Below are 263,511 nucleotides of genomic sequence, written 5' to 3' on the forward strand. Positions count from 1 at the left end.
ACTCTTTCCTCAGCAGGGAGCTGCTGCTATAGCTGAGGGAGAAGTGCTCCTCTTCCAGTCAGGCAGGTCCGGGAGCAGACAGTTCTGCCCTGTAGCTTAGAGAGAATTTTGGTTACAATACTCAGGCCTGCTGGCAAAGGGGACAATTTCTTGGGGCCCACCAATTCAAAAGGATCCATGGCTCCTGGTTGCTGTAGTCACCACTACTGTGGCACTGGTCGTGGCAGTAGCCAGAGCCCCTGGCCTTTCAAATCACCGCCAGAGTCCAGGGCAGTGTGCTCTGGGCAGCACTAAGATCTGGCCTGCCCTTTCCACCTAAGGTCCCACCCCTTCTGGGAACACAAAGCCAGCCCTCCTCTCAATCTTGCCCAGGATCCTGGTGATTTTATCAGACCCCTGACAATACCTCTAATTTAAGTGTCTTTGCTCCTTGAAAAGAAAGTGGTGCCTTCAGCACTGACTATGAGAAGCTGAAAGTTGTATCTTCAGGAAAATTATGTAATTGGATCAAGTATTAGAATTAATCTATTAATTTGATGTCAGAAAGTATTAATGACCTCGGTACAGCAAACCAACGTGTGTGTGTGTGTGTGTGTGTGTGTGTGTGTGTGTGTGTGTGTGTGTGTGTAAAACTGTGCTAACAAGTAGGCTGTGTCTAGACTGGCAAGTTTTTCCGCAAAATCATCTGCTTTTTCAGAAAAACTTGCCAGCTGTCTACATTGGCTGCTTGAATTTCTGGAAAAGCACTGACGATCTCATGTAAGATCGTCAGTGCTTTTCCGGAAATACTATGCTGCTCCCATTAGGGCAAAAGTCTTTTTCCGAAAGACTTTTGCGCAAAAGGGCCAGTGTAGACAGCACAGTACTGTTTTCCGCAAAAAAGCCCCGATCGCGAAAATGGCGACCAGGGCTTTTTTGCGGAAAACCGCGTCTAGATTGGCCACGGACGCTTTTCTGCAAAAAGTGCTTTTGCGGAAAAGCATCCTGCCAATCTAGATGCGCTTTTCCGAAAATCGTGCCAGTGTAGACGTAGCCGTAATGTTTTTAACTGAATTAGAAGTGTTTATCAACTTCTAACATATACTGAAGATACTTGTTTCTTGGTAGTATACTGAACTAATGATGTATAAAAACCCGTGTATCTATGTATCTAAAATCCTTTAGAACACAAGACAGCTATATATAAGCAATGCATTGGTTACTGAAATAATGTTTTAATGCTTTTCATGTTACCTTATCTCTTCCTTTTGCACAGCAGAGACTATTGCTGAACAACAGATAACATCTTCCACAGAGTATAAAGTGCTGGGTTGAATTCAGAAAGGCTGGTGAAATGTTTCAGTTCATTTGCCTCACTCCCTCACTCTTCTTGGGCTCAATTGTTTGCCAATGTACTGTAGGCTGTTATTGTGGTCATGTAATAACCAAAGAGATCTAGTGCTAGGTTCACCTTGATAAAGTAACTGATGGAGACTTATCTGCATCAAATCACAGATATGTTGGTGCACATAGGACTAATCAAGAAAGAAAAAGCAACGAGAAATATCTGACTCTTACCAGCAAAGGCAATGAAATTCAGTTAGGATGCCTCTAATTCTTAATAAATGATGTCGTGCCTATCTATGGGTAACATCAGTCTCTGAAGAATGATTTATTCTCTTTTTTATGTACTACAGGTTTTTGACAGAGAAAACTCCTGTAACTCAGAATGCACTTGCATTTGTCCAGTTACTTTAGTTTCTCTCAGGATCAGGGCCCTGATTCAGGAAAGCACTTAAGCACATGCTAAACTTGAAGCATGTACATCATGCCATCGAACTTGGGGCCCAAATCATGATCTCTGCCCTGGTTGTGAAGACAGTAGGTATTTGTGTGAGTAGGTATTTGTGTAAGGGGGTAAGTACCGGGGTCTGGCGATTCAAAAGGACCTGGGGCTCCTGGATGCCAGCACTGCTATTGTCACAGTGGCGGCATCTGGAGCCTTGGACCCTTTAAGTTGCCACCCGAGTGCTGTGTGGCTCTTGACAGCTCAGGGGGCATGCTATAGTCATGGCTAGCGGGGTGTTCCATGACCCCTCCTCTTCCACTCAAGGCCCTGTTCTTTCTGGGAGCATGAAACCGCCCCCCCCCCCCCCCCACACACACACACCTTGCCCTGGAGCCCAGCGAGGCTATCCACTCCCCTACATGGGTCTGAAGTCAATGGAATTGTATGAGTGTAAATGAAGGCACAATTTAGATACTGAAATCCTTAGGTTAGCAGCAACTTGTACTACTGTGATTCTAAGACAACCATGGTTACTAACCTATGAAAACAGTAGCAAATGTATCTGACGTTGTTCAGGTCATTAAGGGGAACTGCGGAGGTGGAGGGTGCAGAAGTCAGGGTTGGGAGGTGAAGAGGAGCTCAGGGCATTGGGTGAGGTGCAGGAGTATGGGCATGGGTTTGGGAGGCAGTGGGGGACTCAGCGCTGGCGGGAGGGGAGCTCAGGGCAAAGGTTGGGGGAAGCTGGCAGCTGCTCCCTGGAGCTGGGCCAGGAGTAGCAGGGGTCATGCAGCCCAACTGGCACCTACTCCATGGGACAAGCTAGGGTGCCAGTGCTCCCTATGGCTGGAGAACGTGCTGCCCCCTTGTGGTCATTCTGGGGTATAACTGTCTATATCACACTCTTCCTTTTCCGTTTGATGCAAAACAATCTCATTCCACACACATCCCATTGTCCTGGCACAACCAAACTTTGCTTTAAGTTAAGATAAGAGGAAGCTGCATACCAGATTTGGTGATCCCAGCTCTTACCATTTAGGAGGAGTTCTGGAACAAATGAACTCATGGACAGACACACAGACAGATGCACAAACTATCTAAAATATATAGTAGATATTTGTCTTTACTGTTCCCCTGTCCTCCCTTCCTTAACCTTCTGTTTCTCTGACCATTCCACATCTGTGTATTTTTGAAACCCTATATTGCAGGGGTGGGAAACCTTAGGCCAGGCCCTGGCTTACCTGGATTGAGACCCCCAAGGCTCAGGGCCCCCACCAGCATTAGGGAACCCACACTGGTGCTCCAGCCTCCCCTCTGCCCCACTGCGGGGCTGGAGCATACAAAATCTACTAGGCTGAGCCCCCCACTCTCCCCCCCCCCCCCCACGCTTTGGGAGGGAAATGTCTTTCTCTTCAGTCGTGGGCCACATCAGCGAGGGGTTCTTTTGGTTTTTGCTTCTCACTTGTGTGCAGCCCCGACTGCTTTTTCTGTGAACCTAGGAGACTGGCATTCACTTCTCTGCTCTGCCACAGATTTCCAGTGTAACCTTGGGCAAATGGCTTAATCTCTCTAACCTCAGCTCCCCATCTGTAAAATTGGGATAACAGCAATTCTTTACCTCACGCAGGCATTGTGAGGAAGGATAAATACACCACAGACTTTGAGCTGCTCAGATTCTATGGTAACAGCAATTATATAAATCCCATAGAGCACACTGACTTGAGTCTGACTGAAGGTAGGTTTGTTTCACATTTGATAGGTTTGAATTGCTCTTTGTGAAATGAATAGATAGATTCTCAGACCAGCTCTTCTGTCTACAGCTCATGTGCAGACTAAACCTATTTCCTTAACTCCTAGATGGGGGTCCTCTCATGGTCAGGCACAGTGGCAGAGGCTCTGTTGTGTGTGAAAGGGATAGCAAAAAAGAGCCATTAGCTTGCATTGCTATGTCTTCTTGAATTGTTATTATTAATTAATACCTAATCACAATTTCAGTCATCTGGTGAGGCTGACAAATTGGTACCTTCCAAATGCTAAGCTCGCTCACTCACTCACACACACACACACACACACACACACACACACACACACACACACACACAGTTTTATTGTTTTTGTTTATCTTTAATTAACTGAGTGGGAATTTTTAGTTACCATTTTTTTGTTATATTTGAAATAGCAACGTATCAGAAAGTAGCCCTCTGAACCAAGTTAATAAGATTTTGTTTTTAAAATTAAACTTTCATTTTTTTTAAATAAAAAGGATCGGGTTTTGGCAGGTCTACAGTGGAAATGTAGTAAATCAATATTATCTATTTAATAGAAAACAGTTAACATGCCAAGTTCCAGCTTGAAGCAATGGATCTATAGACCCCTGAAAAGCTTTGTTCATAATTAATTGACAGCTGACCCTTAACTGAAATGTGATGTTATCTTGCAATATCAATATATTCAGAACAAATTGGAAAACACGCATCTCTCCACCTGTACAGGCACAGAATCTTTCTATTGTCTAGGTTACAAATACCACAGTCAGCATTAGGAGTGCTTCAATCAAGCAGCCACATAAAGCCCCAAGTTGGAACTCATTCAATTCCCTGAGTGTATGTCTACACTGCGGGGGTTTTCTGGGATACTGGATGTATCCTCGAAAAACTCTGCTGTGTCCAGGGAACACATTTTCTCTTCCACTTTTTTTGCAGGAGTACAAATGCACTCTTTCGGAAGCCCTGTCTTCCTCATTCTATGAGGAAGAAGGAATCTTCTGAAAGAGGGGGATTTTCCAAAATTTGGTCCAGTGTAGACGGGCCAAATTTTGGAAAAGCCTCTTCTGAAAAAAAAATCAGAAAAAGCTGTCATGTAGACCTAGCCTAAGAGAAAAATCACTCAGGGCATGTATACACTACAGTTATTTCGAAATAACTCACATTATTTTGAAATAAACAGAGGAGCATCCACACAGCAAGCCCACTCTCTCTCCTAGAATGCCTGCTATAGGCATTCTGGGGGTGGAGTGTTGCTGCCCCCAGCATTCCCCCCTCTCCCCCATGTTCTGGGGTGGGGAGGCTGGAGCTGCGCACCCTCTGCCCTCCCCATGCTCTGGGACCAGGGAGGCTGGGGATACCTACCCTCTTGCCTCCTTGGTGGGGAGATGGACAGGGAAGCAGCGTGGCTCCCATGGGGGCAGGGCCCCAGCTTGTCTCCCTCAGCCCTTCATCAACAGCCCATGAAATCGCCATTGTTTTCAAAGCATTTTGGTCAGCTCTAGTTATTAGCAATCCAGGGTAGGACAAGTTTAAGAAAAAAAATTAATCTTTTCAGTATCCCCTCAGGCATCTCCATCGATATACGGGCCTACCTCCTTATGGCATGAATTTAAATAATGTGTTTTGTTACCGAAACAGCTCATTAGAAACATAGCTGGTCTATTTCTGCTTGCTGGGCATGTAATCATTTGAATAAAATAAACATAGAAATCACAATAGCTAAGTCAGTAGCTATATTTAAAGCTGACCTCAAATCTTTCCTGTAACAAAAATACCACTCTGATCACTTCTAAGGCTTTAGAGACCTCAACCTACAGTGTTTTCCATTTTTATCACTATGTGTTGTTATCTTATGTCATGGTATCTTTCCTTATGTACATTTTATTTATATCTTGTTGCTAAGATAAGCAGTCTAGTTTTTGAAAGCCAGTGCTGTGTTATCAGCTAGCTGAAATCAAAACAGTTGAGCTACATCTGATATAAAGATTATAAATAAATCAATACAGTGTTCACCTCATGAAATGCAGTTTTTCCTTTTGTATTTCCATGCTACCTAAGATGTCATGTATTAAAATCCAGCTGAGCTAAACTTTTTCCTCCTCTCCTCCACCTCCCGTTTTTGTAGTTTTGAGTCTCCCCTCATTTCTATGGAGGTCTTAAGAAGTCTCCAGAGCTTTTAAAGAGTTTTAATGTTTTCTGTTGCATTTTTATTTCATTGAGTGATGCAAGTAAAGCTGATCGTTAAAGGCTTTTTGTGTCTGAGATTTGCCATTTTATAATAAGAACCTTAATAACATTCGGTGATATTTCATAGTATTCAGCACCTTCCAAATATTTTGAGCATCACTGAACTTTGATTCTTTTGCGATTCGTATGTTAGTAAGGGGGCTTCTACCTAATGACCCAATCTTGCATCTGTTATAACTTATGCAGTGACTGGGAGTTTTGCTTGATTAAGGTGTCTGCTACAATATTAAGACCTCATTTTGCAAAAATGTTCTACTGGTTTATAATATTTTCTATTGTAGGTAGTTCCACTGTAGATGGTGCATATGTTTACTAACTCTGTGCAGAGCTTTCTATCATGAGTAATCCTATTGATTGCAAGAGTAAGCATTAGTAAATTCAAGCCCTCAGTTTCAGCACACAAGAAAGTAAATAAGCAGCAAGTGCTTTTAAATATATGACAGACTTTTAGGTGAGATTAACATGTATTACGTTGTTGGTTTAGTTTCACTTCCTCATTTCTTCCACACCTGAAAAGTTATCTATTTAACTTTTCATGTAAATACAATGAAATTTGATCACTAGAACTAACAGAGATGGCTTAGCTGGCTGATCTGCTCCATCTTCCTATTGTCAACTCAGAGTTCCCTCCCCCACAACCTTCCTTGGGCTTGGGAGACAGCAGTGGACTGTGGGAAGATTTCTGCAGAAGTTACAGTAAACAATTTTCTGAAATGGTATGCCCAAGATTCCCGAGGTTGATCTAATCACAGGACCCAAAGGGGGAAATTGGTGTTGAAGACATATCAGTGTCACTGCCTATGCAGTTTGAGAATGAAGGAGCCTCTGACAATGGGCAGATTAATAATAATATTTTGTAACATCTCTGATGTTACATTCCTGCACTGTGTAATTGGAATTGATTTATGTAAATGTGTAAATGATCACAGCCCAAGTTTTCACAGATGAGTAGTGTCATTTTCATTAAAGAATTTTAACATGGCCAGATGGCAGAATTCATTTATTCAGAGAGATGTCTATCTCTCACGGTGGTATTTAGCTGAAATAAAAATGTATAAAACAATCATTTGAGGTATCCCCCCACAATAATCCAATTTTTATCTTGCTAGTTAGATTGCATTTTCAAACCCATATAATTCAAAGGTAAAATGGGACCAAAAGACAGTACCTGCCCCACTTGTTTGTCATCTAAGTATGAGGCAAGAGCCAACATACAGAAGCGAGAAACAATCAGATGGAGCTGATTTTGACATGAGACACATGCTTGTAAGGCTGCTGAATTGCCTGATTTTACCATGAAATCAATTGCAGTTCACTGTTAGTCATAGACGGTTGGTGAAGTTAGACCCACCTACAGCCCCGCCCTTTCTGCTGAGGCCCTGCCTCCCCACCATAGGGATGAGCATGTGTACCCCAGCCTCCCCAGCCTGGAACACCAGGGAAGGAAGAGAGCACACGGCTCCAACATCCCCAGCCTCAGAGCACAGGGACAGCAGGCATTCAGGGGTAGCAACACTCCACCCTTAGTATACCTATAGTAGGTGTTCTGGGGGTGGAGTCTGTGTGGGGCCATGCCTGGCGGTTTGGGATGTGCCTTCCCCTGCCTAGGTTACCAGATGCCCATGCTGTTATTGTTTAATTAGACTCTTAGTAATAGTATGTCAGGCATGAGGTGAAGGGTCCATTACTGCAGCCCCCAAATTTATTGAATATTTCCACTGAAATCAATGAGCAAGGGCTGCTGGATTGGGCCTTGCTGATTCTTTGTTTTACTTATAGACTCATATTGAGCTTGTGGTCTGCTATGACCTCCAGATCCCTTTCTGCAGAACTCCTTCCCAGTCGTTTCCCATTGTGCATGTGTGCAACTGATTGTTCCTTCCTAAATGGAGTACTTTGCATTTGTCCTTATTGAACTAGACCAGGGTGGGCAAATACCAGCCCACGGTCCGGATCCGGTCTGCCAGGTTAGGCCCTGTCAGGTCCCCACCTCTATATTTACCTGAAAGGCCACAGATATCTACAATCACAGCTTCCATTGGCCACTGATTGCCAAACACCATTCCTGGCAAATGGGGAAGCAGTATCCCAGTCACACAACTTCCTGCCACTTCCATTGGCTAGGAACAGTGATTCCCAGCCAACGGGAGCTGCAATCACCAGTACTTAGGCCTGTGCAGGTAAATATAGTGGCAGCAGCCTGCCGGGGCTAATCCTGGCACATTAATACCGATTACCCATCCCTGAACTAGACAAACACCTGTCAAGGATGGCAGGTAATACTTATTCCTGCCATGAGTGCAGGGGACTTGACAAGGTGACCTCTCAAGGTACCTTCCAGTCCTATGATTCTATGTGAATAATAGCCTGTGTGAATAATAATAAGGGAGAAATATTATCACGTGTAATATTATACATGAGAAAGTGGGAGAAGTTCTCTAGTTCTTTACTAAGCTGTGTAAGATTTCTAGTGTTGGTTTAGGTATTATTATTACTGTGTACAGTTAGATTTTTGCATTATGTAAGCTATTCTCAAAATGCATGTGACTTGTCTGGAGAGACAGTGGTATTTCCTTCCCCCACACACTAATATATACATAGTTAAAACTTAAGGGCAAATGTTCCATAAAACCTTGCCCAACCCTTTTTGTGAATTCCCTGCATAACTCACACATGCATCCTCAAACTTCAGTTAGTCCATGCTCCGAAGTTGTAATTTGCCCTCCAGTCTTTTTTGTCTTTTTACAATCTTCGAGGTGGCAATTAGCTCAAGAGATGCACTTACAGCTTTGCCTTCAATTACAGCTCCTTCCATCTCGAGCTATGTGCTGTGCTGTCCTATGCTAATTTGTGTTTTTTTTAATGGAACGTTGATCTGAATTCTTCACCCTTTCTTCATTGTTCCCTTATTATCTGAGTCTGTCCCATGCTTTATACTCATGGGTGGGGTGATCTGGAGGCTTTATCTCTGGCCAGTGCATTTGGCAATGATTGCAGGCAGAATCACAGAAACAAAAGAAAAAATAATCTGACTAATACAGAACATTTCTATAGTGTTTTTTATCTATAGACCTTCAAGTGCTTTACAAAGATAAGCAGAAACCATTTTTAGCCCCATTTTAGAGATGAAAAACTGAGGCTCAGAGTGGAACTGCATTGCCAAGGAACCAGGAAAGAGTTAACAGGGGACAGAGCTAGTGTGGAGGTCTGAGGATGCACCCTGTCCACTTTTAATGAGAGGGGTCAAGCCTCTTCCTCAAGGGATAATATGGGCAACATCACTGGGAGAAGACTATCATGAAGTTTCTCTCTCCTAGTTGTCTGTCAATTGTTTGATTTTTAACATGATTGTTAAAACTTTTTAAATAAGATGTATTTAGAATATGAATATAACCATTTCCAGAACTAAACTAAACTTCTACCGAGCTCCAATAGTTCTTCCCACACCCACACAGACACCCACTCTCTCATGCATACATGCAGGCCAACTTCAAATATCTGGAAGGCTCTGGGAGGTTAGAGTGATGGGTCTTGTCAAGATAGTTACCTAGAATGATGAAATAGACCAAAGATGTTGCCATGAGATAAAACCCTGGTGTTCAATATTCTAAAAGAGTAAGTGGAAAGAGCATGAGAAAATATTCCTGAATATTGAAAAGATGCTAAAATATTTCTTTCTTCACCCCAGCAACAAGTGACTCAGTTCACTGCCTGCGGCGGTACAATTCTGTATATCACATCTTCATTTTTCATTTTAATTCCCCCCCCCAAAATATTATGCTGTTGTATATTAACTACCCCGCTTGTAAAGTTAAAGTAGCTCATAAAAGTGTTATGTGGAAAGTCAAAATGTACATGAGAACTGTTACGTTTTCTTTGTGTGACAATAATGAGGTTATTTATGGTAGATGGAGGCAGTGTTGTAGGAAAGATTAAAGGTTTTCATAATAAAGGAAAGCAAGCGCTCAGGAACTGGGTGCCTTCTAACAGCAATGGCTCTCAAGACAGGATAAATCACCCAAGTAACCATTAAAACTTCAAGAAGATTGCTTGTAAACCTCCAAGCAATGCCAATAAAGCATATTCCTTGCTATGCAACAGTCCATATGGTGGGGCTCAGCAGTTTTTCAAAACTAACGGCTATTCACAATTTAACCCTACTGTCTTCCTCCCCCCAGGGCAAAGTGCCAATGAACCACTATCAAGTCATTGCAACCTTTAAATGTGGCGTGGACAGGTATCCTGGAAAGAAGACTGCAGTTTGATGTAAAGCGTTTACATAGCTTTGGTGCTGTGAAGAGAGTGCAAATGTTCTAAGAGTCCCACAGTCCAAGAATCAGCACTATTTCCCATCAGGGCTGCTCTGATAGATCTCCCACCATGAAGAGTATTAGACACATTTTTTTACTGGCTAGCAGGAAGCTAGGGAAATATTTCAAGAACCCCTCTGGGCTGTAGTTCATTTGCATCTTAAAAAGTCAAGTCTGATTGGGTATGACTTCCCATCCCTTTCACTCCAAAAGGCTGCCAAAGCAGTGAAAATGGCAATAAATCACAATTTAGGCTTAAATGTGGCATAACCTGTTATAAAGCAAGTGGGTGGAACAAAGCCTGAAGTCCTTCCTCAGATTTTATTCTATTCTTATTCTGCTTTCACTCAAGCAAATTTTAAATTTTGGCCTACAAAATTTGACCCTGAGAGTTTTGTCTGAGCAAGGATTAAGGGAAAGGGAGGAAAATGAGTATGGAGCAACACCAGTTTATGCAAACGAAGGTTCGGAGCCAGAATTTTGTGTAGTATGTCATGATGCAGATTCTGGAATCCTTCCGAAGTAGTTTTTTTTCCTTCAGTCCTTACTTTGGGAATTTTACTCATGTCAAAACTCCATTAGTTATTTTTATAAAATCATCTAACAGGTTGGCACACATCTTTGAAAGATCCTAGCTCTTAAGGCTGTTATCTTTTTTGGGGTAGCAGCTGTCTCTTTCTCTGTCCTTGGGCAGTACCAAACACAATAGGGTCCTGATTTCTTTTTCAGGGCTGTAGATGCTAGTCTGATAATAATGATTCTAACCATAGATAACACCTATTATATGTATCTCAAATATATAAAATAAATAGTTGGTTTTCAGAAATTTTTTTCCAGATGGGGTCATGGTTTTATGGAGGGAAATCCTTTCATTGAAAGGTCTAATTCTCCCACCCATCCCCATTCTTGTATTAAACTCTAGTGTAAGTCCTTTGGGCTAGAATTTCAGCTGGGGTAAACTGCTGCAGTCTTAGAGACTTTAACAAAGTTTCTCTTCCTCTTCTTTGAAGTTAGGAATTGATCTAACACCATTAGGAGGCAATGGGAATCTTTCCAATGACTTTTCTGCCCTGGGTGTGAGGAGTAAGGCCCAAAGTGCCTACGCACAGAGGCGCTGACTTGAAAAGTGCTGGGGGCTTCTCGACTCCTGGTCTCTGCTCCTGGCCTTGACTCCGCTCCACCCCTTTCCTCGTGGCTCCACCTCTACTCTGATTCTTCCCTCCTAGTTGTGTCCCTACCCCCAGTGTGCCACATCCTCGTTCCCCCCCATCCCCAGCTCCCAAATGCTGCTAAACAGCTGACCGCTGCAGATAGGAAGTGCAGAGAGGGAGGAGGAGGTGCTGATCCACAGGGCCCACTGAGTGAGAGATGCTGGGAGGGACAGGAAGCTGATGGGGGGCTGCCAGTGAGTGTTTGGCCCCCACCATCTTTTTCTTATGGGAGCACCCCTGGAGTCAGCACCTATGCCTACACATGTGATAAAACACAACTCAATATGAACTCAGATACAATCCTTAGTTATTACAATGACAGCAAGAAGTCTCTCAGGCCTGGTCTATACTAGGGAATTATTTCAAAATAACTCCCCTTATTTTGGAATAACAAGCAGAGCATCCACACTACCAAGCCCATTATTTCAAAATAAGGGGCTGGTTATTTCAAAATAATAATTCCTGCTTTCCATGAGCAACAACGCTTATTTCAAAATAGTTATTTCAAAATAGCATTAGCGTGGATGCTCCACTGCTGCTATTTCAAAATAACTACTCCCCAGAGCCACTCAGAGTATTTACTCCCTAGTGCTTCTGGGGCCTCCAAGACAAGGTAGCATGTCCACAGTAAGGGAGTCTGCCTCTGACTAATTTCGAGGCTTCCCTGTAGTATGGACACGCTATTTCAAAATAGTTATTTCATGAGTTATTTTGAAATAAGTTATTTCGAAATCATTTCCTAGTGTAGCCCTTAGAAAGACTAGGTGGGTAAGGTCATATATTTTACTGGATCAAAGATCTTTCCTCACCCACCTTGTCTCTCTAATAGCCCAGGACCAGTATAGCTACAACACTACATACCATGATATCAGTGGACATTCTAGGTGCCCAGCAGCACCTCTGAAATGTCAGGACCTAAGATAAAGGACAGATATGGATGGATTATTGCTTTCCAAAAAGCGAGCATTACTGAGGAGAAGACGTATCGGTGGCTGGAGGCATTATGCTTCAGCCAGTGCTTCCCTCACTGCAGGCATCTCAGTTAAGTGTCCCCACAGATGCTACTCTGCAAGGCAGGCAGGCTAGCCAGCCCCATTCCTTAGCATACTGGGATATAGACCAGACCTGCCCCAGGTAGGTGTGTCTATAGCCTAAGAACCGTGCTGTCTCCTCTGCAGCTCCGCCTGCGGTTGTAATGGACACAGGACTGATGTAGACCAACCACCAATTTTTTTTATCCCTCTTAGTGCCTAACTCCAGCAGTGGTGGGTCTATTATGGTATTTTCTGCCTTTGCTTATGTAACCCACAGACTGTCTGGGTTTGGTGTACTGCCCCCCTATCTAACAGCACTAAGACCACTTGCAGAGAGAATAATGAAACTGCTCTACAGCCTTGTGTACCAGCTAGCTGGCTTTTAGCTCATGCAGTAGACAGTAGGGATGTTAGATATCATGTAATTGAACAGTCGTGTAACCACATGAAATCTTAGTGGTTACATGACTATTCGATAGTCCCTGGGGGCGGGGCCAGCAGCCAGTACGCTCCCAGCCCCATTCCCAGAGAGCTCCCTCCCACCCTGCAGTTCTGCCTCTGATGCAGAGGCAGCAGCTCAGGGTGGCAGCAGCTCCTGTCACAGGAGTCCAGGCTCCCCATGGACAGAGACTGGTCCCCAGTAGCAGCCCCATCCACGGGGAGCTCTGACCCTCCTGTGGAGAGGAGCTGCTGCTGCGGACCAGCCCCTGTCCACAGCGAACCTCCCGTCTCCCCACTCCACACTGCTGCCTCTGATAAAGGCAGCAGCGTGGGGGCAGGCGGCACTGCAGAGCTTTTAACTAGCTTTTAAGCCAGCTCCCCACAGCACCAGCTCCTGCCTGCCCCTCCTCGCTGCCTCTTTAGGAGGCAGCAAGGGGGAGGCAGGCAGGTCTGTGGAGCTGACGCTCACAGGGAGCCTGCTTGAAAGCCAGCTTTCCATGTGTACCTGCTCCTGCTGCCCCCCTCACCCTCTGCACTGCTCCCTCTCTATCCGAGGCAGCAGCACAGGAGTGGGAGAGGCAGGCGGAGCTAGTGCTGATGAGGAACCTGCTTAAAGCCATCTCCTTATGGACACCTGCTCCCGCTCCCCCCCCCCTTGCTCTGATGGGAGGGAGTGCGTGTAGTCCACAAGATTAACCGATAAAACCAAATTTAACAGTTAATCATGTAGTCAACTATACATTGACATCCCTTAGTAGACAGAGGCTCATGCACTGAGCTCTAGAAGTCCCAGGGTCGAGTCCACCTGTAGAGGATTGAAGTATGTCAGCATTACACTTCCACAGGTACAATGGGAGATTGGGCTTTGCATAGATAAAGATTGTGTGGATGCAGTGAGTTTATAAATGGTTTTGTACGCTCTTTCCCATAGCAGTATGCCATTCCAGGGGTAGTATTACATATATTATTAAAACACGTAATCAGTAAAAGCTCCACTGACACAGTCAGTCAGGGAACAGGATTTAAATGAAGCAAATTAATGGGTATTAGGAAATCAAGCAAAGATTGATTAATACATTGCACAACTGCACTGGTGTTTCTCTGCTGGTTTTTCCACACATTTATCTACTCCCAACACAATATTTGATTTTTAAATGACATGTCCTTGTGAGGTAACCATCTCATTAGCAGACCAGTACCATTCAGCAATCCATCCAGGAATGCCCCCTGAGATTTCAAGGGGACATCTTAACAAGGTGGAAATCTTAACAAGGACAGAGAAGATAACTGCACTACTGCATTTCCATTTTATGGCATCTTTTTATATTCCGTAGGAAGCTTTTCTGAATAAAAATGAGACAGCCTTTCAAGAGTCCTTTTTATTATTTGCATTTGGCAAAAACAACCTTAATGAGCTGTTAAGAGTCATCCCTCCTGCCCTATTGTTGAAGATGCATGGGAGCCTCTAAAGTGTTGAAAAGCCAAAAGACAATTTATGATCCCTGATGCTACCCCTTCCTGAGACAATGGTTCAGAAAGGAAGATTATTTGGGGGCTAGGAAGTCCCGCTATTTAAATGCATGAGTAACTTTTACTGGATTCAAAACTGTGGAGTTTAATTTAATTTAGAGTTGGTAGCATGGTCAGTATTTAGCCGGAGATGTTACAGAAAAATGTGTCTATATTGATTCAAAAGTGCAGACACTTTAGAAAAGAGGAACGATGATTCAGTTAAAATTCACCTTTTAATGCCAGTAAAGAATACATTACATTTCTGCAAATAGGAATTAATCTGCTTATAAAAATGTTGATTTTTTTATTAGAATGGCAATAGTGTTTGATATCTGAAGGATACAAACCCTTTGTCATCAGCTGTGTTCATTTTGTGCCTACAGCTTTATAATATGTAATGAATTAACAATTCACTGAGGGTATGTCTACACTACAAAGTTAGTTCGAACTAACGGACGTTAGTTCGAACTAACTTTAATAGGTGCTACACTAGCGCTCCGCTAGTTCGAATTTGAATCGAACTAGCGGAGCGCTTAGTTCGAACTAGGTAAACCTCATTTTACGAGGACTAACGCCTAGTTCGAACTAGCTAGTTCGAACTAAGGGCTGTGTAGCCCTTTAGTTCGAACTAGTGGGAGGCTAGCCCTCCCCAGGTTTCCCTGGTGGCCACTCTGGCCAACACCAGGGAAACTCTATGCCCCCCTCCCGGCCCCGGACCCCTTAAAGGGGCACGGGCTGGCTACGGTGCCCGTGCCAGGTGCAAGCCTGCCAGCACCCAGCTAGCAGACCCTGCACCTGGCACGGCACAGAGCCACCCACCCGATGCCCCCCAGCCCTCCCCCTCTTGCCGGGACCAGGCTGGCGGCTCCCGGGAGCTTGCCCTGGACCGCAAGATGCGGGCACCTTCCTGGGCTAGTGCGGACATCGTGGACCTCGTCCACGATCTCCGCACTAGGCACAGGAAAGTGGCTGTCTAGGGCAGGAGAGCTGCCAGCCTGGCCACCCAGGACCAGGTGTGCATGAAAATCAAGGGGGTCCACTGAGACCCCCGACACTGAGCCCTGAGCTTACAATGGCCGTCCTGGGTCAGACCAAAGGTCCATCTAGCCCAGTAGCCTGTCTGCCGACAGCGGCCAACCCTAGGGACCCTGGAGGGGATGGACCGAAGACAGTGACCAAGCCATTTGTCTCGTGCCATCCCTCTCCAGCCTTCCACAAACTTTGGGCAGGGACACCACTCCTACCCTCTGGCTAATAGGACTCCATGGACCCAACCTCCATCACTTTATCTCACTTCCCTTTAAACTCTGTTCTAGTTGTAGCCTTCACAGCCTCCTGCAGCAAGGAGTTCCACAGGTTAACTATTTGCTTTGTCAACAACAACAACTTTCTCTTACTAGTTTCAAGCCTGCTACCCATTCCTTTCCTTTGGTGTCCTCTAGTCCTTCTTTATGGGAACTCAGGAAGAACTTTTCTGAATGCACCCTCTCCACCCAACCCCTGCTTTTAGAGACCTCTATCCTGTCCCCCCTCCGTCTCCTCTTTTCTAAGCTGAACAGTCCCAGTCTCTGTAGCCTTTCTTCATCTGGGACCTGTTCCCAACCCCTGATCATGTTAGTTGCCCTCCCCTCTCCCAGCCTTTCTCTTCCCCTCTCCCACCTCCTTTTCCCAGTCTCCCCCAGTTTTGTTCAATAAAGACAGAGTCAATGTTGGAAGAAACGTTATCTTTATTTTGTACATCAATAAGAAGGGGGGCTAGGGAAGGGTAAGTGGAAGGAGGTGAGGGAGGAATGGGGTACGAGCCCCCGATGGGGAGGACTGGGCTGGCTCTGCGGGCTTCTGGGGGTGGAAGCTCTCCTGCAGCCCCCCAATTACTCCCTCTCCCCAGATGGCAGCCTGTGGCAAGTGCAGCCGGGCTGATGGCCGAGTGGTGTGATGTGCCCAGTGTGAGCACTCAGGGCACTCCAAGCCAGAACTTCTTTGCAAGCGGGGCACCCCTTAGAACTGTGTGTCCGGGGTGGGGGTCGGGACCCTTTAAGCGCAGCCCTCGGCTAGCCTGAGACAGCATCTCCACGCTCTAAGTCCTCCTCTGATGCCCTGCCGGCACTGCTTCCGGCCATCCTTAAGCCCTGTTCAGAGTCCACTCAATGTGGACTTGCTAGTTCGAACTAGCAAAACGCTAGTTCGAACTAGTTTTTAGTTCTAGATGCGTTAGTTCGAACTAGCTTAGTTCGAATTTACTAATTCGAACTAAGTTAGTTCGAACTAGCGCTGTAGTGTAGACGTACCCTGACATATGGATCAGCAGGGTTGTTCAACACAGTGGGGAAATTTTAAACTGAAAGGAGTCTCACAACCTTGATGCAATAGAATAGACAAATGTGTAGCACTTTGAATTCTTTTCTCTTTGAAAATGGACTGTAGATGGTGAGATGTCGGAGGTGTTTGTTATTGATTAGAAGTGCTGAAAACACAATCAAATATTTGTGGCAAAGACCTTGGATTTTATCATTGACACATCACAAGGAAAAGCAAATAGTGTATTAATTTTGTTGTCTGTTACAGAAGATGACAACTTTCCCCAGTCTCACATGTATTGATTTCTATCAGACTTTACCAGCTTAAATACTGTAAATGAATGAAGGTTGTGCTTGTCTATTTGACAGTAGTTAAGTGATATTGTCATGGTCTGAAGGAAGATCTCGCCCAATGAGTTTCTAAGCTGTTGAAATCTTCCTGTTTTGATGGAGCTGTATTAATATTGACTATGAAAGCATGTAAGATAAAAAATAAGGTTAAAATGATGTTTAACCACAGAGACTTTTCTTAGGCTTGATAAATAGAGCTAAATTACAAGGAACAAACTATTATTCTCTTCTAATGTTGTGAAAGGTCGGGATTAAGTGTACCTCATATGTCTAGTGAGCTAACTAGTGCATGCTCATTACTATGAAAAAAGTGTTGGCTCAAAAAAACATGGTCTGCGTTCTGATTTTACTTTTAGTAATATACATTTAAATGGATTCAAATGTGACTATGATGGAGTTGATCCTGATTTACAGTCTTGTAAATGAGATCAGAATTTGGCAGTTTTATGGACTCTTCTTTAAAATCCTGTGACTGTGAAACTGACCAAAATGGGCCATGAATTTGGTAGGGCCATCCATACTCATTTACTGATGTGCTAATTGTCATGGGGAGTGTGTGTGTGGGGGGGGGGGAATGGCACATATTTAAAAATGTTCCATGGGGTCTGCTATTGTTCCCAAATAAGGCAATAGCAAAACTCTCTCTGACTTACACGGGGTAAGATTAGACACAGAATCAGGTAAATTGTGCCTGTTGTTTTGTTAATATCTGAACTTATTGACCAAAGGCTGCCTGGTGGCGGTTACAAGTGGGGGCTCTTCCAGAATCTCAACTGGGTCTCTGAAGCTGGGGACGTGCTGCCTCAGCTAAGGGAAGTATGTAACCCACACACTTAGTGTGGTTCACTGTCTCATGCAGTGGTACCTGTAATCTGTTACCTCTGGCGTATCCCATTTTGTTGCAGCTACTTACGCCTCACAACACAGCCCGATACAGTAACCAGATGAGTGCCTAGGGGTGGGTCTTTTGTGGTGTAAACTGGTGTTACTGGGTCAATGGAGCTAGTCATTTATACTAGGTGAAGACCTGGCCCCTTATTTTGATAACTTCTGACTGCCAAAGCGTATTCCCGGCTTAACTGTATTTGTGTGAACACCAAAGGACAGCTTTGTGAGTGCTCACCCATGTGCTGTATTTAGAAATGAAATATCTCTTCACTGGATTTACCAATCAATTTGGTATTTTCTCAAATCACATTTCTCATTTTTTCCCCTATGCTGAAATCTGCTAAAGCTGCTGAAAATGAAAAGACCATAGGGTGCAACTGGGCTGTGAAGTAAAATGTTTAATTTGTAAAATGTTAAGGGAATGGGTTATATTCTATTAACTTGTAGAGCAAAACTTCCCTAGTAAATGTTGTATTCTGCTATGCATTGAGTTCTGTTGTAGACTTTACAGCACAAATCACCTTGTTCCTGAGAGTTCATCCACAGCAGTATTCTTTAATGCTTAACTCAGTGACCTCACAAAAATAATTGGTGTGAAGCAAATTTACTTAGCCTTCTGCCTTTATTTGCGGACTGAATGTCTGAGAGAATTGTGCATATTGTTTATGGAAATGAAGAGGGAGAAAAGAAAACAGAATGCTAGCCTACAGATAAAGATGGGCCCATGTATAGATGAAAGAAACTGCCATTGTGACTTAAGTTTGCATCTCTCCTTACACTTCTGTAAAAATAGATTAAATAACTTACATAAATACTATATAGATACACTAGTACAGCAGCAAAACAGCTTATTGATTGTATCTTTCAAGATTGTTCTCATTAAAGTGGTTTAAAATAGTTAACTAGTTAACACTTAACTTTTTACAAGATCATTTGTAAACAAAAAAAATTTGTCTTAACAATGAGTTTTTTTTTTTTTCAAATACAGTGTGCACTTTACCTAACAATTTTCCCCAGACACAAAGATAATACATTATATATTACAGGAATCCATGAAACTGTGTCAAATTATGATCGCTTTCTCAATAATGTAAATCAGGATCAGCTCTATCATATTCACATTTGATTTATGCTAATAAAAGTGAAATCTGAATGCAGAACATGTTTTTGGGGTCAACATTTTTTCTGTGCTGTTACGCTGATAAATTTGGTAACAATGCACTTTGCAAATCTGAATTTGTCGATTTATTTTGAAATTATTTAGCTGAGACCAGCCAAAAGGAAAACTAAACAACGAAAATACTGTACTACTTAGTCCTGATTTTAAAAAAATCTTCTTTGTCATATTGCGATGAATGTATAAAATCATTTTGCTTGGTGTGGATGTGATTTTATATGTAATACAACAAAAAGGGACAAAATAGCTTCAAGAGATTAGCTAATGAGAACTAAACTATGCATTGCAGAAGATGTTATTAGCATATTTTTCTTCAACACTATGCTTAACAGAGACTACCTAGCAGGAAATGGTATTTAACCCCTTGTTTCAATGTAACAAGATTACTTTGTATGCTTATGTTACATTCCAATTATAAGGCCCACCTGTGTCCAGTTAATTAGATTCACTGTTTGGCTTCTTCATTTTAAAGAAAGTTTAACAAAATGCATTTGCAACATTTGTATTCATTAAGAATTTATTTATTTTTGTTTTCTCAGTTAAAGGTCAAATTTACGGCAGTATAAAAAACATAGAGCTAGCAAGATTAGAGTGGTTTGTGTGAACATTGTATTTGTCTTTGACCCATGTGGTTTCTCACCTCTGAAATACACTGAGATTAAAATAAACCTAAAATTTTAAAGTGAAGGTCAGCTGAAGTAAATGAGCTTTACCTGATTTTGAGTCAGTCTTGTAAAATTGTATTTTTACTTCATATTGCTACAAAGCCCATGGTCACACTGGATTCATTTGCAAGGAGAGCAATATTTTTCAAAACTCATTCCAAATTGTATCAAAAGGCTTTTTAATGTAGGTTACTTTATGAAGAAGCTGCTCTGAATTTTTTATAAAACTTGAAATCAGATTAGGTTTGTGTAATGGTGTTTTGAGTTCAACGTTTTATATGGCCCAAATAACGTTTACTTTCCACATAGGCTACGTATACACTACATGCTTCTTGTGCAAGAAGCCTTTTGCACAAGAGTTTTTACACAAGCACTTCTTGCGCAAGAGAGCATCCACACTGCATGGACACTCTTGCACAAAAAAACACTGATGGCCATTCACAGAATGTCTATCAGAGCACCTGTGAAGCGTCCATGCTTGACTTCTTGCACAATAGCTGTAGCGCTAAAAGCAGTTATGCCTCAGAAAAGGAGGTTTACCTACAGCGGAAAAAGCCCTCTGTTCTACTGTTTAACTGCCCATTTAATTGTGCAATAGCTCATTTGAGATGTGGACGCACCGTAGTGTAGATGTAGCCAGAGAGTAGTATTTCCTCCTCTCCCACCCACATATAATATGGATTTTTTCTAAAACTAGATCTCGACAATGCTTTTTATTTGTTCTGTGAAGTGACCATCTTGCTTTTGGTCACTGGTATCAAAAATAAGAAATAGTAAGGAAAGTTGGAAGGTTTAAAATAAAAGACAAAAATAATCCTCACAGAGAGCTGCACGCTGTTTGGCAGAGAATATGAAGGTGAGTATTCCAAGAAATCTTCCAAGAACAGAGGCAACATACCCTTCCACCTCCAAAATTCTTGCACCAGACATTATTTTTTTCATGTATTTATTCATTTATTCATGTATTTATTTATTATTTATTTTATTTTTACTTTTGCTTTTCAATTCAGAAATGCATAATTTAGTAATGGAGTTTTAAGGAAATGGTTCTGCTGCTTGAGAGTACAATGAGCATGGCATGTCCAAAGCAATATCAGCACAGCAGCAAAAAAGACATACCAATTCTCTCTCTCTCTCTCTTTCACCCACCCACCTTCCTTTAACTTCCTTCAGTACAATCCTTAAGCTTTGTTTTCTCTTGTTCAAAAAAAGTGTTAACTTATAAGAGTGAGCTGTAAAAACATTTTTCAAACCACCTGACTGCATTTAAAAACAAAGGAGAAAAAATGTAATTAAAAATACTTGTTTTTCTTTATGACAACAGGAGAGCTGGATCTAAAATGCATTAGACTGTCTATTTCTTTAAGAAGGTATTGTCTGTAGTCTGAAGATAATATTGGTTCCCTGTAATATAGCTGTTGCCATGTTAATTGTCCCTGATCAGTGACTGAAGTGGCTTAAAATCATATCAGAATGCACCATATCAGAATAGGCAGGGCCGGATTAAGGCATGGGCTAGCCGGGCAGCTGCCCCAGGCACCAATCTATGGATCACAGGCTGCAGCAGCTCCCAGCGGCCACCCTGCAGTGGCCGCTCAGGGCAATCCCCGCAGCGCCCTTTGCCCTGCAGCGCTCTTCACCCCGCAGCTGTGGGGCCCTGCATGGCCAGGCTTGGCCCGCCCCGGGCATCCCTGGTTTGCGCGCCCTCTCCCTACGCGCCAGACAGGGGCGGGGCCGCACATGTGCCTTCTCTCATGCGCCGGAGCAGGAGTGGGGCCGCACATGCACCCTCCCTCAACCCAGGGCGCAATTAACCTGTCTGCCCGGGGCGCCGGAATGGCTCAGTCCAGCCCTGGCCGTAAGACAAGTATGTGATGAAACTCTTAATATAGTATCTAGCAACGGTTACAGTCCCACCATCAGTTGATGTTCACAGGTTGTCTTAGAAAATGAGGTACAAAACACATTGTGGCTAGGACATAATTTCAGCAAGGCTTCTATCTGAAATCTACTACTGCCTGAACTTTGTAGATGCAAACAACTTTCAAATAGTCTAAGGGAACATTTACACTATAAAATTAAGTTGATATGATTTATATCAGCATATAGGCAGTGCAGTAATTACATCACTTGTTCATGTCTACAGCACATCCTTAGCAGGAGCGTTTGCACCAACTGAATTCTCAATGAGGGGGAATTTGGACATGGCTTCTGAAAATCAGCAAAAGTCCATGTAAGCAACACAGCATCTACACTGACAATGCGTCAACCTAACTACAGAATATCAGCATTGACTCTGTGCTGGTCATACAGGTGGAGTTATGAAGGCTTTATCTATACTATGCAGCTTTCAGCAACACAGCCATGTATGCAGACCCTGCTGTGTCATGAAAAGTCAGACAATGCAGCTGCTGTTTGCCAGCTCTTTTGCCCGCAAAATATTTCCACGCCCAACCATGTGGTAAGTTCACTGAAGTCAATCCCTGGAGGAGGCATAGGGCTGGTTTTACCACACAGGAACACTGAAGTGCCTGGTCTTCACTGTGTTGTTTATCCTAGGATAGTTCATGCACATTAGGTACGCCAAGATTTAAAAATGCAAATTCTTAGCTGTGATGGCAAAGTCTCTGACCAAGGGGGCCAACAGCTTTGCTGGGCCCTTGGGCAAGGTGTGGTGTGGTTCTGTGCTCCTAAAAGGGGTGAGGGCTCAGGCAGAAGGGGTGGCGTTGGGGTCAGCTAGCCCTCAGCACTGCCAGCGGCATTCCACAGTGCTCCTCCTCCTCATCCAGCCAGCTGTTGCATTGTCTAGAGCAGTGTTTCTCAACCAGTGGTACGAGGGGGTACTCGAGAAAAGTCTGGGGGGTAAGTCAACACAACTGAAATTTGGAGAAAACTGAATTTTTGTTTTAAGTTTTGCAGTGCTTTATTATTTTTTACTTTTTACACCCCAAAATTTCATCACTTGCCCAACTACAATTAAGTTGTTTAAACAAATGTGTTGCAATGGTTAAAAAAAAAAAAAAAAAGCGTATCTGAAAATTGTAGGTACTGAGTGTGTGTATATAGATATAGATATATTTTAAAGGGGGTACTTATAATTTTTTTAAAAGGGGTGCTTTATAAAAAAAGGTTGAGAAACACTTGTCTAGAGGACGCCGCCCAGCACTCCAGTGGGAATATAAAGGACCCAGTGCTCCAGCCACTGCTGCTGCTGCAGCTGCCGCAAAATGTTCCTGTTAGAAATCCTGCGTTTGAATATCAGCTTCTCTCTTTATCTTAGCTAAGTTATATCTGCCTAGTAACTTGAACAATGAAAGGATCTGAAGCAGGTATGTGGCATCCGATGAAAGAATCTTTCAGTTCTTTTTCTGCACAACAACAAAAGCCTGGATCTCTTGAAGGAATCTGCTTGTTGAATATCAGATGGAATAAATAAATCCTAAAACAATAAGGAGTGACTTCCCTAAAGAGACCCAAACATCATGTTCTGAGCTGAGTACTGGGGTTGGTGTGTTGGTTGCCTTACAGGGCATAATCAGCACAGCACAACCAGGCCCTCTCAAAGAGGACAGAAAGGCCCAGACCACTTCCAGCTTTGGAGGTCCCTCCCCATAATAAAAATAAAAAAAAGATGGCACATGAAAATAAAATAAGGCACCAAAAAGAGCAAGACATAATTGGAATATTTTTGGATTGAACCAATGCACAGAAAAAGGCTAGAAATGCAAGACAAATTAACAAGTGTCTATATTTGAGGCCCCCTTTGTGCTTGAAGCCCAGGCCAAATGGCCCTTGTGTCCTGTCCCCCCTCCTGCCCAATTGGCCCTGAGCACAATTGTCTGTTTCAATGAGTGTGAACTTCAGAAGCGGAAAGTAATGAATTGTCTAATCTGTTCTGGCAATGGTGACTTTAAAGAGATGTGTGATGCAAATGAACATGTCTCAGATTATTTTTATCTAGGGTTGCCAGGTACCGTTTGAACCGTACAGTCTAGTATTTGAGTTTTCTGTTTGGGAAAAAAATTAAGAAAATGTAAATGAGAAAATATAAATGTTTTCTAAATAAGATGTAACGTGGATTGTGATATGTCAGGTGTGTCGAGTATTTTTGTTGAAACCATCTGGCAACCCTATTTTTATCAAATTTCAAATGGGTATAATTATAGGTACAACTAACAGTGAGGGACATGGATAGGACAGTTACAAATCCCTGAATGTGAATACTAGCTGTTTAGAATTCCACAAGTACAAAAGGTTTCTTCCTTTCCCTCATGAAACCTTGCCCCAAAATGTATTTCCTTCTCATGAGAGCCATGGGAATGATTTAGAGAAGACTTATCCTTATCATATACCTACTAATGTTCCTTAGGGGATGTGCTTCACAGCCACCCAACACAATGTGAGGGAATGTGACACTGTTAAATACAAATGTAGACTCAAGCAAACACATTTTCAGGGAAAGCTTCTGTAACCGCTACATAAAAAACAATCACAATAATCCTTTATGCCCCTCCCAGTAAGAAAAGAGTGATACAAATAGCGCTAAGATTTTGCATTTCCAGTCAACACTCTCAACTACTTATGTTCTTGTCTGGAGCCCACAGCCAGGAGTCCAGTAAATTAAAGTGTTGTCTGATTCCCTTATGAGATACATATCCTTTAAAACACTCTCTGTGGATGTTTCCTGACTACAAAGTTAATTTAAAAGGACACTGTCAAGGTTGTTAGTCCCAAAATTTGATTTGACCATACATATGTGGGTTTTTTTATACTTGTTTACAAATCGGTGCAATTCTTTACATGTTTCTTCTTTTCTTTCAAACCAAAGTGTTTTTTTTCTTTAGGAAAAAAAATCAATGCCATCAGCAGCTCAGGTTTAATGAAAGACTCTGTGTAAACTACCTTAGTGTTCATATACTGTGGCAGGAAAGCAAATCAGAAAAAGAACCAGTTTCTTTCTCGTGTGGTGATGTTAATAAAGCAACTGAATAAACAGGATATTTTTAAAAGTTATGTAAAACACTTTGACCATAAACCTTTGAAATAAACAAACATTAACCCAGCATTTGTCAGCGGACTATCGAGCAGTGACTGATGTTTATAGAAGTTCCCCCACTTCTGATCTCCTGCTCACACATATACAGACTGCTTCCATATTTGTTCCACCCCCTCTGCATATAACAGTCATATCCTGACATCCAGACGTGTCCACTGTAGTTAGCATGTGCTGAATTGATCAGTTATTCGATCAATAACTTGTAAAATGTGTGCACTCAGAGATTGTGCCTGGATAGATTTTTATTTTTTTTGCCATAAAGAACTTCTGTCTCAGCTGCGTAGCTATGCAGAAATTAATTGCTATGGTGTAATGAAAATTAAGCATGATGCAGTGTTCAAGTTCTTAATAGACATTGCCTTGTGGAAGAGAATCAGGCCAATCCTCTTGGTATGTGTCATTTCCTAGGTTAGAAATTCTAAAGATTAGTGCTGATAGAGAAAAAAGAAATATATGCGATCTAAATATTGTATTAAAAGAGCGATCCTACAATCCTTACATTGCATATCAGCTTAGTAGCCATGCTGAAATCGTTAAGGCTGATTGTTGAATAGAGCACCATTCAGTGTGAGCCATGGTGTCTCCAAATAAGAAAGAAATTATCTCTGCCTAGAGGGGGAAATACCAGAAACTCAACTGCAAATGTACCTACACTGATGGTAAATGCTAGTTTTTATTTTTTGGTAAAAGACTTTAACAAGACAAAAAAGAGCAGGAATTAAATAATGTAGATTGTTTATGAACAGATAAAAGAATCCTAATAAAGCATTATATCTCTGATGCCTTCAGCAAGGTATATTCCTCTGGATGTGGCTTCATGGCACAGTTCATCTCGACGCCTATCAGAGATTGTATAGATGGTGCTTGGTCCTGGCATGAGGGCAGGGGACTGGATTCAGTGACCTCTTGAGGTCCTTTCCAGTTCTAGTGTTCTATGCTTCTATGACTCTTATCTGTGTTTTAGCCCAATGCAGTCACCACCACCCACCATCCACTTGGAAAACCTTCTGACCTACGTGTGGAGGTGCTTTAAATCCAAGGTAATTTATATGGCTGTGACTATGAATTAGAACCCAGATCCAGATTACTTTGGGCTGGAACCTCCAAGCTTTGAGTAGGGATGCAGAAAAAATCATTGGCGTTTGATAGTCCTCAAGTGCCCTTCCCACAGTTTCCCCCTCAGAATGGACAGGCTGTCTCACAATATACCAGGAAAGAATCCTGGAGCATCTCAGCCCAAAGAACCTTGGAGTTTGCCCCCAAACACATGTGGGTGAGTACAAAAGTCTCAGAGGGGTAGCTGTGTTAGTATGTAACTTTAATATGATTATCCCTTTGGCACCATAGCCCCGTAGTCTACACTAGAACCTTATTCCAAAATAACCCCCCAAGTACGAATTTTTACGGGTACGTCTACACTGCTACACTATTCTGAAATAACTAGCGTTATTCCGAAATAACTTAGTCCGCGTCTACACAGCAGTCAGCTATTTTGAAATAGTGTCAAAATACTGTCAAGATGGAAGACTTCGTACTTCGACTCCTGTAACCCTCATTGTACAAGGAATATGTGAAGTCGGAGGAAGAGTGCTCTGTTTCGAAATAAGTGCTGTGTAGACACTCCCTATTTCGAAATGAGCTATTTTGAAATAAGATACACAATTGACGTAGCTCAATTTGCGTAGCTTATTTTGAGTTAAGCCCTGCAGTATAGATGCACCCTAAGTGGTGTGTCCACACTACCAAGCCCGTTATTTTGAAATAAGGAACTGCAGAATTCAAACTCTTGTATTCTTGCTTTTCATGAGGAGTCACACTAATTCCAAAATAGTGATTTCAAAATAACGTTAGTGTGGACACTCCGGTGCCACTAATTCAAACCTATTGGCCTTCAAGAGGCCAATAGCAGCTCCTCAGAGTGTTTCCTGCAGCTCTAAGTCTAAGCTTGCATACTCAGATATTTAAATTACGTAGGCAAATCAGTTGTTTCTGCATTTAAGACATATAATTATATACTCTGGTACATAAATTAAGACTTTTACTTTTGAAAATCAGGGCCCTGTGCTTTTTTCTTCTTTTTTATCGCTTTTATCCCTCTTTTTTTCCTCCCTCACCAGTCTCAAATAGGAAAGAGGGGATAAACACAACCATTTTTAAAATTCCGCATTTTGGTAAAAAATTCACAGACACAAAATCTATTTGTTTCAAAAACTGTAAAATGGAAGGGTTTTTTTGGTGATTATTTTGTTTTGTTTTATAACCATTCAGGAGTCTTTCTGCACACTAAAGAAAGATGTGAGCCCCATATTCTCATTTAGCAACTTCTGTATAGTTCCCTGCTTGTCTATGTATCTTAGCAATCATCATTGCAAAGTTCCCACTGAGTTCAATGGAAGGCCGAAGCCCCCAGTTGGAGGAGCATGACTGGAGAAGGATTTAATTTCACAACAGCAACATTTAAATATTCTTTTCATGCATTGGAATGTGTGTCATGCTTCCCAGCCCAAAGCTATAAGCTGGTCATCTGCAACAAATCTCAGGTCAATTTCATGCAGAAGGCAACAGGTTGCTGCTGCTGTGGCAGTGGTGTCGCTCAAAAGCTTGTCTCTTTCACTAACAGAAGTTGGCCCAATAAAAGGTATTACCTCACCCACCTTGTCTCTAAACTGGGGAGCTGTCCAGCAAGAAGATAAAACCAATCAAAAGGTGCAGATTTTTCAGAAAATCCAGATTTGGACAGCTGAGACTAAATCCTCAACTGGCATAAATTGGCATCGCTCCAATGAAGTTAATGAAGCTGTGCTGATTTATCCCTGCTGAAGGCCTAGACCTGTTTGTATATCCAGGCCCAGCAAATATTATATATCCTGAGTTGTCTGCAATAAGAAGCTTGTCAAAGGAAACCTCTACTTCTTTTTCACGATAAGACACTTCCTTGTTTCTATAGATATGTATGCACGTGTACAAAACTCAAAATTGACTGAGAATAAATATATAAATGTTCTGCAATTCATAATAGTGAGACACTGGAGATTACCATTAACTTCAGATGAGGGTCATGGGTGCTTTGCATCCTTGAGAATCAACCTCCATGTGGCTCAAGTTGACAGCCCAGGAAGGGCAGCACTCACCCCAAATGTCTTCACTGCAGATTTTACAGCCCCAGCAGCCCCAGCCTGAGTCAGAGGACACAAGTCAGTCATGAGGGTGTCATTGCAAAGGAGACATACCCCAAACTAGGAATTATTTTCAAAAATATAGTCCCTGAGCTATCTGTGCATCAATTTCTTTATCTGTACAATAAGGATCGCTCTACTTTCCAAAGCAGAGGTGACTTGTTGTAGCACTTGGGAGGTACACAGCCCCTGGGGCCCCTGCCAAAATTTGATTGCTAAATAGGCTGCCCACTCATGTCCCTCCCTGTTCCTCTGGGTATCCTTCCCTGTACACCTTTCCCCACGTGGCACCAATCACCTATGTTACAAAGGGCATGTGAGAATTCATTGAGGCTATTGCCTGGGCCATGCACTTAAAATTAGGGCATTAGAAATGAATCAATAATAATTTCAGTAGTGCCTTCAGACATATCAAACCTTCCCAAATACCAAATGAGAGGAATCCTTTTACTTCACCTCCTACTGATCTGTAGCTCTCGTCAGGGGTAGAGGTCAACATGGAAGCCATTATAGTTGTGCTGTAAAAGAAACAAACTAAGGGATAGATAGAACTGATTAATCAATTTTTTTAGTCAACCATTAGATACTTGAGCACATGCCTAATTTTAACCAGGAGTTCTTCTAGAACTAATCACATGCTTAAAGTTAGGCACATGCTCCAATACTTTGCTGCACCAGGGCCTAAATCTCCATATTATTTATCAGTATATATTCTATGTTACATTATAGCACACAGCTGTAAAATAAATTGTAATCGTATATACTTACAACTAATTAAAAACATTTCCTAGAGCAGGTCATTTAAGGAGATACATTGTACAATTGCAGAGAATGACTAACCATACTCCCCACTCAACCTGATAATTAATAGGAATAGAAGAGAAAGCCCTGTATTCTGAGTGCTGATCAGGCGGCAATGGCACTCCAAACATCTGAAGGAAAAACAGTTTGTTAATTGCTGTCTAGACAGTTTATTGCTGCAATAAGATCAAAACACAGAATACTGAGGTTTGTGGTATGAATCATGCAGACTAAACAATTGTTTTATTGCATTTACAGAGGACTTGATTTATAAGGCAGTCAGATTGGTAATAAAATTAAAAACTCCATCGTTTATACTGAATAATTTCACCCCTTTTTGTATTTCCCTATTCTATTCTATTCTATTCTATTCTATTCTATTAAAATGTGTTTTATCTGTTCTGTATAAACTGTTTCTTATCTTACGCATCCTTTACACCATCATTAAACATACAATGCTTAACCAAGCCTTAATCAGGTGATAGTAGGGTATATTATGTACTATACCAGAGAACAGGGTTATTGGAATCAACTACATAACAGAGTATACATAGAGGAAAGGTAAGATAGTATCCCATGTAAATATCTTCCTTTGCATTCCACACTACAATTTATTATACTGTTATTTTCTTACCTTACTGAGGTGCAGATCTTTTACTGAAATGTTTAACTCCTCGTTCATCTTTGGGTGTCTTCCAAAGTTTTAAGGCAAGTTCCTTTGTGAACTCAGTGATTTCTAGAATATTGAACGTTTCTATTGCCTTTTCTGAATTCTGAACTTGGGTTAGATGAATTTATTTGAAATGGGATTTAACCTGAACATCTGCCCCAAAATGCCAGCTTTCTATAAGGAGGAATAAAATCTAGTTGACATTTTATTTTTAAAATAAACTTTTTGGTATTTCTCTACAATTCTTCGTTCCAGCCAGTGCTGGAAATGCCATACATATGGATTTAAAAAAAAAATTAAAAGGAGTTCTGGGTGGGAGGATAAGCCAAAACAAAATGCTGATCAGAACTTCCTCCAGCTTTGGAGGATTCTGAACAGAGACCCAAACTTAATAGCTGACCATTCATTCAGTTATGGCCAGACCAAAACCCCAAAGCAGAAGAATTCCAAATCTGTAGGATTTTGGATCCAGATCCAGTTTCACAACATGGAAGTTGAAATTCTGGCTCCAAGAATTTAGCGTAAATATGTTCCCACTGTAAATCTAAACTAGACAGAAAAAAAAAGTTCTAGATTTCTCATTAAAAGTTTGTTCCATAAGATATCCATCCAGAACTCTAGCCAAACAAACAAATAGTCTGGATAAGTTTGGCTAAGCATTGAAACAGAATTGATTAATCTTTTGCAGGTCAACCCTCATTCCCTTTGACATCAGGAAAACTAATCATTAAGCATATTAAGGCCCTGATCAGAAAAGTACTTAGTTACATACATTGTTCAAAATTCATGTGTAGGCCCATTGCAGGATTTGACTTCAATTAAATTATTTATGTCTAAAGTTATATACTTGCTTAAATGTGTGCATTTGAGGCACAATCTTACATAGCTGTGTGGCTCACTTAAGTATGGAGTTCAGACAAAGCCATCTTGCTTTCCTCACAATGGTACTAGACACATCTGTGCAATATTTGACTTCTTTGTGCGAAATAATAGATGAAACACAACGTACTGGTGCCAGTGTCAGTAGAGACCCTAAAGCAAATGGATATTTGATTGGAGATGCAGCCTTTGAAGCCTTAAAGACTTTTAGAATTAGGAAAGAGTTATGGGTCTTATATTAAAGCAAGTTTCACTTGGTAATAAATGGGTGGTGGCTGCAAAAATGCCCATTTCCTTGAAAGCCAGTGTTCAGCATTAATCTTTTAGGCAAAATGGTAGTAATGAAATATGTTTCCATAACAGCTTTCAGCCTTTAGGATCCCAAACCACTTTTCAAACTATTTCGAGACATCACAATAGAGGCTTTGTCTACACTGTCAATTGAACAATACAACTTTTGTCATTCACATGCGCTTAAAACAGTTCTCCCTTTTCCCCTCCCCTCACCAATAAAGACAAAAATTTTGCGGCGGCAAGTGATGATGTGAATCTTGTTGTTGGAATAAGTGCACTCCCGTCAACAATGCAAATCCCGCTCTTAGGAGGTGGAAGCATTTTGTCGGCAACAGTGCTGACAACTGACAAACAGCATTCACACTGCCAGACTTTTAGCAGCAGTTGTGTGGACACAGCAAAGTTGCTAAAAGCTGTGTAGTGTGTAAACAAAGCCTAAAATTCAGCTAGCTCTAAAGCAGATAGCAGAAGACAGCCATTGTTTAGGGACCCTCTAATGCTACTGAGAGAGAGAGAGAGAGAGAGAGAAAGAAATTTCTGACTCAAATATTTAAGATCCGGTGTTATTAGTATCTTTCATGTATTCATTGACCCCTCATACTCAAACATTTGAAAGATGACAAGGAAATACTCAGAAGTTCATGTCTATGGAGCTACATCAGATCACGCCTGTTACTTCATCTCTAATCTGGTGTCTAAATTTGGGCTGTGTGATCCTATCATGTAATTTTAAAACTGCAAAATATTGGGGAATCTTTACAGATTTGCACATATCTCAGACTGTTCCATTGTATGTTAAATTACATTGGACTCAATCCTGATGCCTTTTACAAAAGGCCATTGTCTGGGTATTTATCTGTATGTAGCTAGCCTACTCAACATTGAAATGGCATGGCTTCTCAGAAAGATGCCATGTGGAATTATATTTGTACCATCTAATGGGTGGAGTGTTTAAGAGTGAGACCTATTTTCCAGAGTTTCCATTTGGATTCAATTTTTAGTGCTACTTAGGCCAGGCCTACACTAAACAGGAAGGTCAAATTAAGATATGCAGCTCCAGCTACATTAATTATGTAGCTGGAGTTAACCTACCTTAATCTGAGTTTCCCCATTGTCCCCACAGTGGGAGGTCAATGGAAGCAAACATGTTCATTGGTTTCCCTTACTCCTCACAGGAGTAAGAGTACCAGTGCTGATGGGTACTCTGAGTTTGATTTTGCGGGTCTTTATTAGGCCCACTAAATTGAACTCCTGAAAATTGATTGTGGCAGTCGATCATCCTCATGGAAGAGACATAGCCTAAGCCAGATGCAAAGAAGGAAGAGGAGTCATTTCAGATTAGAGCAATAAAAAGAATCTTTTCTTGCAAAGCTAGAGTGATGTCAGAAATTGCAACTGGATTTATTCATTGTTTATCATTATTGTTTATTAAGGGCCTGATGCAGTGCTAATTGAGTAAATGAAAAGACTTTTGTTTGCCCCAATGGGAGCTGGACCAGGCCTTAATGGATACATCCTTCAAGGCAATGAGTGCTTGGGCCATTTCACTTACACATGTGTAACTTTGCACATGTGAGTGGTCTCATCATGACTTCATCATGTGTCCACTTCATGTGCTTAAAGACATTGTTAAGTGCTAAGTTCTAAGTGCACAGGACAAGATACAGTACCTGTCTTTGCATCCTACATATAAAAGCCATTTTGTTGAGGCATCTAAGTCACAGCCTAAAGTCTCTGGATGAGGAGTTCCTCCATAGTAGGACAGTGTTTAGCAACATTATGCAGGGAGCTGGTACAGTATCTAAGGGAGCAGTTTGTTTATGCTTTGAAGTGAGACATTCTTTGACTTAGTCAAACAGATTTGAGCTTCACTAGTAGAGCTCAAGACTCATTTTAATCAGGGATGGAGACTGACTTTGCTGGGCCCTTGGCGATGATGTGGGGAGTTTGCCTGTGGGCCATTCTCGCTGAAGGCACAGGTCTGTGGGCAGCTAGAGTGGGGCTAGAGCAGTGTTTCTTAAACTGCATTAAACTGGTGTGCTGTGAGGCAGTCGGAGGTGTGCCGCGGAGAACAACAGAATTCAAAATAGCCACCCTTAAAGGGACAGGCAACCTTATTTTGGTTCCTCAATAACTTTCCCCCAACCCTTTTTTTTTCTCAATAACTTTTCCCTCGACCCTTTTTCCCCTTGACCTTTTTTTTTCCTCTCAACAAAAAATCCTTTGTGTTCCCCATTAAAAAAAAATTATTGTTTGGTGATCCCCGGTCTTAAAAAGTTTAAGAAACACTGGGCTAGTGGCTAATCTTCCCCAGCCAGCCCACAGTGCCACCCAGACTGCTCCACATGGGGCTCCAGCGGCAATTTAAAGGGTCCTGAGCTCTGGCTGCTTTTGCTACTATGGTAGCAGTGGTAGCAGCCTTTTAAATCACCAGGTCACCTGGCAACTGTCCCTTTTGTCCCCTCCTCCTCTTGGCAGCCCTCTGTATATGTAAGGGGGGAGGAAAGCTGTAACTTTATCTGATTGTTTCTGGTTATTAGCAAACTGTCTCATTTAAATTGAAATGCTGAAGGACATATTGGACTTGATTCTGATCTCACTTGAATCAGTGCAAATCAGACGTGACTTAATAAATAAAAACTAGTGCAAGTGGGAGCTGAATCAAGCTCCTTGTCCTATTTTCTGTCACATAAACACCAAACTGTTACAAATAACCAATTTCCAAACTGTTTATTATCCTGGGGAAGTAGCAAAACAGTTGTATCATCCAACACATCTGAAGAATGGCTTCTCATTTTAAAAGCAAATAAAACAAAATAGCACTGACTTGTTAGTGATGCTGCTTGTGGAATTGAGCAGAAACACAAAAAGAAGAACTTAATCAGTCTGGGGCCTCAAGTCAAACAGGGAAAAGGGGTGGAAAGAAAGACTGGACAACAGTAAAGCTCCCACATCTCTCACAGATATTCCTGTTTGCTATTAACATGGAAATTGTCTCTGCTCATTAGGTGGCAAAGCATCACTTTGCTTTCATTGGAGATGCCACCGTGGTGTTATGAGATTGAGGATGGTTTCCACAGCTGTTGCTGCACCCTCCCTCAGTCAACATTCTCACAGGAATAATTTAACACCTATCCACAGACAGAAAGCACAGCTCAGCAACAATTTAAAAAACAACATCTGAGTTAACTCCTGTGCTGAGGAAACAAACTCTTTAAAAATAACATAAATAAATAGAAGACCCGTATTGTAATGTGTTTATGCCATTTGTTGCCCAGAAAGACTTTACTGAGGTGGAAATGACATTAATTCAGATCTGAAGAAAATGCTGAGTAGTATGGGGAAGGAATAAACATATTTATCTGAGGTGTTGTATTCAATGCCCTCCTGTCTCAAAAGTGACTGTGGATTTTGAATGACTCATGGTGCCTTAAAGAGACCTGATTTTCAAAAGATGGAGTTTGCACCATTTCCAGAAAATCAGCTCCCTTTATCATGTCTCATGTTGAGTAAACAAAAAATCAGGCACCTGAAATCACCGCTGGTCACTTTTTTGAAAATTTAGAACACTGGAGTTACAAGTAGGAACATGATCTGAGACTTATTTCTCCTAATATATTTGATGGTATTCAAATGGAAGGTTTGAATAGTTTGAGTAATAAAGCAATGCATGGTATAGACTTCTGCTAGTATTGTTATGTTGGTCAGCAGTGTGAAGAGAGACAATCCCTAATATAGACGGAAAACCCTAGCATAGATTCAGTTCTACCAGCAAAGCTGCACTTTTATAGATATAGCTTGTTTTGCGCTATCAGTGTACCGCACAGGTTTGCTGGCATGGTTGTGTCCACACAAGGAGTGTTTTGATGGTATAGCATGCTAGTATTCCTAGGCCAATAAGAGTTCCTAGTATAGCTGTGAGCTTTGTTACAGCTATACTAGCAACACTCCTAGGGTGTGTCTAGACTGGCAAGATTTTACGCAAAAACTACTGCTTTTGCGCAAAAACTTGCCGCCTGTCTACACAGGCCGCGAGAATTTGCGCAAGAACACTGACGTTGTAATGTACAAAATCAGTGCTTCTTGCGCAAATACTTTGATGCTCCCACTCAGGCATAATACTTGCACAAGAGGGCCAGTGTAGACAGGAACGTTAATTTCTTGCGCAAGAAAGCCCGATGGCTAAAATGGCCATCGGAGCTTTCTTGCGCAAGAGAGCGTCTATACTGGGCATAGATGCTTTTGCGCAAAAGCAAATCTTTTGTGCAAAGGCACATGCCAGTATAGATGCTCTCTTGAGCAAATACTTTTAACGGAAATACTTTTCTGTTAAAAGTATTTGCGCAAAATCTTGCCAATCTAGACGCAGCCCTAATGTAACCACAATTTATACTGGCAAAAAAGCCCTTTTACCAATGTTGCTTATACCAGATCCCTGAGCAAAATAAGCTATACTGCCCAAAAGTCTTTCTTTTGCACTTACAAAAGGGCATTTGAAGGTATAGCCGTGTTGGCAAAATATCACACTTGAGGTGTGCCTTGCCGTCTGTGAAGAATTTTAATTCACGTGTTATTTATGTTTAATCTCTTTAGGATCTAGTATATTAGATATAGATGGTTTTTTTTTTAATTTATTCGTGCAATTTCCCTCCACATACAGGCAGTCCCCAGGTTACGTACAAGATAGGGACTGTAGGTTTGTTCTTAAGTTGAATCTGTATGTAAGTCGGAACTGGCGTCCAGATTCAGCCGCTGCTGAAACTGATCAGTTTCAACAGCGGCTGAATCTGGACGCCAGTTCTGACTTACATACAGATTCAACTTAAGAACCCCAGGCATCCCCAAGTCAGCTGCTGCTGAAACTGATCAGCGGCTGATTCCAGGAAGCCCGGGGCAGGGGCTTCCTATAGTCAGCCACTGGTCAGTTTCAGCAGTGGCTGACTTGGGGACGCCTGGGGCAGAGCAGCTGGGGTGCTGCTGGGTTGGTCCAGTAGTGCCGCCGCTCCTCGGCGCTACTGGACCAACCCAGCAGCACCCAAGCTGCTCTGCCCCAGGCGTCCTGATTCAGCCGCTGCTGAATCTGACCAGCAGTGGCTGAATCAGGACGCCTGGGGCAGAACAGCTGGGGTGCTGCCCGGTTGGTCCAGTAGTGCCCAGAGCGGCGCTACGGGACCAACTGGCAGCGCCCCAGCTGCTGTACCACAGGTGTTGGAGCAAAGCCACGGAGTACGGGGGCAGCGGGACAGCCCAGACGCGCCGTGGCTGTCCGCTGCCCGCGTGCTCCGCGGCTTTGCTCTGCTTTCCCCCCCCCCCCCCCCCGTCCTCCTGGTCTGCAGACCAGGGAGAGGGACCCCGTTCATAACTGCGGATCCGACATAAGTCGGATCCGCGTAACTCGGGGACTGCCTGTATTAGAAACAGAAGTTCAGTCCTATTAAATGTGTAAATAATTTCCTCTTTACTGTATGTTTTTCACATCAGACAGAAAACATATTAGTCTGATGGGTACCACGAACATATAATTAGCATTTAATACAACAAACTAGATAACAACTCCCACTTTCCAACCTGATTCCAAAACTCCATGTGAATTTTAAATCAATTGCAGTGCTTAATCTGGACAAGAATATTTGAATTATTATTTTTCAGTATGCATCCTATCTATTGTATTTGGTAATAGATTTAGGCTGAGATTTTTAAATACAGGCAGTCCCCAGGTTACGTACAAGGTAGGGACTATAGGTTTGTTCTTAAGTTGAATTTGTATGTAAGTCGGAACTGGCTCCAGATTCAGCTGCTGCCACTGAAACTGACCGGGGCTGACTACAGGAAGCCGGAGGCAGAGTTGCTCTCCCCCGGCTTCCTGGAATCAGCCTGATCAGTTTCAACAGTTGCTGAATCTGGAGCCTGGGACAGAACAGCTGGGGTGCTGCCCGGTAGGTTCCCACAGGACCAACCCGACAGCACCCCAGCTGCTCTACCCGAGGCATCCCGCAACAAAAGCCTGTTCTGCTGGGGGGGGGGGGCGCACTAGCTGCGCCTCCTCCCCCCCCCAGCAGACCAGGGAGACCCGAACAAAGCCACTCAAGCGGCGGAACCCCCGCCACCTGGGCGGCTTTACTCCTGTCCCCCTGGTCTGCTGGGGGGGTCCAGCAAAACCGCTGGACCCCCCCAGCAGACCAGGGACACCCGAGCAAAGCCACCACCTGGGTGGCTTTGCTCGTTTGCCCGGGAGCAAAGCCGCCCAGGCAGCGGGACCCCCGCCACCTGGGCGGCTTTGCTCCTGTCCCCCTGGTCTGCTGGGGGGGTCCAGAAAAGCGGCGGCTTTGCTCGGGTGTCCCTGGTCTGCTGGGGGGGGTCCAGCGGCTTTGCTGGACCCCCCCCGCCAGCAGACCAGGGAGACCGGAAGAAGCTTTTCTCGCCCCCGAGGACATGGATGGCGACCCACCGCCCGTGAGCTCCGGGGCGAGAAAAGTCCTGTTCGTGAGTGCAGATCTGACATAAGTCGGATCCGCGTAAGTCGGGGACTGCCTGTATTGGAGCTTAACGTTAGACATTTAAATCTATGTTTAGGCATCTTCCAAATTTGAAGTGCTGAGCCCAATAGCTCAAACTGAGGACAACAGGAAATACACCAGAGTAACATCTGAGTAAAAAATAATGGTTTAATCCTGTAGGTAATAAGCACTTTGGGACACATTTTTGAAGTGCCTGAATGTAGGTACCTAATGATGCAGATAGGTGCGCAGTGGAATTCTCAAAAGTATCTAATCAGGTTGGTACCTATTTCTTAATTTCAATAGGGGTTAGGCACTTTTGAAATCCCATTTCTGTCTGCATCATGAGGCACTTAGAAATTTTTGAAAATCTAGCCCCTGTTTTCTGAACCAGCAAAGTTCTTATATATGTGCTTAACTTTAATTCAGTGGCATGTTTCAGAAGTAGTCATGTTAGTCTTTTCAGACATCATGCATCGGATGAAGGGAGTTGCAGCTCACAAAAGCTTATGCCAGGGCTACTCAACTTTGGAAGCCCCAAGGGCCATAATGATACTCACAGCACCTGCCAAGGCCGCAACTTAAGTGTGGTTGCATATACATGCAAGTATATTTGCAAATATATGCAAATAGCTTCTTTCACACTGACGGGCATGAACACAAAGATTAAGGCAAGACTACACAACATGCAGGCCCCATTTAAGTCAGTTCTGCTGATATTAATAAAATTCAATATTTACCCGATTTCCACCCATATGACAGCACTTTTAATGAGCAATGACGGTCTAGGAATTTAACTACCAAAACGCATATCAACAGAAGACCATTATACTAACTACTTTTTTTATTTTGGCTCTCACCCGCAGGCTGCTAGTTGAGCCCCACGTGAACCCAAACTGCACCATAGGCCGCAAACAAACGGGCTGTGTGCTGCACGTGGCCCGCTAGCCACATGTTGAGTAGCCCTGGCTTATGCCATAAAAAATTGTTAGCCTTTAAAGTGCCACTGGATTCCTTGTTGTTTTAACCCAATAAGTAGTCCTATTGTAGTTAGGGATGTAAAATCCCTATTCAGTCAGTTAAACCTCAGTTTAACCAGTTAACCAATTAATCAGGATCCTGCTCCCACCTCCTAGCTTCTGTTCACACCCTCACACACGCCCTTCACGGGGAAGGTGGCAGCAGGAGCCTCCATCCCAGTGTGGGGGAGGGATTGGTTTCTGCTCTCTGCCCCGCCCCACCCCGTGTGTGGGATGGCAGCCCCACACATGACGGGTGCCTGCTTCCTAGTTGTAACAACCTAGCTTCATGCTATTTTTTAATTGATCTTCCTAGTTACTGAGACTATGTCTAGACTGCAAGCTTCTTTCAGAAGAAGCTTTTCTGGAAGAGATCTTCCAGAAGAACTTTTGTCAAAAGATAACGTCTGCACAGCAAAAGCGTAACGAAAAAACGATGTGCTTTTTTGAAAGGTAACATCCACATTGATTGGACGGTACCTCACATTTCAGTTATGATTACTGTGGATGGAATGGCGACCAGGGCATCTGTGCTTTTTCCTGGAGGCCTCTTCTTTTGAAAAAACACTCTATTCCGCATCCACACATGCCTTTTTCCGAAAAAGCTTTTTCGGAAAAAGGATTCTTCCTCGTAGAAAGAGGTTTATTGCTGTGGAAACCCCTCCATTCTTTCGACCTTCTGTTGAAAGAACATAATAGCAGTGTGGACGTAAGTGTAGTATTTCCGGGAAAATGTCTGTTTTTCTGGAAAAAACTGCAGTGTTGACATACCCTGACTGTATATATTTAGGTATTTTAGGTACTGAAGAATCCACTTAGAAAAGGTTGTGATGGTAGAAACTTGTCCACTTTAGTTTTATTTGCAGCTAGTCTAGTTAGAGAGATTGATCTCTTGTAATATAGTGCTGTTCTTCTAATTAAAGACCACTGTGCCAGCATAGCTGCATTTTCACAGAACAGCTTCTAGTGGAAGCAAAGGCAGGCTATTTATTCTTCTATTACAGTCCATTTCTGTGTTTATACCATCTTGTTTAACTTACTCTTAATGCACATCCCAAGATATACCCATCCTCAGAAATGTTTATGAACATTCTTTTTAAGCAAACTATTTTACTTCCATTGAGTATGTTCAGATACAGACCATTCCTGTAGGCTAGTTTAAATGCACTCTTGCTATCCATCCCCCACTACGTATTTTTTTTTAATTCAGCCCACCCACATTACAACAATGTGACCCAACACATGGTTTCTTCCCCAATCTTGTTTTGTTATTGCTGACATAATTGCAAGTAGTAATTATCCTGCAAAAGATTACATACTTGTTAGGAGGCCAGAAGATAAATGATTAGACTCAAATTGTTGTTTCTTTGTTTTTTGTTTTAAATTTCCTGAACTGGTTAGAAAGTGATCCAGTAGCCCTTTCTCACACAGTTAGTCTCATAGGCCTGATCCTCCACTCTTCCACCCCCAAGTTAATTGTGTAGTTTATTCTCAATCTGTAGTCCCTTTGAAGAGGTATAAAGAGTGCACAGGACCCTGGACAGTGGGGAATCAGGCCCATTAACTCTCAAGTGAGTAAAGTTTAGAAAACCAGTGTCTTGATCTTAAAAGGTGCTGAGCATTTACAGCTGCCATTGACTCAGCGCTCCTGAACTTCCGGTCACAGGCTCTGTATGGGGATTGATTTCTTGTGCTTTAATCTCACTACAGTGGGAAGTAAGATAGTTTATGATTGTACAGGGATGAGTAAGGGCTTGTCTAATAGGAAATAGCTGTGGTGGCATAGCTCTTGCACACTATTTCCCTGTATGGATGATCTTATTTTACATAGGGTGCCTTTGTGTGGTGACGATGTGGTGACCAATGTAGTAATACCACCTTCTCGAGCAGTGTTGAGTCATGGTCAACACAAGAATATTGCTTGACTGTTACTGGCTTTCAGGAGCTGTCCCACAATGCCCCACCCTGAGGCTACAAGTGCCCCTGGTGAGGACGTGTATATCCAATACCAGAAGCCAAGTATGCACACACTCCAGGGATTTAAAAGGGGAATAAATATATGTGAACATAAGTGAGGTTGACTTAATAGTGTAGTGTGTAGACATAGCCTAAGGGTGTCCGCATAGGAAGCTATTATAGTTTTTGCACTTTAAAATTATTGCCTAGTTTATTTCACCCTAGTTTCACTGTGTAGAAAACCCCTAAAATGGAACGTGACAAAAGCATTGTAAAAAGGGAATTATGCAGACAAGGTAGTTCAGGTCCTTCAGTTTTTTCTTATCTTGTAACACAAAAATAATGGGACATTCCATTACCAGTAAAAGGAAACTTTTTTTTCAAATAGTGCTATTTCAAATAACTATTTTCAAATAGTGCAGAACTAGACTGTGGAACTTGCTGACACTTGAGGTTTTGAGGTTAAGAATTTTATAAGTTTCTGCCAGGGATTGGACACGTGTATGGATAACAGGAGCATCCTGTCATAACTGTTATTGGTAACAAACATGTTGGAAGGAATATTAAACTTAATGCTTTAGCGTTTTAAGTTAATTTCTAATTACTAAAGATCAGGACCTGACCTAATGGGCTGATTTTCCCATAGCTTCCTATTGCCAGGTTTTTACATTCTCTTACGCTTTTCACTCACCGTCTTACACCTTTTGGCTACCATCAGAGACAGGGCACTAGATTAGCGGGACATCAGGTATGACCCAGAATACCAATTTTTGTGTTCCTAGAATCAAAGTAAATAGTAAGATTGGGTGCTCGGCTATTGCAGTGATTAATGGGTATATTTTTATTCTGTGTTTGCATTGCATCTCACACAGTAGGATCCTGGTCCCAGGGGTCCTAAATGCTATTGTAATACCAATAATAAATAATAAATGCCTAGATAACTCATCCACACCAATGTGGGGATAGTTTCCTAGAGCATGTGATTGTTCCTTACTATGTTACCTCCAGAAGGTATATGGAATCAGGTCCTTAATGTACTGTTAATCAGAATTCTGGTGGTCATGGCCATTATGCAGCTGCCACAATGTTCACCCTTTTTCTACATTATTTATGTTTATTATGTTCTGTAAACTCTATGTACAAATATTTTATATGCTTTTAAAACTCACAGTGAATCTAAGACAATCTGGCCAATCAGTTTGATGGCAGGAGGCCCAGTGTGGATCCACATATTTAGTCTTTCTGAGGCAAAGAATCTCCTTTGAGCCCGGAGATGGTGGTGGCATGCCATTCTCATAGGGGGTTAAAATGCCTTTTTCAATTATTATTAGTCAGTCATTACTTGACTTCCTGCCATCATCTCCCTTGAGATTTTCTTTCCCCTTTATTTATTTCCTCCAGCAAGCTTTACCAGTGCAGATTGATGCGTATTGGTTGCTACAGGCTTTATTTACCAGCTGTGAATGTGAGACACAAACTGGAACTTGTAGAGGTCTTGAGAGTTACATTTCCAGCTCAGTGAAACTGAACTCTGATTTTCCAAACCTCTTTTCCACATACGCATTGATTGTGCCTGCAAAATTGGATATGTGGTTGGCAGTAATGCCATCTACAATAATCAGCTTTCACATAGCAAAAAGAAAAAAAAAGAATGCAGATGACTAACACAACAAGAAATCCAGTGGCACCTAAAAGACAAACAATTTTATTATGGTGTAAGCTTTCATGAGTTGCATAAAGCTTATGCCATAATAAAATAGTTCATCTTTAAGATGCCCCTGGATTTGTTTTTTGCTGAAACAGACTAACATGGCTACCTCTGAAACCTTTTTTTTTTTTTTAACTAGTTATTTGGGGAAAAAACAGGACAAAAAAGAAAGGTCCCTGTCTCATGATGCTTACAATAAAAATAATATGAACAATGAATATATTTCATAATTCCTTAGCGCTACTTGGTAGGGATGGTAACCGGTTTAGTTAGTTAACTAATTAAACAGTGGAAGGCAGAGGGGGCGTTCCAACCACAGCCAGGCTGGAGCAGCCCCTGCCCACCTGTTTCCTACCCTGGGCTGGGCTGCTGGCTCCCTTGCACAGGACTGGAAGTTGGAGGGAACAGAGTGATGCTTTTTACCTGTTCATATCCCTAGTACTTGGACCCAGATATTTAACAATGGGTCCTGATTTTAGAAGCGCTGATTGGAACTACAGAGTAGAGAAGCACTCATTTGGAACTTGCAGCTACTTCTCTCGCATGTGTGTACCAAGCAGCTCCTTACACTGCACAGTGAGCCTCATGAACATTCAAAATCCAAGTCATTCAACCCTGATTTCACCATTAGTTATATTCTGCCCAAACAAAGGCTTGTAAAGCATGTCTAGGAGAACCAGCGTTCAATATCTGTATACAGTGAGTAGATGGATGTGCCATTTCCGCACTGGATTTTTTCTTTCATTATGTCATTTTGAGGTAACATCCTGTTACAATAATGATGACATCTGACCAAAACCTGTAGCCCTCCAAGCAATAACCTTACTTCCTCTGTGACATGGCTGTAGGGTTGAATTTTAAGTTAACTTCAGAAAGTCTCCAAAGAGGCTAAGTTCTCTCTAATCTTTTACCCTGCTCAAAATCAAAGATGATTTCTCAGCCATTTAAAATCTGCAAGAAGACCGGTGGCTCAGATTCAAATTACAACTTGAAAGGTTTGCTAGGAACAAAGTCTTCAAATGTATTTAGGATATGAAAAAATGATTTTCTAAAAAAACATACAAGATGTTCTATTTCACTTAATTCTCTGTATTGATTTCTGTATCATAATCATCTTCCTCTTCCTTTTTTTCTTCTTTTAATACATTTCTATTTCTTATATACACACACACAAAAAGCTGTTTCTTTCACAAAGCAGACACAAAGAAGTTTTCCTTCCCAATCAGTAATTTCGTTTTCTTTTGTAATTGTAAAGAGAAACCTCTGAAAAATCAATATATCATTGCCAAGTCATACACAAACAGGGAATGGAGCAAGCTTAGTAAATAAAGGAAATTGCAATTTTCTCCCCTCTTTGGTCAGTCTTTAGTATACTCAAGGTGACTACCAATCTCTTCCACTCTGCTGGTTTTTCAAGCAAAATAAAAGTTTTGAACTCAGACATGGGGAAAAAAAAGAAAGTTAGAGAAGCAAGTTTTAGAAGTCAAAATCTCTGATGTCCTAAATTACAACCCAAACAACCCCCACCCCCAAACTGATTGGTTCCTCAAGGTAATCTGACCTCTCTCTTAATTAACTACCCAAGAGATAAAGGTTGCTAAAGCCATCTTAGCAAACCAGGCTTGAGAATTGGAAAAACTTTGAGAAAAAGTTCACTTTTCAGCTACAGATAGATTGTTGGATACATTGTTCTTATGATGTGCAAATTTGAGAGAATTTTGCACGTCTAAACCTAACAAGATGGGACTTTTTTGTAGCATCTGGAGTCCATTGAATAATCATTTTAATTAAAATGAGTTAGAGGTCACAGAAGGGGTGAGCTTCTCAAAAGGACTGGGCCCCATCTTCTCTTTTTTGCAGATGCAAGTCTCATCTACAACATTCGCATGGAGTTTTTAAAACTAAAAAATGAACGGTGGGTACAAAATGAAACTGTGGGGAGGGAGACGTTCTAACTACCGGATTTGCACTCACAATTAGGAAGAGGCCCAGCTACTTGGATTTTCACCAGCAAGTGCACTGCAAACATAATCTGAATGCAAATGGCATTTTTTTTAAAGCCGTGGTTTGATAGCATGCTATTGTGAACAGTTTGTTCGATAACATCATGCTGAACACAAATTAGCTGGCAATAGAGACAAACCAAGGTCTCACTCCTTAAGTAAGTATGTAGTGTCATAGTTCAACTAAAATAATCCTTGAAGCTTATTTTATTATATACAGTATTCAAGAGCTAGTAAGTTCCCCATGTCCCTTGAGTCAAGGGGTTTCTCTGCCTTATAGCATAGAGACATGGTCATGGAGGAATGCCATCTCCGATGAATGCTTTTCTTCCCTATGTGTACCTCTGTGGGCTCCCAAGTTTATGGTTTTGAACAGAGTAGGAGAATCGAGAGACAAGTGGGGAGTAGGTGGGGCCAGCCAAGGTCCAGTCACTGCAACCCATAACACAAATCAAAGTTCCAACATCCTGCAACTCTTCCTCTTAAGAGGGCTTCTGTGCCCAGCTGGCATTTCAGAAAGTTCTTGGTAATGCATCTCCTGCCACTACCATGTTATCTGGGGGCCATTGGGCAGAACACCAGGGCAGAAGCAAAGGGTCTATGTGTGGTTGACTCTACTATCCAGAAAATACCTTGAGAATGACAGATTTGGGGAATGCCCCTGGTTTCTTCCCATGGTGAGGCAACTACTTTCCCCAGCTCCTCCTCACCAGGGAAATGAATAATTTTTCTTATAAAGATTTATTGCCTCCGATGCCCCATCTGTCATGTTCTCACTGTTTGTTTAAACTGTAAGTTCTTTGGCGCAGGGACCTTGGGTAGAATTGCGACGCTACTAAAGGCAAAGGTAAAAGTCCCATGAACAGCAGTGTGGGTGAAATTTCATCCTTTGTCTCCTTATTTGCATAAAATGAGTCTTATGTATTTCAGGCATCTCATAACCATGAGCCCAATCCTTAGCTCCTCATTCCAGTTGAATTCAGTGACTGTCTGGATAAGCAAAATGCAGGACAATGTAGCACTTTAAAGACTAACAAGATGGTTTATTAGATGATGAGCTTTCGTGGGCCAGACCCACTTCCTCAGATCAAATAGTGGAAGAAAGTAGTCACAACCATATATACCAAAGGATACAATTAAAATATCCTTTTGTATATATGGTTGTGACTACTTTCTTCCACTATTTGATCTGAGGAAGTGGGTCTGGCCCACGAAAGCTCATCATCTAATAAACCATCTTGTTAGTCTTTAAAGTGCTACATTGTCCTGCATTTTGCTTCAACTACCCCAGACTAACACGGCTACATTTCTATCACTGTCTGGATAAGGACAGAGTAAATGCCAAGTACAGAATTTATGATTTGGTCCATTGATAATAATAAATGAATAACTGCTAATAATTGTTAGTCATGTGTTTTAGCTAGTGAATGTACGCTGAGTGCATGACTTTTATGAGAGACTTCAGAAACTTGGAATGAAATTACTATCTAATCTACTAGTATATTGTCACACACTGCTATGGCAAACACATATATCTGATTTCTAGTTGCTCCAGTATGACAAGAACAACTTGGTGCACTGGGTGATGTATTCATGCTGTCATTCGGGAAAACTGCATAAACATTATGATTTAGAAAAATAAATAAATCAAGAGCCAGTTATTTCTGAAAGATCAAGTTACCTTTCAAGGCAGGTAACATTAAGAGCTAAATGATCAGTACAGGGCATGGGGAATTATAGGCATGCAGCCTCCAGTGTTATCTTCTAATAATTGAAATTCCAGCAAGGTGGGACCACCCGTTTCTGCTAAAGTTGTTTTTTGCTGCCACGAATGAGGATTTTGCATGTCTTGACGGAATGGCTCAAGGAGCTACAGACTGGCTTTGACCATTCTATTTGGCCTCTTGTGTGTTTTTGTTGTTAAACACACTTCTTGCTGGATTATCCTGATCTATAATATCCAGCTATGAATCACGATTTTGGTTTGGCCTATTGCAGGGCTAGCACCAAATGCAGATGCAAACATCCAGAAAGCGCGTGAGGTCTTAGGTTTCAGATACATCGGCTCTTTACAGGGAATGCTGACTTGTACCAAGCACATTGTTGAAGCTCTTGGGCTCACTGTTTATTAACCTTTCCCCCTTGTCCACTGCCAGCATAAAAGGGTTTATTAGAGTCAGAGGGTATGTCTACACTGCATTCCTCTTTCGAGAGAGGAATGCAAATGCAGCTGAGCGAAATTGCAAATGAAGCACAGATTTGAATTTCCTGTGATTCATTTGCATAATGATGGCCGGGCACTTTTTTGAAATACCCCTATTTCGAAAGAAAAAAATGCAGTCTAGATGGAGTTATTTCAAAAAAACCACCAACCCCTCTTTTGAATGAGGTTTAAGGGTTATTTTGAAAGAAGGTTTGTTTTTTTTAAAATAACCCCATCTAGACTGTGTTTTTTCTTTCGAAATAGAGTATTTTGAAAAAGCGCCCGGATGCCATTATGCAAATAAAGCACAGGAAATTCAAATCTGCGTTTCATTTGCAATTTTGCTCGGCTGCATTTGCATTCCTCTCTTGAAAGAGGAATGTGGTGTAGACATACCCAGACTGAACAAGGATCATTAAATGAAATGTAGTAGAATCTGGAAATTCAGGGGGGGCGGGTTTCTGTGCCAGAACTCAAGGGTGTCTGTGACCGTGCCTGTGTGGGTGAACCCGATGTCCCGAGTCCGGCCCTGTCCTCTTAAGTCCAGCCGACCAGCTCCTCCTCAGCTGGTGGCGTAACTCGCTCATCAGGTGTCTCACTGCGGTTTGCCTCCACACAAGACGGGGGAAAGAGGAGGGCCTGGGCCCGCCCTCACTCGCGGGCCCCAGCCCAGGGCCCTAAGGACTTGGACCACGCTGAGGTCTCAGTCCGGCTAATGGGGTTGTAACCCTAAACACGTCAGCCTATGGGCTAAATTCACCTCCCTGTCCTGGGCTACTTCCCCTCCCCCGGTGCCGATCGCTGTCCCCTGTCGAGGTGAGCCCTTCCGGCTCCCCCGTTACTCCCTGCGGGGTTTCACCTGGCACCCTCCCCCCTTTCCCCTCACCTGGGTTGGCGTCTTTCGCCGTCCCTGCCTGCCTTGGCGCCCCTCGCCCCCCTCCCCCTCTCCTTACCCTGTACCCAGGTGGCTTTTAAATCTCCTACCGCCTGGGACGTCAGGCCACATGTCACCCTGACATCACTGGCGTAGCCCTGACCCCACGCCGATGTAATGCAGGGTTGACTCCTCCCTCTCTCCGTCGTCGGGCCCGTGCTCCTCAGTCACGCCATGGTGCTGGTTCATCCGGCGCATGTCCGGTAAGGACTCCCCAGCTGCGTCAACAGGGCATTTACTCCCTGGGCTCCAGTGCAGGGTCTCGGGGCTCCGTCACAGTGTCCCTAAAAGATGAACAATGATGTTGGAAGTTACATCACTTTGATATGGGCTCTGCCTGAATGTGCCTCAACCCTGACATACAGGGACTCAGTGGTTTCTGAATAGATTTCAATGACTTTCAGTAATTTGTGATCTCAGTTGAATTAGTGACCTAACCCTTGTCTGCACTCGGGGTGGGGGTTGCCCCATTTGCAACCCTCGGGATAGCTACATCCATGCAACCAGTCAATGCATACTTGCATAGTTTTGCCCTCAGTGGCACAGTAATAACCCGGGGGGAGGACTCCAGGATTTCTGGGGATATATCCCAGGGTTCCTAGCACTTAGCTAAGTTGAGCCTTTCTAGGAATTGCTTTGTGCAGCAACTGTGTCTGTCTTTCCCAAGCACTTGTGCAGAAGTACTCCTAACCCACCAATATAGTAAACTAAAGCCTTAGTTCCAGCTCAGCATGCTTCCCATTTCTATCCCAACCAATGACAAGGAATGGATCCAACCAGGTCAATGAACGGTTCCTGTTTTTGCCTGTACAATTAATGCAGCAAGAGAAGGTATAAATGTAGGGGAAGGCATTTTAGCAGTGGCTAAAATCCCTCAAGAGATAGGCGTGGGTCTTGGCAAGAAGATCATGCAGGCTGGGTGGCAGAAAGAAGACAGATAGATGATGCTCATTGGAATCTCTCTGGATTCCTTGTATGAGATGCAGAATTACAAAGTATGGAGTGGTGGCACTAAAGCAATGTACAGACCTGGAATGATCAGCAGTAGCTCCAGAACTGACTCATAGATCATCCCACTCCCGAAATGTCCAATGACTGCATGGGCTGCAGATTGTGGCAGCACAGAGGGGAATCCAGTGGTGCAAATGCTGATGCGGGAGGTCTGCATCCTGCTGTCCAGCAAGAAAAGCATGAACTCAAACAGCTCCTTGATGCGGCTAGTCCTGCTCTCATCCTCCAGTTGTTCTGGTATTCCAACAACAATTTGTCCTCACTATTCCTGTCCCATCCCAGTTGTTCCTTCTGGAATCCAAGATGGGGACCCATCCTGTAGCCAATGTCATAAAGCATTTCTTGAAGCAGGTTTTCCTGATCTACCCCATCCCCCCTTCCCTTCCACCACCACCACTGGTTCAGGGTCCCCAACAGCCCCACATGACTCCCTCAGTCCAGCAGAAGAGGAAGTCTTGCATAGGAAATGATAGAGCATATTATATATTTGTCCACAGAAAGAAAAAAAAGTATCTCCTCTTTTACTGTTCTGCATCTCAGCAGGGCCACAAGTGGATACTTGTATCTACCTGGCATGTGTCTTTGTTTCAGCAGCTGCATCCCAGGCTACTAGCTTACAGATACGGTAAGTATTTCATATTTCAGTTATTTATAAATTATAAAGAGACATTTGGATCTGGTTGGTAGAGGTTCCGGGACATCACAGCTTCTGTCAGTGGGATCTTTGCTAGACATTCATTTGCTAGCGATCGCAGATTGGAAGATGGAACAGTTTTTCCATGTTTCTGGTAGAAAATGATCTATGCCAAGGAGATGTTACTGCCTGGTAACTAATCATCAAATCTGTCCCTGGAAAAGGGCTAGTAAGCTACAAGGCATCTGAAGTTTGCCTTATTTAGGAATCTCCCTGACTCTGTTGAGTTTCTCCTTATGAAAAATTCACATAAATCAGAAAGCATTTTGGAGAATCTGAGCCATTATTTGGACAGTGTTGAAATATTTATGTAAAATAGTGTTAAAATAGGAATTCACATTTTTGAAGGTGTGGGTGGGTGGATGTGTGAGACAGAGGGAGTTGGTCACTTAAGGGAACCATAGATTTGTTTTTCAGACTATTCTATATTCTCACATTACGCAACATGCTATTCTTCTGATAAGCCTGTTTATGGTGTGACCTACTTAGCAAGATCACTGGTGGCTCCAGCCTCACAGCATTCTAAAGACTAAAGGCCACAAACAGGAAAAGATATTATATAAAAAAATGTTTTTCAAACTTTTTCCTTTACATGCTGAAAGGTGTCAAGCACTGAACCGACTCTTTATGCCACCCAGTACTGAAAGCATTGTTCAACCAACTGCCCTTTTCAAATGTAAATGGATACAAAAGCTATGTCAGCAAAAGGAATTCTTGGCTTAAACTGTGGCTCGCAGCTTATGTCCCACAATAAAACATGAGACCTATTAGTCCCTCCTAAAGACTTGTACCACATTTAAAACTCTTTCTCCCCCACCCCCAACACAGTTTCTACCTAATATGGCTGTACCCTGGTTTCAGTTCACACCCAGCCTGGTTAAATCCGTGTTACAAAGGTATTAAGAAACCATGATATTCATCTGCATAGAGGGGAGTCTATAGATTCTGCTGGTGGAATTGTCTAAAAAGATCCCTGTCTGCATGAGACAATGAACACTAGCTGCAACCATGTTGGGAAACAGGGTCAGGATTTTCAGTCAGACTAGTGTCATTCATCATCCTCTGAAAATCTCTCTCAAAGAGTCTAAAGCTTGGGACCCAAAAATAATCAGGGCCTTTCCTATACTGTAAATCTAAATTGGTCGGGGAAGTTGGTGACAATTTCAATTTTCCTCTACTCTAGTTACAAGTATAGCAGGATCTTAACTGTACATAACTATGCGAAAGTTCAAGGTGTCAGACTATGTTTGTAACCTGCGGGCAACCTTGTGGCAGCAAGAACAGGCTGAAAAAAGGGATACAAGTTTTGTGAAAATGTGAACCTTTGCGTTTCATGGAAATTTGAAAACTTTTGAACAGCTGCCACTCCAATTGGGTTCCCTGTAGGAATGTAAAAAATTATTTAAAAATGTAACTGTGTAACTGCTAAAAATCCTAGCAGTTACATGCTCTGCGGGCGCTGCAGTATAAAGCTTTGGTTAGTTTTATAGTGCAGAATCTGTAGCGAAGCCTCCCCAGGAGCGGGGCTGGCAAGGGCTCCTGGGAAGGCTTCTAGCCCCATGCCTGAGGAACCTCTGGCTAGAGCAGCCCCTGCTTGCAGAGGGGGTCCTGCAGGGCTGGAGCAGCCTCCTGCCTGGGGCAGGCGGGGAGTTGCTCCAGATCCTACCAGCTAGCTGAAACTGATAAAGCCTCACCTGCTAAGGTTAATCGGTTAACCATTTCCATCCCTAGTTCCCTGATAGAGTTCTACTTATAGGGTAGGCAGATCCTAATGTATCTCAGTCAGAACCACACTTGACAATTAATGTCACACTTCAGGCCACAAACGAACGGGCCACATGGTTGTAGCTAGCATGGCTCTGAATCCGTTGACCTTATGTACATAAGCCTTCCTTTTCCTCTATTTCCCCTCCTGAAATGTTTCAACAATACTCAGATTAGCCACTTAATTGACTCGTACAGTAAGCAATTTCCTCCTTGTCAGTTCCCTCTCTCACCTCCACCTTCTGTCCTATGTAAATTTTTTACCTCCTTTCATTGTTTCCCTCTGTTATAAAATGGTCATGCCTAGTCACTTTCAGAATATGATCTGAAGAAATAGGTCTGCCCCACAAAAGCTCATCACCTAATAAACTATTTTGTTAGTTTTTAAAGTGCTACATGACTGCTTTTTTGTTTTACAATGATTCAGGCACTAGTGAAGACAAAGTGCCATCAGCCAACACTATTTTTACAAGTACGCCATCTAAATTTGCTTTGAGCAGTTGACTAAAATAGGTACAGATGCTAACATTGTGTCTATTTATTTGTATTGTTTGTGGTATAACCTAAGGCTCCAATCAATAGAGCTTTGTGTGGATACAAAATTGATATCTGCCTCTACATCTGCATCCACATATGTGGATACCCGCGAACATAAAGTGATATCTGCACAGGGTTCTAGATACAAAATTTGTATGCACATCCGCAAAAATAAGCCACGGATATCCACAGCCACATCTGTGATGTGAATACGCACACATATAAAACAGATAGTCATGGATTTACAGGGTTCTACCAATCAGAGATCAAGTTCCCACTGTCCTGGACACTTGTACATAGAGAGAGAAAAAGCAAAATTCTGTGCCCCAAACAATTTATAATCTAATGCAGGGCTACTCAACTTTGGAAGCCCCGAGGGCCACAATGATATTCACAGCACCTGCCAGGGGCTGCAACTTAAGCATGGTTGCATATACATGCAAATATATATGCAAATAGCTTCTTTTACACTGATGGGCATAAATACAAAGATTAAGGCAAGACTACACAACACACAGGCCCCATTTAAGTCAGTTCTGCTGATTTTAATAAAATGCAATATTTACCCAATTTCCCCCTGTTTGACAGCACTTTTAATGAGCAATGACAGTCCAGGAATTTAACTACGAAAACGCATGGCAACAGAAGACCATTACATTGACTGCTTTTTTTTTTTTTTTTTTTTTTTTTTGGTCGCGTGTTGAGCCCTGCATAAACCCAAACTACACTGCAGGCCGCAAACAAATGGGCCACGGGCCACATGTGGCCCACGTGTTGAGTAGCCCTGATCTAAGGAGTTAATGAGACAATAATGGGCATAGCAGATAGACAAGGGAGCACACTGTGACCCTCTGTCCCTACATTTTCTCACCTATCAAATGGGGATAACACTTAGTTACCACACAGGGGGGCAGTGAGGCTTCACGAATTGGGGCCCAATTCTGTGAGGTGCAGTATACATCATCTCAGTGGGAACAGGCTTGCTCATAAAGTTCCCATGACTTCCTGCCAGGTTTCAGTTGGTCCTGAAATACTATAGTTGTGGCATGTGACTGTTATGATTTGCACAATAAGCAGCAGTCATAGTACCCTGACTGCCTAACCGTATGGTCCATCCAGCCCAATATTCTGTCTTGCCGACAGTGGCCAATACCAGATGCCCCAGAGGGAGGGAACACAACAGTCAATCCTAACGTGATCCCTCCCCTATCACCCACTTCCAGACAAACAGAGGCTAGGGACACCATTTCTACCCATCCTGGCTAATAGCCATTGATGAACCTAACCTCTATGAATTTATCTAGCTTTTTTTTGAACCCAGTTAAAGTCTTAGCCTTCACCACGGCCTCTGGCAAGGAGTTCCACAGGTTGACTGGGTGCTGAGTGAAGAAAAACCTCCTTGTTTTATACCTGGTGCCTATTAATTTCATTTGGTGACTCCTAATTCTTATATTGTGGGAATAAGTAAATAACTTTTCCTTATTCCCTTTTTCCACACTAGGCATGATTTTATAGATCTCTATCATATCCCTCCTTAGTCTCCTCTTTTCTAAGCTGAAAAGTCCAAGTCTTTTAATTTCGCTTCATATGGGACCGGTTCCAAGCCCATAATCATGTTTGTTGTCCTTTTCTGAACCTTTTCAATATATCTTTTTTGAGATGTGGTAACCACATCCGCACGCAGTATTCAAGATGTGGGCGTACCATGCTTTTATGTAGAGGCATTAAGATATTTTCTGTCTTATTTCCTATCCCCTTTTTAATGATTCCTAACATTCTATTTGCTTTTTTGACTGCCGCTGCACACTGAGTCTATGTCTAGACTACATGACTCCATCGACGGAGCCATGCAGATGAGGTTTCTAGACATAGGGAAATGAAGCAGCGATTTAAATAATCACCACTTCATTTACATCAAAATGGCTGCCACACTGTGCCGATCAGCGTGGTGGCACAGCGTGGTAGTCTGGACGCTCCGCAGTCGACAAGAGCTTCCCTTGTCGACCGCCCCATCATGCCTTGTGGAATGAGGTTTACTGGGACAGTCAACAAGGGCTTCCCTTGTTGACCACGGAATATCCAGACTACCACGCTGTGCCGCCAAACATCTGATCGGCACAGCGTGGAAGCCATTTTGATGTAAATGAAGCGGCGATTATTTAAATCACCGCTTCATTTCCCTTTTTTGAGTATACTAATCTACATGGCTCCATCGAGGGAGCCGTGTAGTCTAGACGTACCCAGAGTGGAGTATTTTGTAGACATAACAGCAGAGAGAGATTTTAAGAGACATTCAAAAAAAGGATACTGTGGCAGCTTTGCAGAGAAGAGTTGTTACTAACCCCTATGGTCTGCACCAATGCAAATATAAAAACCAGACTGCTGCAACCACAGCCAGGGTAGAATGCTAAGAATCATAACCCTAGCTAACCCACAATCTTCCAAACTTGGCTGTGATCCAGTGAGATGAACAGTGCCGTCCACCAGGGTACTCTGTGCTGGATCTGAGCAACCACGCTTTAGACATGGTAAAGCAGAGGCTTTGCAATCTTCTCTAATACTGACACCATCATCAGTAGTTGGTCAAACAGCATCAGGGCCCTGTTTGGCCAAAACAATGAGCAACCTAGGCTAGTGAATGGGCCACATGAGTGGCCCTCCTTCGTCAGTGGGCTGCAAGATTGTTATAACCAAGGCAATCTCCCATGATAGGATAGTTTTGCTAATTGCACTTGGGTTCCTAGAATTTGTCAGGGGCAGTGCTTTGAATGGACAGAGAGCGAGCACACAGTTCTCACAGTCAATGTCGTGTACATTCAGCATCATCTTACTTTATGTGCCCTTGATTTATGTGCATGTCACTTTAGGAATACTGGTAGGAAAAAATTAACATGGACGGAAACGAGCATAAACTGACAACCCTGCACATGGCCAACAGTAAACAAAATGTCTGGTTTACTCAACAGGACACATGTGGCCCTCAAGCTGCAGGTTGCCCACCACAGGTAAACAGTCATTTCTGAAAACAGATTTTTAAATTCTATTGTCAGGCTTTTTTAGAGGCTTTTTTAGACAGGTCTATAGTACCAACTTCACTACAAATCCAGCTATCTCCCATTTCCAGCACATTTGTCCATGAAGACAGTTTTGCAGTGTAGATGGGATAGAACCTGGCTTTTAAAATTATGTGGAAGTCAGATTTTGGCTGGCACTGAACTGCACATTATTCATAGTGACAACCATGTTTTACCGAGGCCCCCAAACATGAATTCACTTGTGTGTTAGATAATTTAATGAGAAGTAGTTTTACATTTATTTGTAGAGGAAAATTACCAGATTTTTTTCATTGCAAATATATTAACTTTCAGAGAATGAACATTAATGTCAGCAGAAACATCTGCCAAAGCATCTTTTTCCTAGCCATCTGGAAAACTCCAGTATTCAATGGATAGAAGAATTCTGTTTCTTCCTAACCAGAAACAATTCTTCTATTACTCATATTAGATTCCTCTCTTTCACATTACTTTTTACTCAATGACTCATATGCTACATAATGTTGCTATAAATCACAGAAATGCTGATTGGTCACAAAGCATTCATCCATCCCAGCAAGTAAGAATTAGGGATGTAAAATCCCGTTTAATTGGGTAACATTATATTTAACCAGTTAACTGATGAAACAGGAGGGCGAAGGGGGCCACAGCTGTAGTGGAGTAGCCCCTCTCCCCCCCTCAGTGAGTGGGGACTTCTCTGGCCAAGCTGGAGCACCCACCACCCTCACCCACAGTGAGCACCACGGGACTGGAACAGCCCTCTGCCCTAGCAGGTGTGGGGCTGCTCCAACCCCTGCCGGTTAACTGTAACTGGTAAGCATCACCCGGTACGGGTGATGCTTACCAGTTAACTGGCTAACCATTCACAACCCTAGTAAGAATTAGCCAGACCTAAACCATACAGACTTTTCAAGCTCTTCCAAGTCATATTACAGCTTACAAGTAATTTTTGTTCTTTAGGCTGAACTGCTGAGCCTTGTCCACATTGGTCAAAATGGGCTCATAGTTCACCACTATTCCCGGGGTAGCAACAGGGCAAGTTGTACGGCGAACAATGCTCAGGTGAGCTCAGGTTGACTCTCTGATTTAAGACTTGTCCATGTGGAGAAATTTACTGGCAGAACTATATAGGATAATTATACTGCTCGGCTACGTCTACACTGGCCACAATTTCCGGAAAAGCCATGCAAATCAGGTAAGTCAAGATAGGGAAATATAGGATAGGGAGGAATAAGAGATCCTCCGGAAAAGGGCTTTATTCCGGAGGATCGCGCCAGTCTAGACGCTTTTTTTCCGGCTTTTCCCCAAGCCGGAAAAAAAACGGCGGACATGTTTATTTAAATCCGCGGGGGATATTTAAATCCCCCGCGGATTTCCCTATCCTGACTTACCTGATTTGCATGGCTTTTCCGGAAATTGTGGCCAGTGTAGACGTAGCCCTCTAGTTATAAGACTTGTCTACACTATGCGATGCCATTGATCTACTTCAACTATGCAAACAGCATAGCTGAACTCGACATACTCACTGTGGCATCTTGCATATTGCAAGGTCACTGGGAACTGCTTTCCCATCAACACCAGCTACTCTTCTCGTCTTGGTAGAATACTGGCATTGATGGGAGCATGCTCAGAGATTGATTTATCATGGCTAAGCAGACACAATGAATCAACAGCCGTTGGACTGATTGCTGCAGTGTCAATCCACCAATAGTGTAGACAAGGCCAGAGTGCCTATTTGTGGAGATGTAGCAGGTTATCTCTAGTGGTATCACTGATTTCCTTGTGAAAGTAAGATTCAAGGATTATTTTAGTAGGACTATGATACTAAATATTATTAAGAGGGGAACTTGGGTTTGTCTTAGTCTCCATTACCAGCTAATTTGTGTTCAGCATTATGTTATCTAATGTACAGTTGTCATTTACATTCAAACATGGCACAGCGTTGTAATTCAGACAAAGCCTTTCAGTCAAAGCCCCTGAGAGCAGGGGTGGGCAATAATTTTTGATGCGGGGCCACTCCAAGAATTTGGACAGTGGTCAAGGGTTGTACTCTTCCATATTAATGGAGATGCAGGGTCTGGGATAGAAGTTGGGTGCAGAAGGGAGTTTGCAGTAAGAGACTGGGGTGGAGGAGAGGGTGTGGGGTCTGGGAGGGAGTTTGGGTGAAGGAGGCAGTTATGACCTGGATTAGGGGACGAGGGTGTAGGGGTTTGGATTGTGACCTTGAGCAAGAGGGAGTTGTGATCTGGGGAAAGGGACTAGGGTGCAGGAGGGAGTGGAGGAGTTTGGGCTGTGACCTAAGGCAGGAAGGGGTTGGGACTTGGGGGAGGGAACTGGGATGCAGGAGGGGGAGCAGGGGTTTGTGTTCTGATATAGGGCAGGGGATTGGAGTACAGGATCTGGAAGGGGATATTGGGGAAGGAGAGAGTGGAGGGGTTTGGGCTGTGCCCTAGGAAAGTAGGGGGATGTGACCTGGGGCAGGGAATTGGGTTGTAGAGGGGCAGAGGGTTTGTGTTATGTGGGGTAGGAGTAGACGGGGGGCAGAGGATTTGAGCTGTGACCTGGGGCAGGGGATTGAGATGCAGGATTTGGGAGGGGATATGGGTGCAGGAAGGGGGCAGAGGTTTTGGGTTATGTGGGATAGTGGAGCAAAGGAGTAGAGTGCCAGAGCCCGGCTCTGGCTAGGAGACTTACCTGCTTGATTCTCAGCCAGTAGCCTTGTCAAACAGACTCCCGGCCTGCCCCGCTCTCACAATTGCTGCAGGGGCCATCTGGTTTTTGAACACCTATGAGCCTGAAGGGAAGGGAGGGAGGGAGGCTGCTTGACAACAGGCAGCTCCTATTGGCCAGAAACTGGCCAGTGGGATTGTGCTGGGGGCAGTGGCAGGGCATGAAGCCTCTGTTCAAACAGAGACCTGCAACAGCTGCTTTTCTCATCAGCGTGCAGAGGAAGAGGCAGGGAATCTGCATGAGGCTTCTGCTGCATCCACGGGCTGGATATTGCAGCTTGGTGGGCCAGATCAGGCTTGTGGAGGGTATTTTGCCAGGCCTGCCCTGAGAGTGTGTCTATGCTGCAAGTAAAACCCCATTACTTGCCTCTGCCAGCTGATTCAGGCTCACTGAGCTCGAATTAAGGGGTTGTTTAACTGTGATGTGGATGCTCAGGCTGCAGCCCAGGCTCTTGGACCCTGTGAGGTGGGAGAGTCCCACAGCCTGACTACAGGCAGAGCCTCAATGGCTACACTGCAAATAAACAGCTTTTTAGTCCAAGCCCCACTGTCCCAATTCAGGTTGCAGACAGTGGGGCCGACAGACTCGCTGCTCCTTCCCCCCCCCCCCCCCAGTGCTACTTGAAGCATCCTGTGTGGGGCTCTGGTGGTGATTTAAAGGGCTGGAGCTCCGGCTGCTGCCACAGTAGCCATGATAGTGGCTCGGAGCCCCAGGCCCTTTTGAACTTCCAGGCCCTGGAGCAGTTGCTCTTTTGCCCCCTCTGTCGGCAGGCCTGGTTGCAGTTATCTAATCTCAATGTAGACATTGCTGCCCTATATGCCAGGGGGCATGAAGGGAAATGATGAATGTATCATAGAATCATAGGACTGGAAGGGACCTCGAGAGGTCATCGAGTCCAGCCCCCCGCCCTCAAGGCAGGACCAAGCTCTGTCTACACCATCCCTGACAGATGTCTATCTAACCTGTTCTTAAATATCTCCAGAGAGGGAGACTCCACCACCTCCCTTGGCAATTTATTCCAATATTTGATCACCCTGACAGTTAGGAATTTTTTCCTAATGTCCAATCTAAACCTCCCCTGCTGCACTTTAAGCCCATTACTCCTTGTCCTGTCCTCAGAAACCAAGAGGAACAAATTTTCTCCTTCCTCCTTGTGACACCCTTTTAGATATTTGAAAACCGCTATCATGTCCCCCCTTAATCTTCTCTTTTCCAAACTAAACAAGCCCAGTTCGTGAAGCCTGGCTTCATAGGTCATGTTCTCTAGACCTTTAATCATTCTTGTCGCTCTTCTCTGTACCCTTTCCAATTTCTCCACATCTTTCTTGAAATGTGGCGCCCAGACCTGGACACAGTACTCCAGCTGAGGCTGGAGTAGATATGTAGATATATTCCCACTTCTTTAACAGACTTACTCTGTGAGTTTGGATGACTTCTATAACCCTCCGTTGCTACCTTTCCTCACCTATAAAATGGGGATAACAGTTACCAGGCAGGGGGATTGTGAAGTTTAATTAATTGGGGTCCAGTCCTGTAAAGTGCAATGTATACCATCTCATGGGAACAGGCTCTCACAAAGTTCCCCTGACTTCCTGCCAGGTTCCAGTTGGTCCTGAAATACTACAAAGGCAGCCTTACATGTGGCGTGTTAGCCTTTTCCCTCCAGTCTCACCAGCAACTTGGAAATTAAGAAAGAGATGTTTGAGAATGAAAACCAACAAAGGAGACAAAAGATGTTAACCAATTTGTTTTGTTTTTTTAAACAAATTCACATAAAGTTTTGTGATAAGATGTTAGCTCTGATGCAAAACATTGCACTAGGTGACTTTTCATGCTCTAAGAAACGGAGCAGATAATGTTTACTCTTGTCTAGATGAAACACTCGGGCATTTTAACAAACATCCACTGATTTGTTTGTTTACCTGCCTAGCCCACATGCTTGTCATTCCTCTTGTCTGTGGAGCCAGTTGGAGTGTCTTTCAAAATATTACAATTCCTGTGCTGCTCTTTAGTTTACTTAAATGGAACACCCTTGATCACCTAACTTACCCTTTCCTATTTTAGATGTCCTGGTTCAAATTAATCACAGGTGTAATTGCAGAAGACATGACCCAGGATAGACATGTTCTCCAAGCTGCATTCATAAAAATAATATTTCAGTATCTGAGAAACTGTTTGCTTTGAATAAAGAAGAGAATGGTAAGAAAAAAAGCTAAGAGGATCAGCGTAACTTGCCCTGGTAACACTATTGTTCTTTGATTCTATATCATCCGTCTGTAGTCACTCTCCACATTTTCTGATGTTCACCTCCATATTCCTAATAGAATTCTCAAGAGCACCCCATTTTAGACCCTTCTTTGCCTCTCAAGTGGCTGCACATGGTCATCTGCAGACACCCCAGTTTATGAGGCTGGGGTGGACGTGACCTCTGGGGCTCTTGTATAACAGTGCAGAGTCTGGATTACCAAGCCACTGAGCCATCTCTTAGCAAAAAGCTTTAATCAATGAAATCAGAGCTGCTCACATTTAACAACAACTAGTTATTAATCGATAGTGCTTATGGCAGTGGCAGTCAAAAAAGCTAACAGGATGTTAGAAACCATTAGGAAAAGGCTAGACAAGAAGACAGAAAATATCATAATGCCAGTGCATAAATCCATTGATATGCCCTCACCTTGAGCACTGAATGTAGCTCTGGTCTTCCCATCTTAAAAAAAAAAAAAAAAAAAAGAGCAATGGAAAAGGTACAGTGAAGGGCAACAGAAATAATTAGGGGTATGGAATTGCTTTCATATGAGAAGAGAGTAAAAAGACCAGCACTGCTCAGCTTAGAAAAGAGAATACTAAGAAGGGACATGATAGAAATCTATATAATGAGTGATTCTGAGAAAGTGAATAAGGAAGCATTACTGACTCCTTCGCCTAATACAGGAACCTAGGGTCACCCAATGAAATGAATAGGCAGCAGGTGTATAACAAACATCAGGAAGTACATCTTCATGCAACACACAGTCAACCTGCGGAACATCTTGTCAGGGGATGTTGTGAAGGCTGGAAGTCTGACTGGATTAAAAAAAACAATTAGTTTAGTTCACAGACAATAGATCCATCAACAGCTATTAGCCAAAAGGGTCAGAGAGACAACTCTACGCTCTCAGTTCCTAAACCTCACTGCCAGAAGCAGTGACTAGACAACAAGGGATGAATCAGTCAATAAATTGCTCTGTCCTGTTCATTCACTCTGACGTATCTGGTACTGTCCACTGTCAGAGATAGGAAAATGGGCTGAATTGACCATTGGTCTGACTCAGTATGGCCATTCTTATGTTCTTATCTACTTGAACAATTCAGTAACATCAGCTGTGTTACATTTATTAGGTGACATGGGAAGAATGTGGAGTTACCACTAAATATTTAGCAGTGCTTTATTGTTTCACTTGTTAAATATTTTACATCTGAAATAGTTTAGCTTGGGATCTTCAGAAGTGCCTATGGGAGTTAGGTGCCCAGATACCTTTTGAAAATCCCAAACTGAACCTTTTAGAGCCAGAGTATGGAAACTATAAGGCAGTGTTTTTCAAAATGGTCCCCAGATCCACTCTGAGAAACCTGCTAACTGACCACTGTGGTTTTTTATTTACTGGCTCAGCAGCCACTGAGCTTTGTGGCTCCCATTGGTTCCAGTTCACCATTTGCAGCCAAGGGGAGCAGTGAGAAACGGTGTGGGCCGGGCCTCTGCTTCCCGTGGTTTCCCTTTGCTGTGAACAGCGAACTGGAGCCACTGGGAGCCACTAGGTTTGTGGCTGCGGCATCGGTAAATAAGCACAGTGGGGCAGTCAGTTGGCAGGTTTCTCGGAGTGGATTGTGGGCCACTTGGAGAATCAGCACTATTAGGGATTAATTCAGAGAGGAGTTTTAGGCCATATCTGAACCGGATGTGCTTTTAGCAGTGCCTGAGTACCAGAATATTATACCAGCAAAGTGCTCCCAGTGTGGAGGCAGCTATCCAGGCAAAACTGCACTTTGCACTTAGTCAAACAAGCCATAATGGTAAAACACAGTCTAGCCCAGGCCTGGTCAAATACGGCCCACCAAGCCATCGGATCCGGCCTACGGAGGCAGTGGGGAGCCCCAGGCAGGCTCCCCTGCTTGCCCTGCAGCTCCGCACATCACTCAGAAACGTGACTGCGGGGCGCTTTCTCTTTATGAATCTGGCGGGAAGGGGGGAAGATTCAGACACTGCTCCCGCCCCAAGCACAATCCCATTGGCTGGTTTCTGGACAAACATTGGCCAATGGGAGCTGCCTCATGCTCACTCACTCAAGCACATGGCCAAGCAGGCAGAACATGTTAAGCTCTGCAAGCCTTTAGTTCTGTAGGTAGGCAGGCAGGCTGGTAAGTCTCCTGGCACCTCAGCCTCTCCCTTCCCCAAACCTCTGCCCCACACCTCCACATGCACCCATACCCTCTCCCAGATCTGGCACCCCAATCTCCTGCCTGAGATCACAATCCCCTCCTACCTTAGGTCATATGCCAAACCCCTGCACTCCAGTCCCCTGTCCTAGGTCACAACTGCCTCTTTTGCCCGAAGTCCCTCTCAGACCCCATTCTCCCTCCTACACCCCAATCCCTTACCCGAAGCTCCCTTCTGCACCCAACCTCCATCCCAGACCCTACTCCTCCTCCATTAATATCATGGAAGAGAGTGGCCCTTGATCACTTTCCAAAATCTTGAGATCCCCCCCCCACATCAGAAATTATTGCCCACCACTGGTCTAGCCAATGGTCTAGCCACTGTGTCTACACTAGGATGCATACGTTTTCTGGTCAGGGATCACAATCTCTTCAACTCCAGTCTGACATAGCTACACCAACAGAAGTCTGTAGTGTAGACTTTGTCTAAACTTGTTTAACTTCGGTCTTATTTATCCCCAACAGTTAAAATCCTTTTAACAGTCTTGGTCCAATTGAAGTGATACTATCACCCTAGTGTGAATACAGTTACATTGTACAAAGATGTTTTAAATAAGTATAACTTGTTCCATAGGGAAGGGAATACATTATATTGGTGTAACTTTACACCAATATAACTGTATACACACTAGGGATTGTACTGATCAGTTAAAAAAAATCAAACTGCCCCTGCCCTCGCATCTGCATAGCTATACTAGCACAAAATTGCATGTATATACCCTCTTCCATTGCCCCCCTTATGTAAGTTATATCCAGCTGGACTTTCTTCCATTCCCTTAGGGCTTGTTTATGTGGAAAAGTTATACAGGTATCTGCTAAAGGTATGAATTTAAATGGATATGGTTACAACCCCCTTGTGGACACTCTTATTCTGGCCTTTTTTAATGGAGTTAATTTAAACAGAAAAAAAATCCAAACATTTCTGTACAAGAAAAAAGTGTGTGCACATGTTGTGGGGTTATTCTGGCACAATCATGTTGATTTAACTACACTGGTATAATTATACTGGTATAACTGGTAAAATGTTTCTGTAAAGACAACCCACTAGATTCAGTTATATTTTGATTCCTTTAGATCTACATGTATATACAAATATGCAGTTTACTCACTAACAACTTATATGCACTGCAGTGTTAGCCTGGCCTAAAGCCAAGGTTTTAGCCTTAATGCCTCGCTGTCCATGCAGGGAAAAGAAAAACCCAACTCTGACCAGAGTCTGCGGGTGCATTTATGTCCAGGCTAGCTTACCCATCTGGGGCTGGGAGTTAGAACCTAGACTCCATTTTAACTTGGGTTAGAGTCCAAGTTAACCATTTTTCAGTGAGGGGCAGGCTAAATCTCAAAACTTTATCTTTTGCAATTGGCTCAGTACTGAATTCAATTTCTCCTTGTTAACACTGACAACAAAGACATGGTTAGCATCATTTCCGCTAACTGGAGTCTTCCCAGCCATGTTCATGTATAGTGGAAGTAAGCCCAGAGAATCCGGACCGGGGTAATTTAACTAGCAAGTAAGTTGCAGTAATGTATGTGTTGTGATGCTAAGGCTACGTCTAGACTACATGCCTCTGGTGACAGAGGCATGTAAATGAGGCTACCAGGCATATGAAAATGAAGCAGCGATTTAAATAAATCGGCGCTTCATTTAAATTTACATGGCTGCTGCCCTGAGCCGATCAGCTGTTTGTCGGCTCAGCGCGGTAGTCTGGACGCGCGGGTGTCGACATCAAAGGCATTTGTTGACCACCCAGGTATACCTCATCCCAGGAGGCATACCTGGGTGGTCGACAAATGCCTTTGATGTCGACACCCGTGCGTCCAGACTACTGCGGAGCTGACAAACAGCTGATCGGCTCAGCGCAGCAGCCATGTAAATTTAAATGAAGCGGCGATTATTTAAATCGCCGCTTCATTTTCCTATGCCTGGTAGCCTCATCTACATGCCTCTTTCGCCAGAGGCATGTAGTCTACACGTAGCCTAAGAGAGGACTGTAGCAGGAAAAGTAAGAGGAAGACATAGGTGCTGCTCTACCCCTGGCGTGAAGCAGTTTCCACCATATGCAGGGATTACAGTTTGCTTCAATGACTCTCAGCATCCCCACTATACAAATTGTTCCAGCACCCCTGCAGGAAGCTGTCAGTAGGGGTAAACTATTTTACTCTACAGGATCCTAAATGTAGATGACTCCCTTATGGACTATCTGTATCAGGGAAAATGCCTATTAGTATAGTGAAGCTGATATGGCTTCACCAGTGCAAACCTAGAGGCTTAGTCTACATTCCAGGGTTTTTGCACAAAAAGCCTTTTGTGGAAGAGTTCTTGTGCAAAAACTTCTTGCACAAAATCACGTCCAGACCTCAAAGCGCATCCAAAAGCGATGTGCTTTTGCACAAGAGAGTGTCCTCATTGCATGGATGCTCTTGTGCAAGAAAGCTCTGATGTCCATGCACAGAATGGTCATCAGAGCATCTGTGCTTTTTCCGATAGGGGTTTCTTGCACAAGAAACCCCGGAGAAGCATTCACACCTGCCTTTTTGCGCAAATCTTTTTCATACAAGTTGCCTATCTTAACCATGCAAATTGATTAGAAAAGGTTGCCTTTCTTTCCCAGTTTGGTACAAAAATATATGTATTTAATATAGTCACTTCACTCAGGGTACAGCTACATTGTGGGAGGGAAGGGGGTTCAGAAGAGGTATGCAAATAGTGCTCGCATTTGCATACCTTCTTCCCATTTGTTTTTTCCTGGAAGAGGCTTTTCCTCCATTTGGCCCCATCTACACGGGGCTAAATGTCAGGAAAAAACCCTCATGTGAAAGCCCCCTTCTTCCTCATAAAACGAGGTTTACAGTGGCTTTTGAAAGAGGGTTTTTTTCTGACATTTGGCTCCGTGTAGATGGGGCCAAATGGTGGAAAAGCCTCTTCCAGGAAAAAAAAAATGGGAAGAAGGTATGCAAATGTGAGTGCAATTTGCATACCTCTTCTGAAAAAAACCAAAACAGTGTAGCCGTACCCTCAGTTGTGTTATATGTAATATCAGCTCTATGTGATCAACAAAAAATGTCAGTTATATATCAAATATCTAGGAAGACAAAAATTCACCAGTATAAAAACTATCTATCTAGCTACGTAGCTATCGATCTATCTATCTAAATCTTCTTTAACAATCTATTTTCTCTGGACACACTTTGCAAACTAAGAGCATTTCAAATTGCAGTTAAACAAAAAATATAACATTGGCTGAAACTAATGCGTTTGTTGTACAACTACACAGAACTGGAATAAATGCTCCCTGAAGATTTTTTTCTGGTCAAAATAACTTTAAATCTGTTAACTTCTTTTGTTACAATCACTAATGGATTTCTATCTTTACAACATCCCTGCAAGGTAAGCAACTACCATCCCTGTTTACCGATAGGAAACTGAGGCATAGAATAGATTAAGTGACTTGCCCGCTCTCCTGCAGAGTCTGTAGCAAGGCCAAGAACTGAAGCCAGATTGTGTGGGTACTAGTCCAGGGCCCTACCTACTTCTCATTTTATAAAATAAAATACTTTAAGTAGTAACAGTATTGTTATTCAGCATGTCAATGGGATTTAAAGGTGTTCTGACTGCTTTGCAGCACAAGCACAAAGTCAGGGCTCCTGCCCCAAAGAGTTTACAATGTAAGTCTTTAGTTATGCAAGGAATTCTGCATCAGAAGCTTCTACCCCTTGCAGAGCCCCGCTGCCACAGTGGAGTTCAGAGTAGGCACAACCAACCTTCCACTCCTGAGCACACTTTGCAGGATCAGCACCTAAGGCTCCGTCCGATATAGTTCTGTGAGGTTCCATTTAGGGGTCAGTTCCTGGCTCTGCTATAGACTCTCTGCATGAGAGCAGGCAAGTCATTTAATCTGTTCTATGCCTCAGTTTCCTACCGGTTAAACAGGGATAGTAGTTACTTACCTTGCAGGGCTGTTGTAAGGATAAAAATCCATTAATGATTGTAAGGGCTTGGGCCCACATTCTCATAGGAATTAAGGTACCTACACATAGGGACATTGACTTCAGGGGGCTCTAAGTGGTTCCAGCAGGTTTGAAGGTATGAATCTGTTTGCAAAACCAGTGCCTCTTTTTAGATGTATTGTGGTAGAAGAAACAAACAGCGGAGAGATTATATCTGGGCAAATGCATGCCCTCTGAAAGAGGCTTTTATTCTTTGAAGCTTTTCAGATTCAAACTTTTTAATTTTTATTACCTGCTCTACTTTTTGCAGTGTTTTAGTTATATAATTATCACAGCTGACCTATTTTTGGTGAGCCTCTCAGAAGAAAATGAGTCTTAAATCGGATACTTGAAAGAAAGTAAAACAACATGCGAATAAAACCAACAAGTAGTCCTGTGGCACCTTAGGCTGTGTCTAGACTACATGCCTCTGTCGGCAGAGGCATGTAGATTAGACAGATCAGCAAAGGCAAATGAAGCCACAATTTAAATGATCGCGGCTTCATTTACATTTACATGGCTGCCGCGCTGAGCCGACAAACAGCTGATCAGCTGTTTGTCGGCTCGCGCTCTAGTCTGGACGTTCCCCCGTCGACATCAAAGCCCTTTGTCGGCAGCCCCGTTATTCCTCGTGGAATGAGGTTTACCGGGGCTGCCAACAAAGGGCTTTGATGTCGACAGGGGGAACGTCCAGACTAGCGCGCGAGCCGACAAACAGCTGATCAGCTGTTTGTCGGCTCAGCGCGGCAGCCATGTAAATGTAAATGAAGCCGCGATCATTTAAATCGCGGCTTCTTTTGCCTTTGCTGAACAAACAAATCTACATGCCTCTGCCAACAGAGGCATGTAGTTTAGACATACCCTTAGAGACTAACAAGATAGATAGATAGATATTTTTGCTAGTCTCTAGGGCACATCTACACAGCAGGGTTAAACCTGAAATAATCTGCACAACTTGAGCTACACTAATTGTGTAGTTTAAGTCAAAATAACTTATTTCAACTTTTGGTGCTGTCTACATAGCAGTTTTTTTTAAATAGAGCACTCTTCCCCTGACTTCCCGTACTCCTCATGAAATGAGGTTTACAGAAGTCGGAGTAAGAAGTCCATTATTTCAAAATAACTGGCCTGCTGTGTAGACGCACACTACGTTATTTTGGAATAACATCAGTGCTGTGTAGATATAGCCTAAGGGCACAAATACATTAAGGAGGAAGATAGAAGCTGCTGGTTCGAATTAGCAGTTAAGACACCTTATTTGAAGTGAGAGTGCACACCGGTCAATGCCGGTAGCCCTGCTTTCACGAGGAGTCAGGGAAGTTGAAGGTTGTGTTCTTCCTTCAACTCCCTGCAGTGTAGACAGTGCCAAAAGCCAAGTTAAGCTACTTTGATTTCAGCTACACAATTAATGTAGCTGAAGTTGCATAACTTAATTTGTCCTGTAGACCAGTGTTTCTCAACCTTTCTTTTATAAAGTACCCCTTTTTTCAAAATAAATAACTAAATAACTAAATACCCACAGTACCTACCATTTTCAGACACACACAATTTTTTTTTCTACCATTGCAACACATTTGTTTAAACAATCATAGCCAGGCAGACATGACATTTTTAGGTGTAAAAAGTACAAAAATAATAAAGTGCTGTAAAACTTAAAACGAAAATTCAGTTTTCTCCAAATTTCAGTTGTGTTGACGTACCCCCCAGACTTCTCTCAAGTACCCCTGGGGGTCCTCATATCACTGGTTGAGAAACACTGGTGTAGACATACCCTGAGGTGCCATAGGACTCCTTGTTTATAAAGTTACGATCTAACCCATCTACCCCTGAGACTTTTAAATATGACAGTAGCTTATATGCACATTATTCTGTGCTGTGGGTTATGCTTTTTTCAGTCCTCCTCTCCCATGCCCCAAGACCATCCCGACCATCCCATAATACTGTCATCCAATGTATCCATTTGGGCAATCACATGATCATACTCCTTTGCTTCTTCCCATCATAGCTAATGGCAAACGGAAGAATGAGTCCCCCACACTGCATTGTTTCAAGGCTACTTAAAAATAATCTTTAAACCAGGCATAGACAATAAAAAGGGCAGGTGAGATAACAAAGGTTTTGTCCCCCGGATAGCACAGAAAATCGGGCTGCCAGAGTGTTTGTTTACTCTCAAAGATGGATTCATGCTACTCATCCCCCCTCCCCGGAAATATGATCCAATCAGGTAGTAGGAAATGATGAGACTGGTTGCCCCAGGGCTGTGTTAGGAGCACACGCTTTTGTCACATGCATGGGACGGAGCCGCAATGGGAAAACTACAATGCCCAGCGTTCCCCTCTGCTCCCTGATCAATGGACCTTATTTGAATAATCTGTGAGCCCTTGGACTCAGGCCAATCAGCTGTCAGGGACCCATGATAAATCGCAATGCATTATTGATAATCATAATTACTCTGACATGCGCATTCCGCCCAAGGGGGGTAATTTCCCAACTCTAGGAATTTGTTGTGAAGAAGAAAATAATTGCTACTATTTTGCTCCCGATGCTTGTGCACCATGTCGAGACGCAAGCAGGCGAAACCCCAGCACATCAACTCCGAGGAGGAGCCCCCCGATGCTGCAAGTGGTAAGGCGAAAAGTAAGAGACGGAGGCTCGCCAATTACCAACTTTAATTGATGTGCAAAGAAATCAGCCAGGGAAGAGGGGTTTGTGTGGGTGCGTGTGTGGTTCTTTCTCCCCCCCCCCCCCCACTGGACTCGGCTCCAGATCATGACCCCACGTTGACCACAACTCGCTATTGGGATCATTTATTCCCACCATCCACCCCCTTTCCAACAAGAAAAATCCCCTCACTTATCTCCAATCATTGTTCCACTGATCTCGGGCCTGATCCTCCTTTTGCGTCTGAAATTGCAACGGGATCTTTGCTTTCCCCTTAGAAGTGTCCAGCGTCTCTGCCCACAGCTCCAGCCCCATGGCTGCTCCTTGCTGACCGCTCGGAGTCCAGCAGAAATCCCTCTCTGCGTTGCTCTGCCGAGCCCTCTGGGCGTGAGCGCCTTGCGACCCCATCCCCCGGAAAGTTTACCCTGTGCTGGCTCTAGAGGGGAATCCGGGCTCGCAGCCTTGTCCCGCGCCAGGGGAGCAGGATGCGGTCTGCTGTGTGCCTGGGGATATCCCGTTTTGTTGGAGGCTAATGCAAGGTGGACCCCCAAACCCTGCCCAGTTGGAAAGGATTTTTTTGGAGGGGGAGCAGAAAACGGAGTTTCAAGCCACCTCTTTAGCGCAGGAGTGGGGAACGGCTTTCGTTTGGTTTCTCTGGACCTGTTTGTTGTGTGTTTCGGGAGAGACTTTTTTTTTTAAAAAGCGCTCTGGCTCGTTTTGGTTGGCGATCCACAATTGCCCTGGACCTTTTGTAGCCTGACCTCCAGCCATCTTTGATTTCCGACTTCCTAAAATAACTCCGGTGAGCTAACGTGTGGAGTGTGTGGTTGTGTTTGGGAGGGTGTGGGCGGTTAATACTGGGAGCCACTATTTCAGCAGATGCTCTTGATCTTTGTATTTTTAAAGGAAAACGAAAATTATTTTCAGTGAAGTGGTCACTGGTCTTTTGGAGCGGGGTGCGAAAGAGGAGGGGTATGGGGGGGGGGTAATTGATCAGCCAGCATCTGTGCTGTTTGTTTCTGGTGGGTTCTGTATGGCCAGCTAACTGGAGAGAGTTGTGATTTCTAAATCCTGGGCGAAAGTGCAGCATCTCCCCAGATGTTCCCAGGGTTTTGCTGTTGGTACATCGCTAGGTTGGGGAGAATGCATAGCTCTTTAGACTACTGTATGGGTCGTTTCCTTCTATGCTCATTCTGTTTCATTCTCACTTTAACTTTCAACCTACACCTAAAAAAAATCGGTCTGGATCTAATTCCGCTTGTTCTTATTATGATTATTGACACACAATGTAAATCGCTGCTACTTCTTGGGGCTGGCATTATCATAACTGAATTTCCTTGATTATTTAGACCAATGAATTTCTCTTGGGAATCTCCCATTTCAGCCTCAGGAGAGAGGCTGGATTTTGTATATGGCTGAGATTCAGATGAATTTAGAATGATCAAAACACCGACTGATACGAAATATTCGGGGAGGGAGGATCCGTCGTACTTCGCTAACCCTAAACAACCTGAGCTCTAATTCTGTGGCTCGGCTGCTTTGTCTTTAAAGGTCAACTGTTCAAAGAGCTCCCAAAATCGAATGCTTCATAACTTTTTTTTTCCCCCTCCCCGATCGGTAGAAATGATCAATAAGGATGATTATTACAGGAGCCGCCTATTCCCAAACCGCAGGAGATTCGGGCTCTTATTTCCCTCCCTCCCCCCCCTTTTCTTTGAGCCGAAATATCCAATTGTTGGGTCCGGTTAATGGTGACTTAAGAAACAGCAAGCTGGCCAGAAAGCAATAAATCCCATGTTTAATGCATGACTGTTTTCCTTTGTGCATATGGTTAGGCTGGAGGGGATGGAGGTGATGTTTCCACATGTAAATCTCTTCCCACTGCTGGAGAGCCACCTCCGGGGGCTGAGCTGAAACAAGAGGCAGAGGTACTCCAGAGGGGGGTGGAGGCGGGAGAAGAGAGGGGATTTATCTCCCCCTTCGGAGCACATAGCTATCAGGGTTTTTAAATGATTTTGCAAGTTCTCGGACAGCAATTTAAAGCAGCACTGTTAGAACCTGCTTGGTAGGTTTGCCTGCCTGGCTAGTCAATACCCAGATTGGGGTGGAGTGTTTGTTTTGTTTTTGAATCCTGGTAGAGTCATAACTTTTTTTTTTTTTGCTTTGACTATAGTACCTTAGGGTTCGACAAGCTTTTCGGGGGGCAAGGGGAACCTTGTCAATCTCTTAACAAAAACTAGTCCGGTATCCACAATCTAGCGCATTTCTTGACTAAAATTTATTGTGGGACTTTAATTGATTTATTGCGCCACCCAGGGGTCACTGGCAGTACTAGGTTATCTGGAAAGCAAACTTTAGATATCCCCCCTAATGTCTTTTGAAGTTGGATGTAGCCCTCCTTCGCCCAGCTAGGCATACCCTGGGAGTCCTAGCTGGGCATTCCTGCTCCCGGAGGACTTTGTGGACAGAAGCTCTTCCGTCCCGCGCCCAAATTTTAAGTTATCCATGCTGGTGAATCTCTGAGCAAGTTTCCATTTTATTTTTAACCCTCGTCTCACCCGTGCAGATCCTGGGGCTAGTGCACCCCCTATTCAAAGCCAGAGCTACCTGACTGGTCTAAGCTGCTATTGCAAATGTGGAGATCAACAATCAAGTGACAGAAACCGTTGCAAAAATCTCTCTGCTATGTTCGTGATAACGATCAGAAGTGGGTGGGGGTTAAAACATCTGAGAACCCCTTAGCTCAACAAAACAGCCTTAACGTGATTTTTTTTTTTAAACTGGACTCCAGATAAACTTTTATGGTTAATCTCCCATTCTTCAGAATGATCTAGATATTCTCTGACTAGGTGTGTCCATAAATACCAAACAGGAAGGTCCATAACCAAGTTAAAATTCCAGCAAGATTGTCTGAGGCATGATCAAATATATGCATAATGGCAATAATAAAATCAAGCCCTTATCTCGTTCTTTTGCAAGAGAACATTTGCAAAGCAATTTGAGACCCGCCTCTAAGAACAATGCAGTGTGTTGGAAAATGGTTTTGCTAACCTGGTGATCGATTAACAGGTCAAAAAAAAATCAGCAGGTGGTCACTTGAGAATAATGCTACATACTGAAAATTAGCATTTTCACAAAAGGGTTTAAAATGCCCATTGTACTGGATTACAGCCATTAAAGTGCAGGAGTCTTAAAATGCAGTATATAGTTCTTTAATAATGATGATAATAAAAAAGCTTTCCAGGCTAAGAATTGAAATCGTATACTGTGGGTGGGCATCCGTTCAAAATTGGGATTCCAACAATTGGGCTCATCTTTAATCATCCAAATGTATTCTCAGCTCATGCTGCTGGAAAGGAGGCATTCTTAGTGGTGGTTCCTCCAAACAATGAGTTTCGTGCAGTAAACAGTTGGTTAATGAGCCCTTAGAAATTTGAGCCGCTGATTCCAAAGATCTCATTGGGTAAACACAATTTATGCCACAAAAGTTGGCCCTTGAGTCGATGGGGAGTGAAGCCAGATAACTTGACCCATCGCTGAGCGTTGTATTTTGGTGGGAGTTAAGTGTCTGAAAAGGGGAGGCCCCGCTTGAGGCTGTAACACGCCTCAGTGGCCTGTTGCTGCGCTTTACATTTAACAGCTAGTTAGGGCTGTTTGAATGTCCCCAAGATCTATGTTAGTTCATTCAACATGACTGCATCAAGGGTTGGCTATTGGCTGTGGTGTGCGTTGTGCCTAGTGCTGGCTGATCTTTGCATAGCCGTAAATTCTAACCATTGGGCGCAGCATATAAGGCAGGCTGGCTGGCTGGCTGTCCGGAAGGGGAAAGATGCCTTGCTTGTTTTTTCCCTTCTACGTAAGTGAAACATTATATTGGTTGTAGTGATCAAGTCCTCTTGCTAAAAACCCTGCAGCATGTGACGTTTTGACAGAGCTGCTGCTCTAACCTTTGCCTCCTCCTGCCTGCTGTGGGTGGTAAGTTGATGTCAAGCTTACAATTAGGACTCTCATGCAATTGACCTTGGCAGCGGGGTTTGCGCCGTTTAGCTGGGTCTTAAACACTGTACTAGTGTTAAGTGTGGTCCAGGGCCGCCTTGTTTATGGGCGAAGGGCTTGCTGGTGGAAGTAATTGAGCGCTTAGGAAGAAACAGGGGTGGATCAGGTAGAGCAAAAAGACTTGCTTCCATTCTGAGATGTTGCAGCCAGGCGGGTTTCATTGGGGCTTCTTCTCTTTCCTCGCTGGAAACATGAAATAACTTAAATGTTGCAGTGACCCTGACTTCTCTGTTGCCTGGCTCCAAGTTAAGTTGAGAAACAGTCTTCGCTCTGAAAACCCAATAATTTGGGTTTACCTGCAACTTGCAATCAAAAACGCTAGTAGCTTTTTGTAGCCTCTTTAACCACTACACTTTTCTACCTCCGTTCTTATATAAACATAGTTTTGGGGCAGATGGGAACCTACTTATTTACATGTCCTTAAGGAATGATTAATTTGTTAGGCGTTCTTCCAGCCTCCAGTAATGAATTTTAGTTGCATGTTTTGTCGCTGCTGCTGTTTTAAATTGCAGTCTCTCCTTCTGGAGAAAGTAGAAGGCTTTTTTGTCACTTCTGATCGAGTTAAACTGTCTTGCCGGCTCCAGAAATGGATATTGTTTTCAGCTTAATACATGAGTGCCCTCCACTGTTCAGCCTTTTAAGCTCAGTTGTTAATAGCAGCATCAGAACATGTGTTTGCTAAAGCTTTCAGTTTTGAGCCTCAGCAGGTAACTGCAGACATTTTAAAGGGGCTTGTCATGGCATTCAGTAACTTTGTTTTTAAAGCCCTTTGAAACTAGAAGGCTAATCATGCCAGGACGTGGAATTTCGAGTTCTAGTCTGAAGACTTTTGAATTGCTTTAAAAAAAAATCCTACTTTTATGTGAGGATAGCTACAGTCTTACATTTGTCTAAATAACTGGCCACCTTTTACATTTTCAACGCAATTTTTATTAAACTTTTTAATATATTCTTAGTAAGGTAAGTATTACCCTTAAAGGTTTTCTGTTTAACAAATTTAGATTAAAACCTTGGAAGACAATTCACAACCTGTAAACTAAAATTCTTGTTAGACATGAAATCCCTTGTCTAGTTATTCTTGAGTAGGAAACTGGTATTGACTGAACTCTGCTGGGAGAGATTTAATTATATTATCTGCAATCATTATTGGAAACTTGAAATGTTTTACTATAAAACACCTGAATTTCTTAAATTGAGGAGGTCAAACTTAATTACTAAAGCAAATGGCTCTTGATAGCTCTTACGCGTTCATTCAATACTATTTTTCTTTGCAGTGCTTGAGGTTTTTCTTGAAAGACTTAAAATGGCACTCTTTTTAGTTTGTTGCAGACATTGCCAGACTAAAAAATTACTAAACTGATCATTTAAAATTATTTCTGATGGCATGATCGTACATCTTTCCTACTTCCCATCAATGAATATTGGGGAAAGTGACAGACTACTGATCAAAATTCTGTAAAATTGAGAACCTCACTGTGGTATTGACTTCAGTTACTGTGAAGTAGATGCTTTTTTAAAAAAAAATTAAACATGCCCAATTCCAACCTATTTGTGGCATTTAGCCAACTAGACAATCAGCCAGCCAATAGTGGCGATTGCTTTAGAATTGGTTGGACACTGACTTTAAAATGTAGTTGTGTGGTGGGGAGTTTTATCCAGTTTCATATTTTCTAACTAGTCACCTCCTTCCTGCTTTCTCCTTTTCAAATTGACAATTTTGAATTATCTGCTGTATACAACACCAACTGCTCCTCACTCAATCAAATTAAATGGGGTAAAAAGCATCGGGTTCTTTATTGGGTTTTTAGGAAACTTTTGTTTTTAAAACCTAAATTTGAGTCAGGAAGGATTTCAACAGACCTTTGTGTAAAGTGCCACCTTATGCTATACAATAGTAGACTCTTCCCCCCCCCCCCCCCCTCCCTCCATTTGGCAGTGATTGAATCTAAAACCCCTGCTGGGTTTGCTGCATTCTTCTAACTTATTGGATAACTAGATGCTGAGAGATAACATTCCTGAAATTCGGAGGGGGGAATAGAAAACAGTAGAGGTTCAATCTCTCTGAAGCATTTTTAAGGGGGTTAACTTAAGTGCATGAGTAATTGTTCTAACAACTCCCTTGCTACTTGGCAAATACTGTTACAGTATTTGCCGAGTTCTCCGCAGATACACACGTGCATGGTGGCCTCTCCTTGCACAGAAGTCAGCTTTAAGATTGTTAAGGTCACTGCCACTGTTCCTAGGGTGGGGAAGAGCAAAGAACGTTTTGGATAAATGAGGTGATCTGATTGCAATGACTTGGAGGGAAGAGAAGGTGGCAACTAGAAATCAAAACTAGGATTTTTGAACCGTCCAAAAAAGAGCTTACGCTTCCCCGCTGCCCTTCTCTAGCTAGGACCTCAAATTTTGTTCATCAGTTTTTTTTGTTTGTTTTTTGGTGGTGTTTTTTGGTGTAGTATGTGGATTCCCAGAATAAGAGACAAGAAGGGGGAAGTACTTTACAAAAAAAAATTGACCAAGTGGCAGAGGAAACTTATCACTCCTAAATTCTGAAGCTTCTCACCAACAGAAGCTGGTCCAGTAAAAGATTTTTTTTTTTTTTTCCCCGCCCCTGCCTGGTCTTTCTCTGGTCTCAATACCTATAGTACTCCGCTATCTCCACCACTGCACCATTTTAGCAGTGTCAGTCCCAGTATGCACAATACTAATAAAAGACAAGCCTTGGATCTTTAATAACTTTGCTATCCATTAAAAACCATGGACTAAAGAGATTGGATTTATGGCTTACTACTTCTTACAATTTATAACCCACTAACACACACCCCTTTCCTCCCAGTGACTGAAGGGTGTCTAATGGGTCACTTCACCTTACATGGTCCCTTGAAATGTTTGTAACTACTTTAATGCTAAACAATGGGTTCCACCTTGCATTTGTCAGTGACAGGCTGAGTAGGGGCTTTTCTTCACTTTTTTTTTTTTTTTTTTTTTTTTAAGGCTGACTTTCTCTTGCTTCCTTTTAGGGGAGGTGGATTATGTTGGGGCATACCCACACTACCAAGCCTGTTCTTATTTTGAAATAAGAGACCTGTTGTTTATTTTGAAATAACTCCTGCTTGTGAAGAGGAATAATGCTTACTTTGAAATTATTTATTGAATTATTTCAAAATAACTTAATTTCCCAGTATAGATGTGTCCTTGATGGTCCCCTGGCGTAGTGCTGTGTACAGTGTAGGTTTGTATTAAAGTCACTTTACTTTGTCTAGACTAACTCCCTACCATAGCTGAATCTGACATACTACTAGTGTCTTGCATGAGGTAAGGTCTAGGAGAGAGCTCACTCATTGACACCAGCTACTCTTCCTGTCCTGGTGGAGTACTGGTATCAATGAGTGAGCGCTCTGAGATAATTGATCATCTAAGCCATGGGTTCCCAAACAGGGGGGCGTGAAGAAATTCCCGGGGGGGGGAGCGAGGCATCCCCCCTCCTCTGTCAATCCTTTCCCCAAGTTTTGCTGCTATTTTTGTTTTTTTTTGTCCCCGGTCAGTTCCTTTTTGGCAGGGCTCGACAAATAATGCAATCTACTCGCCCGTGGCATAGATTGCCCGAACCTGGCTCTTCCAGGTTGCAATCTGCGCATGCGCAGATCGCTGGTCAGCGCGGCTGGCGAGCAGGGCTCGCTGCAGTTTGGCGAGCCCTGCTTTTTGGTCCCCCTGAACTTTTGCTGCTATTTTTGGGGGGAGGGGGCTCTCAAAAACAAAAAGCGTGATGCCAAAAAGTTTGGGAACCACTGATCTAAGCATCCACAATAAATTGGTCAGTGGATTGATGTGGCGTAGTGGAGACCAGCCTTAAGGGGTGTGGATTTTGTACACCCTTGAGCCACTGTTCCCTGTAAACTAAGTGCTTGTGTGCCTGCCCAGAGATTTATTCGTCACCCAGCTGATTAGCAGACTTCCCACACTTAGGTTTTGTTTCAGCTAGTGGTGCACATTGGCACATGCTTTGGCGCACAAACTTATTCTGCACATGGTTGGACAAGATTAGAGGAAACATTAACACCACCACTCGGGCATACAGACATATGCCTGTAACATACATCTAACCTAGATTCCCAGACCTGAAAAAGAGCTCTGTGTAAACTAAAATGCTGGTCTCTCCTCTCACCAACAGAAATTGGCCCACTAGAAGACATTACCTCACCCAGCTTACCGATCTTGATTCATTTATACTCAACCCTCCTCCTGCCGTACTTTGAGGCGGAAGTATTTTCTTGACTGGGAGGCTGGGGGAGGGAAGATTGTCCCTCACTGTCTTCCCTGGGGTTACCACTGATGTCTATATTGGGAACTGGAAGATTTACCTGGTGTTGGTTGGGTCCTTAACTCAATTTATTTTTAATAAAATGAAAATGTACATGCTTCATTTAAATCCTTGTTCTAGGGAGGAGGGGTTCCGTGTGCAGGCTGCCCCAGGGAGAGCCCTCTCACAACAGCAGCTTGGGGCCAAGTAAGCACCTCTCCATGGCCACTGCAACTCCAGTGGGCAGAGCCAGGAGAGGGGTGCATGTCCCCCATGGGGCAAGTCCATGTTCATCTGCCTTCTGAGCTCCCCAGCTAGAGGGAGGAATGCAGCAAACTACACTTCCCCTCTCTCCCTGTTGAAATGGAACTGACAGCAATGTTCGTATACAAATCGGAAGGGTGGGGGGCAGGAGGAGCTTTGCCCTCTCCCTGTCCCCTGGGCATCTGTGGGGTGGGAGGCTCAGGGTTGGGGCAGGCCTGGATGTGGCTGGGAAAGCACCCCCAATCAGCCTTTTTCATTTGCCTTGATATGTCTCTTTGCAGCAATCCCATTCCAGGCACATCCAAACCCTGCCCTTGCTTTATGATTCATTTGGTGGTCCTAGCTCTGTTTAAAGTCCTTGAACAAGCAGACAAACTCTCAAATTTTTAGTAGAAAAGATTGTCAAAAATAGGGAAATAAAGGTGCCTCTACACAGCACCCTTACCTCAAAATAGCTTATTTCAACACTTAGCACTGTCCACACAGAGCCAAATTTCAAAATTAAAGCACTATTCTGACAAGTCCCATAATCCTCATAGAACAAGCGCTACAGGGACACTAGAATAGTGCGTACACATTATTTCAAAATATATTTTGAAATAATTGGTGTGTCTTAAAGATGCGGAATTGCTATTTCAGGATTCTTCCGGTATCTGGAAATAGCTCCACTGTCTAGACTGAGCCTAAATGAGCAGTATGGGACAACATGAGTACCAGATGGCTACAGAAGGGATGCTGACAAACAAACTCTCATTTTGTGATAGCAATGTTTTTGCTCCACCTTTTGAGATGTGAGGTGGCTTACACGTTAGGTGTGTCTCCTTGTTTACCAGTCTAATTGCAGTTGATGTAAGGCAAAATCTTCCAAAAGGAGGTTACTATCAACATAAGGGGGGTTACACCCATTCAATATTATCTTTCTAAACCAATTTGGTTAAATCTGTATACCTTTGAGGCCGTATGAAGGGGGATGGATGTTATTTTTGGGGGGAGGGGCTTACAGCCTTAATCCTAAATGTGCAAGTATTGGAACAAAGACTGTGGTGTTTTAACCTGTAACCCACTTATTGGATGGGAGTGAAGTCTGTCTTGTAAAACCTGGAGGCTAAAAAGCCTTCGAGTCAGCATTCATCTTTAGTTCCAGGAAGGAAAGTGGGTTTTTTACTAATTTAATTTTTAAAAACAAAATCTCAACTTTTTCTCTCTGATAAGAGTAGAACTAAATGTCCACTGTATGGATGGTCTAAAATTTTGTTTGACCTCAGGTTGTTCCTCTTTCTGTTGACCATGTCTGGAATCAAGTTGGGTCTTGTCTCCTAGCACGTTATACTTGCATCTCAAAATTATTATTATTTTTTTTTTCAGTTACAGGCAATCCCCAGGTTACATGGATCCGACTTACATCGGATCCCTACTTACAAACGGGGTGAGGCAACCCCGCACTAGCTGCTTCCCCCCAGCAGACTAGGGAGATGCGAAGCTAGCGCCCCCCTCAGCAGATCAGGGAGATGAGGAGCGGCTTTTCTCAGCAGACACCTCAGCTTGAGAATAAAGGACTGAGGAAAGTGAGGTGTGGGAGAATAAAACTGAGCTCTAGAGAAATGTTTGGCTAGAGTTTCCCCTACAATATGTACCAGTTCCGACTTACTTACAAATTCAACTTAAGAACAAACCTACAGTCCCTATCTTGTATGTAACCCGAGGACTGCCTGTACATTTTTTTTTTTTTTTTTAAGCTACTGGTGTAATTCTTATTTGGTGATTGTGGGTGCAGCACTAGGATGCTCACTATGATCTAACTTTTATTTTACATTTTTCGGGGGGCGGGGGATTGTCTGGCTATAAATCACTCAAAACTGATCTAAGTTGTGGGTGTGGGAGGATGTTTTGTATGGCGTTTTTTGTATTTTCTTACTTTGAGGGGAGGCTCCGTTTTGTGTGAGGGGAGGCTCCGTTTTGTGTATTTCAGGGCAGGTCTAGACTTAATGCTGCACCAGTGCAGTTGGATTAATGGTATTGTGCCGCTGTATGGCTTAAGTAAAGACCCATCTATATAGGAATGTGAAGGTTCATTGGTGGGAGCTGGAGCCAATCCCTACCTGTGGCAGAGAGGGGCTGCTCTGGTCTGGGTACCCCACAGGCAGGAGCTGTTTTGGCCAGGTTGAAGCAGTTCCTGCCTGCCATAGGGGATGAAGTGGGGGTGCCAGTCTAGTAGTGGGCGTGGGGCCCTCCCCTCTTGGTTCCACTTTAATCAATTAGCCAATTAAATAGGATTTTACATCCCTAATCACAGGCACTCTCTCTTCAGTGTAGTTAATCCATCTTCCAGAGAGGCAGTAGCTGCTTCTCCTTTCAAGACAGCACTGTCTAGATGGGGAATTAAGTTGATATAATTGTCACTGTGGATTTTTTTCATACTTCTAAAGACACGCAGGGCTGCCTGCATGGGGCCCGGGGCAAGGTGTGGGTGGTTGGGGAATGGGGGTGGCTCCGTACTTCCAGACCAGCACAGAGTGCACCATGTAAGATTCCAACCTCTATTTTAAAGGCTCTAGTGCTCTGGTTGCTACAGTAGCGGTGGTGGTCAGGAGCCTCAGGCCAATTAGAATCACTGGGACCTAAGGCAACTGCCCCTTCTGTCCCCCCTCCCTCTATGCCTCTGCCCCAGTTAGTGGGCCTGAAGGCATATTTATAACAACATAGGTCTGGCCTCTGTGTGTATACAATTCTGCTAATCAGAAATGCAGGGCTGTAAGGCACCTCAGTAGGTCACCTAGTGAGTCCAGACCCCCCTTTATTTCTCCTTCCTTCCCCACTGCACTGATGAACATATTACTTATGATTTGGTTTTGTTATATATAATTTCTTATTTTCAATAGCTATCTCCAGTATAATGTTGCTGTGAATTTTTTTTTTCTTAACCTGATCTAGTTTAAGGAAACGCCTTCAAAGCCTTTCATTTGGTGGACAACTACACATTTCACACTAAACACTTTGCATTTTCACTGAGAAAAGCACGTGAGAGAGGGTTACTCTACCCAAATGCCATATCCTCCCCCATGAAATTGTTCTGGCCAAAACTAAACACACTCACCTGAATTATAGGTATAAGAATGTCTGTTCATGCCAGAGTTGTTGACTCGAGTCCCACAACTTGAACCTAGGTGACTTGACTTGAGACTGAACTTGGGGTCATTGTTTGTGACATGAGACTTGCTAATTTTGTTAAATCTGCTTGGTGAAAAAATTGTCCGAAAATGCCGATATTGATGGCTTGTACAAAAGTGACTTGACATTTTTTAAATTAAGACATGAGACTCGACTTGGGACTTGACTCGAAAGTGACTTTAGGGATTCGAGACTCGACTTGGACTTGACAATGACGACTTGAAGACAACACTGGTTCATGCAAAGCTTCTAATAGCAGGCACAAGATAGTAATACATACTGTAATACAGGGGTTGTAATTACTTTGTAGTTGCCTTGATTGTAAAATAATTTTAGAGATGGTGTGCATCTGTCAGTTCATTTGTTCAAGAATTCCTAAATGGTAAAAGGGAGGACTATTTCAGTACACAGGGGTCAGCAATCTTTCCCAACCGAAGAGCCAAATTACATCAAAATTCAGAACAAGTGGTCAACAGAGTCCTATAAGAATGTCCATTTGCATGACTGAAAATATACAAATTAATATTCTTGATTGACATGATTAATAATAGCATAATTGAAATGCACTTTTTAATGGGCTTCTGCATCTTTTTGCACATTTCTTTCATCAAATTCAGGTTCATGCACACATACAAACTCCATGAGTAATTACGTGTTTTTTAAAATTTTGAATTTTTCATTTTAAATTTAAAAAATTACATATATTTTGGGAATGACCACAGAGCCATGTTTGGTTCCATACAGAGCCATAGGTTGCAGAGCCCTGCCATAACTTAAAGCAAAGTCATTTGGTGGTGCCAGGAAAACGGGATGCGCCTGGAATTCCATTGTTGACCGTAACACGGACAGAGGGGATAGAGAAAGGCGTGACTTTGTACTCAATCACCACTGGGGGTAGCATGTGCAGGGGACAGCTGTCCTTCAGAGTGATAACTGGGGGCAGTGACACCACCAAGGGACTGGTCAGCTGGGGATGGGGTTTGCCATCTTTCCTGGGCCACTGACAATCAAGTGCTCTCCTGTCCCAACCCCCCTCAGCTCTGTCCCAACCCTCCTCAGCTCTGTCCCAGTGCCAGACTGGGCGATTGGAAGCCCTACCACTGCTCCCCTTCTTGGAGCACCACTGGGGCCAGGCAGCACAGCCCCCTTCCCCCTCCCAGGATGTACCAGTGGCCCTCCCTCTGGGCTGCCCAGCATGGCTACAGCTGGCCAGCCTGTGCAGCTGGGCCCTGTTCCCAGCCCTCAGTCCAGGGAGTACTAGCAGGAGGCTTGCATAGCCCCTACCCCTGGACCCAGCCTATGCAATGCTGGGGAAGTCTTCTAGAAAATTAAGCTTATCAACAATCTCTGATCATAGCTATTAACTAGCCTATATAGCAATTAAAATGCAGCATCCAATGCTAATGAAATAATTCAGTGCCACATCTTCCTGGGGTGCTGAACTCCCATTAAAACTAGACAGTGTTGAACCTCTACACCACTGGGCTATAAAGATGGAACTCAAACAGTGCCTGTATGATCGAAGGGTCACACTGTGTGTGGCCAGAGGCCACTTTATAGTTCCTTAGTAGAAGACAGTGTCTCTAATGCTGTGTGTATAGGTGGTGGCAGGGGAACTTGTTAATGAAAACCCAAGTGATGGAAGTGATGGGGTCTCTTGTTGAAGTTGAGATAATAAATGTGACACTCATCACTGGTGAGTTGAGTGGCTTCTGGATATCCGCTGGTCTAAGGCTCTCAATCGGGGATACTTAAATGAATGTGAACCTCTTTTTAAAGCAGCACTTATCAGGGCGAAATTTTTCTCACTTATCTTTCTGCAGAATTCTAAAAACTATGTAGTGTGTGGGATGAGGGGAACCAGGAAAGTCTGGAAAAATAAATTCCTTTCTCAAATTTTGGCTCATTGAAGGGAGGAAGTGGTTATAGTTGGGTTCTCCGCTAACGTGCAAAACATAATAATTCTGTTTCCTGCTCCCCGCAGACTGCCATAGCACTTGCCTGTCACAAGTCCCAAAGCAAGAGCAGCTCACGGTAGGACGGTTATCTTGCAACCCGCCCTGTGAGACAAGGTGGAGGGAAAGAGCTCTGCATAGCTCAGAAGCTAGTCTTTCACCAACTAAGGGTGGTCCACTACAAGACACTACCTTCCCACTTTGTGTGTCTAACATCCTGGGGTCAACATGGCTGCAACTACACTGCATGCAAGTTGTGGTCAGGGTTCCCTATAAGCTACATGGCTACCTAGTAAGCCCCACACAGGGACTCAGGGCTGCCGCAGCTGTGTCAACTCCCTGCTGGGGCCAGAGGAGCATGCTGCAGTTGGGGGGGGGGGGATGCTCTTCCACCCTCAGCAGTGGGACCGGATTAAGTGTTCTGGGCCAGTTTTTCCTGGTGAGGTGGGGGAGAGGAGGAAGTGGCTCTGCATACTGCCTGCTCCCCAGCTGTAGCTGTGTCACTCAGGAAGCTCTGTTTCTGTCCTGCCCTCACCTGGAGGCTCTACCCCCTGCAGTTCATGTTGGCCAGAAATCTCAGCCTATGGCTACTGCAGGAGACTGTGCCCACAGGTGAGTGTGGGGCTGCATGGAGCCACCTGTTGGGGGGGCCCCCCCCCCAGACACACCATACAGAAGCTGCCTGGTGAGTGCCCTTCACCCCAGCCCTGTGCCCCCTCCTGCATCCTAACATCTGCTCAGATTCCATACCCTCACCCCGATCTCCTGCTGAGCTCTCTCCCAAATTCTGAACCCCTTGGTCCTAGCCTGGAGCCCCCTCCTGCACCCCAAGCATGAGCCCCCCTCCCACACTGTGAACCTCTTGGCCTCTCTGCTGCCCAAGAGTGTCCATCTTGTAGGTGATACCTATTCTAGAGATACTGTTAATTTCACAGGCTTTTTTAAATATAGGCACTAAATTGTTATACTGCTCCTTTCTATTCAGGTTTGGCCACTCTTGGCCTGTACTCACTGATCCTCTGAGTTGCATACAGTCCTTCAGAGGTTTGAGAGCTGGATGCACCTGCTCTACACTCCTGCTCTGTGGCAGGATGGTGGGGCCTGGGGCTTCAGCTCCATGGGAGGTGTCTGCTGGTGTGCCTGTGGGGCTGAAACCCCTCCCTTCTCACTAGTCAGAAGCCCTAAGTTTCTCCCCCAGTCTGGTAGGTGGAGATGTTGGGGGGGGGGGGGTGCGCTCTGAGTCATAACTTAACCACAAAAGAGCTGCATGTGGTTCAGGATCCTTAGCCTATACCAAGGCTTGCCAAACGAATGGCTAAAATAGTGTGTGTTTGCACTTTTTTTTTTAAAGAACATAATTATGCTTTTTCTTAGAACAGGTTGAAGCTTTAAAGTTCTACGTGAATGTTAAACATAGAGGCTTTATTAGCTCTTTCCCTTAGTGGTATTAAATTAAACTAGTATTCACACAAGGACTTGTTCTGGATGGTTGGTGGGGGTTTTTTATTATTTTTTTAATATACAATCCAATTGTGCGTGAGAGGAAGTGGTTCCTTTCAACAAGTTAAAAGATTTATTTACCATTAATTCTTCATTAGGTTTTTAGTATATCGACTAGCAGCACCACAGACTTATTCATTCTGCTGACCCTTTTCATAAGATCCCTAGTCTACAGCATTATAGGAGAGTAACTGCAGTTCCATTATTTCTGTCGGCAGTGGTTCTGTACGTCAGTGGAATCTTTTTCAAATGGAAGGTGGTAACAATAGGTGTTAACCCTAGTGATTCATGGCTTTGCTAGAAATTGGCCATTGAGCCTCTAAATCAGCAGTTCTAAAAATGGGTTGTGACTAGGGATGCTAAATGGTGGTTATTGTAACTCTGTAGCCAGTAAAACACTTAGTGGTACATGCTGGCTCCAAGAGTAGGGCCAGCAGCCAGTGTGCTCCCAGCCCCACTCCAAGATCCAGCTGCTGCCCGGTGCTGCAGACTCTCTAGAGAGGTGTGTAGTGGCTCCTGCCAGGCAGCAGCACAGTGCATTAGCCAGTGTGTAAACATTTGGGTAACAGCAGTTACCCATGTATATGACTACACTTACATCCCTAGTTGTGATCCCATTTTAATGGGGATACTTGGGTTGGCTTCAACTTCACCAGCTGGGGCTGAAGCCAAAGCCCAAGGGACTTGGCGCTGGGCAGTGCAGCTTAGGTTACAGGGCCCCCTGGCTGGAGCAGAAACTCTTGGGCTTTGACCATTTCCGTGCCCAGGGCAGTGGGGAACAGGGAGACTAACATCCTTAATTTATGCACTCTTTCACTTTCTTGCCTTGGAGCAGTCCAAAAAGAATTCATCCAAGCACTGTCTTAAGCCCGGCCTACACTAAAGGGGAAGGTTGAATCAAGATAAGCAATTCCAACTGGGGATGTTAAATATTGGTTAATCGAATAGTCAATTAACCTCCAAGAATTCTTATCTGTTAATTGACTGTTCTATAGTCCCTGGGCAGCCCCTGTGTAGGGGGAAAGGGTCTGAGTTCCCAGACCCATCATGAGTAGGAACTGAGCAGGGGGCTGCCTGCCCACCTGGCTGCTAATACACTTTAAATGCAGTGCCACAGCGGGGATAGCTCCTGGACGCAGTGCAAGCTGGGACTGAGCTGGGGTGCTGGCCAGCCTGCTAAAAATTTACTGGCAAGAGGCGGGGCGAATGTGTGTAGTCCATAGCACTAACCTATCAGCTTTTGCTTATTGGTTAATCGACTACACTATTACATCCCTAATTCCCAACTACGTTAATTATGTAACTGGAGTAGACATACCTTGATTCGCATTTCCCTGCCATCTCCACTGTGGGAGGCCAACAGGAGCAAATGTTCTCCCTGCTTCACCTGTTCCTGCAAGGAGTAAGGATACCAGCTGCTGGTGGGGTATACCCTCTGAGATGGATTTAGCAGGTCTTAACTAGCCCCACTAAATAGAACTCTGGAAGATCTATCGCAGCAGTGTCAATCTTCCTCTGAGTGTAGAGCGTAAATATAGCCTTGGCTGGAACATCTATTTCTATTTTTTTGTGTGTGTGTGTGTGTGTGTGTGTGTGTGTGTGTGTGTGTATAGAGAGACTATACTCTTAGTGAACTAGTTTTCCTCCATTTGAATTAGACACGTGTGGGCAATAAGCCAGACACAGCTCACTGGGGTTAGCCTCTGATGTGCCGCTGGCACTTCATTTACCTGTGCCTCCACAGGTAAAACCACTCAAAGCTTCCGTTCACTGGATTGCTGTTCCCCACCAATGGGAGCTGTGGGAAGTTGTGCAGACTGTGACATCGCTTCCCATGGTTCCCATTGGTCAGAAATGGTGATCCATGATGAATGGGAGCTTCAAGTGGCTATAACTCTGGAGATACAGAGGTAAATGTAGTGCTAGCAACACACCCCACTCACAGGCAAATGAATAGATATTGCAGATGTGGTGACCTTGATCCAGCTACAAATCAGTAGCTCTCAGTAACAGAGCCCGGGGATAGAATGTGGGGCTAAAAGTGAGAATCCTAACTCCAAAGCTTGCATTTGGTCCATGTGTCCAAGCTCGCATTATATTGCATTTATCTTTTTAAATTCTTGGCTTACTTATAGCCTTAACCTGGAAAAAAGTAACCATGTTCTAGATGTATAGATACTTAGCAAATATTTGATTTTTTTTTCCCTACCCCTTAGGGAGTCCACAAAACGCCCCAGGTGATGGAGATGGTGAAATGAGTTCCAAAAGATGCCGCACAGAGGAAACCAACATCTGTGAGAAATGTTGTGCAGAGTTCTTCGATCTCTCTGAATTTCTTGAGCATAAGAAAAATTGCACTAAAAATCCACCTGTCCTAATCATGAATGATAGTGAAGGAACAATAGCCCCTGAAGACTTCCCTGGAGCCTCTACAGAGAGCTTTCCCAATGAGCGACAGGATAGCCAGCCAGCCAAGGACAGTCGGACAAAGAGTTGCACTGGCTCTGTGGAGAAGAGAGAGGGGAAGGGTGATACTGAAGCAGTGGGGGGAACGTATCTAAAAACAGAACCTCCTGTTACTCCTGCAACTCATGGACTAAGCTATGTACCAAAATCTAAAGTACCAAACACTAACGTGACTTTGCAGACAATACGTGGCACTAAAGTGGCTGTGAATCAACGTACCTCGGATGCTATCTCTTCCTCAGCGGCCACCTTTAATGCCATTCCAATGATCCTTGAACAGCTCGTGTGCTTGCAGCAGCAGCAACTCCAGCAAATTCAGCTCACAGAGCAAATCCGCATCCAGATTGCCATGATGGCTCCTCATGCCCTACATCCTTCAATAGCTGCTGCTACTGACCCACTAAAAGCTTTGGGTGCTCAGATGTCTCAACAGCTGTCTGCTGCTGTGGCTTTAATTGGACAGAAAGCTGGAAGCCAAAGCCTATCCCTGGAATCCTTGAAGCAAGGCAAACTACCTCATTCTCACATGGGCATTCCGACTACTGTCTCGGTAGCCAGTGGGCTTTCTTCTTCCTTCTCCTCGAAGCCTGAAGCAAATAGAAGCCTCCCAAGTTCTATGACTCGTTTTCCTAACCCTTTGCTACCTCAATCATCCAGCTCTGTCATCTTCCAGAACCCACTTTCTGCAGTTTCTTCAGTAATTGATCCTTCAAAGAAAGGGAAAGGGAAGCCCCCCAATATTAGTATGTCTGAAAACAAACCCAGTTCCGAAGAACCTTTCTTTAAACATAAGTGCAAGTTCTGCGGCAAGGTCTTCGGCAACGATAGTGCTTTGCAGATACACCTCCGCTCCCACACTGGCGAAAGACCCTACAAGTGTAACATTTGCGGTAACAGATTTACAACCAAAGGAAACCTTAAAGTGCATTTTCAGCGTCATAAAGATAAGTACCCTCATATTAAAATGAATCCCTATCCAGTACCGGAACATCTGGACAATGTGCCCACCAGCAGTGGAATCCCATATGGAATGTCTGTACCACTGGATGAATCTAACCTAATTGTGGACAGCAAGCCTGTTCTGACAACATTGCCCACGTCAGTAGGCACTGGCTTGCCTCACAATATCTCCAATCTAGCATGCATCAAAGAATCTCTTGCCAGCACGTTTTCAAGTGACATGCAGCCACGGCCTTCTCCTGAAAGTGAAGGTGGTTCTTCCTCGTCAGGAGCAGCGAGTCATGAGTCGGGAACTGAGCAGAGCCTGAGTTCACCCCAAGCTGGCTGCAGTGGGAGTGTCTTCCATGTAAGTGGAGCAAGTGATCAAGGTTCAGAAACATCTAAACTGCAGCAGCTGGTGGAGAATATTGACAAGTCCACTACAGATCCCAATGAGTGCCTCATCTGTCACAGAGTGCTGAGCTGCCAGAGTTCACTCAAAATGCATTATCGTACTCACACTGGAGAGAGGCCGTTCAAGTGTAAAATTTGTGGCCGTGCCTTCTCAACAAAAGGTAACCTTAAGACTCATTATGGTGTCCACCGGGCAAACACCCCCCTAAAGATGCAACATTCCTGTCCAATTTGTCAGAAGAAGTTCACAAATGCAGTTGTATTGCAGCAACATATTCGCATGCATATGGGGGGACAAATTCCCAATACACCTATGCCGGAAAACACTTGTGATAATACTGATGTGGATCCTGCTGTGATAGAGAAGAATGGAGACCTGACTCGCTCAGGGGAGAATGTGGAAAGCATAGAGATGGAAGAAGACGTAGAAACTCGGGATGGCTCTGGCAGCTCTTTGAAACCACCAGTTCCATATGATGCACAGTCGGAATCTTCAGGCCCCGTGTTTTCTGGGATTGCTGCTCTGGAGAACCAAATGAAAATGGTAAATTCTGCTTTGAGCTTGCAACGACAAAGCAGCTTGAAGTCTAGTGACAACGGCTCAGCAGAAAGCGATGGCATGACAAATGATTCCTCATCTGTGGCAGGGGATCCAGATTATCAAAATGGCAGGAGCCCGGCTGCCTCGGAGTCTGCTTCATTCCAGGCATTGTCCCCAACCAATAGCCAAGCAGAAAGTATTCGGTCAAAATCACCGGGTTTCAACAATCAGGAAGATGCTGGCCTGGGCAATAAAGCTGATGGTCCTGAAAACAATCTTCCAGAGATGGAAGGGACTGGTGCATTGGATCTAACTTATGGCAATATTGGCCGAAAGGTCATCAAAGAAGAACCAGGGTTGCACTTCCCAAACGGAGAGTATGGTGAGTTATGACCAGTAGTTGCCCTCCCCACAACTAACAAATTCCTCTAGAGGGGAGCTCTGCAGAGGAGCAGTGGTAGTTTGGTTCCTATTCAAAGGGAGCATGGCACTTGTTACTCTGCAGGCCACTGGAAAAAAAATCTCCTTCCTAATTTAAAAATTGAGCTTTCAAGGTAAAGACACACACACACCCCAGAATTGCAGCAATGATCACACACTCATCCCATTAACTTCAATGGGTTTTGTGCTCCATATCTTGCATTTTAGTGTTAACACTATTCAATAGCTCTCTTAACCAGCCATTACATTACTGATAAACCATGGAACAACCTGTTCAGCGCTAAGGTGTGCGCTAGCTTAGCGTATGCTGTGTCTGAGCTTTATGGATCAGGGAGATAGTTCGTTTTAAATCCTGAATTCATACTGACTGTAAAAGGACATGTATGAAGAACCCGGTTTCCCTATCTCCCCTTCCCCAAACAGATATACAACTCTTAGCACCCATGTGCCTGCAGATCACAACTTGCATATGCATTGCATGTGGTGCTTATGCCTCTTCAACAATCTGGAGCTAATAACTTGCTTCTAAAGAGCTGAAGTGTGTAGTTGGGGGTAACCTCAGGTGCATGTTCTTTCTCTTCAGGTCGCAGCAGCATTCATGCAGCTTTTGTCAGGGCACCACCAGCTCTCATAAAAATGGAAATGCCTAGTGAACGTCCTATTAGCACTAGCCATTTTATTGGCCCACCAGCTTTGTCACCTAGCGTTCCCCCTCTCCTGGTGCCACGGCCTAAGCTTTGCCGTCCAGCTAAACAGCACATCTGCACAACGTGTGGGAAGAACTTCTCCTCCGCAAGTGCTCTTCAGATCCATGAACGGACCCATACTGGTGAAAAGCCATTTGCATGCACCATCTGTGGGAGAGCCTTTACTACAAAAGGAAACCTGAAGGTAAGCAATAATATAAGGGAGCTGAGGTATGCATGCCTGCCCTTAAAGGACCTTCCTAGTGAAGACCGTTCTTAACAACCCCTTTAAAATCATCTAGCTTCTAAAGATGACTGCTAATAATTTCTCTTGACCCTCTGAGTGGTCATTTTAAGACCGTCCAAATCCATTTAGGGTTTTGTTTTGGTGTTTTGTTTAACTGCGGCTTCTAATTGCTTTGTTAGGAATCCTGCCTCCAAATGCTCTTGAACTGTGCTCTGAGTTCGGGAATTTGGATTTAGTATCTGAAGCCCATATCTAGATGATCCCTTGGTATGCAGGGAGAAACCCTGTTTAGAAAACCAAAACTACTTGATCTGATTCTTTGAAACCCAACATGTAAACATTTTTAAGCAATGACCTTCATGGAACATGTTCAAAAGTTTCAGAGGGGCAGTCATGTTAGTCTGTACCTGCAAACAATTAAACAGCAAATAGTCCTGCAGCACCTTAGAGACTAACAAACAATGTAAATGGTATCATGAGCTTTCATGGGCACAACACACTTCTCGATTGTACCCACGAAAGCTCATGATACCATCTACCTTTTTTTGGTCAGTCTCTAAGGTGCTGGAGGACTATTTGCTGTTTTTTAAGTTTAATGGAGCATGTTATAGGCTCCACTATTGCTTGGAGAGCACTTTGAGAGTCTTCTATTAAAATGGGTGTTACTGGAGCAAAGTTCTGTAACAAACAATGTTCAGGGACTTCAGCTAAGCACAAAAAAAGCCTGTTGTGCTGTTTATCAGATCCATTTGTCTTTTAAGAGGCATTTTAGCTTTCCCATCCACACTATGGTTTGACACTTTAGAGCTCCAGTTAAACACCTTTTGCACAAGGCTTGTGTAAGAAGGGGTCTCTGTGAAGGAGAGAGAAAAGAGATGCTTAAACTTATAAAATAAAGCGGAGTGGGGGTGGATAGCTGCTTGTTTGTAGGCAGGTGGTCTTCCAAGACTGTCTTTATTTATGCAGTAATGTCTTCAGTTACATAGATGTTTTAGCTGCCAGAATTCAATTCATGCTAGACTTTTTGTAAAATTAAGTTTCTGCAATTGCTTTAATTTAGGACCACTTGCCAGTATTCCTTGTAATCTATTCTTAAGAACCAATATAACATACATTGTGTAGAGGGGGAAAAAAAACTTCTCCAATGCACTGAGTAACTGACTACTTCTGTTCTTGATTTCCCTCTTTTTGTTCTACTTCAGGTGAAAGTAAACAAGAACATGGTAGGGCATATAAGCTACTCGACAGTAACACAGATCTAAACAATTTTGCTGTAGTTCTGAGTAAAAAAACTACATAAACTGTCCTCTTGAATGTTTGGCTTTACTTTACTTTATCTTGAAACTGTAGTGCTGGTGAGGTATAGGAAGTTGACTAGACTAGAACAGGAGTTCAGAATTATGATAGCTCTGCTAACTTATCCTACTCCCTCTTCTGCAAGGTCCATGTTGGAACTCACATGTGGAATAACTCTGCCAGGCGTGGAAGAAGATTATCCATTGATAATCCCATGGCTCTGTTGGGAAACGATCCAAAGAAGGTATCTGAAATGTTTCCAAAGGAAATAGTGCCTCCTTCAGTGAACATTGATCCCACTGTATGGAACCAGTATGCAGCAGTACTCAGCAATGGCTTGGCAATGAAGACTAATGAGATCTCAGTGATCCAGAGTGGTGGCATACCTTCCCTTCCAGTCACCATTGGGGGTGGTTCTGCAATAAATACTGCAACGGTCTCCAAGATAGATGGCTCCCAGTCTGGAATTAACTCGGATATGGATAAGGCTGGTGGTGCTACTGCAGACAATGTGCCGAAACACCAGTTCCCTCACTTCATGGAGGAGAACAAAATTGCTGTTAGTTAGAAGAACGTTGTGAAGGTGAAATTCAGAAAGAGCAAATATATATACAAACACACATATATTTTTAAGAGATTCCATCTCAGCGTCCTATTTTCCTATTGACATGCAAATGATTTTATGGTTGTCTTTGTAAGAGTTGCCCACAGTACAATCATGATGTTGCTTTGCAAAAGTAGTAGTAATAAAAAAAAAAAAAAATCCTTTTACTTGGAAAGATGCGGGTCTTGCAAAGTATTTCTTGTTATTTGTGACTTTAATGTGTACAGCCTTACAGAAGTTTCACAACTTGAAAGTCCAAGGGTTATAACATTTGCCACTGTTTAAACTGAAATCTTTTAGGGGTTTTGAACACAGTGGAAACAACCTACTGTTCATGGAAAAACTTGTATTTACGGATGACATGAAAACTGATTATGCGGGTAAATATTCTAGAATGTCTGCCACCCTTTTAGAAGTAGTCCTTGTGTGGTTTTTTTATGTACTTTTTACTGTATGATATTTTTTTTTTAATTTTTGCCTCAGAAGCTGTAAAAAGATCTTTTACTGGCTTTTTCCCCCTTTGATCACTGCTCCTAATAATTGAATACTTCTGTATTGTTTACTGCTGCTTATTTAATACTACTACTTGGACAGTCCCTTCAGAACAGTGCCAAAACTACTCCTTCCAAAGATGTGTGCAGTTTCTTCTAAATACTGTTTATACCAAGAGCCCTGAAGAAGCATGGGTAGGCGTGTATATACTCCTCCCCTCCCCCCCACCCCCCACCTTTTAACTCTTCTAGAAAGAAGTCGGGTCTGAAAACTCTGAAAGGAATCTCAACTGACTGTTGCATCTAGGCATTGGAACTGGATTTCCTTAGCAAGAGGAACTCATTCTCTGGGGTGGGGTATTTAGAAGATCTGTTTGTGTAAACTTGTATTTAAATACAAAAGTACTCACATCTAAGTTTAATGTTCTGTGGATTTTTTTTTTTTATGGCATTCCCACTTTGGTCATTAAGTTTCTTGGTGGTTTGTGCACTTGCCTTACACCACAAAACCATGGTGACCCATGTGTGTCGTTTGAAGGTTATTGGGATAGCTCTCTGGATTCTAAGTTATCTACCTCATTTTTTTTTCTTTGTAGATGTAGTATCTATTTTTTTCTATAAATGACCACTGTAATGAACTGAGATTCAAGCAGATGCTTCCATGCACTATATGAAACCAAAACCTGATGTATTAACGGGAACAGCAGAAGACTTCATGGACTTATTTTTCACTCTTCTTACATTTCCTGGGTCTGTATATGTAACAATCTAAAGCTGAATTGGAAGCCAGCTAAGCATTTGGTATTAATAGACTGAATGATAAGTGACTTTTGACTGCAGGAAATCTTTTGAGTCCAGTCAACGGTGGAAGGCCCTACAAAAATGCAGATTACCAAAAGTTTGTGTAATGTTGTTGCACCTGATTCTTGTGTATGATCTATTTTTGCCATGTTGTGCCTTTCCTGCTGGACTTGTAAGAACACAACAGTAGTACCTGTTTACACTGTAAAATGGATATTGTTACATAGAACATGCCAAAGGCATCCCAAATGTCAAGTTTCTTCATTGTGAATGTATGACTTAAGAATTCTGTAGTTTTGAGTATCTGAATTTCTGTTGTTTTGAGAATAAATTTGGGATGGCTTTTTCGCACTTCATGCTTACATTTTTCTGATGAACTAGTCTTACCTCTGCTTCCACCGAGTCCTTATTCATGTGCACTACATGCTGAAGTTCAGTTAATAGGGGAAACACTAATACAGGCCATGAATATTGATTTTGAACTCTTACCAATAGGAATAGTGTTAGGTCACTGTTGCTTTCACACCTACTGCTCCTTTCCCTTTGTAGCACATTATCAGCAAGTTCCTGGATATCTGGAGCAAGGAGGAAATACCCTGTATGTGCTGGAGTTGTACAGCTTGTTTCTTCCTCTGCCAAACAATGAGTCAGAGGACTAAGTGAACTGGTCAGTTTTGGACTCCCAACTTCCGAGTGTCAGAACATGCCCAGAAGTTAAGGTACCTTGAGTAAGTTAACCCTTGCTAATCTCTTTGGAGATGCTATGCTGCTTGGCTATTGTTCAGGGCTGGCTGGCTTTCTCTCTCCCCCCCCCCCCCCCCCCTTGCTGATTTGGCGAGTGTTTATAGAATGTCAGTGTGCCTATTTTATTCTAGACAGCAATATATGGGTAGGGCTGCTCTAGTTACTAGCAGCTTGTTAGTGATTTTAATAGACCACTCTCCCCCTCCCCACACACACCACAAAATAGGTGGGGAATGTGGCTGACCACCACCTGTCCTGACATAATTCCAGTTTGAGCTGGTTGGTATTTTGGGAAGTTCTACAGTGAGTATTATGCAGGAGGTCATGCTTACCTGCAGTAAACTGTTCAAGTAGTAAATCTCATCCTTTAAATATTTATGCCTTTAGTTCCACTCTGCCTTCATCTAGTTTCCAGCCATTAGATCCAGCTCTTTCTCTGCTAGAGCAAAGCCCCTTATTAAATATTTGTTCTCCACCTAGGTACTTAACTGTAATCAAGTTACCCATAACTACCTCTCTAAGCTAAATAACTCCCAACTCCTTGAGTATCACTTTTAGGCGTTTTTGATCCTTTAATTTCTTATGACTCTTCTCTAAAACCTCCCTAGTTTATTAAAATCCTCAAGTTGTGGGCAATAGAGCAGGACATATGGCTGCTAACTTTCAACTGCACACAGCAGTCCAGTGGCAGTTGCACCAGTACTAAGTACAGAGGTAAAATAACATTTCTAGCCTATTCAAGATCCCTGTTTATCCCAGGATTGTATTAGCCATTTTGGTCACAAGCTTGACCTAGGAGCTCAGCTGAAGACCTATCACAACCCCCAGCTCTTTCAGGTTACGTCTACACTGTAGGATTCTTGCACAAGAAGCTTTTTGTGGAAGAGATCTTCTGCAAAAACTACTTGCACAAGAACGTGTCCACACTTGCATGGATGCTCCCACAAGAAAGCTCTGAGTTGCCATCTGTGCTTTCAATAGGGTTTTTTTGTGTGCAAAAACAGCCTTTTTCCCATCTTCCCCACCCCCCACACACACCTTTTTGTGCAAGAGCTCTTGCAAAAAAGGTTATTCCTTGTGGAAAGAGGATACCTATACTGCAAAAAACCCTCTGTTCCATCGATTCACTCTTAACTTTTCTTGTGCAAAAATGCACTTGAGATGGGGATGCTCCGTGAGATTTTGTGCAAACACTGCAGTGTAAACATAGCCTCTGAGTCATTCCTAGGATTGTGTTTCCCATCCTGTAAGTGTGGCCTATAATCTTTGTTCCCATATATATATGTTTACCATACTAAAACACATACTCATTTTACCAGGCAAGCTAGATCACTTTCTGAATTAGCAACTTGGGCTCAATTTACCACTTCTCAATTTTATTTTTCATCTAGAAATATCAGTCATTTGTAGGTCATTTCATACAGGGAATAAAGGTAACAAGATAGGAGCTGCTCTAGTTAGAAGCAACTAGTCATGGGACTGGGGCAACCTCAATCTATTCTGTTGCTAGGGTTGCTAGGTGTCCGGTTTTTGCCTGGACTCTTGTTATTTGGGTCCCCATCAGGTTTAAAAAAAAACAACCAGAAAATACTGGGCATGTGGTCTGGCAGGGGAGTGAGGAGTGCAGGGCCATTTAAAGTGCAGCCCTTTTTTTTTTTTTTTTTTTTTTTTTTTTTTTTTTTGGCTGCTTAGCTTTTGTCTCTTCTCCCCCCCCAACCCCCCCCACCCCTTTTCTCAACAATTTTTTTTTTAGGAGGGGGTGTTCACTATTTTTTGTTAAACCATCTGGCAACCCTATGACTGTTTGCCTGGGGTGCCCGTGCTTCTAGTATTAGTAGTGGAGGTTTGCTGCACCCACCCAGAAGATCTTAGTTCCAGGAGATTGTGGAGGGGGTGGCAGATTGTCTGGTGTTGTAGAAGAAAACAAGGGGCTACAACGCTACATCTATACTGGCAGCTTCCTTCACAAAAACTGTTGTGCGGAAGAGTTCTTGCGCAAAAAGTCTTCCACAAGAGTGCATGGAACTGGCATGCGCTTTTGTGCAAGAGCGTCTATGGCAGTGGGGATGCTCTCTTGCACAAGAAAGCTCTGATGGCCATTTTAGCCATAGGAGTTTCTTGCGCAAGAAATTCATATTGCCTGTCTACACTGCTCTCTTGCGCAAGAGCTCTTGCATAAGAAGGCTTATTCCTCATGGGGAGAGGAATAACTCTTCCAGAAGAAGCCCTGTTTTCCAATGCTAGACTGTAAATGTACTTGCGCAAGAACACGAGTGCAGTGTAGACATCCAGCAAGTTTTTGCAGCAAGAAGCCACCAGTGTAGACATACCCAAGGGGTATCAAGCTGAGTGGTAGATGTGAGAATTCGTTCAGAATCAAAAGGCTACCATCAGAATCAAATCACTCTTCAAAATGTTTAGTCTGCTTATGTTAAAATAGTATAATGGGCTCACTGAACCAAGTATAAAATACACCATCTCAGTGGGTGCAACTCTTATGACACCCATTTTGACTTGTCATGAATTAGACTTTTTGAAGATGGTTGTACAACAGTCCAAGAAAGCATTTGTCTTTGCATACAGTCTGCCAAGCTCATGCACTGTTGTGGTGGAGGAAAAGAGCATGTACCTACCCCAGCACATAGGCTAGCACTAATTAGAACATTTTCAGTTAAATGAAATGTGCTCCCCTCCCCCCACCTCAAAAAACAGGGAGGGGGAGAGGCAATACAGAATGTGGTGGCTAAAGCACTAGCCTGGAATGTGGAAACCTACTTCAAGTTCCTGGCCTGTCTGTTTCAAAGTCATCTGGGATGAAAAACTCAAAATGTGGGGACTTGCTCCTGCATCTGCCACAGCCTAGGTCAGTGTCCGTGTTCCCTCTAATTTTTCAATCCATATGTGGAATAAATTTTATGTGCACGGAGGCAGATGCAGATGTGCACCACCAATAAACATGCTGCTAGCTGTGGGTGCTCAGCTAATCAGCTGGGTAGCTACACACACACACACTCCACTTACAGAGTCAGTGCCTTGACCACTGGGACAAAAACACTCAGGCTACGACTACACTGCAGGCTTCTTGTGCAAAAACTTGCGGAGTGTCTACATTGCATGCATGTTCTTGCACAAGTAAATTTACAGTAAAGCGCCAGAACAGGGCTTCTTGCGCAAGAGTTATTCCAAAATCACATGGCAGTGTGGACGCACTCTTGTGGAAGACCTTTTGCACAAGAACTCTTGCGCAAAACAGTTCTTGCACAGGAAGCCTGCAGTGTAGATGTAACCTCAGGTTTTGATCTGTCAATGGACATTTCATCATATCTTGGCTGCGTCTAGATTGTCATGATTTTCCGCAAATGCTTTTAACAGAAAAGTTTTCCGTTAAAAGCATTTGCGGAACAGAGCGTCTAGATTGGCACGGATGCTTTTCCACAAAAGCACTTTTTGCGGAAAAGCGTCCGTGCCAATCTAGACGCGCTTTTCTGCAAAAAAGCCCCAATCACCATTTTCGCGATCAGGGCTTTTTTGCAGAAAACAAATCTGAGCTGTCTACACTGGCCCTTTTGCGCAAAAGCTTTGCGCAAAAGGGACTTTTGTCTGAAAGGGAGCAGAATAGTATTTCCACAAGAAGCACTGATTTCTTACAGTAGGAAGTCAGTGCTTTTGCGGAAATTCAAGCGGCCAGTGTAGACAGCTGGCAAGTTTTTCCGGAAAAGCGGCTGATTTTCTGGAAAAACTGGCCAGTCTAGACACAGCCTTCAGTGTTACAAAAACAGTTGAAGTGTTTAGTTTTCCAATATGGAATGAAAACAATTTTTGAAAGTTGCAACATTGCAATTGTCCTCAAGATAGATGTGGTAGTCTGTTCTTGTAATAGCTCAATTATAAAACATGTCAATATTTTTTGAGAGAGTGAACTTGGATCAGGTATTGTCTTAACAGTTGTTGCCAGAGCATCTCATTCATATTTTGTGTAATACAACACACTTCCTAGGATTTGGATCCCAAACCTAAGGCTGTTCCTGTTATGAAGAGCTACCCTAAATTAGGGCTTAGCTTCCTAAACTGAATATCTATGCACAGTTCCATGAATAGTATGAAAGTGGCAGTCTAAATTCAAAGGAATAGTTAAGTGCAGCTAACAGGTGTGCATACCACAGTTAGTCATGGTACCAGAAGTCCCAGCCCTAAAAATGGTACAATTTAATGAAAACGGACAATAGCAAGGACACATGCAAAAACAAAAGCAAGGGAAAGCAGATCACTTATTCCCATTTCAATTCTTTTAAATGCTTTCTCTTCCTTGCAGAAAAATGGTCTTGCTGGAGTGGAGTTAATTAACTCAGATTAAGCAGGTGAGAGTCCTGGAATGTTTCAAAAAAGAAGGTTGTAGTCTTAATAGTGGAATAGAACTGGTCTGGTTCTAGATACAGTTGTTGCAAGGGACTCTTCTCTACTAAACTGCAAGTGTCAATGACTCACTTATAATACTGTCCCATGACTTACTCTCAATATAGTTCCAGGCTACGTCTAGACTGGCCCCTTCTCCGGAAGAGGCATGCAAAGCAGGCAAGTCAGAATAGGGAAATCCGCGGGGGATTTAAATATCCCCCGCGGGATTTAAATAAACATGGCCGCCGCTTTTTTTCCGGCTTGGGGAAAAGCCGGAAAAGAGCGTCTAGACTGGCGCGATCCTCCGGAATAAAGCCCTTTTCCGGAGGATCTCTTATTCCTACTTGCAAGTGGCAATAAGAGATTCTCCAGAAAAGGGCTTTATTCCGGAGGATCACGCCAGTCTAGACGCTCTTTTCCGGCTTTTCCCCAAGCCGGAAAAAAAGCGGCGGCCATGTTTATTTAAATCCCGCTGGGGATATTTAAATCCCCCGCGGATTTCCCTATTCTGACTTGCCTGCTTTGCATGCCTCTTCCGGAGAAGGGGCCAGTCTAGACGTAGTCCCAGTGTATACATAGATGGGACCTTAATAATGCTCTGTAGTGGGGCTACTCCAGCAGACATGTCAGACCTTTTACTGTGATTCTTAAACCACAATTAGGTCTCCTTTATATTACACAACAGAATTAGAGGTATGGGAACAGCTATGTAGGAACTGGATGCCAAATTAGCTACATTTCCAGAAAAGGTAGGATCAGAATTTACTGTCTACTGCTAGCTACAGTGCAGAAAAAACTCTGTGCGCTGTATAATTTTCAAAGCCACTGTTATGGAACTTATTGAAGTGGTAACTTAGTTTTAAGGTAGCATTTCCTTTTTATTATTTGGCTCATGCCAATTGAGAGGAATTTCACTGATGCCAACAGTTATGTCAGTGTAAGTGGAGAAGAACTGGAGCCAGTAAGTGCACTGTCTATTTATGATTAGACTCTTTTCCTTGCCTCAGGCACCATTCTGTACTTCTTGTCATTTCTCACCTTTTCACAGCAGCTACTTAGTGGATTTGTCCCAGCTGTTACTTAATGTGGAAGCAGCATATTTATTTGTAGGAATCAGGCCAAGGATTAAGTCATTCTCCTAGAAGGCAGTAAAAGTTTGGCCCTATCACATAGCTTTTACTGTTGAAAATCTGACCTATAGCCTTTAGGTGCCTAAAGATACAGATTTTCAAGAATTCCTAACTTGCCTAACCACCTTAAGTCTGTCTTAGTATCTACATTTAGATACCTAATTGCCTCTGAAAAAAAAATCAAATCCCATGTACAAACTCAATACATTGTATTGCATAATAAAAGCACATCACCAAAATGAGAGGTGGGCAAATTATGGTCTATGAATCATTTACATATGCTCAATAACTGAAAAAGGATAAAAAATTGTGAAAGATGCACATTTTTCTGGGTTTTTTGGGGAGAGAACGGGGGAGGAAGGTTGAAATAGCCACATTGGTTAAAGGTTTCTTTTATATTGTGGGTATTTGAATCGAAAATTGAAATTTTGATTGCCACAACTTTGATGGTGTCACTAAAAAACTCAGTGAGGCATAACTTTTGTTCAGTCAAAAGAGTTTTTTATAATTAATATTTTTGGTTTTGGGGAAAAGGCCCTTTTTAAAAAATAAGAAGCTTTGTGTTCAGAATGTGTCATCTAATTCCACTCAACACATCTGGAAATATATCTTGGGGCTGCTTTTCCAGAGATGCAGGATAATAAATGTAAGTACCCACAACTTCAGTTTAATTCCAGCAGGCTCTTTCTTAAAAAAATATAATCATAGTAATGAGTCTTGCTTTGTACTAAGTGCCCTTGATACTCTTTAAAAGCAGGTGTAAATGAGGAGGGAGGAGCCAGCCTGGGCCTGCCCCTACATAAGAGGAGAAGACAGCCTAGGGACTGCTTTTGCTACTTGAGCTGCCTGAGACAAGACTGCAGAGGGTAAGAGGAGCCAGTGAGGTACTTCAGAGTACACAGAGGGAAAGGGAAACCTGTTCAGAGTAGGATAAGATGAAATGGTGAGGTAAAAGCTGACCTAAATTATTTTCCCAAAAGGGGCAAAATACTTGCAGCACAGAAGTTAGTTTAAAATCCATTGTTGATAGTTTCCCATGATACAGAATTGTGCTTGCCAGAAGAATGTATTCTATTTGGAAGGGGGAGTGGTGAGGAGGGGGCCCATGTGACAGTCTCCCTCTTATGATGTGATAGTGAGAGCCAGCAAGGTAAACAGAGGCCCTGTGGGGCCTGAAAGCTTCAGTGGCCTCGCTCATGGGTGGGGCCCCTAAATGTTATCCCCCTAGTGCTGATTGATTCTGAATTACTGCTAAACTTGAAACAGAAGCTTCTTTGCTGCCTGCCTTAGACCTGCCTCCCCACGCAGGCTGGCTCACTGTGGTGAATGCTCTGTGTGTAGCCCCAGGTGGGTGGGCAGGGGACTGAGCAGGTTTGACATCATCTCACACATTCATCACTGACCTAGAAAAGTTTCTCTTACTGCACTCCCACAGCAGGAGGGGAAATCGCACAGAAAAGAGCTGTTGATCACAGACACCCGCCTATTTTCAAACTTTCCATTGTCAGCATGTAAGGTTAACTGTTTATAAACTGCTGCGATGCTGCCATTTGTGTAAACACCCATTGAGAAGGCCTCTGCTGCAAATCCTGGGTGAATCTCTACTGGGAGATTCCTGCTGTTCAGTAACTAATGTGGCAATGAGTCGGAGAAGGGATGCCCTGACAAATTTAATACACCCTGTCTGTCTATTCATGTTTGCTTATTGGCCTTTCTTGGTGTCAGGTTCTGCATTATGATCAGTTTCTCTGCTGTATTCCATTTCACAACACCACAGGAAAATCCTTCACATTAGAAATGCCCCCTCACAGACAATAGTTGTACCTCATTCTGGGCTCTGTGTAGCAACTCCTTATTCAGAGAAAACCAGTCAATCGCCAGAGGCTTGTGCAATAAAACCAGCAATGGTGTGTCCATAAAGCAGATTAAATAGGCATACAATTACACCTAACAGCATGATGCCAATTTTGAGACGAGGAGGTTGAGGAGAAGAAATCAAATCTAGCTAGCAAAATAAACCCTGCCATTCTAGCTCACACTATACAATAAGCACAATAGAACAAGCCATTTACCCTGCTAACTGAATAATCTGCTTGTTCGTATTATACTCTTAGGGTACGTCTAGACTATATGGCTCTGTCGCCAGAGGAATGTAGATTAGGCTACCAGACATAGTAAAATGAAGCGGCGATTTAAATAATCGCCGCTTCATTTAAATTTACATGGCTGCCGCGCTGAGCCGACAAACAGCTGATAAGCTGTTTGCGCAAAAACATCCGTGCCCAGTATAGACGTGCTTTTGCACAAGAAAACTCCGATGGCCATTTTAGCCATCGGGCTTTCTTGCGCAAAAAATTAAGGTGCCTGTCTACACTGGCCCTCTTGCACAAGTATTCTTGCTCAAGAGGGCTTATCCCTGAGAGGGAGCGTCAAAGTATTTGCGCAAGAAGCACTGAATTCTTACATTAGAACGTCAGTGCTCTTGTGCAAATTCAAGCAGCCAGTGCTTTTGCGCAAAATCTTGCCAGTCTAGACGCACCCCATAAGTCTCCCTCATTCTGTTCTGCTAATGTGGTAAAATTTGAGTTGGATGCAAATATTTTTATTTTCCTAAAGCAAGACTTAACTTTCAAAAGTTTAGGAAGTGATGCACTATAAAGAGATGGAATTAAATTGTCCATATAATTTCAATTGAATTTTCATGTTATACCCCTTTTCAGTTGCATATAGCATCATCAAAATGTTTCTTTTGGAGTGAAACTCCATATGCCTTGTCTTGGGCCAGAGATTAATGTCTGTTTAAAAAAAAAGTGAGGCAATTATGTGTATCATGCATCAATTGATCAAAAATGTACATGCATACATAATTCAGAAATGAATATACTTTTCTTTAATAAACTTAAAAAACAACAAATAGTCTCGCGGCATTTTGGAGATTAACAAAAAATGATGGTATGAGTTTACCATCTACATTTGTTATTTGTCTCTAAGGTGCTGCAAGACTATTTGTTGTTTTTTAAATTAGACTAACATGGCTACCCTTCTATACTTTGCTTTGTGAGTCTTGTTCTGGTCTAAAATGAGATAGGTTTGAACAAAATTGGCTTAGCAGGTTTAAAGTTATGAATGCCATATTTTTATGGTCCTTCTACATTAAGATAATGTAGATTCTTACACTCTTTGGTGTTACAACATTCAAAAGTGGCTTGCAATGCTGGATATGTGAAGTGCTTTAATTTGATCTAAGCTTCCAAGCAATTTAAGTTACTATATTCAAATATGCAGTTTTTGCACATACATCATACTCTGCTTTCTGGCTTGAAATTTGTCATTTAAACTATTGGACTGTGAAGTCCATTGTACCATATAAACATTTCAAAAAGTTATGAATAAGCATTGTCATAGCCAAGATTAGAAGGCAGCCTTGGTGACCCAAGATACCACATGGTCTTGTCAATGAACACAGCTCTAAAAGTCAAGAATTCCTAAGGCCAGATTGTGCTTCTTTGATGGTGTACAGGTAACTTACTACAGGCCACAAAGTCTTTAAAAGTCCCCTTTGTGGGTTGCTCTGATTTTTTCAGTGTCAGAGAATCCTCAACTAGTGTGTAATTTTCAAGAAGTGCACGGATTTTAGACACAGTGCACTTTAGCCATATGAGAAGCAGTTAACATCAGTGTGAGAAACAGCTGACAGGGAAGCATGTGGATATATTCCCTTTGTCTCAAGCCACTCCAGTGCACTGGTAAACAGAATTATCTGGCTGACAACAGAGTAAGTCAAAGCACATACTTGAAAATATGATTTACTTTATATGTGTTTGCATTAGTTCTGCTAGGAAGACTCCATCACCAAGGATACGACTCATAGTACTCTCAGTGGTTTGGAACAACCCATTAATTAGGCTAAATCTGAAATGCTAGTGTTACACTGCCTTCCTGCCTTTAATTGTGTCATTTGTGCTTTCTGTACTCTACACCTGGATCTCCCTTCCATGGTGCACTAAGCATCCTCCTCTTCCATTAAACTTATGCATTTTTTACCACACTCTGCTATTATCGTGGCTATGAGCAATAATTATACTTTTAATATTCTACATAATGGTTTGTGTTAAAACCATCTTCTGATCACCTGATACGTTTTGTGTCTGAGTCTGTGTTTTATCTTTTTAGGCTCCAGTCTTGCAAACCTTACTGGCAAGGCAGTGTAATTCTTACTCATGGAATCACTGAAGGTTACTTGATAAGGGTCCACTTAGGGCAGATAATGTCTGTAAGGGCAAGGCATGGTGTCAATATGTAATACAGGCAGTCCCTGGGTTACGTACAAGATAGGGACTGTAGGTTTGTTCTTAAGTTGAATCTGTATGTAAGTCGGAACTGGCGTCTAGATTCAGCCGCTCCCGTCCTCCGGGGCAAGAAAAACCCCGTTCGTAACGGCGGATCCAACATAAGTCGGATCCGTGTAACTTGGGGACTGCCTGTATATAAGAAATCTACATGCTGACACATTGAATTTTAATTTAAGGAGAAAAGTAGAGATGGCCCTTTAATTACAGTGACATGCATTACACTAGCAAGGCACTAGGGAAGGCCAGAGTGAAAAATGGTAAATATTGTGCTGGAAAATGCTGTCCCTTCTAAACAGAGGAGGTTGAAATTTATGCAGGATTGCCACAGAGAAATCCACACTGACACTTGATTAGGATTTCTCCCAGCATTTCCTCTCCAAATGCCATACGGTTGGAATCATCAGAAACATCTTTTCTGAAAATGTGCTGTCTTGAGTGATCACAACTCAAAGGCTGCGTCTAGACTGGCAAGTTTTTCCGCAAAAGCAGCTGCTTTTGTGGAAAAACTTGCCAGCTGTCTACACTGGCCGCTTGAATTTGCGCAAAAACACTGACGATCTAATGTAAGATTGTCAGTGTTCTTGTGCAAATACTATGCTGCTCCCATTCGGGGAAAAGCCCTCTTGCGCAAATGTATTTGCACAACAGGGCCAGTGTAGACAGCTAAAAAGTGTTTTGCGCAAAAAAAGCCCCGACGACGAAAATGGCGATCTGGGCTTTCTTGCGCAAAACCGCGTCTAGATTGGCACGGATGCTTTTCCGCAAAAAGTGCTTTTGCGCAAAAGCGTCCATGCCAATCTAGACGCTCTTTTCCGCAAATGCTTTTAACGGAAAAACTTTTCCGTTAAAAGCATTTGCGGAAAATCATGCCAATCTAGACGTAGCCAAAGAGTTTGTGGAGTGGATGGGAAACTCTCTGAGACCAATATTATCTTGTCTTTCTTTGAGGCGATGCTCCCATTTCTCTGGAATCTGGCTGCAGGCTGAGTGGTACAAAAATACACAGGCTGAAGAAGAGATGTTTGTTTTAGGCCCCTTTTAACCTTGCTTCATAATGTGTTCTACTAACAGTCTGTAAATAGAATTATTAGACACACAAAGAAACCTGATTTCTTGGGAAAAGTCAACACAGCTTTTGTTAAGGAAAATCATGCCTCTTCAGTCTATTAGAATTCTTTGAGGCAGGGGATGGTGGGGTGGTCAACAAACACGGACAAGAATGATCCAGGAGATGTTGATATTTGGGCTTTCAGAAAGCCTTTCACTAGGTCCCTCAACAAAGGCTCTTAAGTAAAGTATGCAGTAATGGGATAACAGGAAAGATATTCTCCTGGATCAGTAACTGGTAAAACAAAGGGTAGGAATAAATAATCAGTTTTTAGAAGAGCCATGTAAATAGTGATGTTCCCCAGGGATCAGTAGTGACACCAGCGATGTTCAACATATACATAAATGATCTAAGAACAGAGATAAGCAGTTGGGTGGCCAAATCTGCAGGTCATACAAAATTACTCATGACTTAAGTCCAAAGCAGACTGCTGAGAGACACAAAGGGATCTCACAAAACTGCGTGACAGGGCAATAACATGGCAGATGGAATTTAGTATTGATAAATGCAAAATAATACATATTGGAAATCATAATCCCAACTATACATACAAAATGATGGGAGCTAAATCATCTGTTACAACTCCAAAAAGATCTTGGTGTCATTGTAGATAGTTCTCTGCAATGCCTCCTTTCAATGTGCAGCAACAGTCAAAAAAGCTAACAATGTTAGAACCATTAGGAAAGGGCTCGATAATGACAGAAAATATCATAATACCACTATGTAAATTGATGGAACGTCCTCATCTTGAATACTGTGTGCAGATCTGGTTGACCCATTTAAAAAAAAAAGTATATCAGAAATGGAAACAATGCAGGGAAGAGCAATAAAAACAATTCAGGATATGGAATAGCTTCCATATGAAGAGAGGTTTAAAGACTGGGCTATTGAGCTTGTAAAGGAGATGACTGAAGGGGAGTAGGATAGAAGTATATAAAATCATGAACAGTATATAGTAAATAAGAAAATGTTGTTTATTCCTTCACGTAACACAAAAAGGAGGGGTCATCATATACGCAGCAGACTTAAAACAAACAGAAGGAAGTACTCCTTCACACAAAACACAGTCAACCTGTGGAATTCACTGCCAAGAGATGTTTTGAAGGCTATAACCTATAAGTATAATTAGGTTAAAAAAGAATTAGATTCATGAAGCATACATCTATCAATGGCTATTAGCCAAGATGGCCAGGGATGCAGCCCCCATGCTCTGAGTGTCCCTTGGCCTTTGGCTGTCAGATGCTATTGAATGAAGACACTATCCTGGGCTAAATGTATCCAGTATGGTCATTCTACTGTTCTTAAGTCTAGTTAAATGGTATATGTAGTGAATGTAGGATTGGACAAGCCATTTTAAAAACTATTTTCAGAGGTGTCCTCACATAAGTTAAAAGGCATGATCAAGAATATAATTAAAATCCTATCTAATGAGAGTGGTGGTTCAAGCATTCAAACTGTTTTTTGTTTGCATGGTCAAGTTTTAGAAAAGTTATATAGAAGCTACTTAAAGACTAAATTTCTAAAACCTTGAGACAGTCAGTATCACATGCATAAAAACACATGTGATATACTGTGACTAGAAGATCACCACGGAAGGCATGTAAGGGCACAGAAGAGTTAACTGAAGAAAATGCACAGAGCATTATTACAATAAAACTGAAAAAATCACCTAGCCGTCTCCTACTGCAGCGATGGGCAATCTAGGATAGTGAATGGGCCGCAGGAATGGCCCTCCTTTATCTCAGTGGGACGCAAAATTGTTGTAACCAAGGAATAGGGTAGTTCTGCTAACTTCCTTTGTGTACCTAGAATTTATGGGGTGTGCCGATTGAATTGTAGCAGCGCTTTGATTGGACGTAGATGGAGTGTACAACTCTCAGGGTGTGTCTAGACTACATGCCTCCGTCGACGGAGGCATGTAGATTAGCCAGATCGGCAGAGGGAAATGAAGCCGCGATTAAATAATCGCGGCTTCATTTAAATGGCTGCCCCGCTCTGCCGATCAGCTGTTTGTCGGCAGATCGGGGCAGTCTGGACGCGACGCGCCGACAAAGAAGCCTTTCTTGATCGGCACAGGTATGCCTTGTGAAACCAGGTTTACCTGTGCCGATCAAGAAAGGCTTCTTTGTCGGCGCGTCGCGTCCAGACTGCCCTGATCTGCCGACAAACAGCTGATCGGCAGAGCGGGGCAGCCATTTAAATTTAAATGAAGCCACGATTATTTTAATCGCGGCTTCATTTCCCTCTGCCGATCTGGCTAATCTACATGCCTCCGTCGACGGAGGCATGTAGTTTAGACGTACCCTCAGTGTTGTGTGCAGTTCTCGCACACCTCACTTCATGCACTCTTGCTTTATGTATGTGTCACTTTAGTAACACTGGTACTCTTACCAGATTTGTCCAATACTCTGGGGTATACTCATTTATCAGGGTTACTCTTATGGGTCTGGGGGGAGGTTAACAATTCTATCAGTGTGCTGTTTGTGCTTGCTTGTGCTCTCATATGGAGCTGAATTCTCCCTGCTGCCAATTCCCCCTCCCACTGGAGCTCTCCTGCAGGAACTAGGTTCCTCAGGATGGGGTTCTTACCACCTTAGCAACACACACAAACACTCACACCCCCAAACAGAGCACGTCTGAGAGGACTGGGTAATCAGCACTCACAAGCTGACCCCCTTGTATGTACCTGGACTCAGCTGGCTGGGTTTAACAGCAATGCCACACTGCACCCTCATGTGCCTTTGGACTCAGTGGGCTGGATTAAACAGCACTTTAAGCTGCCATCCTCATAAGCCCCCAGGTTCTGCACTTCCCTATCCCCACTTTCACACCACAATCATTCACTGGTAAACCACACGATGAGCAAATCCCACAGGATTTTGGGCACTACGGGGATCTTTAGCTTGGGTACAAGAAGCTTTGTTGCAGAGCGAATGGGGAAGCCAAAACAACACCGCTTAAGGAAGAGTGAGCGAAAGAGAAAGAAAGAGAGAGAAGCAACCAGCTTAACAATGAAAGTTATTTATTTCTGAGTAGTGAATAGATATCAAAAAGTTACAATATTAAATCTAACTTGAAACTGATTACAAATGTTAGGTAACCATAAAACCGTTTACATAGGGCAGGGTCAGGAGGCTGTGCTTAGAGAGGTAGTTGATGGGAGGGGGAGAGAGAAAGAGAGAGAGAGACCTCACCACTCCATGGAGCTGGCACTAATCAGGGTTCCCAGATGATGATGGTAGCCGGGGGTCCAGAGGGCAGGAGACAAGCAGAACAGAGCCCCCAGAATGATCAGACAGGAGATGAAGAAGTCTCAATGGAACTGATGCAGTTTAAATCCAGGTATCAGAACAGTTTTTCTTGGGGCAAGGATAGGAGTTTTTATAGGGATAGTTCAAAGAGAAAGAGGAAAGACAATAGAGACTGATCACCCCTGGTTATGGGTGATGTTCCTTGAAGGAGCTCACAATGCAACTAGGCAGTTTCAGTTTTTTAGATGTCAATAGTATTATTACCAGAATTGGTCTGATAATGACTAATTTGGGTGTGAGCAGGCCTGGGTTCATTAGCATCTGGAGTAGAGATTTCCCATCAGGCAGTGCTTCTCTGCTTTCGGTATCCCATAGTTCACTGTGGTTCCTGCCTTGGAAGAGCTGGTCTCCATTCTATATGCTAATGGGTTCTATCTTCAATGCAGATGAGGTAGGGGTTTCCTTAATTAGTTTAGGTGTGTCTTCCCTGGCCTTTTCATGGCTTTGTCTGATTCCAGCAAAGACTTGGGGGGGGGGGGGGGATGGTTTTCCATGAATGTCACTCCCTGGCTCCCAAAAGCACAGGGCTAGTAGGTAACAGTGGATGGAAACCAGCAGAATCTTGCATGTGAACCAAGGTAAATAAAATGTCTTGCAGACCACACACAGATCCCTGATGGACCACAGGTTGACTACCACTGTTCTAATGAATTATTTCCACACACCTTAAGCAGTACATGTGACCCTGTCTATATGATGGGGGGAAAAAATTCAGTTGAGTTAGCTTAACTCCACAGTAGTATCTGTATAGACACAGTTTACTACCTTAACAATTGTGTTAGCTGGGCACGTTATAGCATATATATATATATATATATTTTAGAGTCTACTAGGGCTCTACATTGATGTGCGTTAACAGCTGCAATTAACGCAGGGAAGGATTAATGCATTCATTTTTTTTAATGCGTTAATCTCAGGCATTAATGCTGCACTGTCTCTTTGAAGTGCTGCTCCGGTGCTTCAAAGTGGCAGCGCATTAGGAGCCTGCGATTAGCTGGCATCTCCGCTGACCCTGGACTCCATTCAGCGCTGCCCCTTTGAAGTGCCAGTCCAGAGCTTCAAAGGGGTAGCATAACGCAGAGCCAGGGATCAGCTGGGCACTCCAGCTGATCCCTGGCTCCTAATGCACTGCCCCTGTTGAGGTGCCGGGATGCTGCCTCTTGGAAACACTGGGTCGGCCTTTCCAAAGCACCAGCTGATCCCGGGCTCCTGCGGTGCTGCCCCTTGGAAACGCCACCGCAGCATTTCAAAGGGGCAGTGCACGCAATTAATTGCTATTCATTTTTTTAATCGCTTGATGGCTCTAGTGTCTAGACTTATTCTCTATGGCTACGTCTACATGGGCATGAATTTCCGAATATGCTTTTAACGGAAAAGTTTTCTGTTAAAAGCATTTTCAGAAAAGCGCGTCTAGATTGGCAGGATGCTTTTCCGCAAAAGCACTTTTTGCAGAAAACTGTCTGTGGGCAATCTAGACGTGGTTTTCCGCAAAAAAGCCCCGATTGACTTTTTCACGGTCAGGGCTTTTTTGCGGAAGACAGTACTATGCTGTCTACACTGGCCCTTCTGCGCAAAAGTCTTTCGGAAAAAGACTTTTGCCCGAGCGGGAGCAGTATAGTTTTTCCGGAAAAGCACTGATGATTTTACATGAGATCGTCAGTGCTTTTCCGGAAATTCAAGCGGCCAGTGTAGACAGCTGGCAAGTTTTTCCGCAAAAGCAGATGATTTTGCGGAAAAACTTGCCAGTCTAGAGACAGCCAAAAAGTACATCTACACAGCAGTGTATTCCGAAATAACATAGTTCATGTCTACAAACAGTTATATTCGAAATAATGTCAAAATAATACCGAGCTGGAGGATTTCTTACTCTGACTCCTGTAACCCTCATTTCATGAGGAGTAAGGAAAGTCAGAGGAAGAGTGCTCCTTGAACTTCCTCCTGTGTAGACAGCACCAAAAGCCGAAATAAGCTATTTCGACTTAAGCAACGCAATTGACATAGCTCAAGTTGAGCAGCTTATTTTGGCTTCAGAGCTGCTGTGTAGACATGCCCTATATCTGCCTCATGTCTTTTTCTAACCAAAGTACTGTTACAAATCCTGCTATCCTCTGTTATCTTCTGTTTGGTTTACCCTTTATGACTCATTCGAACATTAATATTTAAGAGTGAAGGAGGTGATTATTAATTTTTTGTGGCAGCATTTCAGTCTCTTGAAGCTAAAATAAGTTATGCACTTTCCCTGCTACTGCTTGTGTACCCAATTTGCATGCATAATTAACATGACTAAGTGGACCGATTGGTCATTTGTGTATATATATAAACCACCTGGATAATATTTTGACTAGCCATTTGCATTCACACAAGCCCAGTTTTGCTTGAATAGTCAGTCACATTGTTTACAAGCCCAAAGTAGATCTGTAGCTACAAGCATCTCAAATTCTGACCAAAAAACCCCCCAAAAACCTTTATGGTCCACAGATCCTGAAACACGTGTGCATGTACTCACATGTTTTAAAGTAAGTAGGTTCATCAATACCAATGTGACTGTTCATGGCCCTAAAGTTGATCACATGTTTAAATGCTCAGGACCAGCCTAAATCTCTTTGCAGTGGAAGTGGGCTATTCTCCCTTTGCTAATGTCCAAATATAGGAGTCTGATTTTCCTCTTTCCACATCTCCATGTACTTGTTTTCAGTTCTTTTTAGCTCCTATTTTTACTTGACATTTTCACCATTTTACGTAGAAAAAATTGTAAGCTTTGCAAATGTAATACACTTATTCAAATTTTAAGATCTACTTTCTGCCTATTTGTGCCCCTATATTTTTTCATATTCAAAAAACTTGAATGCCAAAATTTCATAAAACCTTTAGAAAAGAATAACAAAATAGGCTCATTTTCCCCAAAATTACTACATTCTTTATTGCATTGGTTATTCTTTTGAATTTGATCTTATTCTGGATGAGTGGTAGGATGACAGTCCTGTTCTGTGAATTAGGCACACAAGGTATTTTTTTCTTGTGTTTCAGTATATCTTAGTATGAAGAACAGAACAAAACAAAACCCTGTAGAACTCCTACGTTTCCCCAGACCAAAACACACGCATGCTGAAACTTCATTATAAGAATGCCAAATGGTCTCTCAATAACAGAGCCTGTGGCAGTGTGAGCTTTATTGTAGTTTCCCTTCACGTGTTGATGGATTTATGAAAGGCTTCATTACATATCAGCCTAAAGGATATCCGCTATCACCCACTTGTCAAAAGAAAAAATAATATCAAAGCCATCCGTGCAGATCAGAGATACAGGTGCTAACAGCGCATTATAGTCTGGTAGTGATTAACTTGCCAATTAATTGCAGTAACCTTGTCCGAGTTCAGACATTTAAAAGATAAATGTAAAAGATGAATGCATCATGTGTACACTTAGGGCACATGTACGTTGCTACCATATTGCTAATCATTCCAGTGTTGGCATCACAGATCACATTTGCATTTCTGTTGTAAAAAATGCTTCCTCCTCCTAGGCATTAATGCACACACAGTCACTACACCTCTGGGCATAAGCCATTAGGAACATGTTGCTCTTGCAAAGCAAGTGTTCATTCCGGTAGTTTTATTTTTTTCAGAAGAGTAAATGTAATACTCTGAGGCTGTGTCTACATTGGCATCCCTTTCCGGAAAAGGGATGCTAATGAGACACATCGCAATTGCAAATCTGCGAGGGATATTTAAATATCCCCCACGGCATTTGCATTTACATGGCTGCCGCTTTTTTCCGGCTTGGGGATAAGCCGGAGAAAAGCGCCAGTCTAGACGTGATTCTCCGGAAAATAAAGCCTTTTCCGGAGGATTTCTTATTTTATTCTTACTTCCCCCGCGGATTTGCAATTGCGATGTCTCATTAGCATCCCTTTTCGAAATTATTTCAAATTAGGTAAACCTCATTCTACGAGGAATAACACCTAATTTGAAATAGCTAATTCAAAATAAGTGCTATGAAGACACTTATTTCGAATTAGGGGGCCTCCAGCCCTTCCCAGTTTCCCCTGGTGACCACTCTGGGCCAAACCATGAAAACTCCTCTCCTCTCCCCCAGCCCTGGGGCCCTTAAAGGGGCAGACTTTGGCCACTGGGCACATGCAAGAGCCAGGCCTGCCAGCAGCTGCAGACCTTCAGCCAGTGGCCACAGGATGGCAGCCAGTGGCAGCCAGCTCTCCCCCGCCCAGTCCCCCAGCACCCAGGGGCCAGCCAGGGGCCGTAGATGGCGCGCGCCCTCATGGACTAGTGCGTGGACCTCATTGAGGTTCGGGGGGAGGCCCCCAACTTCCATGATCTCCGCACTAGGCGGAGGAACACGGCCATCTACGGCTGCATAGCGGCCACCATGGCTAGGAAAGGCCACAGGTGCACCCAAGAGCAGGTGCACCTGAAAGTGAAAGAGCTGCAGCAGGCATACGTCAGGGCCACCAGGGGCGGCACTGCAGCAGGGGCTGACACCTGCCCCTACTTCCCCACCCTCGACCAACTCCTGGGGGGTGGGGCGGTCCACGCCAGGCAGGGTTTCAGCGAGCCGGGATCAGAGGGCCCTGACCCCAGCACACCAGAGGGGCCACCGCCAGCTATTCCGGCACTGGAGTCGGCAGGGTTGTCCAGGGAGGCCATATCCCATAAGTGCCCGCACTGTCCCCTACCCAGGGGGGAGGTGGAGAGGGAGACCAGAGACTGCGCGCATGGGCCATGCCTCCCACGGATCACGCAGCCACCTGTGCACGCAGCCACTTGGGCAGGTGGCTCCAGCTGCGTGACACCCAGGAGCCGTGGCTCAATAGGCACATGCATATGTGAAGAGACCTGACACGCTCCCGACCCCGGGGTGGGATCCAGTAGGACACTCCCTTCACGCCCCCTCTACACAGAGGCAGAGAACATCTCCCTCCCTCTCCCCCTCCCCTGCCCTGGCCACACTATACATGGCACAGGGGCATGGGTGTGGTCTTGGGGCAGCTCCCAGTCCTGGGGAGAACTCACCACTTCTCTTCTTTATCTACAGCTGCACCAGCTGCTTGTGCAGGGCATGCCACCCCTCCCAGGACATGCTCCTGGACCTGCGGCCTGCTCTGGACCACCAGCACGTGGCAAGAGTACCGGGATCAGCACCTGGGGGCCCTGCGAGCCCTGCACTGCACCATCCAGGCCTGGATGCTGGAGCACCTGCAGCTCCGCCGGGAGCAGCTTGCTGAGGACCGAGCCATGAACTCTATCCTGCAGGCCCTGCTGCAGAGCGTGCTGTCCCATGCCGGTCCTGCGCCTGCTGCCCCCCCAACTACTGTTCCTCCTCCCACTCCTGCCCCCCTCCCACCTCTTCCTCCTCAGTATCCACCCCCCCACCTCAACCTCTGCACCCTCCTCCCCTTTCCCCTGGGGACGCTGAGGCCCCCTCCCCCGCCGTGCTGGGAGGCGGTTGGCCCGGCGAGACCCCCAGCCCTAAGTGCTGAGATTCCCCTCCCCCTTCTTCCCCTTGCTTCCTCCTTCCAGCTCCCTCCTCCCAGTTTTCCCCCTTCCCTCTCCCACCCTCTCTCCTGCCCTCTCCCGCCTCCTTTCCCCTGTCTCCCCAAAGTGTCATTCCCCCTCCCCAGTTGTGTTAAATAAAGACAGTTTATATTTTTGAAAATATGTGTCTTTTATTTGACATTAGGAAGGGGGGGCTAGGGAAGGGTAAGTGAAGGACGAGAGGGAGGAATGGAGCACAAGCCCCCAGTGGGGCAGACCGGGGAGACTGTTAGCGCTCCTCAGGGTGGAAGCTCTCCCGCAGGATCCTGACAGCCCCTCGATGGTCCTCCCGGATGGCCGCCTGCAGACAGTGCAGCCAGGCTGCTGGCAACATGTCCACGAGACACAGCAGAGTCCCCGGGGGCAGGTCTGGTTCCGTGTTGCAGAGTGACGTGGTGCCCCGAGTGAGGGCAAGTAGAGCACTCTGAGATACAAATGCTTTGCTGTCTGTCCCTCAGCGAGGTGGACCAGCAAGCAGAGAAACCTGAGAACTGTCTGTCGAGGATGAGGGGTTGGTTCCCTTTAAGCACAGACTTTGGCTAGCCTGAGGCAGCAGCCCCACACGCTAAGTCCGACCCTGATGCCCTTTTGGCACTGGTTCCAGCCTTAGCCTTACCTTCGATTCAGGGTCCACTCAATGTGGATGCTCTATTTCGAATTAGTTTTTGGGTCTAGATGCGTTATTTCAAATTAGCTTATTTTGAATTAACTAAGTTAATTTGAAATAGTGCTGTAGTGTAGACATACCCTGGGTATGTCTACACTACCCCGCTAGTTCGAACTAGCGGGGTAATGTATGCATACTGCACTTGCTAATGAAGCCCAGGATTTGAATTTCCCGGGCTTCATTAGCATAAGCGGGGAGCCGCCATTTTTAAATCCCCGCTGCTTTGAACCCCGTGCAGCGCGGCTACACGGGTCTCGAACTAGGTAGTTCGGACTAGGTTCCTATTCCGAACTACCGTTACTCCTCGTGAAACGAGGTGTACCGGTAGTTCAGAATAGGCACCCTAGTCCGAACTACCTAGTTCGAGCCCCGTGTAGCCGCGCTGCACGGGGTTCAAAGCAGCGGGGATTTAAAAATGGCGGCTCCCCGCTTATGCTAATGAAGCCCAGGAAATTCAAATCCCGGGCTTCATTAGCAAGTGCGGTATGCATACATTACCCTCCTAGTTCGAACTAGGAGGGTAGTGTAGACATACCCCCTGAGTGTTTCAGTATTGCCTGAAGAAACGGGGTGTGTCAGCCTTCACCCTTGTCACTCCCTAAAATGAACCAGTAGCCAGTGAAAGTAATGCAGCATGTGAAATGGTCTGCTGCAGAGTTAATGCAGAACTGAAACTTTTCAATTCCTTAGCAACCCAAATCTCTACTCTCGCAGCTTCAGATATCTCTACCGCACAAATAATGGAATTGTAAGCACTGTCCTGCTACCATGTTGAAAATATAATACACATTGGAACTAAATTCTCATACTGGTAAGATGCTCAAATTTCACACTTAATTTGTGTGGGTGTAGAGGTTAAGTAATAACATGCACAAATAATCGGAATAATCAGTTTCAATGTTCAGTTACGTTTCACAAAGGAAATCATGGTAACGTAATTGCAACAATACATGGCTTGAAAAGCAGAGCCATTACATTTATCACGGTATTTTGAATAATTTGATTATTAAATTATGAAAATTGCCTCTGAGTATGGCATGCCAACAGATGTAATTACAAACACAGATTAAGCCAACATATCTGGTAGGTCGTTTCTACCCTTCTCTGGACATCCTAGCCATTCAGTTAACTACATTGCCTGTAAGGGTTAAACCACAGGCAGTGGGTCCTACAGCATCTCCAGGAATACTAGAAAATTGATAGGAAAACAGAAAGTTGGCAGGAAGCCAGGAAAGCCAATGGAAACAGAATGTGGGCTTTTGAATTTGAAGCAGTGATCTTCCTAGGCAAGTTTTTTGTCTGACCAGAGCAGAGCTGGGAGACATGAAAAGAGCCAGGGAACAAGGCATGGAATGTCTAGCAATATCTATACCTAAGGAAAGACGAACCTCGGAACAACAGATACGTGAATAGAACACAAAATGTTTAGTTGGACACGATGAGGTTATTTTATTTTTGGGTTTGTTGGACTTCATGTATGCAGGGCAAGATTAGAAAGACAAAGGCACAAAATGAGCTAAATCTAACTAGAGACATAAAGGGTAACAAGCAGATGTGCTACGAATATGTTAGAAGCAAGAGGAAAACCAAAGACAGGGTAGGCCCATTGCTCAATGAAGAGGGAGAAACAATGAAAAGGAAACTTAGAAATGGCAGAGGTGCTTAATGACTTCTTTGCTTCAGATTTCATCAAGTAGCTTGATGGTGATGGGATGCCTAACATAGTGAATGCTAGTGGAAATGGGGTAGGTTTAGAAGTGAAAAAAAAACCAAGGTAAAAATTACTTAGAAAAGTTGGATGTCTTCAAGTCATGAAGGCCTGGTGAAATGCATCCTAGAATACTCAAGGAACTGATAGAGGAGGTATCTGAGCCTTTAGCTATCATCTTGGAAAAATCATGGAAATCAGGAGAGATTCAGAAACCTGGAAGAGGGCAAATATAGTGGCCATCTATAAAAAAAGAGAAATAAGAACAACCTAGGAAACTATAGACCAGTCAGTTTAACGTCTGTGCCAGCGAATAAAATGGAGTTAGTAATTAAGAAATTAATCTGCAAACATCTGGAAGATAATAAAGTGATAGGTAACAGCCAACATGGATCTGTAAAGAACAAATCATGTCAAACCAATCTGATAGCTTTCTTTGATAGACTATTGAGCCTTGTGGATATAGAAGTGGTAGACTTGGTATACATAGACTTAGTAAGATATTTGACACTGTCTTGCATGACTTTCTTAGCAATAAGCTAGGGAAATACAACTTAGATGGGGCTATTGTAAGGTGTGTGCATAACTGGCTGGATAACCGTTCTCAGACAGTAATTATTAATGGTTCACAATCATGCTGGAAGGGCATAACAAATGGGTTTCCGCAGGGGTCTGTTTTGGGACCAGTTCTGATCAATATCTTCATCAGTGATTTAGATGATGGCATAGAAAGTATGGTTATTACATTTGCAGATGATACGAAGCTGGGAGGGGATGCAAATGCTTTGGAGGATAGGGTCATAATTCAAAATGTTCTGGATAAACTAGAGAAATGGTCTGATGTAAATAGGATGAAATTCATTAAGGACAAATGTAAAGTACTCCACTTAAGAAGGAACAATCAGTTTCACACATCCAGAATTGGAAGTAAGTGTCTAGGAAGGAGTACTGCTGAAAAGGATTTAGGGGTCATAGTGGACCACAAGCTAAATGAGTCAACAGCGTGACACTGTTGCAAAAAAAGCAAACATGATTCTAGGATGCATTAACAGGTGTATTGTGAGCAAGATCTGAGAAGTCATTCCTCTGCTTTACTCTGCACTGATCAGGCCTCAACTGCAGTATTGTGTCCAGTTCTGGGCATCACATTTCATGAAAGATGTGGAGAAATTGAAGAAGGTCCAGAAAAGAGCAACAAGAATGATTAAAGGTCTAGAGATCATAACCTATGAAGGAAGACTGAAATAATTGGGCTTGTTCAGTTTGGAAAGGAGAAGACTGAGAGGGGACATGATAGCGGTTTTCAGGTATCTAAAAGGGCTTCACAAGGAGGAGGGAGACAAATTGTTCTCCTTGGCCTCTGAAGATAGGACAAGAAGCAATGGGCTTAAACTTCAGTAAGAGAGGTTTAGGCTGAACGTTAGGAAAAACTTCCTAGCTGTCAGGGTGGTTAAACACTGGAATAAGTTGCCTACAGAGGTCATGGAATCTCCATCTCTGGAGATATTTAAGAGCAGGTTAAGTAGGTATCTATCAGGGATGGTCTAGATGATACTGGTTCCTGCCATGAGGGCAGGGGACTGGACTCAATGGCCTCTTGAGGTGCATTCCAGTTCTAGTGTTCTATGATTAGGAAACACTTCCTAATGGTCAAGGTGATTAAACACTGGAATCAATTGCCTAGGGAGGTTGTGGAATCTCCATTACTCAAGATATTTAAGAGCAGGTTAGACAGACCTCTATCAGAGATGATCTAGATGATGCTTGGTCCTGCAGTGAGGGCAAGGGACTGGACTTGATGATCTCTCAAGGTCCCTTCCAGTTCTACTATTCTATGATTCCGTGTTGAACACATGTAACTATCCCTCTTACACTGTAACTCTCCAAATTGAATCCTGGGGAAGCAATTATCTGTTTTAAATCTCTTTTTTTTCCAGTTGCTCTAGAACACCTAGCAACCAAGTATGTTTTCTTTATTTTATTGATAAAATCACTTTGTGAAGACCATGATCTTACTCCTGTGTTCTAGATGGCAGGAGGTTCTGCGTCCATCTACCTAAGACTGCAAGGTCAGCTATTAAGAAAAATGATTTTTTTTCAAGCTCTCTTCAGAGGGAGAGTTAAAGAGCTTAAGAGTACTCCACAGAAAAATTCCCAAATGTGTTTTTCTGGGTTCTCAAAGGGATTTTAGCATTTGGGTGGTTGCAGTAATACCGATCTAAGCCCAGGGAATCTGTGATCTTAGAGAGTTTTTAAACAGAAGCTTTTATGAGGTCTCTTCCAGCTCTGTGATTTTATGATTCTAATAGCAAGATATTTTAAAGTCTCTTGCAGGCCCCAACCTTCTGCAGTTGAAGTGCCAGACTGGGGAACAACGTTGGCACATATACACAGAGGCAAACAGAAGTTATCACAAACACAGATTCAGTCAACATATCTAGTAAGACATTGATATTAAACTTCCAGAATAAAAAAGTCAAAACAATTTATTATAATTCCATATTTCCGTAGAGCTCAAGAGGCACAGTCCCTGTGTATAGCAGATGGAGTCATTAAGTCAAAAACACAAAAGAGATGGAACATGGGAATTTCTATAGTGGAAGAGACCCAGGGATCAGATAGTCTAGCATCTTGTCTCTTGGAGTAACCAGTACCAGATGCTTTAGATGGAGTAAGAACTCCACAATAGGCAGGGGGAGGGGTAATATGCCCTCCACTTAAGTCTTACAGCAACAGACAATGGGTAGGAAAGTGAAGCAGGCGGAGGGCTGTGGGAAAGGAATGTAGAGCATGATTTTCCTACCGCAAAGAACCGGTCATCAGCACTTGTTTTGCATGTTTTATATTAGTTACATCTAAACAGGAGTTATGTGTTGTATTAGATCATGGGTTCCCAAACTGGGGGAGGGGGTGCCCCCCAAGGGGGAGTGCAAGGCGACCCAGCCCCCCTATCAAGTTTTGCTGCCCCAGTCAGTTATTTTTTTTCTCTCTCTCAACAAGTTTTGCTATTTTGGGGAGGTGGACGGGACGTGAGGGTTTTTCAAAACGGGGGCGTGATGCTGAAAAGTTTGGGAACCACTATATTAGATGGAAACCCAAAGAACACTTAATATGCTGCAGTGTTCCCTGTTATCTTTCCCATGCATGCGTGGAATTAATATTATGTGCACCAGTAAGGAAGTGACATCTGACACACAACAAATTGCATGTGGTGGGAATGGGGTTGAGGGCTTCAGTGTGTGTTTGGGGGGTGAAGAAGGTTGGGCAGAAGATGCAGGAGGACTGAAGGCTCCACAGCAGAACCAGAGATGAGGGACTCAAGACAGGAGCACATGACAAGTGTTTGAGTGGCTAAAGGCTCTGGGGTGGGGCTGGGGATGAGGGGTTTACAATGTGGGAAGGGGTTGAGGCAGACTGGGTGAGGCCTCCAGCTGAGGATATGGGAGGGGTTGGGGATGAGAAGTTTTGGGCATAGGCTGCCCAGGGCTTACAATAGGGGAAGAAAACTCCCCCAGCTCTCTCTCCCCTCAGCAGCACCTGGACTGGGAGACAGAGTCCCCTCTCCCCCGGGGACAATTTTCTGGGGCTGTATGGGGAACAGGAAAGCTGTACCTCTCCGCTAGCTGCAGCAGGTCTGTACTGGGGCTTGCAGGGAGAGGTGCCTTTCCTTGCTTTGGCAGGTCTGGAGTTGAGGGAGAGACATTTCTCCCCCCCCCCCCCACAGCCCTGAGCCCCTGCATGGGGCTTAATCGACTGCAGGGAGTTGCACAGCTTAAAGGGAATGTAGATGCCAAACGAGCCATGTGCTACTTGCTCAGGCAAAAGCCTGAGGATAATTCAGAGCTCAAGAATCACAAACCTTGAAGGTGCAGAACAGCATTTCTGTGTTGCCAATTCTAGCAGTTTAATCATGAAGTGCACAGTATTTGGTGTATTTATTAAAGTCCCAGCTCCTGAAGTCAAGAGATTGTTGTGATTTCACTTTTATTTTTTGGAAGAAATTTCTAGTCCAGGCGGCAGTGGAAAAAACACTTGAAAATGGGACTCGTGTAACTTAGAGGTTTAAAAAATAATAACAAAGACATCTTTGAAAAGCTTATAATCTGCTAGATGTGTATATTCTATTTGTGTTCATATATCATTCTTGTATGTGAAGTTAGAAATATGAAGTATAAACCCATTTATATATTGAGATGTACCATTAGCAGTACTCAAAGAACATAATGACCCAGTACTCAAGATTTCGGTAAGTAGATCTGTGAATAGTCTTGTTTTTCTTATAAGCCTGAACTATGGTTGGTCCTACAAAGACCTGTGACCATGTCACCTGTTGCTGGAATCCATCTGGAATTTTCTACTTTTCCACAGGGATGGACAGAAATGAACAAAGACTTCAGTCCTAGGGAAATTCTATCTAAGGAATGGGAAGCAAACAGTTGGCTTCACAGACTATTCCCCATGCCAAGAAGATGCATGAGAAGACCTGGAAATAAAAGAACTCTAACGGGGGGCGGAGCAGGAGAACTGCTGACCCCAGGTCAGAAAGAACAGCTCTGGCCATAAAAAAAACTTCACCTGAAATATGGGTGAGAAATTAATTTGTAACAACTTCTCTTAGTGTATTAAGCTCAGCTGGTGTGCTTTGTTTTATTTTAGCTTAGTAACTTAACTTTCATCTGTCTTACCACTTGCAGCCACTTAAATCAAGGACGGGCAATATTTTTTAATGGGGAACCACTCCAAGATTTCGGTAAGTAGGCAATGGTGGCCCTTCTATGGAGGAGGCGTGGGGTCTGGGACGGCGGCTGGGGTGCTTAAAATCACTTTTGTTTATTATTAAACCCAGTGTAAGTGTTACCTGGAAGGGGGGAGGGGCACAACAACTGTGCATGTCTCTTTTTCATTGATAAAGGGGGTGATCTTTATGAGGTTGCTCTGTGCAAAACTTTTATGCAGAGTAAGATGGATTTATTAAGGTTTTGGTCTTACTGGGGCTGTGCTCCTGGCTGCTGTGTCAAGTCCCTGTGATGGAACCTTCCCAAAGCTGAGCTGTTCTCAGGATCTGCGTTCCTCTGCTGCAGGCTGTAACCCCAACTCTTTGCCTTAGCTGTGGGAGACCAGAGCTTCTGGCCCAGCAGGACAGGGTGTGGGGTGCCCCAGAGGGCAGATAGGCAGGCTCAGTCATGGGCAGTGGGTAATGTAAGTCCTAGCCCTCGGAGTGGCTAGGAAGAATGGGGCTTGAGGTCTGAGATTGGGTGAAGCTTGGTGGGGGTAGGGGGGAACGGAGGCTGTTGAAGGGGCAGAGTCTCTAGGGAAGAAGTGTGGCTTGGATTTGCCTTCCCCAGCTGGGCCTTCACCCACCATACATGGGCTCAGTTGTATAACCAGCCCATCAAGTGACAGTCTCAAGGTGATCTCTGTCACTCAACCTATCACACTGCCCTTTAACCTTTAAAAAATTCTGTTCTTTAACAAATTCTTCTACACATTAACAATAAGCATGCTGGTACTCAATGAATAATCTCCTCTTACAATATAGCTATGATAGTAGGTTGCTAATTGGATCAGAACTAGTGCTGTTCTAAATTACTCTGAAAAAAATCAGAAAAGATCTGCTCACCTTTAAGTTGATGCAATAGTATCGCATTAACCTTAATCAACATTAGAACAACCCGGGAGGCGAAGTTTGAGACTGAGATGAAAACAAATGTAATGAATTAAAGCTGGGAAAAATAAATAGGCTGTTCTTAATGAGCAGTTGTGAGTTATGAATTGGGTGCCACACAGGTCTTTTCAGGGCTTGCTTATTTGCTTCAAGCTTTGTACATGCAAAAACTAAATATCAGAGACAAGTTAGTGGCTTCAGAGAAATTAAAGTGGATTTTATTGCACTTACAGATCCAACTCCTCAGCTGCTGGTCATAGACTTTTTATGGATATTGTCTCATTCATCCAGACAATACAGACGAAACAGGCTTCATGGGATGGCTGATGTGTTTTTCACCCATCTAAATCTAGGGTTTGTGAACAAGGGGACTGGGAAGCTGCTGTTCCCAAGAGAGTGTATGCAATGTCCTTAACAAAGCATTAAAGTCTGGCTTTACCCATTTGGCTACAGTCCAATCTAGATCACTTCTGAACACTACTGGGCTACGTCTAGACTGGCATGATTTTCTGCAAATGCTTTTAACGGAAAAGTTTTCCGTTAAAAGCATTTGCGGAAAAGAGCATCTAGATTGGCATGGATGCTTTTGCGCAAAAGCACTTTTTGCGGAAAAGCGTCCGTGCCAATCTAGATGCGCTTTTGCGCAAAAAAGCCCCGATTGCCATTTTCACGATCGGGGCTTTTTTGCGCAAAACACTTTTGAGCTGTCTACACTGGCCCTTTTGCACAAAAGCTTTTGCGCAAAAGGACTTTTGCTCGAACGGGAGCAGCATAGTATTTCCACAAGAAGCACTGATTTCTTACATGAGATCATCAGTGTTCTTGCGGAAATTCAAGCGGCCAGTGTAGACAGCTGACAAGTTTTTCCCTGTTGTTTACTGTAATTCTCTAAATACAAAATGAAAAACTGCAGAACAAAATGAGGGGTGAAATGGAAGTCCACATGAGTTTGACTCACTAAAAGTGCTTCTTTGTACAGTACCTCAAGATGTTCTGACCATGATGCTGATGGATTGTAAAATAAGTGCCCTTCTACTGATGTTGCGGTATTTCTATTAATGTTCATTCATTGTTACTCAAGTGACTATGCAGAGATTCCTGTAAGAGTGAAGGGCCAAATTGTGAACCATGCTAGGAACCACCATATGTCTCTGCTAGAGTTAACAGCATTGTGTGTCACAGCATGGGGCTGAGTTATTTCAATCCCTTGCATGTGAGAGGGGAAGAGTTAGGCAGGTGTGAGGAACAGGCACAAAAGAGGCCAGGGAAAGGACCAGTGCAGGGGGAACGAAGCCAAAGTGTGATGTGCAACATAATTGTGGCTCCTTTAAAGGTCTTATTTGTTCCATTCAGAGTCAAAGCAAATAGCACCGAATTTTGGGGGGCTTTTATATTGGTTGTAGACTTCAGTTTTCAGTCTAAGACTACAATTTAAGTCATCTAAAGCATTAGGAGTGGTTTTGTGGCTACTGCAGATTATATTACCTCTCAAAGTATTTATTGACTATAATATAATACCCTGTTTAGGTGCCTTGATTGCTACACCTATTAAATTATCACTTTGAGGGAATGTTACCATCCTGTTCTGTCTCACAATAAAACATCATACTCAATTTTTTCCTCACAGACAGAGGAGATGGCATTTTAATACTGAGGAAATATGTAATAAAAAGATGCTTCCTGCATAACCATATGTGACACTTTATGAGATATTTGGTTATGGGGAATAAGGAGATCTGACTTCAGTTGCTCTCTTGAGTGTAATTAGGAGTGAAGGGGGTGATACTGTCCCCCTCCCCACTTGAAGTAGCAACAAACAAATGCTTGGGGGAGGGATAGCTCAGTGGTTTGAGCACTGGCCTGCTTAAACCCAGGGTTATGAGTTCAATCCTTGTGGAGGCCATTGGGGCAAAAATTTGTCAGCGACAGTACTTGATCCTGCTGTAAAGGCAGGGGACTGGACTTGATGACCTTTCAAGGTCCATTCCAGGAGATAGGCAATCTCCCTTAATTAAAATGTTTTCCATCATCAGACCCCACACTATAAAATTTGTTCCCGCACCCCTGAAATGCAGAAGAGAAAGGAGAGCAGGAAATAAATATAGAAAGGCCTGGCCTAGACACAGACTTTGTACTGATGTATAGAGTTCTGCAAATCCATGAATATCTGCTTTATATCTGCAGGATCTACATCCGCAAATGTACATGCGTCTCACTTTTGAGGATATGGTGGCAGATATGGAGATAAATTTGGTATCTGTACAGGGCTCAAGTAAATATTTTGGTTAGCAGTACATTTTGGAGGGATTTAATAACCAAGATAAAAATACACATCCCTTGAGTGTGGACAGAGTTAGACGAATATCATGATGCTGCATATTGGTATTGTTTATTCCCATAGGCAATTCCATACTGGTATAATTACTCTGCGCTAGGGGGATGTACTGCTTAAACTATACGGCTGTGTCTACACTGGCCAGTTTTTCCGGAAAATCAGCCGCTTTTCTGGAAAAACTTGCCAGCTGTCTACACTGGCCACTTGAATTTCTGCAAAAGCACTGACTTCCTACTGTAAGAAATCAGTGCTTTTTGCGGAAATACTATGCTGCTCCCATTCGGGCAAAAGTCCCTTTTGCACAAAAGGGCCAGTGTAGACAGCTCAGATTTGTTTTCCGCAAAAAAGCCCCGATCGCAAAAATGGTGATCGGGGATTTTTTGCGCAAAAGCACATCTAGATTGGCATGGACGCTTTTCCGCAAAAAGTGCTTTTGCAGAAAAGCGTCCCTGCCAATCTAGATGCTCTGTTCCGAAAATGCTTTTAACGGAAAACTTTTCTGTTAAAAGCATTTCCGGAAAATCATGCCAGTCTAGACGTAGCCTCCCTGATTCAAACCAATAAAGCTAAAATGGTACAAAAACTTCAGACAAGCTCAAAGAAAAGCCCAGTGAAGAATGGGATGAAAGGATTTAGGGAGGAGGGGCAGTGTCCTCTCCAAGCTAAGTGTTTTTGAGGCCTTCCAGGAGAGATTCAAATGCTGCCCAGCTGATTAGCAGAGCACCCACAGCCAGCAGCATGTGTTTATATTGGTGATGCACATTTGCACATGCCTTTGTGCACATTAGGGATGTAAGTGACTAGTCAACTACCCGATTAGCTTAGGTGTTGTACATTTCAAAGGCAGAGGTGCAGCAAGATAACTAGCTACCCCCCTTATTGACTACTCGATGGAAATTCTTTTGACTACTCCATTAACTGATTCATCGAAATTTAACATTCCTAGTGAACATAAAATTTATTTCACACATGATTGGAAAAATTAGAGGAAACATTGAGGAGGAGGAGGGGAAAGAATTCCTTTCTGCTTCTCTTCTTTTCCTGTTCCTATTTTGTTTCCTCCTCTTCCTATGTGCTCTGCTTCATTCTCTTCACGTTCATCCCTTTCTCACTCTTGACTGGCCAAGGTTTTACTAACTTTTCCAATGCTTTAATAAACTTTTTGGTGAGGATTTATTTACTTGGGGCCTGATTTTTTCAGAAGCTCTGAGCATGCACAATTCCAGTTGGAGTCAAAGGGGGGTTGCTCAGTATCACTGAAAATCAGGCCTTTGACTTTTGTACCTATAGGGCAGGGGCGAGCAATAATTTTTGACCGGGACCACTGTAGAAGTTTTTGAAGTGACCCTGGGCTGCCCTGGAAAGGACAGGGTTTCAAGCAGAAGGGGAAGGGCCAGGGCACTTCTGTGCTTCCCCACCCACAGACCCTGATTTGTAGGGTTGTCAGGTGTCCGGTACTGATCCAGACAGTCCAGTATTTTCACCTCCTGCCCAGTAAAAAAAATTCAGAAAATATTGGACACCTAAAACGTCCGGTATTTTCTGGGAGTTTTCCCTGCCACGAGGCGAAAATACCAGACACCTGGCAACCCAATGACACACTCAGCAACTGGGCTCTCTGCTTACCTGGTTCCGCAGGGAAGCTCCCTTCTGGCTCAACCAAGAAAACAGGATGGCTGCCGGCACAAAGCCTAAAGACCTGGGCAAGGGGAAGCAACGCCTTCCTTGGGTCTTAGTGCTCAGCCTCTCCTCTTCCTATCCCTATTCTGACTCTGCATGCACTTAAAGGGGGCCATGCTGTTTTATTTTATTTATTTGCTTAACTCTTGGGGGTCCATTTTGGGGGGGGGGGGCTCAGCAACTTTGGTCTCCCTCTTTTTTTCTCCCTCTCAGCAGAATTTTATCCCCGGTGGTTTGTGTGTATGTGTGTTGGGGGGGGGGGGGTTAGTATTTTTGGATAAACCATATGGCAACCCTACTGATTTGTCTGTGGGTGGGGAAGCATGTGAAGTCCTTGCCCCTGCCCCCAAGAGAACTACCAGCTGTTCTGAACAAGCTTCCAAGCTCCCCCCACTCCCAGGCCAGTCAGGGACAGGGAGCACAAAAAGTCTCTCACTCCCTGCCCCCGCCCTGCAGGAGAGTGCCTGCTTAGAGTCAATTGCCAGCTGAGCAGCAGTTCATGCATTACCCCTGTCCCCAAGCCCTGATTGGCCTGGGGGGAGAGGGAGCACGTGAAGTCTCCTCTGGCCCTGCCCTATCCTGCAAGAATTGTGTGATGCTTAGAAGTTCCACACCCCTGGCAGGGCGGGAGGAGACTTTGCACGCTCCCTCCACCCCCAGGCCAATCAGGGCTTGGGGGTGGGAGGAGCACGTGAGATCTCCTCCCCGCCTGCCAGGGCAGGGGAGCAGCAGGACCTCTGTGGGCCAGATCTGGACTGTGGAGGCCCTTTTGCCCACCCCTGCTATAGGGTGAAATACTGGCCCTAATCAAGTAAGTGTTTTGCAATGACTTTATTGGAGATAGGATTTAACCCATAGAAAGTAAATATGGCACAGATGTATTAGGCCATGTGGTTCAACTCCCTGGAGTTGGTCTCTCTTTCAGTTACAATAAATCAGAACTTTTACTACTGGAGAGAACATAATCTGTTATTTTTCACTCTGCTCTCTCCATTATATCTTTTCTTCCAACTTTATTAATGAAATGTCTTTATTACAAAATGTCATGATGACCTCTGGCATAACTGTGGGGGATTTTAATTTATTGCTTCATTTTTGCTGCTGTTTAGGGTAGGGATGTTAAATGTGTTTAATCAAGTAAACATGTAACAGCTGAAAATTTAAGCAATTACATGGTTATATGCAGAGGGAGCAAGCAGCTTCCTGGGGAGTCAATGCACATGGGGAGCTGGCAGTAGCAGCATGGGGATGAGGGCTAGTAGCTCCTCAGGAGCCAGTGTGTACCAGGAGCTGGATTCCTGCACATACTAGAGGCCTGCATGTAACCATGATGTACACAGTTACTTTCACATTCCTAGTTGAGGGATTTCACTGAGGCCTGGGAAAATTGTGGGGAGGGCTTGGCTCTGGGCCCCTCCCCAGAAGGGGTAGGAGCAAGAGCAACCTCCCTTCTTCTACTCCTCCCCCACCTGGTCCTCAGCACAAATCTTCAACAAAGAAAGGAGAATGAAACTCTAGTTTGAGAATCAAAATCAAATTTTAAAGATTTTTTTTAATTAGTTGTATTTTAATGAGAAAAATACAAGGATATCATAGATTCCCAGGTCAGAAAGGGTCATTGTGATCCTAGTTTGACTTCCTGTAACACACAGCCTGAATCCTTCAGAAAAACATCCAATCATGATTTTAAAAAGTGCCAGTGATAGAGAATCCACCACAACTCTTGGTAAATTGTTTCAGTGGTTAATTGTTCTGTTAAAAATGTGCACTATTTCTACTGTGAATTTCTTTAGCTTCAAATTCTAATCCCTGGCTCATGTTGTACTTCTCTCTGCTAGATCAAAGAACCTATTAAATATTCCTTCCCATGAAGGTACTTATAGACTGTGAGCAAGTCACCCCTTAATAGGGTTGCCAGATGTACTTTAACCAAAAGTACCAAATTCCCCCCTACCCCCAGTCCCCGGGGAAAAAAGAGGGAGACCAAAGTTGTTGAGGGGAAAAAAAAGGGACCCCGAGAGTTAAGCAAAATAAAACAAAACAGCATTAAAACAGCATGGCCCCTTTAAGTGCAAGCAGAGTCAGAATAGGGATAGGTAGAGCAGAAAGGTTGAGCACTAAGACCCAGAGAAGGCATTGCTTCCTCTTTCTTTAGGCTTTTTGCTGGCAGCTGTCTTGTTATCTTGATCTAGCCAGAAGGCAGCTTCCCTGTGGAACCAGGTAAGAGGGGGACAGTTGCTGAGTGTGTCTTAGGGTTACCAGGTGTCCGGTATTTTTGCCCCCTGGCAGGGAAAAAACAGAAAATACCAGACATTTTAGGTGTCCGGTATTTTCTGAAATTTTTTACCGGACAGGAGATGAAAATGCCAGACTGTCCGGGTCAATGCCGGACTGTCCGGGTCAATGCCAGACTGTCCGGGTCAATGCCGGACTGTCCGGGTCAATGCCGGACACCTGGCAACCCTACCCCTTAACCTTGTCTTTGTTAGATTCAAGGAGCTCAATCTATTTTGTTTATCACTATATAAGGCATGTTTCCTTTTAGGGCGTAGTAGTTAGCATTTGTACTACTACTGTACTGCAGCTACCATTCTCAGAGTAATTTATATAGCTATACTACACATACTGCCTATAAACATTGAATACTAATGTACTTGAGTTTCTCCAATTCCTAAGTAATTGCAAAACAAAACAATCATATCTCAACAGGAAAATAATCAGTAACACTTAGCATAGCCTGTATTTGGGAATGGGTAGATTGCTTTTTGCCAAAATAACTTTTACATCAGAGTCTGTGAGCTTGTAAAATAATCTGCATTATTGGGCTATTCCAACCATACGAAGATTTTTTTCATGTACATAATTAAGTCAGCAGACTACTCAGGCTGTGTAAAGCTAAACAGATGCATAAGTCTTCATAGGATCACAATCTTTGGTTGTAAATTCTTTGGGACAGGAACTGTATCCTGTATAACACAGCACACGCTTACCCTGCTAGCATGAGCATTTTAAAACATATTAGCTAAAATGTGGCACTTTTAATCCATCCTAGTCTGGACACACACACACAGCACTCTCTGGCATCATTGCTTAACAAATAAAATCAAGTCCACTTTCTATCATGGATTTTCCTTGTACCAACCTGGATGACTTTTAAGATGAATGAAAGACTGGCAAGGAGAGAAGGTTTTTTTCACTAACTAACTTACAGCTTACAATAGAATACTTTCCACTTTTCAGTATATTATGAGAATAATTTTCAAATTTATATTTATGTAAAAATGGATGATACAAAAACCCATACAGAGCAGTAATTTTAACAACTTAATGAAATATATGCTAATAAAGAAAAGACTGTGATAATATGAACAGTGGAAACAATCACTTCTTTCTAGGATAAATAAGTTTTCTTAGCAAAAGTTTTGCCGATGTTAGTCTCCACATTTGCCAAAGTCAGGTATAGGGCCCAAGCCTGTATGAGACCTCTAAGCACACTTATCAGATTGAGTCCCATTGACAGTCCAACCGGGGAGAAGATGGTTACAGTACTCACCTTGGACATGGGACAACCTGGTTTAATTCCACCCACCCTGTGCAAAGGGGAGAAAGAATCACTGAGTAATGGGACAATCTGAAGTAGGTATTCCTCATTCTTTCCTGATGAAGCTCTTCTAATTCATGAAAGAATGGGCAGAAAGGGGGACTGGTCCTACCTATAGACACTGACTCCATGGGTCCTCCAGAGTTAGAACACCCATGGAAAAAAATAGTGGGTGCTTGACATCAACTGGTGGGCCCCACCAATCAGCTACTTGCCCCTCTCCCCCCAGTGCCTCTCACCCCTGCAGATGAGCTATTCTGTGGCAGGCAGAAGGCACTGGGAGGGCAAAGGGAGGAGCATGGTCAGGAAGAGGCAGAGCAAGGGCTGGGTTGCTCTTGGGGGAAGGAGTGGTGCTGGTGCAGAGGCGGGGTGGAGTGTTGAGGAAGGGCTGATGTGGGGTTTGGCCTAGGGCAAACAGGACTCTTGCTGCCTCTGGTCCCACCTTCCAGCTGGGAACTCTGACCATTGGATTAGAGAGTCATTCTTATTTTCTTTTCTCCAGGGTGTATTTTAGCATTTATCCACAGCAGAGTCACCACCAGGCCAGATATGAGTAGGAATGATTTTACACTGTAGTGCAATGGTGTCATGTGGTTCGATTTATTTTAGATTCATGGGAAACCAGGACACTCTAGAGAGACTTAACCACTTTCTTATTTATTACAAGCTTTAAGCAGTTAATATAGTTGTTTCAATTTTACAGGCCTTAAAAACAATTTAAACCTTAAATACTATAAATTCTAAAACAATTAATACAGTGCTAAGCAATGCAAAAGCAATTAATAGAAAATCTACTAGAATACAATAATAAAGCCTAGTTCACTTACACTTCATCTATCTGCTACCTACAGTACCAGGCAGGAGGTCATGGTTCTTCTGATTCCTACCTATTAGAACACCATGCACTGGGGTTGTTGGTGTGAAGGGTCTGTTTACTTCTAGTTACAATGAGCAGGACCTGTGGGTCAATCCTGCTCACTCCCTCCCATCAATTCTTCATACACAGCCCATTTTAAAGCAAAGCGAGACTTGGTCATTCTTGTTCTAATAATATTTACCAATTGATTACGTATTATGTAAGAAACCTACAATGCGCAATGCCCTATTTGAGGTACATCCTGCTACTCAGGATGTCGCAAAAACTATGTGTATAATTAACGGTTTTATGGCCGCACCTATAATTTTTGCTTGTCAGAAACAGAAGTACCAGTACAAGATTGATTGTCCTGTGTTCTTGATGTAGCCTCACTACGACATGCTTAATCTGCATTGTTATGCAAAACATTCCTGCCTCTCAAAGCTTCTCCCTCGGCCTTGCCTGCCTGCTTACATGCACCAGACTTGAGACAGGCCTGGGTTTTGCTTGTTAGAGATCCACACTGTGGTCAAGGCAGACCTCACCATTTATTATTAAGACAGGGCTGTGCACGCTCCTCTCACAAACAGTTAGGACACTCACCTGGGAGGCGACAGACCTTGGATCCAGGTCATGGGTGGTGGGTGATCTTAGGGCTGGGAGAGGCAGGGTAAACTGCCTTATTCATCACTAGGAGGAAGGGTGGGGAGGGAAGAGGTTTGTATTGTATTAACCTAATAACCACATCATAAACATGGATATTCCAATCTCCACATCAAATGCTGTAAATGAGCCACTTTCACCCTGACTTGATTAACCTCATTAACCCAAGCAACTTCTTCCTTACATATGCACTCTTTCCTCTGTAACCTCCACTCCAGTGCATCGGATGGAAGTGGGTTTTATCCATGAACCCTTATGCAGTGGTCACCAAGCAGTAGATCGGGATCTACCAGTAGATCTTGGAGCCTCTTACAGGTGATCCTGGCTGGTTTCGCCAGGAAGCTATCAAGCTGGCACTTCAGCTGCCCCTTCCCCCACTGTCATGCTGCTCCTGCTCTCTGCCTTGGAGCTGCCTCCCCCCCCCCCCCCGGGTACCTCCTGCTTGCTGTGCATAGTGTGAGAGGGAGAAGAGAGGAGCACTGATGTCAGGGTGTTCCTCCTCCCCCCACTTCTATACCTTGTCTCCACACAGAAGAGAAGGGGGTGGAGGAAGCTTGGCAATTCAAATCTCTGGCATACTCACATAGGCTGTGTCTAGACTGCAGGGTTTTTTCGAAAAAAGTAGTCTTTTTTCAAAAAAACTTCACCTGCATCTAGACTACAGCCGCCTTCTTTCGAAATGAAATAAAAGCTGCGTTCTTTTGATTTAAATGGCGGTACTCCTCATTTCACGAGGAAGAATGCCTTTTTTTGAAAGTGCTCTTTCGAAAAAAGGCATTCTTGAATGCAAACAGGGCTTTTTCGAAAGAGAGCATCCAGACTGCCTGGGTGCTCTCTTTCGAAAAAGCGACTTGCTTTTTCAAAAGTACTGCTTGCAGTCTAGATGCTCTTTTTCGAAAGTATCTTTCGAAAGAGGCTTGCAGTCTAGACGTAGCCATATTGTGTGTGTCTCTGTCACACACACACACACACACACACACACACTCACACTGTCCTTCCCTTTCATCTCCCGACCCAACACACACATGGGGGGGGGGGGTGTTGTTGTTACTTCTTTTACTGCTTGCAAAGTGGGTTATTTTTGGTTTTTGACTGGTCTGTGCATTGCGTAATTTTCATTTATCTTACACTTACATTTAATTCTTTGAGTAGTGAGTTCTAAAATGCCTAACTGGTCCTGGCTGGAGTCATTATCCCCATGGTAATTGTTGCTCCTGGAAGTGGCTGGCATGTCCCTGCAGCCCCTGAGAAAGCAGAGCAGGTGGTCTCCACATGTGTCCTTGCCTACAGACACTGCTCCTACAGCTCCCATTGATCAGTAATGGGGAATGGTGGCCAGTAGAAGCGGGGTAAAGGTATTTGGGTTTGAGGTGGATCTTGCATTGCATTTAAATTGAAAAAGTGTTCTTGTGGTTAAAAAGGTTGGAAACCACTGCCCTAATGACTGTCAAATCTTTAAGATCTGTGATGGGGCCCCGCAATCCCGCACTAAAGCCCCCGTAGCAAGCGTCCTATTCGGGCGGCAAGGAGGTGCGCACCGGCATTGTGCTGGGTGTACGCGCACCGTGGACCAGCTGACAGCCTCAGGTGTGGCGGCCGTGGCACGGAGGCTGCGGGAGGGACAGAGCTAGCCGGTGACATCAGCATAACATCCCCCTCCGGCGCCGGACGCGGTGGGAGTTTTAAACGCCACCCCCGGGCTGTGTGGAGGAGGGGAGATGCGGCGGGAAGACAAACACCAGAGATCGGAGCCTTCGACCTCAGAGGATGGGTGAGGGCGCAAACCTGCGGCCACGGAACGCAGGACATTGCAGACACCCGTGGAGCAACGGGGTCCAGAAGGCCGTCCGGAGCGACGAGTGGCTGGCCTGCGGAGGGACGGGTAAGACAGCAGCAGGGGAGGAGAGCCAGAACGGAAAGGAAGTAGCCCAGGGTGGGATCATAGAAGAACCCCTCAGATTGGCAGGTTTTGGCAGGATGCCTCTGTCAGCCGGATCTGGACCAAAACCGGTCCGAGTCCTTTAGGGCCCTGGGCTGAGGCCCGGGAGTGAGGGTGGACCCGGGCCCCCTGCCCTCCTCTATACCCCTCTCCCGGAGTAGCTAAAAAGGAAAAACCCAAGAGAGTGACTAAGGGGCATTTCGGACATGTGTCGCCGGGGATCGGCGAGAAAGGTACTTCACAGGGGGCAACGATAAGGGTGCGGAACAAGGGGGTTCCCAACTATTCCGTCTGCGCTCGGATGCCCCGAACTATACCCGGAAGGGGTAAAGCCCAGGCTGTGTGGGCACTGTCAGAGGACAGCGACCCGAATAGAATAGCACTGCCGCCGTTGGAGCCAATTCCCCAAAATCAACGACGGGCGACGCTATAGGGGGAGTCGGAATCCCTACAAGGTCCCACAGAACTCCTTGTTTGTCAAAATCCAAGTCCCACTGCCTATAGTAAGGCGACATCCACACTGCATTTCCTTGTGCAGGGGAGTGGCTTTTTTCACAGCTCTGACTGACAAAAAATGTTAATGATGTAAAGTGCTGGCATGGACAGCGCTTCAACAGCAGAGGACTCTATAGCCTGAAGAGCTTTGCCCAGCCAGGCATATATATCCTGGTGGGAGCTTTACTGACCTAAATTGAGAGTAAGGGAGTTGGTAAAGTAAAAGGGGACCAGTTCCTGGGGGTAGAGGTGGTTGGGTGTGGCAGTGCAATTCCCCAAAGGGGTTGTGGGCAGGTGCAGCAGGCAGAGTGCATGTCCAGTGGCTGTCATTTAGGAGATCAATGGTCAGTAGATGGGGGAGTTGGAGGTGCAATGTTGAATGGTGGGGCTTAGGGGTGCAGTGGCAGTTGGAGTTTCAGCAGCTAGGGTATGGGGGCTGGTGCTTGTGGTGCAGAGGCTGGTTAATGGGGTGCAGGTGATTGCAGCAGCCAGCAGCTGAGACTTGGGGTGCAGTGGCAGTTAAGGGGTGTGGGAGATGCAGAGGTTGGGGCTTGGGGTTGGTGGCAGTTAATGAGCTATGGCAGGTCAGTGGCTGGGGCTTGGGGTGCAGAGGCAGTTAATGGGTTGTGGGGTTGCAGTGGCCAGCAGCTGTGGCTTAGGGGGTGCGGTGACAGTTAATGGGATGCAGGGGGGTTGCAGCAGCTGGGGTTTGGGGTGCAGCGGCAATTAATGCAGTGGGGGGGCTTTAGTGGTCAGCAGTTGAGCCTTGGGGGGTAGGGGCAGTTAATGCGCTGCAGGGGGTTCAGCAGCCAGTGGCTGGTGCTTAGGGTGTAGTGGCTGGTTAATGGGGTGCGGGGGTTCAGCCGCCAGCTAATGGGGCTTAGGGGTGCGGTGGCAGTTAATGGGGTACAGGGGGTTCAGCAGCCAGTGGCTGGGGCTTGGGGTATAGTGGTTGGTTAATGGGGTGCGGGGGTTCAGCCGCCAGCTAATGGGGCTTAGGGGTGCGGTGGCAGTTAATGAGGTACGGGGGGGGTTGCCGCGGCTGGCTTAAGGGTGAGGTGGCAGCGAATAGGGTGCGGGGTTGCAGCGGCTGAGCTTAGGGGTGCGGTGGCAGTGAATAGGGTGCGGGGTTGCAGCGGCTGAGTTTAGGGGTGCGGTGGCAGTGAATAGGGTGCGGGGTTGCCGCGGCTGAGCTTAGGGGTGCGGTGGCAGTGAATAGGGTGCGGGGTTGCCGCGGCTGAGCTTAGGGGTGCGGTGGCAGTGAATAGGGTGCGGGGTTGCCGCGGCTGAGCTTAGGGGTGCGGTGGCAGTGAATAGGGTGCGGGGTTGCCGCGGCTGAGCTTAGGGGTGCGGTGGCAGTGAATAGGGTGCGGGGTTGCCGCGGCTGAGCTTAGGGGTGCGGTGGCAGTAGCTCAGCTGGGGGGAGCTGCCGAAGAAGGGGCGCGGCGCAGGCGAAGAGCCGGGCACGTTACCTGCGTGCTGGAAGCCCGGCCCAGCCCCCCGCCCGGCCGGCGCTGGCAGACCGCGCAGAGGCCGGGCCGAGGCGCTGCTGGGAAGCCGATCCCTCTGCGCTCCTCCCCGGCTGCGCCCCGCAGCCGCCGCGGCCATGACCGATAACATCCCCCTGCAGCCCGTCAGGCAGAAGAAGCGGATGGACAGCAAGCACCGGGGCGGGTGAGCGCGGGCCCGGAGCGGGTCTCCCCTTCGCTTTGCCCGGGGCCCGCCTGCTCCGCGGCCGCGTCCCTCTCGTGCTCTGCCCGGGGCTGCAGTGCCTGGCTGGTGCTGGGCAGCCAGCCCCCCCCGGAGCCGGCTCCCCGGCCCGCTGTCGGGGGAAGGGAGGGAGCCGGGGTGGGGATCGCCCGGCTCCCGAGGCAGGAGAGAGGAGCCCGGCTGGGGCGTACCGGCAGCCCGGGGGAACCGGCTCCCCCGCCATGCGGAGGACTGGGGCGTAGGGCCCCGGTTCGCCTTTGTTTGCTCCAGAGCCCAGCGCCCGTCCAGCCGCGCCCCCCCTCCCGGGAAGGGACATTGCGGGCCGGGGGCTCAGGCGCAAAGGGGCCCCCCCTCTCCTTTGGGAACGGGAGGCTGCCCTGGGGAAAACTCCCTTCTGTGGCCGAGGGTGGGGGGCTGAGCTGGGCTGCGAGCTGGTATTGGAAGGGCGGCCCTGCTGGGGCACGGCGCTGGGTCTCTCCTCTCTCGCCCTGGGCTGCCCGGGAAGGCGGCGGCCTCAGCAGCGCTCCGGGAGGCAGGAGCTGACAGGTTGGTCCTGACGCCATTGTCGGTGGCACGCCCAACCCGGCGGAGCCGCCTGCAAGACTAGGCAGGATCTTGCCACGGCAACAGCGTGGCTCTGAGGTAATATGCCCTGCTCCCCCGCGGGCTCCACAGCCCCCTGCCCTCTCTGCCGGGGACAGCGCCGGGTGACATGACACAATAGAAACCTGGGGGAGGCTCGTCTGGGGGCAAGCTTCAGGAATGAGCCTCGGATGAAGTCACTCGGCGCTCCCTTGATTCCCGCTGTCAGCCGGAGGCCAACACACCCCGTTTGTTTTCCCCTTAACCAAATGGCAACAAAGGAATAGCCTGACGGCTCGAAGTCTTAGTGAGCAGCAACAACTGGCACTAGCCAGATTTTCAGGCGCCTTGACTTCCTCATTGGGAGTTGAGCTCGTCTGACCGCCGGCCCATTGTGCTTCCCTGCCATGGTGAAGGCTGTGGAAACATTTGCTGGGTGGCTTGTTCCTAGATTGTCTGGTGTGTGTGTAGGGGGATGTGTATGGCAAGCTATTTGAATACAACATTTCATTTAAGATACTTACCTTGTAACATTATATCAGGATTATTGGGTGGCTTGGCTCAGCCTTGGCAGAGTGCAGGTTGTTGCTTTGCTTGAGTGTGGTTTTATAAATGACAACACTTGTTTTCGGGGACAGAAATGTATTTATAATAACTTTGTAACAAAGGGCTCTATCTACGCACAGAGTTTACCATTTTAACTATAATAAATGGCATAGATAATGTGGTGCCAGCCCCTCATGACTGGATATATTTATAATAATATTAAAGGTGTTTTGTTGTGCTGGTATAGCTATTCTCATGCACTAGTGCTTTATATCAGTGTAACTGCCCACATTAGGGATTGTACTGGTGGAACTGTTTCAGTGTTTTAAAAAAAAAATCAAAACCCCAACTGACATAGTGATACCAGTTCAAAATCCGTGTGTAGTTTAGGAATCTAAACTTGACTGTAAATGGATGTTTTAGTGTTAGCATTTAAAAAAATGCTATACAATTATAGAAAATAGATCAACATCTCAAAAGAAATGATGATTGTCAGAACAAATAAGGAACAGTACATATCAATGATCATGTTTGTTACATTTTTGGTTCATGCTTGTTTGGATTTCTTTTTAACTGCAGTTGGTGAACAGCCTACATCATTCAGTTGATGGCCAAGGTTTCTGTTGTGTAGCTGACAGTCTGTTTATTTAATAATGTGAAGTTTGCCTCGACAATGGGATTAGACTGTGAAACATGTGCCCTATAAAACAGTCACAGTAGTAATCTGTTATGACAGTTCTTAGGTTGGCCACTGTTTAAAGTAGGGATGTTAGTGTGTAATGGAATAGTCTTATAACCCCATCAAATTTTAGTGGTTACACGACTATTTGATAGTTTCCGGGGCCAGCAGCCAGTGTGCTCCCTGCCCCATTCTCAGGGAGACTCCTGTCACCCAGCGCTGCTGCTACTGTATCAGGGCAACAGTGCAGGACAACAGCAGCCCCTCTCTTCTGGGGTCTGAGCTCCCAGCGAACAGAGGCTGCTCTGTGGGATGATGGAGCAGACTCTGTCCAGGGGACCTTGGACCCCACACAGACAGGTGCTGCTGCTGTGGAGCAGCCTCTGTCTGTAGCAAGCTTGGCCCACTCCAGAAAGAGGCTGCTTTGTAGTGCCCCCGCCACTGCCTCCCTGCACTGCTGCCTTTGAAAGAGGCAGCAGCGCATGGGGAGGGGAGGTGGCGCCACAGAGCTGTCACTCATGGAGAGCTTTTAAGCCCGCTCCTGCCTGATCCTCCCCACCTGCTGTCTCTGTAGGACACAACAAGGAGGGGGGCAGGTGGATTGGCAGAACGGACACATGTGGAGAGCCATCTTAAAAGCCAGCTCCCCATGTATATTGGCTTCCACCTGCCTGTATCACCTTCCGCACTGCTGCCTCTTTATAAGAGACAGCAGCACAGGCGGGAGAGGGGGGTAAGTGGATCCAGTGCTCATGGGGGCTCCCATGGCCACTGGCTCCTGCCTCTCCTTCCCTCTTGCTGCAAGGCGGGGGTGTGGGGGGGGAGGGATGTGTATAGTAGACAGGATTAACCAATAAACCCAGGCTTATCAGTTAATAGTGTATTTGTCTGCACAGTGACATCCCTGGTTTAAAGTTCAATTATGAGATAAAGAATCAGATATTTGAGGGGTGTAGGGCATTCCTCAATGCTCCTTAGCTGATTTGCTTTCTTAGAAGTCTCCATAGGTTTCTCTTGGGCATTCTGTTGTGATGTACTACGTTAGCAAAGGCTGACAGCAATTACCCTGATCTAACCTAAGCCCTAGCCTCTGCCGCTGGCAAGGGACCTCTAATTCCTTACCAGTCATGGAGGCAGTATTTTCTGTGCTAGCAAGAGCTGTTGACAGCTTGCAGTTGTGACGCTGCACTGACTGTAGTGGTTTGAGAGTCTGTGACTTTTTTTTGTTTTTCTTTATTACAAGTCCTGAACTCTTGATCTCACTCTTCGCCTTTAAAAAAAAATAATTAAAAAGTCACACTCCGGAAAAGTGACTTTATTTACAGCAATTTTCAGAGACTTGTCTTTTGTCAAAGAGCCTGTGGTAGAAGTCAATTATTTAATCAATATGTTCGGTCCATTGCCAAAGTATTTAAGCAAAGCAAAGAGCCCCCCCCCCCTTCTTGCCCTTTCAAATATTATAAATCTAAAGAGAGACAGTCTGGCTGGTCGCTATCAGTCCCGGTTCTGTCATCCGTTTCAAACCCCCTGTCACCAAAGGATCCATTTCCAGCTAGTCCATAATCCAACTAGAGGAAGATGCAGAATGGGGGCCCAGCACATGACTAGATGTTCTGTGTGGTACTATAGAGCAAATAATAATATACCCCTCCCCCCAAAGTAATAGTCTGGCTAATGCCTGCAAGACTCTCCCTTATAATTTTTGATTGCTGCTTAGATTCTAAGAGAATTGGTGCAGCATTCGTTATATGTGTGTACAGGCCTAGCACAATGAGCTACACATTTCTGATTAGAGCGTAAATGCTGCTGTAATAAAATAAATGATAATTGGCCAAGGGTCCCTTCTCGCCTTACTCTATGACTGTAATTGATCAATAGGCCAGCCAAGATGAGTTTAACTGCTGTGAATGCCCATAAGGCAAGAGAAGATTGTTCATATACTGGGAGACCTGTCAGTGACTTCATAGACCAGTACAAGGAGCTAAAATTGTTTGAAATACTTGCAACCAGTGTGTGCAGTGGAGGACATCTTCCTCCTAATAAGGCAGCAACTATGTTCCATCTTGGTTTTAACCTCCAGACTAATTTGAAGAGAAACTCATTAGAGTACCATTACTGAGATGTGGCAAAGGTAGGGATGGTTGTGTGCCATGTCAAGGAGAAACAAATGTGTTTTAATAAGTTACTGATAGTAGTAGCCATTCTTGGCCATAGCCACAACATTGACTCCCGCGTGTGCAGTCAAGGGTGCATTCTGTCGCTGTATTTGTTGAACAATGGACATGTTTTTCACAATTTTCTTGTCACTTTGGTGAGGTCCTGACTGAGTTATACAGTTATCTCACCCAAGTAAAAGCCAGTTTAGCCATGACATCCTGATAACTGCGCTCTGTAGTCTATAATCTGTTGTTCAGAAAGAGGCATTGCATTGAGAAATCTCAAAATACTGCTGATGGTGTCACAGCATGTCTTGTTATGGAAAATACTCAAATGTGCCAGGAATATCTAGGAACATATGCAAAGACATGATCTCTACCCTAGAGATTACACTTTCTAATATAAGGCCTTATTGCTACTATGTAGATGGTGCAGGGAGACTGCTGTGCCTATGTAGAGACCTATTCTTTAGGGCAGGGTCTTTCTTTTTGTTCTGTATTTGTAAGCATCTAGAACAGAAGGATCCTGTTCTATGGCTCTGGCTCCTAGATGGTACTCTAATGTAAGTAATAAACAATGATAGAAGTGATGCAGCAAGTGAGGAAAACAAAAGAATAATCTGAAATGGAATGAGGAGGGACAAGGATTCCAGTAATTAATCACATGGTCATTCTGTAGTGGTATTGAGATACATATTGATAGTTTTATTAAAGTGGTAAATTCACTCACTTCTTGCAATGAACAGGGAGGTATTGGAGGGAATTGATGAACAAATGAATTTGGCCTCTATCCTGCATCTAGCTGTATGGACAAATATCTATGTAGAACTGAATTGATTTTAGAGGGGCTACAGGCAGGCATGGTGGTTCCCTTATGCAATGTCAAGTGTAGGATCAAGACCTTTATTTATTAAGTGCCTTCCTTCACTGAGGCACTTAGCCTTGCTGCACAGGCAATTACAATTCAGTAGTGTTGGATACAATAAAAACATCCAAAATAATATGTATATGTTTAAAAAAACCAAGACATTCTAAGGGCAAAGTGGTGATATGTTCTGACAAGTACTTCTGAAAATGTTTCCATGTATTTCTCCCAATAATCTCTGTATAAAATTTAATCAGTGGACAATGGTGGGGTTTTTTGTATTGCTATTACTGCAAATTTAGCCTGTGTACCTGCAAATCAAGATGTCTTTCTGCCTCTTGCCTCATCGCCAATAATAAAGGTTTGGTAAGCAAAAAATAGGCCCCAGCAGACACTCCCAAGCACAGAGTCCACTTCTATGAACCTTCTCTTACTTAACTGGGGCTTTGTGCAGGCATGAGGGTCTGAGCTACATATTTCTAACTGCAGGATCAGAGCCATAGTTAGCAGTTCTGCTAATAAAGCATATGACAGTAGAATCCAGCTCACTGCTATAATTGTATTGACTCTTCAGTCCTAAAAAAAACTTAGTTCAGGGTTCAGTTCTGCCATTGGGCACGCATGAATGGAATGCCTATTCTGACAATCTGTCTGAAATTGGATCCACGTGGATACTTCTCCAGGATAAAAGGGCCTCAGTTAACAAAGGCAGCAGATATTCCTCAAAGTTGAAAATAAAATAAACATGTTGAATGAGCTTTTTACATAACTTCTCTGACCCTTCAAAATCATGACTCTGGTGATAATGTATGAATACTGTAGAAACATATAACTTGGGTTATTGCTATTAGTAATTTTTTTACCCAACAAGTGAGTGTTTTATTTGAATATAAAACAATTTGTTTTCATACTCTATGAACATTTTAATTGTTATGGTTTTGTACCTTCATTACAAAAGGAAGTCATTTACATTCTTCACTAAATACAGTTTTTACTGAATTTTTAATGTGCTTTTAGCTAAACTACTGATCAGTGACTGTTACCCTGGTATTGCAGGTATTTATCAATACTAGTAGCATAAAGTAGAAAATATAATTTAAATAATGTTATTAGCTAATGGCAATATTTTTAGTTTTGAAAAAACTATGATTTTGAAATAATGTTGAAAAATCTTGAGTATTTCTAACTTTAGCAATTGATTCAATTATGTAGAAAGATCTTCCATATATTAATATAATTACTGATAACTGTGCTTTGAAAAGTATTAACTAATCCTAGTTATGTTTCCATGTGAAGGGGTAGTATAATAGATAGGGACCCTTTTAAAAGTGTCCAGTGTTTTCTTGGTTTTTAAGAAAGCAGTGATAGAATGTATTAATGATTCATAGGAATAATAAAATATTTCTCAACATTCCTTCCCTTGAAAGCAAGAACAATAACAACAAAACACCCCACTCATCTAAACAAAACAAAAGCTTGACCCAAGGAAAAGAAATCCATTGATTTTTCCAGGTAAACTTGCAGCTCCTTCATGCTTAAAAAAAAAAAAAAGAACATGCATTGGTTGATTAAAGAATTAAGCATTTAGGGTCTGTTTACAGTTATTTAAGGAAAACAAGTGACTCATGCTGGAAAAGTTGAAAACCCCATCTTTGTGGGACAACTTATTGATTCACTTCTCAATCACCTGCAAGAAAAAGTCAAGAGGAAATTTTCAGCAATATGACAGATTGTGCCTGGTTCCAGCTGCTCAGCATCATGAAATACATTTTTGAGAGGTTAAGATAATTCAGTTTCCAAAGGGGAAGAAGGAAAACACTAAAGAGGTTTCCTGGAGCTTTTCTTTGTTGATCTTCCTAATAATCTGTCCAAACTCTTTCACTTCAGCAGTTACCCTCTGATTTGTCTGAATTTTTATTATCTCTTGATGACACTAACCTAGCCTTGATGTGCTAAAACCCCAGCTGCTGTTACAGCAGTTCATCAATAATGAAGCAGTCACATCGCACTTTAAAGACTAACAAAATAGCTTATTGAGTGATGAGCCTTCGTGGGTCTGCCCCACGAAAGCTCATCACCCAATAAACTATTTTGTTAGTCTTTAAAGTGCTACATGACTGCTTTTTTTGTTTTACCAAGATCAGACTAACACGGCTACCTCTTTATGACTATTCATCAATAATGATTGTGCCTAGCAAAAGACTAGCCCATATATGTGAGTACAGAATGTTAAAGCAGAAATAATTTTATAATTCTTTCTTCAGTGACCAAAACAAAGATGTCAGCAAGGACTTTAAAGAATGTTAAATGTACTTGGGTATCTTCCTGAGAAGTCAAATACTTGCACTTGGAATGGGCACTGAAATCTATGCCACAGAAAAGGACAGTTTTGGTGAATGGGTGGACATACTGCACTTGCATAAGTGATGTGTGGAGCTGTGTTGCCATTCAGCATTGCTATGTACATTTGGTTTGTAAACTTCTATTTTCTACTCAGTCAACAAAATTATCCAGACTGTTTTGTTATGTGGGACAACATGGGGAAAAAAAACAAGGTCAGGGAAATGGATGGGTGTTAAATTCCAGCTCTGTTTGTTTGAATATAATCAAAGCTCTTAGTCTTTAGGGATCTCCTTGAACATACAAGTGATAATGGTCAAAGTTTATATTCTTGGCATCATGTGTTATCATCAGATATTAAAACCAATCTGTGGAAATACACTGGCACATGCTTTCTTTGTTTAGAGTTACATTTTCTGGTGAAGGTGGATATGTGATTCTGAAGCCTGTTGACTTTCGGTTAGCCTGTTAAATTTAAAGAAAATAGTAAAAAACGAAAGTTAGATGTTTTACTCTAATCAGCAAGAATACAAATCCACATGTCATACTTGATGGTTTATTTCCCTTGTATCTAATGAAGTTGTGGAATCTTTAGTTGGCTAGGAGTTGCAGAAATTGGAAATGAATTATTAAAATTAACATACTGTTATTCAGCACTTGTATTTATAGTGAAGTACTGTTCTAATTACTCCTGTTTGTAGTGGGGATATTATGTGAGATAATAGCCCTGTTTACAAATGTGCTCTCACTTTGTTTAGCATCTGGAGTGAAATTATGGTATATTACCTTATTTTTCTTTGTTAGTGCTGACATTGGTAGGGTCTACTTAAGGTTTAGTATGACTCTGATCCACCAAAACACTCAAGCCTGTTCTTAAATTTAAGCACTTTGCTCTATTGAAGTATGAGACAATTGCATGTGCTTAAGTGATCTGCTGGAGCAGGATCTTGAACTTTAACTGTGGTCAAATCTGTCTTGTTACTAAAATCTTGTTACACGTTATATATACTTTTTGATTTATAGATGCATAGTAATTTGAAGAGACTAAGCACTGTTTAAAATGTGTTTATATATTTATCCCAACACGCAATGTTTAATAAGAACATTCAAGACACTGTTTTATATTAGTGTCTTTCATATTGTATTTTCTGTTGTATCAATGGTCTACTCTTAAAATGATTAGAAGTTAGGTTTGAGATAATTTAAAATAATTGTTGGAAGATATTGGTGAATTATAACAACCCAAGGACACATTATAGGATCTATATTAAATATTTGGATCCCGCATATAGTCCTATCTCTTCATAGTGTAACAATAAAGATATGTAGCTCTTTCTTTGTCTCAGTAAAATCCCTAAAAGAGGCTCATCCTGAAAGATAAGCAAAGGTAACTTTGGTTTCAAATATGTGATTAGTGGGAGACGGTCTGTAATTGTGAAGCAGGTTGTGGAGATAAACTGGGCCGTATAAATGTGTGTTCCTTGTGGGTAAGCCTCTTTTAGAATTTTACACTGAAGGGCATTCTAAATACAGCTGTTAAATTAATAAATCTGGATAATGTTGTGTCTCTTTCCTCTCTCATTGAGATTTGAGAAAAGAATCCTCCCATTCTGAAGAATGAACAAATATATTTCCCTTTCGACAACTTTCTGAGCACCAACATTTTCATTAATTTATTTTTTAAATAGCAGTAGTATAAAGGAAAGTCACTGATTTAAATCAGAGCTCTGAATTTTTTCTAAGTCTGTTAGCAATGACTATAATAACCATAATTGAAAGGAATTAGATTTTTTTTTTAAATCTATTTTTATGTTTAATTCTTGAGCTTGACTATACTTTTTGTAAGGTCAATTTAATTGTTTTGCCTTGAATAGTCAATCTTTTAAAAAGCAGGAAAATGTGATTGGAAAACTACAAAAGTTGGCAGGGAGATTCAGATGCAACAGTGGTACTGGCAACTACTTTCATCTCTGTTTTGAAATTGGACAGATTTTGAATTATGAATCATGATTATTAAGTTAGTAATTAAAAGCCAATCAAAATGTAGGCATTGTACAAACACAGAGTAACATATAGTGTCACTTTCTAAAAGTAATCAAATGTAGATCACTTGGGTGAAAATCTACATTAAAAATCAGAGATTGTCATTGTAGATGCTTGAAGGGTAAAAAATGTTCTAGATTATTTTACTCTAGTAAATTGAAATATGTTCATTACTTTAATCACTCAAAGTGCTAATATTTCCAGATGTCTTTATCTCTATTAAAATTTCCAGAATCCTCTAGCAAATGAACCGCTTGTAGGTAAGCAGCATATGCTAACTTTGAGATAGTGGCAAAACTGACCTGTATACTGTTATAGACTGAAAAAGGTAATGATGAACCCCTAATTTAGATTGCAGTGTGTTTTTTACAAAAACGTGATAAAACTGTAGGGAACCAGTTCTGGGGTCTGTTTTAGCTGATGACATTTCATCCTTCTTTACCCAAAATTATTTTATAATCATAACCACCTCAAGTTCTATAGGAAGAAGCCATAGATAATTCACCTTTAGGAACAGTAGTACTGTATATTGGACAGTGCTCTGAAAAAGGAGCCAGGAATTTTGTTTCATCTCATACTTTCTCAGTACAGAGGTTTTAGTGATCACTTTTATTAAATATTTTTTTCTTTTGAAATTGTAAGCTCTTTGGGATAGGGACTATAGGGACTGTCACTTACTGTATTCTTGTATAGCATGTGGCTGGGATCTAATTGATGCCTGTAGGCTATGCCACAGTACATATAAAATTATCTATCTGATGTGTCACTGCTTCTTAGTGAAATGTAATCCTATCAGAATAGTGATCTGAGTATGTCGCAAATTGTTTTGCACTGGTCTAAAAAGAGTGAGAAAATGCTTTCTATAAAAGTTTACTCGATTTAGATGTCCCTGAAATGTATTGAGTTAGACTAACTTTTTCTTAATTGCTTTTGGAAACCAACTAGATTTTCAAGCTTTTTGTTATTCTGAAGGAGTTTTTGTAGCAGATAAGATTTTTTTTCTGTGTTTATTTGCAGATAGGGGTGGAATGCATGAAAGATGATACTTTTGTATAAAACCACCTTTGTAGCAGTGAATGGTTTGCTTTATTCACCATGCTGTTTCCTGTTCTGCAGCATGTACAGAGAGTGTTTACCTGCAGAAAATACTGAATACTTCCTTAAATGGAAACTTTATTTCTGATCAGTTAGATACACAGTTACCCAAATTGTTTGAGCAGATGACAGTTATAATTTAAGGCAGACATCTTGACATTTGTTATCTAATGTAGGGAGTTGGATATGCCTTTCTAGCTGATCTCCCAAGACTTTCTGTTGTAAGCTTGCATCTGATATTGGGATATATTTCAAATGCCATTGAAATACAACACAAATACTTTTTGCTTTAAAAGGAGGGGGAGGGGGGCAAAATTAGCTTTTTTTTCCCAAGCAGTGACAGGAAGAAACTTAAGGAAAACCAACCTTTGCTGACTTGGAAGGCTACAGCATTGCCATTTTGAAAGAGAGAGACTGTTTCAGAGTATGTCCTTTTGTAAGGACAAAGGAGAGTGGGAAATGTCTGTATCTCCTGGCAGATACAGAAATACACACGAGAGGAGAGTTAAAAAGACTGGGACTGTTCATTGTAGAGATGACTAAGATTGGTATAATAGACATCTGCAAAACCATGATTGATGTGTTGAAGGTGAATACAGAAGTGTTGTTTACCCCTCCATATAATACACAAGCTGGGATCATGCAATGAAACAAATAGCCAGCATGTTTAAAACAAATATAAGGGAGTACTTCACACAGCACATAGTCAACCTGTAGAATTCATTGTGTGGGATGTCGTGAAATCCAAAAGTATAATAGAGGTTCAAATTAAAATTAGAGAAATTCACAGTGACTGTTAGCCAGTGACTATTGGCCAGGATGGTCAGGGATACAATCCCATACTCTGGGTGGCCTTAAACTTCCAGGTAACAGAAGCTGAAATGGAAAACAGGGGATGGCCCACTCAATAATTGCCCTTTTTTGTTAATTCCCTCTGGAGTATCTGGAATTGGACCCTGTCAGAAGACAGGATCCTGGGCTAGATAGACCATTGGTCTGACCCGATATGGCTGTTCTTATGTTCATTCATTTGTTCTGCTACTCCTTCATTTCTCTGTGTGTCTGGGGTCTTTGTTTTTCTTTGATACACTTGGGACTAAATTTTTAGCTAGCTATAATAACTAGGATCAAAGCAGTATCAGGCATGTCAAGCTGTGTCAGGAGAAGTGCCAAATAATTGTAACTGACTTGTGGATAATAAATAGCATGAGCATTGCTGTGTTGCATTGGATGTTTTAATGGCACTGGTGATCCGAGTTGGCTTTTGGATAGAGTATGGCCTGCCTTGGACTGATGGGACATGCAATGGATTGTTCCTATTATTGTTTTAAAAAGCTATAATAATTATTTGCGGGGGAGAAGATTGGAAGAGCATATTCTTCAGAATGCATATGGAATTCCAGATGACCACCAGATCGGCAGTGGAGTGACAGAATTGGTCTGTGTTAGTCATGGAACTGGAGACAGAGAAAACTGTAAAGTTTAGAGTCTGGTCAGAAACCAGGGGATGGCTAGTGCCTGGTGGGTGGAGGGAGTGCAGGGGAAGGGGACCCAGAGGAGAAGGAGCCATATGGGGGCAGCTCATGTAACAATTAAAATGTTGATAGAGGTATCGCAACTGCTACCATGAGTCACATATTTCAGGAAACACATGCAAAAAGTGCATAGATTTAATGGAACATAAGTACTCCAGGGTCCAGTGTTTAAGCCATTGTTTTTTCTATGCGGAACACGGATAACCTTCCTGTTATGGATGGGAGTCACATTAGTCATTCAGCAAATATGTGTCCTAAGGTGTGGCAATAGAAGGATTGGTGCCTGCAGCTCCGTTATGTCACTGCTATTGATTGTGACACAGTGACAAAGTACAAACTGATATTGTTCACATTCTTTGGGAGTGAGGTGGAGTTTTAGATGAATGTGGATTTCAACTGCCTGAAACCATTTTAGGGCACTAGAAAGAGAAATTTGTTTTCTGAAATTACAGCTGCGGCAGACAGCGAACTGTGCTGCCAGCACTGTGCCTCTACCTATAGGATCTTTTTGTGAGGATTGTAAACAGGATAAAGGCCAAATTCTATCCCGTATGTAAACTGTAGGGTGTGGCAGCTACCAGTAGTTCAGAATCAGAATAACATGCCAGGTCTGCAAATAGCACTGAAAGAGGAAGGTCATGAGCAGTTTTAGCTCTCCATGTGGAAGAAAACTCACTTAACGCTGCCAACTCCAAAAATGTAAAAGTCATGTCAGGCTCCCAAAAATCAACAGTACCGGATAATCACAAGGTTTTTAAGAGGAATGATTTGGGGGTTCTTTTAATTTGCCTTCAGGTTTCTGAGCCTTCTGGGAACACTCAGGTCACATTTTCTGTCTTTAGTCTGCAACCAGCAGGGCTAAAAAAGTAGTACTTAAACAAAAGAAAAAGAAAGCTGAGATTATCATGCAATTTGACCGCTTGGGAATCTTGTGGCTTTAAGAAAAACATCAAATGTCAGGAGAGATGGTGATACTGATTACTTTCAAACACCATGAACATAGATTTCTGGCAGTTGATATCTTAATGTCTTAGAGGAAATGTTCCATTTTGTGATTGTGGCAAATGTATCACTTAATTCATTGGTTGCAGCTACAGCAAGATCAAGCCTTGGACTTTTTACTATTTGTGATAGGCCCAAAATGGCAGATACTCAAGTTTTGCAAATAGGTGATCTAGAAATATCTCCATATACTGTAGCTTGGCTGGTATTTTATGGTCCACACTCCAAATATGTCTGCAGTACAGTATCAGTTTTACCCATGTTTTGCTGAAATTTATAGCTTTCAGGGTTTAGGTCTGTGGTTTTTTATTAAAGAACAGGAGAGATGTGATCTAGCCCCAGAAAAGAGGAAAGGGATTAATGGACTACAGCTGGAAATGTTTTTGTCATTTTATATTTGTAGCTGACTTAAAGTTAGTGATGGGAGGAGAGGCTTCCATAGCATCCTGCCATCTGGGTAGAAAATCAAAACATGACAGGCTTCCTTCCAGTTGTGATGGCTTTCATTGCATGTTGTGGAAGAAATAAAATATTAATACTCCATACATTTTTTTTTTTTTGGCCAAATACTGAGATACTATTATGACACACATTAAAGGGACACCAAATAAAATTGGTGTTTCTTTGAATATTGTGTACCTTTTATGGTTAAAAGTGTGTACCTTTTATGGTTAAAAGTATCAAGTAAGGTTCTTATAATTGAAGGGAGAGAATCTGTATTTCTTTCAGTTAAAACTTAAACAAATGGTCTGGTAGCACTTTATAGACTAACAAAACATGGAGATGGTATCATGAGCTTTCATGGACACAGCAAGGCTACGTCTAGACTGGCATGATTTTTCGGAAACGCTTTTAATGGAAAAGTTTTCCGTTAAAAGCATTTTCGGAAAAGCGCATCTAGATTGGCAGGACGCTTTTCCACAAAAGCACTTTTTTCCGCAAAAGTCATTTTCGCGATCGGGGCTTTTTTGCGGAAAACAAATCTCTGCACTGGCCCTTTTGTGCAAAAGTTTTTCGGAAAAAGACTTTTGCCCGAATGGGAGCAGCATAGTATTTCCACAAAAACACTGACAATCTTACATGAGATCGTCAGTGCTTTTGCGGAAATTCAAGCGGCCAGTGTAGACAGCTGGCAAGTTTTTTCCAGAAAAGTGTCTGCTTTTCCGGAAAAAGTGGCCAGTCTAGACACAGCCCAAGTGTAACTCTGGTCATCTGAAGAAGTGGGCTGTGCCTACAAAAGCTCATGTTACCATCTCCGTGTTTTATTAGTCTCTAAAGTGCTACCAGACCCTTTGTTGTTTTTTAAGTTTATCCTGTACAGACAAACTCGGCTATCCCCAGGAGCTTCTTTCAGTTTGTTTGTTTTGGGAATTTAACAACATTTTGTTTACATTTCTACTGCTTTCAATGCATAGTTAAAAAAACTTAGTCATGCATAGCCAGTTCACTCCCCCTTTTGTTCATGTGGGTCTTCACGCAACACTGTCCTAGGAAGTAAAACAATGAGAAGCAGCGATTCTTTTAGTATAGTTGGAGTAGTTTTGTCACTCAGGCCTAGATCCTGCAATAGGATGAGTGCAGAGAGTCCCTTCTACCCTGTATTTCCTTAGTTCTAGAAACTTGTTTTGACAGAAAAGGACAAAACAAAATCAGAATCCTTTGCTCTGTGAGTCCCTTCTGTCTAAGGCTGCATCAGTCTGTGATCTCTTCATGGTAATATGTGAAACTCCAATCTAGGAGTGATAGGCGAAAATGAATTTCAAATTAAAATTCCTCAGATGTATCCAATCTAATCTAGTCTCCAAAGAGATAAGTTAATGCAACTGTGGACTTGGTTGAGTCACATTCTCTCTCAGTGTTTGCTTCCTCACATCTAAAAGCGGAATAATAATGCATACCCACTTGTCAGGGATGTTAAAGAGGGTTAACTAGTTAATGGCTATACAGTGCTTTGAACATATAAAGTAGCATAGAAATGCTGCATTAAAAGTAATGGAGTTTATATAAACTTTAAGAAACAACCAATAGTCTGGTAGCACTTTAAAGACTAACAAAACATGTAGTTTTACATGCTTTGTTAGTCTTTAAAGTGCTACCAGACTATTGGTTGGGCTTTTTTAAAGTTTATCCTGTACAGACTTATTCGGCTACCCCCCAAAGCAGTTTATATAGCACCTTATCCATTGCCTATGGAAATATTTCCATTAATGGGCTTTGGCTCAGGCCCTTAGTGCCTCAAATCTTCGAGGTGCTTTGCAGACCAATAAAGTGTCTCAATCTCAGCCCCAATATTCTTATAATCTACATTGATGGTGAACAGATAGAACAGTCATTCTCAAAGTGTGGTCTGCAACCATTTTGAAGATGGCCTGCAGGCTCGGGACTTTTGCCCCCTTTCCCCCGCCCCCCGAGCAGAGAGCCTTCACTGGCGCTCCAGCCATAGGCCCCCTCTCCCTGGTGAAGTTGGTGCACTAGCACCAGCTTCCTGCTGCGGCAAGGGAGGATGGGAGGGAGGAGGGAGCCTCATGGTCTGGATATAGCTTGTGGGGGAGGAAGTGGTTGGGGGATGGCAGCGCAGGAAAGCGCGTGCCTGAAGCCCACTGCTCCCATTGGCTCAGCTCTCTCCTGCCCCCTACTTTGTCGCAAGAACCACAGGTCCAATGATTCATACCCAAGGGGGGGAGGACAGAACCAGGTGGACCGTTTTAGTAAATAAAAGATATTTATTTATGACAGTGATGAATTTATAGTATTTATTCTAAGATTTTTAATTGACCATGTCAGTAATGATTTTACCGTATTCATTATATTTATTCTACGATTTCTAGTTAAACGTGTCAGAAATATAAGGATGGGAATGGCAAGGGGACTAAAAGATATCCAGGTACACTAATTAAATAACAGTGGTAACTAAAAACTCTATGTACTACTCAAAAAGAACTACAACACTAAGCTTATTCAATGAAGAAAAGCAAATCATACATACCAACTTACACCGCACACAGAACATTTCTAAGATATCGGTTCGGTTGCAAAGGCCTTGGTTACACCCGAGAGTCGGGGGAGGTGGCTGGTTGGTTGATCAGGCCGGCAGCGCTTTGAAGTATATGGGAAGGCACACGCACGGTGGTACATGTGTTGCGAAGACCTCCTCGAGTGAATTGTGCAATGGGTATTTATCCCTAAATCTGCACATCGCTTTCCCACACTTGCATATTACCATATATGGCCCAACGGTCGCCAAGTGGGGGTCTGTGTCCCCGGGGTTGGGGTGAAACTGTGCAGGTTTCATGTGACCAGGTAAGCCTCGCAGTTCTCACACCAAGGTGACAGGTGGGAGAGTCTAAGGCCGTGGTCACCAACCCGTCGATCGCAATCGACTGGTCGATCGCGAGGCGTTCGGGCAACCCCACCACCCATTTCCCCCCCCCCCACCCCTGAGAAGCCCCACTACCTACCTCTAGTGTAGTGCCGGCTTCCCACGGGGTGGACGGAAGTCCTGTCTGAAGCCCGCATCACTTCCGGGAGTTCCGGAAGTGCGTGGGCTGCTTCCCTCCCACAGACCTCGGGAGTCAATCAATACCTGCCAGCAGGTGTAGATGATTGGAGCTCAAATGGGGTGGGCTACTAAACCCCTCTTTATACCCCTTGGGTCACGTAGGCTTCTTCCTGGTCTCAAGTGGCCAATTAGGAAAAATGGCTTTGAATGCCAAGTCTCCCACGAAGGGTGCAAAGCATAATTCACACCTGGGAAAATGCAGACAATGGGCACCTCTGGTATGTGATGGGCGAAGATTCCTCTCCTGGGACAGTGCAGGCGTGTCAATTACTGGTACTAGCCATCAGGGTGACGGGAGGCCCCGGGTCATCAGCTAGCCCATTTACTGTCTGGTTTCTGTTTATGGTAGAGTCAGGGACAGGCAGCACACCTGTGATCCCAGGGCATCAAAGGCTGACTGCCTTTCTCTTGCTCTCTGGGGGGGGGGGAACAAGATGGGGTTTGTGTCTGGCTACAGGCAGACACCCTGCGGGAGGGCAGGGCGGGGGTTGGCCGGGGGGGGAGTTGGCTGGGCTGGGCCAGGCCGGGCCATGCCGTGGAAGGAGGGTTTGACCCCGGGGTAGGGGCCCGCGGAGGTTTGGCCCTGCCGCGGGAGCAGGGGGGGGTTTGTCCTTGGGGCAGGCTCCCGCGGGGGTTTGGCCCTGCCGCGGGGGTTTGGCCCTGCCACGGGAGGGGGGGTTGGCCCTGGGGCAGGCACGCGAGGGGTTTCCGTGCCCCGCGGAGGGGGGGAGAAAGGGGAGTCGGGCCCAGAGGAGGCATGTGCTGGCTTCCCTTGGGGGGGGGGGGGGAAGAATCCTGGGAGGAGGCAGATGCAGGGGACTCTCTGCTGCTACTGGCACCCCACTCCCCAGGCACAGAACTCTGTCCCCACTCCCCCTACCCTACTCCCCTGTCCCCAGCTACAGAACTCTGTCCCCATTCCTGTCCCCACTCCCCCAAACTCTGTCCCCACTGGCACCCTGTCCCTTACTGCAGAACCCTGTCCTCTGCCCTCCCAGCACCCTGTTCCCTCTCCTCTGCTCCTAGCTGCAGAACTCTGACCCCACAAAATGTATAATTATAAATGCTTCATTTGAGATTTAAATAGCATGAATGAAAAACAGACCATTTATTTCATAACTATAAACATGTGATTTTAATTTTACGTATCGCATAATTTAAAAATAAACTGTTTATCAGAGTGTGTAAGTAAGGGTTGGGGATAGCAAGTGATGGACAGGAGGAGAATAGAGGGGGCGGGGCTTCAAGGAAGGGGCGGGGTGGTAGATCTTCGCCTGTTCTGAGATTTAAAAAGTGATCTTTGGTGTAAAAAGGTTGGAGACCACTGGTCTAAGGCTATTTTCCCCTTTTCACACCTTCCCTTTTTCTAAAGGCAATGGTATGCAGAAAGGGTGCAGCCAGTTTCTCCTAAGGGGTACTGCAGCCCACTATAGCAAGAGCGGCCTGGCCAAACTTTTTACTGGAGGGGCAGTTTTTTTTCTAACACTTTTCTAACACTTCCCCACCCTCAGCCCACTCCTGCACCCATTTTGTCATCACAGGTGGTTGGCTGGTGGTCCGCAGAAAGGTTTGCATTCAAACCCTGGCCAAAAAGTTTGAGAACCACTGAGGGTATGTCTACACTACCACCCTAGTTCGAACTAGGGTGGTAATGTAGGCAACCAGAGTTGCAAATGAAGCCCGGTATTTGAATTTCCCGGGCTTCATTTGCATAAAGCTGGGCGCCGCCATTTTTAAATGTCCGCTAGTGCGGACTCCGTGCCGCGCGGCTACACGCTGCATAGACTAGGTAGTTGGGACTAGGCTTCCTAGTCCGAACTACCATTACTCCTCATGAAACTAGGAAGCCTAGTCCGAACTACCTAGTCCGTGCCGCGTGTAGCCGACATTTAAAAATGGCGGCGCCTGGCTTTAGGCAAATGAAGCCCGGGAAATTCAAATCCCGGGCTTCATTTGCAACTCTGGTTGCCTACATTACCACCCTAGTTAGAACTAGGGTGGTAGTGTAGACATACCCTGAGAGAGAAGTTGGCAAGTGATTTGAACTAGCAGCAAAGCTCAATGTGCACCTGTAGTTTTTATTTGGGTTTATATAGCACTTTGTTGGGGAGCAACAAGTGTTTAATATGCTTTGTGGAAAATATGTGGGTTTTTGGGGTAAATGAGGGCAGGGGATGTCAGCTGGATCATGGAGACTTTTAATACATTACATCTGTTCTTCCAATAGGTGTTGTGAGTGTATGAGATGCTGCGGAAGAAGAGACCCAAGGCCTCGTACGGTTTGGCTTGGCCACCCAGAAAAAAGAGACCAGAGATACCCTCGCAATGTAATCAACAATCAGAAATACAACTTTTTTACATTTCTTCCTGGGGTATGTATGCTCTTTCAGCTTCGTGTCTCCCCATCCCTACCTCGTTTTCAGTGGTTTTTATAATGTAGTGAATGCTGGATCGTGTGGGCCAGCCACTCAGGGTGGAAGGATGGGGCGGGGAAAAAACAATAGGGGGTCACAAAAATGCCTAGTTACGGCTAGGGATGTTAAAATGCATTTATTTAGGTAAACATGTAACTGCTGAAAATTTCAACAGTTTCACGTTTATGTGGGGGTGGGGGCAGTTCCTGCAGAGCCACTTGTCACACCCCTCCATGCTGTTGGCTTCTGTATCAGAGGCAGCAGTGGTGGGAAGGGGAGGAGAGGTGGTCCTGAAGGAGCTGGTACACATGGAAAACCAGCTTAAAAGCTGGCTCCTCTCACACATGAGCCCAGGCTCATTAGTTACCCATGTACATATTCGCATCCTAGTAGTAGCACTGCCTAAACTTCATTGTGTTGAATGCAAAATTAACTTGCTGTTTGTATGGCTGTAGACACGATGCCTTACACATCTTATGCTGCTGTGTCTGTGAGTGAAATTCACTCTGGGCAAAGCCTATGAGATTTAAGGGAGGAGATGAATGGAATCTATCCTGACCATGTGGGTGGATTGCATTGCAGACATTCTGCTGATGTTCTAGGACTGGAATGGCTGCCAGGATCTCATGAGCAAGAAATGCAGCCTGAACACCTCTATACCTGTGACATGGGGTTCTTGGTCCACTGAATCAAGCCAGCCCATGTAGCCACTTGGTTCTGTAACAGCCTGTTCAGACTTTCTTTCCAAAATTGACTGGCAGAGCGGACGTGCCCTTATGGGCTTGTTCTGTGTGTCTGGTGACTTCAGACTATTGTGTAATGTCCAACCTGTCTCTTAAGCAAACTCTTTGAGGAGCTTCTGATGTGGGGATACAGTTGGTCAGATCACAAATGCTGCTTACTGGGTTACCTGACAGGTTTATTTCCTTTGCCCTAGGGATAAGTTATCTCAGGGGATCACTTGATGAGCTGGTCAAACAACATGTTCATCAGATTTGACCACCTCCACTCCTACCTCTGTATTAGGCTTTCCCCAAATCTGTGTACTCATAGTCCTTCAACAAAGAGTTCTCATGAGTGTGCTTGGGCATATGGATTTTTCCAAGTTGTTCACAGCGAATGCTCCTTTTAGTATTTGGTAATGGTCTGGGTGATTAGGAACCTAAGTCACCTGGTGTGTGTTTCATTCTCTGAATGAGCTCACCTCTATAAATAATAGTCTTACCTGAGGAAATCACTGAATCTCTTGAGCATATTCTATGGGGGAGCCCTTTAGGGAAAGATATATGGCAGGTAATAGGTAGATTAGGACAACTTTTGAACATCCCCTTGTTGCCCGTCTGTGTTTTGCTATGGTGTGCTGTTCTTTGCTGCCTGGCATTGCTTCTTGCTAGCTCCAGTTTCTCCGTCGCAATGGAAACAGGCAGATAGCCCTTGTTCCCTGTCAGCATCTCTTCAATATTTCATTGTCAGGCTACAACCCTCTGACCAGAGACCCAGAGTGATGCCTGGCCAGACCACACGTGCAATGTGCTTTCAACTTACATTGTCACAGTCTCTCTCACCAGTTTAAAAACAAAACCACCCCTTGATGAAACAGAGTTCTGACTGGTAGTGGTTTGATATGCAAGGAAGAGAGGAGCTACTTTCAAACACAGCTCAAGTTGAAACTGTATTTGTTTTAAATATATCTTTAGCAGATTTTTTAAGGCAAAACATAATGTTGGGTCCACTACTTACAGTTGTTGTCACTTTTGAGTGGTATTTGTCAAAAGTTTAAAGGTAAAATCATATATATGTTTGAAGAATCTGATACATTTGTGTGCATGCCCTTGTATTCACTAAGGTGACCTTTTGGAATTTATTCCCAGCACTGCTTTGCTACCATTATTTAGGATTTAGAAATTAGGGGAGCTAGCAGAAATGAATGTCTCTTATCGCTAGTTCAATATGCATAACTCTGAGATCCCCATTAACCTCTCCCCTCCTCTCTCTCTTTTTTTGTAGGTGCTGTTTAACCAGTTCAAATACTTTTTTAATCTTTACTTCTTGCTTCTGGCCTGCTCTCAGTTTGTCCCTGAAATGAGGCTTGGTGCACTTTACACATATTGGGTTCCCTTGGTAGGTAATCTAAGGTTTGTTTATTCAAGAAAGTTTCAGTGTTTGACTACAAAATGTCCTTTGTTGCCTTATCTCTCCATCTAAGTCATTCTGTGTGTCCCATGATATTTTGTCAGCTTATTTTTATGAAGTCTACTTTCTGAATGTTCTGAGTGTAGATGCCTGTTCTTGCTTTTAAATTAACTTCATGAGGGTTTGACAGTAAGGTATGATACCACTCTCTTCATCTGAGTTAATGGGGCAGAATTCTTTCCCTCTTACACAACTGGGAAACACATACCATATCTACCACTTGGGCAAGGGGCCCACTTTATACTCAGAAAAAGTGAGAGAATAAATGGAGAATAAAGTAAACCTCTTCCTGGCCTTTATGAATGTTGATTACAGTTGCTAAGTTACATGTGAAAATTGAGAGATTGTACTGGGTCGTTTTGCTCTGGCACAACATTCCAGAAGAGGGCTGCAAATCAGCAGAAGTTCAGAGAAGCTTGTCAGCTGAAGAAAAGGACCAAAGAGCAGGTTTAAAAGTGATCTTATTGAATGACCATATGTGCAATGAAGGCAAAGCATGCAGTTCCACCTACCAGTTTAACTTAGAGACTCAGGATGGGTCGACAGGCTGATTGTAAAATCAGTTTTAGTTCCAGAAAATATATATGTATATTTTACATTTTATTTATTCATAGTTGTTCAGAGTATAGAGCAAGGCTACTAAACCCATGGCCTGTTTGTTTGCGGTTCATGGTGTGGGACTCAACATGTGGCTCATGGGTGGGAACCAAAACAAAAAAGGAGTCAATATAATGGTCTTCTGTTGATATGCGTTTTAGTAGTTAAATTCCTGGACTGTCATTGCTCATTAAAAGTGTTGTAATATGGGAGGAAACTGGGCAAATATTGCATTTTATTAATATCAGCAGAACTGAGGCCTGGAGCCTGCTTGTTGTGTAGTCTTGCATAAATTTGCATATATATGTGTATGTATATGCGACCACACTTAAGTTGCAGCCGTTGGCTTGTGCTGTGAGTATCATTGTGGCCCCAAAGGCTTCCCCCTGAAACCTCTACATCCCTGGCACGGACGCACGCACGCACACTATGTCTAGACTGCAGGCTTTGATCAGAAGAAGGTTTTTCAGAAGAGATCTTCCAAAAAAACTTCTTCCAAAAGCGAGCATCCACACTGCCAAAGCGCATCGAAAAAGCGATCTGCTTTTTCGAAAGATAGCATCCACACTGAATGGACGCTATCTCACATTTAAGCTGTGATTGCTATAGATGGAGTGGCCACAAGGGCACCTATGCTTTTTCTTCTTTCTTCTTCTTTTAAAAGAACTCCCTCTTCCCCGTCCCCACACACCTTTTTCTGAAAGAGCTCTTTCGGAAAAAGACTTCTTCCTCATAGAAAGAGGTTTACCAATGTCGGAAAAACCCCTCTGTTCTTTCAATTTTTTTTCTTCGAAAGAACGCGATTGCAGTGTGGACATAAGTGAAGTTTTTTGGGAAAACTCTAGACACAGGGTATGTCTACATTGCATTCCTCTCTCTCTCTCTCTCTCGGAATGCAAATACAGATGAAAGAAATTGCAAATGAAGTGCATATTTGAATTTCCTGTGCTTCATTTGCATAATTGCATCCAGCCGCTTTTTCGAAATCCCTATTTCGAAAAAAGAAATGTTGCCTAGTCATGGTTATTTCGAAAGAAAACCCTTCTTTCAAAATTATCCTTACTCCTTATAAAATGAGGCTTAAGGGTAATTTTGAAAGAAGGGTTTTCTTTCAAAATAACTGCGTCTAGACAGTGTTTCTTTTTTCAATATAGGGTATTTCAAAAAAGCGGCCGGACACAATTATGCAAATGAAGCACTGGAAATTCATATCCGCGCTTCATTTTCAATTTTGTTCGCTGAATTTGCATTCCTCTCTCGAAAGAGGAATGCAATGTAGACATACCCATAGAGTTACTGACCTTTTCAGAAAGTCAACTTCATGGCGGTGTTTTGGGAAGGGATGCCACCTAACCATTTGAGATGGGTTCTTCCATCTCTTGTTAAAGTTGGTAGGCAGGTCTGTTGGTGCATCCATAGGAATTCTACCTGGCTTTATTTCAATCTCAAATCTGCGGGAAGAAGTGAATAACTTCCTTATTGCAGAGTTTTCAAATGTTTTCTGGCTGGCTCTTTTCTGCATGCCTCATACCTCTTGCTGTGCATGTGAACCAAGTGCCCTTTCTGCTGTCAGCTGCCTCAGAGGAACCTTGATACTTTCCCAGTGGAAGTTAGAGTGGGGAAGGTGTGCCAGGAGATAACTTTTAAAAATTATATCCCTATTTTCAGAATTACATGCATTTGCATGTCTGTATGCATGCCTGGTCAGTCATGAGATACGCATATCAGATCTCCAGTAAGGTGTGTAGACATTTGTGTGTGCAAGCAATTCTAAAACTCTGGGTGTTGGACTTCAAAGCTGACTTTCTAGGGTGATAGAAATAAGTGCTTAGGAGCTGAGCAGATAAAAGGGGATAGTGAGTTTTAAAAAAGGGAAGGGAGACAAGAGGCTGGGGAGCAGTGGTACACCAGAGGGAAAGGATTACATAGGCACAATAAGGAGTCATAGAATGGTATGATAAGATGACTTAAACTACCAAGCCAATGCACATAGGAATGTACTGCACAAGTCGATTGAAGCTACAATAGCCACTTAATCTGTGCACTTCATTTTTCCCTCCTTCCACTTCCAGTAAGCAGCCTCTTTGGAGTGTACAGTCCTTTTCTGCCCCTGAGGTCAGCTGGTAGCTAATCACCAAGAAGTGCCCTGTGTTTTCTGCATAGTATTTTAAGTAATTTAACAGTTCAGCTTTAGTAAACAAATAGCAGGATACACTTGCATCAAGCCTGTGCTACTGTCCTCCTTCCTTCAGCAAGGCTGCAAACGAACTGTGATTATTTGCTTCAGGGGGTAGCCAAGTTCGTCTGTACAGGATAAACTTGAAAAACAACAAATAGGGTAGCACTTTAAAGACTAACAAAACATGAAGGTGGTATCTTGAGCTTTCGTGGGCACTGCTCACTTCAGATTACCACTTCACTTCTTTGGATCTTCCACCAGGTTTTAGAAATTCTTGGATATAACTTGTTGCTTTTAAGATAGGAAGCAAAACATCTTTAAAATAGTCATAGAGCCAGAGTAATAAAGACTACATTTTTAGTCTGCTCTTTGGAAATTACTGGTAAAATTCCTGCAGTATTGATGGTAAAATATTCTCTTCATTTTCAACTGGATTAGGAAAATTATTTCCATTCAATGTACTGCAATTTGATAATGGTGTTTTCAAAAGCAAACTGATACACCACAAGTAAAGAATATAATGAAGTTGCTGCTAAAACTCTGCTCATAGTCAACCCTGTGTCTGGTTGAATGTGCTTATGACAAAGATATTGTATTTGCTCATTTTAGAAAAAAATGAGTGTAAAAACTAGTTTGAACAAGCCCTCATTCCATCCTCCCACTTCTATGGTTTTTTTATAGATCCCTATCAGCAATTGTGATTTGTTTGGGCCCCATGAGCAATTAGGGTTCAGCATATTAGCTTCCAGAGAGTTGTATAAGAAAAGTCTTTGTTCGTCACTGCCTCCTGATAAAAGTGTTCGGTATAGAATGACCTACATGATGGCATAGTGAGGCAGGACATGTGGGAATATTTGTGGATGATTATTTGAAATTCTGATACCCGAAATGTTTAGATTACTGATCCACAAAGCAAGGTAAAAATAAGCAACAAAGATGGTTTCCTTCCTTTTTTTTTTTTTCTGAAAACCTCTCTAGTGCACCCAAAATTCATTAGCCATGTTGGGAAATCTTACCCATTTGTTTAGGTATTTACTTCCCAGACACTTTCCTACACTATTTATAAATTTGTGCATGGTTTTGTCTTTTATTGTACATAGGCTTGCCAGATGCTTTCACTAAAACTCCCGACCATGGCAGGAAAAAAACTTGGTTGAGCAAAAAACAAAAACTAGGAGACCAAACTTGTTGAGCAAAAAAAAAAAGCCAACCAAAAGAAGGTTGCTGCAGCTTTAAGAATCCCCACACTCCTCACTTCCAGATGCAGCCCCACCAGCCTTCTGTCCCAGAAAAACAGAAAATACTGGACATTTTACATGTCCAGTATTTTCTGGGTTTTTTTGGGTGGGTGGGTGGGTGAGGGAGTTTGTTTTGTTTTGTTTGTTTTTTAACCAGACGGGCCAGAAATAACGGACTGTCCGGGCAAAAACTGGACACCTGGCAACCCTAATTGTATGTTGCAACTATCAAACTTTGTTAGGCAATCAAAGTTTTATTGGACAACTAACTAATACATTTGTTGAGAAGATACCTGCTAGCTAGTTACAGGATTATGAAATGTGAACTGTCACATAAGAGTAGAACACTTTCAGCCTTGTTCATTGATATGCCAGATTTAGCAGTGTAGCGAATCAGAGCTGGATAATGCCTAGTAGCAAATGAGTTTGTGAAACTAGCCCATAAAGGGAATTGATTTGTCTGAACTCTGCTTATTTTTAAATGTGGGTAATACTAAGAGCATGATGTGCATGTTCTCCTTGCTGTAGGAACTGAACTAGTTCCTCCCATTTATAGAAGAGAAGGATCTAGTAGGCCTCAATCCTGCCAATGATTTAATATGGTGAATAGTCATATTAATTTGGAGGAAATACTTATGGTAATAAAGTTAGGCATATGTATGTTTGTAGGATCAGGGCTCCAATTAGATGAATTATCTTGAATGGCCTTGTGTTTATGGCACAGGATAAGGTCTTGGGAGATCTGGCAGTGCAGTGGGTGTCCTGTGTGATATGGGGAAAGTCACATATGCCCAGACCCTCCAATGTATATAGGGATCTAACTCCCACTGAATTCTTGGGGTGGTGGTATGTGAAGCCATATTTACACTGTAGTAGCACATCTATAGCACTGCAACTGTTCCTCTGTAGAGCCTCAGTACAGACGCTTACAGCCTCAACAGAAAGGGGTTTTTCTATCACTGTAGATAATCCATCTCTCCAAAAGGCAGTAATCAAATCCAAGAAAGGATTCTTCCATTAATCTGGTTGTGTCTGCAGTAAAGGTTAGGTAAACCTAACTACACTGTGCAGGATGAGAAATTTTTCCAAAGCTCTGAGCAACATAACTAGGTTGACTTCATTTTTAGATGTAGACCGGGTTATGCACCTAAGTACCTTTTAGGATCCAGGCCTTCATTTTTGTGTGCCTCAGTTCCTAGCTGTAAAATGGAAATAAAACTTCCCTATCTCGCAAGGGTGATGTGAGGATACATTTTTTTGTGATGTGCCTGGAAAGCAGTATAGAAAGTCTAGAAATAAAACTGTATTTTAAAAATGTGAGTCTATCCTTATCTTCCTATCCAGATTCTGTATAGCACCCATCATCTTAGAGAGTAAGCAATAATACGCCAGGGAAGCAAGATGAAAACATGGAATAAGGGCATGGGCATTGATCAGTATTGTGCCTTATACAAATCTGAGGAGATGATGTTTTCTGGTCACTTTACCTATTTAGGTTTTTTTTTCTCTTCTTTTCCCCCTTCCTCCCCCTTCAGGGTTTTGTTCTTGCAGTTACCATCATTCGCGAAGCCGTGGAGGAGATCCGATGTTACACACGCGACAAGGAAGTAAACTCCCAGATCTACAGCAAGCTCACAGCAAGAGGTCAGCTCTTTGGCTCCTGCTCTCTGCCCCTGCCCACTGTATCCTATAGCAGACTGCTGGAACAGCAGGAGTTGCAACTCAATCAAATGTTGCTGACAGTCAGAGAAGCAGAGTTCAAGAAGGGTGGGAGGGTTATAGGCATGCTGGCACGTGGCTTAATGTCCACTTTGTTGCTTTTAGCACTGGAGAGTCATCTGCACATCTTGGTAGACTTGCAGATAGCTTCCTGCATAACTACAATTGAAGCTGCCTGTTACTGCATGTTACCTAGGAAATAAATCAAGAGCAAATGTGAACAGGCAAGCTATTTCAAGTAACTCTGGGGCACACTCTGTGCAAAGTGGCCAGAATCTCACTATTTTATTTATAGTCTACGTGATGCTGCATTTGCTGCGGTGCAGGCTAAATGTAAAGATGTAGTTCCTTTTCATAAATTTAAATTACACGCAGACACATCAATCCAGGCAAACATTAGATGTCAGCTGAACTTTCAGGAGGATCACAGCCCATTGTAAAACCTGTGCCCTGACCTGGTGTTTGTGGTGCCATGGTGTGCTGGAGAAAATGGAACCTGGAAAATGAAAATTGTTTGGGGTTTTCTACTATAGATCTTTTAGTTGGTTAATTATAAGTGAATGGCCTGATGGGAGCAACATTCTTTAAAGGAAGTGAGGTCTCTTGGGGGCCGAAAGGAGGGAGGGAGATCCAAGTGCAGGAAGTGAAATGGTTTGAGAATGAAGCCTGTGCTAGCTATCGGCCAGAGGTTCAAAATTAAATTGTATTCACATGAGTAGCCATGCACGAGGCTTTCCATAATACTTTTGTTTTCCAGGTACATTTCCTTGCTTGTCCTTTGTCTGGAAGGAAATAATGTACTTTGCTGTAAGCAGTGAAGGATTTTCCCAGCGATTTTAATAAGGTTGCTGAAGTAAATATAGTGCTGATACAAAATACCCAATTACAGCATAATCATTGATAACTAAAGAAAGCAAAAAATTTGCAGGTTGTTGGTGACAGTTAAATGTTCTAATAGCCTTGTCTTGGCTTGAAAAACTTTCCAGACTCCAGCTGGACAAAGGTGAAACTTGGGGGGCTGCTTCAGCAGCATCTAGGGGCAGTTAGGATACAGTATAACTCGTTAAGATAATTTACATACATACTCATTATTACCCCAACACTTAACTATGACATGAAAATTCACCTAGTCTGTTACCTTAGCTGTGACTCCACTAAACATACTAGGAACTTTTTCAACATATGCATTATTAATTTTGCTCTTCTTATAACTCTATAAAGTATATTAATAACCTAAATGCTGAAGAAGCTCATAAGTATATATATCAGTGTTAATTTAGTTATAAAGTATAAGATGACTTTTTTAAGATGTTAATATCACTAAACCAGGTTTGTGAGGTGGGGTACCAAAAATGTACATAAGCTATTTCATTATTTTTCAGATGGTTTTTTGTATGCTTAAGTTTTAAATGGTAATTATGGTATTGGGTATTTTTTGAACTCTTAAGTTTAGCGTGTGTGTTTATGATCATATGAAAGAAATGGAGCCCTGAAAGCATCACAGGCTAGGGTAGGAAATACTTTCTACTAAGCTCTTTGGAGAGTGCATAGAGAAAAGCACGGTGTCATGCTCTCCTCTCTGAAGTATGCAGGAGGCATAAAAGAATTCTGCTGTTGCTTATCTTAGGATATGCCAGCTAGGTATGTACGAAACTCCAGTTTCTACAGAGATCTACTGGGCACACACCTTCCATAACCCTGCCACCCCTACTTAACTCTCTTTGCCAAAAAGATCACATATTAGTGTGTTACGTACCAGTGCTTTGTTGTGAAACAATATTGCATGTTGACATTCAACTAACATTTTCAAATATGATTTATGTCACAGTGTAGAAACATTAACCTGGGGTACAGATAATTTGTGTATTTTTAATACATTTTGTTTAGCTGCCTCTCCCTTGAACTCTGAATAGTTCAGACTTTAAGTTTTTTATAAATGTGGATGAATCAAAAATAAAATAGGCAATAGATCTACATATTTCAGATGATCACTTCCAGACAGTTAACCTATAGGATAGAATAACTTCAGACTTTCTCAAAAAAGCAGTGCACTCTAAGTATCAGTGGTATGATTTTGAGTTCTCCTCATTATCTTTATTCTGCTTAACAAAGAAGCTTAAATCCCACATTTACTGAAGAACAATAGTTTTAACCATGTTGTTGCTACCAGTGCTGCCTTAGTATCAATGCAGTCCGTCACATTTTTTTAATTGTGAGTGAGCTTAAACTAAGTAGCTTCTTTTGAGGGAGCCCTCCTACTTGAAATAAAAACTGTAACCTCTCAGTTTCAAGGTGCAGTCATATGAACATGTATTTAAAAAAAAAAAAGCTGCATGTGTGATTCATGCTATGAACATTTTTTGCAGTTTTGAGAACCAAGTCGTCGTCTACATGTAAATGCTTAAGATTATGCATACTTCACAGGCCAGAAACCGTGAGGCTTCTGTGGAATAAGCCATTGCTGAATATTAAATCCCCTTTTAATAACATGTTCTCACTACAACATTTAAAATGCTTGGCAACCAGCAAAAGTCCCCTCAGAGAGGGGTTTACTACGTCTATTTAAATGTATAAAAGAGTTGCCTTCTGTGTTCTATTCATTGATCTATAAGGGGCCTGACCTTTTCTTAGTTCTTTTCATATTGCAATTACGTTTCCCATGAATGATCTATCTTCCCCCCTCCCCCCCCTTAACTTCACCATTTCTTGAAAGAAACTGAGTGGGATGGGCAGCTGGACACTAGTGTATTATACATGCCATTTTGTTAATTTTTAAAGTCTATCTGGTGAGGTAAAAATAAGAAGACATTACAGTAGTCCAGTCAGAACAGAATATAGAAAAAGAGACTCATGAAACCATTTTTGAAAGCCTCGAATGTGCAGTGGGCACTTGAGTGGTAATTCTCTGAACTTCACAAAAAAGTATTTGCACAGCAGTTTTTGGGAAAAATTTAAGCCATGTCACACAATAAGAATTTAAGTTAGTAACTTCAGGGAGATGATTGTCAATCTCCAGGAACTAAAAGGTTCAACACTTCAGTCAGGCCCCAGGGCTACATCTACACTGGCCCCAAATTCTGGAAAAGGGATGCAAAGCAGGTAAGTCAGAATAGGGAAATCTGCGGGGGATTTAAATATCCCCTGCAGATTTAAATAAACATGTCCGCCGCTTTTTTTCCGGCTTGGGGAAAAGCCGGAAAAAAGCGTCTAGACTGGCGCGATCCTCTGGAATAAAGCCCTTTTCCAGAGGATCTCTTATTCCTACCTGAAAGTAGGAAAAAAAGCTGGAAAAAAAGCGGCGGACATGTTTATTTAAATCTGCGGGGGAATATTTAAATCCCCCGCGGATTTCCCTATTCTGACTTACCTGCTTTGCATCCCTTTTCCGGAATTTGGGGCCAGTGTAGATGTAGCCCAGGTGTATGAAAGTAATACTAATACTGGAGTCTTATTACCATTAATTTTAATTAATTAATTATCATTTAATTTCCTAAAACTCCAGATATTTAGATTAACTTTTTGGTCCAAGATTGTCTTTTGAGTATGTGATAGCATGGATGATCTCACCTGATTTCATGTGTTTGTATGAATGACTCAGTCTCTCAGTTTCTGTCTGAAGTATGCTATCCTTGAGAAATAACTATGGCAGAACTAATTTCTCATGACAATTTCTTGATGAATTTTCTAATCCCTGCTGTAGAATGTCTCTGAATTGCTACAAAAATGAGAACTCTGGTGTAGTTTTTCTCTCTTCTCCCCACTGCCCTATGGGGCAGCTTAGTCAGGGTTAGGCATAAACTTATGCCTGTATCAACACTTGAGACATTCAAGCGGCAGATCTGTACCAATGCAGCTGTGCCACTGTTAGATCTTTGTGTAGCTGCTCTGTGCTGATGGGAGAGAGCTCTTCTGTTAACAGAAATGAACCACTCCCAATGAGCAGTGGTTAGCTAAGTTGGTGGTAGAAACTCTACAGCTGACATAGTGCTCTGCAAACTACCACTTATGTAAGCAAAACTTGTGTTGCTTAGGTATTGATTTTTTTCCTCACACTCCGCAGGGTGATGTAAGTTTTGCAGATCTAAGCGGCAGTTTAAACACAACCTTAGTCAGGGACACTTAAGCACATGCTTAAGTGTTTCCCTTAAAAGGGATAGTCTTAAAAAGAGGCTTATATGTTTTTCTAAATTAGCATCCTCTTAGTCTTCTTGTGTGCATCTTTCTCCTCCTTTGAATTCCTGCCATTTGCTTCTCTGCAAAAATCTGAGTTTTCTGTTCTCTTGAGTCATCTTTTGTTAATGCACTTCCAAACACAACTTACTTCACCAGCCAAACATAAAGAGCTCTACAGCATGTCGTACTGCAACAGCCTTGATATTTTGCAGTTATTTGTGACTTGCAGTTTTGTTCCTGTTCACTAATTTTCTAACACATCCTTTTGGATAAACCCTTTGAGATTCAGTAAGCTGCTTTCTTGATAGCAAAAAAGGGAGACTCCTCTTTGGATCCTTTCTTATTTGGAACATAGTAACCAAACTCCAGTATTGGTATAATAATCTGATATATAAAGGAGAATGTTTGTGTGTTAATAACTTGGACACTATAAGAGCTACCACAATCAAACTTTGCATGGGGTAACCTTTCATCCAGGACAAGGTTTTAAGGGACTGTGGGAGGGAAGAGATGAGAGACCAACATCTCTCCGCGGGGCTGCTCGGAGCTTGGCAGTGCGGGGAGAAGCGGCTTCCCCGGGGAAGTGGCGGGGCCAGTCACTCATTAAGGCCGGTGGCGGGACAAGGAAGCGGAGGGTGGGCTCCGGCAGCAGGCACGCAACTCTCTTCCCCCTCCCTCCCCTCAGGCTCCTCACCTCAGTTATATCAACTGTCGACTTATATTTCAACAATGTATACTGACAAAAGTGCAAGGACAGTCACTTAAAGCAGTTGGACTTGATTTGGAGACATCTTGCTTTTCACATAGACAACTCCATGTTGTGTGTTCAAGAGTTGGAAGTGGAAAAAATTTGTACATATTTAAGAATAATGAAACAAAAAATATAGTTTACAATACAGTTTTTGATAACATGTAAAATTGGTTGTTTTATACTTTTTTAAAATATATTTTAATCCCCTATAGAAGTCAGTGCAACTTTTCTACCATTCAAAAAACAATAGTCTACTGTTTTTCTAAATGTTGTTCCTCCACTTTCCCGAGCAACACCGTGCAACTCCCGCTAGTAAATTAATAAGTTCCTGATTCTAGAGGGATGGATCCTTTATTCTGTGTAAGAAAACACTCATTACTGAGCTTATTTTGTCTTTTTTTTAATGGGTTGCTGCTGTTACCTCTTTGATCGCTTCAATATTTTATTTAAAATCAGCAACCTTCTAGAAAGTTTAATGTTTTACGGAGCAGTTGTTATAATTGTAATGGGCAAAAATCAAATTTCAGTTCCTTATTCACAAAACTTACAGGACCTCTTTTGTTATAAAACTGTAAATTGAGTTTCTGCTTGATAGCTAAGTCTTTGCTTACAGTTCCAGGATTATTCTTGTTTTCTGTCAATTTTTTCCCTTCCCTGAGCAGGAGAGTATAATAGAGAAACTACCCAAATAGTAAGAAATGTAAAAAGAACTCCTAAAAAGGGAGTGCACCTTAAGATACAGATCATTGGCATTTACCAGCCATATAAAAATATTTTCCCAACCCCTTTCTGCTCTGCTTCACAGTTTTTTATAGTGTTAGTCTTTATAAGCCAAAAGTGTAATGAAATGGATAAAAACAAGCTAGTTCTGATTGTAGGGTGCATTTGTTTTGTTTTCATAAACATTTGGCTTCAATTTTTAATTCCGAATATAGAGTATTTTGATCTCTGCTGTGATAAAGGCTGTGGAAATCTCATATCAAATCTCCATGTAGGACCTTTATAAGGCAAATAGAGACATTTCCTCTTGCTAGCATGCTTGACACTTTAAATAATCTTCATAATGGCATGTTTATCACGCAGCGAATCTGGTGGAAATTCAAAAGCCCACGGCTGCACGGTGGAGTGAAATATTTCCATGCTAGTAGGCATGTTTTCTGTTTTTTGTCAGATGCGGTTAATATGTTTCAAGTACATCAAAAGCTAATATCCAAAAACTTGAAGGAATGATATTTGTTTTTGTGTACAAGAAGGGGCATACACATTGCTTTGTTTAGGAAAATGAAAAAAGTCCTGTCTCTTACTTTAAAAACGACACCAATGTCATTTAAAAAAAAGTTTTTTTCAGATCATGAAACATAATGGAGCAGGATTTTGTGATCTGAATTTTTGTGTTAAGCATTATAATTAACTTCAGAAAATGGAGGCTTAAAAATAAAATTAAAAATGCTTTAAATATTAAATCCTTGTTAAATCTGGGTGGTCTCAAAAATCCATGTACATTGTGGCTTGTCAGAGAACAGTACTCTCTCATGCAATTATAAAAGCAACCATATTTATATAAAATATATCTTAATTTTTTACAACAGTAGAAAGACACTGAGAATGATATCGATGCATTTGTGTTATTGAAGATCTCAAATGGGCGTAAGAAAATGTCAGCATTCAGTAGCTGATTTTTTTTAAAAAAAACCTACGGAATTCCCAAGATTAAAATAAAACTAATTTTGGTAAATTGCTTTATGGGAGTCCTGAGTAAAAGGAAACATCTGGTCCTGTCTTCTTAGTGTGACATATGGTGTTTGCCATAAGATGTCATCCATGAGGGGCCATGAATTTGGTTGGTAAATAAAATTAGCGTTGCTAGTTGAAAAGGAGGGGGTATATTTCACCCAAAAGGCTTCTTTAGAGATTGCAGATTGGTTAGAAAACTATTTCTGTCATCTGTCCCTTTTTCCTTAAAAGTGCCAACTTTGAGATTCTTATGGGATGAGTCCATGTGTAATGCTCAAATGTATTAACTTGTAGCAGACTGTTTGTCATTTCCCGGACACACATGAATGAGGATCCATAAAGCTTTTTATGCATGTGATGGTGATGGAAGTTGAAAAGTGGTAATGTCTGGGTGTTTTCAGGCTTTTTCCTAGTGTGAAACAGGTTTTAATTTAGCTTGTCTCATTAACACTTCCTCTCCATTTGCAATCCCACAGACCATTTCCCCTCGGACTCATGATTGCCTAACATCCCTGTGGCTCACATTGAAAAGTGAGGCTAGGAGAGTATGTACAGTATTTTTAAATGACTTCCAGTTAAATTTAGAAGCTGGAAATGAGGGGGGCAGCACCCTCTGACCACCCACTTCTCCACATCCCCACATTAAGTGCGGTGTGCGCCATGATTTGGGAACTTCTGTAGCTGAGGAAGCACTGCCTATGGCAGGGGTGGGAACCCTTTACAGGTCGGGGGCCGTTGACCCCAGAAAAATCAGTCGAAACTGACATGGTGACTAAGTGAGAGGGAGAAAGACACTCCTCACGTTCCCCTTGCACACCAGAGCCTAGGGGGACCTAGCCTAGTAGATTTTGTGAGCTCCAGTCCCATGGTGGGGCAGTGGGGGGCTGGAGTGCCAGGACAGGCTCCCCAATACAGGGGGTGGGCACTGAGCCTCCGGGGCCAGATCCAGATGTGGCCCCTGGGACTGAGGTTCCCCATCCCTGACCTAGGGCTTCCTTTGCTGTACAGTTTATTTGCTAGTGTTCTCTATTAGGAGGAGGAACTTAAACAATGAATGGCCTAGCAGCACCTTAAAGACTAACAAAACATGTAGACGGTATCATGAACTTTTGTGGGTACAACCCACTTCAGAGATGTGACCTACCAGGCCATTTTAGTGTCCTAATATCTCATCTCGGATAAGACATAGAGGCGGGGGCTAGAAGTGATGTTTTTGAAGGGCTGCGTTTCCTTTAAGCCTCTCCATGGAAGGTAATGGACTCTAATCCCTTGGTATGCTGCCTGCCCCGCTAGCTATGGATTCAATATCCCAGGATTCATTTTGTTTATCTTAGTTAACTATAATTCTCATGAGCCAAAACTTGAGATCTGTGAAGACCTACAAGATATTTGTAAATGAACCTTGACGGCTTATAATTTGTAGCCGTAATTAAAGCACGTAAGGAAGTCTACATTTATTAGCAACAGTGATGAGGTATGTTGTTCAGGACACAGTGTGTCACCAGAGCAGCAGGCTGCTCAGGAGCTTAGAATGGCTTTCATTGTTAATTTGGAGCAGAAACACTGAAGCATATCCTGAGAGGGATGCTAATGAAGGGACTGCCAGTAGTAAAATCCTGGTGACCTTTGTGCTTTGTGCTAATTTCCTTTTTTTTAAACCCTCCCTCTCCCCCCCACACATACACACTTTCCCCTCCCCCACCAACTTTCTGAGGCAGGAGCTGGCCAGATAGCAAGTGAATTGCAAATTACAAAGGGAGTGTTGTCCATTTTGGGGTTCTGCCTGGCATGGACACCCACAAGTCTCCCCACTTCTATCAAACCACTACTGATTAAAGAGGCTTTTGTTAGTATGGTAGGCAGCCATGTAAAGCAGAGTTCAAACTAATTGATAAATCACAAGTAATCATGAGAAGCCAAATCTAGAATTGGCTAATTATTTAAAATTACTAACAATTGTCAAATTCATTCTCTGGTTTAAAATGACTGATGAAAAATGCTTGACAACAGCAAGGGAATAAATATTCTTGTTAGGGGGCATATCCTGCAGTGTTTATTCAGACAAATCTCTCCTTGATGCAAAGGAATGACTCAGAATTGAGCCTGCTATAAGGTTATAATACAAAAAGGAAATGAACCTTGAGTTAATGTTGATGTGTCTGTTTTAATTATTGTGTTCATGTGTTACATTGAAGATATAAACCTTAATTTTCCACCCACCTTGCTGAAAAGAAACACCAGAAACTCATAGCTGCCTGTTACATTCTCATTGTTGCACCATAGGCTGCATAATGGAAATTCTGAAAACCTTTTTAAATTCATGGATGCTAAAAATAATGGAATGACTTCACCCTTCTGGTTTTCACTGGGGATTGAACCTCATATTTCTAGCACCAAAGCATAGGCCTCTACAACTCTAATTAAAGCAACAAGTAGAAGTAGTATGGATTAGCTCTCTGTATTATAGAACTGTTACTGGCCACCTCCAAAATAACCAATTTAAAACATTCCCAGAGAGTTTCCAGTATTACTTTGATGGACCTTTGGTCCTGCTTAGCTGTATATTTATACTGTATCTTTTGCTGAAAAGGTTGTAACTTAACTGAATTTTGTTTCACTTCTCCAGGAACTGTGAAGGTGAAGAGTTCTAGTATCCAAGTAGGGGACCTTATCATTGTTGAAAAGGTTTGTGTGAATTTGTATTAGTTGTGTGTATGTGAGGGTGGAGGAATTAGTTTGTAAAATACTCTTCTCACATAATCACTATGAATATTTAAAATCTGTCATGTATTTTACAGTGGCTAAAATAGAGATCTAGAGTTTAGTGATGCTCTCTCTTTTTTTAGTTCTGTTTTCCATAATTTATATACTGTATTAAATAATTCTCAACATTTCTAGAAATTGAAACAAATATCTCTAAGGAAGAAGTCTGTGATCTGAGGTTCCTACTTATTTCTGCATGACAAGATTAAAACCCTTACATGGTTCTCCATTTTGTAATAGGCCACATTCTTGATCCAAATGCATCAACAGAATGTGCATGAGCACATTCAAACATTTGTAACTGAGTGTTTGGATATACCAGGACCCCTTTTGCCCTGAATAGGTACCTATATTGCGTGCACAAATATATTATTCTTATATGAAGCTTTATGGAGAGTCCCTTGCACAAAATTATAAGTGTCCATAGTTGACTGGAAATTGAGAACCTACAAAACTAATATAATTTATATGACCTCTGTTATGAGTTAAGAAATTATTCCTTTCCCCTTCATTCAGCGGATGGTTTGCATGGATTTCTACTTTCTGTCTCTGTAGATGTCTACCAGCAGTAATATAACAAATATCGTGTACAGCTGAGGACAAAAATGAACCCTGTGTAAAATAAGGCACATGCACGTGTCTTTTTACAGCATAGAGCTCTGGAAGCCACAGCAGACTTTTAAGCTCCTTATGCTGGATTCTTTTGAGCAGCGGTTCCCAACCACCGGTCCATGAACCTGCCTGCCAGCCAGGCCATGGCACATTGCCAGGCTCCACCCCTTGTTGCTATTGAGCCCCACCCACTGGGGTTCCCCATAAGGTGCGCACTTTCATGTGCACCAAAAATTCTCCTCCTGCCTGTTTCTCCATGCAGCAACAGTGTGAGCGGCTCAGCTGTGTGTGCTGAAGCTGGAGCCAGGGCTGTACTGAGGCTGTTCATACTAGGGCCAAGCGCCGCATGGAGGGCAGCTGCCCCTGCAACTCCGTTCTCTGTCCTTCCCACTCAGCGGGTGCTTCCCACAGTCTCCAGCTGCTCCCAGCCAGCGTGCACACACATTATTATTATGCATTATTAAGTGTATGATTTTTTAGTATGATTTTTTTAAGGTGGAATGTGTGTACTTTGGCAGGGGATTAATAAAAAATCAGTTAATGGCATATATTGTGTGCGTACAGATGCAATGTAAAGTAACACATGACTTCTAAAATTACTATAATGAATGTGCAAATGTGCAAATTAATTACCATAATGAATATGTAAACATTTCAGTGCTGGTCTGCCAACAGTTTTTGAATGAGTTTGCCAGTCCGCAGTATAAAAATGGTTGGGAACCACTGCTTTTGAGAATCTCCAGAGCTAAAGATGAGTTCTTTGAAAATTTAGAGCCTGAGTCAGCACCCTTGAAATTAACAGGAGCTGGCTCCTAATATTTTTCAGCCTTTGTATTTCCACAGTGAACTAGCACATTGACAAGGAAGAGATCCTGGTTTAGGATTCAAAATAAAATAAAAATCCTGAACCCCAAATGGACAAAGGATTAAATATGCTCTAAAAAAAAACAGGTTTTTGTGTCACAGGGCAACGGAGTTATATACATGTGCGTAGGTTTATACACACTAACAGCTTTTCTTTTTGTAACAGAACCAGCGAGTCCCTGCTGACATGATCTTCCTGAGGACGTCAGAAAAAAATGGTAAACATCTGGAACTAATTGTGAAAATAACCATTAACCTTTCCTTGATTATTTGGAAAAAATAATCATTTGAAAATGTAACAGAAGTGGTACAGTTTAGAAGTTAGGGAAGCAGATGACTGCAAACACTTGATAGGTTGTTTCTCTTGTTTTTTGGGGGGTTTTTGGTTGTGTTGTGTTACATTCTGATAGGCTTTGAAAATGAAAGGAGATAGTTGACTCTCTGGTCGAGTCATAGCTTGTGAAATCTCACAGTTGCTTTCATTATGTGGAGAATAATATATATATATATATATATAGTTGAAATTACCATTCAGCTGTGTCCTGCTGGGAAGCAGGATGTTTAATCAGAGGGCTTAGAAAATAGGATGAATATTTCCTATAGATAAAGTACATTCATTGACTGTATTCTGTAATACAAAAGGCAAGGAGTGCTTAACTCCTCCAAAATAACATGACTGCCATGTCTTAGGAACCCCCATTATGTGTCTTTAATATGGTTTAACAAATGAACAGTTGCCAGGAGCACTGTTCTTTTAAAACAATCATGCTCCTTTCTTTTTGTGTCCATTGAAATTGATGCCAGACTAGGGACGTAAATACTCATTAAAAATGTTAACCGGTTAAACAATGTAATTTTAATAATTTAACTGAATAACTTAAGTCTGGTGCAGAGCAGCTGGGGTTCCAGCCAGGGCAGCGGGTTCCCTGCAGCCAGGATCCTGCCGACAAGCCCATGGTAGGTGGGGGGCTGCTCCAGCTCTGGCTGACCCCACTGTGGGCGACCGGGGGCTGCTCCTACTGGCCCAGCCCTCTAGTTAAGTATGCTGGTTAGGCTAATACTTGCCAGGTAACCAGGTAAGTTTTTTACATCCCTGTGCCAAACTCATAGCATTTGTAACTCAAAACAGCCTTTACAAAAATAAGATGCCTTACCGGTCATCCAGCACTGTATCCAAATGTCTCTGACTGTCCTGTTTACTTGAGCCTATAAATTAGAAATATATTTTTTTACTTTAATTTGTTATTCATATAACTTAATGCAAGTTTGGTTTGTTTCCTTAGTTTTGCCTTATTTAAATAGCTGAAGTCTCAAGAAACTTTTCGTCTAAATTCCTCTGAAAGATTACTCTTAATCAGGTGTTGTTTTCATAGGAAGAAATGTGTCTTATCTCAGAAACTAATTCCATGAATGGCCTGTGTACCTACAATAGAACTAGAAAGACCATTAACAATGTTGAATATTGCCAGGATCTTGCTTCCTCCGGACTGATCAGCTAGATGGTGAGACAGACTGGAAGCTGCGTCTGCCAGTTACCTGCACTCAGAGATTACCCACCGCATCTGTAAGTAGTTTCCTAGTAAAAGATTTTTGTTTTAAATAGTTGTTTCTCTGTACGTCCAGAATGACTGAAAGTGTATGTTATTTGTCAAAAGGGGAAAAGTGTACACTCTCTCTGACTTTCACAGAATGCAAAATAATTGCCATTTTGGAATCAGAATTGAAGCTTTGAAAATTATTTGCAAATTATTTTGTGCCAATAATTTCATCATGAGGCACACAAAACCCACAAGCTCAAGGTTGCGTAATTGTTTTGGTTGTGATGTTTTGAGGTGTTTTTTTTTGTTTTTGGTTGGATTTTTTGCTTTTTTTGGTTTTGGTTTTCAGTGTGGGGAAGGAGGAATTTTTTTTATTATTCCAGTTTTCACTTCACAGCTGATTAGGGCTCTCAGATTTTGAAAAATGGAGGAAACAGACAAATTAAAGCATAAATAGCGGTATATTGATTGTATTTTGCAGAAATCATAAAGTAGTATTGGAAGAGATAGAACTGGATACGGATAGCATTCACATAACTCCTTATTTGAAATGTACTCTAATATAACCCACTCGTCTGTGGTTAAAATACTCCTCATAAAGTATGCAGTCACCATTTGTGCACCATGAAGTATTGCTCTCAAGATGCCTTACACACCTTTTGAGCAGTTGAAAAGGAGTGACAATTAGGACTACTTTTGCCAGGGAAGAAAGAATAGCAAGAGACTTCATGAATTCAGCTGGGGACTTCAAGAGACAGGTTGATAGTGTTTAAATACTATAGTGATGAATCCCTATGGAAAACTTAAATAGAATTACTGAGCTAGCATCCAAAGAACTGTCTTGAAGTAAGATCCAGTCAAAAGGAGCATGTGAAAGTCAACTATCAGTAATTTCTTGCAGAAAGGTCCATTTCCTTGATGACAGTGAACTTCCTGCTTTCTCAGATAACTCCCCTTTCTGTTCATTGAGCTATACTGTTCAAGAGTACAAATCATATGACCTTATAGTGGAACTTTTCCTGCCACATAAGCCATTGCTTAATTTCATACAAAGAGTGTTTAGCTCATGGTTATTCCTCTTTGTCATCTGAACTAAATCTTTAACCATTGAATGCTATGCGTCTTCCAAAATCCTGTAGCTGCAAGTAAGTGTGTGTGTGTGTGTGTGTGTGTTTGTATGTTTCAGAGAGAGAAGAAACAAAACTGAGCATGCCTCTGTTTTGCTAGTGTGCCAGCTGTAATAAAATCTTTTTTTCAAAACCACTAGAATCAGGAAAATTCTTCAGCAACGATCTAAGACCCTATAGCAGTCAAAATGACTTGCAAAATGACTCTGTCTCCCTGCCACTGTGGAACTGTTCCCTATTATACATGTTAGTGTCTTGAACTCAGCAGATGGGAACGTGCTTCCCAGCACTGGTAGATAAACATACACTAACTCCACTCCAGATAAAACCCTAATCATTGCAGTGTGACATTGTTGGCATGGATGGTGGCTCAGGCTAGCCATTTGAGTGCAAACCTGCCCAACTCCTTCCATTCAGGTGTTTAGCCCCACCTGCTGCCCATGTTGCCATGTTCAGGCTGCTATTTTTAGCATGCTGGCTTGAGCCAAGTTAGAGCCAGGGCCATCCCTAGGTGGCCATGGGGCATGCCACCAGACACAGGCCCCAGAACAATTCTCCCTCCTTCCCCCACTGGAGGCCCCACCATCACACATCTCTGATCTACCACCATCCCTTCCCATCTCTGCTCTGCTCCCTTGCCTATAGTCCCCTTTCCTGAGCAACACAAGCCGGGAGATTACCATGGTGTGGCAGCAGGGGTTGGTGTCTCTCTCCTCCCCTTTTCTCCCCCGCCCCCCACTCACTGTATTGGTGGGAGCCAGAAGAACCTGACAGCCTGCTCCGCTCTACTCTGCACCCTCCCTCTGGGGCCATGGCTCTCTGCTTCCTGCTACCATGCTGTAGAAAAGTTCAGTGGGCTGGGAAAGGCTGCCGGATCACTCTGGCTCCTGCCACCACAGCACGGGTGAGGGTGGGCAACCCCCACTGCCGTCCCATGCCAAGCTCCTCCCTCCAGGTAATCTCCCGGACCACCTTGCAGCCCCATCATAGGATTGTTGAGGCAGCTGTCGCAGAGGCCTCCAAAGTGCAGGGCCGGGTGTGGCCACTCCAAGCTGTCCTTTAGATGGGACAGATCTGCCTAGAGTGTATCCATCTATCTGCAATGTAGACCTAATTTAAATGTCCAAAGCTCTGAGGTGCATTCACTGCCTCCCCCTTGGTGGATATTCCACAGCCTAGTAGATGCATCACAAATCCACTTTGTTTCTCAGCCTGAAAGTTCCCTTATAATGCTCTAACTGCCAAGTAATTCCCAGCTATTGCTCTACAGAGCCATTTGAGAAACTCCTACTGTAGCCACACCATTCTAGTAAATCTGTTGTAATGGTTCAGCTCTGTCTTCATTGGCTCAGATTTGCTGTATGAGGACATTGAATGGCTTTTTTTTATTTGTTTAAAGGAATTTAGAGACTTAAAGGCTGTGTATATTGTGAGTTAATAATGTTTAACTTTGCCATTACATGTCTATTCTGTAGGACCTTCTTCAGATCCGATCCTATGTATATGCAGAAGAGCCCAATATTGACATACATAATTTTGTGGGGACCTTCACCCGAGTAAGTCTACGGATGTGTGTTAAGCATTGTTTAGATGTGTTCATCAGATAGACCTTTTGAACCACATGTAACTTTCAAATTGCTTCGGAAGAAGTGCTCACATGTTGCTATGCCCTGTATAGATATTCTAAAGATAAATAGGTTAATAGGGGTCCTTCTCTCTTCTAAATAACATGCAGCCATGTGTTAAATAATATCGATAGGTCATGAAGAGTTTGGCTTAGACCCAAAAGACAGCAGGCCAGTCAGCAGTAAGGGCCATACCCAGAAAGAATTAGTTGTGGCCAACATGGTGCTGAGGAATATGCGTACCTGTTTTGCCACACAAGCAGTCACAAAAAAACCCTACCATTCAGAGCTGTGTGGGGACAGAAGACTTTAGGTAAATAAGCCAATGGCTTCAACGCCCGATTCTGAGTTGGATGGTTCTCCCTTCCCATGGACAGGTAATCGGTGGGAATTAATGTGGCAGTCTATAAGTGTTAATATGGCCCAATTGACCTGCACCTCAAGTACAGGCAGTCCCCGGGTTACGTACAAGATAGGGACTGTAGGTTTGTTCTTAAGTTGAATCTGTATGTAAGTCGGAACTGGCTCCAGATTCAGACACTGCTGAAACTGACTGCCAGTTCTGACTTACATACAGAATCAACTTAAGAACCCCAGGCGTCCCCAAGTCAGCTGCTGCTGAAACTGATCAGCAGCTGATTCCAGGAAGCCCGGGGCAGAGCAACTCTGCCTCGGGCTTCCTGTAGTCAGCGCTGGTCAGTTTCAGCAGAAGCTGACTTGGGGACGCCTGGGGCAGAGCAGCTGGGGTGCTACTGGACCAACCCAACAGCACCCCATCTGCTCTGCCCCAGACGTCCTGATTCAGCCGCTGCTGAAACTGACCCACGGGCGCTGCAGGACCAATCGGCAGCGCCCCAGCTGCTCTGCCCCAGAGTCCAAAGCAAAAGCCTGGTCTGCTGGGGGGGGGGGAGCACACTAGCTGCGCCCCCCCCCCCCCCAGCAGACCAGGGACACGGGGAGCAGAGCCGCAGCGGCAGCGGGGTGCCGCGCCTCTGAGGCTTTGCTCTGGCAAAGCCTCAGAGGCAGGGACCCCGCCACGGCTGCGGCTTCAGTCTGGGTGCCTGTGGTCTGCTGGGGACGGTCCCCAGCAGACCACAGGCACCCTGACTGAAGCCGCAGCCGCGGGGGGGTCCCGCGCCTCTGAGGCTTTGCCAAAGCAAAGCCTCAGAGGCGCGGGGAACCGCCGCTGCTGCCGCTTCAGTCAAAGCAGCAGCAGCGGCGGTTCCTTGCGCCTCTGAGGCTTTGCTCTGGCAAAGCCTCAGAGGCGTGGGACCCCCCCGCGGCTGCGGCTTCAGTCCAGGTGCCTGTGGTCTGCTGGGGACCGTCCCCAGCAGACCACAGGCACCGGGTCTCAAGGGGCAGCAGCAGCGGTTCCCGCGCTTCTGAGGCTTTGCTCTGGCAAAGCCTCAGAAGCGCGGGAACCCGCCCGGTGCCCCTGGTCTGCTGGAGACTGTCTTCAGCAGACAAGGGGCACCAGAGCAGCTTACGAATGGGGCTTTCTCGCCCCGACTTCCGGGGCGAGAAAGCTCCGTTCGTAAGTGCGGATCCGACGTAAGTCGGATCCGCGTAAGTCGGGGACTTCCTGTAATCTGTTTTGGGCCAAGGCCCTTGGAATCACTTTTAAAAAGTTAAGGTGCCTGTTAGGTGGGGGAAGTGGCGAGGAGAGATGCATTGAATGTTTGGACCTAAAGACAACTTCTCCTGCTCACTGGGGAAGGGGATTGCGATGAATGCATCTTAAAAATGGGTTCCTTATTTTTAAGGTTCCCTGCCCCTCTTGTGTGAGGAGCTTGGTAAAAACCCTGAGAGATTTTTAGGTCACTTTCTGAATTGCTTGTCAACATTTGTTTATTTTGAAGAGGTAGGCTGTGATCTCATCATCCAGTGGCTGCTGGGGAGATCCCGTGATTGGCTTTTCAGGAGATAGTACTTTCATTGACTAGGGAGCAGCTTGGGCACCTATAGAGCCTGGAAGGTTTGTAGACCTCCTTGGACTATGCGGATAGAGAAGCAATGTAATATTAGTTTTAAACCGTGCTTGACTCACCCTGGACACTATAATCCAAAGATAGAGCATGCTAGTCCTGAAAAAAGGATGCTAAATATAGCATGCTGATCACTCTGTGTCATTTACTGGCCTGGTTCAGATTATTTATTTTGCTTTCCAGGCATTTCTGACCAGCTTAAACTGTGAAAGGAGAAATTTCATTGATACTTTGAAATAAAAGGCAGAAACATGTCATCCATTTGCATGAAAGAATGGAGTGAGTTGATGAAAAATATTCTTAGTGTTGTGGTCCCACAATCTGCCTATCATGATGGTTCAGTAGAAAGTTTCAAACAGTCATAAGAAACAAGCCACACTTCTTGTTCCTAACTTGGAGAGGGGCTGCTTCTGGCGGAAAAGGCATAAGAGTAGGCTTCCTCTGCTCCCAACCTTTCATCCCATTGTTCAGTGCCTATATTTCTAGTCCAGTCAGTAGGATCTGATGGCAGAGTTAAGGTTTTCGGATTTTCATAAGCTCAGGATGTTTCCCCCACTTCAACTCTCTCTGGGTATGTCTACACTGCATTCCTCTTTTGAGAGAGGAATGCAAATGCAGCTGAGCAAAATTGCAAATGAAGTGCGGATTTGAATTTCCCACGGTTCATTTGCATAATCGTGTCCGGCCGCTATTTCGAAATACCTTATTTCAAGATGATAAACGCTGTGTAGACGCGGTTATTTAACTCCTTATAAAATGAGGTTTAAGGGTTATTTTGAAAGGCTTTTTTCTCTCAAAATAACCGCGTCTACACAGCGTTTTTTTATCTCGAAATAGTGTATTTGGAAATAGCGACTGGATGCAATTATGCAAATGAAGCATGGGAAATTTAAATCCACGCTTCATTTGCAATTTCATTCGGCTGCATTTGCATTCCTCTCTAGAAAGAGGAATGCAGTGTAGACATACCCTTTGTGTCGTGAATGCATCTAGTAAGCTGTTTCAATGCTCTCTGTGTATTTGTTCTAGGAGGACAGCGATCCTCCAGTGAATGAAAGCCTAAGCATAGAGAACACACTATGGGCCAGCACAGTGATTGCATCAGGTAAGATGGAAGCATGTGTAGCTTTTTGAGTATGTTAGCAATTTTTAAAAATCCTTTTGTAATTTGGCATAATCATCTCTGTCAATTGGAGAATTTAGCAGTTGGAATGAAGTTTACCACTTGTCTTAACATCTCAGGGGAGCTGAGCTGACAGTTAATTACCTCTTGGACGTTTATAGATGAGAAGGAACTGGAATTCCAGGGGCCTTTGGGCGCTTGAGTGTCTGTTACCAGAATAGCACTTAATTGCTACACTGACATTCTAATCTGTAACAGAAATTGTGTCAAATAGAGTCTAGTAATAGAGGCTAACATAAAAGAGCTCTAGGTAAATGCTTCCACTAGTTTGTGGTTCTATAAATAAAAAGCATTTTGTGATAATTGATAGTTTTGGGCCTGTTATACACACACTAAAATTGCAAGGAATAAGAGGAATCAATGTTCTCTTCCAAATGCTTGTCAGGAGAAAAGGCTTGTTCTTTCACTAGCTAAGTTACCTACAAGTTAACTACAACAGAGTGTCAGAAGAAGAGTGAAATTCTGCAGTACAGTTTGGGGGTTAAAGTGTTGGAGTTTTTAGAGATTGCACTGTATGGTGTTTAGCCGTATATTGAGACGCTACACTAAGTGATGGATGAGAAGGAATATGAACTTCAAAAAGTTCCACTTTGTTACTAACACTGAAAGGTAAGTGTTTCATTGTTTCAATGTTTCCATCTAATTTTCCTTCTCCTACTCTTTAAAATATGCTCAGATATAATGGATATTGTCACAGTGATATGTGATACAACTGTCTGAATATAATAGAGCAAATCTTGTTTATAGTTCAGTAACTGTCAAGTGATTCACAACTAACTCCTCCCCTACTCCCATCCCATAGTGCAAACAACACCAGTATTAGTGCGTGCAGCTTGAAATAACAAATAGGCTGTTCAAAGCTCATTTTTAATTCAGTCCAAATCTTAAAATAAGAAGACAGAGGCAGAAAAGCCATTGTCCTAGTAACTCTTGCCTCTTTAGATGTGTTTTTCTATTTCTAGCTTACTTATATTGTGTAATAGATACTTCAAACTATAACTATATTATTTAAGAATCTTCTGACGTCTTTCCTGACCTGTTAATGCTCTATATTCATATGACATGACCAGACACTGAGGGTGTGTCTACACTGCAGGGTTTAATTCAAAATACATCAATTGTGTAGCTTATTTTGAAATATGGAGCGTCTACACAGCACTCATTTAGAAGTAGAGCACTCTTCCTCCGACTTCCCTTCCTCCTCATACAATGAGGGTTACAGGAGTTGGAGTAAGAAGTCCTGCAGCTTGACAGTATTTTGGCAGTATTTCGAAATAACTGCCTGCTGTATAGATGCGGACTAAGTTGTTTTGGAATAGTGCTAGGTATTTCAAAATAGTGCTGCAGTGTAGACATACCCTGAGTGAAATTATGTCCCCATGGAAATCAATGGTAGAAGTCCTTTTGACTTCAGTGTGGTCAGGTTCTCCCCCTCAGGTGTGACTGCAGAGCGTTATGTTCTTCCCATTCTATGCCATCACGTGTGCTCATATGCGCACAGGCTGTCACGTTTAGGCATTTGTACTATGGGGGGAGAAACTGTGCATATAGTCAGAACTATTTGATAAGCTTAGTATTTACAGTAGCTCCCAGAAGCCCCTATTAGGATTGGATGACCATTGTTCTATCTGTGGTACAAAGAGATACAAAGCTTTTTCCTCTATCTCTAAAAGCTTACAGTTTGGGCTCAATCCATCACTTATACCTGTGAGAAAAGTTACTCATATATGTAAATGTAGGGAGCTCACAGCCTCACTGGGCCCCTGGGCAAGCTGCGGAGGGGAAAGGAGGCGCTTGAGCAGAAGGGGAAGGGCCTGAGGCAGCCAGCCCTCAGTGCTGGCCAGAATGTGGCGCGCCTCTTCCCTTTCCCCCCGTAGTGCTGCCTGGAGTGCACCTCACAGTGATTTTAAAGGGCTCTGGGCAGCACGACTGTTGCAGTAGTGGTGGCAGAGGCCAGGAGATCCAGACCCTTCTAAATCACCAGTGCCCAGGCCAGTTTCACCCTTTGCCCCCATTCCATTGGTGGACCTACATAAGTGTCTGTGGCATCTGTCTATAAAAATGGTACTTTAAAATATTTTAATCACTTTTTAAATAGCTTATACAACGTGGTTTATTTCAAATATTCATAAAACAGTTAGCAAGTACCCACTGAAAATTGCCCTTCAAACTTTGCAGCATGCCCATCTGCTACTGCCGTAGGAGCAAGTCTGACTCTACTTGCTGTTTGCTGTCAGATTTGGTGTAGCCTGCCATCTGCTGATCTGAATTTGTGTGCTTGCCACCTTCTGCCATCTGGCTTCAGAGACTTAATTTTAAAGAACACGTCATACGATTATTTTTAGTTTGTGTATTAGTTTTACATTTTAAGTTATTTAAAAATAATATGTTTGCAGCCGTCTGCAACCTTGGTTGTTAATGGAAGTGGGGAGAATTAAAGTTATTAAAACTGCAGTGGGTTAAATCAACTAGAATAATATCCTGGTTTGTGAGAGGTAGGGCTTGCACTCATTGTTAGCCCTTTTGAAATGGTTCAGTGTGATACTTATTTTGGCATTAAAATATATTTGTCACCTCCCAGCAGCCCCATCTGTTCCTGCATAGTAGGAGTCTATCTCTTCCTGGGAATAGGTAGGCATAGGTCTTGTTTAACATTCACAATATAGCTTTAAAATTGCGTAATGCATTTATTTATTTCATGTGATTATGCCTTGCTGTGGTCCAAATGACTAACAGCCTTTCTCCCATCCTTTGCCTCTCTGTTAATGCTGTAAAAACTGTTCAGACCAGTGATTTCTTGACATTTGTCTGAACTAGGGAGGCTAAAAAGTGGTTCATTAGGTAACCATGTCACTGATAAAAATCTTAGTGGTTACACGCTATGGGCTTATGCTGCATTAGGCTTATGCTGCAGAGCCCGCAGTGCAACAGCTCCCGACTGCCAGCTCCACTCCCGGGGAGCTGGCTGCACTGTGGGCTCTGCAGTATAAGCTTTATACTGCAGAGCCTGCAGTGCAGGGCGGCAGCTTGGCTCCCCAGGAGCAGGTGTGCACTGGAAGTTGGCTTTTAAGCCTTTTTCTGCCTGCCAGCTTGCTCCTGGTGAGCTTGTGCGTGCCAGGAGCTGGCTTTTTTTTTTAAGCCAGCTCCCAGCATGCACCAGTTCCCACCTGCTGGCTCTGTTCATGCTTATCGGTTAGCCATTTAAACAGTTACACTATTACATCCCTAGTCTGAACTGTGTCTAGCATAATGGCACCTCTAGAATGCTACTATAAAACAGTATTACTGGAATTTTTCTATTTACTTGAATGAAGCAGGATCAAGTCCTGTGTCTAAAAAAGGATTCTCATGTTTGGATGAAATGTCACTGCTCTGCATACAGAAACTTCATGCAGTTCTGTTTCTTAACAATAAAATTCTGATAAAAGAATTTACAAACCATAGCACAGACTAGGAATTTAATTTCCAAAGGTTTGATAAAACTTGGGCCTTCTGCCTCTCCAAATCTGCTGAAGACTCTTCAAAGTGATTTCAAAGAATTCAATTTAATTAGCTCTCATTTTAAGGTTACTAGTCTTCATGACTCTACTGCTAGCCTTAACTGTCAGTTATTATATGAAGGGGGAAAAAAGCCCTTTAATACACATCCGTTCTGGATGTAACTGTAGACAAAAGGGAAAGCTAATTCTTAAAAAATGAGATAGGGATGGTAGAAGGGAAATCATCTGGCACTTTTCCACAGTTGCACACAAGAAGGATCAACCTGAAATGTAGAATTAATCAGGAATATTTATCATTTCAGATCTTCTGATTCATGTCCTGGATAATTCATCCATGACAGTGGAGTAAGCAGGCCGCCTAAAGAATATTATGCTAACTATTGCAGATCAGCTTGCCTTCTTTATTATGGTGCTCCTAATATTGAAGTGGCTAAGTTGTGTGTAGTGAAAGTTTTATTGCATTTATGGATAATCATTCTGTCATCCTTCCATACAGCTCTGAGTACAGTGGTCCCCAAACCCACACCCCTCCCGTAACCCTGTCTGTACCCCCCCTCCGCCCTCCACTGCATACAGCTCGCACTGGGAGCAGGCTTCAGGAAGGGGCAGGAATGCCAACAAGGTAAAGGGACTGAGGCCGAGGCCAGCAGCAGTGGGTACAAGACCAACACACAGTGTTCTGTGTAAGCTGAGCACTTGGGAGCCACCCAGGAGAGATTCAGATGCTGCCCAGCTGATGAGCAGAGCTCCTACAACCAGCAGCAGGGGTTTCTACTGGTAGTGCACAAAAATATATATCTTGGTGCACGTAACACAATTTATTCTGCCCGTGGATGGAAAAAATGAGGGGAAAACTGCTAGCAGCCAGAGCTGAGGCCAGCAGTGGAGTTGAGTGGTGCTTCCCTCCTGACTCTTTCACCCTCCCACCTGACTCAGGCCCCAGCCCTATCCCCTTAAATATTTCTCTGTGCCCCACAATTTGGGGACCTCTGCTTTATCACACAGAGTAAATCTTCGACAAGCAGCACATTGAGGGAGAGAACCAAATTGGAGTCATGGCTTGCATAAATGTCTATGTATATCTGTACAAAATATCTTGAAAAGCATAGTCCCTAATAGCTGTTTATGTACCCTGCACAAGTTGTGTATGCAGGTCCATGAGCATATGAGAAGATTATCAAGATGAATATATGTCAATAGGTGCATAAACTCATCATTAAATCTAAGTTACCTTATTATGTGCCCTGTGAGAGAGGCGTAATGCCGCAATCTTTGTGAGACAGGAAGGGAAAGCCACCAGGGCTCATAATCACATTTGATGGCACTGTCCAGTTTCAGTGAAATTGCCATCAGGGTGATAGGGACTTCAGATTCGTGAAGTGCACCAGTTTAAGGATGATTGAACGCTTCTAGGGCCAGAATGAAAATTAGATACATTTGACCAGCATTGTCCTCAAAGTACGGAAGAACTCACTTGATTTGACTTGTTGGGGTGTCTGTCCTATTTCATCACCCACAGGAGTTAAGAGCTTGAGCAGAAATGTGTAATGCTGACATGTTGCCAAATACACTTTCAACACTGACGTTCTGCAACTAGGTAATCATGCTGCTGTTTAGACGTTGTATTATATTTCCATGAGCTGGTAGCAATGGCCACGAGAATGAAGAGGCTGTTTTATACTGTTTGAGGGCAACAGTAAGGCATAAACAATTTGTAACTCCTAGGAATGGTGACCTAAGCAACAGTACAGTTATCTGGTGGTAGATGAGAGGGAACTAGAACCCCTGCTTTTCAACTACTTTGAGTACAACAGGAAGGGAATTCACACTAAGAGTTTGAGAGGAAAATAGGTGTATCTTATCCTTTTAGGCACTATAGTAGATTCAGCTATGTTGCGTTACCTAAAGGTTAATTGCAAAGATGATATTGAAGAGTGCTGCATCCAGCTTCAAACATTGGCATTTGGAGTCGGGGCGGGTGGGGAGAGGCTGAGTTTTATATTCAGAATCAGTTTCTTTGCTCCTCCAATTTATATCCTGTGTACGGCATCAGTTGATTTAATTTTGTTTTGTTTTGTTTTGTTGGAGGGGCAGGAGAGCTCTCCATGCATGTCTGCTTAACAAATCTACTAAAAATGTGTCTGTACTTTGAGTCTGTGAATAAAATGAACCTTTTAAAAACAAGCATCTTCCCAGCCATGAAAAAAAAATTAACATGTTCACCCCAGAATCATATACATCAAGTTTTTTTTGTGTGTCCTTTAGGCACAGTTGTGGGAGTTGTTCTTTACACAGGGAGGGAACTGCGCAGTGTCATGAACACTTCCAACCCACGAAGTAAGGTACAGTATTTCATTGTTGATATACAATTGTAGACTGTTGGGCCACCATAGTACAATGGACTCAACCTGTGGGTTGTGAACTTATTCCTACTTCTGATATTTGATTAAGCTGGTTTTCTTGGTACTTAGCAGTCCGTTCTCCTCAGATATGAGAGATCCCATGAAATCATTACACTGCTTTCTGTGATACCACCCTTCAAGTCCCTGTCTTTTCCAAAGCACCATGAGAACCAAGATTATTTATGAGGTGCATTTGTGAAGATGACTAGTTGAGAAGGAGTCAGCATGCAATCACAGTATTAAAGAGTCTGACAATCTCTGATCTAGCTCTTGCAGAACCATAGCCCCATAGTTGAGTGGGGGGTGTTGGATAGCATTATAAGGTTGTGGCCTATCCCTACTCCCCCTCATTTGTCCCTCCTGGATCTTGAATGGCTCCCAGCAGAGCTGGTTACTGTTTGCTGTCAGTGAAAAAGGTCAGTTCAGAGAATTTAACTGAAGCCTGCAAGGCAAGTTTATTGAGAAAGAATTACTCCAGCAGTACAAGAGTTACATCAACCACATAGCTCCTATGTTAGACATAGCAATACATTAGAAACTACACGTTCCCTTAAATGAGCCTCTCTTTCACAAACATGCACAGACATTTCCTGTGGTAGCCCCGCACCGTGCCTGCCTGGCAAATAGGGAAGATGGTTACCAATCTACAGATAGCTCCTTTTCTTAAACCTTTAAAAGAAGAGTGATCCTGTAGCACGTAATAGTACTACAGGATCACTTGTTTTGTTTGTTTTTTTAAGTTACAGACTAACACAGCTACCCCCCTGTTGCTTTTCTTCATGTTCATCTCAGTTTTCTGGTCTGATTTCCCAAAGAAAAGCCTTGATTGCCTTGAAAGCACTTTGCTTCATAGTCCCATAATCCACAAAGTGGAGCATCACTGCTTCTTCAGATGCTCAAATTAATGGATCCCATCCACCAATAATTTATTTTGCTTGACTTTTATGCTATCTTTCACATGTCTTTAAAAGCCTGCACAGTTAATGTGTATTTACTAATTTTACGTAATTAGATTGGAAGGGACTAGGAGGGGTGGTATCCAAAATCACCCCTCTTTTACTCACTTGTCAATCTGTCATTCTGACTTCTGCGAGACCATCTGCTGATAGGTTATGATGACCAAGTCATCTTGTGCTTCATGCTGGAACTTCGCTCATATGATATTTCCTGACCAGTAAGTCCAGTATTGATAGTACATGCAATCCAGTCTGCAATCCTTGTGAGTTTGACTCATCAAATTTACTTCAGTTCACTTGTGCTTAAAGAGTACCCGCTCCCAGAATCCTCTGTTGTTCGGCCATGTTTAAATAATTTCAGGTTATGCTTGCATCATTCATTCGGTAGTGGTCCCACCAATTTGGCACAATCCCAACAGGAGGAAGAGAGGCAGAGGGCTTGATGTGCCACCTCAGACACATAGGTACAACCCCATTGGACTGACTGGAGCTGCCTTCTTGAACTCTGTGTATGTGTACACCTGCTGTTTCAGAGAAAAATGAAACATTATCAGTGAGGGCAGCCATGTAAAGGGTTGTCATGAAGATAATGTTGAGCTTCTGACGGTTGCACAGCAAATATCTAAACATTGTGTGAACTGGGCATCATCAGCTGAATTGTGTTTGACTTCCAGTCTGCAATTTAGGATACTCCACGTAGGTGATCTCTTACTACCTCGGACCTGGTCTATAATTGGTTTTTGTACTAATATAGCGATGTATGTTAGAGGCATGACTTCTTATTTGTTTATTGGTCATTGTATTAGTACAACCCCTAATATTCACTTAGATATAGTGACTTGGCTTATTGTGCAGGCATAAGTTCTATCGGTATAAGCACATTTATGCCAATGTAACTGCATCCAAACTTGATTAAGCTATAAAGATATAATTGAAATTGTCTACACACAAGGTTGTATCATGACCCTTAGTTAAGTTTAGTTCTGTGGATGTTAGTGACCAGTTGGTGATGATATAAGGGACCTAGATCTCTTCACCCAAGTGCTAACAGAGTTGATCACTTCTGAATACTTTTTTTTAAAGGCAATTTACATTAGAAAGTAGCACACCGGTGTTTGTGATATTTTATCTATAAAAGTGTGGAAACATGCAGGTTGAGTTGGGGAAAGTGTTGCTTTGAAATGCAAAACAGTCCAGAGATTTAAGTGACGAAATGAAAATGTGTCTGGCGCTGTCCGTCTTGGAACTGTCAGTTGATTTGACTAATGCTTAATTTTAATCCACTTTTAGCTTTGTGTGGTTCCCCATCCCCATATTCTGTAGAGCTCTCATTCAATTATTGCACTCATTTCTGCATTGGAAATGTATGCATCAGCACCATAGCACATGTACACTTCAAGGCATGATGGCAGCTCCTGCCACACTCTAGTGGATTAATCCACACACTAGTGGATTAACATCTAAATTTATGCTACAGAAAATATTTTATTTCATTTGCTTAGATTGGCCTGTTCGACTTGGAAGTGAATTGTCTCACTAAAATCCTATTTGGAGCCCTGGTGGTGGTCTCGCTTGTGATGGTGGCCCTCCAGCATTTTGCAGGCCGCTGGTATCTTCAGATCATACGATTCCTCCTCCTGTTTTCAAACATTATTCCTATTAGGTAAGCCAATCTATTAACCCTTCCCAGCAACATTTCTAGTGTCCTGCACTTCAACATACACGTCTAGAATTTTACAATATATAGTAAAGCCTGTGTTATATGGCATACCGGTAACCTAAAAATTCTGGTTATCTGAAGGGGGGGGGGGAGCAGGATGTGGCCTGCTAGGTGGGCCATAAGCTGTGGGGGGCGGGATGCAGCCTGGTGGGGGGAGGTGTGGAATCCAGGAGGCAGAGATGGCAGGGGTGGCCTGCTGGGGATGAGGGAGGGGGGCGTGCTGGGGGTGCCAGGAGCCACAGGGGGAGCCAAGATGCTTGCTGCTTGCTTCCAGCTGCCGATCGCCCCTCCCTCAGGTATGTGCTGCGCACTCATCTGAGGAGCGGCCTGGCACTTAAAGGGCCAGTTTCCTTTTTTTTATTTTTTGTTTTGTTTTTTGCTTTTCCCAGCAACAGAAATTTGCCGATTTCTACAGTTTTCTGGATGCTTAAGTTCCAGATAGTGTAGGTTTTACTGTAGGACTTTCTTGTGAGATCTCCAGAAATGTGGGATTAGAAATGTCTATTTCAGGGACAACCTTTCTCGTGCTCTATAAGCTTTCTTGTTTCCTCGAGGAGTGTTGAGCAAATGTGAAGGGGGCAAGTAAACGAAAGCAAACCACAAACTAGATTTTTTTTTAAACCTCTTGTTTTTCAGTTGTTGGATTGTTGTATCCCTGCTTAGATGGTGTGTCCGTTATTGCTGTCACAGGAGCCACTATGTGGTTCTCCCTCAACATCTTCTTGTGTTCAATTCTAATATGGAAGCACCATCCTTTTATTACAGCACTTTCCTGTGGCAGATCATGGTGTAGTCCAAAAGTTCACAGCAAATTTAGAATTCTAGTTCTTTGGGACACATTCTCAGATTATATATATATTTTTTTGCCTTTTTATTCTTTTTCCCCCCAATATAGCTTACGTGTAAACCTGGATATGGGGAAAATAGTTTACAGCTGGATGATCCGTAGAGATTCCAAAATTCCTGGAACAGTGGTTCGATCCAGCACTATTCCAGAGCAGCTCGGAAGGATATCCTATTTACTTACAGACAAAACAGGTATGCAAGTAAATGAGTTATCAGGCATTTTAGTATCAACAAAAGTGTGAAGAATGTCTTTGGGTAACATTTTCTTCCAACAGTAAAGTAAATGAATTCATGTGCTCCTTTGATGTGGAAGAATATACAATATCTTATTTAGCAGGGATTTCCTTTTAGAACATGTGGCTCAGTACCTTAGTTATATACATTTTGAATCTTGTTGTTGTTCTCCTAATAAAACTCTTCATTAATGGGATGTGCACATATATGAGTAAGAGGCATAGATGACTTTTTACCTCTTATGATTTGTTCTGTGTTTTCCTCATCATCACTCAGAACTGTCAGCTTTTAGCACCTGTTCTGTGAGTGAGGGGGGACTGGAATAACTTGCTGCTTTTTAAAGAGAGGCTTATTTTCAATTCAGAAGTTGGCAGAAATATACAAAATTAAAATTCTGTTTTCTCTTTTTTTAAAAAATTTTCCTCACAAGAAAAAACTGATTTTTTTTTTTTTTTTTTTTTTTTGGCTTGAAACATGTTTTGACTTGTGAAACCAAATTGACCTTTTCCAGGTAAAAGGTTGAATCAGCATTTCCCAAGTTGTGGGGGTTTGGGGAATAGTTTTGATGTTTTGCATTATTCAGTGAGCAGTAAATTTGCCAAATATGTTATATCCAAATCTATAGACAACCATTCTTTAGGAACAGAAATATGTTGCCTACTGGAATGCTAATTGTTATTGCTTCACTATTAACTTAGCGTTCTGGGACACTCTTAAATGTTATCCCAAACCCATTTTAAGTCAATTGCTAAATTGAAATTGACGTCAGTGGAGTCAGGGTTTCACATGGATATCAATATTTTATTAAGCAGGTTACTTGGTGAATAGTCTCATTTTAATGGAGCTTCTAACCAAGTCCTCTACTGCTCCCCATAAGAATCTATCCACAAGTTTAAAATTCTTTCACTTGATTGCAGCTGCTTGTTATAGTCATCTGGACACGTGTGCTTCCACCTCCTCCTTTCTCTCTTTCTAGTGAAGAGCAAAGAATAGGGGTTGAGTGGAAAATAAGAGTCTGCCTGGGCTTGGATGTGGCCTGAAATGCTGCTTCTCTTACAGGAACTCTCACACAGAATGAGATGGTTTTTAAACGGCTTCACCTTGGGACAGTAGCCTATGGACTCGACTCCATGGATGAAGTGCAAAGCCATATATTTAGTATCTATACACAGGTAAAGTCAAGTGTGATTAACTTAACTCTTTGTTCTGAAAGCAGTGAAGAGTATGACAGGTCATTAGGCTGTTCATAAAGGGATCCTGACTGTATAGTGTGGAGATTCGGTAAAACACATAGATAGCTGCATGATTAATTATATATGTGTGATTACCATACAGAGCAGCTGCAGCTGGGGGAAAAAATCCGGATATTTGAGAGTTCTATCCCAAGATTATGAGTGAGGCTTAATTTTACTTAGAAATTGCTGTCAGCCCCCTGTGGAAGGGGCTCCCTGCTGTCAGCTCCTGGCAGCTGGGGCTCCTCTGCCAGTTTGGGAAGTGGAAGGGGGTATCCCTCTGCAGCCCCCCCATTGGTGATGGTGAAGAATCTTAAGAGCCTCATAGGCGAGGCTGCAGGAGGACTGAACTATGTGATGCGAGTAAAGGCTGGTGGGGTGGGAGGGCTGTATTAATGGTGGGTTCTGTGCAGACAGGTGTCCTAGAATGCTTATGGTGCAGACCAAATATCTACTTTTTAAAACTGGCTATCGCATGGAAAATTATTCCATGGTATTCTGCATCTTTTAAAAATGGTGTAAAATCATAGTTCAGGCTGATATAACATCATTTTGTACTTTTGAAACTCGGCAAGTTTGTGTCAACTTTAAATACCAAACATCTCCATTTAAACACTCATAAGAACAGTATCTAATTTTACAAAAGAAGACCATCCTAAATAAATACTTCTCAGGGACGGTCTAGATCCATGGTGTCTAACCAGTTCTGAAGCAAATTAGCCATGTTCAACTGGGCTAATAGCCACATTGTTCAATCCATCTAGCCACACTCAACCTGCTAAATAGCCACACGTGGCTAGTGTGTTGGATACCATGGGTCTAGATAATACTTTGTCTTGCCATGAATGCAGAGGAGTAGACTAGATGACCTCTCCAGTCCCCTTCCAGTCCTATGACTGTGTGATAAAGGGAGATTTTTCCATAGCATTCCTTTTGCATTGTACTGAACAGTCCTGGATCAGTGGTGGTGTCTTTGTTTATGTGCTTGCACTCTTTTGGTTCAGTTTATATAACAAATAGATATCTTATGAACAATAAGGGTGAAAATATTTATTGACTTGTACTGTAGTTTATTTTTCTTTCATCATTCTCATAAATTAGGTAAACCTGTGAGAGAATGCTAGCACTCACTCCTGCAACTTCCTATGAAGTAAAAGTAATGACCACAGCTGTGCCCAAATATATCATGAAGGGCATATCCAAAAATTATCATGAATTTTGTCCATGAATTTTGAACACACATCCTGTTGTCCTAGATTTGTGATCAATAATACATTACAATCTTTTAAAAATAAAAACAAATCCCCTTTGCAATAGAATACTTCAAGCCTTCAATTATTATTTGAAATTTGCATTTTAGTACTTTTTTCTGTCTCCTTTAAAGGGAAATAATCCAGTAAAAATCAGACTTAGAACTTTTACCCAACACAATTGAAAGTGAAAGGACTTTAAAAAAAATTGGAACAAATTTATTGTTTGTTTTTATTTCCAATCCAAATGAGTGAAATGAAGAAGGCCAAACAATTTAACTTTTTGGTGCATTGCAATAGAGTGTTTTAAATTCAATGAAAACGATATTCACTAAGAATTAAAATACAGTAAACTTCTGATAATGTGGCACCTTTAGGACCCAGGGGGTGCCGGATTATCAGATCTGCTAAAGTACCAGAAGGGGGGCTATGAGGCGTCTGGGGTGGAGGTGGGGGGTCGGCGGGGAACTGCGCAGCATGGGAGAGGGCAGTGGGAGAGGGCGGCGCTGTGGGACCAACCTGGCAGCACTCCAGCTGCTCTGCCCCCGGCTTCTCCAAGTCAGCCGCTGGTCAGTCTCAGTAGCAGCGCACTTGGGGAAGCCAGGGGCAGAGCAGCTCCAATTGTCCGGCTGGCTGGAGCACTTCCAGTTCCAGTTGGTGCCGGACTATCAGGAGTGCTGGACCACTGGATGCCGGACAATTGGAGTTTTACTGTAAATAAGATTGCCAATGGATATGTGGCCTTTTGAGCAGTAGATCTTCATTGTAGTGTGTGCCTCAGGTGTAGTGTGTTTGATTCCTTTGCCTCTCAAGTATAGTTTCATGGCTGACATTGTCAAACATCTCAGAATCTTCATGTGTTGAATCTGACTGCATGAACTACCTCTCTTTTGATCTTTGGCTTTCACAGCCATTTTGGCATCTGACATTGAGAGCTGCTAGTCAGTCTGAACTGCCAGATACTTCCTGTGTATAAACATTTCTCTGTGAACTGATCAGGTGTAGTCTAATATCATCACAGTCTGAGAGGTGAAGAAACTGTCCTAGTAGCTAATTACTTCCTAAAGCATCCGGTGGTAGTCAGTGCAGGATGCTAAACTTTAATGGTTGAATGTTTGGGTACACTAAGGGTGTGTCTACACAGCACCCTGAACTTGAAATAAGGTAAGCAATTTACACTACGCAAATTGGGTATCTTATTTCGAATATATTTTGAAATAGCTTTTTTTGAAATTTGGCGTGTCTACGCAGCGCCAGATTTCAAAATAACACGCTATTTCAAGCCATCCCTTATCCCTTGTGCAACGAGGTATACCGGGATGGCGAAATAGGGCACCCGTTATTTTGAAAAATATTTCAAAATACCGGGCGGCTTGTGTAGACGTTGGGTAGTTATTTTGGGGTATTTTCAGTAGACATACCCTTAGTGATTAAATGTGGTTGAAAACAAGTTCACTATTGCTATGAATTTTATGTGAAAGACATTCTAATGTTAGAATGATGGGCAGCAGTTAAAAAAAACCCAGATTTTAGATTTATTAGACACTGGCATTTTGAAGAGAGCATTTAATTGTACAAAATTTGTGTCCTGAACTTCCCATAAATCTTACATATTATAAGTTCTTGTATAAAAAAAAATACTTTATAATATAAACATTTTCTAGTAATGATTCATTTAAATTGCCCTTCTTATTCATTGCTCTTATTTTTACCATGCTATGCCCTTTGACCTGGAAGTGAAACTTTTGTCCTCTTGACATTAAAGGTTAACAGAGCAGGAAACTAAATTGCTATGTCTCCCCTGTGTGACTAGTATACTTTAGTAATTGTATAATTACCTGAGGAATCTGATTCTGATACTAAAAATAGTATTAAAAATTAAACGAACTTAATTTAAATTTCTCGTTCCTTGTGTGCCCCATCTGTTTTCTGTTTGCAGCAATCATTTATTTATGCATATGAAACGAAACCCAGTTCATTCTGAAACCTAAGAGGATCTCAGCAAAATGTGATTTCAGTGAAACACACAGTCTGTTGACTTTTGGGGATGCGTGTGTTGTGTTGTGTTTTAGTGAATCTGCAACAAGGAAACCTTTCATCCAAGCTGTGCTGAAGACTCTTGGACAAATACTTTAGGGAATTATTGGGTGGTGTTTTTTTTTTTTTCATTTCACCTATACTTAAGTATATCTAATTTCATTTAGCTGCACATAACTGTGAATTGATCTCAGTTATTCCCATGATAACATGTACAAAAAAGATGCCTTCATCAGAAATATATCCCAAGGAACTGGAGGCGTGAGTCCATGCAAATAGTATGTGTGTGATTATAACAGAAGCAAGATCCTTAATGATACTCGAGTATTCTTTATTTTCAAAACTGTCTACGTGTTCTTTTCTCCTTTCTCCTTAGCAGGCACAAGAGCCACCAGCTTCAAAAGGCCCCACCCTAGCCACAAAAGTACGTAAAACCATGAGTAGCCGTGTTCATGAGGCTGTGAAAGCAATTGCCCTCTGTCACAACGTGACACCAGTATACGAATCTAATGGCGTGACCGATCAGGCTGAAGCTGAGAGAGACTATGAAGATTCCTGCAGGGTGTACCAGGCTTCCAGCCCTGATGAGGTGAGACTTGTTATTTTCCTTCCTCCCCTCCACTTTCCTTCCAATGTTTTTAAAGGCTTGAAATAGGCAATTTCTGAAGGAAGCCTCCTTGAAATGTAAGAGCTCTGCGTCAAACCATCAGCACTTGCTGATGCATCCTAAGGATGAATTATGTCACTGTCACATTAGCATATTTTAAAATAAGTCTGTCACTTCTATTGAGAGAAAGCACAATCTAAACCTCTTTACTAGAGGAGTGAATAGGGAAATAAAAAAAGTATTACACGTCAAACAGTAAATATTTTACAAGTGGACAAACCTCCTAGTGTATATATATTAAACTAATTTTATTTATATTTAGCAAGGAGAACTGCAACTCCTCTTTAGTTTAAGGCAGGCCTATTCCAGGCAAGTCAAATGGCACAAAGGGGGGACCATAAAGTGACCTTACATCTCCAACATAGAATTATTCTGTGACGGGAGCTCCCTATTGGTGCATCTGTGCCGGATCTGGCCCTTTTGTGTGCAGTCCCCCACCTAGATGAGTATGTCTACAATGCAGTAAGAGAACTGTAGCTGGTCTAGGTCATCTGGCCAGGGGCAGATGACGATTTTGCGGGGCCCAGGGCAGCACAATTTCACAGGGCCCCCCCTTTGACACGGTGCATGCACGGTGGCACCACGGTGCATGCGCGGGTCTTCTTGAAGCACGGGGCCCGGGGCGGCCGCCCTGCTCCTGCATCTGACTCAGTCAGGCTCACGGCTTGGGCTTTTCACAAATAAAAATAGAAGAGTGTAGACATTTGGGCATGGGCTGGAGCCCAGGTTCTGAAACCCAGCAAGGGGGAGGGTCTCAGAGGCCAATGCCCTTGCCTGAACCTGAATTTTTAGCTCCAGAGCCCAATCCCCTTGAGCCTAAATCAGCTAGTCTGAATTTGAAGACTTGGTGCTGCAGGCTTTTTATTGCTGTGTAGACATATCTTATGTGAAAAGCAGGGTGGAGCCTGTGTCAGAACACAGCTCTGCTTGCTGATCCTCCAACAGCATATGGGCCATATGCCAGAGGTGCAATTTAGAGTAGCTTAAGGGATAAGGGATCTTTCGGAAAAGGCTTTATTTTCTGAAAGATCCACGTCTAGACTGGCACTTTTTTCTGGCAAAGCTCCATGCCGAAAAAAAAGCGGCAGCCATTTTAATGCTAATGAAGCGGGGGAGATTTAAATCCCCGCTTCATTAGCAATTGCGATACTTCTAATTTGCATCCCTTTTCCAAGAAAGGGATGTAGTCTAGATGTAGCCAAACAATATAACATAAACTGTGAATTATTCAATGCTAATAATGGTTTCTTAACAGTTTGTTTAGAATAAAATTACACTTCCTTATATCTGCTACAAGACTGAAAATTTTCTTGGAAATTCCATTGATGATACGCAGACTTTTGGCTGATTTTGAAGTATTTTTTCTTACTACTTTATATAAATAATTTTTCACTTTTAACATTCTAAGATGAGCTAGGTTTCCTCTTAGTTAAGGGTGAAAAGCTGTTCATATAAGAAATGGCATAATCATTCAAATAGCCTAAGATTCTAAGATGAATCCAGTAATATACATTCTCAAAAGATTGTGGTGATGACTTGCCCTACATTGAATATGCTTATAACCTGTTTCCTAAAATTAATCATTCAAATAGGCAATGATCTCCAATCAAGAGGACAGAAGGTTTCCTGACCCAGCTTATAGGGATCATTACAAGCAAATACTTTTGTAAACAAAATTCTTGTGCTCACTATGATATAGGGCATTCATACCTTGATGGTGCTTGGAGTGCATCGTGCAAATGCTGCTCCTGAACCATACTTTTGCTCTTCATTTAGCTTATCTGGGTTTCTCCTTAGTATTGCCCCTGCCAATCAACTAATTTTACAGAAGTGCCTTTGCACTGAAATGGGATCTGAACAATTTCCAGATGTTCAATTTTTGTGGTTGGTATTTGAGGCTGTTTCCTAGTGAATTTATTAGCTATTTTCATTCATGGCCTCTGTGTCTTTACCTACATGCTTGTATAGTCTTAGTGAATTTTGACATATTTCCAATTGTAATTCCTGCTTTAATTTTTTTTCAGATAATGTAGCTGTAGTACATGTTGTTTTTATTTTGTAACTATATTAACTAAGCTCTCTGAAATTATACTTTAGTGTGCATTGTTTTCCTTGTGATGTTTTGAACAGTGAATCGAAAGTGCTTTCAGAAATTAGATATACTTCATCACAGTGAAGGCATCTCGTCTGTAGGTGTGAATGGTACAAGTATCAGTCAGACATCTACTCTGTGTTTCACAACAGGTGATACTAAATTTGAGACCAGCACTAATTAAACTCTGCAGAAAATTGTGATGCTGTGAAATAGCATTCCCTTTAGGAATCTATGAAAGTCCTTAACAGGCATCCAAAGTCTACCTTTGAAATTCTAGATCAATAAAATATTAGCATGTCAGGAGAGGTCAGTTTATGAAATGGAGTAAAAAAACTTGTATGCTTGTATTCTTCTTACTTTGGAACAGTGAGGGTAATTTCTACCAGTTGGCACAGGATTAATTTCCTGTAACAGAAAGCAGAATTTCCTAAATTTGTTTCCTGTGCACATTCCCATTTAGAAGTGCTTAAGTATCTTTATTCAGATATCAGTTACAGCCTTGGGGCTCTGTGATTGTGTCAGTTGTAGCCGTACAGTAACTAACAGAGGAAATGAAATAGATATAATCTGATCAGAGATAAGTGTGCTTCAGATTCTTGGGCAAACAGTCTTTAACCCTGGCAGCACTCCATAGCTTCCAGGACATAAAAAAGTGTGCTCCAATTGATTACTGCCATTGTCTGTGTTTCTGGACAATCTAGTTGGGACATTTGAAGAGCAACTTCTAACAAGGATCAATTTGTCCCTCTTTAAAATGAAATTTGTTAATCAATATCTATTTCAACGATGGCTAGAGTGATTTAATGACTGGCTGGAGAGTCAAGTGTAGGGAGATGGAATACAGAGTTACAGAAGCAATTCTGACGTTCCAGATATATGTCTCTGCATTGTGTAGTATAGGCACAAAAAGCCAATATCCAGAGATTCCTAGAATGTAGCAATGAAGGTTTATTAGCTGTATTAATTTCTATTTAACTCCGAACATGGGGAATTTTCTTGTTAGGCTTCTCTCAATGGTCCGAGGCTTCTCTGAAATTGGTTTTACTCTTGCTTGCTTTATATGTACATTCTCCCCTCCCCACCACACACACTCTGAATTTTCCACCCACGCTTCTTTTCCAGTTCAGATGTTTCTCTCAGACAGCACAACTGTGATTTGGTTGGAACACACACCACTGTCAGTTTAAATAGTGCAGTGTATGGCAACTTTCCATCTTTGATTGCTCTGAAAATGCACTCTTTTGTCTAGTAAAACAGGGTGCCCAAAATTTGCATCCATGAAGGCCATGCAGTTGCTCTCCCCATTGCACTAGGTGCTGTTGTAAATATTAATTTTAGTATTTACAATTATAGCTAGTCAGAAAACTCCAAAAGTTTCAGTGAAAAATGTTTTTTGGGCAGAGGCAGGAATTCTGCAGCATTTGAAGGTTAGAAAGTGTTTGGTTTAAAATGTCAGTGTGATTTCCCTTGGTCTGGAGGGACTGAGGAGCTGGTCTGAGATTGGAAGGTGGACAAAGCCAGCAAAAGAAGGGAAGATCTGTTTTCTTCCCTTATGCAGGTTTCTGCTGGTTCTGAGTGTCCCCAGAATTTTGTTGCACTCTGCACCATCTCGTGAGGCTTGTAAGATCTGCATTTGGCTAATTTTTATTCTATTCAGTTTTATATATTCCCTGACGTTTAACTTTTTCTTTTTTTTGGAAATGTAAATGCTTATTCTCCTGAAATCTAACTCAGATGCCAGACCAAGAAAGGGGCTAGTCTCCCCCCCCCCCCCCCCCAAAAAAAAAAAGTGCATACCTCAATAGTGGCACAAGTTACGGTACTTTTCAGTAGATTTTTAGTTTCCAGGAGATGCTGATATTAAATATATGTAACTGAATTGATGTTTTAAGTGCAGAAGTAAATGGATTCCTACATCTCTGTTGGAGGTGCCCCAGAATTAAACCATCTGCAAAGCTCACAGGGAAATCATTCTTAAATTGACTAAGGAAGTTTTCCTTACAGTTGCAGATATTATTAGATTTTTAAGGTCAGGATACCACCATGATCATCCAGCCTGACCTATATAACACAGACCATGGAATCCTGCCAAGTAATTTCTGCATTAAGACAATAAATTTCTGTTTTGTGCTATAACATATCTTTAAGCATTTCAGTTTTGATTTAAAGACATCATGTGATGGAGAAATAACCATGTCTTTAGGTATGTTGTTCAAGTGCAGTGGTAGTGGTCTGTGGTAGCCTTCCACGTGGTCAATGACTCGCGCTCAGCCTTCCTCCTTCCCCCCTGCAGCAGGGAGTCCACACTGGCATTCCAGCCTTGTCTGCCTTCTCTCTCCTCCACCCCCTGTGAGGTTGGCGTGCCAGCATCAGCTTCCTGCTGGGGAATTGGGGGACAAAAAGCTCCAAGCTCCGTTGCGTGATCTGGCTTGCAGGGAACAATTGCACTCCCCCTTCCGGAGCTGGGGGAACAGCAGTGCGTGGGCGCGCTGCCTGGAATCTTTTCCCGTTGCACCCATTGGCTGGAATCTGGCCAGTGGGAGCAGCAAGTGGCTGTGCCTGGGAGTGTTGTGGGGCGCGAAGGCAAGTAAGTGCCCTCCAACCTCCCTCATGCACAGACTCCTGCACCCCCAGCCCCTTCATGTACACCTCCCACTGAGACCCTGTACCCCCATCTTGCTCCTGCACCTTCCCCCTGGCCAGACACCTACCCCCAGCCTACTCCTGCATCCTCCCTCCTGGCCAGACACCCTACCTCCAGCCTTCTCCTGCATCTTCCCTAGCTCCTGCACCTTTCCCCTGGGCCATACACCCTACCCGTGGCCCGCTTCTGCACTTCCCCGCCCCCTTCCCCCAACCAGATACCCTACCCCCAGCCCACACCTACCCTTGATCCTGTACCCTCCCTCTTGGCCACACACTGCACCCTCCCTTGCTTTTGGCCTTCCCCCTGGCCAGACATCCTACTCCCAGCCTTCTCCTGCACCCTACGTCCCATCCAGACTTCACGCTCTCACCCCCTCTTGCCCCCCACCTCCTGCCCCGATCCTGAACCCCCGTTCCTCTCTCTGGCAGCCCTATCCTGCACACTGAACCCATATTTGTCCCTACCCTTGAGCCTGGATGGGGGGCAGGTTCCACAAAATCTACTAATTCCAGAATTCCTTGAATTCCAAAAGGGTAAATCTGGCCTATGGGAAACCCTGAGCCTCAGTCATAAATAAAGAAAACATGGGAACCTTTTGTGTTAGACATAAATTAATATTTTACTTTATTTATTTAAAATGAAGTTTGATAAATGAACATGAGCTAGTTAAAGTGCTTAGTCTTCTGTTTAATCATTTAAATTAATATGTCCTTTCTTACTAGTTTAATTTAAACAGTTTTTCCTAGCTGCAGCACTAGAAAAATGGCTCAGGCATAATTATGTAATTAATGATGAGTTTCTATTAGCAACTGATGGTCCACAGAAAGGTTTGCATTGAGCCAGGTAGGCCACGGGCCAAAAAGTTTGAGAACCCGTGTTCTAGTGATTCACTGCATGCTGTGTTTTAATTACATTTTTCTAGTCTGAATTTATCTAACCTGGATTGCTTTATGCCTTTTTCTGCTGGAGATATGTATTTGGGCATAACTTGGCTTTTAAGCAGACAGAGAAGTAGAAGCACTTACTTTCTTTTCCTGATGGTGAAAATAACTTTTGGAGAAAAATGTTCTGTCCCGTCCCTCAAAGAACAGTTTGCCATATATGAGGAATCCTAGCAATCAGGAAACTTCTGGCAACAAAGTTCACTTAAGCTGATTTACCACCAGGGGTATTTATTTAAGCCTATTGTCGAGGGAGCCAAATAGATAGTTCTTCATTTCTTCCATAGGAGACTTAGACCTTCAGAATATTTATCTTGTTTTATTGGTAACCAAGCCATTGATTTATTTAATTTTAATTGTGGAGTTCAAGATAACCTTGCTTTTATATCAGTTCTTCTTATGGAATCAATTATTGTAAGGGTGTGTCTAGACTACATGCCTCCGTCGACGGAGGCATGTAGATTAGCCAGATCGGCAGAGGGAAATGAAGCCGCGATTAAAATAATCGCGGCTTCATTTAAATTTAAATGGCTGCCCCGCTCTGCCGATCAGCTGTTTGTCGGCAGATCGGGGCAGTCTGGACGCAACGCGCTGACAAAGAAGCCTTTCTTGATCGGCACAGGTATGCCTCGTGAAACCAGGTTTACCTGTGCCGATCAAGAAAGGCTTCTTTGTCGGCACGTCGCGTCCAGACTGCCCCAATCTGCCGACAAACAGCTGATCGGCAGAGCGGGGCAGCCATTTAAATTTAAATGAAGCTGCGATTATTTTAATCGCGGCTTCATTTCCCTCTGCCGATCTGGCTAATCTAAATGCCTCCGTCGACGGAGGCATGTAGTTTAGACGTACCCTAAATGTCCTAGTAAACCACATATACATTTTGTATCTTGTGATGGTTGCAACTCTGTTAATTTTTTTTGTTACTATGGTAATTACTTTTCATTTTATGTGACATATGAAAATGTCATTGATGATATATTAGAGCATGGCAGGGGCAAGTGAAGAGTTTTTAAAAAATAAACCTACGCCTCTAAAGTACAACATGTAGTATTCTCTTCTTCTGATCAACAAGACACAAATTAATGGATTTGTATACTTCTGACTAGCCGATTCCTGTAATTCTGATCCTATTCATAACACATCTGTTTGTTGCACTCTTTCCTTAACTGTTCTGATGAAGCTTTTGTGTCTCATGAAAAAAAAATTTAGGAAGCATTTTTTTTTAATCTCACTGCATGACACTGACAGTCTAAATTGTAAACTTAAAAAAACAAAAACTGGTCTGGTAGCACTTTATAGACTAACAAAACATATAGATAGTATCATGAGCTTTCATGATCACAGAAAACGGACTACCTCTTTCCTTTTTTGCATCTCTTTCCTTTTACTATAGTTCATGTACTGTAACATTTCTCCTCTAGTCCCAATCCCTGTATATGAAAATCCAGGTATTTTAATAATTATATTTCCATAAGACTTGCTTGACTGCAAAGGGAACAAGGAAGTTAGTGCTGCCAGGCAAATGCAGATTTCATGCACACGGACAAATTAATGTAATGAAAAAATGAAGTGTTCTTTTCAGTCTGTGAGATTTCAGAGAGTGGCACTGGTGTAACACTGCCTTGTAGAGATGGAATAGAGAGATTAGGTCAAAAAACAGAGGTTAGAAACTTTTAATAAATAATATTAGTTGAGTGTTTATGTATAACAAGAGCAATAGAAAACTGAGATCAGGATCTGATCTAGAGGACTATTAGGTAAGAGGTTCTTTTGTTTTCATCAAACTAGCCTCCTTACTGCTTTAAGGGTGTTTTTGAGATTATATGGGGAACAGAGAATCATGACACCCAGATCCAGTTGGTCAAAGGTATTTAGGCTCCTAATTTCACTAAAAGGCACCTAAATACCTTTCAGGTTCAGGTTCCATTCAATGGCAGTTGGGTGCCTGTATTTTGAAAATCTCTCGATAAAATATTTTCATCATTGTTGTACAGAAGTTTTCAAGGAAAACATTTCTTAGTCTTGGGGGGACTCTTCCCTACTCTGCTCCCTCCCAAAAGAAAACAATATATCTCAGTGGAAGCAATCCTAGGTGGATTAATTTTATTTATTAAAAAGTCGGTTCAGGAGGAGGAGAATTCTGTAGGAAAGCGAAATAAAGCATGTGGTCTTCTCTATCGATAATTCCATTATAATGCTACTACACAGATGCTTAAAAAAATGGCTTTTAGCAACAAGGAGTCTGTCTGAAACTAGGTCTCACTGGCGGAGAAGATTGATGCAAGATATGCAGCTCCAGCTACATGAATTGCATAGCTGGAGTCATCAAATCTTGCATCGATTTTTCTGGGGCAGCCTCACCTTGGGAGGTTGATGGGAGAAACTTTCCCATCGACTTCCCTTACTCCTTGAGACAGCAAACAGTTCTGGCACAAATTGGGGTGCCCTAAGCATTACAAGACCTGCTAAATTGAACCCAGGCAGATCAATTGCTCTAGCATTCATCCTCTAGTAAATGGAAACTTGGCTGAGACCAAGTGCCAGACTCTTCAAATGCTAAAAATACTCAATAAGCCTTAGTTTGTGGGAGAACTTGCCACAAAGGGTCACACCAATAGTTCTGGATTCAAAATACCTTATTAGCTTGAGGTTCCAATGGCTTATTTAAGTCAGTGGAATCTTTGGATGAGGCCCAATGTGCTGTAGCTGAAACCGTGTAGGAAACACTAGATTTAAATGAAGGTGATGTCTGTTCCTCTTGATGTGTGCCTACAGCTTCCACTGAAGGTTAAAACACCTCCTTCAAGCTGAGAGGCTAGCTCTGTGGCAGTGTTGTAGGTATTTTTTTAATGAAGTTCCTTGGAAGACATAGCCTCCTTAGTAATAGATGGAATAGTTTATCCTGGTGCTTGAATTCACTAAATTGACTTGTGATGAAAGAGGTGAAATGTCAGGAATAATTATGACAAGTATCAGAGGGGTAGCCATGTTAGTCTGAATCTGCATAAACAATGAAGAAGTCCTGTGGCATCTTATAGACTAACGGATTTATTGGAGCATAAGTTTTTGTGGGCAAAGACCCATGCATCTGATGAAGTGGGTCTTTGCCCATGAAAGCTTATGCTCCAATAAATCTGTTAGTCTATAAAGTGCCACAGGACTTTTTGTTGTTTATGAGGAATAATTATGGTTATAGAAGAGATTTTTCTAATGAAGAGAAAAGATTATTAGTAAGTAAGCCTCTACAAAACTGGTCTTAATTCCACTCAGCTTTTCACAAGATAACCGCTATAAGAGAAGTAAAGGTTGCTTGATGGATGTCTGGAAAAATAGGTGAGCCACTGACATGTAGGTTTTGTTTTTATTTCCTTAGGAACTATTATAGAATGACTGGATACAGCCAGCTTTTTTCCTTAGAGATTTATATGCACTGTTGAGTCTAACTCTTTCCTTGCTGAAAGAACCTGTAATGTGCACTCAGTACAAGCACCCAGATTGCAAGCTCTAAAATAAATTAGTCAAATTCCCTGCTGGTGTGATTTTCTACCTTGTAGTAAATGGAGTTACTTAAGCAGAGAAATTGGCCTGATATGTGTGTCAGAGGTGGAACAAAGTTTTAGAGTTAAATACAGATTTAGCCCAAGCTTTTGTTTGGGGGGATGTTGGAGGTATGTGTAGTGTTTCCATCTGAAATTCATCTTGATGAGATTTAAATAGCCTATTCCTAGCTCTGCTGACTTGCAGTCATCTCAAGAGAATGTGACACTGAAAGAGGCTGAAGCTGTCTTTTGTTCTCGGATCTTGGGAACTCTCTTCTGCTCAGCTTTCTTTACCACATCCCTTGTCCTATTGTAGCCGAGTGCCCAATGCACGATAATGCCACATAAACTCATTGAATGGCTCAATTTCATTGACTTCCTTTGCATTTCCTACAACATTCGTTATGGGCTTAATCCTGCTCCCGCTCTCCCCTGTTTCACCACTTTGGGTTAGTGGCATAGTGACAACTTAGTCTTCATTGCTTTCATATCCTTTGCCCCCATTCAGATGTGGGTTAATGTATTGTGTGTTTCCATCGCCAACTTTTTTTTTCACATCCTCTGGCTCGCTCAGAAACAGTGTGGTGCACATCATGTGTTATTGGACATTAGTAAGTTCTTCCAGAGCTAGAGTCATAATATTATCAATGGAGAGGAATGGCTGCAGGAAATAACACTAAAGGACCATTTGTTCACATTAGATGGCCAAGGTAGAAAAATGGATCCATTTTACAGTGACAATAATGACTGAGTTACTTTTTCTTCAGTTAACCCACTGTCCCTTCCCCTCTGGTGTTCATTTACATGACCTCTGAACCACAAATCTCAGCAGTCTATCTGACCGATGACCTTTGTTGTATTTAGGTGGCCCTGGTACAGTGGACTGAAAGTGTAGGCTTAACTCTAGTTGGCAGAGATCAATCCTCCATGCAACTGAGGACACCTGGTGGTCAAATACTAAACTTCACCATCCTACAGATCTTTCCGTTCACATATGAAAGCAAACGCATGGGAATCATTGTTAGGGTAAGTTGTTTAACATATTTCTTTTCATCTTCATGGAACTCTTGCAAAATTGAACTGAATAAATAAGTATAATATGTTTGATAGCAGCAATGTTATTCTTCGTGGAAGAATGTTACACAATCTCAGCAGAAAATAAAATATTTGTATATGTTGAAGTACTTGTCCTTCCCTTCCATCGCCCTGGAACAAAATGGTAAGTGAAGTGTATTTTCTTCAGCCACATTGTTCTTTCAACACAAACGCCAAAGGCCTGTGACAGTCCTTAGTTCATAAACAGTAGGAAAATGACAGCCACTGTTGAAAGTAACAGCAAAAAAGCACAAATCTCAATTCAGGAATCTCTAGCAAATAGCTGCAGAGTCACCCCTCAGCTACTAGATCGGGAATTCTAATAACTTATAACAGATCAACTAGAATCAGCAGATGTGATACTGAAAGTCAAATACCTTTAAGAAGGTACTTTCTGATTTGCTTCTCATTGAGAAGGAAACTGTCAAATAATCATTCTAGAATTATATTGTTTACACAATGTACATTAAACTGTAAAATAAACTAAGAAATGGGGCAATAATTAACAATTACTATGTGATTTCCTCACTTTGTTCTGTGCCCTTATGGCTTTTTTGATAAGCAGTTTTTGTGGAACAGAGGTTTCCTTGAAGTACTTGGTACATTGGCTTTCCCAAAGGAATTAGAGTAATCAGGTGCATTTGTGCATGAAAGTCTCTTATGTCTTCAATGACAGTAACTACATATACTAATTAGATATGCAATTATGTATGCATTTGCATACCTATTTCTTTATTATTGTTCTGTGTACTAATACAATGGAGGCTAGACTTTAAAAAAACATATTCAGCTAAAAAGGAACTTGTGCCAGAAACAGTGAAAATATGGTTATGTAGCTTTTTTTGTTTCTCTCCCCTCTTAAGCTATTAACGGCAATATTTCTCTTGATGCATGTTACCTACTGAAAACTGGTTAATCCATATTTTAACTTTTTCAAAACATTCTTAGCTCTTATCAAAGTGCATCATTGCTGTTTGTTTATTTTTATTTTGGTTGTGCCTAAGGACCCAATCAAGATGGGGCCCCACTATTAATCATCAGAAGCCTTGAAAAGAAAACTATCCCTCCCCATTTCACAGATGAGAAAATTGGTGCAGCATTGAACAGACTTTGCCAAGGTTTTAGCAGCAATGTTTTTTCAGCCAGGGCTAGATTTCTCTCAAGACTACATTCATTGTTAATGGATCTCCCCGTTCTTTAAATAAATAATGATTGAGGCCGTGTCTTAACTGCTAAAAAGATGTATTTTTTACTAACTCTCACAAACTATCTCGAGGTTAAAAACACAGTGAAGACAAGGCACTTCAGTTTTATCACCACTTATCTCATACATCTTTGGTATATTTTTTTTGTTTTTTTTACTTCTGGGTGACTATTACACACAAGCTATCTGGAGGATTAAAAAAAAACAACCTTCAGATGGTAGTATAGAGCTGACTTCATCTCTATATTGTGGTAAAACTATTACCCTGAGAGAGTTCATGTGAACTTAGTTATCCTAAAGTAATAAATGCATGGGCAGCTGGGGCTGAGGGAGGCAGGACTTCAGCCCCACCAATAGCCCTTCCTCCTCTGCTGAGGCCCCCAGGGAGAGGGGAGGAGGCGGAACAGAGTGCGAAGTGTGCCCACTCCCCAGGAGGGGAGGAGGTGGGGCAGCACCCCGGCCTCGTGGGGCATTGGGGGAGGGGAAAAGAGGCAAGAGAGCGCATGCATGCAGCGCGCCCCGCCTCTCCAGAGTACCATGGGAAGGGAAGAGGCTGTGCCATTCCTGGAGCACTGAGGGAAGGGAGGAGGCTATGTGGTGTGGCTCCAGGAGCACCAGGGGCAGGGAGGAGACCACACTGTTCCAGCCTAGAGCACAGGGAAGGCAGGCACTGGGGGCAGCAACACTCTCTCCCCAAAACGCCTGTAGTAGGCATTCTGGGGGCAGAGTGGGAGCAGAACCAGGCTGGCCCTTTGGGAAGGCAAAGCCTTCCCCGCCTAAGCCACCAGACACCCATGAATAAGTGTACTTTTTTTTTAGGAGCAAGGACATGGCTTAGGAAGAACTTTGTACCTCTCTAGCATTATATCAGGTTAGAATGGCAAGACAAATCTTACTTGTATGTGTCGGCATGGATTTTAGGTTATCATTTTCCAGATGAGATTCTGCTATATACTTACATTATTTATGTTTATTCCATTGCCTCATGCATTATAGTTTTTTAAAGCAACACAGGAATGAGATGCTTTTGCAGATGCTATAGAGCAAGAAGAACTTGCAGTCTAAAATTGAATGATGGGGGAGAGGGTATAAAACAAAAAGCTAAGTGATTGATTGGAGAAACTTAACATGCATCTTATTCCCTATTTTCTATTGACATGCAAATGAAGATACAGTGTGGACTCATGATAGTGTCAATAAGTTGAGCTAAGCGGTGTTGATAAAAGATTTATGCGGCACTATCAGTGTAGCAATGTCCCATCCCATTTCCTTTATGGGGTTTCAGACCTTGAATCAGCCACTGGTTCAGGACTCAGTGCTTCACATTCTGGGACATGGACCCTGGTACCTTTTGGGGGGCATAGAGGAGTGTAAGAAGGAACAAGCAAACTTTATCAGTTGTAAAAAACAAAACCCTGTATTTGAAATTGCTCCATATTTTGGAACAATAGAATAAGTCATAGGGGGAAAGACTGGTTGTCAGAATGCAAGGGTATGTCTACACTACCCTCCTAGTTCGAACTAGGGGAGTAATGTAGGCATACTGCACTTGCAAATGAAGCCCAGGATTTGAATTTCCCGGGCTTCATCTGCATAAGCGGGGAGCCGCCATTTTTAAAACCCCGCTGGTTCGAACCCCGTGCAGCGCGGCTACACGGGGCTCGAACTAAGTAGTTCGAACTAGGCTTCCTATTCCGAACTACCGGTACCAGCGCTGCACGGGGTTCAAACCAGCGGGGTTTTAAAAATGGCGGCTCCCCGCTTATGCAGATGAAGCCCGGGAAATTCAAATCCTGGGCTTCATTTGCAAGTGCAGTATGCCTACATTACCCTCCTAGTTCGAACTAGCGGGGTAGTGTAGACATACCCCAAGTGAGGTAGTCAGAAGCACATAAGTACAGGGCTGTGTCTAGACTGAAGTTTATTGTGGCATATAAGATTACCTGCCCTATGGACAGGTGGCATATGTATGGATGCTGTGCAAGGAACTCCTGGCCTTTAGACTGTGTACAGACTTTGCAGACCAGGGAGGATGAATTGGAAGAGCTAAGAAAGGCAGAGAAGTTCACAGATGAGACTTTCTGGGACACAGTAGAATGGTCCTACCCAGTGTTCCATTTCAGGTATGTGCCTGCGCGGCGCCACACACACAATTCTAAGCCTGCCCACCACCTTCACAGAGCCATGTAGCAGCACTCACCTTCTTGCTGGACCTGGAAGGTGAGTGGTGTGACTCTACTACGGCTGGGGCGGCATGGTGGGCAGGTTGCTGCTGCACCGGGTTCAGAGTCACAGGCGGGTGGGTTGCTGTGCCGGGGAGTCAGAGCCGCTGGTGGGTGGGTTGCTGTGCCAGGGGTTGGGGCTTACGGGCAAGGGAGTTTGCAGCTATTGGGGGTTGGGGCCACAGACAGGTAGTTAGTTGCTACCAGGGATTGGGGCTGTGTGTGCAGGTGGGTTGCTGCTTCCGGGCGTTGGGACCAAAGGTGGGTGGACATGTTGTTGCACTGGGGGTTAGAGCTACAGCCACACAGTGGGCGGGCTGGTGGCTGTTGCTAGGATACTTAGGCCCCAGTTCTACCAGCACAGACTTCTATGCTCACACATTCATACTGATGTCCCTTTGCCTGTTGGCACCTTCCTTGATCATAGGTCTGATGAAATTTTTTTCATCCTTTTCTTACTCATTTGGAATTAGCCACTGCCAGAGGCAGGATGCCAGACTAGATGAACCATTCATTCATTTCTGCCTCTAAACAAGAAAATATCTGGGAGTCCCCAGCTAACCCTGGCTCCGCGTGGCATTTCAAAGCAGCAGCGCCTCATGGAGCCTGATGTCTGCAGGGGACTCTGAGTCCCCCACTGACCCCAGACTCCATGTGGGCACGTCTTCTTTGAACTGCACAAGAGCCCCCACTGAGGACTCTTGTAAATTTTGAAGCAGGCACACTGCATGCAGCCTGGGTCCAGCAGGAAGTCCTTCTGACTCCAGGCTCCAAGTGGGCATGTCCACTTTGAAATGTACAATTTGACTACTAAATTGACATTCGATTAGTAAACTAATCGATATTTAACATCCTTAGTATGGTGACTTGCCTGCCTGGTGCAAAGCTTGTGGATCTCTCAAGACATCTAGATAAACTTATGTATAGTGCCGGGGACATAGGGAAGGATAGGAGAGAAGTCTTGGAGGCCAAATTTAGACTGCTAGATAAGAAATTGAAATAATATGGAGGAACTAGAGTTCCTTGTATTGAATGAGGCTATTGATATAATAGGCATCACAGAAAGTTGGTGGAATGAGGATAATCAATGGGATACAGTAATACCAGGGTACAAAATATATTTGAAGGACAGAACAGGTTGTGCTGGTGGATGGGGGAGCGGCACTTTGTGTGAGAAAGTGTAGACTCAAATGAAGTAAAAATCTTAAATAAACCGAACTGTTCCAAAGAATCTCTATGAATAGTAATTCCATGCTCTAATAATAAGAATATAGCAATAATGATATAGTCCTGACCATCTGATCAGGATGATGATAGTGACTGTGACTTGTAAGGGAGATTAGAGAGGCTATAAAAATAAAAAACCTCAATAATAACGAGAGATTTCAACTATCCCATGTATTGCCTGGGTACATGTCTTCTCGGGACAGGCTGTAGAGATAAAGTTTCTTGACAACTTAAATTATTGCTTCAGAGCAGCTGATTCTGGAGCCCATAAGAGGAGATGCAATTTTTTAATTAGTTCTAAGTGGAACACAGGATCTGGTGCAAGAGGTGAATATAGCTAAACCATTTGGAAATAGTGACCATAATATAATTAAATGTAACATTTGTGTGGTAGGAAAAACACCACAACGACCCAGCACTGTGGCATTTAATTTCAGAAAGGGGAACTATACAAAAATGAGGAGGTTAGTTAAACAGAAATTAAAAGGTACAGTGATAAAAGTAAAATCCCTACAAGCTATTAGGGTTGCTAGATGGTTTGAACAAAAATACCAAACCCTCCACCCCTCCCCCCCAAAAAAGAGGAGGGGGAGACCAAAGTTGCTGGGGGGGAGGGGGGGCGGAAGGACTCCAAGACTTATTGAGCAAAAAAAAAAAGAAAATTATATTAAAATAAAACAGCATATCCCCTTTAAGCATGAGTGCAGGGATAGGAACAAGGGAGCGGTTGAGTACCAAGACCCAGAGGAGTCATTGTTTCAACTTGGTCTTTTTGCTGGCAACCATTTTGTGCTGGCAGCCTTGCGGAACCAGGTAAGCATGAGGTCGGGGTGTGTGTGGCGGGAGGGCGGGGGGGACCGGGCGCTGAGTGTTTATAGGATTGCCAGGTGCCTGGCATTTGCGCCTCCTGGCTGGGGAAATAAATCAGAAAATACTGGACCGCTTAGGTGTCCGGTATTTTCTGAATTTTTTTTACCGGACAGGAGGCAAAAATACCGGACTGTTCAGGTAAATACCGGACACCTGGCAACCCTACAAGCTATATAGAAACTTTCAAAGACACCATAATAAAGGCTCAACTTAAATGTATACCCCAAATCAAAAACCATAGTAAGAAAACCCAAAAAGTGCCACCATGGTTTAACAACAATACAGAAGCAGTGAGAGATAAAAAGGCATAATTTAAAAACTGGAAGTTAAACCTAGTGAGGAAAATTGGAATGTTAGCAAGTAGTCAGCTGGCGTATCAACTACTTCCTCCTTCCATCCTTGCTGTCTCTATGAGAGGCAGTGGGGGAACAGAAGCTGGTGCTGCGGGTACTGACTTAAAAGCTGGTTCCCTCCAGCACCGTCTCCATGGTGCAGCTTGTCCCCCCTCCCTCCCCTTTACTCCCTACTGCCTATATCAGAGACAGCTGGGGGAAGGGAGGGATAGGGGAAGCTGCTTCAGCAGCAGCTCCTGTCCACAGGGTCCCAGCTCAGTTCTGGCTTGTGCTGATTCCAGGAGCCCCTGTTCACGGCGGCCTGGGGTGGATGTGCACAGTGGCTGCTCCAGGGGCTCTGGCCACCGCAAACAGAAGCTACTCCAGCAGCAGCCCGCAGCAGTCCCTGTTCATGGCAGACAGGGCTGGCTGCAGACAGGGGCTGCCGCCAGAGTAGTTCCTGCCCACGAGCAACCCAGGCCACCACGAACAGGGGCTCCTGGACTCAGTGCAAGCAGGACTGAGCAGTCCTAGCTTGCGCTGATCTGTGATGCTGCACCGCTGCATTTTAAATGTAGTAAGGACTGCTGGGCTCTTACTACGTTAAAATGCAGAGCTGCAGCCTGGGTGGCTCCTGGAGCTACCCGCTTCTGCAGCTCTGCAAAGCGGTCCTTATCGACTAATTGTGTAGTCAATACAAATTGTATCGACTACATGATTAGCCAGATAACTGCAATTTAACATCCTTAGAGGAACATAGAAAGAAGTGTAAACTCTGTCAATTGAAGTGTAAAAATATAATTAGGAAGGCCAAAAAGCCTTGAACAGCTAGCCAAAAGCTCAAATAGTAATGGCAAAAAAATGTTTAAGTATGTCAGAAGCAGGAAGACTTTAACTGGATTACCTGCTGCATTCCTCATCCTAATGACATAAAAAGCCAAGCACCGGGTACTTAAGAGTATTCAGAATCCACTCTATCACCTTCATTTAGCATGGACACACTAATAATTTTTTTCCCATTTTTTTCCTTCTCTTTCCTTTCCCATTCCCTCTCTTTCTTTGCTATTTATTTTGCAACCTGGACCCCTAACTCTATTCATCTGAAGTGGGTTGTGCCCATGAAAGCTCATAATACTATCTACATTTTTTCTTAGTCTCTATGGTCTTGCAGGACTATTCATTATTTTTTAATTTTTTTTCAGTCAAAAGGAGAGCTTTAGAGAGCTTCCTGCTTTTCCTTCCTCTCAGACAATCTTACGATCACTTAAGGTGGCTTTAGACCTCACAGGCCAGGATTCTGAATTCCATCCTAATTTTTAAGGTAACCATAAGCCACAACTCTCATTGTCTAATTAAAAATATTTCAAATATACAGTGCATGTTAGGTGTGATCTCTTTGAAAAGAATGGCAAAACTCTTGTTCATTACATTTGGGACCATCACCGGGCCTAAAATCTTGAGTGTCTAGTCTGCTACGCTGTTGTGGTGTCAGGATGGAAGTGTTAGGGCTTGTGAACCCTATTCCTTCAACATTGTGTGGTTAAACAACCAAATGAGCTCTGTCCTCTGTTTTGAACTGAAACAGATTTTAATTAGCATGTGCTAGCTGTGTGGGAACCCTCACGTACTGTGTTTCTGCAGGCTCTGAGTTCCTGTCTTCAAACAAAGTTTTCATTCCTACTTACAAAAAAACTTTTTGTTTAACAATTACTAGTTGTGAAGTAAAATTTTATATATTTTTATGCCAGTGCAGGTACCAAACATTGCTTTTTACCTACAAATATCAAATTAATTGAGTGCAGCTGAACCAGTTATTTCATCAATATTAATTTTAAAAATAGTGTCTTAACTGTTGATAAGAGGTGGTGGAGGAGAGGGAATAGCTTATTGAGTAGTTAAATATCTAAAAGAAATTCATAGCTGGAAAAACAGTTCTAAAATCTCTTCCTTGAAGCTGTAAGCTTCTGGAAGACTTCAGAAAAATATCCAAATAAAGTATACAGCCAATTTCCTCCTGTCTAGTTTATCCTATAGACCCACAGATTTTAGCACCTGGAGGGACCAGTGTGACTATTTAGTCTGACCTCCTGTATAAAACAGGCCATAGAATTTCATCCAGAGAGTCCCACACAGAGCCAGATAATTCTGTGGTTGAACTTCTCTGAGATTCCTGCCTTCTCTGCCTTTTGTAAAAATTCTTTGTACTATTACTGTGATAACTTGTAAACTTCTTTAGCAGATGAGGGCTAACGTGGCAGTGTAAATTCACAAGTAGCAGATGTTGCCTGATTTAAGACAGTTTGGCAATATTTGCTTATTCCACATGATCAACTGTCATTGTTTGGTGGTTGGTTATTCCAGTTCTAAGAAGTCTTAATATAACAAAGCAGCCACCCTCGTTACAGCACTGTTTACTTGCTTATCTTCATGTTAAGAGAAGATTTGCATTAAAAATATATTTGTTTGTTGACCACAAAATTTTCCACTCTGTTTTTCGTCCCACACGCACGTGGAATATTTGTTTTGTAACAAAGATAGCACTATTGTCATATCTGGAATAGAGAGAGGCCTTTGAACTATAGCCAGAAGCAGACCACGCTGGAAAAAGATGTAGCTCCAAAACAATACAACTGGCAAATCTCTCTGTAGATTTATAGTGTGATTTTGCCATAATATGAGAACGTGCTAACCTCCTGTTGAACTCTGCAAGAGGAAATGACTAATGCAAGGAGATAGTTGATACAATATTTATATTGGACAAAATTTATAAACTATCTTAAGCCAATTCTATAGCACAGGAAGCGGAGTCTTTATTATTCAGTTTCCTACAGAGATGTCGTTAAACACTTTTTCTTAATCAAATAATTTAATGCATGAATTTTTTTGCTAGTGCCAGAAAGCTTAATTTTTTTAAACTAAGCATGATCTGGGTTTTCTTGGTGCCCTGTAGAATTTGATAACCGAATGCATGAACTCTGAATACATGGGCATTCAACCTCATGCCTTAGAAATAGTTTGTAATGCACCTGTAAGAACCACCACATGTTCCTGGTAAAGGTCTCAAAAAGACTTAAGCAATAGTGTTCAAACACAAGCAGCTAAAGCTAGGCACCTAATTCCCAAAGCAGAGACCTGAATAAAAGTGTTTTCATACTCAGAGGTTCTGAATATCCAACACTCCCATGGACTTTCTTCAGCAAAGGGATCCATTTCTTCCTTTCATTCTCATGTTAATTCTTTCTTTCTCCACGCTACCCCCTTTGTGGAAATCACCCTGTCCAGTACTCATGTGCCAGGCTTTCACCCATTTCTCAGTCCAGTCCCTCTTCCACAAGACCCATCGTCACTAATCCCCATCATTAAAATGTCTTTCCTGCCTTATTGAATTGCCAGTTGAGAAACGGGGAGCAGGAAGAGATTAAAAAACAGGGTTTCTTTGTTTTAAATCCCTATTTCCTCTGGGTCTCCTAGGCATTCTTGAGGCAGTGCTATTTTATAGCACCATACTCCACTGTCTTGTGTAATAGAACAGAAAGCAATTTTGTATCATTTAACTTAATTGGAGAAAGTTGCAAACATTGCTTTTTTCCCCTATTCCTGTTGTCTTTGAAAAATATTTTGGTTTTCTTCATTCACTAACGTTTCTCTCCAAACCTTCATTGTTTCTTTTCAGTTTTTTCTCCTCCCACAGATGCTATTTTGCTTTACAGTGAACCTCCTAGCTCATTGCTTGACCTCCTTTGCAGAGTTTGCCAGTGTTTCCATTAGCGCACCTTACTAACAACTGTGACCTCCTTAGACATTTGCCTGCTCAGAAAGGATTATGAGTTTGTAGCAATGCAAATATGCTTTGCTTGCAATCCAGAAATTAGTCACATCAGGTGAGACAGGCAATAGCCTAACCTCCCTGTGGCAGGCCTGAGTTTTAATTATAGTGAACAGCATAATTATTATACAGGGAGCAGTTTAGATTTATTTCACGCTGTTAAATTCCATTTATTTGTTACTTAATTTTTCCCTGTTAAGTGTAAACATCAAACTTGATTTCCAGAATGAAAATGAAATGCACCAGTGTAATGATGATGATAGTCGCACAAATGATTAGCATTAGAAAAGGAAGTGGCCAATTTCTGTATAGAATAGTGTGAATACAACCTGCTCCTTGGTCTGAGTCAGTATCACCTATTGTTGACAAGAAGTTGGTAATCCTTGCATAAAGTATCTTGCTGCCTGCGGTAGATAATTGAACCATAAACTTACACCATTTTCTTTCTCTTTCAGGATGAGTCAACAGGAGAAATAACTTTCTACATGAAGGGAGCTGATGTAGTCATGGCTGGCATCGTGCAATACAATGACTGGCTAGAGGAAGAGGTACATAGTAGTCTTTCTTTCTTAGATGTAGAATACTTACTTCTTCAGGCAAGTGCTCCTTATTCCATGGCTACACATGACTAAGTTCCTGCCTTACATTGGTGGAGCAGGCTAAAGTAGCTGTTAAAATGTACTTAGAAAAAAGATTGTTTGGTTTGACAATTTTGGTTGAATTAACCTGTAACCAGATACAGGCCCATCATTAGGCTACATCCACACTACAGCAGAACATCAACTTAAGGTATTCAGTAAGGTAGGTGGAGCTGACAATACCTTAAGTTGAGTTAATGCCAGGTCTACATCATGGAGGGTCAATGGGAGAAACTCTCCCATAGACTTCCCTTACTCTTCTTGTCTGGGGTAGAGTAACAGGGTTGATTGGAAAGCAACCTGCAGGCGATTTGGCAGGTCTTCACTAGACCTGCTAAATCAATAGCCAATGGATCAATCTCCTAGCATGGATCGCATCGGTAATGTAGAGGTAGTCTGTGTCAATTTAAAAGTAAGCCAAGTGGTGAATTCACCCCATTTAATCCAGGATAACTCTGGGAGTCAAAATGGAATTTTTCCAGGCTTATAGTAGTCACAGGTCCAGGTTTCTTATTCTTTGTCTGGTAACTCCTCTTTCTCACAAGATTTATCTCGGGTAATTGGGCCAGATTCTGCAGTTGGCTTTATTTTAAACTGCTGGGTCTGTTTACTTTTTGGAAAACCAAGAATTGCATTGTCTTTCTGTACCTCTCTGCTTAAACCCATTCTATGGTGCTGGTAGAAATAGTGATAGTCTCCACAATAGCAATATGGTTATTTTTGTATTTGACTACAAGCAATATTGTAGTATCCCTTCAAATAATTTGTGAACAAAAGATACAATGCTTATTGAAACCAATGGGCTTCCGTTCCCTCTTATTTTGGTATATATTCAAAGTAACTGAGATCAGCAAAGTAACCGAAGTCAGTGGAGTTGCTACACCAGTTTGACATTGCTGTGAAAGGAGCATCATTCCAGATCAGAGGTATAGCCTACAAACAGAAGTTGAGATCTCCTTTGGTTAATTTGTCATGCTGATGTTCTGGATTCAACAGGATTGTTTGATTGGAACAATTATTTTGTTAGAATTATATCTGCTGTTTCAATCTCTGAAACCTTGTATGTAAATCAGTAATGTGATGTGGGTGATTGTTTACAATATGACGCTTCTTTCCAGTGTGGTAACATGGCTAGAGAAGGCCTGCGGGTTCTTGTTGTTGCGAAGAAGTCCCTGACTGAAGAGCAGTATCAAGACTTCGAAGTAAGTTTGTATTTTTATAATCATGCAAGTGATGCCCACAGAGTTGTCATTGTAGTATCTGCGTTCCTCTCCCCACTCTGTCACATGCTGCTCTTCACATCAGCTAGAGGAAGGGGAGCTGACAGAATTGCTGGGCCCCTGGATCAGATGTGGGTGGGGAGGAGCTCTGTGTTCCCAGAAGGAGTAGGCCCACCATAATAGAGGCCCAACTTAAATGTATACCCCAAATTAAAAAACATAGCAAGAGACCTAAAACAGTGTCACCGTGGCTTAACCGCCATGTAAAAGAAGCAGTGAAGGACAAAAAGGTATCTTTTAAGAATTGGAAGTCCAATCCTAGTGAGATAAATAGAAAGGAACATAAACACTGTCAAATCAAGTGTAAAAATGAAAAGCAAAAAAAGATTTTGAGGAACAGCTAGCCAAAAACTCAAAAAGAAATAACAAAATGTTTTTTAAGTACATTAGAAGCAGGAAGCCTGCTAAAAAACCTGTGGGTCCCCTAGATGATCGAGCTATAAAAGGAGCAATCAAGGATGATAAAGCCATTGCGGAGAAACTAAATGATTTCTTTGCTTCAGTCTTCACGGCTGAGGACGTTGGGGAGATTCCCGAATCTGCACCGTCCTTTGTGGGTGATGAATCTGAGCAACTGTCCCGGATTGAAGTGTCATTAGAGGAGGTTTTGGAACAAATAGAAAAACTTAATGTTAACAAATCTCCGGGACCGGATGGCATTCATCCAAGGGTTCTAAAAGAACTCAAATGGGAAATTGCTGAGCTATTATCTGTGGTTTGTAACCTATCCTTTAAATCAGCTTCCGTACCTAAGGACTGGAAGGTAGCCAACGTGACACCAATATTTAAAAAGGGTTCTAGAGGTGATCCTGGCAATTACAGACCGGTAAGTCTAACTTCAGTACCGGGCAAATTAGTCGAAACAATAGTAAAGAATAAAATTGTGAAGCATGTAGAAGAACATAATTTGTTGGACAAAAGTCAGCATGGTTTCTGTAAAGGGAAATCCTGTCTTACTAATCTATTAGAGTTCTTTGAAGGGGTTAACAAGCATGCGGATAAGGGGGATCCAGTAGATATAGTATACTTGGATTTTCAGAAAGCCTTTAACAAGGTCCCTCACCAAAGGCTCTTGTGTAAATTACATGGCCATGGGATAAGAGGGAAGGTCCTTTCTTGGATTGCGAACTGGTTAAAAGACAGGAAACAAAGGGTAGGAATAAATGGTAAATTTTCAGATTGGAGAGGGGTAACTAGTGGTGTACCCCAAGGGTCAGTCCTGGGACCAATCCTTTTCAACTTATTCATAAATGATCTGGAGAAAGGGGTAAGCAGTGAGGTAGTAAAGTTTGCGGATGATACCAAACTGTTTAGGATAGTCAAGACAGAAGCAGACTGTGAGGGACTCCAAGAAGATCTCACCAAACTCAGTGATTGGGCAGCAAAATGGCAAATGAAATTTAATGTGGATAAGTGTAAAGTAATGCACATTGGGAAAAATAACCCCAACTATATGTACAGTATGATGGGGGCTAATTTGGCTATGACAAATCAGGAAAGGGATCTTGGAGTTATCGTGGACAGTTCTCTGAAAACTTCCACGCAGTGTGCAGCGGCGGTCAAAAAGGCAAAGAGGATGCTAGGAATTATTAGGAAAGGGATAGAAAATAAGACACAGAATATCTTACTGCCCCTGTATAAAACTATGGTACGCCCACATCTTGAATACTGTGTACAGATATGGTCTCCTCACCTCAAAAAAGATATTTTGGCCTTGGAAAGGGTTCAGAAAAGGTCAACTAAAATGATTAGGGGTTTGGAGCGGGTCCCATATGAGGAGAGGTTAAAGCGACTGGGACTTTTCAGTTTAGAAAAGAGGAGACTGAGGGGGGATAAGATAGAGGTATATAAAATCATGAGTGGTGTGGAGAGGGCCGATAAAGAAAAGTTATTTATTAGTTCCCTAAATAGAAGAACTAGAGGACACCAAATGAAATTAATGGGTAGCAGGTTTAAAACGAATAAAAGAAAGTTCTTCTTCACACAGCGTGTAGTCAACCTGTGGAATTCCTTGCCAGAGGAGGCTGTGAAGGCTAGGACTATAATAGAGTTTAAAGAGAAGCTAGATAATTTCATGGAGGTTAGGTCCATAAAAGGCTATTAGCCAGGGGATAAAATGGTGTCCTTGGCCTCTGTTTGTCAGAGGCTGGAGAGAGATGGCAGGAGACAAATCGCTTGATCGTTGTCTTCGGTCCACCCTCTCTGGGGCACCTGGTGCTGGCCACTGTCGGTAGACAGGATACTGGGCTAGATGGACCTTTGGTCTGACCCAGTACAGCCGTTCTTATGTTCTAACCAGCCCTCTGCACGGCCCAAATGGTGATGTGTTCCCCCCACCCTCTGCCCAGCCAGCCCTCAGTGCATTCCGGAGTGTGCCGCGTAGTGCTCTGGTGGTGACTAAAAGGACCTGGGGCTTCTGCTGCCACTGCTGCTGCAATAGTGGTGGCGGCAGCTAGGAGTCCCAGGCCCTTTTGAATCACCAGGCCCTGGGGCAGTTGCTTCTTTTCCTCCCCTCCACCACAGCACGCCTGGCTGGAGGTGTCTACTGTGTGTTGTGCAAGCAGTCCTGCTGTTTCTGCAGTCTCCCCAAGATCCAATTTTAGAGATTGACATCCCAGGAATCCTGCCTCTGTTGCCATTTTACTTTTGCCAGCATTCAGTTCTGGTTAGCCAGGTTTTAATTCACTGAGAAAACTCTTGTATCCTGACATTTGCGAAACAAGAGATAGTAAAAGAATGCTATGTACTTTCTGTTTGGAAAATGGGGGCTTCAGTTTCTTGTGTATGGAACTCCAGGCTGATTGGCTGATTTGCCTACTTACTGCAATCTGGCCAAATCCTGAGGAGGATCGAAGTGTTTGGGATCCCTTTTTAACGTCATTCATAAGGCAAGCATAAAGTGGAAAAGGTACCAGTAGACCTGTAAGTCTTGATGAGCCAAATTTCAAGATTCATCTCTGAAGAACTATTTTTGAACACAGATAAGGTAATTGTGCATCTCACTGGCAAATTTGAATAATAAGTGTTCAGAATGATAGGATCTCCCAGGAAAGATCTGTTTAGCCTTGTATGTTTTTGCACTATAGGGTTAACCTCAAGCAGATATTACAGAGGACATCCTTGAAGCGGAACTAGCCTATATCCTTGGGGGGGCCTGAGTTGTGTCGTGACCAGAGACCCATAAACATTCTTGGTGTGAATTACAATGACTAGGTGCATGTCTTGTGCTATTCTCAGGCACGCTACGTTCAGGCGAAGCTAAGCGTGCACGATCGCTCGCTGAAGGTAGCCACTGTGATTGAGAGCCTGGAGATGGAGATGGAGCTGCTATGTCTGACTGGAGTGGAAGATCAGCTGCAGGCAGATGTCAGACCTACTCTGGAGACCCTGAGAAATGCTGGCATTAAGGTTTGGCTAACCTAGAAATGGAATACAAAAACTTGGTCTAACTGACAGTGCAATTGATAATGGCCAGACACTTGGGGGAGGCCAGACACTCAGGGTAGACATGTGAAGTAAATGAGTCTCTCTAATAATAAACCCTGATAAAATTCTGATCTCCACTGAGAGTGACTCATGCAGTAGGTGACCAGCAGTGGCATGTGAAATCCTTGTTCATGCAAAATTATTTTTTCACCAACCGTAGAATGAGACCCTAGCAACAAAGAAACTATGTATATTGCTGGGCCAAGAAACAGCCTTCTTATCTATTGTTTCCTCTGCTCTGTTAGTTAATGAAAGTGCAGAGGGACATACAAATGATGACCCTATATGCTCTGATTCAGTGATGATATCATTATCCCCTAACAGCTAAGCTAGTGTTTTTATACAGTCCTTTGACTATATAAAGAGCTAAGTGCTAAGTTAGTACTTAGCACTTACTAACTTAGTATTAACTGAGCACATTAAAATGTCTCCCCATCGCCCCAAACTTTTTAATATACAAAGAAACCAAGTATGCAGCCAGAACCAAAATAGAATCTATGTAAGTTACGTTTAAAGAGTCAGCTGAAGTAGTCTTGGCTGCATGAAACACGCAGTTAAAGGAGAGCTAGTGTTATCTCCTCTCTCCTCTGACACTCAGAATATAATGTGTAAGTTTTTGAGTATTGAGGTGGAAGCACACAAGTATGAATTTTTTTGATATAAAGCCACCAGATATAAAGCCACCAGAGGGAGTATGAACCAAAAAGAATAATGCACAAGAGTTTTTTAAAAGTCCTTTTTGGCTTGATAGATCAAAATAACTTTTATACCTACGGAATTAACCCTATGTACATGGGTAAAGCCAGGGATGATTATGGTTTGACTCTGGTTTCCCCCAATATTTTGTCATTCAGATTCTAAGTTTGGGTGGTTTTGGAACTACAGGTTGAACTTCTGTGGTCCAGCAACATCTATGGTCTAGCAGGACCATGAATGTTGCTGAACAAGAGAGCCCCTGGATTAGTGTCTCCCAGGAGCCCGGTGGCATGGAGCCTAGCAGCTGGTGCTGGCCAGGGAGCCAGGACCCCACGCACTAGCTGTGGAGACCAGTGGTAGCAGCCCAGCAGCACTGACCGCAGAGCCTGCCAGGGTCTACTGAGAGGCCCTAAGAGAGCCCTGAGTCTGTCAACAAAGAGGCCAGAATTGACCTCTCCTGATCTGGCAAACTCCCTCCTTGGGGACCGGTGAGGGAGGTTCCCACCTGTAGTACCCAGAGGTGGGGGTGGAGAGTTAGATAAAAGGTTACCATTTTGATTGCTCTGTTTCAAATAGAAAATAGACACAACTATGCATTGCAATGCAGAGTCAAACCTAGACTGTTTCAGATCCAGTCCTCCATTTGTCTGAACTCCTGAAGCTGTTTGGGTTTTTTTTTGGGGGGGGGGAGGGAAAGAAAGGGTAAGGAAAGGGGTTCTCAATAAATGGTTTGGGTTTGGTGCCATCTCTAATATTAACATACCTTTGCACATATCACTGAGTAGGTCAAACAAACAATACAGTTCCCGTAGTTTCCATAGTTAAATCTTGACTATTTGTTCCAAAAATGTTTGGTTTTGTTTTTAACTTGGCTAAAGTCACTGGCTGGATGCTGAAAGGATAGCCCTGTTAGTGACAATATACATATTGCTGCAATTTACAGTAGATGTTCTCCTGTTGGTTTTCTTTAGGATTCTGCCTGTCAATGGAGTATGAAGACTGAGGGCAGTTTTCTAATTCGTTGTGGAGCTATTTGTTTTTTTTCTTTATTATGCTGTCTTGTTAATGACAATAGGAGTCCTTTCTAGACTTAGCTTATTAAACTGCTTTTAGTGAATGAAACAAACAAGTGGATCTTCATTTGATCTGTTCCAACTGGGAAATGCCTGGGGAATTTAATTTACCCATTAAAAAGAGCTGAAACCCAAAATATTTACACTTTTGAGGAAAATCCCTGCCAGATTATAGCAAATATTGGTCAACACTGCTGGTCACAGAGCTTTCTCATGTCCACTGTGAATGACTGAATTGTTTCCACATACACTGTCTTCAGTTTCATTTTATTAGGGCAATGTAATCTCTCCATACAAGGAGAGATTAAAAAGACTGGGGCTGTTTAAACCTGGAAAAGAGACAGCTAATAGGGAATGACAGAGGCTTATAAAATCCTGGTGTGGAGAAATTTAATAGGGGAAGTGTTTATTTTTTTACTTCGCACAATGAAGTTAATAGGCAGCAGGTCTCAGACAATATAAGGAAGCGCTTCTTCACACAACTCCTGGTCAGCCAATGAAACCCATTGCCCGGGGATGTTGGGATGGCTAGGAGTATAAAAAGAACTCCATGAGTTTATGGAAGATAGCTCTGTCAATAGCTATTGGCCAAGATGGTCAAGGATGCAGCCCTCTGCTCTAGGTGTCTCTAAACCTCTTCCTGTCCGAAGTTGGGACTGGACAACAGAGGACTGAACCACTTAAACTGCTCTGTTCTGTTCATATTCTCTGAAGCAGCTGATACTGGCTACTATTTGAAGACAGGATAGTGATGTATTTGGACTATTGGTATGACCCAATATGGTGATTTTTTTATGTTTAGTTTCTTTCACATACATGAGTGGTGAAATCACTGCAGTGGCATCATCTGTATTTCAGGCAAGCCAAGCAGGATCTATCTGCAGCTGAGACTAAAGATTTCTACATAAAACTTGGCTGCAAATGAGGATATGTTCAGAGGATCTCCCTTTTCAGTTACATTTTGTATTTTCAGTGGAGTCTTGAAATGGCAGGTAGAAAAATGTGCAAATTTCACAACCCACTGTGCAGTGAAGCATTTTTCAAACCCCTTAATCCCTTTGTGAGAAGAGGAATTCCCTGCTCTTTTTAATGGGACTCTGTTATAAGAGGAATTTGTTGAAGACCACATGTATTCTGTTGTAAACGTGGTCTATTTACATGCATGCAGAAGGATCAGAGCTCCTAGAAGTTCCTTTGTAAACATCGTGTATAGTTTTGTGCTAATTTTCTGATATAAAAATATTTTGAATTTCAGGTGTGGATGCTGACAGGGGATAAGCTAGAAACAGCTACTTGTACAGCAAAGAATGCTCATTTGGTAACCAGGACCCAGGACATTCATATATTCAGACTGGTGAGCAGTGTATAGTTATTCCCTACAGGTGAAACTCACCCCTCTCTGGACTTGTTCAAGGGGTCAGAAGGGATAAAATACCCCAACCTGCAGGCAGGCTATAATGCATTGCCTCCAGAGTTCTCCTTCCAGCCTGTTGGCTCCTGCTTCTGCACCCCCAAGGATGGTTCCTGGCCAATGATTTAGCACAAGCAGGATACACACCAGCTGCCTTGCAGGTGGATTGCAGCTCAAGGCTTAGTGCCACCCCCCGCCCACCCCGCAGCAAGGCGCACATGCTAGTGCTCTAACCACATGGTCCTCCCCCGCCATGAGGTTGTAGCATGAGCTCTGGCTTCCTGCTGCTAGGGGGAAGCCCTGAGCTTTGTGGGCTAGATCTGGTTTGTGGGGGGAACAAGCGGCTCCATGCACTGCCACCTCCCCTCCCCCCAGCTGGGAGAACAGCAGCAAGGAAACCGCTTACCTGGAGGCTTTTTCCGCTGCTCCCATTGGCCAGAATCATGGCCAGTAGGAGCAGCAGGAGGTGGTATCAGGGAGTGGCAGGGGGCACAGAGCCAGGTTAAGTACCCCCCCCCCATCCTCTTCATGCCCAGATGCCATGCCCTCCCATCACTCTGACACACACCTTCCTGCCAACACCTCGCATGCACCGCCAGCCTGCTTCTGCACCCTTCTTCCTGGCCAGACCTCACACCCTAACCCCCACCCTGCACCCAAACTCCTGCCAAACCCCCACTCTCAGACCACTCCAGCACCTACCTACCACCCACAGATTCCCCACTTCATCCCTTCCCTTATCCCTATCCTACTCCCTGGCAGCCTCCTCCTGCACATTGAATCTCCTGGGGTTAGGGATGGTGGTGCTCAGAATCTACTAATCCCAGGACATCAAAAGAGTTAATCTGGCCTGTGGGAAGCTCCGAACCTTGGTCTTCCCACCCCCCAATGAGGCTGGTGCGCAAGGGGAGTAAGGTGTCTCAATTGGGGGCCATATTAGTGAGGGATGGAGGGTTGCTGGGGTCGGGGGTCGCCTCTCACTTTTGTGTGGCCTCCAACTGATTTTTCCCTGGGTCAGTGGCCCCGAACCAAAAAATGTTCCCCTCTCCTGCCATAAATAAAAACAATGTTGAAACCTTTTGTTTTTGACAAATTAATTTTTTACTTGATTTAAAACTAAGTTTGGGAAACTAACATGAAAAAGCGCTTAATCTGTTTAATTATTTTGATTTTTATTAATATTTCCTTTCTTACTGCTTATATATATCTGTATATTAATGTTTTTATACTCCAGTAGCCTAATATGAATAATGTAGTATTTAAGATACAAGCAAAAATATCTAGTCATCATAGGTAGGTGGCTGGTGGCCTACGGAAAGGTTTGCGTTGAGCAGGGTGGGCTATGGGTCAAAAAGTTTGGGAACCACTTTGATTGATAACTTCAAGTCCTATAAGCAGAGGTAATAGTGAAATTGGGCAGGTCACTGATGATAATTGAGATTAACAATGTTTGAGATTCCAGAAGGACAATGTTTGAGATTCTAGGAGGACAGTGTTCTCATGGTTCCAAATATTCCTGAGTTAATGGCACCTCTTAGTCCATTTCCAGGCTGTTGCATCACTGTAATCCTTAAACCAGCACACATATTGAACCATTTAGTTCAGCACCCATGAGCAAAAGGCCTGTGCTGCTAAATTCTGCAGATACCAATAAGAAACCCGGAATTGGTTTTTGAAAGGCTCGGGAAAAAAGTATAATGATGTGTATTTCGTAAGAAGTCTGGTGAATTTCTGTTCTTTCCAATACAGTTTTAGACCAAAATCTTCAAAATTCTTGGGCATATTCAAACCGCACTCCTTGACAAAGGCAGGAGAGTTGAGGTTTGCTTGTGGAAAGAGGGGATGTAAGCCCCAGTTTACATGCACACAAAGGAAATTGAGATGTGGACCTTAATTTCACCCTGTTTTTTGGTTCCTTTTCTAGTCAGAAGTATGTTTGATAACCTGATTGATTTGCCAAGGGGCTGGAATGAGGGTTCAGGATTGTATTAATTTATTTTGTGGTCACCAATCCCATACTTTCTCAGATGCTTTACTTATTTCCAGGTTACTAACCGTGGAGAAGCTCATTTGGAGCTGAATGCATTCCGTCGGAAACATGACTGTGCGCTTGTGATTTCGGGTGACTCCCTAGAGGTAAACTCCCAACTCTTATGGCAGCTTTGTAGACATCCCATGGGTACTATGTGTGTGATTTGATTTGGGGAAATTTATGCAGTCAAATCATGTTTGAACTTTCCCTCTCCTGTGAAACAGGTGTGTCTGAAATATTATGAGTACGAGTTTATGGAGTTGGCTTGCCAGTGTCCAGCTGTGGTATGCTGCCGATGTGCTCCTACACAGAAGGCCCAGATCGTGCGCTTGCTCCAGGAAAGAACAGGCAAACTGACCTGCGCAGTAGGTGAGGAATTGAGGAGAAATGCTAAATTTGATGGTGTCTCTGTCAGGCTCAGGCTCATTTTTATATTCACTTGTCTTGGAACTAATTTTTGACCTGTTGAAGAGAAACAGATTCAATTCTTCCAAAATGGAGAAAACCATATAAGTTAGTAGGTAATTTTAAGGATTATTTTTTTATGAATATACAGTACACTATTTTCTTTTCCTGATTTAAGTGCTCACCAAAGGAAAAACAAGGGCCTTAATCCTTTTGCTTTTTATTGCATAAAGAAGTCAGAAAGATGATTTTTATTGTTACCTCAAGTGGCTCCTGGTCAGGAGAATTAAACCCCTCCTACCTCAGCCCTGACACCCCCAAAACCAGAGCCCCCTTATACACACCCAAGCTCTTATCCTTAGCTCCACCCCGGAGCTGACCCTCTAGTCAAATTATGTTGGGTCGCGAGCATCAACGATTTTCTTCAACTGGGTGATGAGGGGAAAAGTTTGAAAACCAGTGCTTTAGGGCATAAACCAGCCACTAACGGCTCAAGTTAGGAAGAACTTTCCCTTATTATTATGTAGTTGGAAGACTAATGTGACCTGGTATGGCAACTCTTCTGTTTTTGAACCAAGCAGTCTTCTTTCATTTCATGATGGAAGTGGAAATATATTGTGACACCTTGTGACATCAGTGGTAACAAGAAATAACAAATAAAACGAAAGTGTTCTTTGTGGAATAACTTATAAACTGAAACTGCATATGCAGGGTACGTAAGAAGTCGGGGTAGGGGAAAGAGAAAAACATCTTTTTGCAAAACTCAACATTTGTGAAGAGTTTGTATTTCATCTGGAAAGTATATACATTGTAAAGCTGTGTGATAATACCTTTTTAGGACCAATAAAAGATAGAACTTCATTGACCTTTCTTTCTCTCTCTCGTTTCCTGGGATGAACGTGGTTGCAACAACATTCATTCTGAAGCTCCAATTCTGAGTCAAGCTACTAACTTTACTTCAGTATTCTGGGTGAAATTTTTGTAGCCCGTGTGATATAGGAGATCAGATTAAATGAGTTAGTGGTCCATTCTGATCCTATGACTCTGTGAAAAATCATGCATGTCGTTTGAACACCCAATTCTTATTTAAAAGGTAGAGCATCAATTCCTCCTACCTTGCTTTGAACATCTCAAAATCTAATGGTTTTGTTCAAATTCCTCATGGGCAAATACCCTTTCTGGCTGTGAAGTTTATGAACGTATTAATTTGTGTATATTTAGTAGCTGTAATAAGTGACTCTGACCATATTCCCTGCCCTTTTTTCTGTGCTCTGACATGCAGGTGATGGAGGGAATGATGTCAGCATGATTCAAGAGGCTGACTGTGGCGTTGGAGTTGAAGGAAAGGTGAGATTATGAAGCACACATCATATCTGATACAACTTGTCATAGAAAGGCAAAGGGTAGTTTCCAAGTGTCCCTTTTATTGATTTCTTATGAAGCTATGTCAGAGATAGAGAAACAGCCCTAAAAAAAAAAAAAAGTTGTCAGGCCAAAAACACTGGTCCTTTGCAGGTTCAGATGAAAAATAGTTTAGTAAACTGGGCAATGGTTTAGCAAAATTCACATTGATATCTACTAGAGGATTCTACATAATCAGACCTGGCTAGTTCATTTTCACTTCATCACCATAAATAGATGCTCAGAACATCTGAGCTGAACCGGTTGTACAATGAATTCATTAGAAATATTTTGTATTAATCGGAAAAACAGTGATTATTGGATCAGGAGCCTGCCACGTACTGTACACAACTCCTACATATCTTGAAACCAAAGGAAGGCATTTGCAAACAGTATAAAGGCTGTGCATTAAATGAGCCAAAAAATAAAACCAGGGTTATGTTTGAAAGCAACCTTGTGAGCCTAAAATGTTGTTACAACAAATTTGCTGGCCCAGTAAATGGTGGTATCCTGTTATCTTTCATCGCCACTGTAGTACACTTCTTATCCACACATTTTCATTCAAGTACTTGTGATACTGACAGTGGCTATATTCCATTAGCATATTGTAACGAATGGGATGTTAGTGTCTCATGAACATGTGTGCTATGAACTCTAATTTGCAGACCTTCCTTCTGGGTTTGACCCATGAAACCGAATAAGAGTTCAGATTTGTCTCTGTATGGTCTTTTTAATTCATTGCATAAGTGTTGGGGGGTGGGAGGTAATAGAGATCCTAAGATGATGTTTTTCTCATCCACTCCTGTTAAAACATGTGCTTGGGGGTGGGAGAGGTTGGTATTTTTACTGTCCATACTGTGTAGGCATGTATTAACATAAATGGTGTTTCTTAACCTTGTGTCATCTTGTGATCTCATGGTCTTTGATTTATTGACCTACATAGGAAGGAAAACAAGCATCCCTTGCAGCAGATTTCTCTATCACTCAGTTTAAACATCTGGGCCGGTTACTGATGGTGCATGGAAGGAACAGCTACAAAAGATCTGCCGCGCTCAGCCAGTTTGTGATCCACAGAAGCTTGTGTATCAGTACAATGCAGGTGAAAGGACTGTTCCATCTTGACTTTTAGAGTGAATGTGTGTGTGTGTTGGTTGAGGGGAGGAATGTGAAAAGTTCAAAAATCAAGCCTTTAATTTCTCATTTGACACCACCCCTGCCTCTCCCTGGAACTTCAGTGGAGTTGAAATTGAAAAGAGGCTCACTTTTTTGGCATGAGAAGATCTTGCCTCCATGTAAAGATGTTTCCATTTTTGGGCAGTCAATGATTTTGTTTTTCAAAATCTTATTTTAAATTTCTTTGGGGCACAAGACAGTTTGCATCAAGAACACGTGAGCTTTGAGATTTGACGTGTGTGAATGTGACAGTAGCCATTCCATGCAGATGTAATGAAATAGTGTATTTCTTCAGTACGAAATGGCTCCTAAAGCTGTTCTTCAGCAAGTTACTTAAGTGTATAAACTGTAAACACTAGAGACACCCCATTAGACTTGATGAAACATCTCGTGCTTAAAGTTAGAGACCTTGCCTAATCAGGGTCTGCTAAAAGTTCAGTCCTGGAGGGTACCGAGCACGTTAGGAAGGTGCTGACCTTGCTGAGAGTTGAAGCAAATATTTACCCACATTGAGTGATCAGTATCTTTCTAGATTAGGACTGGGCAAAATAAGGTCCCTGGGCCAGATGCAGCCTGCCAAGCCACTAGATCTGGCCCATGGCCCAGTGGGAGCCTTGACCAGGCTCCTTACTTACTCTGCCATGATATGTCACTCAGAGCAGCCAGCTGTGAAGGTCTGTGCATCTCTGAGCACTGCTGTAATTGAGGGGGGAGGAGAGGCTTCATGTGCTGTCTCACCCAGCACAATCCTGCAGCTCCCAGTCACCCCTGCCACTGGCCGCTCTGAGTGGCAGGCCAGAAGCCCGCCTGAGGGACCTGCTGGGCTGCTGGTCAGCAGTTGCCTAGGTAAGTGCCTCCTAGCCAGAGCCTGCCTTTGGCACCCCAGCCCTCCCTCCAATGATGCACCCATGTCCCCTCCCAGACCCTGTAGCCCAATCCCCTGCCACAACCCCCTCCTGCCCTAAGTCACAACCCCTGCAACCTCCTCCTGCAGCCCTGCCCCAGGTCACAACTCCCTCCCAGATCCTGCACCTCCTCCTACACCCCCAATCCCTTGTTCCAGGCTCCCTTCTGTACCCAACCTTCATCCCAGACCTGCACCTCTTCCATTAATATCATGGAAGAGTGTAGTCCTTGGCCACTTTCCAAATTCTTGGAGTGTCTCCCTCTCCCTATAAAAATTATTACCCACCCCTGTCCTAGACAGAACTGAAAGGGCTTGACTACCATTGACTTCAGTGGGGAAAAGAATTGGATCCTTAATGACACAATATGTTTTATGTTCACAGAAATTCAGGTATTTTTCATCATGTTTGCACAGCTTCAGTATTGAACAAGCAAGACTGATGCAGATATGTCAGTTGATTAAAAACAATGGGTTATGTTAGATTGAGAGAATGTAAAGAAACTTATAAGTTCATGAGCAGAGATTTGTCTTCAGGTATGACTGCAAGATTCTAAGATTCTTGGATGATGACAGTGATTATTGTTTGGAAGTTTTTCTTTCAAGCCATAAAATTGCGGACTGATATCTCTCTCTTAAAGAAAAGCTTTTCAGTAAAATATGTTATCATTCCTGTTTTTGAGAATGCAAGTACAATCAAAAGTCCATGCTGGAGTGTGTCTCTTTTTCCTTTGCCTCCATCACTAAGTGTCAATATGTTTTGCATTGTGAAACATTCCTTCTAACTCCAGAGGGTTAGCTGCACATAACTTAAACTCCTGTCTTTTAGGACATCTGTGGGGTCTTCAATGAAAACAGTGAGCTTTAGATGAAATACTTCCAACCTCTCTTTGTATGGGATTGCATAAAAGTTTACCAAAAGGGTTCAGTCCTCCACAGTTTGCTGTAAAACATTCATCTTCATTCAAATGTTGTTCAGGAGTCAAGGAAATGGATATTAGTCTCCTGTCTTCATTTCAAGAAGTTTGAGCCTACTGCAAATACTTTTCAGTTTGGATGAAGTATGTTTTATCAAGTATAACTTGCACTGCAGCTTTTAAAGCCTGAAAATCCTTTTCTTTTCTTTGCCAGGCTGTTTTTTCGTCTGTATTTTACTTTGCATCAGTTCCTCTCTACCAGGGTTTCCTCATTATTGGGTAAGAGCAAAACTGTTCAGGAAAAAAATGTGAAAAACCTTGCAGAGTGAATAGATTCCTGTCTGAAAAGTGATACATGTGAAAGTTTGTCAAGGGTTTGTAAGTCTAGTATGTGTATAAGTAATTGCTCAGTGGGGCTCTGTATTTATGCTCAGTGCAAATGCCACTTCAGAAATTTGAGAGTCTCATTCTTGTTTCAGCTCCTGGGTGCTGTGGTAAAAGGCCAGCTTGTATAAACGGGCTCTAAATACTCTGGGTCTGACAAATACCCCTGATTCAGAAACTATGCCCATATCATAGTGCTTGTATAGAATACATTTGCTTGTGCTCTCTAATAAATGTAAAACGCAAACCCTCTGAATTGTGTTACATAGTGAAATCCAGCACTAAAATAGTTCCATTTCTAAAAGGAGTAGAAGCTCTAGATTTCTAAAAGAAATGGTTCTATTAATAAGGAATGGTTCTATTAAGTGTAAAATAGTAAATGTTACAATTTCTTACTCTGTTCCATTTGTGAGTTTATGATGTGATTTTAATTGAGATGCAGAGAGCAGCATTTAGTTTTGAAAACTCATGTATTCATTGTTATGGCTTAAACAATGTTGTGTGCTCCATTGATGACTCCCATTTTGTTCTGCTCAGGTACTCCACAATCTATACAATGTTTCCAGTGTTCTCTCTGGTCTTAGACAAGGATGTCAAATCTGAAGTTGCCATGTTGTATCCAGAGCTCTACAAAGATCTTCTTAAGGTCCAGTAGATCCTATTCTGTATCCCTGTCATATGTTTGCATATAATCTTTGACTTGATTTGGAAAAGACTTTCAGAGAGACAAACCAAACACAAAATATCCATAGACTTAGTACTTTATAATATGACTTCAAAACTACATTTGTCAAGAGGCAAAATTCTATTTATAATATTAACTTACTTTTATTTTCTCACAGCTTGTTGTGTTTAACAGCTGCTTATTATAACAGGCCAGAAAATAGAATTTCCATCATGTGGGAAATTCTGAATGTTTCAGATCTTGTTTTCTTCCAGATCAGAATGACATATCAAACTTTGGAGTGTTCCACAAAAAAGGAATATTCTGATTTTTGAAAATGACACCTCCACTACTTGCCCTCATTCTCTGTGTCCTCCCGCTCTCATCATGACTTCTCACTTCACTGGTGGTGAGCCCTGATGAGACAAAAATGGGATGGAGCAGAAACTGGCCCAGCACCATGCGAAAGCTGAGAGAAAGGGGGAACAGTGGCTAGGACCCAGCATCATGTGTGAGACAAAGTGACAGAAAGTCGGGGAGTAAAACCCACCCTCACCTCCTTTCTGCTGGAAAATGTTGCAGAAACTGATGTATTCCCACATAAGGGATAGATTTTTGTCAAATAAGCATTTTTCCAATTGAAAACTGTGATGTCAGAAAATTCTGGACTAGCTCATTTGCTTATGGTCTGTTGAAAAACAGTAGTCCAATGGTTTCTTACATGGTGACTTTCTTTAAAGATGATCTAAAAAGAGAACTAAAGATTATTTTTGTTCTGTTTTTGCTGCTTTATGATGCATACAAGAGATCTGAAAGAGTTTTCTTTGCATTAAAAAAAGGGAGAGATCTACTTTATTTTGACCTTAGAAATGTGAGGAATGCTAAGTCTTGCCATGCTTTTATTTTTCTAGAGAACTCTTTGAGTTATTTAGGAAGTGGACTAAGAACTTACTTAATTGAAGGAAAGGGTAAGCTGATTCTTCAGCAAAGACATCCTTTTCCCCTAAGTATTTCCATTAAACAAAGTCCAACAGAAGCAAAGTGAATGTTTTCTAATAGTCTGAATAAGTCACCTCCCATCTGCCTCTGGTTTCACTTTGTTGTGGTCTCTGAACTCATAAACCACTAATTCTCCTTAGCCACTCAAAACACTGTGACTAGGCCTATGTCAATTAGAAGGGTGGAGTTTTTTTCATTTTCACTTATACCCATGCTTCCCCTAATGTGGATACGGTTATACTGGTAAAAAGTTACCCTATTCCAAAACATAATTTAATCCCGTAAAGGAATAGCTATACTGATAGGAAGTGCTGTTTATACCAAAATAATTGTGCCAGTATTGCCAAATAACCAGGCCTTCTTTATGTAGCATGAAGCACCAAAAAATAAAAATCAATTTTTGCCCCTTTGCAGGTCACCTCTCAGCCATATATTTTTGATCTATGAATTAGAGTTGTTTATAATCTAGAATTTAGTTTTCAAAATTCATACCTGCTATTTTTCTTTTTCTTTATAGGGGCGACCGTTGTCATATAAAACATTTTTAATATGGGTTTTGATAAGTATCTATCAAGGTAAGTAACTGCACCTTTTTTCTCATAGCATTCCCTTATCTGTCAGGAATTACATAGGTATTGGTCTGTTTTATCAAAAAACAGTGTGTTGCTGGATTTTGGCATATTTCTTCCAATATATAGATAGAGTGGAAATAGCCATTTCTTGCATCAGAGCAATTAATGCAACCATTTTACTACTGCAAAAAATATCACTTGAAACTAAACGTGTAGCAAATGGCTTAAGAACAGTTTGACATATTGGGTCATGATAGCAGACATCATGGGAGTCAGGAGATTTGGGTCTGTTTTAGGGATGCCAATGTTTAACTGGTTACCCGCCTACCACAGGCAGGGGGGCTGCTCCAGCCTCACAGGGGAGCTCGCCGCAGATCGGAGCTGCTCAGTCATCCAGAGCAGCCCCTTTGTGGCAGGCCCAGGACCTCGGTAGGCAAAGGCTGCTGCAGCATCTGGAGAAGCCTTTGACTGTGGTGGGCCTAGTTGCCCCGCAGGCATCTGGAGCAGCCCCTCTCTATATTGGGGGGGGGGGCTGCTCAAGCTGGAACAGCACCCCCTCCCTTTAATCAGTTAACCAGTTATGCAGTATGTCTAACTAGTTAACCAATTATATGGGATTTTACATCCTTACCTTTTTTCCACTGTGGCCATTGATCTGCTTTGTGACATTGGGCAGATCTCCCCATCTTAACCTGCTTCAGTTAACCCAACTATAAAATGAAGTTCATGACACTTGCCTTTGTTTTTAAGTCTGTGGATGATACCACTTTATTATCTATTAGTCATAATCAGGGCTCGACAAACCGCGGTGAAATCCACTCACCAGCCCCGCACCGCACATGCGCCAGACCCGCACTGCGCATGCGCGCACCGCTGGTGAACGGGGTGACCGGCTGAAATCTACTCACCACGGGCGAGTAGATGGGCGGATTTGTTGAACCCTGGTCATAATAATCTTGGCTTATTCCCAGCCAAGGAAATGACCCTTCTGATAATGAAGGATCTTAAGAAAGTTCTAATTCATGAGATCAAAGTTGAGAACTTTATCTGGGCTTTTCGCTTCAAGTTGCTAAAAGCCATTAACAAAACTACTTGTGTTTGTTTCAAGAGTGGATGCACCTCTCGGTTTAGCTCCTAAGAAGTCGGCCTTTTGGTTTAAAAAAGAAAGAGAAACTCTTGTGCTATTAGCTCAGGAAGCATGCCACACATGCATATGTAGTGTTGAGGTGGTATAGTTAAAATGGCCATAAGATCCCATTCTTAAATGGGAAGTGGTGCCAGCAATATAAAACCTCTATTTGAATTTTATGAGATAAATCCTAATGATGCAGTAGGATGCCATGGCAGGAATAGTTGTCTTCTGTGGCTATATAAATGTGATGGCAGAGCCAAGATGTTTCTATAAAGTTCACAAGTGGTGGAAAGTCAAAGCCATACAGTGATGTGCTGGGGGAAAGTTCTTTCTCAGGTGAGGCCACTACCATGCTGCATTGTTTTGTTAAAGTGGCTTCACATGTGCTGTGCTAAATGACTAGAAAGCAGCAGTCTAAACAGTTGGACCAGTTTCTAGCAGTGGCCCAACACTGAACACTGGAAAGTTCAGAGCTGGATCTGAATTTTGTGGCTCAGGCTCTGGTCCCTTGTAGAATTTCCCCTCAGAAACTAGCTTGTGATGGCTATTGGTGCCAATTACTCAAGCTGTTGACATGAGTTATTTGTGCAGGTGGCTTGGCATGGATTTGTGTGAGCATTCCAGCCCAGATGGAATAGAGGCACAAAATAAGGCTTCCTTAATGCTGTTTTAATTTGTGCTAAACCTAACTGCAGGCACTTAGTGTCCCTATACCTTGTGCTCCATCTAGACTTGAGGGCAGCACAGTAGAAGTTACAAGTGTTTGGTACTTGTCTTTTCTTTTGAGTAGTGACTGCTTCTTTGTCTGGAAGGACAGATAGATTGTCATAATCTTTAAGCAATCTACAAAGTAGCTTTAATAATACACTTCATACTTCCACATCAGTAAATCTGACATGCCTCTATGAAACACTGACCACCTATGTAGTGTCTTTTACTCATTGCACCGAAGTTCTTTGTTATCTTAAGCCATGTCATAAATAACTGATTTATTGTCAGAGCAGCCATCATGCATGACCAAAAACGGCTGCCAGCTGTCTTAAGAGATGACCTGATGTTTCTGCTCTTTCAGGGCTGAGATTAATGTTTAGAACTTAGATGAAAGTTTATCGGTAAGATATCTTGCCTCTCTCCTTCTCTTCCCTCACAGGTAGTATCATTATGTATGGAGCTCTTTTGCTGTTTGAGTCTGAATTTGTCCACATTGTTGCCATTTCCTTCACATCCTTGATTCTTACGGAGCTGCTGATGGTGGCATTAACAATCCAGACATGGCATTGGCTCATGATAGTGGCAGAATTGCTTAGCCTTTCCTGCTACATAGCTTCTCTGGTCTTCTTACATGAGTTTATCGGTAAGGTTGAATATATTCTACTAGAAGATTTACCTGGCTTTACTTGGTTCCTTTACTCAAATAAGTTTTTTTTTTCTTCGTTTAAATCGTTGTTCTGGGGTGGGGCTGGGGGTGAAGGGTTCAGTATGCAGGCTGCACTGGGAAGAGAGGACAGTCCCAGCCCTCTCTCACCATAACAGCTTGGAGTCAGGTGAGAAACACCTGTTCATGGCTGCTGCAGTGAGCAGCGTGGGGAGGTGTGCATGTCCCCCAGCTGGGGGAGAGATACAGAAACAGACAAACTCTCTGAAATATATTAGCTATCCTTTTCTTCACTGCTGCCTCCTGCTGGCTCAGTGGGGTTATCGCTGTCCCAGTCTCCATCTCTGGCCCCTTACTGCTGCCCCTTGGTCATTTTACAGTATTAATGTTCCTCCTATCAGATCCTTCCCTGTCCATTTTATGAGAAATAATCAAATTCCAGGCCCAGCCTGTTGTCCTAGCACAACCAAACCTTGACTTTGCTTTAAGTTATGATAAGGGGAAGCTGCATACCAAATTTGGTGGCCCTAGCACTTATCGTTTAGGAGGAGTTCTTGAACAAACAGACTCACGGATGGACAGACGGTTGCACATTTCTAAACTACATAGTAAGAAGATTTCTTTAGGTCTTTTCCAGTCAAATATTTGCATGCTTAATGAAAGGATAAGGGCATGAATGGGGCTCACAACTGCTGTTGAACTAACCTACTATAGGTTACCCCAGGGACCAGATCCATTAGCTTGAAGGTACAAGCAGACTCTCAGATTTCATTGTACAGTCCAGCTGCTACATATGGAATATAGACACACTGGTCCAGTATAGTACACATTGGCCTGGGAGTCTCATCCTGATCTTCGAGGCTTTGCAGCTGTTCATATCCCCACATAAGACACCCTTTGATTGGGTCATATGTGGGGATTGAACCTGAGATCTCTGAAACTAAAAGCATCACCTTTCTTGCTGGAGCAAAAAAAGTATGGCCATTATCTGGATGTAATAGCAAACTCACTAAAACTTGTCTAATTTTCTTTTTCATCTGGGCCTTTGTTTTTATATTTTCATTTGTCTAAACAGAAAAGACATCTCACATTCTATAATGGAATCCACATTTCTCTGGGAAGTTCGTCTGTTAAATATCAGGTCCCTGCAGCATATTTCAGTGTACCATCAGGAACCACAAGATGTCACTACTTCCCCCAGAAACCTGCTCCAGAATAAAACAGCCCTCTCATTTCCTCTATTCAAAGTCTCCATGTGCAATAAGGCTATCTCTTACACAAGGGTATTGTGGCTCATTTTTGAACCACACTTCAAATATATCCGTAATAGTTCCATGATTGTATAACGCAAATGGGTAAAAGGAGAAGCTACGTGGTATCTGAATGAACAGAGATCGTTTATATTCAGTGTTACTAGCGAGTTAAAAGGAAAAAAAAATCCTCCCAGTTAAAATCCTACTCCAGACTCTTTACAGGACACTAATGTAGTTCATTCTGTTGAGGGTGAAGGATTGCAATATTTCATACTGGATTGTATGTCTATAATTGCCCGTTTAGACAAAATGCCTTATTGAAATGAGATGAGCAGTGTGCTAGGGAGAAAGTATATCCTTCGTGAATGAGAGAGGAAGAGAGCAAGAGGCGGCTGAGCCAACTGAAATTGTACTTGGCTTAAAAATAAAACAAGGAGCAAAAATGCTGTTTTGTGTGTGAGGAGGAGGAGACTGTTAGGAAGCTTTACTGGGCTACATTTCCTTCCCTGAAGCTTTCACTTGAACCTCCCCACACAGTGCAATTCTGACTTGTCTACAGCCCATCTCCATGGCTTCTGTGCTCTTTCCTTTCAGATGTGTACTTCATTGCAACCTTGTCGTTCTTGTGGAAGGTCACAGTCATCACACTGGTGAGCTGCCTTCCCCTCTACGTCCTGAAGTACCTGAGAAGAAGGTTCTCCCCCCCAAGCTACTCAAAGCTCACGTCATAGACCTGCTCTGCTTACAGAACACAGACTAATTTTGCACACTGCCAAGAGACAAAAAATCATGTATTCGTCACTGTAAGACCTATGTCTGATAGTTGCGTAAGGTTTATGCAGTAATCAATATTATGTGCTGCTTTAATGAAAAAGACTAAGAACTGCAGTAAATTAAAAACCTAACAACAGTAAATAGTCTTTTGGGGGGAGGGGGATATTTGATAGTTTGTCCCGTCTTTGTCACTTTGTTTTACTTAGTTGAGGTCAAATGCATGTAACTGCAATGAAAATTGGTTTCTTGGGTGAGATCAGAGTATCTGAAAGCTGCTAAATGGCCTTGAAGTTTGTGATACTTTTTTTTTTTAAGTTTGTGTTCCTTGCATTGTGTTATATTTTTATACTGTTATTTATGATTTCAATTCAGGTAGAAATAGTCTTTGTGTGTCTTGGGAAGTCCCTTATAATAGATATTGTCAACAGCTGACTACTGGGTAGTGCCTTGCTGCTTTGATTGTAGGGTTCCAGTGTTAAATAGATCTATGCGTGATTGAAAACCTGACTGGTTGAGTTTTTCCTTCAATCAAAATGAAAGATTTGAATGTAGAAAATCTAGTGTGATTTCATGATTTCCAGCAGTTAATGCACATTGAGAAATATCATCCAAAAAGGGACGATTCCATTTTGTTTAGTTGTTGTGGTTTCTTGTTAAAAGGAGCTGATCATGTACAAATAACTAAACTATATAGTAATTTGATGGGAGCAAATTACCTAAATTCAAGCAAAGCCTTTTGGAAAGAAACTTGCAGCTGATCAGCCTTTGAAGGTGTTGACAGCAGGATAAGAGACTCATCCGATGCTGCAGACAATGTGGCAGACGTGTCTTGAATCCTTGGAGACTGAAAGGAAAGGTCACAGAGTTGCTACTCTTCACAGTTACATAAAATCTGTTTCCTGTTAGGATGAATTAATGAAGATGAGCTGCAAATAAGCCGAGGCAGTCATACATGCATCCATTCATGACACCATCTACAAAGAGAGGTAGTTTGAGACCACTGTGGAATTTGTAATATTTACAACTGGAATGAGCCACAGTGGACATAAGTTTGAGAGCACGCAGAAAATGAGCCCATGCAAAAGTTGGTAGTTTATTTAAGGTGCAGCACAGGTAAGATTTCCATTTATTTTAAACTGCAAAATTCCCAGAGGGTGTGTTTGGCTTTCTGTTTGTTCTGTTAATTAAAAAAGCATTGACCTACATCATTTACAAAGCATTCCTTGCAGATGGAGACAAATATATGACTGGGAAGTTTAGGAACATTGTAATGAGCTGAAAGAGGCTTTCACAAGTCACTTGGTCAAATGTGGCATAGTTTTAGTGACAATCACACATCTAATCACTTTTTCATCTGTGATTAATGAGTTATTTGGTCTCTTTCCCTCCAGCTCCTAGTGAAACAGAATCCACATAAGAAAAACCACCATTGTAGCTTCAACTAAATGGCACCTTTATTGTCAGGGTCAGAATGGAAGCCAGCAATGCTTGATCCAAAAACCCCTGAATTACCCTTGTGGTGTGGTGTTTTTTAATCGTGCTCATCGGGGGAGCAGCAGCCCCTTTCTGCCATGCTGTACACTATCACTTTGATGCCTTGCCAGCTTTTGTTTCCATTGCCACAGCTTTCACAAGCATTCAAATGATAAATAAAATTCTTTGGCTTACAAGCTTGCATGCAGAATTGGAGTAGCGTTTAAAATGAGATCTACAGTGGATGGTGACTCCGCACCTCATTGTTTTGGATTATTGGCTTCAGAAGTTGTCTCACCTGCGCTAAATCTAATTTCTCTGAAGAACATGCTGTATGACCTGGCAATCATGGGTGGATACATGTGGATCCAACAAAGACCAAGTAATGCAAGTGCCAAACACTTTAGCAATCTTGCAAGCACTGGGTGATTTCCATTCATTTTGTCATATAAAATGGCTGAGAAGTAGGAGGGAGAGATTTGTGCACATGCTCTGCAAAAGCCATTATGACCTGTCATTGTGTATTGAAGAATAACCCTCTGGAGAAACTAGAAGAGCATGAATTAAAGTAGGGATGTGAAGGTTTAACCAGTTAACTGGTAAACCTCACCCTTAATGGGTGAGACTTACCGGTTAAGTTTAGCCAGTGGGGGCTAGAACAGCTCCCTGCCTACTGCAGACAGAGGCTGCTCTGGCCAGGCTGGAGGAGCACCTGCTCGTGGATAGGGGAGTGGGAGAATGGAGCGACCCCCCCCCCCCCTTCTTGAATCAGGTAACCAGTTAAACAATATTTTTAACCTGTTATCCAATTAAAAGGGATTTTACACCCCTAAATTAAAGCAGTTTGTAAAATGTTCCCAGAGTGGGTGAGTCAAACGCTGCTGCATTTCCATTCTGCAGAACTTTGGTTGAATCCGTTGAAGTAGGTTGCTTTCCACCCTGTAGATCCGGGTTATTTGCATAAGTGGAAATCTTCCTGGATAACCCCCGCCACACACACACACTCCTCCCTTTCTGACCGCTTGTTCCTCTTCAGAGCCATGTTGCCAGTGGCCCCTTTCCTCCAACAGGGCTTGAAGTTCATATTGGATTTCCTGATGGGAAGCCTACTGGGCTCAGAAGAGAGCATGCCATGCCCTCCACCTTGACATTCACTGGATTGACCGTGCTGTCACAGCACTGAATTGACCTGAAGGGGCTGCCACAAGCCTAGGGAAAAAAGGAGCCTGCACTGTTGGCTCATTTCACCCCTACTGTGTATCCTCCTTCTTGTTCCTTCTTATGCCATCATGGGAAATACCAGTCCTTACCATTCAGCAGTTGTGTGTGTGACCATTTTGTGGATGAATGCATGTTCTAGGCTGCAGTGCAAGATGGGAAATGTAGCCTCCAGCACTGCTGGCTACAATGGTCTCCTTTCTGCATACTTGATTTAGCGTCTTATGTTTCAAGGTCCATTAGCTCATTTAGAGGAATAAGAAGAGCAAGCACTTGTTAAGATTAAACAGTGGCTTTTCTTTTGTGCTTCATGGCTTTGATTTGTCTTTTCTCTGGTATCCCATAAAAGCAGAATACTCTGTGGTATCCTCTATAAACAACCCAGCAAGAAAGAAAAAAAAATTAACTAGCTGCTCTATTAATGTTTACAATATATTTTTGAAAATTCACCTTCCCCCATTCCCTCAACTTTTCCCAGCAAAGTATTTCCACTCCTCTCTTTAATTACAGGTTTGTATCAGGGAAGGCTCAATTCTGTATTTTTCTAGGATTTGCTTCAGAGGAAAAGCCGTGTCAGAAAAAAGCTTTGTTATAGAAGAATTGGGTTGTCAGCTTTTTGTAAATGACACCTTTTAGCTAAAAAGATCTTTAACAAATCACTAGGATAACATTACAGTTATGGGACAGTCAGTCATGCATTTGTTGCTGGCTTCCCAGAGCACAGTTTTGATTTAGTAGATTTAAATGTAATAATCAAGTTCTGGCAATTTGTTGTGACTAACAAGTCAAGTCCATTGTCCTTTTGAAAGTACATGACTGTAGATATCTTTGTAATAACTCCTGCCCCTAATAGTTGTGTGTTAGTAGTTAAATGTCGATTAAGAATAACAGTGCCATGCTACTGTATGTAAATATTTGGAAAATATAAGTTAGCATTCACGGTCTCCTGGAGTCAATGCAGTTTACACTAAATGGACCATATTGGCAAAATAATAACTTATATTGCACCAAGAAGTGGGGGATTGCAATTTCAGTAATATTTATTGGCTCCATAACCTTAGGAAGGAACTCATATTATTAATGGTGGGATTATCATCTTTACCATTGTGTGTAAGAGATGTGACCTTGTTCCTTTACTGCTAGTTTCTTGTACCAGATTGTTATGTTAAACATTTCTCTTTAGGTGTACATTTTTTTTTAAAGCAAAATCAAAATAAAAACCACTGCCATTTACAAACACCAGCGATGGGGGATGAGTGATTGTTTTATTTTATATATATATATATATATATATATATATATATATATATATATATATATATATATATATATATATATATATATATAAATAAAATCAAAATATAAAAGTTAAGCACTTTGTCTATAAACTTTTTCCCAATAAGTTTAAAAAAATGTCAGGCAAAGTTTAATTCAGATGTTTGTACTTGCAGCACAGAGTCATTAGATTCCGCACTGGAAATTTAAGTTATGGTACCTCTTTTCCTCTATTATACTTGAATTTTGTGCTTATTTGGAATAAAAGACCATTTTAAAAATGTATGTACATCTTGTTTAGCAACTTCTTTATATTTGTGAACTGTAGCAGTTTATCTAACTTCCATGTTATGGGGCTATTCCACAATTAATATTGCAGGAGACATCAGTATATGCTTCATCACTTGCTCTTGATTCCCATGTTTACTTTAGGAAGATCTCTGATCAGTGGTCTGTTTACCTTTGCAGTTAGTTACCATACTAGCCTCTTTTTCCTAAGTAGTTCATTCTTTGAATCACTGATGTAACTAACTAAAGATGTGCTGTCATGCTTTTTTTAATAGGAGGTAGATTTTATGTTTCTTGCGTTCTATTGCTTATACCCCCTTCCATAATCTTCCTCCCCTCCCCCAAGATCTTGTCCTACTTTTCTTAGCCATCTCTTTTCCTTTGTTTAGAATGGAGCTAAATTCATCATGCTGTTTGTAACAATTTGAACCTATACAGCATCTTCTTTCCCCAAAATTGTATTAGTTACAAACAGTGACATCATAGTCTCATCCCAACTGTGGGCACAATATGTTTAAGTGTGACATCTGCTGCAGAGACAGAATGAGCAGCACCAAACCCTTTATTTGTCTATGGTCTGCTGTAGTAATGTAACCATTAAATCTCATTGCATACTCATTTGTACCTCTCAGAGGGGTGGCCATGTTAGTCTGTAAGGGTACATCTACACTAGCACCCTAGTTCGAATGAAGGAGGCTAATGAGGGTGACTGAAATGGCTAATGAAGCGCGGGATTTAAATATCCTGCGCTTGATTAGCATATTCTCAGCCGGTCGCCATTTTGGAAACTGACTAGCTCAAAGTAACTGCCCACGTCTACATGCAGCAGAGAAGTGGGATTCCGAGATAAACCCCTTAGTTCGAATTAACTGTTATTCCTCATGGAGTACCCATACTGGAAAAACTTAAAAAACAACTAATGGTCCTGAAACACCTCAGAGACTAACAAAACATGTAGTTAGTATCAGGAGCTCTCGTGGTCACACACAACCCAAATCTTCTGAAGGAGTGGGATGTGCCCACAAAAGCTCCTGATACGGTCTACATTTTTCAATAAACCTGTTAGTGATTCCAATGGGAAATTGTTGCTGTTTTAGGAGTTTAGGCTGGAGTTTTCAAAGGCACCTAAGAGTAAGGTGCCTGACCCCCTGGGAATTCAAGCCTTGAGGCTGTGTGGTTTGAGGGTGGGGTTTGTTTGTTTTTTAAATGGTTTGGTGCAAAATACATCCCTAATTCCGATATGCACTTGTCAAAGCAGCCATCATGAGCTATTTCAGTGTTTCTCAACCAGTGGTATGAGTACCTTTAGTACTCCAACTGAAATTTGGAGAAAAATTAATTTGTTTTAAGTTTTACAGCGGTTTATTATTTTTTGTACTTTTTACACCCAAAAATTGCATCGCCCGCCCGGCTATGATTGTTGTTTAAACAAATGTGTTGCAATGATAGAAAAAAATTTTTGTGTCTGAAAACTGTGGATGCTGGGGGTACTTACGATTTTTTTTTAAAGGAGTTCTTCTTGCCCACCCAGTCGCACATCTATAGCCCAACCAATGCTCACTGAAGTCTTTCTGTTGACTTCGATGTGTGATGGACCAGATCCTTAACTTGTATTAAGAATTCTCACCTTTAATCTGCATGAAATCCTGGGTTCTTCAACTTTGCCAAAATGGCCCATTATTGTTGCATAATAAAACTTGTGTGCTTCTACGCCTTTAAAAACCTGACTAATTGTATGGGGAAATGGATTCTGGTGTCAAAATTATATTTATTGAGATGGCGATGTTTTGTACCTGTCGTTTAGTTAAATGAGATGTACATACCTTTGATTCAAGAGAAAACTGAATGCAAATTATTTATTGTTCTGTGGAATTATATGTTGCAGACATGTAAAAGGGAACGATGTAAAAAAGGTGAAAAAATAAATTTTATGCAACTTCATGCTTTTATGTGTATACACTTTGCATGATGGGCTTGATCTTGTCCTGATCAGTCCATGATATTTGTACAGGGGATATAGTTATAAAGGATTTGATGTATTAAAGCCTTTGTCATTTGGATGCTGGGGAAATATGAAGCTGAGAAAAGATACATTTGTACTAATTTGTTTGCAATTATTTCATCATATCTTTATTATATTCAATAAGTTTTCTAGCTGATGTATTCAGCTTATAAAATTGAAAGGTATTCATGTTGAAAGTATGGGAGTTTATCCTCCATTCCTTTAAAAATGATTTGCTGGAAACAACAATGTAAAGAATTTAGCCACTTATATCCTAATTTAATTCTCCCAGAAGAATAATGCTCAATAGCTTTATGACAGTTTGGTTGGTGTTAAAGTTATTCATCAAGATAACTGCTCATTGTAAATGTGTAGTTATCTTCTCTGTGGCATTTTTCTTACAGTCTTCGTATTGGTGTAACTGCAAGCAATCTGCTATAACTTGTGACAATTTTGTCCACTAGGTGGAACTTAAGTATTGAAACAGCCAACCTCAGTTTTGTGTTTTCTAGAACCAGTTAGTCCCAGAGTACCTAACTGTCCCGAGTCCTCCTATATTCAGCCTCAGATGGATTTCAACTTCACAAATTCTATCTCGTTTAGAAAGATTCTGGGTCTAATTCTGCTCTCATTTTAAACTAATGGAACTCCATTGTGTTAATCCTCATATTCACCATGAAGAGAATCAGGCCCTTTTTTGGAAAACAGATGATTGCATCATGTTCAGAAGTTCTTCTATATTGAATATATGATTATTTAGCTGCTAACTGACAGCTCCAAAAGCACCACAGCATCTTTCAAATTGGAAAAAAAAATCCAGTTAGTTTTTATATGGACAATTTTTGAAAGAATAGCAAAATTGAAGCTATATTTAGATTTTTCCTGTGGTAGACTCTGATAATTAAGAATGAAATCAATAGTGTTCTATGGGAATGGTGCTATATAGATTTATTAGAAATATACTGAAGAACACAATAAAATATAAATAGAGAATGAAGTCTAATATTTGAGCCATTGTAAAATAATTCTGTAGTGGGGATCAAATTCTCTACAGGATAGCTTTAAAAATATGTGGAAAAATCACAGTCTTATTGAATCTAAGAGAAAACAAAGGGTGCATCTACAAAGCAGGGCTTAACTCGAAATAAGCTACACAAATTGAGCTACATCAATTGCGTAGCTTATTTCGAAATTGGGAGCATCTACGCAGCACTTACTTTGAAATAGAGCACTTCTCTTCCGACTTCCCTTGCTCCTTGTACAATGAGGGGTTACAGGAGTCAGAATAATAAGTCCTTCAGCTTAATAGTATTTTGCCACTATTTCGAAAAAACTGCCTGCTGTATAGATGCGGACCAAGTTATTTCAAAATAACGCTAATTATTTCAAAATAATGTTGCTGTGTAGATATACTCTGAGTCCAGAGTCATAACCTGTTTCATAATTAAAATATTTTCAGTGATACTAAAAGTTAAAGCGAATGTTGAATAAACAAATGTTGTGATGTTTGCACACATCAGAGTAAATCTGCAGGCTCTAGAAGTTACAGTAACAGACTTCACTCCCAACTGTTACCAATTTCCTATTTAAAAGTTGGCCATAAATTAATGGAGAAGTATGTAATTTTAAAAAGCTACAAATAGTTTTGCTAAACTCACTCTGGGAAGGGAATGAGAATTTCTGTGATTTTTTTTTTCGCCCAAACATTGCATAATACTAGAAATGTCAAAGATTTCCATGGGGGTTTAATTTCATTCTTCTTGAGGCTGTGGTCATACAACATTGAATACTGCAGGGGTTGGCAGATTTTTGGAAGATCACGCATCCTGGGATAAGTTTTCAGACTAAGCTTCACCAAAGAATGCCAGTCCCCATTCCCCCCGCCTTCCCAAAGCTGTGGTTCTATTCTACACTGTCGTCTCTTCTGTAGAAAAATAAAAATGGGATTGCTGTTGGCTGGTAATGTTAGGTCTTACGGAGCTCCTGCCACTTTATGTGTTGCCTAAAAATACTCAGTGGTTTCTCTTTACTTTAAAAAAATTGGGGAAGGAGCTAAATGATTATGATCTCTGGCTTTGATTTTCTATCTAAATTAGGTTGTTGTGTGACCACTATAATATTGATCTTACAATATGCTCTTAAAGTATTTATCTTAATTGCAGCCCTGGGAGGTAGGACAGTTCTCTTATTCCAATTTTACAGCAAAGATCAAGTCCCAGAGAAACTGCAATTTGCTCCTGGTCGCACAGGAAGTCTGCCAGAGCAGGGAACAGAGTCAGAGTCTTCTGAGTCCCAGGCTAGTATTTTAGCCACTGGAGCATGTTTCCAGCCACCTGAATTAACAAAGTAATAGAGTTGGAAAGGTGTTGAGTTCACAGAATACTCCTATCTATCCTTAGCGTCCAGCTGTAATTGCAGGCCTCCAAAATTTTCTTGGTTGTTGCAGAACCCAAAACCAAAAATCTTGGCTCTTTTCCCATTTCAGATTTAGAGAACCATTGAAGCTCAAAAGTAACTTTTTCACAAAACATGTTGCGAGACTTTGCTGAAGATGTGAGTGTCCGAACAAAGTGAGAAGCAGATAACAAGGCTAGCGTTAGCACAAATATGCTTACCTATGGCCATAGAATGTAAGTAAAAACTCCTGAAAGCAGTGAATGCTGCTTGATAACACTAATTCATAGTCCTGCTCCCAATCACTTCAATGATAAATCAAGGGCAAACCATTTGCCAGTCAGATATATAAAATTGTACATAATCGAGTCTTTGATTGGTGTGCTCTGACCCTGCATCTCTTGCGTATAGTTGCTGTCTCTAGATGACAAGATGAATCCTTTGAAGTCCTGAGCACTGATTGTGACTGGGATCCGGCCTGTATAAGACCGTGCTTTTATTTTTTCTCCCTTCCTGCTACTTAGACCCTTTATGGGTGGATCTAATGGGCAGACGTGTTACAGAAAAAGTGATTTTAAAAATATGGCACTGTTAAAACAAGTGTTCCCACTCTTTATGCTTCCTTAACTTGCCTTGTTGCAGTCATGCACGTAGGAAGGAATATTGTGTGCTGCTCAGATCTTTTCAAATAAAGTAGTAGTAACAAGAACAATCTGTGCAGAAGAATTTAGTGCATTAAGGATGGGGGTAATAGTTATTCTCATTTGTCCCTTTATGTGAAACAGATTTTATTTTAAATGCACTCTGAGTTGCTTAACTATATCCAGAAACTTGTTTACCAGGGGAAAAGTATAATTGCCCACAATATAAATTAGAGCATGAACAAAGGTAAGCTGATTACACTACCACATTCTGTTCAATTACTTCAGAAATGTTGAAATAATTAGATTGCATACACACCCCCTACACACACAAAGTATCTTTTATGCTCACAATTTCATCATGCAATTCATCTAACTCCAAAATACACACACACACACACACACACACACACACACACACACACACACTCCATAACTACACTGCAAGCACTATACTTCTTTCTGCATATAAAATATAAGTATGAGTCTGAATTCTAGCACAAGAAATATTTAAGACTTATTTGTATCTGATAACATTGACAAACATCTGTCACCTTACGAACATTATATGTGGAAAAGTGTTATGAACAGTAGTAAGAGACCTGAGAAAGTTAAGACCAAGGTTATGATGAGACAAACTATCATTCATTGTTAAGGTCTTAAAAACCCTTGAGAGTCATGTGCTGGCATTTGTGAAGTGCATCACCTATCTCAAAGTGAGTGATGTAATCTTTCTGAAAACAAATGTCATCCAGCACTGAGTCTGTTGTGAAATCAAAGCACATTGTCCACAGCAGCAACATTCCTTTGCATCATTTACAAATCTGAAGTTAAGTTTTGGAATAAAAGGCACATTTATAAGGGTTGCCATTACTTCTGACAAACAACGTCTCCTTTCTGACACATTTAGTTTCTAATGAATTGCTGTATTCTGCATCTTCTGTTGCTGTGACTGCATTCTTGTATCTCGCAACAAGCAGGGCCATCTTTGGAATTCCTGAGTGCATGGAAGGCTGTGAATGGAGATCAGCTGCATTTAGGGCAGGTCTGGGATCTCATGCAGAGCTGAAACCATGACAGGTGACTATGAGTAGGCCTTTGGCTTTGATCTTGTGAGGTCTCTAAAGTGAAGACTTTCTTGGGTGAGAGACCCCTAAGATGCTGCAGAAAGTGAGTCATTGAGTAAGCTTTCTGAACCAGTTCCCCAATGTGATGCAAGTGGGCGCAGTGCTGCGAGAGGTCCATCTTTCAGCCATTACCACCGGGTGTCACAGAAGATGCCAAAGTTATCTCTGATATCCCAGTCAAATTCCAATTTGAAAAATTATTTTTCCCTCAAATTTAATCTGTAAGGGTATGTCTACACTACAGCACTAATTCGAACTAGCTTAATTCGAATTAGTTAATTCGAACTAAGCTAATTCGAACTAGCGCATCTAGACCTAAAAACTAGTTCGAATTAGCATTTTGCTAATTCGAACTAGCATGTCTACATTGAGTGGACCCTGAACTGAGGTTAAGGCTGGCCGGAAGCAGTGCTAGCAGGGCATCAGATTAGGACTTAGAGCGTGGAGCTGCTGTCTCAGGCTAGCTGAGGGCTGTGCTTAAAGGGACCCGACCCCTACCCCGGACAGACAGTTCTCAGGGGTTCCCCGCTCGCTTGTCTAACTCGATGGAGGACAGCAAAGCAGTCCTGGCTTGGAGTGCCCTGAGTGCCAACACTTGGCACATCACAGCACTCGGCCATCAGCCCGGCTACACTTGCCGCAGGCTGCCATCCAGGGGGGACCAATCGGGGGGCTGCAGGAGAGCTTCCACCCCGAGGAGCCTGCAGAGCCACCCCAGTCCTCCCCATTGGGGGCTCGTACCCCATTCCTCCCTCACTTCCTTCCACTTACCCCTCCCTAGCCCCTCTTCCTGATGTACAAAATAAAGGACACGTGTGTTCAAAAATATAAACTCTTTATTTAACAAAACGGGGGGAGAGGGGGTTAACCTCGGGAGACTGGGAAAAGGAGGTGGGAGAGGGGAAGAGAGAGGGTGGGAGAGGGGAGGGCAACTTAAATGATCAGGGGTTTGGAACAGGTCCCATATGAAGAGAGGCTAAAGAGACTGGGATTTTTCAGCTTAGAAAAGAGGAGACTGAGGGGGGATATGATAGAGATCTATAAAAGCATGAGTGGTGTGGAGAGAGTGCATAAAGAAAAGTTCTTCATTAGTTCCCATAATAGAAGGACTAGAGGACACCAAATGAAATGAATGGGTAGCAGGCTTCAACTAATAAAAGAAAGTTCTTCTTCACAAAACAAATAGTCAACCTGTGGAACTGCTTGCTGCAGGAGGCTGTGAAGGCTAGAACTAGAACAGAGTTTAAAGAGAAGTTAGATAAAGTTATGGAGGTTGGGTCCATGGAGTGGTATTGGCCAGGGGGTAGAAATGGTGTTCCTGGCCTCTGTTTGTGGAAGGCTGGAGATGGATGGCACGAGACAAATGGCTTAGTCATTGTCTTCGGTCCATCCCCTCCAGGGTCCCTAGTGTTGGCCACTGTTGGCAGACAGCCTACTGGGCTAGATGGACCTTTGATCTGACCCAGTATGGCCATTCTAGGCTCAGGGTCGGGGGTCTCACTGGACCACCCTGATTTTCATGCAAACCTGCTCCTGGGTGGCGAGGCTGGCAGCTCTCCTGCCCTAGATGGCCACTTTCCTGTGCCTAGTGCGGAGGTCGTGGATAAGGTCCACGATGTCCGCACTAGACCAGGTGGGTGCCTGCCTCTTGCGGACCTGGGCAGGCTCCCGGGAGCCGCCAGCCTGGTCCCGGGAAGAGGCGGAGGGCTGGGTGGCAGCGGGTGGCTGGCTCGAGCCATGCCAGGTGCAGGGTCTGCTGGCTGGGTGCTGGCAGGCTTGCACCTGGCATGGGCACCGTAGCCAGCCCATGCCCCTTTAAGGGCTCCGAGGCCGGGAGGGGGGCAGAAGAGTTTCCCTGGTGGTGCCCAGAGTGGCCACCAGGGAAAGCTGGGGAGGGCTAGCCTCCCACTAGTTCGAATTAAGGGGCTACATAGCCCTTAATTCGAACTACTTAATTCGAACTAGGCGTTAGTCCTCGTGGAATGAGGTTTACCTAGTTCGAATTAAGTGCTCCGCTAGTTCGAATTAAGTTCGAACTAGCAGAGCGCTAGTGTAGCGCCTATCAAAGTTAATTCGAACTAACGTCTGTTAGTTCGAATTAACTTTGTAGTGTAGACATACCCATAGTTGAATCGGAAAATCAAAATGGCACCTACAGTTGGGTTCCCCCCCCTTATGATTTCCCAGCATTGACCATGGATACATCTTCATGGGGAAGAGCAAGGTTGGAAACTCTCGCATAGATTGGCCACTGGCACTTTAAACACTGTGTTACTGAACCTTCCTCGGAACTAGTCTAGTTTACATCGTGGCTTCAAATTAGGGATGTCAGATCCTGTTGAATTGGTTGAACGGGTAAATGCAGTGCTGCCACTGTGTTTAACCATTTAATTGATTAAAGGGAGTGTCCCCCATCTTTTAGGGTCAGGCTAGAGAGGTCCCCACCACATGCAGGGGCTGCTCCAGCCTGGCTGCTCCCAGCCACTGTGTGGGGGCTGACGTCTCCATGACTCCCAGCCCTCCACCACGGGTGCTGCTGCTGCCATCATGACTCCTGGCCCCCATGTGGGGGGCATGGCAGGGCTGGAGCAGCCTTCCACCTGTGACTGGGCTGTGTGTGGGAGCTGCTCCAAGGTACTGATTAATCATTTCCTGGTAAACATCAGCTGTTAAGGGTGATGCTTACCGGGTAACTGTTTAACCGACTACCTGTTAACATCCCTAGTTAAAATGCCAGCGACTGTCTACGCTAGAGCTTCAACTGCAGGAACCGTGCTCAGCTCATCAACCCTAGTAAAGCTAAAGCTGAAGCTAAAGTCTAGCATAGGCAGGGGTAAATCCTTTTGTTCATTTTCTCAGTGGCCCTGTTTGATTTCCAATGGTTCTCGTACATTGTTGCCTGCACAATACATGCATTTACACCAGGATCTGTTCTTTAATTGCATTTAAAAAACATAACTAGAGCAGATACATCTTGAAGTTATTAATATAACTTTAAATGCCATTTTGCTTTCGTTCCAGCCAGAGAAAATTACTTGGAAGCCTGACGGCAAGGGGAGGGAGTTGAACGCTTAAGCTGAATAGTTCCCTGAGAGTTAAGCAAGAGTTTGGAAGCAAGTAGATCGTTTTTCCAAACTGCAAACGTTGGTCTCTCCGTTAATTTGGAATGTGGCTGTCTCCGAGACCAGGAAAAGCCTGAATGAGAAGATGGGTTCAGTTACCAAATACAGGCTGAACTTCATATAATCATGCTCATCTCTCATTGACCAGTGTCAATTTTTTTTCATTGATGCACAGGAGCTTAGTTTCTCCATTATTACAAGTGGGCTATAAGTTGAAGAGGATTCATAAAAGAACTAGATACATTTATGGAGGGTAGGTCCATTAATGGCTATTGGTCAGGATGGGCAGGGATGGTGTTCTTAGCCTCTGTTTGCCACAAGCTGGGCATAGGTGACAGAGGATGGATCAGTTATATGATGATCTCCTGTTCTGTTCATTTCCTCTGGGTCACCTGGCATTGGCCACTATCAGAGGGCAGGATACTGGTAGATGGACTTGCCCCATGGTCTGACCCAGTATGGCTGTTCTTATGTTCTTACTCAAACTGAGATATTCAAGTAGATCGTTTTTCCAAACTGCAAACATTGGCCTCTCCATTCATTTGGATCGTGGCTGTCTCTGAGCCCTTCATCTGCTTGTCTCCTCCAGATACAAGCCTAAGCAGCTCATTTTTTGGTGCGTTCTTTTTTATTGAGCCACATTGTTGCCTTTTATCTAGCTGCCAATCAGTTATTCAAAGCGACAGTTTACATTTCAAATCAAACTAGTGCCAAAACATTCCAGGCAACTTACTCAAGCTAGCGACGAAAGTTTTAAATCAGAGCTGCTGAGCTCTTCTTTGAGGCAATCTCAAGCCTCCTGTTTGGTGCGAGTACTCGTGGTTTGGTTTAGTTTGGTTTTATAATTGTGTTTAAATTTAACTTCCCCATAAGTTGTAGGGGAGACATATTTGCCAGGTTCCAGGGCACAAGATTGTCACATGAAGTTGTAGTTTACACCACTACTCTTTAGAAAATATCGTCCCGTAAGTATCATGGTCAGGAACCAGAGGAACCACAGTAGTTTATACCAGTTGAGGATCTGGCCTTTATTTATTCAAGCCAAACTTTGAGTCCCAAAAGACTTTGCTATTGAAGTGAGAAGCTAATTTTTACAACTCTAGCATTCACAATAAATAGCCTTCAATACAGAGAAACATCTCGTATTTCATGTTTGAATGACAGCTCTTGCCTTTAGCAGGCCATGTTTCTTTTTTGTTATTCCACCATTAGGATACTATGCTGTGAGGTGATTTATACTCATTCCCACTCTTCTCTCTTTCAGGGCAGCTCCTGTTGCCATTGCAGCTTCAAAGAATATAATCCCACAAAAGCATTCAATAAAACCAAAACCTGAAGGAAATATCAGGTGTTAACATCTAATAAAAATCTGACATGCCTGAATAAAATAGAATTGCAAAGTACCTCTTGTATGGCCCAGACAAGCACTGACCTAATATAGAGTTTTTATTATGATGGCAGGTAAGTACTAATTATAGAACCTGGACTAAATCATGAATTGACTTGTCAAGTTACATTACCATTTGAAATATCTACAGTTACATTGTGAAGGTTTTCTCCATCCCTCTATAACTGAAACATTTGCTCTAAAAAATAGCAACTAAATTTGAGGTGGTGAAAGAAATACTGCATGAGAAATAATGCTTTAGGGAACATTTTTACATGCTTTTGGGTAAATTAATGGCTGATTTTGAGGGGTTTTTTAAACTCTATGTATAAATATACTTTTAAACGTTTTCTTTCAAACACCAAATATTTTAACAACAGTGTAAATCAGATTTTATAGGCTATGTATTTCAAGTATGGAGTTCATTAAATTCTATATTTGCTCCAGGGTGTGGCCATTGCCCACGATACTGAATTGTAAATTGTGTTTAGAAGTTAAGATCAGGCAGTGGTTTTAAAGGGTTATCTTTTTGAAACACTGATTAATAGCTAAATACCTTTAATCATTGTCATGGTTTAATTGAATTGTCATAAGATGCATTTAACAATTGTATCCTTGTCCAATCCCACTCTGATTCCCATACACCTAATACAGATGTTTAATTGCTTCATTCATTGTATTTATAAATAATGGACAAAATCCAACCCTGCTATAATTGAATCTGATATCATTCACTTATAGGCAGAGTTGTTGTGACCATGCTTTCCATTTATGAAGACAACTCCTAAGAATTTTACCTTACCGGGAAGAATCACTCCATATCTGGGATAGATTACAACTTTTAAGAGTACACAGTTTAGGACAGGAAGTAAAGGACAGCCTCTAATTGAAATTGCAGCAAAATGCCGAGGGAAATCAGCATAATGAATGTAAATGTTTTTAAAACTGTGTAGTTCTACAGTAGAGATTCAAGCCATCGTTTTGTCACCTTATTTTCTATATAAAAGGATGTCATATATTAAGTATCTGACTAGCCTAGGCAAGTCTTCATCTGTGAGGTGTTTGCCCTTTTCAAACACTCCTTACAACTGTTCTGCCAACACCCATCTGTTTAATTGGCCCCACCTTTGCTATACCTAGTTCTCGGCCGTTCTTGAGGTGTCACTAGCAAGTAGAACTGTGTGGTTGTTTTGGGAAAAGTGCACATACATAATGATAAAAATCATCCCTTTAATTTTCATTTGGACACTACGTAGAATTTGAATCCAGATCTTCTAAAACAGAAAGCTAGTAAAACAAGACATTATCATCTCCAATCAGCTGAGTTTCTTCAAATCATTCAACTATTCAACTATTTAGATTTTCACTGGACATACACTTAGCTCACCCACTATTTTAGATTTATAACTGGACATACACAATGTACAACTAGTGTGTGTATAACTATCTACCTACAGTCTCAAAATTTGACCCTGGGACTGAAGTTAAAGTGCAAATATGACCAGCTATCCCAGTAACTGTTAACCGCAAGCAATGGGGCAAGGTCTCTTCTACATCCAACTTCCACTGAATGTAGCAGGGCAAGAGTGATTTTCAAGGAACTGGTTATGGTTCCTTGATTCTCAGGTTACCCCAGGCCTTTCTTTCAGGTTAGAGCAGGTTAGTTGTGGTTATCTAGGAGCTATCTATCAACAGGAGATAGTCAAAGCACATGGCTCTCCAACCACTCCCAGTTCCTCTCTGCCTCTAGGGACTGCAGGGAAAGAGGTGCATGATGAACCGGTTCTATTTTACTAGGCTCCAATGCCAGAGAATCCTAGCTGGGGATGGGATGGAGCAGAGTAGGACCAAGAAGCTGTCTTTAATGCATGTACGTATGTACTTTGTATGCACAATTGCACACCCACAGTCTCAAAATCTGACCCTGGCACTGAAGTTAAAATGATTTAAGCACTAAGAAACAGTTAGTTTAGAAGTAAAACACAGTTTTTGTTTGTTTTTAAATAAAATAGCACCTTGCTGCCTCTGTGAATCTGGTTAACATCCAGCCTGATTATTCCAACAGTGCAATTCCTCGGTTTGGCTGTCATTGTTCTCTAAGACATAGTTTAGAGCAGTGCTCTCCAACCTTTTTAAGCATAAGATCACTTTTTGAATTTAAGTGCAACCCAGCATTTACTTCAAACCCAAACACGCCTGCCCCACCCCTTCTCTGAGGCCCTGCACCTGCTTGCTCCATCCTCCCTCCCTCCCCCATCCTCATTCACTTTTATCAAGCAGCGGGCAGAGGGCTGGAGTTTGGGAAAGGAGGATGCCAAATCTTTTTAGCCCAAGATCAGAGCCTGCATGTAGGAGGGACTCTGAGCTGAACCTGGGGCAGGGAGTTGAAGTGCAGGAGGGGGTGCAGGCTCTGGGAGGGAGTTTGGATGCAGGAGGGACTCAGGGCTAAGGACGGACTAGGGGTGCAGGTGGGGTTCAGGGCTGGGGTTCTCAATGTGGGCTCCAGTTAGGCACCATTTACCACAGGTGGCTTCTGGATGGTGATACAGTGGTGCTAAGGCAGGCTCACTGCTACCCTGGCCTTGTACCACTCCCAAAAGCAGCCAGCAAACTCTCTTCATCCCTCTGTTCAGTGGAGATGGGGCATGGGGGGGGAGAAGGGCACCCAGATATCAGCACCCCCTCTTCTTCTTCCCATGCCTTGCACAGCAAGCAAGAGGCTCCTAGGTGGTGGGAGGCAGCTCCAAGGCAAAGGGCAGGAGCAGCACAGCAGTGCTGAGAGGGGCAGATGAAGCAAAGGCACTTGAGAGCCTCCTGGCCAACCTGTCAGGATCACCTGTCAAAGGCTTCAAGATCTACCAGTAGATCCCAATCTACTGGTTGGCAACTACTGATTTAGACCCATAGTTTTCATCCTGTGCTCTCTGGACCTCTGGGGCTTGGGAGGCGTGGGGGAGTGGTCCACAAACAATGCCTAAGGCCGCATCTCCACTTGCAGGAAGATAAATGTTGCGGTGGTCGATCTTCGGGCACTCAATTTAGTGGGTCTAGTAAAGACTTGCTAAATCAAACATTGAGGGTGCCCTTGTCTGTGTCAGTACTCATTTCTCGCAAGAAGTAAGGGAAGTCAATGGGAGCATTTCTTCCATCAACCTCCTGCTGTGAGCAGAAGCTCAGCTTAAGATACATTGCCTCCTGCTGTGTTTTTTTATGCCATTGGAATTTCATACCTTAAACTGATCTTCCCCTATAGTATAGTTTAGTAAAAGTATGATTTCCAAAGGAGTACATTCAAAATTTTGTAGGAGTCCACAAATGGAGAAAAAGGTTGGTCTAAGCTTAATGGTTTTCAGTGTTTGAAACTATTTTATAATCTTCATGATAAAATACCTTGGGCAAGAAGCAAGCATCTTGGTTCATGGCTTTGTTCTTAGCTCTTACTTTATAAGCTAAACTAATTAAAAATATCTTATAGTTCAATTTTATACTGCACCCATGTCAGTAAGCTAAGTTGGAACAACTAAAAATAATCATTGCTATTCATTTGTAACACACCACCAATCTCTGAAGGGTTTAAGTGTCCCCTGAAAACAATGTTTGATATTAAATAAAATAATAAACCCTGTCAGTGTAAACATCCTTCTTTTAACAAGTTTACTGAACCATACTGTACAAAAGAAGCTTAGGACTTCAGCTAGATTTTTTTTATGGATTTAATACCAAAATCCTCAGTGCTTACTCAGGCAAAGCTCCCATAAACTTCAAGTATATATACATTATGACCATACAAAGTACAGTACTTATTAATTTCTGACTAATAATAGTGAATAAAATTAATTTATCCTAGTATTGTTTTGATTATGTTTATATCCGAGTTCATCGTATTATACCATATCCTTCTATTGTTTGCCCTCATAGTCAATTATGATCAGTTAATTAGATTATACTTTTGAGTCTATTCATTTTAATTATATTCACCAAATTCATTTTCCACTTGTACCTTTCAAAAGGTCATAATTATTTTCCTCAGTACAACAGCCTCATTCTCCTGCAAACAGAAGATCTCCTCAAAATACCCATACTCATGCTAATTCTGTGCCAAATGTACTCTTGTAGGTTTTGTGAAAGTGACAACTCCTTTTTCTTAAATGTTATCCATTGTAGCACTTTCTCTGGACTTCTACATCTCTGATTTAGTCTCAGGTACTCCTGAGTAACCTGCTATGTCCTTGTGTTAATGAAGAATTGTTCCCTACACCATTATTTCTAGTGGTTGGTCCAGGTTAGTTTTGAATGTCTCAGTTGAATAGAGACTTCCATGACTTCCCATTGGAGATTATTCCATAATCTAGCATTTTACACGGAAAGGAAAACATTTCCGTGATTCAGAAGCCTCTATTTCAAAGTAAGTGTGGCATCTTTCCCAACTTTTGGTGAAAGATATTCTAGTGTAATCAATAGTAAAAATCATTCAGTTCAGTAGCATAGAAGGCTGCTAAAATATGTGCTCTCTGTGTTTGTGCCTCATGTTAAAATCATCCAGGTACTTCACACAAAGACATGATTAGCCATTGATCTAATTAATGAAGTGCACTTTGTCATTCAGTAGCCTTCACAGTTGTGGGTTGCAGTTTTTGCAGCCTGTTTATTTTGAGTTTTGCTTCTAAATTGGAGGGGAGGGATATTTTCAGAAAGTTCAGATACAATTAGGTACCTAATTTTCATGAGCTGTTACTGAAGCTGTACATGAAAGTCTGGCAATTGAATGCACAAATGAGAAGACATTAAATAATAAGAGTAACTGTGTGCACTGATTGTATCTACCGTCGTGAGACTGTTCAGAAAATTCAATCCACTATGTTGGTTTTTCCCCCATATGGATTCCTAAACATTTTTAGGACACTGGCAACACCTGCCATGGCATATAGCATGCCAGCTGAAACAGCTGTATTCTCCTGGTCCCTCTATAGGTGCTCTATACTAAATGGGAGTTTTTGCCTGACTAAAAACTGTGAGAGAGAGCCAAGAAGTATCTGATTGGTCAAAATACATTCACTTTTTTACAAGACATTTCAGGAGGAAATGTTCTCAAAAATTCCCTCAATATTTTGTTTGTCAAAAATCCAAACCATAACAACTCTTTTTGGTTAAAAACATATTTTTCAGTATTTTTTTAAAAATTCTGTTTTCAAAAACTGGTTATTTTTTCTGAAAGCCAATTTTTCACCAAAGCTTGACTGTTTAACTAGGAAAACTTTTCATTTTTTCATCAAAAAATCTGAAAATTTCAACCACTGCAAACATTTTAATTTTAAACAAAAAGAAAAGCCTCCTCTTCTGGGGAAAACTACTTAAATGGAAAAAGTACATCCAGCTCATCTTTCAGTCAGTTTGTGTGGGTGGGTGGACTCTTGGACCATGGCACATGGCAGGATTGGAGAGTTAGTTTGTAACTTAAACAACCATGTATGAGTTTTCAGAGAAGGGCACTGTCAGAAACAAACTTAATTTGGTAACATTTTTCCTACCAAAATACTGTAGCCACAAAGAGAACTATTACAAAATGAAGGGAGATGCACATTTGCATTACTTAAGGAGACCAAATGCAGAGGCTAGTCTGGATTTGTTGGGACCTGTAAGAGCCTAGATTAACTCTGCTGTGAAGTTTCAGAGGGGTGGCCATGTTAGTCTGTAACTTTAAAAACAAGTACTGTAGTCCTGTGGCACCTTAGAGACTAACACAGGTGTAGGATAATGAACTTCCGTTGGTAAAACCCACTTCCCATGCCATTGGACTTTGTATTTTACATCAATAGGTATGAATGGGACACATGCAGCCTACTTAATTAGCTTCATTAACAAGGGTCCTACAATTGACAGGGAGCTCTTTTTGTTATTTCTTGGATTCTGTATTTCCACTCCATCTCATGTGATGAACTGGGTTTTACCCACAAAAGCTCATCATGAACCTATACCATTGTTAGTCTCTAAGGGTGTGTCTAGACTACAGGGATTTTTCGAACACAGTGGCCTTTTTTTGAAAAATCTTTACCTGCGTCTAGACTGCCGCCGCGTTCTGTCGACAGTAAATCGAAAGAACGTGTCAGTTTTGTCGACCGTGGAATACCTTGTTTTATGAGGAATAACACCTCTTTTCAAAAGTGCTCTTTCAAAAAAAGGTGCTATGTGATGCAAACTGTGCTTTTTCGAAAGAGAGCATCCAGACTGCCTGGGTGCTCTCTTTCAAAAACGCAGCTTCCTTTTTTGAAAGTACTGATTGTAGTCTAGACGCTCTTTTTCGAAATAGGCTTTTTTGAAAGTATCTTTTGAAAAAGGCGCATAGTCTAGACGTAGCCTAAGGTGCCACAGGCCTGCTTGTTGTTTTGCAGTGAAGTTATATCCATGGGATATGCTTGCGCTGCAGACATCTGCTGGCATAGCTGTTTTGATCAGGGGTGTAAAAAGGTGCATTCCCTGACCAACGTAGCTGTGACCGCAGAAGTTCCTAGTGTGGAAGCAGCTATAATTGCAAAGCTTGTACCAATAAAGCTTTTTTCGTTCATGGGAGGTGGTTTTACTCTACAGGTACAAAGCTCAGCTTTGCCAATATAGCTGCTTCCACATGAAGAGTGTCTTACCAGTATGGTATAACAGCATTCCTATATCAGTACAGTGCTTCTACTTTTGACATGGCCTTTGTGTACAAATCTGTGCTTCTACATTACTTTACTATGTACTTTAGAAATGTATTAGCCAATTTCAATTTACTACCGGTGCTGCCTTGCATATGATGGCAGATCCAATGAGGATTATTTACTTTGGAAGGATAATGGTCTTTTGTCAAAAATACCTATTGTTACTGTGAGCCTGAAATACTTTTACAATGGAAAATAGAGATGGTTCCATGAAGACTATTTTGATAAACCCAGAGCAGCTGTCACGGTGGCTTAAGAGCACATCCTCAGGAAGCCATGATGTCTTAGGGAGCATGAGAAAAAAATGGCATTTCATTTTTATTGTAAGTGTAATGTCACAGATCTCTCTGGTTTCTACTGTGGAATCTTTCCCTTTGGGGCAGTTTTGTAAGTTCGACCCTGTTTACTCAGCACATTCATTATGGGGAAGAGGGAGAGAACTGGACAGGGTGTAACAAAACTTAATCACAAATCTCACCATCCTCCCTGCCTTCTCACACGTATATTTAAAACAAACTCACTCCTCCTTGCCCCCTTCCATATACCTTACCAGAACAAGACATTCCTCTGCTGGCTTCTCCCTCTGGGGGAGAAGACGAGAGAACAAACAGCTGACAGGTATAGTCACGTTGTTGAACTTACTACGGGCAGGCCTTCAGACACTAGGGTGATGAGTATGGTGTAAGAACAGAAAATGTCCTACCTAGAAAATAATTGCAAGCAACAATGATCTATGCTCAAAAGGCCTTTAAAAATAAGATCAAAGCATAAAATAAATCACACAATAGCATGTAAGGTGGAACCCTCTTACAGGGACAAGAACCTCACACTCCAGGGATACATCTACACGTGCTCCTGCAGGCATGGAACAAAGCTAAGGAGAATGGACTTTGTGCGCGGAACCAATGTAGGCTTGTAGGTTGGAATCTTCCCCCACTCCACAAGCAGTAAACAAGGGAGCCCACAGCTTCTTTGTAGCTGATCTTCCAGTACTTGGAGTCACTGTAGCTAAGACTCGCTTGGAAAACAAGTGCAACATTTGTGGCACTGCATCTGCCACAATACAGTTCTAATGGTGAAATCCGTCCTTCCTACAGTCTTCCTATGTGCTGAGCTGTACAGAACTTGTATGAAGCCAAACTCTGGAGGATACAGAGTACCTGCTCCCTGATCATCCATCTACTGCACTGACTGCTTCCTTAGCTGCTGCTCAGAGGGGTGAATTTGTAGAATAATAGAACTGGAAGGAACCTTGAGAGCAATGTTCCCTCTAATTTTGTCCATCCACGTATAGAATAAATGTTATGTGCACCAAGGAATGTGTGGATGTGTACCACCAATAAAAACACATGCTGGCAGTTGTGGGCACTCCTGCTAATCAGCTGAGTAGCACCTGAATCTCTCATGGGTGGCTGCACAAATGCGCAACTTAAAAGGGAACACCTCTCAAGAGGTCATCAAGTCCAGTCCCCTACACTCATGACAGGACCAAGCACCCTTTAAACCATCCCTAACAGGTGTTTGTCTAACCTGGTCTTAAAAATCTCCAATGACAGAGATTCCACAACTTCCCTAGGCAATTAATTCTAGTGCTTAACCACCTTGACAGGAAGGTTTTCCTAATGTCCAATCTAAACTTCCCTTGCTGCAATTTAAGACCATTCCTTTTTGTCTTATCAGAGGTTATGGAGAATATTTTTTCCCTCCTCCTTTTAGGCTACATCTACACTGTAGCCTTCTTCTAGAAAAGCTTATGCAAATGAAACACAGCGTGGAATATCACCGTGCTTCATTTGCATAATTAATTAGGCAGCTGCTTTTGTGTAAAAACCCCCTCTTGCGTAAAAAGGAGCAGTCTACACAGCTGCTTTTTGCGCAAAAGCCTCTTGCGCAAAAACGGCTGCTAATGAATTATGCAAATGAAGCATGGTGATAGTCCACGCTGTGCTTCATTTGCATAAGCCTTTCTGGAAGAAGACTACAGTGTAGCCCTAGCCTTAGATACTTGGAAACTGCTATCACGTCCCACCTCAGTCTTCACTTTTCCAGATTAAATAAACCTAGTACTTTCAATCTTCTTTCATAGGTTGTTTGCTGGATCGTTAATCATTTTTGTTGCTCTTCTCTGGTCCTTCCCCAGTTTGTCCAGATGTTTCCTGAAATGCAGTACCTAGAACTGGACACAATATTCTAGCTGAGACCTAATCTGTGCAGAGTAGAGCATAAATACTTCTTATACCTTGTTTACAAGACTCCTGTTAAAACATCACAAAATGTGTGTGTGTGGGGGGGGGGTTGTTTTTGTTTATTTGCAACAGTATCACACTGTTGACTCATATTTTGTTTATGGGACACCATGACACCTCTCCCCAACCCTTTTCTGCAGTACTCCGTCCTAGGTAGGCATTTTTTATTTGTATGTGTAGGATGCAACTTTCTGTTCCTTTCTAAGTGGAGTACTTGGCATCTGTCCTTATTGAATTTCATCCTATTTTCCTCAGACCATTTCTCCAGTTTGTCCATGTTATTTTTAATTTCACCCTGTAACCACAGTTATAAACTGTATATCACTACACACATCATGTTTCTGTTTGATATGGATCCTTATCCCCTGGTATCTGGGTGTCTTTCATTCGACTTTACATGGAGTTTCACTGTGTCTGAAGCACACACTGCTCTAACTGGTGCATTGGCAGAGACGAGATGAAACTGTTACTGTGAGAGCCTTGTCCTCTGCAGCTGCTGATCTCTAAAATACCCTTGCTAGACCCATCTGCCTCTTTTCTGGCTTATTTCAGACTTTTTTCCAAAGCCTTTTTTCTCCCTTGCCTATGCTGTACCTTTTAAATTGTCCTCCTCTGCTTAATTCTCCAATGGTTTATCCCATAAATAGCTAAGATTGATTTCAGTGCCGTTATGAGAGAAATGTTGCCCTGCTCTCCCAGGAGTGTCTTCTAAGGCCTGTCTACACTCGTGATTTTTGTCACCAAAAACCCCTTTTTGCAGTTCAGGAGCCAGCTCAGCACACATCCTAAAATTCTGGAGCTACTGTTCTTCATCCCATGCCTGCATGACAGTGTGATCCCATCACTCCGTGCTGGCTTCCCTGTGACAGCCAAATGCAATGCCACTTTACTGCTGTCTAGAGTTTCCAAATGGGCTTCAAAAAAAAAATACCGGACACACTTGATCTCAGAACGGGATGGGAGATGGGGGGGTCTGGCCGGGAGGAGAGCAGGGCTGGCCGGGAGTGGGTCAGGAGGAGCGGGGCTGGCCCGGGGAGATCAGGGAAAGGAACCAGCCAGCGGGAAGCAGGGCTGGCTGGGAGGGGCTCGGGAGGAGCAGAGCAGAGCTGACCCAGGCACATGCAGATCCCGGGGTGCTGACCACCCTGCTCACAGTCCCGGCAGGGCATGCGAGCAAGTCTGGCCCTGGGGATTCCATCCTCCTCTCTACAGCATAGCTGCATACTGCCTGGCTGGTAGACACGCTCATGCAGTGTGAGCATGTCCGCCAGCCAGGCAGTGCGCAATTACGTACTGATACTCATGATCAGGGCTCGATAAATAATACAATCTACTCATCTGTGGCGAGTAGATTGTAACCCGGAAGAGCTGGGTTTGGGTGATCTGCGCATGCGCAGAACAATCTGCACATGCGCAGATCACCAGACAGTGCGGATGGCGAGCAGGGCTTGACGTGGTTCGGCGAGCCCTGCTCATGATAATAATAAAAACTTACTTAATTAGAAAACAGTGGACATTTATATGTCTGGTATTTTCTCAATTTGTTTCCCGGACAGAAAGGTCAAATACTGGACTATCCAGTTCAAAAGTGGACACCTGGCAACCCCACTGCTGTCCCTGTTACTCACATTGTCATCCACATCTGAGTCTTCTTCCTCTGATACAAAGTCCATAAGTAGCTCTGCTGCAATGCATGGTGTCCAAAGCATGTTGAACACAGAATAGGAGAGAAGTCTAGGATCCACACTTCCTCACAGCAGATGCTGGAATGGGCAGCAAGGCCGGTCAGTTTCAAATGGCACAAAAGTAAACTGGAAGCCCCAGGAGGGCTGTGAAGCAAAGACATTTTTCACATTTGCAACATGCCTTCATGATGTTGCAGGTTCCCACAGTGCCTAGTGACTGACGGTGATGCCAGGCACAATGGAATGCTTACCCACATTGCTTTGTTCTTTCTGTTGACAGGGCGGGCTAACAATGTGGTCATGATATGTCAATGGAGTGTGGCAGTGTAAACATGATTTGGCGACTTATGAATGTCAATGGTACTTTCATTGCCAAATCTTTCCAATGTAGACATAGCCCTCGTTATGCTTCTGTGGCTGAAAATATTAACAGCAATTGAAATTAAGGAACAAACACTGCTCAGGATAATTAGTGATAAATTAGTGATGTAGTGACAGGCACAGCTGAACAGTTCTAGGCAAGGTTTTCACAAATGATTAATGATTTAGTGCTTCAGTTTAGTGAAGAACAAATTCAGATACTTCAAGGGTCTTGTCTTTGGAGCACTCTGCAAATCAGGCCCCTTAAGAGGTTATGTATCATCACTAGTTATTTTTCAAAATTCTGCCGTAGGTTTGCAGATCTCTGGGTATGAGCCATGTTAAGATGGGAAAATTGGTATATTTGTGGAGGGGAAAGTATTTGCCCTTGAAGGTGCCACTCAAAAGAAGAGGGAATATTCTAATGAAGAGGAATAAATAGTTATTGTCTCCTATCCTACAAAAATAGAATCCCTTAGTGATCCCAAAATTAGAAAGCAAAGGAAAGAGGGAGGTATTTGGCCTTCCTTTGAAAAGGAAGTTGAAAGTAACTATATATATAAAAATCTCTCGTTTCTAGGGAAAGTCTCTACCCCCTATTCGAGTTTGTACAGTTATATAACAGCTGGACTCTCCCTTCTCCACAGTCACTCACAAATCTCTAGTAGCAGAAGCCAGATGGAGAAAAGGTTCCATCAGGAAAGTTTAACTCAGCTGTGGAATTTCAGCCAATGGAGGACACAGTTCTCTCGCTGAACTCTCCAAAAGCCTTGGAAATCTTACAGTTGTGTCATATGCTGGTGTGGGGAATGCTAGCATTACAGAGACAGCCGCCAGCTCTGCTCTTCTGCTTTCTTTTTTTTTCACCAAGTTTAATTTTGGTAGCAGGATTCAGCATTTTTAAGTTGGAAAAAACTGGTGCAAGGAGATATTTTAGGAAAACTCCGTCTTGTGAACAAGCTGGATCCCATCAAACTGAGCTATTAAAAGAAAGACATTAGTATTTTTAGACTGTCCAACCTGGGAAAGCCAACCTGTGTGCCATAACCACTGAGTTGGGCCTGCTCCCCAGATTGTTATGCAGTGTGTGGTCAAGGATGAGGTGAAGCTTTCCACCGGGGCAGCAGCCCATTCTCCACTTACTTTGGGATATCCTCTGGCAAGCCATTCACTCCTGCCCTCATGCACCCCAGCTCATCTGATCTTCCTCTCTCTGATCCCCTGTTTACCCTCTGCTCCAGCA

General features: G+C 42.7%; 2 protein-coding genes across 9 annotated transcripts; both read left to right on the forward strand.

The window, feature by feature from the left end:
- The first annotated feature begins 67,502 nt into the window (after window positions 1-67,502).
- On the forward strand, window positions 67,503-92,553 carry SALL4 (spalt like transcription factor 4). 5 transcript variants are annotated; one of them, XM_006129427.5, is made up of 4 exons: window positions 67,503-67,746; window positions 85,230-87,755; window positions 88,398-88,705; window positions 90,189-92,553. In XM_006129427.5, the coding sequence occupies exons 1-4, from the start codon at window positions 67,665-67,667 to the stop codon at window positions 90,609-90,611; spliced, it is 3,339 nt and encodes a 1,112-aa protein (XP_006129489.3). In that variant the 5' UTR covers window positions 67,503-67,664; the 3' UTR covers window positions 90,612-92,553. The 5 variants fall into 5 exon arrangements, with proteins under 5 accessions (XP_006129489.3, XP_006129490.3, XP_006129491.3 ...); XM_006129428.5 differs by having other exon boundaries at window positions 67,505-67,734; XM_006129429.5 differs by lacking the exon at window positions 67,503-67,746 and adding an exon at window positions 67,882-68,572.
- Window positions 92,554-125,263: 32,710 nt separating this feature from the next.
- Window positions 125,264-242,550, forward strand: ATP9A (ATPase phospholipid transporting 9A). Of its 4 annotated transcripts, none has more exons than XM_075901191.2 (28): window positions 125,264-125,394; window positions 152,477-152,621; window positions 154,671-154,784; window positions 160,406-160,514; window positions 169,874-169,932; window positions 171,653-171,704; window positions 172,956-173,050; window positions 175,627-175,707; window positions 178,791-178,866; window positions 184,710-184,786; window positions 187,305-187,465; window positions 188,418-188,560; window positions 189,662-189,774; window positions 193,498-193,710; window positions 203,875-204,036; window positions 214,242-214,334; window positions 215,543-215,626; window positions 218,942-219,112; window positions 222,215-222,313; window positions 224,417-224,506; window positions 224,627-224,771; window positions 226,090-226,154; window positions 227,152-227,307; window positions 229,417-229,481; window positions 230,124-230,232; window positions 231,767-231,824; window positions 234,104-234,307; window positions 236,176-242,550. In XM_075901191.2, exons 2-28 carry the CDS (start codon window positions 152,490-152,492, stop codon window positions 236,310-236,312), a joined length of 3,063 nt encoding a protein of 1,020 aa, XP_075757306.2. In that variant the 5' UTR covers window positions 125,264-125,394; window positions 152,477-152,489; the 3' UTR covers window positions 236,313-242,550. The 4 variants fall into 4 exon arrangements, with proteins under 4 accessions (XP_075757306.2, XP_075757305.2, XP_075757304.2 ...); XM_075901190.2 differs by lacking the exon at window positions 125,264-125,394 and adding an exon at window positions 133,489-133,811 and having other exon boundaries at window positions 193,501-193,710; XM_075901189.2 differs by lacking the exon at window positions 125,264-125,394 and adding an exon at window positions 133,492-133,811.
- The last annotated feature ends 20,961 nt before the right edge of the window (window positions 242,551-263,511 follow it).

Source organism: Pelodiscus sinensis, chromosome 17 (assembly GCF_052426305.1).
Source record: "Pelodiscus sinensis isolate ZL-2025 chromosome 17, ASM5242630v1, whole genome shotgun sequence".
Taxonomy (NCBI): Eukaryota; Metazoa; Chordata; order Testudines; family Trionychidae; genus Pelodiscus; species Pelodiscus sinensis.

Coding starts and splice junctions, on each gene's coding strand:
- ATP9A (XM_075901189.2), top strand. CDS start 133,744: ATGACCGATAACATCCCCCTGCAGCCCGTCAGGCAGAAGAAGCGGATG. Junction 154,785..160,405: donor ACACATATTGGGTTCCCTTG/GTAGGTAATCTA, acceptor CTCCCCCTTCAG/GGTTTTGTTCTTGCAGTTAC. Junction 188,561..189,661: donor TTTACTTACAGACAAAACAG/GTATGCAAGTAA, acceptor CTTCTCTTACAG/GAACTCTCACACAGAATGAG.
- SALL4 (XM_006129430.5), top strand. CDS start 71,461: ATGACTGCATCAAGGGTTGGCTATTGGCTGTGGTGTGCGTTGTGCCTA. Junction 87,756..88,397: donor CTTCCCAAACGGAGAGTATG/GTGAGTTATGAC, acceptor CTTTCTCTTCAG/GTCGCAGCAGCATTCATGCA. Junction 88,706..90,188: donor CTACAAAAGGAAACCTGAAG/GTAAGCAATAAT, acceptor CTCTTCTGCAAG/GTCCATGTTGGAACTCACAT.